General features: G+C 43.2%; 5 protein-coding genes and 1 long non-coding RNA gene across 9 annotated transcripts in view; 4 read left to right on the forward strand and 2 right to left on the reverse strand.

Moving 5' to 3' along the window:
• The first annotated feature begins 27,902 nt into the window (after positions 1-27,902).
• On the forward strand, positions 27,903-37,574 carry LOC308676782 (kelch-like protein 9). The gene is made up of 5 exons (XM_081342805.1): positions 27,903-27,941; positions 30,458-30,998; positions 31,902-32,850; positions 35,369-35,539; positions 36,704-37,574. Exons 2-5 carry the CDS (start codon positions 30,464-30,466, stop codon positions 37,317-37,319), a joined length of 2,271 nt encoding a protein of 756 aa, XP_081198931.1. The 5' UTR covers positions 27,903-27,941; positions 30,458-30,463; the 3' UTR covers positions 37,320-37,574.
• Positions 37,575-53,261: 15,687 nt separating this feature from the next.
• LOC308676193 (telomerase protein component 1-like) lies at positions 53,262-136,779 on the forward strand. Of its 4 annotated transcripts, none has more exons than XM_081341960.1 (58): positions 53,262-53,601; positions 56,744-56,810; positions 58,219-58,385; positions 59,101-59,250; positions 59,766-60,068; positions 63,057-63,209; positions 66,785-66,919; positions 70,375-70,536; positions 71,099-71,254; positions 72,865-72,957; positions 73,162-73,289; positions 74,333-74,490; positions 76,025-76,134; positions 77,592-77,682; positions 78,639-78,798; positions 80,962-81,184; positions 82,609-82,755; positions 84,610-84,684; positions 85,430-85,548; positions 86,677-86,742; positions 88,458-88,601; positions 88,684-88,860; positions 92,515-92,635; positions 93,476-93,600; positions 94,496-94,612; positions 95,493-95,610; positions 97,277-97,468; positions 99,437-99,627; positions 100,045-100,198; positions 100,539-100,718; positions 102,900-102,992; positions 103,514-103,646; positions 104,734-104,884; positions 106,193-106,332; positions 108,211-108,299; positions 108,810-108,924; positions 109,276-109,501; positions 110,731-110,848; positions 111,770-111,894; positions 114,042-114,141; positions 115,013-115,168; positions 115,299-115,508; positions 118,567-118,720; positions 119,292-119,510; positions 123,874-124,037; positions 124,408-124,524; positions 127,036-127,143; positions 128,578-128,704; positions 129,594-129,661; positions 131,282-131,408; positions 131,692-131,831; positions 132,673-132,791; positions 133,050-133,199; positions 133,301-133,421; positions 134,134-134,230; positions 134,632-134,858; positions 135,635-135,739; positions 136,339-136,779. In XM_081341960.1, the coding sequence occupies exons 3-58, from the start codon at positions 58,254-58,256 to the stop codon at positions 136,471-136,473; spliced, it is 7,914 nt and encodes a 2,637-aa protein (XP_081198086.1). In that variant the 5' UTR covers positions 53,262-53,601; positions 56,744-56,810; positions 58,219-58,253; the 3' UTR covers positions 136,474-136,779. The 4 variants fall into 4 exon arrangements, with proteins under 4 accessions (XP_081198086.1, XP_081198089.1, XP_081198088.1 ...); XM_081341963.1 differs by having other exon boundaries at positions 109,282-109,501; XM_081341962.1 differs by having other exon boundaries at positions 59,104-59,250.
• Positions 136,780-138,288: 1,509 nt separating this feature from the next.
• On the reverse strand, positions 138,289-161,525 carry LOC308676357 (poly [ADP-ribose] polymerase 2-like; the record flags this gene model as incomplete). Its single annotated transcript, XM_081342167.1, has 19 exons — positions 138,289-138,840; positions 142,055-142,173; positions 143,775-143,873; positions 143,970-144,069; positions 144,163-144,290; positions 144,951-145,085; positions 146,733-146,796; positions 148,814-148,952; positions 152,945-153,107; positions 153,198-153,300; positions 153,390-153,465; positions 154,693-154,789; positions 155,778-155,828; positions 156,440-156,510; positions 157,702-157,830; positions 158,025-158,237; positions 159,601-159,722; positions 159,832-159,976; positions 161,408-161,525. The coding sequence occupies 19 exons, from the start codon at positions 161,523-161,525 to the stop codon at positions 138,681-138,683; spliced, it is 2,232 nt and encodes a 743-aa protein (XP_081198293.1). The 3' UTR covers positions 138,289-138,680.
• A 5,879-nt stretch (positions 161,526-167,404) lies between these two features.
• On the reverse strand, positions 167,405-177,295 carry LOC308676783 (perforin-1-like). Its single transcript, XM_081342806.1, has 3 exons — positions 177,120-177,295; positions 174,099-174,706; positions 167,405-170,117 (listed from the first exon to the last, which is right to left on the reverse strand). Exons 2-3 carry the CDS (start codon positions 174,653-174,655, stop codon positions 168,986-168,988), a joined length of 1,689 nt encoding a protein of 562 aa, XP_081198932.1. The 5' UTR covers positions 174,656-174,706; positions 177,120-177,295; the 3' UTR covers positions 167,405-168,985.
• Positions 177,296-194,501: 17,206 nt separating this feature from the next.
• Positions 194,502-202,156, forward strand: LOC308676123. The gene is made up of 3 exons (XR_014028271.1): positions 194,502-194,770; positions 196,105-196,132; positions 202,030-202,156. It is a non-coding gene; the product is annotated as an uncharacterized lncRNA (long non-coding RNA).
• A 2,810-nt stretch (positions 202,157-204,966) lies between these two features.
• Positions 204,967-209,754, forward strand: part of LOC308676358 (uncharacterized protein) — a gene marked incomplete at both ends in the record, with an annotated part of 13,981 nt that continues 9,193 nt past the window's right edge. Inside the window, 2 exons of the mRNA XM_081342168.1 lie at positions 204,967-205,833; positions 207,128-207,686. Of these exons, the coding sequence (XP_081198294.1) occupies positions 204,967-205,833; positions 207,128-207,686 (1,426 nt within the window). The remainder of the gene's footprint in view (positions 205,834-207,127; positions 207,687-209,754) is intronic.

Below are 209,754 nucleotides of genomic sequence, written 5' to 3' on the forward strand. Positions count from 1 at the left end.
TAGAACAGAGGTCTTCAAACTTGGCCCTTTTATGACTTGTGGACTTCAACTCCCAGAATTCCTCAGCCAGGCACACTGAAGTCCACAAGTCATAAAAGGACCAAGTTTGAAGACCCCTGGACTAGAAGGTCCCTTTAACTTCCATGTTATAATAGCTGAATCTACACAGTACACCTAGCCAAAACCAGACATAGCCTGGCTTAGTGTGGTGCATGAACAAGTCCTACAACCTATTCCAAGGTCACCCATGGATCTTCCTGGATGAATGTGGAGTTGGACCTGGGTGTCTCATCCAGTAATCTTAAATGCTGCACAATACTGGCTGGGTGAGATCGGTTTGCCAAATAACTAGTAAGCCAAACTCTAAATAAACCAGTCAAAATAAGTAAGTAAATATTCCAACCTGCTCTTTCATTACCACACCTCTTACAACAATATGGAACAATATCCAAATTAAGCTTTGCATGAGGCAAGACAAAACATGTGTTTGTTCCTTCAGCAAAGGCTCCTATTTAAGGCAGAGGAAGCAACTGGCAACTCTTAAGAAGGCTTACAGCACTTGAGAAAATGTGAAATAGCTAAATTCTAAACCACAGATTTGAATTTAACTTTATTTACAGTGGATATAAAGTAATCGTCGCTTTGAAACAAATGCAGCTTTAATAAATAAGCTTTTTTAAACCCATATTTTATTCTATTGCTACGGTTTGTAAGGCGATTCATTCTTCCATCGAAAAGAAACAATTGGCTGGTGATTGATTGATTGATTGATTGATTAAAACAATTATATAGCCACCTATCTCAATAAGAGAGTCCTGGGTGATGAACAAATTTAAAACAAAAAAATTGTAGCATAAATAATATTTATTTATACACAGATAATTGTTATTTTTATACAGGAGAGTCTAGTCTAGATGCTGGCCAAGAAACCAGGAGACTGTGAGTTCTAGTCCTGCCTTAGCCTTGACTTTCGGCTAGTCATTCTCTCTGAGTCCAACCCACCTAGCAGGGTTCTTGTTGTGGGGAAAATAGGAGGAGGAAGGAATATTAGGTGTGTTCACTGCCTTGAGTTACTTATCAAGTAATAAAAGTGGGATAAAAATAAAATAAAATAAAACAACATTTTTTAAAAAAATCACATGGAGCTGAATAACCATTATCATTTCAAATTGCAAAGAATAATAAAACACTCAGTCAATTCTCGGGCCAAATGCCTGAGCACTAACCGAGCAGTGGAGCATGGGTTTTGCCTATTCCTGAACAAGGAGTTGTGCATATGTGTGTGTCTCAAAATGCTCTCACACTTGGGGCACTGGAATAAACCAGATCCCAGCTGAAAATACACTTGTGCTCCATCTTTTAAAGTCTTTAACACAAAAGGGGGGAATTTAACCCACAGACAAGGGGCTGCTCCAACTTTCAAGCACAGCAGGTACTTCTCCGTCTCCTTATTTTTGAATACCCTGTGGGTGTCAACAATTGTTTCTTTTTTATTATTATTTGTGTTTTGGGTGATTAGCAAACTCTTTATCTCCAAAGGCTAAAGGCAATGATTCATCTTTTTGCATTATCTCCTCTGAAGTTCACAGAGAACAGAATTCAGACAATCTCTGAAAAGGAAGCATTTCAAGATATGTTTTGCTTTTCTTTGGATATCTCTTGGCAATGAAGGGCTTGTCCTACAGTTGGTGGGATGGGGGAGGGATTGGAAACAATTTTTAGGAGGTTTTTTTTTGAGGGAGACCATTTATTTATTTTTCTTGAACAGCACCACTAATGTCTTTTTGGCAAGACAGCTGAGCTGTGTACAGTATCATCTGTACAAGCTATGAAACTAATCGAGATTAATCTGATATAATTCAATTCTAATGAGCATTCCAACAAATATATTAGTCTTCCACCTTGGAAATAAGAATCCTGGAGTATTTTAAACCCGAATTACAATAATAAACATAAAGAAAGTCAAGTGAATGTTCAGTATAGAGTCAGAAATGGAACATTGATTAAGAAATAGAACATTTATTTCTTCTATTATTTATTTGTGACTATTCCACCTTTATTATTTTCTCAAATACCTCAAGGAAGTGAACATATCCAACACACCTTCCTTCTATTTTCCCCACAGCAACTATCTTGTGAGGTAAGTTGGGCTGAGAGAAAGTAACTGGCCCAAAGTTATCCAGCTGGTTTTCATGGCTAAAATGGGACTTGAACTCACAGTCTCCTGCTCTTTAATCTGGTGCCTTAATCACTATCACAAACTGAATCTCTTAAGTCAAGGTAGCAAACATGTCCAACACACCTTCTTCCTCACAGCGACTCTGTGAAGTGGATTGGTCTGAAAGAGAGGGACTGACCCCAAATCACCCAGCTAACTTTCATGGCTGAGGTGGGACTTGAACTCCCAGTCTGCTGGCTTCTCATGTCTTAATCCCAAGGGTAGGCAACCTTGGCTCTTTTATCACTCATGGACTTCAACTCCCAGAATTCCTGAGCCAACTGGCTCAGGAATTCTGGGAGATGAAGTCCACGAGTCATAAAAGAGCCAAGGTTGCCTACCACTGCGACTAGACCAAAATGGCTCTATTCTTACAAAGAAAAAATGCAGAATAAAAAGAAGATTGAGAATCTGGATGAAATAAGCAGCTGTAGAATTGCATATACAGACGGGATAGATACATTTCCTTTCTCAAAAAACCATTTCCTAAAGAAATGTTTTGCTAAGCCACTGTTTGCTGCAGGTTACGTATCTTTACACAACATGCAGTGCTATAAACTATGACTTGCAAATCATAACACCTGGATTTGCATGACAAAGTAAAGCCAAAACCAAACAACCATATTTATGATCTAGAATGATATCAGCCAAAAAAAAATCTCCATATCAAAACACTGAAATTTAATCGTAATACATTGTATATACACACTTCCATGGCAAGTCAGTAATAGATTGGATATACAATTGTAACACATTGAATATACCACACTTGTATGGTAAGTCAGTATTTAATCCTCAATGCTTAGTTATTAACCAATAACAGCAAATCACCCCACAGTGATATGGGCAAAACAATATAACTTTGTGGCCATATTATGACACATATAATGTTGCCACAGTTGGCATCCAGCCGTGCCACAAAGTTGTGTCGTTTGGTCGATATCACTGTGGGATGCTATGACTTTGCTGTTGCTGATTAACAACTATTTAAAATAGAATCTGAAATAAAAATTGATTACTAATGGAATGTAGGTCAGTAGTGTTAAATAGCTACCAAAAAGGCAGATGTATTTCCAGGTGGATATCGACATAAGTATTGTTTCCCAATTATGGGAAGTCACAATTCCACTGTTTCTCACACTGCTAGGAGCTTTGCCTCTAATTCTGGGAACTCCATTTTAACAAAGGTTCATAAAAGTTACAACATATTCAGTGAAGGTCAACAATCTGAGAATTAGAAACCGCATTCTCTGAATAACTTTCAACAGATCAAGAATGCTTGGTGAAAAGTGAGAGTTGCATGCTTCAAATATTTGGACAATGGCCTACAGAAGGTATTCAGATCCATTCTGTCTTGTTTCAGAAAGCATGGTTTTGAAGTTACAAGAAGTGAATATTGCCCCCCCTCAAAAAAAGTATTTTTAACAAATTTTTGCAAATGAACAAATGACAGAGAAAGGCCATTTTGTGGTTGTTGTTAGTTGCGAAGTCGTGTCCGACCCATCACGAACCCATGGACAACGTTCCTCCAGGTCTTCCTGTCCTCTACCATCTTTTGGAGTCAATTTAAGCTCACGCCTACTGCTTCAGTGACTTTATCCAGTGACTTCAATTTCCAGGATTCCCAAGCCAGCCCAGGCTGGCTGAGGGATTCTGGGAGTTGAAATCTACGCATCTTATAATTGTCCAGGTTGAGAAACACAGTTTGACTAGAAGAGCTTCAAGGTGCCTTATACCATTTCAGACAAATAGTTTGTCCAATCATTGGGCTTAAATAGGTTTGTTAACTTAAATACCCCTTTTCATTTCTTAATTACTACTTTATTTCAGTTCTTTCACACACACACACACACCCAAATACCGTATAAGCCGACTCGAGTATAAGCCGAGACCCCCAATTTTACCCCCCAAAACTGGAAAAAGTTATTGACTCGAGTATAAGCCGAGGCTGGGAAATGAAGCAGCTGGAGGCTGGATCCCCCGAAAGACGTCTCTGCTGAGATGAGAGAACGGGGTGGCAAGCCGCCGAGAGAATGGGGCGGTGGAGTGCTCCGCCGAGAGAATGGGGTGGCTTGCTGTTCTCTCGGTGCAGCATGGCAGAGGCTGGATCTCGCGAAAGAAGTCTCCGCTGAGCGAGAGAATGAGGCGTCTCAGCGCCCATTTTCTCGGCGAAGACTTCTTTCGGGGGATGCAGCTTCTGCCGCCCCTTTCTCTCAGCTGCCCAGTGGAACAGCTTGCCACCAGAAATCAAGAGTGCTCCATCACTGGAGGTTTTTAAGAAGAGACTGGACATTCACCTGTCTGAGATGGTATCGGTCAGTGGTGGCGAAACCTTTAGAGACCGAGTGCCCAAACCGCAAGCCAAAACCCACTTGTTTATCACAAAGTGCCAAGGCAGCATCGGCATTCTGGTGCCCTCGGGGGAGGGGACAGGGAGGCGCCTCTGAGTGCCGCCTCTGGCACGAAAAAAAAGGGGGAGCAAAAAATGGGCCACCGTACCGCAAGGCACAAAAACGGCAACCGCCACGCCGCAGGGTGCAGATACAAGGCACCGCACCACGTGAGAACGGGGCTGGGCTAGTGAGTATCATGCAGGCACTAGCCCCGCCCCCTTTGCAGCATGTGCCTGCTCGTGGCCCCGTGCGCGCATGCACTCATGTAAAATGCTTCCCCCTCCCTTTTCTTCCAGTCCACCAACCGACAAGGACCTGCTGCTGGCAGCGGTGGTGGCGCACGTGCCAACAGAGAGGGCTCTGAGTGCCACCTCTGGCAGGCGTGCCATAGGTTCACCACCACTGGTATAGGTCCTCCTGCTTGAGCAAGGGGCTGGACTAGAAGACCTCCAAGGTCCCTTCCAGCTCTATTCTATTCTATTCTATTCTATTCTATTCTATTCTATTCTATTCTATTCTATTCTATTCTATTCTATTCTATTCTATTCTATTCTATTCTATTCTATTCTATTCTATTCTATTCACTTTCTATATTTCTATTCTATTCTATTCTATTCTATTCTATTCTATTCTATTCTATTCTATTCTATTCTATTCTATTCTATTCACTTTCTATATTTGTATTCTATTCTATTCTGTTCTGTTCTGTTCTGTTCTGTTCTGTTCTACGTTCTGTTCCATTCCATTCCATATTTTCTATTCCATTCTGTTCCACTGTCAGAGCCCATCGGAGGCAACCCAGTCAGCACAAACAGGAGTTACACTAAGGCTACGCAGCCTCTCCTCTCAACCTGAACCCCTCCTTACCTTTCCTTTTATCTGCATCCTATTTTTAACTGCCGGCTCTGCCCTGCCCTATTTTGTCCTTGAGCACTCGTGAGCTCATCAAGAACAGAAGGTAACCGTGGGGGGATAGGCAGGGCAAGATCTGCAAGATCCCCATTTGCATTTGACTTTGCCATCCCATCTGGTTCGAGATAACACACCACACACACACACACACACACACACACACACACACACAGAGAGAGAGAGAGAGAGAGAGAGAGAGAGAGAGAGACGCACACCTCAGCAAAAAAGAAAGAAAGAAAAAGAAGTAGTAGAAGAGGCAGAGAGCCCCTGTGGGTAGGAGTGAGGATGGGGAGAAACAGCAAGAAGACCGGGTGGGGTGGGGTGGGTTAATCACTAAACCTTCCAGTGTTTAACCAAAGCAGCTTTTGCATTTGTCAAGCTCTGCTAGCAGGGCACTGGATGGGCCTGGCGGAGCTGCTGAAGGTGAACGGGAGAAGGTGAGTCTTCGCCGAGAAAATCTCAGCGCCCATTTTCTCGGCGAAGACTTCTTTCGGGGGATGCAGCTTCTGCCGCCCCTTTCTCTCAGCTGCCCAGCTGAGAGAAGGGGGTGACAGAGGCTGGATCCCCCGAAACAAGTCTCCGCTGAGACAAGAGAACAAGGCGTTGGAGCGCTCCGCGAAGTATGGGGCGGGGAAGCTTGCCGCCCATTCTCTCAGCGACGAAGACTTCTTTCGGGGGATCCAGCCTCTGTCGCCCCCTTCTCTCAGCTGCCCAGCTGAGAGAAGGGGGTGACAGAGGCTGGATCCCCTGAAACAAGTCTCCGCTGAGACGAGAGAACAAGGCGTTGGAGCGCTCCGCGAAGTATGGGGCGGGGAAGCTTGCCACCCATTCTCTCAGCGACGAAGACTTCTTTCGGGGGATCCAGCCTCTGTCGCCCCCTTCTCTCAGCTGCCCAGCTGAGAGAAGGGGGTGACAGAGGCTGGATCCCCCGAAACAAGTCTCCGCTGAGACGAGAGAACGAGGCATTGGAGCGCTCCGCGAAATATGGGGCGGGGAAGCTTGCCGCCCATTCTCTCAGCGGCGAAGACTTCTTTTGGGGGATCCAGCCTCTGTCGCCCCCTTCTCTCAGCTGCCCAGCTGAGAGAAGGGGGTGACAGAGGCTGCGTCTTCGCTGAGAAAATGGGTGGCAAGCTTCCACCGCCCCATTCTCTCAGCGGAGGCTTGCAGAGGTGGCGGCGGAGCTGCGCGCGCAGCTCTCCAAACCGCCGCAGCCCATTTGGAGAGCTGCTGCCTTCGTCCATGTTTGATGAAAGCAGCAGCTCTCCAAACTGGGGGGTGGAAGTTCTTTTTTTTTGTTCACTGGAGTATAAGCCGAAGTGGATTTTTCAGCCCAAAAAGTGGGCTGAAAAATTCGGCTTATACTCAAGTATATACGGTACTTGCTCATCTTCCCAAGTGGTATCTAAAATTTTACACTAGACAAACTAACTGGTCTCTACATAAAAAAGACGGATGGAATGTGTAATATATTGGGATTTTACTTGAACTGTTTCACGTGTCTGTTTGAATGCTGCTTAAGGTTGCTCAATTGGTGTGTCTGTGTAACGGTCACTGACTAGCCAAACTTGCTGTCTCCAAGAAGATCATTGGATGATTTGGGGCAGGAATGGGTTCCTTTAAATCCATTGGCCGCCGCCTAGTGGCCAACCCCTATAAGTAGCTGCGCAGCCTCTGTTTCAGTTCTGTTCCTGTTTGCCTCAATAAAGCAATGTTCCTGTTTGCAACCTCTCATCTCGCTTACTGCCTCCAAAGAACTCACTACACAATAGAATGTTTTTTAAATAGGGAGATGGGACAAACATTTAGAATAGGAAATAAAAAGGTAGAAAATGGATGGAAACTAATTAAGGAGAAAACCAGGCTCAGAACTGAGGAAAAATTTCCTGACAGTTATTTATTTATTTATTTATTTATTTATTTATTTATTTATTTATTTATTTATTTATTTATTTATTTATTTATTTATTTATTATCTATCTATCTATCTATCTATCTATCTATCTATCTATCTATCTATTTATTTTATTGGATTTGTATACCGCCCTATTCCCGTAGGACTCAGGGCAGTTTACAGGTCAGTTAAAACCATGAATACAAAAAAAAACTAAAAACAATTAAAACAATTAAATTAAATTAAAGCCCCAAGAGTAAATCTAAAACCCAGTTAAATTAACAACCCCACAGTCTGGACCAAACAGATCGAAGAGCCAAGTTTTCAGGTCCCGGCGAAATGAGCGAAGGTCGGGGGCAGTCCTAAGTTCTGTGGGTAGTTGGTTCCGTGGGGCAGGCGCACCCACAGAGAACGCCCTTCCCCTGGGAATAACCCGCCGGCATTCATTAACTGGCGGTACCCTGAGAAGGCCCTCCCTGTGGGGGCGCACAGGATGATGGGAAGATGATGCCGGCAGCAGGTGTTCCCTTAGATAGTCCGGATAGTTAGAACAATTAATCAGTGGAACAGCCTCCAGAAGTTGTGGGTGCTCCATCACTGGAGGTTTTTAAGAAAAGGTTGGACAGCCATTCAAAATGGTATAGGGTCTCCTCCTTGAGCAGAGGGCTGGACTAGAAGACCTCCAAGGTCCCTTCCAACTCTGACCTCAGATATGGCACTGTTCTGAGAAAAAACATTCCGTAGGGAAATATCTCAGTGGTGCAGGTTCATCTGCCTTTGAAGTGAAAGTTGTGATCATTTGCAAAGTCATTCCTCTGCTCCAGGTTTATCAGGAGACATGGGTGAGTTAGAATTCATTAGACAGTACAACATTTTTCCCAAATCAAACCGAGGGCAAGGGTTCTTTTCACTTTGCATATGTACATTACTCATCAGCGCATGAATGTCTGGCTCACACCCAGGCTCTGTTGCGTTAACGGCCCATATAATCTTCGGCAATTCTCGCTATCTGATCTACCTCTTTCTTTTGGTTTTAGTTTTTTTGTGGGGTTTTTTTTGGGATAAGCCCTCTGTGGGATTGTGATCATCATAAATATTATGGCCTTTACAATGCCAAAAACGCTGTCTAGGTTTGCGTGACACACTAGCCTATTGGGAACTGAATTGAACTGTTAACTTTGCTTCACGCTGTTCTCTGAACTGCAAAATTCAACATCCCCGATCCATAAGCACAAAAGGCACCCGTCAATTACACCAGCCATTTTTGGGGGGGGGGCGGCTGAGGGGAAATCAGCGTCTTCACCCTTTTTGTTGCAGCAGGTTAAATAAGAAGTTGCTTTTATAATAATAATAATAATAAAGTTGGAAGGGACCTTGGAGGTCATCTAGTCCAACCCCCTGCTCAGGCAGGAAACCCTATACCATTTCAGACAAATGGCTGTCCAGTCTCTTCTTAAAAACTTTCAGTGTTGGAGCATTCACAGCTTCTGGAGGCAGGTTGTTCCACTGGTTAATTGTTCTAACTGTCAGGAAGTTTCTCCTTAGTTCTAGGTGGCTTCTCTCCTTGATTAGTTTCCATCCATTACTTCTTGTCCTGCCTTTAGGCACTTTGAGCAAGTCACAACTTTGCTGGGGATATCCTGCATGTTGTGTAGCAGGGGTGGGTCAAGGTTTTTGACTCCAGGATTCACACTGGTTGGAGGAGGAGGAGGAAGAATTGCAAGGAGCCAGGGACATGGAAATATTGGGATAAAAAAATTAATAATAAACTTGCACACCTTCTAGACAGAGACATAGATGCTCGCCCTATTCCTGGGGATTGCTAGAACAGAAAAGGAAGCGTTTTGTCTCTGTCCTCAGAAAACCAGAAGTGTCTTGGCAACTTCCCATTTCTGGGTTCATGGGTCATTTTGAGATCCTCTCCATGTGCTCCTTGTTTAACAAACCATCTGACTAATATTGGGTTAAAAGCAGAGAAATCTATGCAGACTTGCCCAGGGACCTTCTAAAGGCAGAGGACAACAGACAGAGATCTTGTGAGATCCACCTTGGGACAAGCCCCACTGATTTTACTAAAGAGGGTGTCTTTAAAAGAGCAAACTGAGAGAAAAGTTTATTCTGATTTATAAAGCCTGTTACATTAGGGCTTTCATATCTGGACTGCAAAAATCTAGACAAGGCAACAAAACTTTTTCTTGCTATCTAGTGAAGCATCTGGAGTTTTGCAAATCAGATATGGTAGTTCTTTGCTAGACTGAGTTGATTAATTGGTTACATTAATCGATTAAAGAGAATCACTTTCATGAATCAAATAGACTCCTCTGAATGGGGCAAATTATTTATTACATTTTTCCTGCCTTTATTACTTTATAATTAACTCAAGGCGGCAAACATACCTAATGCTCCTTTCTATTTTCCCCAGAAGAACTCTTGAGAGAGAAGGACTAGTCTAAATTCACCCCACCAGCTGAGACCAGAATTCACAATTTCCAGATTTCCAGGCCAGCACTTTAATTACTACACCAAGCTGGTTTTCTATTTCTTTCTTTCTCTTGTTATCCTATATATTTAATGGTTTTGTACTATTAAAGAATCAAGGTGAATCAAGATGCCCTTTTAGGATTTTGTCCTGCAATTCTGGAAACGGTTAAGGTGTTTTTGAGTCAAGAGAGCATTTGTGAGTGCCCTGAGTAAAACCTCAAGATATGAAAAAACACAGTTGCTTTTATTTTACAGAAATATTTCAGAATTAACAGGAAACAGATGCACAGTTCATAAAGGGAAAACTTTGATTTTTCCATTAGACAGAATAGAATAGAGTAGAGTAGAGTAGAGTAGAGTAGAGTAGAGTAGAGTAGAGTAGAGTACAATAGAACAGAATAGAATAGAATTAGAGCTTTTTTTGTCATAGAACGCCCAGAACGGAGTTCTGGCACCTTTTTTGGATGGAACCTTGTAGGGTAGGCAAGGCGGGTTGTATGACATGTGTGAGTTCCGGCACCTTTTTTTTCACAAAAAAAGCACTGAATAAAATACTTGAAAGGGACCTTGGAGGTCATCTAGTCCAACTCCCTGCTCAAGCAGGAAACCCTATACCATTTCAGACAAATGGTTGTCCAGTCTCTTCTTAAAAACTTCCTGTGTTCGAGCATTCACAACTTCTGGGGGCAAGGTATTCCACTGATTAATTGTTCTAACTCTCAGGAAATTTCTTCTTAGTTCTAGGTTGCTTCTCTCCTTGATTAGTTTCCATCCATTGCTTCTTGTCCTGCTTTCAGGTGCTTTGGAAAATAGTTCGACCCCCTCTTGTATGTGACAACCCCTGAGATATTGGAACATTGCTATCATGCCAGCCCTTAGTCCTTCTCTTCATTAAACTACAGGGGTAGGCAACCTTGGCTCTTTTATGACTTGTGGACTTCAAATCCCAGAATTCCTGCTGGCTCAGGAATTCTGAGAGTTGAAGTCCACAAGTCATAAAAGAGCCAAGGTTGCCTACCCCTGAACTAGACATACCATAAGGTAGGTATGCAAAATGACATTTGTCTGATCTATGTGCTAAGATAGATAGATTTCATTCTTTGTAGAAATCTTCTTTGTTCCCCAAGAAACCTGATAGGGACAGGAATATGATCTGAAGTTAGTGTTGGGAATTCCCATTTTATATTCAGAACCATGATCATCTTCAATGACATCTTCACACTATTATTTTCATGCAACCTCATTTCAAAGCCATCATGGATTCCACCAGATGCCAATGGTCTGACTATTCCATATGATAGTGTTTCTCAACTTTGGAAATATTAAGATGTGTGGATTTCAACTCCCAGAATTCTGGGACTCAAAGTCCTGACGTCTTCTGGCTGGGGAATTCTGGAAGTCCACAATCTTAAAGTTGCCAAGGTTGAGAAACACTGCCTTAAGGAGTATTGTGTTATCAATGCACACTTTTGTACAGATAACAATCATTCATTATATTAAATGAAATCTTACAAGTCATATTGCCAAATGCTTAAATCTCTGTCCAGCTCATGAAATCACAAAGTGTTAGTGGTTAGCTTAGCATGCTTAATTATTTGGAGAATTTCTGTGGTCCCTTGACATGAGCAACATAGCTTTGGGCAGCAGACAATAGAAAACAAGCCAAGACAAAAATAGTCAATAATAATCAGTAATCAATAAGAAATGATCTGTCTCACTTTCATACTTTTTACCAATGGGAACTTTACTCATCCTGGCCTCAGTGCCCAGGGAGAATAAACAAGTTAAAGGCTTTCTAAAGGACCACAGGGTCAGGCCCAACCAAACATCAGAATGACAGAGATGGAAGGGACCTTGGAGGTCATCTAGTCCAACCGCCTGCTCAAGCAGGAGACCCTTGCAGAATCACGGAATAACAGAGTTGGACCTTGGAGGTCTTCTAGTCCAGCTCCCTGCTCAAGCAGAAGGCCCTTACAGAATCATAGAATCACAGAGCCAGAAGGGACTTCAGAGGTCATCTAGTCCAATCCCCTGCTAAATAGCCCATGCCCTTCAGCAAATCCCTCTTCTACTGGTGGGCCCTCCACCCACTATTTCCTTGATGCTCCCCAAAGCAGGATGGATAGGAACATCAATCCATAAGGTAGGCTTCTTCGGGGAACCCATGTAGGTTTCAAAGCATCACAGTTTATAAGTTATCTCCTTGTACAAAACTAGCCAATGCCATTGGGTGCTTATTAAACAAATCCGTGTAAGGTGGGAACTAAGCTAAAATCACTCAGCTTTCACTCATTTTTTTTAAAAAAAATCTTTAAATGGAAAAGGATCCAAAGAACTGATTTTAAAACCTCCTTTGTTTGAAGGACTCCCTAAATCCCAGCCTAATTTAAATGTATTCACTTATTACATTCAACCTTTGCTTAGGAGCTCAAGGCCTCAGTCATGTTCTTCCATCTTCACAATAAAGTAAAGTTACGCCAACAAGTTACGCCAACTAAGTTACGCCAACAAATAAGGACAGGTTCAAAGCTATCCATGAAATCTCCATGGCTGATTGAAACCTCATGACTCTAGAACACATACTCTACCATTAAATACAGTAATGTGATTATATCAAAGTGGCCTATTCAAGGTATATGGACACACTAAAGGTAAATGTAAAGGTTCCCCCGCACATGCATGCTAGTCGTTTCCAACTCTAGGGGCCGGTGCTCATCTCCGTTTCAAAGCCAAAGAGCCAGCGTTTGTCCGAGGACGTCTCTGTGGTCATGTGGCCGGCATGACTAGACACCAAAGGCGCACGGAACGCTGTTACCTTCCCACCATAGTAGTCCCTATTTTTGTACTTGCATTTTTACGTGCTTTTGAACTGCTAGGTTGGCAGAAGCTGGGACGAGTAACAGGCGCTCACTCTGCTACGCAGCACTCGGGATTCGACCCGCCAAACTGCCGACCTTCTGATCGACAAGCTCAGCGTCCTAACTCACTGAGCCACCGCATACCTTATGTACACACTACAACTGGTCTTAGAAAGAGGTCTCGTGTTTAAGGAACCGCCCTGAATTCATTAGAATGGCATTTCTCAACATCAGCACCTTTATGATGTGTAGATTTCAACACCCAGAATTTTTAAAGTTCCCGAGGTTGAGAAACCTCACCTCGGAGATCAGCATGGAAGAAATGGTTAAAAGGATGGCCTGGGAAACCTTGTTGAAAAAAGCTGAAAAAAATGTCCTAGCATTTAGAAACGTTTCTCCTCTAGGGCCATGTTTGAGGTGGAAGTTCTCAGTTCCCAGGGTTTTAAGAAAGGCTCAGTTACGAAGAAGTTGACTGATGCTTTTAGGTCAGGATATGTTGACAAAACAAGCCGTTGTGAAAGACAGAGAAGGCAGTAACAAAAAGTGACCTGGGAGGAAAATCACTTCCTTGTTATATTATCTTCAGCACAAGTCTAGAGCAACTGGTGATAACATTTCAACCCATCATTTGCTAATCATTTTTCTATTGCTAAATAAGCATCTATATGATTTACATTTCAAGAAGTATTATGGATCGGGATCAGGGTAGCCAAGGTTTTTTTAAATAGCTTCTCTGCTGATGCCAAAAGTACAATTTGTTCTGTAGATTTAATACATATGGATGCCCTGAGAAAGTGTTAAGGGATGTACTTCTGCAGAAAAGAAGATAAGCCAGCTTCTGAAACTCGGCGATTTTAAATTGTGTCCTTCAATTGCAGGAATTCCCCAGCCAGTATGAGTTGAAGCCCACACACCTTCAAATTTCCAAGACTGAGGAAAAACCGAGATTAAACCATCAAAAGCCTGACAAAGTGACCACCTTTAGAGACACCTGTTTGCCCTCACCAACAAGCAACAGTTTTTCTTATTTTTATAAACTATGAGAAAACTGCTTGCCCCTTGGAAGCCATGATTCCAGAGTCCTATGGGTTGTGAGTACCCACAGTTTGCTTTTTTTCCTCCAGCATAAACTTTTTTTTAAAAAAAAAATTGTTAAATTTATTTGCTGCCTATTTCGCCCTGCAGCTATTCTAGGCAGCTTACAACAATAAAAAGGAAGAAGAACAGAAGTAAAGCAACAGAACAATCAAATAAACAATGAAAAAAGAAACAAGCGAGATAAATATGGAAATAAAGAAGATTGTACGTTAGACTAAACTGTAATTTGCTGAACCAGCTGTGGGCTGGGTTCACACAACACGTCGAACCACACATAATAAGTATAACGTGATCAATGAACTCAACCACAGTTAAACTGATCATGCTGGTGAAAGCACTGATGGTCAAAATGGCCTCCACATTTTACAGAGCAAAACAAGGCTTTACTTTGCATGGAATGTAAAAATCAGGTTCAGCCTTGGAGGGGAGCAGAGTCTGAGTTTTCTATTGCTCTTTGCTACCATCTGGTGATCAACTATGGTTTTGCAGGCTTGATGTGATAGCCGTACAAAATCTAAAGGAAAAAAAAAACAACAGGGGTCCCAGAGGGAGAAGCAGAGGCAATTCAGGGGCCATCCCACGCACACAAAGAGTCTCGGAATTTGAGATTAACAGATATTTTAAACCAGGGTTACTCTATCTCCAACAGCTTCAGGACAGGATCATTACTTAGCAGAGGAACCTTTCCTTGTCTCAGGAAGTTAGGGGAATTAGGGGAAGCTGTAGCAGTCTCCTTTCTGCTGATCACCCAACCCCTTGGAATACAAAGTACAGGCACACATTTGATTACTACAAATAGGCAACAGTTAGAGCTTCACCAGGCAGGACTTCACCAGGTGCAATAAGGAAAGTATTGAAGCAAGCAGAATGCCATCAGGTGCAGTCAGGAAGAAGCTACCTTTGAAATTTCTTCTCCCTTCTTACAGCTTCAAAGCAACACCTGGGTTACAGGTCAACCAGCTGTGCATCTCCAATCCGCTCTTCCACTCGCTCTGAAGACACTGTGTAGACTCTCCCGCCAAGCCCTTCCCAAACAGTCGCACTCTGATCCTAAAGTAGGGATGGAAGCATGTTCCTGGTTGACGTTCCTCCTTCCAGCTGATAAACCTATGGAGCAATGCCTTGCTGTGGACTTGACGTCTCCTCCCCTTCCCTCCTCTTGCGCAAAGGCGAGCTCAGAAGCACGTGCCAGCCACTCCATAAGGCATCGAAACTCCAGCCCCACCCAAGCTGGCTAAGGCTGTCCTCTTGCAACACTCAGCAGGCAGTGAGGTCCTGAGAAAGATGGCAGGCGTCATGCAGCATGGAGGAACAAGCACAACCTCGCTGGGCCAAATGGGGGACTCTCCCCAGAGGGAAAGAACTTGCCGGTACTGGCTGAAGCAAGAACCAAACACATACCCCTTTTAACTGACTGAGGCCCAAACCTTGCCAAATGTTGCGGTTGCGTCTGGTTAGAAAAATCGGGATGTCCTAGCAACTTTCTTTTTCGGTCACGTACTCATAAAGGTCTCTGCATTTGAAACCAGCTCATAAAGGTGCTGGTACTTACCTTTAAAGCCCTACATGGCTTAGGCCCGGGTTACTTGCAGGACCATCTGCTGCCAGGAACGACTTCCCATCGCCCAGTGCGCTCACACAGAGAGGGCCTCCTCAGGGTGCCGTCCGCCAGACAATGTCGGCTGGCGACCCCCAGGGGGAGAGCCTTCTCTGTGGGGGCACCTGCCCTGTGGAATCAGCTCCCCCAGGAGCTCTGGATGACCCCAGACCTCCGGTCCTTTCGTCGTGACCTTAAGACATACCTTTTCCAACAGGCCAACCTGGACTGATGATAATGGGGTTTTTAATTATGTTTTTAATGTTTTTATTTTATTTATTTATTTTATTTTATTAAATTTATATGCCGCCCTTCTCCCTAAGGACTCAGGGCGGCGCACAACAATAAAAATTAAAAACATAAAATAATTTTTTTTAAAAAAAGAATTAAACAATAAATACAATAATTATGTGACAATTTAAAAACCGGTAAAAAGCTAATTAAAACCGTAGTCAGTCCAGGCCCGCTTGTTGGAACAACCACGTCTTCAGGTCACGGCGGAAGGACCGAACCTGTGCGAAGGCCCCCCTGGTCATGGCCGTTAGATGATCATCCAAGTGATCATCTTTTATTGGTTTTAGTGGGGCTTTGTGATAGTTTATTTATTTTTTAATATTTATATTCTGTATTTTATTGTTGTTAGCCGCCCTGAGTCCTTCGGGAGATAGGGCGGCATATAAGTCCCATAATAAATAAATAAATACATACATACATACATACATACATACATACACATACATACATACCAAGGAAGGAGAATATTTGTAGCTCAGGGTTGAACTGAGGGGTCCTCGGTGCTCTTTGAGCTAGGTTGTTTTCTTGCAGCCGTTTCATCACCCTAACTGACATCATCACTGCTAGTCAGGAGTGTGGTTTGCTGTCATATAAACACACTCCTGACTAACAAGCCCTCCACCCAAAAATGAAACACAGGTAATAGCAATGGCACTTAAACTTCTGTACTGCTTCACAGTGCTGGACAGCCCCTCTCTAAGCAGCATATTGCCCCCCCCCACTACCCACAATCTGGCTCCTCATTTCACCGACCTCAGTCGGACGGAAGGCTGAGTCAACCAGCTTACAGCCACAATCGGGACCAGAGCTTTTCTCACTAAACAAGACAATTGTCAAGTGAGTCCCATGCGACTGTACGATCTTTTTTTTTTTTTGCTGCAGTCCTAATGGGAGTCGCGATTGGTCGTTAAGTGACTCGCACGGTTGCTTAAGCGAATCGGACTCTTCCCACTGACGTTGCTTGTCGGAAGATCACCTGGAAAGTCACAAATGCCACATGAGCTGGTGGACAATAAAAGCCGTCATTAATACGTGCCAGTTGTCCAGTGCCCAAATTTTGATCACCTGATCGTGGGGACACTGCAACGGTTGTTACGTGTGAGGACCAGTTTTAAGTCACTTTTTTTCCAGCATTGTGGTATATTTGAATGGCCACTAAACAATTGGTTGTAAATCAAGGACTACCTGTAGACTTCAGTCATCCTTAGCTGGACTGGAACTAAGATAGTCATTTGCCCATCTTCCAACACTGCCCAAAGGAATGGGGGGGGGCGCTACAGAGAAAGAAAAGCTTTTAGAAGAAGGATGGAATGAGGAAGAAAGACAATTATCTATGCAGCACTTACCAGAAGTTTGTTCTGGGATCAGCCCATCCCACTGGTGTGGGCAAAGGAGGCATGCTATAGGTCCCATCAGCCCAATGACTCCGGCTGGCAGGTCCAGGGGGAGGGCCTTCTCTGCTGTGGCTCCTGCCCTTTGGAACATCTTGCTCCCCCCCATGTGAGGTCGGCCCCAACACTTCTACCCTTTCGTAAGGACCTAAAGATGTGACTCTGCCAGTTGGCTTGAGGCCCCAGTGGGAGAACAGAATAAAGCAACAGAATAACAGAAAAACAGAGTTGGATGGTACCTTGGAGGTCTTCTAGGCCAACCCCCTGCTCAGGCAGGAAACCCTATACTATTTTACACAAATGGTTGTCCAACCTCTTCTTAAAAACGTCCAGTGTTGGAGCATTGACAATTTCTGGAGGCAACTTGAAGTGGCTTACAGACCACTCGGAGACAGCTGGCTAAGTCTAACAGGTTTATTGAGGTACCGGACAAGTAGGTGTTCGGCTTCAGCTCTTTTATAGCCAGCCGCTGGCCGGCTGGGCCAATCCGCGGTTGTTCTTCTCCCGCCAGGATTCCGGAGCCAATCAGCTGTGGTGTGTTTTGACAGCTCCGCGTCCTCGTGGCTGAAGCGCATGCGTGGTGCGATACTTGTTTGACAGCGGAGAGCTTGACTTACGATCAGAGCTGTGCCCAAAATTTCTGTTGTTAAGTGAGACATGAGTGAAGTGTTTCCCGATTTTACGACCTTTCTTGCCACCATGGTTAAGTGAATCCATGCAGCTGATATGTCAGTAACCAAGTTGTTAAGCGAATCACTGCAGTTATTAAATTAGTCACATGGTTGTTAAGTGAATATGGCTTCCCTATTGACTTTGCTTGTCAGAAGGTCACAAAAAGGGATCACATGACCTCGGGACATAGCAACCGTCATAAATATGAACCAGTGGACAAGCGTCTGAATTTTGATCACATAATCATGGGGATACTGCAAAGGTCGTAACTATAAAAAATGGTTATAAGTCACAGTTTTCAGTCGTCTTGTAACTTTGAATGGTCGCTAAATGAAGTGTTGTAAGTCAAGGACTTCCTGTATTAAGGACTAGGGGTTTAACAAAACAGTATGCCTTCCATTCCTACATCTGACTCTAAAGTTGTGAGGTAATTGATAGTCAAGATATAATAATAATAATAATAATAATAATAATAATAATAATAATAATAATAATAATAATAATAATAATAATAATAATAATAATAATAATAATAATAATAATTCAAACAGACAAGCACCTGCAACATAGCACCCTGGACTTAACAACTGTCGATAAGAAAGACAAAAAAGTCTGGATGGTGGACTTGGCAGTGCCTGGAGACAGCAGAATAGACGAGAAAGAACTGGAGAAGATAACAAAATGCAAAGACAAACAAATAGAAATAGAAAGACTGTGGCAAAGGCAAGCAAGGGTAGTACCAATAGTAATAGGCACCTTGGGTGCAATCCCAAAACAACTGGAGCACCACTTGAACACCATTGGCATTGACAAAATTTGCCATTAGTCAATTGCAACCTTACTAGGAACTGTTTCCATCCTGCGACAATATCTGTAATACCATCAAATATCCACATCTGCCTATCCCAGGTCCTTGGTAAGGACTCAATAGGTAGACAAAAATGCCAAATCCAGTCTGAACATCTGGCTGACTGTGCGACGATTAATAATGATAATGATAATGATAATGATAATGATAATGATAATGATAATGATGGAAGGGACCTTGGAGGTCATCTAGGTCATAACCATTTTATGAAGGCAGTTCAAGAGAATTAGAAAAACCCAGCCAAGTATTACATGTAGAGTAGATAGAGCAGATATGACACAACTTTCTCTCTTCCTGCTAAGAGCCCTGGTGGCGCAGTGGTTAGAATGCAGTTAATGCAGGTTAATTCTGCTGATTGCTGGCTGCCAGCAGTTCAGCAGTTCGAGTCTCACCGGCTCGAGTGGTGCGGTGGTTAAAATGCAATGTTCCAGGCAAACTCTGCCCACAGCCCTGAATTTGACCCTGATAGGATTCAGGGTTGACTCATCCTTCCCAGGTTGGTAGAATGAGGACCCAGATGTTGGGGCAATATCCAATATGCAAAACATTGTAAGGTGCCCAGAGAGTGTTGTAAAGCACTATGGGGCAGAAGGTAAGCCTAAATGCTAGTGCTATTGCTAACCAGGGGTGGCTGAGGTTGGATATGCTGAATGAGGTAATTTCAATTGCCTAAAGAGAGGTCGAGACTAGTCACACCTGTAATGCATGCCTTTATTGTTGTATGCGTGTAAATAAACCTATGTCATAGAAATGCTCCAGGCTGTAGTTTAATCTGAACCCTGTCACTGTTGGGAAATAGGATGCACACCCATAACGGGAGGCAGAACTACACAATCCTAGAGTCTCTTCCCTACACTCATGAGCTATGAAGATTTTGAACTGGTAGCACCCTGTGAACTGGTCCATGGTGCTGACTTGAACAAGATCCAAGGCCATAACTCTCAACTTTCCTCAACTAATCCAGAACAAATGAGGGCAAGCACTATGCATAAGCAACAGAGGAGGTTATTCAAAGAGACTAGGAGCGGAGAAGTTCACCTGGTTCTTGAGTGACCAGATGGAGTCCTTGTAAACTTAGCAGATGTTCTACCTTCCTTCTTTCCTCCTTCCCCTGATCTTAGAATAGAATAGAATAGAATAACAGAGTTGGAAGGAACCTTGTAGGTCATCTTTCTAGTCCAACCCCCTGCCCAACCAGGAGACCTTACACTATTTTTGACAGATTGCAATCCAGTCTGTTCTTGAAAGCTTCTAGTGATGAAGCTCCCACAAGGCAGTCTGTTCCAGAAAAGGATAAAGTTTTGTCCGCAATTGTTTCTACTGGGCATTATTACTGACACTACTGTTGTGGACACTAAGTTGATGTTGAATTTAATTACGGCAGTAAGACTTTTAGTAGGGCAATATTGGAAGAAGGAAGAACTGCCGACTATAGAAGAATGGACTTTAAAAGTTTCCAACCTGGCGGAAATGGCATAGATCTCAGCGTATTTGAAAGACCATTCGCAACAGAGAGATATTGTGGAGTGGAAAAAATGGATTGATTACATCCAGAATAAATATGGGACTAAAAAGTTTCATTTAGCATTTGAATAAGTATTGATGTGATATTTATATTGCTTGTAGTCATTTTATAAGAGTTAAAGTGCGATAGATTTAATAGTTTATTGTTGTTTGCATATGGTAGATTATGATTGTTTCTACTTTTATACCTTGTATTTAGCTCTGGGAAGTCGGGGAGGGGGGAGGGGGAGGGAGGGAGGTGTTAGGGAGGGTTGGGAAGAGGGGAGGGGGTTGGGAGGGGTTTTGTTTTGTTTTGTTAAAAATAAAATGTACTGTAAAACTTTTCAATTAAAAAAAAGGCAGTCTGTTCCACTGGTTGATTGTTCTCACTGTCAGAAAATTTCTCCTTATTTCCAGGTTGAATCTCTCCTTGATCAGTTTCCATCTGTTATGCCTTGTCTGGCCTTCAGGTGCTTTGAAAAATAGGTTGATCCCCCTCCTCTCTGTGAGACCCCCTCAAATATTGGAACACTGCTATCATGTCTCCCCTGGTCCTTCTCTTCACTAGACTAGCCATGCCCAGTTCCATTACCTTCTTAATGCCAAGGCAATGCAGTATCAAAGGACTCCAAATTTTAACCCCTAAGCCTGTACAAATGGAGTTCAGCCTCATGGTTGTAACACAAGAAAAGAAAATAGGGTCATCTGCCCAAATGAAGCCATCCAAGCAACATCCTCTGGGGGGAAAAACAGTTTTTACAGCAACAAAACTGATTAGGGGACTGGAGGCTAAAACATATGAACAACAGTTGCAGGAATTGGGTATGTCCAGTTTAATGAAAAGAAGAACTAGGGGTGACACGACAGCAGTGTTCCAATTTCTCAGGGGTTGCCACAAACAAGAGGGAGTCAAGCTATTCTCCAAAGCACCAGAAGGCAGGACAAGAAGCAATGGATGAAAACTGATCAAGGAGAGAAGCAATCTAGTACTAAGGAGAAATTTCCTGACAGTGAGAACAATGAATCACTGGGATGACTTGCCTCCAGAAGTTGTGAATACCCCAACATTGGAGGTTTTTAAGAAGAGAGTGGACAACCATTTGTCTGAAATGGTATTGGGTTTCGTGCTTGAGTAGGAGGTTGGATTAGAAAACCTTCCAGGTCCCTTACAACTCTGTTTTTCTCTTAAATGAATGGAACTGACTAAGAGATATAAACCTTTTGAAGCACAGCCTGTTATCTTAAAAGAGATAAAAGAGGTTTTTGAAGCACAGCCTCTTATCTTATTAGAACGATTTCCATAGATTAGGCCTCAAAGTGCCAATGGGTGATGTTTTCTCTTTGGCATCTACCATTTCTTAACTGCCCCCCTTTCTTGGTTTATGGGAGATGCTTCCCCTCTTGTTTTATTCTTCATTTCTCCTTTTCCTTGTCTTGAAGATAAGCAGGAGCAGGAAATAATCTGAAATCCATGATCTATGGAAACCTGAGTAACCTATGAATATACATGCTTACATCATCAGTTGCTCATGTTGTTCTTTTCTGAAATGTGTAAATATGAGTGCATCCCTTTTGTAAGGTGGGGGGGTCTTTCTCAATATCCTTTGGAAGGGGGTCCCACCACTGCATCCTGTTTAATACAAAAATGGAGTGAACCTCTGCTACAGATTGTCCTCGACTTACGACCACAAATGGGCCCCAAAATTTATGTTGCTGAGTAAGAAATTTGATAAGTGAGTTTGGCCCCATTTTCGCCCCATTTGTTAAGTTAGCCACACGGTTGTTAAGTGAATGTCATTGCCCCACTGACTTGGCTTGTCAAAAGGTTGCACCAGGGGATCACATTTTTTATTTTTTTATTTTTTTTATTACATTTATATCCCGCCCTTCTCCGAAGACTCAGGGCGGCTTACAAGCTTAGCAGTAGCCTTCATTCTATGTATATGCCTGCTTGTTAGGGCTTTCACACACACACCCCAAGCGGCATTATTACAAAGTCAGCTTAATTGCCCCCAACAATCTGGGTCCTCATTTTACCTACCTCGGAAGGATGGAAGGCTGAGTCAACCTTGAGCCTGGTGGGACGCGAACCTGCACTAATTGCAGGCAGCTGGTGTTACTTAAGGAGGCAGCCGACATAAATATGAGCCAGTTGTCAAGCATCTGAATGTAAATCACAGGACCTTAGGCCTGCTACAATGGTCATAAGTGTGAAAATTGGTCACAAGTTATTTTTTTTTCAGTGTCATGGTAATTTGGAACCCTCACTGGACAGCCATTTATCTGAAATGGTGTAGTTTTGACCCAATTTTATGAGTTTAATGAGTTTTCTTCCCACCATTGTTAAAGGAATCACTGCAGTTGTGAAGTTAGTAGCATGGTTGTTAAGTAAATATGGCTTCCCCGTCGGCGTGGCTAGTCAGAATGTCACGACAAGTGACCACATGATCCCAGGACACTGCGACCATCATAAATACATGCCAGTTGCCAGTTATGGGTGCCCCATCCCTGGAGGCTTTTAAGAAGAGACTGGACAGCCATTTATCAGAAAGAGTATAGGGTGTCCTACGAGACCGGGGAGTTGGACTAGATGACCTCCAAGGTCCCTTCCAACCCCCTTACTGTTAAACTGTTCAATCTGAATTTTGATCACACGATCGTGGGGATACCGCAATGGCCATAAGTGTGGGAAACAGTCATAATTCACTTTTTTGAATGCCGTTGTAACATGGCATGGATGTAAGTCAGGGACTATCTGATATCGGCCGTGTCCTTTCACCCACTTTCTGTTCTCCACTCCATTCTTCTCTCATTTTACCTCCCACTCTTTGTTCCATTCCTGGAATCTAGACAGTCCAAATGAAAAGCCAGTCTGAACAAATGTTTTCTGAGGCACCTGGGGAATTTCCCCAAAGTGTAAGAAAGAACCTTTCAAAAAGTGGTTGCATGTGTAATGTTAGAGGTGTAACTCCATTGTGACAGGACACACCCAGGCTTACATTGTATTCCTTTCCCAAAATCAAACCGGTTCACGTTGCCCGTTTCCGTCGGATTTGTCTTCCTTTGCAGAGCAAAATACAGATAGTCCTCAGGTTACAACGGTTCACTTAGTGGCCCTTCAAACAACAGCCTTGTTAAAAATTGACTTATGGCTGTTTTTCACTCTTAGGACCGTTGCAGAACTCCTGTGGTCATGTGATCAAAATTCAGACGCTTGGCCACTGACTCATATTTAGGACGGTTCCAGTGTTCTGGGGTCTTGCGATCACTTTTTGCGACCTTCTGACAAGCAAAGTCAATGGGCAAGCCAGATTCACTTAACAACCACGTGACTAATTTAACAACTGAAGCGATTCACTTAACAACCGGGGGAAGAAAGGTCATAAAATGGGGCCAAATTCACTTAACAACTGATCAACAGAAATCCCTGACATATGACCACAGGTGAGCCCAACATATCTGTTGCTAAGCAAGACAGTTGTTAAATGAGCTTTGACCCACTTTAGGACCTTTCTTGCCACCATTGTTAAGTGAATCATTGCAGTTCGCAGCATGGTTGTTAAGTGAATCTGGCTTCCCTATTATCTTTGCTTGCCGAAAGGTCATAAAAGGTGATCATATGATCCTGGGATACTGTAACCGTCATAAATATGAGTCAGTTGCTAAGCATCTGAATTGTGATCACGTGACCATGGGGATGCTGCAAAGGTTGTAAGTGTGAAAAAGGGTCATAGGTCACCTTTTTTTCAGTGTCGTTGTAACTTTGAAGAGTCACTAAATCAGGGGTCCTCAAACTTGGCCACTTTAAGACTTGAGGACTTCCTGCTGGCTGAGGAATTCTGGAAGCTGAAGTCCACAAGTCTTAAAGTGGCCAAGTTTGAGGATCCCTACAGTAAGTGAACTGTTGCAAGTCAAGGATCTATCTGTCTTAGGGAGGACTCTAGTAGCTTGGCATGGAGCTTTAGATGGCAACTGGTTGTTGAAATTGGCTTATTGGTTTTAGGAGACCAATATAAGCTAAATTGGATTAATATTTGGGCTGGTGGAAAGATTGTCAAAGATAATTGTTTGGACATTATCCAAAGAAGTTATGCAGAAGAGGAGAAGGCATTGCTGACCTTTCTTCTACTAATGATGAGAAGCTTCTGGTGGAACTGAAGAAGATGGAACACGAGAGTCCCAAAGAGGCCTTTTCAGGAGGCAACTGGATTTTTTCGTTTTTCTTTGAAGACGTTTCGCTTCTCATCCAAGAATCTTCTTCAGCTCTGACTTCTTCTGCTTCAGAGCTGAAGAAGCTTCTTGGATGAGAAGCAAAAAGTCTCCGAAGAAAAACAAAAAAAAGTCCAGTTGCTTCCTGAAAAAAGCACTTTTGGGACAACCATGGCCTGGATGACGGAGAACCTCCATTGACATGGAACATGAGAAAATTCAAGGTTTGCCTCTGGAGAAACATCAGCAAACAAGGAGCAGGGATTTCAGACTTTTCTTAATTCTAGATAGAAACAGTTTTAGTATTTAGAAATACAGACACAAATACAAGACATGCGTACAAGGCATGTCCACATGTAACTCACTCACATCGTAATTTGCCAAAAGATCTTTGGACTGTTCTGAGGCTACAAGCAAGAGACTAGGAAAAATGTTGCTCTAGTTAGTATGAATCAGACTAAAGATAGTCCTCAACTCACAACAGTTCACTTAGTGACTTATGAGCATTTTTCACCCTTGCCACATCCCCAGGGTCACATGATCAAAATTCAGAAGCTTGGCAACTGATTCATATTTATGACAGTGGCAGTGTCCTGGGGTCATGTGATCCCCTTTTGACAAGCATAGTCAATGGGGAAACCAGACTCACTTAACAACCATGTGACTAAGGGCAGTGATTCACTTAACAACTTTGGCAAGGAAGGACATAAAATGTGGCAAAACTCACTTAAAAATGTCTCACTTCACAACAGAAATTTTGAGCTCTGTTGTGGTTGTAAGTCAAGAACTACCTGTATTGACTACTCAAAAATAAATAATAATAATACAAAAAACAGTTGCATTTTGATACTGATAAAGCTGGACAGAAATTGCTTCTTACGGGGAAGAAAAGTAGCTTTTTAATGGAAAGAAAACATTGCTGGAAAGATGTGTGACCTTGCCTTTCAAACAGAGAAAGTTAATGCCATTGGGAACTCGTTATGAAAATGAAAACAGAAAATGAAAACTGTGGGTTAATGTTGACATTTATGAAGACAAATAACGTTGCCAATCCTGTTTAGTGAACTTATTATAGATGGTGAAGAAGCAAAGGTTATAAAATACATTTGGGTTCTTGGGAAGAAAAGAAAGAAAGAAAGAAAGAAAGAAAGAAAGAAAGAAAGAAAGAAAGAAAGAAAGAAAGAAAGAAAGAAAGAAAGAAAGAAAGAAAGAAAGAAAGAAAGAAAGAAAGAAAGAGGGAGGGAGGGAGGGAGGGAGGGAAAGAGAGAGAAAGAAAGAAAGAAAGAAAGAAAGAAAGAAAGAAAGAAAGAAAGAAAGAAAGAAAGAAAGAAAGAAAGATGGTGAAGAAGCAAAGGTATAAAATAGGTTTGGGTTCTTGGAAAGGAAGGAAGGAAGGAAGGAAGGAAGGAAGGAAGGAAGGAAGGAAGGAAGGAAGGAAGGAAGGAAGGAAGGAAGGAAGGAAGATGGACACCAGCTAGACAAGCAGAGATAAGCTCTAGGGTAGAATAAAAATTAAGATATAATCATAAAGGATTTTTAAGACCGCAGAGATCAAATTTGTTAAATGAATGTGGTTTTTTTCCATTGAAAGTGGAAAGCTGGACTTTGAAATGAGAGCAAGAGAGAGACTTTTGAAATAAAGATCTGGAGATGGTTACTATGAGCACTGTGAACTGCAAAAACAACCATCCAATTGGTTGTTGACCAAGCAATAATTGACTGCTGGTTATGATCAGTGAGCAGATCACTTATTGTGATCATGTGATAGGAGAAGATGTTGAGCTATTATGGAAACTATGCTTGGTAAGGTTAAGGGAAGTAGAACAAAGGCAACAGACAGGGTGGATGGGACTGATGAAGTAATAAAATTATCAGAAGAACCTGCAAGCAGATTGTGATGACAAACATCGGTCTACAACATTGCTTCACAAACCAGGCAACTTTAAGATGGATGGACTTCAATTCGTGCTGGCTGAAGCATTCTGGGAGTTGAAGTCCACCCATCTTAGAGTTGACAAGGTTGGAAAACACTCTTAGACAGAAGGTTCAGAGGTGGAGCAGAAACCCATCTGAGGAGGCTTTGGATGATCAATTATGACTCTCTGGTCCAGGAGAGGGATCACCCAAGCCAAACAAGGGATCACCTTGAAGAGGAAGATCCCTACTCACAAGCAAGAGAAAGGGGGCTCAAGAATTTAATTTTATTGAATTTTATTGAATTTTATTGAAGAAGTGGGGGTGGGGGGAAAGGGAGATTCAGATATAAGAGTCTGATGGATACCTGTGAAAAGAGAAGGAGCACAGGAGCTTGCTGAGGACTTCAATCTGGCTTAACTCTTTGCCTAATCATCCTTCCGCATATTAAATTACAATCGTCTGGATTTCCTGGTATTTTTATTACTAAACCCTGGCGTCTCTGAAGTAAAGAATGGATTCAGGTCATCCGGCAACTCAAGATAGATTTCATTAAAAAAGTTTCCCTGAATTCCACTCCCCACACACCTTGGTAGAAACTATTCTGACTTTTTCCCGAAAAGCATCAAGTTCAGGTCAAATGTTCCTGGGGGGGGTGGAGGGAGGAGGAGGGGGGAATGGTTTACAGTTTCCACCTAAAGTTTTAGACAGAAAGCAACAGAGTTCCGAGGATGTTTCTCTCTCTGTAGTCTGCTTTGTCTGTGTGTATTCAGATAAATACACTACACACACACTCTCTCTCTCTCTCACACACACACATGGAGAGAGACAACATTGATAAAAAAGAGAAATAGAGAAAAATCAGTACCAGTAGTCCTTGACTTACGAGCACAAATCACCCTGAGATTTCTGCTGCTAAGTGAGAAATTTGTGAAGTGAGTTTTGTCCCATTTTTACAACTTTTCTCGCCACATTTGTTAGGTGAATCACCGCAGTTGTTAAATTAGTAACACCGTCGTTAAGTGAATCTGGCTTTCACATTGACTTTGCTTGTCAGAAGGTCACAAAAGGGGATCACGTGACCCCGGGACACCGCAACCGTCATAAATATGAACCAGTTGTCAAGCATCTGAAGGTCAATCACATGACCTTGGGGATGCTGCAATGGTCATGGGTGTGAAAAATGGTCACAAGTCACTTTGTTCAGTGCCGTTGTAAGTTTGGTCACTAAACAAACTGTTGTAAGTCGAGGACTCCCTATATGTCAGGAAAAGGATTTTTCTGTGCTAGCTTTAAATGAACAAGGATTTATTTTGTTTTTTCAGCATAAGAATGTCCATTAACTATGAGTCCCAATTAATAGCTGTGATTGTGACAATTACGAAACAGCTTTATTTCCTTCGTGGCATCTGGGGGAAAAATTACACTTCATTTGCTTGGTTAATGCAACGGGCTGGAAATCAAAGCTAAACATAACCAGCCGGTCCTGTCTGGCCATCCTGTCCTCTTTTAATAACTTGTGCTTGGCTATAATTAACTTTGCAAGTTAGCATCAAAGCTGATGGTCAGCATACCACAGAGGTCATGCCATAGCTACGGATACCACAAAGGTCCAAGAAGGACCCCGTCCTAGCAGACACAGGTGAGAGATTTGGGCTGGGGATCCCCAGGGAGTTACAGAGGAGCTCTGTCAATGTGGGAGGGTCAAGGGCAAAGGGCTTAAGGGTCATGCGTCATGTGTGCATGTGGCAAGAGTCTTCTGTGGGATTTGCATGTCCACCCTGTTTCTTACTTGAGTATCAGACAGTCATAATCATAATTACAGCTCAGACGTGAATGTTCTCGAAGAACCGATGGGAAATGATAAGCCTCGGGAATAGGAAGGCACATCCCAAACAAGAGACAAGGCCTGTTCATAGATTAGCTGACATCACACATCACACTAAGAGTGAGAAAAAGTGTGACTCACTATGTTTGGGCTCAATACACTGCCATGAACCCCAACCACTGTGGTTTGTCAATAGCTCTTGTGATTAGCGTGCTATGCAAAGTTAACTGTGACTTACAGTATAAAACAAAACAAGGCTGAAAGTTTTGTTTGGATGTGAACACACACTCAGAACAAAATGGAACAGTATTCATGAAGTGGGTGGAAACACTGACAAAACAATTATTGCCAGAAATTAGGACGGAACTCCTCATTTCTAATTGTTTAATAGGGGAGTATTAATCTCTGATTCAGATTACAAAACCTCAACCACAACACATCCTTTCCCAATTAAAATACACACAGGCATGCTCGTATCCATTATGTATTGGTTATGTAGTTCTGGGGGTGGGTATCAAGGGGAGGAAGAGGACATACCATACTATTTTGGCACGTTACATATCTGTAGATTTTCTAAGAACCGCCATTCCGTTCTAGGAGCCACTACATAATATTTCATGTTTCCTACACAGTGAAAAAGTGTGACCTTTGTCTCATACACAACTACTTTGTGTGCTGTGATTGTAATTCAATGACTTGAGGACAGTACAGGTAGACCTCGAGTTAGTGACAGTTTGAAGTTACAACGGCACTGGAAAAATGACTTATGACTGTTTTTCGTGCTTACGACCACTGCAGCATCCCTATTGTCGTGTGAGCAAAATTCGGGCGCTTGGCAACTGGCATGTTATCTGTGATGGCTACAGTGTCCCAGGGTCACGTGATCTCCTTTTGCAACCTTCTGAGATGCAAAGTTAATGGGGAAGCCAGATTCACTTAACAACCATGTTACTTGAATTTGATAACAGCTGCAAGGTTATTGGTAGGGCAATATTGGAAGAAGGATTGTCTGCCTACTATAGAGGAGTGGACGCTTAAAGTGTCAAATCTAGCAGAAATGGCTAAGATTTCTGCTTACTTGAAAGATCATTCACAAGAGAGATACATTTCGGTTTGGAGAAGATGGATAGATTATATTCAGAAAAAATAAGGTAAAGGTAAAGGTAAAGGTTCCCCCGCACATGCATGCTCGTCGTTTCTGACTCTAGGGGCTGGTGCTCATGTCCGTTTCAAAGCTGAAGAGCCAGCGCTTGTCCGAGGACGTCTCCGTGGTCATGTGGACAACATGACTAGATGCCAAAGGCGCACGGAACACTGTTACCTTCCCACCGTGGCGGTCCCTATTTTTCTACTTGCATTTTTACGTGCTTTCGAACTGCTAGGTTGGCAGAAGCTGGGACGAGTAACAGGCGCTCACTCTGTTATGCGGCACTCGGGATTCGACCCGCCAAACTGCCGACCTTCTGATCGACAAGCTCAGCATCCTAACCCACTGAGCCACCGCGTCCCTATATCAGAAAAAATATGGGACTAAAAAGTTCCATTTAGCTTATGAGTAAATTTTAGATTGTTATTGTTATAATTTAATTTTTTTTTAGAAGTTGGGTATTTTAGAGTGTTGGTAATTATGTTAAAGGCGGGTTAAAGTGTATTATGTATTTGGTTTTTTATATAGTTGATTAATGTTAGATTATGATTACTATATATTTGTAAACCTGTAATCAGCTTTGGGAAGTGGGGGAGGGGGGTTAGGGGGGCTTTGGGAAGGGGATAATATTGTAACTTTTTATAAAACTTTAAAAAAAACAACCATGTTACTAACTTAACAATTGCTATGGTTCACTTAACAACCGTGGCAAGAAAGATCGTAAAATGGGGCAAAATTCACTTAACATCTGTCTTGCTTAACAATAGAATTGTTGTGCTCCGTTGTGGTTGTAACCCAAAGATTACCTGTATGTATTTAGATATTCTCTCCTTTTACTGTCTTCCATGCTTTCATTGGTATTTTTCTCACTGGGTTCCAAGAAGATGTCACAGTTTGTGGGAGGAAAAATCTCTAATTTGTAAAGTGATGACATCATGATATGATGATGATAATGATTTAGGATCAACCAAAATATGACAACATGACCACTTTCCAATTCTCCCAAATGTTTCATGAAGCTGTGATGTTACTGAAAAAGAACAATAGGGTGAGATTTTTAAAGTAGCTTCTTGGAGAAAGAGTGATGAGAATCGTTTTGGTTAGTTTGGTTATATGGCACTAATACAGGGATCACCCAGCTGTGAGTTTGGGTTTTTCCCCCTCACAACTATCTTTTTTTCAGAAAAGGATGACCTGCGTGGACAGAGCTCCAGATGTGTTGGAAACTTCTTCAGAACAACAGTTGGAATTGCGGAGTGAGGGACACGCAGAAGGATTTTTCACTGCAGCTCTCCTGCTGAGGGGACAGGACCTTCTTGTGGATACAACCGTGACTTTGGGTCAAAAGGACTATAAAGCCCACAGCATCCTTCTGGCTGCAGTCAGTTCTGTCTTTCTGCAGCGTTTAGAATGTGGGGAGCAAGAAGGGATGAATTTGGATGGTGTGACCACACCTTCTGGCTGGGAGGCCATTTTGAATTTTACCTACACAGGAGAGTTAGGGCCCATCCCAATCGTGGCTGGAGATATCCTAGATGCAGCTGAGGCCCTGGGGGTCCCTCGTGTGGCTGAAATATGCAAGGTAGTGTTGATAGGAATAGAGAATGAGGATAGGCTAAGTCCAGTGGAAGAGAAGTGGAAGACACTACAGAGGCTTGAAGAGCTGTACAATGAAGGCATCGGATGGGACATGGAACTTAAAGCTGAAGGAGATACATTTCGAGGTATTGGGTATGTCTAGTTTAATGAAAGGGACGCGGTGGCTCAATGGGTTAGGACGCTGAGCTTGTCGGTCAGAAGATCGGCAGTTTGGCGAGTCGAATGCCGAGTGCCGCGTAGCAGAGTGAGCGCCTGTTATTCATCCCAGCTTCTGCCAACCTAGCAGTTCGAAAGCACGTAAAAATGCAAGTAGAAAAATAGGGACCACTACGGTGGGAAGGTAACAGCATTCCGTGCGCCTTCGGTGTCTAGTCATGCCGGCCACATGACCACGGAGACGTCCTCGGACAAGCGCTGGCTCTTCGGGTTTGGAACGGAGATGTTCACCAGCCCCTAGAGTTGGAAACGACTAGCACGCATGTGCGGGGGAACCTTTACCTTTACCTAGTTTAATGAAAAGAAGGAGTAGGGGTGACATGATAGCAATATTCTAATTTCTAAGGGGCTGCCCCCAAAAAAGGGGTTTGTGTCAACCTATTTTCCAAAGTGGAAATGGATGGGAACTAATCAAGGAGATAACCAACCTAGAATTAAGGAGAAATTTCCTGACAGAACAATTAACCAGTTGAACAACTTGCCTCCAGAAGTTGTGGGTGCTCCAACACTGGAGGTTTTTAAAGAAGAGATTAGACAACAATTTGTCTGAAATGGTATAGGGTTTCCTGCTTAAGCAGGGGATTGGACTAAAAGGCTTTCAATGTCTCTTCCAACTCTGTTATTCTGAGGTGAATAAGGTAGAGTTGATAGAAAAGCAAAAAAAAAAAAATTAGATTGCAAAGCCTCAATAAGTTGGGAAGAACTGGAAAAAGCCAGATTTGGGGTAGGAATTGTCTTGAAGTTAGGGTCATTATGACTTGTGTTAAAGGTACAGTCCCTCCATTTCCTGACTTCATCTTCTCTCCTTGCAGTTCACCGCTTAGCCTTGGCTTGTGGCTGTGAATTCTTCCATGGTATGTTTACCAGTGGCATGAAGGAAACTCAACAGACCAAGGTTCCTCTTTGCACCCAATTCACTGCAGCTGATCTGGGGTTGATCATCTCCTTTGCTTACACAGGAATGCTGAGAGGTGGATGGGATTATATATTTGAAGCTGCACAAGCCGCTCTTCAGTATCAAGTCTCTGGTATCTTGGATCTCTGTCTGGATCTGTTCCACTACAAGCTCACTCCAGAAACCTGCTTGGATGTTCTGTCTTTTGCCCATGCTTATAGTCTACATGATCTTGAAAGCACGGCAGAGAAGTTTATATTAAACAACTTTGCTCGTGTCATGAAAACGCCAAAGTTCCTAGATCTTTCTGTGAACCAGCTGGTGGACTTTCTTGGTTCTGATTCACTCTACATCCTCCATGAACTAGAAGCTTTCCAAGGAGCTGTCCATTGGTTGACTGCTGACTGGGCTGGGCGGATGAACTGTGCTGAGAAAGTGTTGCAGTGCATCAGATTCCCACTGATGTCCAATCAAGAGCTCAAGCAGGTGCGGAAAGAAGAGATGATGGCTGATCCTGGTCGCCTCTACACCCTCATGGTTCAATCCTTAGCTAGCATTCCACCAGGTCCTTCCAAGATGGAGCAACTTCCTTGCCGGGTGAGATATCCAGAGAAGGTCATTGTGATTAGCGGAGGAGATACTTTGACAAAAAATATGGCTACTCGCAGCCCATGTCAGGATTTCTGGTTCACCCACCGCTTCCTCAATGGCATCGGCTTGGTCAAACAAGTGGAGTGGCGTCGTCTTGGGTACCTCCCAGAGCAACCACGATTCCGGCATGCTGTAGTGGTCAAGGACAATAAGATGTACCTCTTTGGGGGGAAGCATTATTATGGCGTCAGGGATACTATGTGTTCAGTGTTCAGGTGAGTTGGAAGACCTGCTGCTTGAAGACAAGAATTGGGAAGGAAGGAGAGGACAGATGTGGTCCCATTCAGTGAAGATACTTTTGAGTAAGAGTGGAAAGATGTCAGGTTTAATGGTTTAATGAAGCATCCAATGGTCATGATTATGAGGGAAGGAAATAGCAATAGCACTTAGACTTATATACTTATATACCAGTTCACAGTGCTTTACTGCCCTCTCTAGGTGGTTTAAGGGACACGGTGGCTCAGTGGGTGAGGACGCTGAGCTTGTCGATCAGATGGTCGGCAGTTTGGCGGGTCGAATCCCGAGTGCCGCGTAACAGAGTGAGCGCCTGTTACTCGTCCCAGCTTCTGCCAACCTAGCAGTTCGAAAGCACATAAAAATGTAAGTAGAAAAATAGAGACCATTACGGTGGGAAGGTAACAGCGTTCCGTGCGCCTTTGGTGTCTAGTCATGCCAGCCACATGACCATGGAGTCATCCTCGGACAAGCGCTGCCTCTTCAGCTTTGAAATGGAGTTGAGCACCGACCCCTAGAGTTGGAAACGACTAGCACGCATGTGCAGGGGAACCTTTACCTTTTACTAGGTGGTTTACAGAGTCAGCATATTGCCCCCCAATAATCTGGGTCCTCATTTTACCGACCTCGAAGGGATGGAAGGCTGAGTCAATGAGAATCGAACTATTGAATTGCTGGCAGCCGGCAGTCAGCAGAAGTAGCCTGTAGTACTACATTCTAACCACCATGGCTCATTCTGTGATTGATCCAGCATTCAAATGAATGAATGCTGGAAACAACCAGCATTCCAGGTTAAGGCATCTGAAACCACAGCTGAGGGGCAGCTGAAACTTTTTTATATGTTTCTCCAGTGATTGGGAATACTGGTTGGGTGCTCATCATAGGCCACCATGTCCCCAAGATTCATGATGAGGCCACTGAACTAGCAATATGTCTATGGAGATTCCCAGTCATCCAGATCATGGTTGTCCCAGAGGTGTTTTTTCAAAAGGCAACTGGACTTTGTATTTCCTTGAAATTTCATTTCTCATCCAAGAAGTTTCTTTTAGAACTGAAGAAGCTTCTTGGATGAGAAGCAAAATGTGTTCAAGGAAAAATGAAGTCCAGTTGTGTTTTGGAAAAGCACCTTTGGGTGAACTAGCAACAATTGATATCCATCCATCCATCCATCCATCCATCCATCCATCCATCCATCCATGCATGTTATATGAGAAGTTGGGAACCTTATCATCAGGAGCTTGGCCATCTGCCAACTTCTGATTCCCCCCCCCCCACACACACATACAGTTCAGAAAAAAATAGAGCTCAGAAAACCTAGAATGGGTTGGACAGGGAAGAGACTTATTCCTGACACCCTGGAGTACTTCAGAATTGTTCTCTGGCCTTCTGCCTGTGTATCCAGAGGCCAGAAAAAAGAATTAATCCACTGATCTAATTTTATTCTACCTGGTCTGATTTGGTTAAATAATTATACCATCATGTATCTATCCAATGCTACTTTTGTGTGTGTATGAGACCCCATATTTGAAATAACTGGTTTTCTGTGTTTCCATAACATGTCTATCCTTTATATTATCCAGCTAAATATGTTGTGGAAATCAAAACATAGCCTGATAAATCCCAGAAGATTTTAAGAAAGTCCAGGAGGGATTATGGCTTCTCGGTCCTCTTGCAAATACTAATTAACCCAACGTTCTACAGATGGACTCTGTAACTGAGAAATAGGAACCAGGATATCCCTAGTTAGACTTCCTTAACCAGGAGGAACATATCTGGCACATGGACTGTCCAGGAATAAGGACTAGTGGCCCATTCATAACCAACTCGGAGACAGAGTTAACAGAATAACAGAGTTGGAAGGGACCTTGGAGGTCTTCTAATTCAACCCCCTGCTCAAGTAGGAAACCCTATACCAGGGGTAGGCAACCTTGGCTCTTTTATGACTCATGGACTTCAACTCCCAGAATTCCTGAGTCAGCTGAGTCAGCTGACTCAGGAATTCTGGGAGTTGAAGTCCATGAGTCATAAAAGAGCTAAGGTTGCCTACCCCTGCCCTATACCATTCCAGACAAATGATTGTCCAATCTTAGAAACCTCCAGTGTAGGAGCACCCACAACTTTTGGAATCAAGTTGTTCTGCTGATTAATTGTTCTAATTGTTCTAACTTCCTCCTTAGTTCTAGGTTGGTTCTCTCCTTGTTTGGTTTTCATCCATCCGTTGCTTCTTGTCCTGCCTTCAGGCGCTTTGGAGAATACCTTGACCCCCTCTTCTTTGTGGCAACCCCTTAGATATTGGAACATTGCCATCATGTCACCCCTATTCCTTCTTTTCATTAGACTAGGCATACCCAATTCCTGCAACATTTCTTCATATGTTTTAGCCTCCACTCCCTTAATCATCTTTGTTGCTCTTCTCTGCACTCTTTCTAAAGTCTCAACATCTTTTTTTTTACATTGTGGCATTATTTCCATTGAGAATTTTTATTCCTTCTTTTACAGGTTTGATCCTCTGTGTGGGAGTTGGGAGCGACTAGCTGACATGACCAATTGCCGGAGCTATTTTCCTGCAGTGTTCCTGCATGGTTTCTTCTACGCTCTGGGAGGGAGTTCCAATGAGGTCTATTGCCTGGATTCTGTGGAGTGCTATGAACCTCAGAGCAACACATGGAGGTAGGAGCCCATGGAGACTTAAGCAGATGTGCTAGGCCCAGGTCTGGAGACCATGCAGTGCAAAAGATATAGGTAGTCCTCAACTTAAAATCTTTTGTTTAGTAACCATTCTGTCAAATGCCAGGGAAAATAGGAGATCCAGGCAGTTCCAATAGGCATAAAGATTTGTTGTAAGCTTAAGCTCTCTACAAGAATCTGAACTACTAACAGTTAAAGCAATTTGGCAGTAAATAAGGAATTCATGGTCAGCTGGACTTAAATCACTTGTGGGGACAAAGGATTCGTGACTGATGACACATTTGATCCCTCCCTCAGGTTCAGCCTGGTCATCTCCTACACATTTGAAGGTACAAGCAGCACTGGAAAAAAAGTGACTTATCACTCTTTTTCACACTTAGGACTGTTGCATCATCTCTGTGGACATGTGACCAAAATTTGGACATTGCTTGGCAACTGGCATGTATTTATGATGGTTGCAGTGTCCTGGGGTCATGTGACCCCCTTCTGCAACTTTCTGACAAGCAAAGTCAATGGGGAAATCCAGGTTCACTTTACACCCGTGTTACTAACTGCAGAGATTCACTTAACAACTGTGGCAAGAAAGGTCATAAATGGCCATGGAAATCTGGGGCTCTATTGTGGTCGTAAGTCGAGGACTCCCTATAAATCTGAAGGAGCATGATTTCAGAAGACAACCTAAATATCTGCTTTTCACAAATAACTCGTTGGGTTTCGACGAGCTAGCTAAACATCACACTCTATGCTCCAGCAAAGCAGTTATTTTCACATCCCTAATTTTCCTTTAGAGGGGTGCAATGGCTCAATAGTTAAAGACCCTGAGCTTGTCAGCTGGAAAGCTGACAACCCGCGTTCAAGACCCGAGCAATGCACAATGGGATGAGCTCCCGTTTTGGCTCCAGCTCCTGCCCCTCTAACAATTTGAAAGCATGCAAATGGGAGTAGATTAATAGGAGCAGCTTTGGTGAGAAGGTAAGTGTTCTATGCATCTTTGGCATATAGTCATGCTGGCCACAGAAAATGTCTCCGGACAACACTGGCTTCCTCAGCTAAGAAGCGGAGATGAGCAGTACAGCCTTGAGTCTGACACGACTTCACTTTACCTTTAATTCCCTTTTATTTATTCCCACCTTTATTTTATTTCAGGCCTTGTGCACCCTTGCCAACCCCAGTCTGTGGCCATGCAGCTTGTGTCCTGGATGGATGGATCTACATCACGGGGGGCAGCGACGGCTCGTGCCGCTGTCAATCCTCTCTGATTCGCTATCGCCCAGATGGTCCACCTCTCCTTCTGGCCCCCATGCAGGAAGAGCGTGCCGGACACATCATGGAGGTGCTGAATGGGCGGATCTATGTGGCTGGCGGTTTACGATGGCGGGACGGGCACGGGGGCTACGCCGACCAACTGGCTTGTGAGATGTACTGTCCAGATCAAGACCTGTGGGTCACCTTGTGTCCACTTCCCCAAGCTCACGTCATCGCTGCCTCTGCCATCCTGAATGGAGAGCTCTACATTCTGGGAGGGTACAGCCATAACACCTATCGAGATACGCATCTCATTCATTGCTACAACCCTTCTCACGACCGTTGGGTCAACCTGGGGACGTTGCCCCAGGCTTATGCTGATCTAAAGGCCTGCATTTTAGAAGTGCCCTCCTCTTACAGACAAAGTGAGCCGTCAATCACGGAGGCTCCTGATTTGGACATCCCTCCTGATGCTTCACTGAGTGTGCCCTACCAAAGCTCTGGATCAAGCTGCTGAAAGGGTTGAGGGTAGCATATTGGTGCAGGTCCTGGATCTGCAAGGACAGACCCGGGTTCAAGTGACTTCCTTGGGTGATTTTGGGTTTGTTGTGGTGGGGATAAAAGAAGGGGAGAGGAGAGAAGGACTGTTCCGTGTATGCTTCGAGTTTTCAGCAAAAAGGCAATGTAAATGCTAATGTTAACAAAAATGCAGGCAGTTCTCAACTTGCAACCATTCAGTGACCATTCAAAGTGGCAACAACGTACTGAACAATGTGACTTACGACTGGTGCTTGCACTTATAACCAATGCAGCATCCTCGTGGTCACATGACCAAAATTTTTAGCAAGTAGCATTTATTTATGATTGTTGCAGCATCCCAGGGTCATGTGAACAATCATTTGTGACCTTCCCAACCGGTTTCTGACATGCAAAATCAATAGGGGAAGCCAGATTTGCTTAAGGAGTACATGATTCATTTAACAACTGCAGTGATTCACTTAACCGTGCCCCCCCCCCAACAAAAAAAGTTGTAAAATTAACTATGACTCACTTCGCTTGTTTAGCAATGGAAATTCTGGTTCCAGTTGTGGTTGTAAGTCAAGGGTTACCTGCAATAATATTATCTTTATTTCCCACTAATAACAATAATAACTGTATTTCCCAGTTGGATTGCCACTTAATTCAAATTAACACTGAAAAATATTTTTATCCGTCTGAAAAAGCAAAGAGACTGGAGAAAGAGCTCTCATTCCCACATGCAGATATGATTTCTTTGCAGCTGGATTTTTGTGCAGGTGAACTCAGCTGGACTGTGCGGACACAACTCAAGTGAAAACCATTGAAAAGGCAGAGATACTAATATGTTGGTTGAGGTTCTAGATCACATGAGGAGGGCTCCACTTCCAGGACAGGGAGCCCACAAATCCTTTGAGTGGTAGTGGTTCAGGCCAGGATGGTTTCATGTATGTTGTGATTAACATTAAATCGAATTAATATTATTCTCCTGTCCTGCTTCTCACCCCCAACTTTTACCAAAGCTATACCCATTTAATATCTACCTGCTCTGCACTTGATAAAGGCATCTAATCTCTACACATGAGAATCCAGGCAGACAACGCTGCAGTGAATCTCTCCTCACTAACTTCTTAAGAAACGGGCCTCTATCTGCCCCACTGTAGGGTATTTCCTGGATGACTTTCTCTGCATTTGGAAAAGCTAACCAGGGTCATGCTTACTGTTAAATGGCACTTTTATTGCCATAAAAAGAACTGATCTAAGTAACTCCAGAACCTCAAGCTATGTTCTAGGCTCTGCTACGACAATAAGGGTTAAGAATTGTCTGCAGATATAAAGTGTATAATCCAGTGTTTCTTAACCTAGGCAGCTTTAAGATCTGTGGACTTCAACTCCCAGAATTCTCCAGCCAGCATACTGGCTAGGGAATCCTGGGAGTAGAAGCCCACACTTCTTAAAAGTTGCCAAAGTTGAGAAACACAGGTATGACTACTAAACGGTTGATTCATGATTCTCAGTTGTTGATTAAAAGTGTAAGAATAGAATAGAATAGAATAGAATAGAATAGAATAGAATAGAATAGAATAGAATAGAATAGAATAGAATAGAATAGAATAGAATAGAATAGAATAGAATAGAATAGAATAGAATAACAGAGATGGAAGGGACCTTGGAGGCCTTCTAGTCCAACCCCCTGCTTAGGCAGAAAACCCTATACCATTTCAGATAAATGGTTGTCCAATCTCTTCTTAAAAACTTCCAATATTAGAGCATTCACAACTTCTGGAGACAAGTTGTTCCACTGATTAATTGTTCTAACTGTCAGGAAATTTATCCTTAGTTCTAGGTTGCTTCTCTCCTTGATTAGTCTCCATCCATTACTTCTTGTTCTGCCCTCAGGTGCTTTGGAGACTAGCTTGACTCCCTCTTCTTTGTGGCCACCCCTGAGATATTGGAACACTGCTATCATGTCACCCTTAGTCCTTCTTTTCATTAAACTAGACATACTCAATTCCAGCAACAGTTCTTAATGTTTTTCAGCTTCCAGTCCCCTGATCATTTTGTTGCTCTTCTCTGTACTCTTTTTAGTCTCAACATCTTTTTTACATCGTGGTGACCAAAATGAATCAGGTTGGAGAATTTTAAACAAAGGATAATAGGCATATGGCATCCATAGTTCAACTAATATGGCTGAACGTATAAAGTTATAAGTATGTTTAGTAGCCTCAATCTGTATCGCTCAAGTTCACTGGGCAGATACTATGTTAGTTTCCATGACATTCTCCAAAATAATAATAAAAAAATTAAAATCCATAAAGACATGCCAAACTACTTCTTTAGGATGCCAAGAAAATTACATAACTCTAAGCTACCAGGGGCCGAACTTGACTCAAACTTCTAATGAGGTATTATTTAGCAACATTTCATAAGCAGGAAGAAGTCTGCCGACTTGTGCTTTAACATAACCAGCAAGTCACCTCAAAGTCTTCCAAAGATCCCTCCATTTGGACAGTCTAGGAAACAAAAAGTATTTCTGATTTTCTGATTCATCCACTGCTTCAAATTATTCTCACTGGTAACCCCATGGGTAAGAAAAGTGATTTTTTTTAATATAAAAAATCTGCCTATGAAAATGAGACTATCCCATGTGTCTAAATATAAAAAAAACAGGGAGAAAAATAGGAACATGAATGGGAAACAGCAGAACTTTTAAAATACAACCAGAAAAGTCCATCTAATTTATTACCTGATTGAAGAGAATCTGATGCTTCTGAATGGATGCAAAAGCCCTTACGGAGAGTGTTGTGTTCAGAAACAGGAAGCATCACGGATTCTTGATTAAAATGTTTGCAGGCTGGCTGTCTTTGTTATTTCTGAGCGCAATTACTGTCACAATGGATTTTTGGATTCAGCTAAAAAAGCCAGCTAATCTTTTAGCAGTGATTGGTAGTTGCTGTGCCCAATCCGCTAGTATCCTTGCTAGTCATCCACTTCTACACATCTAACCAGAAAAAGATTCCAGGGGTGGTTCTCTTCTTAAACACCAGTTTTAACTGGTCAAGCTCTTATGCCCACAGGATTAAGACATGTGTATTTAAGAAGAATAGGATATTTCTAGCATATTTAGACTCCCAGCATGGGGCCAATTGATCAGACACTGAAGGGGGCACTATACAGCCATATTCAAATGTGGCAGAGAGGGTTGCAGAAGAAGCTTTGTTTTAGATAGGTAGAAATTCCATAGGAAAAGCTCGTCTCTCTGGAAAGGCTCTCCAGGAAAGGGAAAGCTTCAATTGTTGAGTGACCTATGAAGCACATAATGCAAATCTTGCTTAGTATAAAAGAAAAAAAACGTTCATAATCACAAATTGCTCCAGTGCCTAGGATGTTAGGTGTTATGATGGTTAATTTCATGTTTAAATGAAGCTGCTTTGGTGTATTGCGGTATTGGTCAAGGAGTAGAAAAAAGGAAAGAGTGGATTCCAAAGAAGGATCAGAAAAGTTTAAAATAGGGCTCTTCAAACTTGGCCCTTTGATGACTTGTGGACTTCAACTCCCAGAATTCCTCAGCCAGGCACACTGGCTGAGGAATTCTGGAAGTTGAAGTCCACAAGTCATCAAAGGGCCAAGTTTGAAGACCCCTGGTTTAAGAGATAAATGAGATACAAAAACAATCTATGGAAGGTAGGAGGCTTACTGTACGCAGCTATCTGCTGTAATCTAAAATCAATGCTGTGAACACATTATTGGCTACTGTATTTCCAGAACTAGGAAGTCTTTGCATTTTGAGGTCCTGATGGAAAGGCAAGATCCAAATCTAACTGAAAAAATATATATAAATAAATAAATGTTGGACTTTATTATGGAATTTTCCCCAATGCTAGGTCAAAATGCTTTCCACCCATTTTGTGTGGTGAAAATAAATGGCCTTGGAATGTGGGTGTCCTTGACTCACAGCTGAGTTTGGAAGACCATGTAGGAGCTGTGGCCAGGGGGGCTTTTGCCCAGGTTCGCCTGGTGCACCAGTTGCGGCCCTATCTGGACCGGGATGCCCTAAGTACAGTCACTCATGTGCTTGTGACCTCTCAGATAGACTACTGCAATGCTCTCTACATGGGGCTGCCCTTGAGGACCACTCGGAGGCTGGTGCAGAATGCAGCCGCGCGAGTTCCCAATACTCCCATGTAACACCTCTCCTCCGCGAGCTGCATTGGCTTCCAGTTGCCCTCCGGGTGAGATTCAAGGTGCTGGTGATGACCTACAAAGCCCTAAATGGCATGGGTCTGGACTACCTACGGGAGCACCTGCTGCCGGCGTCAACTTCCCTTCGTCCTGTGCGCTCCCACAGAGAGGGCCTCCTCAGGGTGCCGTCGGTGAGGGATTGCCGGCTAGCGGCCCCCAGGGGGAGAGCATTCTCTGTGGGTGCGCCAGCCCTTTGGAATCAACTGCCTGTTGAGCTCCGGATGGCTCCCGACCTTCGCTCTTTCCGCCGTGATCTGAAGACTTGGTTGTTTGAACAGGCCGGCCTGGACTAAGGGTTTGAGTTTATTTTAACTATTTATTGTTAGGGCCAATTAATTTAATTTTATTTTTAACTTTTGTATGTTCCATTTTATTGCCCTGTACACCGCCCTGAGTCCTTTGGGAGAAGGGCGGTATAGAAATTTAATAAAATAAAATAAAATAAAATAAAATAAATAAATATCTCTGCCTTTACCCAAGTCCCTGTCCTCCCTAGCAATCAAAGTCTCAGAGATATGATCCATGATCAATTATAAAGAAACAGTCAGTCCCGAAATATGCTGGACGCTAACAGCCATGAAGGCTTTGGAAAAAATATTGAGATGCCATGATATGGTTGTCTTGGATGGTGTTGAAAAAAAAGGAGAAAAATGCTATAAACTAGTACAGCTAAGGATTATCAGACGGAAGATACAAAGGAAGAAAGAAAAGGAAAAAAAAAGCCAGGATATATGATGAGCTGCAGGTGACGCAGAGATAGCTGCACGTTTTGTGGATTCATAGAAAACATTAAACTTGGATAAAAAGGGTTGACAGACTGCAACTGGGCATCGTGAGTGAATCAGGCCATTAACTTAAGCCACCATATTACTTCATGTATTTATTTCTATCCCGCCTTTATTATTTTTATAAAATGCTCTAGGTGGCAAACATATCTAATGACTCAAAAGTGGCGAACCTATCTAATGCCGTCTTCAGCTTACTCCCACAACTCAGGCCAAAACTTCCGTTGCTAAGCAAGACGGTTAAGTGAGTTTCCCCCCGTTTTATGACCTTGTTTGCCACTGTTGTCAGGTGAGTCATTGCAGTTGTTAAGACAATATCATGCTTGTTAAGGCTTCGTCTCAATACTGCCAAGACTGAGTGGCTGTGCATACCGGCATCTCGGGTCAACCAGACTATTCCATCTCTAACGATGGGGGGTGAGGTGTTACCCCCCGTTGATAGGGCTCGCAACTTGGGCATCCTCCTGGATTCGCAGCTCACTTTTGAAGACCATATAGGAGCCGTGACCAGGGGGGCTTTTGCCCAGGTTCGCCTGGTGCGCCAGTTGCGACCCTACCTGGACCGAGATGCCCTACGCAGTCACTCATGCGCTCGTGACCTCCCGTTTAGACTACTGCAACGCTCTCTACATGGGGCTGCCCTTGAGGACCACCTGGAGGCTTCAGCTGGTGCAGAATGCGGCCGCGCGAGTCGTGATGGGGGTCTCCCAATACTCCCATGTAACACCTCTACTCCGCGAGCTGCATTGGCTTCCAGTTGCCCTTCGGGTGAGATTCAAGGTGCTGGTGATGACCTATAAAGCCCTAAATGGCGAGGGTCCAGGATATTTGAGGGAACACCTGCTGCCAGCATCAAGTTCCCTTCGTCCAGTGCGCTCCCACAGGGAGGGTCTCCTCAGGGTGCTGCCGGTTAAAGATTGCCGGCGGGTAACACCCAGGGGTAGGGCCTTCTCAGTGGGTGCGCCTGCCCTGTGGAACCAGCTGCCTGCGGAGCTTAGGACTGCCCCCAACCTCCGTTCATTCCGCCGGGACCTGAAGACCTGGCTCTTCGAGCTCTCTGGCCCAGGCTGAGAATTTTTTAATCTTAATTTTAACTGGGTTTTAATTTTCTCAGGGTTCTATTTAATCTTTTTTAATTTGTTTTAACGTTTGTATTGACTTTCTTTTAAATGCCCTGTAAACCGCCCTGAGTCCTTCGGGAAAGGGCGGTATATAAATCTAAATAAATAAATAAATAAATAAAAGGTGATCACATGAGCCTGGGACACTGCAACCATCATAAATACATACCAGTTGCCAAGTAAGTGAATTTGGATCATATGACCATAGGGAATGCTGCAAGGGTCGTTAAGTGTGAAAAACTGGTCATAAGCCCCTTTTTTTCTCCCCAATGCTATTTTAACTTTGGACAGTCATTAAAGAAATGGTTCTACCACCAGAGAACAGAGAATCACGAGACCGACTTGTAGACCTAAATATAAATAACTGAAATGGAGACAGAAAATGGATTTTTTTTCAGTGAATATAAATGGACTAAACTCCCCATCAAAAACAAACAAAATTTTTACAAAACTAAAGCAATGAAATTTGTTTGCAAGAGACACATATAAAAGAACAATATTAGAAGAGACACATATAAAAGAACAATATTAGAATTTGGAAACTTTATCATGCATCAGCACAACAGAAAAAAGAGGTGTTGCTGTATATATTAAAGAGACAATAGATTCTAAAATGATTTATTCAGATGAAGAAGGTAGAACTTTGATGGTAGAAATATACTTACATCAAAACCAAGCATTGTTAGTAGTAATCTACACACCAAATCATAACCAGGAAGAATTCTATCAAAATCTCCATAGAAAAATAATAGAAGTGGAGTACCAAAATATTTGTTTAGTAGGAGACTTTAATGCGATAGTAGTGGATGGGACATTAGACTATAAAAATAGTAAAACAGGAAAAACTGGAAGAAGAAGATTACCTAAGACCTTTTTTAATATGATAGAAGAAGTTGGAGTACAAGCTGTTTGGAGGGAAATTAATCAAGGAAAACTACAATATACATTTTATTCAAACAGTCAAAAATCCTGGTCTAGAATCGATATGATCTTGTTGTTGTTAGTTGCGAAGTCGTGTCCGACCCATCGCGACCCCATGGACAATGTTCCTCCAGGCCTTCCTGTCCTCTACCATCTTCTGGAGTCCATTTAAGCTCACGCCTCCTGCTTCAGTGACTCCATCCAGCCACCTCATTCTCTGTCGTCCCCTTCTTCCATTGCCCTCAATCTTTCCCAGCATGAGGCTCTTCTCCAGTGAGTCCTTCCTTCTCATTAGGTGGCCAAAGTATTTGAGTTTTAGCTTCAGGATCTGGCCTTCTAAAGAGCAGTCAGGGTGGATCTCCTCTAGGACTGACCGGTTTGATCGCCTTGCAGTCCAAGGGACTCGCAGGAGTCTTCTCCAGCACCATAGTTCAAAGGCCTCAATTCTTTGGTGCTCAGCCTTTCTTATGGTCCAACTTTCACAGCCATACATTGCAACTGGGAAGACCATAGCCTTGACTATACACACTTTTGTTGGCAGGGTGATGTCTCTGCTTTTTAGTGTGCTGTCTAGATTTGCCATGGCTTTCCTCCCTAGGAGCAAGCGTCTTTTAATTTCTTGGCTACAGTCCCCATCTGCAGTGATCTTGGAGCCCAGGAAAATAAAATAGATGAGGATAAATATGCAGGAAATCAAGAAAGAATCAGGTACATGGGCAGACCATAATCCTTTAAAAGTGATGTGAAGAGGAATACCAAAAAAAAAATCAAGATGGACTTTGAACCAATTTATATTAAAAGAAAGAGAATTTATAGAACTAGCAAAAAAAGAAATGGAGTTTTTCTTCGAAGAAAACAAAAAAGAAGACACAGCATTAGAAAATGTATAGGATACAGCCAAAGCATACTTTAGAGGTATAGCTATAACATACATGGCAAAAACAAAACAAAACAGAAAAGGCAGCCATGGGTACTATTAAAAGGAAAAAAAATGAAAAACTAGAATCAGAACTGCAAATGAATCCGCAAAAGAAGGTTCTGAAAAGAGAAATGGAAACAATAAAACAGAGGTCTTCAAACTCGGCCCTTTTATGACTCGTGGACTTCAACTCCCAGAATTCCTCAGCCAGCATGCCTGGCTGAGGAATCCTGGGAGTTGAAGTCCACGAGTCATAAAAAGGCTGAGTTTGAAGACCCCTGCAATAAAACATAAACTAAATCTGTTGGATTCAGAAAAATTGGCACAGCAAATAAAAAGACCAAAACAAAAGGTTTTTTGAAAATGCAAATAAACCAGGAAGATGGTTAGCTTATAAACTTAAAAAACAGAAGGAGAAGAAAATGACAAACAATTTTGTAGATGAAAACGGTTGCCTACAATTTAAAAATGAAGAAATAAAAAAGGTATTTATTTATTTATTTATTTATTTATTTATTTATTTATTTATTTATTTATTTATTTATTTATTTAGTTTTCTATACCGCCCTATTCCCGAAGGACTCAGGGCGGTTTACAGGGCAGCATATAAAAGACAATGTAAAAAGACAATATAAAATTCAAATGAATTAAATTAATTAAGCCCAACAATTAAAACAATATTAAAAAGCTAAAACCCCTTCAGTCCAGGCCTGATAGATCGAAAAGCCAGGTTTTCAGGTCCCGGCGAAATGAACGCAGATCGGAGGCGGTCCAGAATTCCACAGGTAAATCATTCCAAAGGGCAGGCGCGCCCACAGAAAATGCCCTCCCTCTGGGGATCACCCGCTGGCACTCCCTAACCGGCGGCACCCTAAGGAGGCCCTCTCTGTGGGAGCGCACAGGACGATGGGAAGTTGATGCTGGCAGCAGGTGCTCCCTAAGATAATCCGGACCCATGCCATGTAGGGCTTTAGAGGTCATCACCAGCACCTTGAATCTCACCTGGAGGGCAACTGGAAGCCAATGCAGTTATATTAAAGTAATATTAAAGAATATTACAAGAAACTGTATGAAAGAAGAAATTCCAAGAGAGAGAATGATCCAATATCTGGAAGAAAATAACCTTCCAAAAATTTCAGAAACCTGTAAGAGTGTGTTAGAGGAAAAAATAACAATGATGGAAATAACAGAGGCCATAAGAAGACAAAAAAAATGAGAAAACAACTGGGCCAGGTGGACTACTGACAGAGTTATACAAAGCTTTACAAGATACTAAGTGAACCGCTGAAAGATGTTTGCAATGAACTTTTGTTGAAGGCTAAACTGCCAAATACATGGATAGAAGCAAATATTACCTTAATACCAAAAGAAGACTCAGATTTGACACAGATAGACTGATATCGTTACTGAACGTGGATTAAAAATTTTTTTACTTCAATAATGGCAGAGAGACTGAAAAGATTCTTAACTGAATTTATACATTCAGACCAAAATGATTTTTTGCCAAAGAGACAAATTAAAAATAATTTAAGAGTAATAATAGATGTATTGGAATATTATGAATTACATCCAGGGAAACAACTGGCACTAATATTTCTAGATGCCCAAAAGGCATTTGATAATGTTTCCTGGCAATTTACGATTCAGCTATTACAAATAATGGACTTTGGACAGAACTTTATAAACATGATAAAAACAATATACAATAAACAAACAGCGAAAGTGATTGTGAATGGAGACTATACTGAGAACTTTGAGATAAGAAAAGGCACAAGGCAAGGCTGTCCATTATCTCCATTGTTATTTATTTCCACCCTGGAAGTTTTAAATAGAAATATTAGACAAGATATAGAAATTAAAGGACTAGAAATAAAAGGCGAAACACATAAATTACAAGCTTTTGCTGATGATTTGGTATTTATTTTAGAAGAACCTTTGGAGATGATTCCTAAACTATTGGGAAAGATAGAACAATGGCAGGACTGAAAATAAACAGAGAAAAAAACCCAAAGTAATGGTTAAAAACCTTACAGATAAACAAAAAAACCCCCACAAATGTTGGAAAAAACAGAATTGTAGATAGTTAAAAAGGTCAAATATCTGGGAATATAAGATGTTCAATGACAAAAGAAGATAATTATACAAAACTATTGAATCAAGTAAGACTGGATATGGAAAAATGGAAAAACTTGCAATTGTTGATATTAGGAAGAATTGCTACAGTGAAAATAAACATACTACCGAAAATCTTATTCTTATTCCAAACAATACCTATAAAACTTGAGAAAAAATTATTTGAAGACTTAAATTTACTAATCTTGAAATTTATTTGACAAGGAAAGAAAGCTAGAATTAAGATGAAAATGATACAAAATGCCAAGGAAAATGGAGGTCTTGGTCTAACAGAGTGGATTTTATATTATCAAGCATCTGTATTAACATGGGTAAAAGAATGGATAACTCTTAGAAATAAAAGGCTGTTATATCTGGAGGGGCATGATTTACAATTGGGGTGGCACGCTTTTTTATGGTATAGGAAAAATAAAGTCCATAAATATTTCCAAAATCATTATATAGGAAATGCATTATTAACAACATGGGAAAAAATAAAATATAAAATATATTTGAAAATTCCAGGGTGGTTGTCAACAATGGAAGCATCTGTAGGCCCAAATTTAGTGAACTTTCAAAAAATCTGGACATGTGGAGATATTCTAAACTCTAAAGGGAATTTAAAATCTAAACAAGAAATGGAAAATCAGAGTATCAATTTATCATGGTGGGCGCATTTACAAATGCAAGCTAGATATGATAAAGATATTAAACTGTATGGATTTTATAAGGAACAAACTGTGTTTGATAAGACATTGTTAACTTCTGATGAGAAACTAATTAAGAAAATGTATAATTTCCTATTAACTTTGAAAATGGAAAGCGAACAAATTAAAGAAACAATGATAAGATGGGTGAAAATTTTTGGATATAATATAGAATTAGAAAAATGGCAAAATTGATGGGAAAGAAATTACAAACTGACAATGTCAATTTCCTACAAAGAAAATTTATATAAAATGTTCTATAGATGGCACTTGCCACCAGCAAGACTAGGAAAAATATTTTAAAATATGTCAGATAGATGTTGGAAATGTAAACATAAGTCAGGCACTTATTACCATATTTGGTGGACATGTGACAAAGTAAAGAGTCATTGGAAAAAGATACATGCTTGGCTAGAAAAGATGTTGAGAGAATACATAGATTTTAAACCTGAACTTTTTTTATTAGGTATAATGCCAGAAAAGACTAACAAACAAAGCTTATATTTGATTTTGCATGTCACAACAGCAGCAAGAATTATATTTGCGCAATACTGGAAAAATGAAGGAATACCATCAGATGAAGAAATAATTTTAAAAAAAAAATACTAGGATGCGCAGAGATGGATAGACTGACTACGAGACTGAAAGAAAAAAAGAAGAAATGGAATATTATCAAACTTGGGACTTATTTTATCGATGGCTAGAGGAAAGAATAAAAGAGTAGGAATTAAATGTGTATTAGTGAATATAAACTCAGATAGCATGTCTGTTGAAAAATTATTACTGAATGTATGGGGAAACCCCCCCCCCAATAAAAACTCTTAAATATGGAAATATTATTGTGAATGAAAGGGTTTAGGTGTTTAGGTAGCTACAGTTTGGAGGCCTTTACTCTAGTGCAGGGGTAGGCAACCTTGGCTCTTTGATGACTCGTGGACTTCAACTCCCAGAATTCCTGAGCCAGCCATGCTGAGGGGAAAGGGAAAGGTTTCCAAGCTGAGCCATGCTGGCTCAGGAATTCTGGGAGCTGAAGTCCATGAGTCATCAAAGAGCCGAGGTTGCTCTAGTGCAGGGGTCTTCAAACTTGGCCCTTTGATGACTTGTGGACTTCAACTCCCAGAATTCCTCACCCAGGCACGCTTGCTGAGGAATTCTGGCAGTTGAAGTCCACTCCTCTTAAAGTCTATATCAGGGGTCTTCAAACTTGGCCCTTTGATGACTTGTGGACTTCAACTGCCAGAATTCCTCAGGCAGGCATGCTTGCTGAGGAATTCTGGGAGTTAAAGTCCACTCCCCTTAAAGTCTATATCAGGGGTCTTCAAACGTGGCCCTTGTATGACTTGTTGACTTCAACTCCCAGAATTTGTGTCCCTGGGTGAGGAATTCTGGGAGCTGAAGTCCGCAAGTCATAAAAGGGCCACGTTTGAAGACCCTTGCTCTAGTGTGACTGATGTGATTATGTGACGACCCCTGACCTTCGGTCCTTCCGCCATGACCTGAAGACGTGGTTGTTCCAACAAGCGGGCCTGGACCGACTACGGTTTTAATTAGCTTTTTACTGTTTTTTAAATTGTCATATAATTATTGTATTTATTGTTTAATTCTTTTTTAAATTTTCTATTTTATGTTTTTAATTTTTATTGTTGTGCGCCGCCCTGAGTCCTTAGGGAGAAGGGCGGCATATAAATTTAATAAAATAAATAAATAAATCTGATGCTGTAAATTCTGGCAGGTTGTATATAAGACTGTTGGGCTGAGAGGGAAAGAAGAGATAGATAAAGGAAATAGAGGAGAAAACCTCTCAAATAATTAATTTCTATGATCAAGTATTCTGACTAACCTCTTTTTATTTTTGCTCTGCAGAAACAAACGGTCTGCTTTTCTTACTTAACACATGCTTTAACTTGTTGCTACGGAATTAAATTTGGCCTTCCATATGTTTATGGAGTAAATTGGTCAGCAATAAAAAAACAACAACAAATGGTTCTAAGTTGGGGATTACCTGTACTCATTCTTCCTCCTATTTTCCCCACAACAACCACCCTGTGAGGTGGGCTGGGCTTAGAGAGAAAGAGAGATTGGTCCAAGGTCAGCTAACCAGTTTTGGGATCTACAGCAAGATTAGAATTAAGACCCATGGGTGCTTTTTTTTTTCCAAAAGGCAACCGGATTTTCTTGTTGTTTTTTTTCTTGAAGACATTTCGCTTCTCATCCAAGAAACTCCTTCAGTTCAGAACTGAAGAAGCTTCTTGAATGAGAAGCGAAACTTCTTCAAGGGAAAAAAAAAGCCTTGACTTACAACAGTTCATTTAGCGACTGTTCGAAGTTACAACCGCACTGAAAATGGTGACTTGGGACTGTTTTTCACACTTAAAAGCTACTGCAGCATCCCCACGGTCACGTGATCCCAAATAAGATGCAGCATCCCCACGGTCACGTGATCCCCTTTCTGTGATCTTCTGACAAACTCAGCGGGGAAGCCAGATTCACTTAACAACTGTCTTACTAATTTAACAACCGCAGGGGTTCACTTAACCGCTGGGGCAAGAAAGGTGGTAAAATGGGGCAAAACACACTCAATAAATGTCTCGCTTAACAACAGAAATTTTGCCCTCAATTATGGTGATAAGTTGAGGACTACCCTTCTTTGTAGCTCAGGATTGAAATGAGGGGTCTTTGGTGCTCTCTGACCCTAACCCTAACCCTAACCAGGGGTAGGCAACCTTGGCTCTTTTATGACTCGCGGACTTCAACTCTCAGAATTCCTGAGCCAGCATGGCTCAGCTTGGAAACCTCTCCCTTTCCCCTCAGCATGGCTGGCTCAGGAATTCTGGGAGTTGAAGTCCACGAGTCATAAAGCTGCCTAAGGCCTAGGCCAGGGGTAGGCAACCTTGGCTCTTTTATGACTCGTGGACTTCAACTCTCAGAATTCCTGAGCCAGCATGGCTCAGCTTGGAAACCTCTCCCTTTCCCCTCAGCATGGCTGGCTCAGGAATTCTGGGAGTTGAAGTCCACGAGTCATAAAAGAGCCAAGGTTGCCTAGCCCTGCATCCTAACCCTAACTGATGATGTTACCTAGTTTGGGTAATGAAACATCTGCAAGAACGCAAGCAAGCAAGCTCAGAGAGCACCAAGGACTCCTCATTTTTGATATCAGAATTCAGATACATCACAGTTGAAGTGGGCAGGTTACATTCACAGCAGAAGCCTCTTACAGATAGTCCCAGGGCTTTTTTTTCTCAGAGAACGCTCAGAACGGAGTTCCGGCACCTTTTTTGGATGGAACCTTGTAGGGTAGGCAAGGCAGGTTGTATGACGTGTGTGAGTTCCGACACCTTTTTCTTTTACAAAAAAAGCACTGGATAGTCCTACTGGCCCAATTGAGCCCAAAATTGCTGTGGCTAAGTGAGACATTTCTAAAGTAAGTTTTGACCCATTTTATGACCTGGCTACAGTTGTTAACTGAGTCACATGGCTTTTTAAGTGAATCTGGCTTCCCCCTTGGCTTTGCTTGTCGGAAGGTCGCAAAAGGGGATCACATGTCCCGGAGAGACACTGCAACCGTCATGAGTCAGTTGCCAACCATCTGAATTTTGACCATGGGGATCCCGCAATGGTTGTATGTGTGAAAAACGGTGATAAGTCACTTTTTCCACTGCCATTGTAACTTCAAATGTCACTAAACAATCTGATAATAAGGGGGGGGGGGGGACCCAGCTAAGAAACTAAAGATCCTGATTCATATTAATACTTTGCTTAGTTGTTTTCCAATAATTTTTAGAGAATGTATATTTGCTTGTATACTTTTATTGTATTGATTTTGTTGGAGTGTTGTTGTGGTGGGGTGTTTTCCTTCTTGATCCGGGTTGTATTTCCTGTTTTTATTGCTCGTTTTGTTTGATTGATGTTGCTGGTCATTGATCAAATAAACAAACACAATTTCAAATTTCAAATCGGTCATAAGTCACTTTTTTTCAGTGCCTTTTAACTTTGAAAGGTCACTAAGTGAACTTGTTGTAAGTTGAGAACTACCTATGCAGCGTATATTGGAGGTGGTGACCCTTTGAGAGCTGTATGCAATGAAACCCCATTTTAATGTATGCTGGTTAATGTACATTTAAAATGACAATAAAGTTATTCTATTCTATTCTATTCTTAATTCTATTCTACTCTACTCTGTTCTACTCTACTCTATATTCTATTCTACTCTCCTCTATATTCTATTCTACATTCTGTTCTACTCTACTCTACTGTTCTATTCTGCTTTCTATTCTACTCTACTGTTCTATTCTGCTTTCTATTCTACTCTACTTTAATCTATATTCTATTCTACTCTATATTCTACTCTCCTCTATATTCAATTCTACATTCTGTTCTACTCTACTCTACTGTTCTATTCTGCATTCTATTCTACTCTACTCTAATCTATATTCTATTCTACTCTATATTCCATTCTACTCTATATTCTATTCTACATTCTGTTCTACTCTACTGTTCTACTCTATATTCTGTTCTACTCTACTTTACTCTATATATTCTATTCTACTTATATTCTATTCTACTCTATATTCTATTCTACATGCTGTTCTACTCTATTCTACTCTGTTCTACTCTATATTCTATTCTACTCTACTTTACTCTACTCTATATATTCTATCCTACTCTATATTCTATTCTACATTCTGTTCTACTCTATTCTGTATTCTGTTCTACATTCTGTTCTACTCTACTCTGTTCTACTCTACTCTATATTCTATTCATTCTGTTCTACTCTGTTCTACTCTATATTCTATTCTACTCTACTCTACTCTACATTCTATCCTACTCTATATTCTATTCTACATTCTGTTCTACTCTACTCTATATTCTATTCTACATTCTGTTCTACTCTACTCTATATTCTATTCTATCCTACTCTATATTCTATTCTACACTCTGTTCTACTCTATATTCTATTCTACTCTATATTCTATTCTATATTCTGTTCTACACTATTATACATTGTATTCTATTCTATTCTATTCTATTCTATTCTATTCTATTCTATTCTATTCTATTCTATTCTATTCTATTCTATTCTATTCTATTCTATTCTATTCTACATTCTACTCTACATTCTACACTACTCTACTCTACTTGTATTAAGTTCCCGCGCTGGATCCCGGGTCAAAGCGTCGGATCCTTTCCCTGCGCCTTAACGCAACGGGTTAATCCGGAGGCTTCGGGCGAGGCTCCCTCGGCTGTCTCTAAGAGGAGGAGGAGGAGGAGGGCCCAATTCCGTTTATCGGCAAGGCAATAAGCGCCCTATGACCGGGGGGGGGGGGTGGCGCCTCGGCCGCCGCTCGCTTCCTTCTCCGCTTTTCTTTCCTTGCCAGTTCGGAGCCCGGAGCTCGCTCGCTCGCTCGGGAGGAAGAAGAGGGGGCGCGGGTCTCTCTCCGGCGTCCGAGTCCGGAGCTTCTCCGGGGGCTGAGGAAGGGTGAGAAGGCGCAAAGGACGAGCCCGCGAGGCTCGGCTGGCACTTTGGCTTAGAGACGCCGCCGCCGCCGCCGCCGCTTCCTGGTTAGAGATAAAGGCGTGGGAACATCATCAGCTGTCCTGGGCGGTGGGAGGGAGGGAGAGAGGAGGAGGAGGAGGAGGAAGAGGAAAAACAACAACAACAACAACAACCCTCCATCGTTTCGCGGGTTGGCGGGCATCGCCAAGCACCCGTGTCACGCCTCGAGCTAGGGCCCAGGGGTCTTCAAACTTGGCCCTTTTATGACTTGTGGACTTCAACTCCCAGAATTCCTCAGCAAGCGTACCTGGCTGAGGAATTCTGGGAGTTGAAGTCCACAAGCCGTAAAAGGGACAAGTTTGAAGACTCCTGAGCTTAGGCCGTGGGGATGTGAAACACGTTTTTCCCCCGCAGCGGGCTGAGTCATTCCCCAAGCTCTCGTTTGGGTTGGGTCAATTATTTCCACTTTTCCCCTCAAGATTTCTTGCAAATGAGAGAAGAGTTTTGAAACAAATCCCCCCCCCCGCCGCTTTTTTTAAAAAATATTTTCTTCTTCAAAGGGATCAAAGGCGTTTTATTGTACGGGTCATCCTCGACTTACAACAGTTTGCTCGAGCTAGGCCGTGGGGATGTGAATCACGTTTCCCCCCCCCCCCCCAGCGTGTAATCTCCCTCCTACATCTTGGTGGGGCTGAGGAGAAATGGGTGAACTTTGCCTTTGCACTGGTTGAAAAAAGCGCAGCATGGAGGGAGAAAGTTGCCCAAGACGATTATTTCCACTTTTTCCCAAGATTTCCTGCAGATGACAGAAGAGTTTTGAGCCTCTTTTTTTTTCCTCCAAAGAGAACAAAGGTGTTTTATTGTACAGGTAGTCCTCGGCTTACAACAGTTTGTTTAGTGACCGTTTGAACTTAAAACGGCACTGGAAAAAGTGACTATATGGCCATTTTTCACACTTAGGACTGTTGCAGAATCCCGGCAGTCGCTTGATCAAAATTTAGACACTTGGCAACTGGCTCGTATTTACAACGGTTGCAGTGTCCCGGGATCATGTGATCACCTTTTGCGACCTTTTTTGACAAGCAAAGTCAATGGGGAAAGCCTGATTCACTTAACAACCCTGTTACTAACTGAACGATTTCAGTGATTCATTTAACACTGTGGCAAGAAAAGTTGTAAAATGGGGCAAGACTCACTTAAATGTTTTACTTAACAACAGAAATGTTGGGGTCAATTGTGGTCGTAAGTCGAGGACCACCTGTAGTTTTCAATTTAGAAACTGCTTTGGGGGTTTCTTAAACTCCACAACTTTTAGGTGTGTGAACTTCAACTCCCAGCTTGGAAAGGCAGGGGTTTATTCACACAAACCCCGACATAATTTTTACATCCTGGTTTATTGAACAAACCACTGTTATATAGATTCACGGGGATTAATGCCCCACAACTACATAGTCTACCCGCCCCCAATAGCCCAGTCCCAAAAACTACTCTAGCACAAAGAAAAAGTGGTTAGTTTGCTTGCAGTTTTGTGTGGGGCATTAATCCACTCCCTCTGTGAATCTACATGATGGTTTGTTCAATAAACTGGTAGGTAAACATTATGAGTCTGGGTTTGTTTGAATAAACTACTGCCTTTCCAAGCTGAGGTAACTGCACCAGCCTTTCCCAACCCGGCTGCCTTTTAGGAACCATTTCAGTTGAGGTTTATGGGTTATGGAACCCCTGCATGCTCAATGATTTGAGGCCCTAGGAGGCTACTACAGGTAGTCCTCGACCACAATCGAGCCCAAAATTTTTATTACCAAGTGAAATATTTATTAAGTGAATTTTGCCCCATTTTGCGACCTTTATCGCCACAGTGGTTAAGTCAATCACTGCAGTTGTTAAATTAGTGACACGGTTGTTAAATGAATCTGGTTGTCCCACTGTCTTTATCAGAAGGCCGCAAAAGGTGGTCACTTGACCCTAGGACACTGCAACGGTCATAACTGTGAATAACTTCCCAAATGTCTGAATTTTGATCATGTGGCCATGGGGATGCTACCACAGTCATAACTCTGAAAAACAGTCATAAGTCACTTTTTTTTAGTGCCATTGTAACTTTGAATGGTCACAGGTAAGTTGAGGACTGCCTTTAAAGAAATTATAGGCACCTTTGTAAATATTGACCCATTAACTTTAATGTTTTCTTACACTCCTTTTTAAATCATCCTCCTTCTCTTGTAACATGCTTCCCAAGTTCAAATTTGCCCCGGAGGTAAATGTATTGGCAAGCCAATAGTGAGCTGGCATCAGCCTGTTGCATGTAGGGAAGAACAAGAAGCCATGTTAGGTTTGGACAGACACGTCACCCCATTGACATGTGTGAAATGAAGGAAGTTCTTTTTTTTCTCACACCCCGGATTAGTGGCAGTGACAATGAATTAACCAGGGATCCAGGGTGAGGGAAAATTGAGGCTTAAGGATTGAGCAAGGTTGTGTCATCTGAAAGATGTTTGGGGCCTTGAGTTCAGGCTAGGGAGCTCTCTAAGCCAGCGGATGGGATATGTTCCAGGATGTGATCCAAACAAGGTCATACAGGTTTTTAATTTTTGTTTTCTTTTTATCAAGTGTCAGAGCCAGGAGAAAAGAAAATTGAGCTGTAACCACTTCCGATATTTCTCAACCACAATGACTTTAAGAGCAGTGGACTTCACGTCCCAGAATTCCCCAGCCAGCATGGCTAACTGGAGAATTCTGGGAATTGAAGTCCACTGCTCTTAAAGTCGCTGAGGTTGAGAAACACTGGCCAAGCCTTCTTCAAACAGCCAAGCTCCATCTTCAGTGCTGCTCAAAGAATTTGAATTATTTGTGTAGGTAATTTGGCCCCTTTACTAACCAGGCAAAGCAATAATAACAAAGTAGTTTGTGCTTTGGGATTCTTAGTGCTGTCTCAGCTTGGTGGTTTTCTTGCAGACGTTTCATTACCAATCTACGTAACATCATCAATGCTAGAATGAAGTTTGGGATTTGGCCATCATAAACTGAATCTAATGTCTGTGTGTATGAGCGTAGGTGGGTGTGTGGCTAGCATATAACAAAATGTGCCACTGATTAGAAATTATATTTCTATTTTTTCATCTAGGTGTAAAGAAAAGGCTTCTGAAATGAATTGGTAGGTTACGATCTATCACAGTCTGCAGAAGTGACAGGTGAGCTGGGCCTGTCTGGCGATCCTTGGAGTAGTAAATCTTTAATCTTCTTTTCTTTATCTTCTAACCCATGGCCTTCTCAAAGACGCTATTCCATTTCAGCATTCCTTCTTCTCGATTGTGCCTTTGAGCATACTGATGTTCCAATATCTCAGGGGCTGCCCCAAAGAAGAGGCAGTCAAGCTATTCTCCAAAGTGCCTGAAGGCAGGACAAGAAGCAACGGATGGAAACTAATCAAGGAGAGAAGCAACCTAGAACTAAGGAGAAATTTCCTGACAGTTAGAACAATTAAACCAGTGGAACAACCTGCCTCTAGAAGTTGTGGAAATTTTTAAGAAGAGACTGGACAACCATTTGTCTGAAATGGTATAGGGTTTCCTGCCTGAGGGTTAAACTAGATGACCTCCACGGTCCCTTCCAACTCTGTTATTCTGTCTTTTCTTGGTCTTCCATACTGCCTCATAACCCCAACCGAAGGGCTAAAAATGCAAAACAAAGGCCGAAATATTTGATTTCACCCATGCTGAAGCCAGCCTTTTTGCAGCCAGTGCTGTAAAGTGTCATTCTTCCTCCTTGCCTATGGCTAAGAGCAGGGAATCCTGTGTCCTGTAATTGCTAGGGCAGTGTTTCCCAACTTGGACAACTTTAAGATGTGGGTGGGGAAATCTGGGAATTGAAGTCCCAGAAGACATTGTAAAGTGGCTCAGGTGTCATAAGGGATCGTTTAAGCTCAGCAATGTTGGCTTAAAAATAAACTAAAATTAAGTTCTGCTTCCTTTTTGCAGCAGAATCACATTTGGTTTTGCACATCCTTGCAAGAGTTTTAAATTTAAAGGTGCATTTTGAAATATTGTATGTACTGTCAAATGATCTTTAAAAGTTTGGTGTTTTGTCAGTAAAACAGCAAGAGCACATGGGTTGGGTTGGTTAAGAAAAGGCAAGTCTTGGACCTTTGAAAAGACAGTTTTATGATTAAAGAAAAAAAACCCCACACAGTTACTTTTATTTCGACTTGGGAACCGTTTCTGGATTTTGTGCTCGAGGTGGAAAAAATGAAAATTTGATTTTGAGTTTTATCGATTAGATAGGCTTGTTGTTATAGAAATGGCTAGTTTATACTATTACGCAAAAGTAAAAAGTTGAGGCTTGGTGCTATTATTTTATTCTACTGCACCAAAGAGTCAGAAATCAATACCTTTTATTTCTTTTTTCCCTTGTTCCTACAGTTTTCCCTTTTCTTCCCCCCCCCATCTTTCCTACTGTTTTATTTTGCATTTTTGCATTAATATTTTTAAAAGCAAGCTTGCCAGTGGAATTTGCATGCCCATTTTGAGAACAAGCAGTTCACAACTGGACTTTTACACAGGCACACAATCACTGCCTTTATTTTATGTTTTTCTTCTGCAGAGATTGAAGCCCTGTTGACTTTTCCCCCAAAGACTATGGATCCCATTGCCCTGCATTGCATGGAGAAGTCTTCTGTCCATGCTAATACTTCTGTTCCCCATATTCTCCAAAAACTGGAGGAATCTCGACTTCGACTTTTGAATCCTGTCTGTCCTTCAGGATTGTGGGTAAGTCCCCTGAAATCTGTCACCCAGAGCCAGTCAGTGGCTGGATCCCAGAACAGTTTGATAACCTCAGCTTCCTTGATCTCAAATGCTCCAGGTTGGCCACTCAGCATGATAAGGTACAGTTAGGACACTGTGCCTATGAAAATATTCCTAATAAGTGTTGGCTTCAGCTGGATTCCTGGGTAGTTGATTTAAATGTGCCTTTTTAAAAAAAAAATCCCATTTATATCCCGCCCTTCTCCGAAGACTCAGGGCGGCTTACAATCTAAAGCACAAATCAATGTGCTTAGCAATAGCCTTCATTCTATGTTCCCCAACTGCATGCAAATATGAGAAACAGAAATGGTGAGGGTCTGAAAGTGGTGTCCTGGCAAGTGGTAGCCCCTGGCTGGCCTCTGTTTTTGAAAAGAAGGGTTAAGTCTAAGTAGGATAGGAGACCACAAGGAGCTCTCAGAGACATACACTAGACCAGGAAGATGAAAATGCCAGCAACAGACTTGCTTCTATCATATAGCCAAGAAAACTGCAGGAAGACATCTTGTGTTGTCTCTAGAAATCAGGGTCAACATGGAGGAGACCTTTTTCAGACCGAAACCATTCTGCCAAATTATCAAGGGAAATTTTCAGGGTATCGGAAAGAAGAAAGGAATCATACCGACACTTGAATTCAATTGTTGCTGCTCCGCTTATTTAGACGTGTCTGATTGTGTCCCAGCAGAAAGATGTGGGTGGGGCAGAGAAACTTGGTTTGGCACACGTGGAGAGCTTGTGGAAAGGCCCGGAGGGATCTACAAAGAGTGACAAAGTCACAGAGGCCAGAGAGACATCGGAAAGAAGCCAGAACCAGGAACAAAACAAGTTAACGGTAAGGAAGCCGCCACTGAGTGAAGTCAATTCAAGTGGTGCCTATTGTGGATTGAAGAATACAGCTAGTCCTCACCTTACGACCACAACCGAGTCCAAAATTTCTGTTGCTAAGTGAGACCGTCGTTAAGTGAATTTTACCCCATTGGACAACCTTAAGTGGATCATTGTAGTTGTTAAGGGTTGTAAAGTGAATCTGGCCTCCCCATCGACTTTGCTCGTTAGAAAGTTGCAAAAAGTGATCACGTGACCCTGGGACACGGCATCCGTCATAAATACGAGTCAGTTGCCAAAGCATCTGAATTTTTATCACTCGACCATGGGGACGCTGCAACAGTTGCAAGTGTGAAAAAGTGGTCATAAGTCACACCTTTTCGCTGCTTTTGTAACTTCGGTCGTTAAATGAACTTTTATAAGCCAAGGACTACCTGTACTTGGGGGTTGGAGTGGGTGCGTGTGTGTGTTTGTTTGACACGATGGGCTTTAAGTGGTGCTTTTATTTTGTTTCTTTTCCAGCTGTCTGAATTTCTGCAAACCGGGCCTAAGAAATTGCTTTCCTATTGCACCTTCTCGCAGCCAAATTTGCTGCGGTTGGAAAACCCCTTCGGGAAGCAGCCCGCATCTTCCAGCCTTACTTTGCCAGGGCTGCAAGAATCCAGATCTCGGTTGTTGCACCCTGTTGTTGCAGCAAACCTCTCTCTGGACTCTGCAAAGCTTTTGAAAGGGTCCTCATTGCCTCCTTGGCCAAAACTCTGTGCCACTGACTTGCCAACTGAAGAGGAGATCTTTCAATCTTGTCATGAACTGGAGGACCAACAGGTAAGAGTCAAACTTAAATTAAGATGGAAATATGGGTTGTCTTTGACACGAGACCCCCCCCCAGCTGAGCTAAGCAAGACAGTTGAGTTGTGCCCCATTTTACAACTTGGCTTGCGATATTCGTTAAGCGAATCGCTGCAGTTGTGACGATAGTCACACGGTGGTTAAGTCCATCTGGCTTCCCCAGTGACTTTGTGTGTCAGAAGGTTGCCAAAAACGATCACATGGCCCTGGGATGGTGCAACCGTCATAAATACATGCCAGGGGCCAAGTGTCTGATTCGATCATGTGACCAGTGGTTGTAAGTGCGGAAAACAGGTGTAAGTCAGTTTTTCAGTGGCCATTGTAACTACAAACAGTCACTAAAAAGAATGACTGTAAGTCAAAGATTACCTGTCATAGCTTCCACCTTATCTGTAGAAATTAAGTACCCGATCAAGTCTCCTTCATGTTGAGTTTGGTTCCTGATGATACATTCAAATATTTATTTCTAAATATCTCTGCAAAAAAATTTTTTGCACCATGGATGGGGTTTAGATGTATGGATTCCATGAAGAAGAAGGATTTGTTGTCATCGTTGAAGTTGTGTGCCATCACCTTCTTCCAGATTTTTTTTTAAACTTCCCCCAACTATTTCACAGTAGGACAATGTTTCTCAACCTTGGCCACTTTAACATATGTGGGGTTCAGCTCCCAGAATTCCCCAGCCAGCAATGCTGGCTGGGGAATTCTGGAAGTTGAAGTCCACATATCTTAAAGTGGTCAAGGTTGAGAAAACACTGCAGTACTCTAGAGTATTTTTCAATGTACTCTAATATGACTTCTTTGTAGTCTCCCCTCCCAGTAATCTTGACTATCTTCACTTAGTTTCTGCACCTAGAAAAATCATCAGCTCTGAAGGGTAAGAATTTTCCTGCTTCAGATCACTGTCAGTGATCTGATTAATGGGAGACCAAATGGGGTTGAAATGGGCAACACCTACTGCTGTTGTAATATCCACACATTCATTTGGAGGGCACAGGTTTAGGAAGGCTGCTGTGTGGAGATGAGTTAAGAGGGGATGGCTAGACAATGATCTAAACCAGAAATGCAAAGCGTGATTGCATGCATAGCACCTGTCGGGAACAGCTTTAAATCAAAGCTGGTGTTTCCTTGGAATTGCATTATGTCACCTTGGAAATGAACACCTTTGATTTAGGGTGTACCTGACGGGTGCTTCTCGCAGGCAAGCCTGTTGCCCTTTAATTTCAGATCTCTGCACAGATCTCTACTTGGGAGCTTAGATTAGCTTTGAGCCCATAAGGCTGTGCAGAGAGTGGTGAGGACGGCAGAAAAGATTATTGGCAGTTCACTTCCTTCTATCCAGAACATGGCTTATAAGCGATGTGTCAAGGTTCCGACTGACGAACTCAAGGAAGTAAGCTTAGCTGAGATGATCCAATCTCTAATGCAAAACTTTATTGAGCAAATCATATCGGCATAGATGAAAGGAAAAGCAGCTCTGGCTATTGGGTGCCAAAGCAGTATATTAAAAGTAACTCCCTTCCCCCCCTGACAGTGCAGGCCACATTACCCAATTATGCTTCAGACCATTATTATGAGAAAAAAAGTCTTTGACTCTCAGTAATCAATATCTTGCATGACCTGGGTTCTCAAACTCAGCAGCTCACCACCTGCAAGTCACATTCCATTCTTCCCCACTCTCCCCTGGGTCTGTAAGGCAAGCCAAGGGACAGAAATGGCTGAAAAAGCTTCTTCGAGCTTGACACGATGATGACCAGGGTCTGCAGCATTGTCAGGGATGCTACACATCATCTCCATGACCAGGTTCCTTTGTTACCTTCTGGGAGGAGGCTTCATGTATCCAAAGCAGAATAACTAGATTCTGTAACAGCTTTTTGAGAGTTAACAAGTTTGATACTGTGTGTGTCTGTGTGTGTGTGTGTGTGTGTGTGTGTGTATGTAGCCTTGGCCAATGGATCTCAAAGGAAGGTGATGCAATAAATTAAATTGAACAGCATGTTAAGTGTGGTTGTCAGGCATTCGGCAAGCTAAGCATCATTTTCAAGAACAACCTCCCCCCCTATGCCTGAAGGGAAAAGTTTTTGATCAGTGTGGGCTACTTGCTCTAACATATGCCGGTGAAACATGGCCACTAACCACACAATCGATACTAAAGCTACGAGTGGCACAAAAAGCCCATGGAAAGATACATGCTCAGCATTACAAGACAAGATAGGAAAACCTGCACATGGATTAGACAACATAAGTACCCGGTATCTTCGAAGGAGTAAAAGAATTGCAATGGAAATGGGCTGGTCCCATAGCAAGAAGAACCGAGGGCAGGTGGACCAAGGCAGTCACAGAATGGATCCCAATCGGTAAAAAAAAAGCATCCACAAAAGAGACCTAAAACAAGATGGATCAATGAGATCAGCAAGTATTGCGGGCCCAATTTTGCAAAAGAAAGCTCAGGACCGTGTTGGTTGGAAATATGCGGAAAAGGCATTCATCCTGCCGTGGATAGACAAAGGCTAGAATGATGATGATTTTCTTTTGAGAGCGGACATCCGAATTTCATTTTTTTAATGTGCGCCAGTGTGTTCACAGAAAAAAGGGACAATAAAGGTTATCTTATAATTACTTTTTTCTCTGATGTGTCCCCATGATGGCTTCTGCTGGGCTTCAACATCCCTTCCATGCATTTTATGGGGACTTGGGGCTGAGAGAGCTGCCTCTTTCTCAGCACATTTAACATTTCTCAGACATTTAACAAACAATTCCTTATTAGATAGCTTGAATGGGCATCCCCGACACACAGTAGATGCTGTTGGAGCAGATCTGGAAAGTCAAATGGAGGGAATGGCATCCTAAACGTCAGGATAGCAGCGTCACCTTCTATCACATTTACTGGGTGGCCGTTGCTTGTAGGCTGATTTGACTTAGTGGCTTCACGGCGACTTGTTTTTTTCTTCTGTCCAATGGTAGACACAAGAGGATGAGATGGACTCATTTGGTGGCATCCCAGAATATGTCCTTGTGGTGCCCGAAGATGAGTCGGAGCAGTTACAGGAGGAGGATGACACCCTGCTGTCTGAGATACAAGAGGAGGATGAAGGGGTAGCTGTAAAAGAGCAGAAGGTAAGAGGGCCAACTCTTTGAGGGCGCCATGATTTTTCCCCATTTTTGTGGACATTTGCAAACAAAAACAGCTTTGCAAGCAAGAATAATGCAGGTAGCCCTTGACTTACGATCACGATGGAGCCCTACATTTTTGTTGCTAAACGAGGTGGTTGTTAAGTGAGTTTTGCCCCACTTTACAACCATTCTTGCCATGGTGGTGAAGTGAATCACTGCAGTTGTTAAGTCAGTATTATGGTTGTTAAGCGAATCTGGCTTCCCCATTGACTTTGCTTGTCAGAAGGTCGCCAAAGGTGATCACATGACCTTGGGACATTACAATCATCATAAATACATGCCAGTTGTCAAGGCTCTGAATTATGACCGCGTGACCATAGGGATGCTGCAAGGTTCGTAAGTATGAAAAACTGGTCATAAGTCACTTTTGTCAGTGCTATTTTCACTTAGAACAGTCACTAAATGAATAGAATAGAATAGAATAGAATAGAATAGAATAGAATAGAATAGAATAGAATAGAATAGAATAGAATAGAACAGAACAGGAATAAGAATAGAATAGAGTAGAGCAGAATGGAGTACAATACAATAAGAATAGAGTAGAGTAGAGTAGTGGAGTGGAATGGAATGGAATAGAGTAGAGTAGAATAGAATAGAATTAGAATAGAATTAGAATAGAATAGAATAGAATAGAATAGAATAGAATAGAATAGGAATAAGAATAGAATAGAACAGGAATAAGAATAGAATAGAGTAGAGCAGAATAGAGTACAATAGAATAAGAGTAGAGTAGAGTAGAGGAGTGGAGTGGAGTGGAGTGGAGTGGAATGGAATGGAATAGAATAGAATAGAATAGAATAGAATAGAATAGAATAGAATAGAATAGGAATAAGAATAGAATAGAACAGGAATAAGAATAGAATAGAGTAGAGCAGAATAGAGTACAATAGAATAAGAGTAGAGTAGTGGAGTGGAGTGGAGTGGAGTGGAGTGGAATGGAATGGAATGGAATAGAATAGAATAGAATAGAATAGAATAGAATAGAATAGAATAGAATAGAATAGAATAGAATAGAATAGAATTAGAATAGAATAGAATAGAATAGAATAGAATAGAATAGAATAGGAATAAGAATAGAATAGAACAGGAATAAGAATAGAATAGAGTAGAGCAGAATAGAGTACAATAGAATAAGAGTAGAGTAGAGTAGTGGAGTGGAGTGGAATGGAATGGAATAGAATAGAGTAGAATAGAATAGAATTAGAATAGAATAGAATAGAATTAGAATAGAATAGAATAGAATAGAATAGAATAGAATAGGAATAAGAATAGAATAGAACAGGAATAAGAATAGAATAGAGTAGAGCAGAATAGAGTACAATAGAATAAGAGTAGAGTAGAGTAGTGGAGTGGAGTGGAATGGAATGGAATAGAATAGAATAGAATAGAATAGAATAGAATAGAATAGAATAGAATAGAATAGAATAGGAATAAGAATAGAATAGAACAGGAATAAGAATAGAATAGAGTAGAGCAGAATAGAGTACAATAGAATAAGAGTAGAGTAGAGGAGTGGAGTGGAGTGGAATGGAATAGAATAGAATAGAATAGAATAGAATAGAATAGAATAGAATAGAATAGAATAGGAATAAGAATAGAATAGAGTAGAGCAGAATAGAGTACAATAGAATAAGAATAGAGTAGAATAGAGTAGTGGAGTGGAGTGGAATGGAATGGAATAGAGTAGAGTAGAGTAGAATAGAATAGAATTAGAATAGAATAGAATAGAATAGAATAGAATAGAATTAGAATAGAATAGAATAGAATAGAATAGAATAGAATAGAATAGAATAGAATAGAATTAGAATAGAATAGAATAGAATTAGAATAGAATAGAATAGAATTAGAATAGAATAGAATAGAATAGAATAGAATTAGAATAGAATAGAATAGAATAGAACAGGAATAAGAATAGAATAGAATAGAATAGAATAGAATAGAACAGGAATAAGAATAGAATAGAGTAGAGCAGAATAGAGTACAATAGAATAAGAGTAGAGTAGTGGAGTGGAATGGAATAGAATAGAGTAGAGTAGAGTAGAGTAGAATAGAATAGAATTAGAATAGAATTAGAATAGAATAGAATAGAATAGAATAGAATAGAATAGAATAGAATAGAATAGAATAGAACAGGAATAAGAATAGAATAGAGTAGAGCAGAATAGAGTACAATAGAATAAGAATAGAGTAGAATAGAGTAGAGTAGTGGAGTGGAATGGAGTAGAGTAGAGTAGAATAGAATAGAATAGAATTAGAATAGAATAGAATAGAATAGAATAGAATAGAATAGAATAGAATAGAATAGAATAGAATTAGAATAGGATAGAATAGAATAGAATTAGAATAGAATAGAATAGAATAGAATAGAATAGAATAGAATAGAATAGAATAGAATAGAATAGAATAGAATAGAATAGGAATAGAATAGAATAGAATAGAATAGAATAGAATAGGAATAAGAATAGAATAGAATAGAATAGAATAGAATAGAATAGAATAGAATAGAATAGAACAGGAATAAGAATAGAATAGAGTAGAGCAGAATAGAGTACAATAGAATAAGAGTAGAGTAGAGTAGTGGAGTGGAGTGGAGTGGAATGGAATAGAATAGAGTAGAGTAGAGTAGAGTAGAATAGAATTAGAATAGAATAGAATAGAATAGAATAGAATTAGAATAGAATAGAATTAGAATAGAATAGAATTAGAATAGAATAGAATTAGAATAGAATTAGAATAGAATAGAATAGAATAGAATAGAATAGAATAGAATAGAATAGAATAGAATAGAATAGAATAGAATAGAACAGGAATAAGAAAAGAATAGAATAGAATAGAATAGAATAGAATAGAATAGAACAGGAATAAGAATAGAATAGAGTAGAGCAGAATAGAGTACAATAGAATAAGAGTAGAGTAGAGTAGTGGAGTGGAGAGTGGAGTGGAGTGGAGTGGAATGGAATAGAATAGAATAGAATAGAATAGAATAGAATAGAATAGAATAGAATAGAATAGAATAGAATAGAATGGAATAGAATAACAGAGTTGGAAGCGACCTTGGAGGTCTTCTAGTCCACCACCACCCCGCTCAGTCAGGAAACCCTACATCGTTTCAGATATATGGTTGTAAGTTGAGGACAACAGCAAGTATCCTGTGAGGTGGGCTAGACTGAGACAGAGGGACTGGCCCAAGGTCAGCGAGCAAGCTTTGGTGCCTAATGCAGGATTAGAATTCAGAGTTGTAAGTGTGAAAACTGTCATAATTCACTTTTTTCAGTGCTGTTATAACTTTGAACGGTCATTAAACAGATGGTTGTAAGTCAAGAACTACCTGTGCTTCTGCATTCTTTTGTTCTAGTTTCCTATTTAGTCTGGAATGTTTTTTTTAAAGTTCTCATGGTTTCTTTTTCTCTGTATTTATAGTAGTTAAACAGTCTCTTATGGACTAGGAATTTAGAATTGGTAAGGAAATTCCCATGAGCACTACCTAAGTCTCCCCTCTCCCCCCCCTTTTTTTTTAGCTAATGCTCCTGAGCTTGGTCTGCTGCTCATTGGTGGAAGGGGCAACCTTTGGGAATCCTCCGGGGTTGTTGCAGCAGAAATTGATGAAAGTATGTAAGAATCTAGCAGAATATGAACCTGAATTCATCCTCAAGGTATGAAAGGTGGCTGTGGAGCCTGGGCTTGAGGGTTGGGGTGGGTGGGATGTGTAAGGCATTCGGAGCAGCTGTGTACCATGGATGTCCCTGAGCTTAAGAGGTTATCTGATTGTAATTGTTGCATAGGTTTAGCTCTGATTGCATCATTTTTCTGAACATGATTGACTTCCCCAGTTTATTGGGTGGTCAACTTTGTTGTGGGTATCATATTAATATTCGCCTATAATTATAAGACTCGAAATGTTAGTCAGATGAACTGAAACACATCTTCAAATCAACCATGAGCAAAAAGTTTCAAGAAAAGATTGGCCAACCATTTATTCTGATTGATATGAGGATTCTTGCAATGGGCAGGCAGTTGGACTAGAACAGTTCCCCAACCCTCGGTCTGTGGACCAGTACCGGGCCACAGCATGCCAGCAACCAGGCCACACAAACAAGCAAAGCCCCATCTGCAAGATGCAGGCAGCACACAAAACCACACATCCTCCGGTTCGCGGAAAAACATCTCTCCACGGAACCAGTCCCTGGTATCCAAAACTTTGGGGACCTCTGGACTAGAAGACCCCCCCCCCAGGTCTTTCAACATTATACATGTCATGTCAGGAGTACTGAAGTGCTTCTGGGTTGAAGGGATTCAACGGTGGCATCACCGTTGCCTGTAGGGATGCCTAGTTAGGGGGCTTCTTTCACATCCTTGTTAAGTTGCCCATGGAAGTGGTCCACACTTATCTACTCATTGCGGCCCGCTTTTGAACTGCTGGGTCGGCAGGAGGCGGTGCATGTGACGGGAGCTCATCCTATCCCACGGCAGCAACCGGGTCTCAAACGCAAGCCTGCTGATCGTCATCCTAGCATCCTAAGCTCGTGAGCCAACCCTACAATTCTAATGTAAAAGCTTGAGAATGGCTTTCCCAGTCCCTGGTGCTGAGCATTGTGGATAATTTTAAAACATGCGCTAGGTGCAAGGAGACCTAAGGGTATTTTTGAATTCTTCCAAGAAAGAGAAGTATTCCAAAAGCCGGAATAGAAAAACTCTTAGCTGATTGCAAAGATAATGCGGGAACTGTTATTTCCACAAAAACAGAATTATTATAACTATTCTGACCGGAAGGACATCCAACTTTTTGCACCTATCGTTATACTCTTTTCTTCTTTTCAATTTGTAAACGTCTGCACATGAGTAGCAAGTATTCATTCCAACTTGCAGAACTATGTTGGGGTAACCTGGTGCCACATTGAGGGATTGCCTGCCGCTGTTTATTTAGGGACTCTGAAACTTAATCCAATCAGAAGAGAGCTGGAAGAGACCTTGGAGGTCTTCTAGTCCAACCCCTGCTCCGAGCAGGGATAGCTACATATATTTTGAGCAGGGATAGCTACATTTTGCATACAACTAAATCTTTAAACACCAACAATCTGATATTATTAAGCATTAAGATTCCTAACCATCCAAATAATATTAGGATTGTATGTTTGTATGTGGATCTTTGGTCATTCGGGTTTTTTCCCGCGTAGAATTGAAGGTGAAGGAGCAACATTTCGATGGAATCCCATCCGTCATGCTTCTCCCAGAAGAAGGAAGCTGAAGCCACCAGCCTGAGGATGACGGATGGGATTCCGTCGAAATGTTGCTCCTTCACCTTCAATTCTACGCGGGAAAAAACCCGAATGACCAAAGATCCACATACAAACACCCGCGAAAACCTCAGAAAACATATATATAAGAGTTAACATATGACACATATTTCTCCCCTTGCAAAAAGCTAACAAAGCGAGAGAGAACCGGTGGCTCAAGAAGTAAAAACACTGCCTAACGTGCAAGCAGCCCAGGTTCGAATCTCAGAAGGGTATGACTGACTGATGAAGACTAATGAGTCAGAAATGCCTTGCTAGGCCCCAAACATGGGACAAATCTTTATTTCCTGTGTCAGCCTATCCTGAAGGCCATCGACAGGCAGTAGTCACACCGGTGACAGCTCATATTTGTGTAAATTTTAAATTGCTAACAAAGAATTAAGCATATCAGTCTCCCTTAATTCTTTGTTAGCAATTTAAAATTTACATATATATATATATGTCAAATACTTGTTAACTATTTAGATTACCTTGGTAGGCCCCAAACATGGGGCAAATCTTTATTTCCTGTTTCAGCCTATCTTGAAGGCCATCGAACAGGCAGTAGTCACACCGGTGACAGCTCATATATTTATGTAAATTACTAACAAAGAATTAGTCAGTCTCCCTTAATTCTTTGTTAGTAATTTACATATATTATTATTATTTAAATTTATATACCGCCCTTCTCCCGGAGGACTCAGGGCGGTGAACAGGGCATATAAATAGAAATACAAAAGTTAAAAAAGGATTAAATAATTGCCCAATTAAAACAATCACAATATAAAACCCATTAAAACCCTAACGTTCCCCCATCAGGCCAGGCCAGCTTGTTCAAATAAATGGGTCTTTATATTACATATATATTCTTTATTAGCAATTTGAATAATTTGCACAAATAATGAGCTGTCATAGTTGACTATATCCTGTGGATAAGCCTTGAGACAGGCCAAAGCAGGAATGAAAGAGTTAATTAGCAAGGTGCTTTCAAAAAGCCTTGACAAATACTTAACATATATTTGCCTTGCCTTCTAGCTAATAAAAAGAGAGAAAGAACCTGTGGCTCAGCAAGTTAAAACAACTGCCTAATATACAATCAGCCCAGGTTCAAATCTCAGATAAAGGGTATGACTGACTGATGAGAACATAAAGAGTTCGAAATGGCCATCTCAGCCTCCCAAAATTCTTTATTAGCAATTTGAATAATTTGCATATATATATATATATATATATATATATATATATATATATATATATATATATATATATATATATTCTAAATTGTCTGTGAATTTATATCACTCGGCAAAAAAAAACACCCCACAGAATTTTTGCAATGTTCGATCCACGGCAAGAAGGGAATAATTACTAGCGATTGTATAATATTGCAGCCTGATTTACTAGCGATTGTATAATATTGCAGCCCGACTTAAGTTGGAGGAACAAGCTGAGGAGAGACACAATACATACACACACACAGATACAAACAAACAAAAACTCTTTTAAGGAATGCAGATGAGAAATTAAAAAAGAGGAAAAATGTGAAGTACAAGGGTAGTAACCCTCCCCGTAAAATTACGTGCTGGTCCAAATTGTTTTCTTCGCGGTGAATGCACCATTTCCCCGCCCCCCCCGCTTCTTCTGACTATATTCTTAAATTGAAAGTTCACCGTGCGACGGGCATAAGACTCAAGTGTTGTAAAGTGGCTTTCCCCCCATTTCTGATAATAATAATAATAATAATAATAATAATAATAATAATAATAATAATAATAATAATAATAATAATAATAATAATAATAATAAAAAACAACGATCTCTTTCTCTTTGCTCAGGTTGCCTTGTATGCTCGCCAAGAACTGAACATCCGCAGTACGGCTAATTTCCTCCTTGCATTGGCTTCCTCCCTTCAGCCCTGCCGCCCACATGTGCGGCGCTATTTCTGCCATGCGGTACAGCTTCCATCAGACTGGATGCAGGTGGCCAGGCTCTATCAAGTAAGAACAACTCCTTTATTGTCCAATTTCCTCTTCAGCAGGGTGTTCTGGATTTAATCCAAGATGGAACTCTTGGATTGATAGATTGATTGAAGAGTGCAGAGAAGAGCAACAAAGATGATCAGGGGACTGGAGAATAAAACATATAAGGAACGGTTGCTAGAATTGGGTATATCTAGACGAGGGGTGACACGACAGTAATGTTCCAATATCTCAGGGGCTGCCACAAAGAATAGGGAGCCAAGCTATTCTCCAAAGCGCCTGAAGGCAGGACAAGAAGCAACAGATGGAAACTAATCAAGGACAGAAGCAACCTAGAACTAAGGAGAAATTTCCTGACAGAACAATTAATCAGTGGAACAACTTGCCTCCAGAAGTTGTGGATTCACCCAACACTGAAACTTTTTAAGAAGAGACTAGACAACCATTTATCTGAAATGGTATAGGATTTCCTGCCTGAGCAGGGGGCTGGACTAGAAGACCTCCAAGGTCCCTTCCAATTCTCTTATTGTGTTGTTCTGATTTTCCACTTGGTGCCCTTTTCCTTCTCCTCTCTGTACAGAGCCTAGCAAGGGAAGAAGGAACACTGGCTCCCATGCCTTCCTGTCTCCGCGCTGGAATGGCCGATAAGTTCCGGCAGTTTGATGCCTATCAGTTGGCCAAATACAACACACGCAAGAGCCGGGGCAAGCAACGTCACAAGCCAAAGGTTACAAAGGTAAGAGGACTGGGATTTAAAATTTAAAATTAAGACTGTAAGCTGGCAGAGTCCTTCCTCCTTTCATCTCAGTTGCTGTGATGTCATGGAAGGTTCCCAAACATTCTAACCAATTGAAGGTCAGAAAATTCCTCAAGGGATGCTTGCAACCATTTGGATGCTGAGCAAAGTCCTGAATTAACTTTGATAATGTGTGCGGCAGCTGGTTTGGGGGCTCCTAGACTGGCCCATGTTCCATCACTGTTCCATCACCCGGGTGCAATTCAAGGTGTTGGTTATTACCTATAAAGCCCTGTGTGGCCTTTGTCTAGGTCAGGGGTAGGCAACCTTGGCTCTTTTTATGACTCGTGGACTTCAACTCCCAGAATTCCTGAGCTAGCATGGCTCAGCTTGGAAACCTTTCCCTTTCCCCTCAGCATGACTGGCTCAGGAATTCTGGGAGTTGAAGACCACGAGTCATAAAAAGAGCCAAGGTTACCTACCCCTGGTCTAGGTTACTTAAAGAACCCTTTCACCCCTGTGAGACAGCCCCATCCCACCTGTGCTGGTAGAGGAAGCGTGCTGCAGATCCTGTCAGTCAATGAATTCTGGCTGGTGGGGGTCCAACATAAGAGCCTTCTCTGCTGCGTCCCCAGCCCTTTGGAACATCTCGCCTCCTGAGGTGAAATTGGTTCCCACCCTCCTGTAGGTAATATTTAGTTTACCTTCCTGACTTTCCTTAAGAACTTGAAGGCGCTGCCAGTTGGCCTGGGGGTCCAGATGGGAGAATTTTAGCTTGGGGCCTAGATGGTGGTTGATTGACTAACAGCAGTTATCACCTCCATCCCCCCCCCCCGTATATTCTTCTCCCTTCCGTCCCATCGTTAGTTATAACTTGTATTTATTGCAGTTTTAATATTTTATCTATGTTTTTATATCTGTGCGTGCACTGAGGGTTTCATTTTAACGCTGTAAGCCTCCCAAAGTTGCCTTGTGGCCATATGGGTGGCAAACAAATTTAATAACTAAATCAGACGTCCTCAACCTTTTGGCTACCAAGGACCGGTTCCGTGGAGAAAGGTTTTTCCACAGATGGGAGAGTGTGTGGTTTTGTGTGCTGCCTGCATCCCACGGATGGGGCTTTGCTTGTTTGTGTGGCTAGGTTGCTGGCATGCCGCGGCCCGGTACCGGTCCATGGACCGGGGGTTAGGGACCCCTGAACTAAATAACAACCTAGAACCAAGAAGAAATTTCCTGACACACTGGAAGTTTTTAAGAAGAGATGGGACAGCCATTTATCTGAAATGGTATAGGGGAGGGGTAGGCAACCTTGGCTCTTTTATGACTCGTGGACTTCAACTCCCAGAATTCCTGAGCCAGCTGGGAGTTGAAGTCCACGAATCATAAAAGAGCCAAGGTTGCCTACCCCTGGTATAGGGTTTCCTGCCTGAGCTGGGGTTGGACTAGAAGACCTCCAAGGTCCCCTCCAACTCTGTTATTCTGTTAATTGTGAATTAATTTGTGTGAATGAAGACATATCTATGTCTCTGTATCAAATAGATCTCTAATACGGACTCTTCTAGCATGTGAGAAACAAGATTATTTACTTTGGAAGTTTGTTTCTTCCACAGTCTGCAAGAACTACCTCTTGGGACAACTGGAAAAATCACAGACTAGGCCGGAACAAACTCTTTGCGGCAAAATGTGAGGCCTTGCAGAAAACAGTAAGTGTCTCTGGATATGTATGTGTGAGAATGGAGGAATCCCTCTATGTTTTCTTCTTCATTTTGAACAATGCAAGATGAGGTACTATTAAAGCATGCATTGAGATTAACTCCCTTCCCCAGCCATTCATAAATGTAAAGGGTTTTTAAGGTGGTTGGGGGGTGTTCCTGTAAAATGCAAATCGCTTGATTCTACTTTCGTAGCGTCGAGAGACGATGGATTCGATAAAAAAGAAAGCAGTTGCCAGAGATTTGTTCTCCCTGAAGAATTTGATCCACCGCCTTCATATTTCTGAGCCAGCTCAGCATGTTATGAGTCTCTTGGGACGGAGGTGAGACGGCCTAGCTCAGCTGGGACAACATTTGCAGGCCTGGTGTGGCATCTGACTTTCGAGTTTTCTGCAGGGGTGAAGAGGTATCCTCGACTTAAACAGCAGTTCATTTAGTGACCATTCAAAATTACAACGGCATTGAAAAAAGTGACTTATGACCATTTTTCTCATCCCTGACGTCATGTGATCAAAATTTGGGCACTTGGCAGCTGGATCATATTTATGATGCTTGCAGTGTCCCGGGGTCATGTGATCAACTTTTGTGGAAACCCCCCCCCCCCGACTGACAAAGCCAATGGGGAAGCCAGATTCACTTAACAGCAACTTTGTCACAAATTTAACAACTGCAGTGATTCACTTAACAACTGGGGCAAGCAAGATTAAAAAATGGGGCAAAATTCACAACAAATGTCTCACTTAACAACAGAAATTTGGGGCCCAGTTGTGGTTGCAAGTCGAGGACTACCTCTAAGTGGAGGGTGATGCTAAAACTTGGAATGGCAATTTTTCCCTGGAGCCAGCTGATGGGACAAATACCAACAGGATTACAGAGGTGTAGTCCTCAACTTACGACCACAGTTGAGCCCAAAATTTCCATTGCTAAGTAAGACAGTTCTTAAAGTGAGTTTTGCCCCATTTTATGGCTTTTTTGGCCACAGTTGTTAAACAAGTCACTGCAGTTAAGTGAATCATGTGATCATTAAAAGAATCGGGCTTCACCCATTTGACTTTGCTTGTCGGAAGGCCATAAAAGCTGGTCACATGACCCCAGGACACTGCGACCATCATAAATACATGCCAGTCACCAAGCATCCAGATTTTGATCAGGTGACCACAGGGATGCTGCAATGGCCATAAGCATGAAAAATGGTCATACGTCACTTTTTCCGTGCCGTTGTAGCTTTGAGCGGTCACTAAGCAAGGGGTTGTAAGTTGAGGGCTAACTTGTCTATCCGTTGGTTGGTCCATGAGACGGTTGACCGTCGTTCTCCTCATATGCTGCTTTTTGCAGACCTTGAGTTCACAGTCTTTCTCTTCTCTAGGTACCCCCCAGATCTGCCCTCCTTTTCCCGAAGTCGATTGCCAGGGCCCTGGGACCCGACCCTTGCGGGCACTCGCATGCGGCTGCCGTTGCCCCAGACTTGGGATCGAGAACTGAGCCACCGTGGGAACAAGGCTGCTGTCTGGGAAGAGCTGATTGGTAGGTGGAAGAGTTGATTGCTTTCCTTCCTTTTTCATGAGCTCATCGTACGGTTGGGCCCTAAAATCACAGAAAGGCATGCTTGTTAGACAGAATTACAGTGGAAACATGGGAAATAAGCACATGGAGAGGCAGTCCTTGAGTTATGACCACTTGTTCAGTAACCATTCAATGTTATAACGGCACTGAAGGAATGGCTTCACAATCTTCACAAGAGTCCTGGTGGCGCAGTGGTTAGAATGGAGCATTGCAGGCTAACTCTGCCCACAGCCTGGAGTTTGATCCTGATGGGGTTTGAGGTGGGCTCAGCCTTCCATCCTTCTGAGGTTGGTAAAGTGAGGACCCAGATTGTTGGGGGGCAATAAGCTGACATTGTAAACTGCCGTAAAGCGCTGTTTATACCACAGTGCTGTAAAGCTCTAGGAAGTGATGTAGGTGTCGTTGCTATCTTCGAAGTTCTGGCTTTCACAGCGTTCTCCACAATCATGTGATTGCGATCCAGGTGCTTGGCAACTGGCTGGCATTTACGACGGTTGCAGTGTTTTGTGGCCGCTTGATTGCCATTTGTGACCTTCTATGATGCCTTTCCACAAGCAAAGTCAGTAAAGAAGCCAGCAGGGAAGGACGTGATCACCTTTTGCAAGCAAAGTCAAAGGGGAAAACAGATTCACTTAGCAACCAACCGGGTTATTGATTTAATAACTGCAGTGGCTCACTTAACAAACGTGGCAAGAAAAAGTAATAAAATGGGGCAAAACTCACTTAGCAGCAGACGTTTTGGGCTGAGTTGTGGTCGTAAGTCGAGAACTACCTGTAATTCCTGTGATTACTAAGAGTTGAAACTGACTGAATGAGAAATGATGAAAAGAAATTGGGGAGATGTTATTAGGCAGAACGAGTTTGGAAACTTTTACAAACAAATATTGCAGGAGTGTGATAATTGTATTTATATTACATGATGCTATTGCGTAATGTGACTTACAATACATTATGCTACACTACAAATTGTATTAATGCTTACATAGTCACATTTCATCTTATACAACCCTGTGTTATGCCTTTTACATACACTTAATATATATGTATGTGTATTAAAGTGTTAATACGCTTCTGTATTAAGGAACAAGGTTTAACAAAGAATGTAATAATATACCTTGGTAACAACGTAATGATGAGCAACGTAATGAAAATTCTTTCCTTTAAATGGCGATCATCTAAACTGCTAGTGGAAAGTAGGATTAAATCATAGCCGGAGGAGATGTAATACAGCAGATGATACTAAAAATTTTACAAAATGCAAAGGGCAAAACACCAACTATTGAGGGACACAGAGGGATGCCTCTATCCCTTTTTACTCCATTCTCCCACCTCCCAAGCCTGAATATATGTCTGGAAAGGAAAGATATAAAATCGGGGTACAATTCTTGTGTGTTTTTACTCATTTTTTTTAAATCCCAGTCTAAAATATTACTTCTGCTTGCTGAGTTTCAGCTTTGTCACCTTGTAAAATTACCATCTGCTTGCTTCCTCCTAGATTCAGGGAAATTGCCCTTCATGGCGATGTTACGAAACCTGCGCAACATTTTGAGGTCTGGGGTGAGCGAGAGGCACCATCAACGTCTCTTAAAACGCCTTGAGGATAAGGTAATGTCGTCCGTACAGGTGGTCCTCAACTTACAAGCACTTGTTTAGTGACCATTCACAGTTACAAAGTTACCCTGAGAAAAGTGACTTCCGAGCATTTTTCACACTTACCATATTTTTCGGACCATAAGACGCACTTTTCCCCCCCAAAAGTGTGGGGGGGAAACGAGGGTGCGTCTTATGGTCCGAAGGTGATCCGTATGGCCAGCCCCAACCTCCGCAAGTGGAAAGCAAGGGAGATTGTCAGGAGCACGAATCGGCATGTGCTGAGAAACGCCGATCTCACGCTCCTGCACTCTCCCTCGCTCGGTTTCAGCTTCCCTTGCTACAAGAGAAAGCAGGCTGAAACGGAGTGAGGAGATTGCCAGGAATGCGAATCGGCTGATCTCGCGCTGCTGCAATCTGCCTCGTTTCAGCCTGCTTTCTCTTGTAGCAAGGGAAGCTGAAACCGAGCGAGGGAGTTTGCAGGAGCGCGAGATCGGCCGATTCGCATTTCTGGCAATCTCCTCACTCCGTTTCAGCTTGCTTTCTCTTGTAGCAAGGGAAGCTGAAACCGAGCGAGGGAGTTTGCAGGAGCGCGAGATCGGCCGATTCTCATTTCTGGCAATCTCCTCACTCCGTTTCAGCTTGCTTTCTCTTGTAGCAAGGGAAGCTGAAACCGAGCGAGGGAGTTTGCAGGAGCGCGAGATCGGCCGATTCGCATTTCTGGCAATCTCCTCACTCTGTTTCAGCTTGCTTTCTCTTGTAGCAAGGGAAGCTGAAACCGAGCGAGGGAGTTTGCAGGAGCGCGAGATCGGCCGATTCGCATTTCTGGCAATCTCCTCACTCCGTTTCAGCTTGCTTTCTCTTGTAGCAAGGGAAGCTGAAACCGAGCGAGGGAGTTTGCAGGAGCGCGAGATCGGCCGATTCGCATTTCTGGCAATCTCCCTCACTCCGTTTCAGCTTGCTTTCTGCAAGAGAAAGCCGGGCTGCAGGGCCGCCTCCGCGGGTACTGCTCTAATGCAGAGAGGGAAGGACAGAGGGAGGGAAGGAAGGAAGGAAGGAAGGAAGGAAGGAAGGAAGGGACAGTGGGAGAGGGAGGGAGAGAAAGAGAGGGAGAGAGAGAGAAGGAGAAAGAATTTTTTTTCTTGTTTTCCTGCTCTAAAAACTGGGTGCGTCTTATGGTCCGGTGCGTCTTATGGTCCGAAAAATACGGTAACTACCATTGCAGCATTCCCATGGTCACGTGATCAAAATTTGGATGCTTGGCAACTGGCATGTATTTATGACGGTTGGAGTATCCCAGGCTCCCCTTTCTGGACCAAAGCAAAGTCAATGGGGTAGCCAGATTCACTTAACAACCGTGCTACTAATTTAACAACTGCAGTGATTGACTTAACTGTGGCACTAGATTATTCGATACTTTAATGTTAATAACTTTCATTCTGTTTCTGCCTTTGGCATTACTCTCCTTCCAGGACTCTGTCATCCACAGCAGGCAGCTTCCTTTCCGATTCCTTTCAGCGTATAAAGTGATTTTGGACCTGGAAAGAGAACTTAAGAAAAAGGGTGAGGAATACTTAACCTGGGTGAATGGCTGGGAATTCTTTATTAACATTGGAAAGTGCCTCCTAAGTCAGTGATGGCGAACCTTTGAGAGACCGAGCGCCCAAACTGCAACCCAAAACCCACTTATATATCGTTGGGTGCCAGGTGGGCGTGGCCCATTGGGTGGGCGTGGCCCATTGGGCGGGCATGGCTGCGGTGGTAACGGCAGACTGGGTGGGGCTAAAAAGTTCAATCAATCAATTCCAACTTTGCGAGAACTTTTTTTTCCCCGCGAGAAGTTGAAATTGATTGATTGAACCTGTTTTTAAATTTGGTTTTATTGGGTTAATTGTTATGGTTTAATTTTTTAAAAAATTTTGTATTTTATGTTTTTTAACTTTTTTTTATTGTTGTGAGCCGCCCTGAGTCCTTAGGGAGAAGGGCGGCATATAAATTTAATAAATTCAAATTCATTTATTTTTTTGCACACAGCGGTGGAGGCCTGAAGCGAAAAGGTTTTATAAAACCCAGCTGAAGGCCTAGGACTGGGGCGTCAGTGCGCATGCCCACAGAGAGGGCTCTGTGTGCCATAGGTTCGCCACCACAGTCCTAAGTCATTTTATCCTGTTCTGAATTTTTCTTTAATGCATCCTTTTGGACTCGTGCTGGAACCCATCTTCTGGGAAACTCTATTTACCAGAATATGTAGAGAGAGGTTCTCTGAGGATAGGCTTCAGCATGAGTCCAAAAGATCAGAAGACTAGTCTTCTGGTCCCAGAGACCGACCCAGATTGGATCCTGAAACATTATCCTGGGACACGTATATTTGCCTTCATTAGGGATGAGTGATGAACGTCAAAGAATGCAAAAATGCCGATGAGGTTTACTAGGTTACCTGTGGTTAGAATTATCTATTTTCAAATGAGGAAACAGAGATCTTCCTTTCTTGTTTCTTTGAGTATCATTTTTTTTTTCAGACGAGCCACTCCCAAGTAACCTACAGCTCATCGAAAAGGTCCTAAAGCAAATGAAACTGCCAATGAATTTTGGAAAACCCCGATATCTACGGGGTTGCATGGAGATCCCGCTAATTTTCCAGATGGTGAAGAAGGAGAAGAAGAAACTGCTTAAATCCAAGTAGGAGGCTGTAGCCAGGACTATCCTTGTCTTCTTGCTTAGCAGAGGTTGTGGGGAGGGAGAATGAAGTATTAGGTGTAGACCATAGTAATGGGGTGATGCTATGGCTCAGAGGTTAAGATACTGGGCTTGTCTGCTGGATTGCTAGCACCCCAGGTTTGAGACCCGAGCGCCACATGACAGAGTGAGGTCCTGGTCTTGCCTCAGCTCCTGCCAACCTAGCAGTTTGAAAGCACGCACATGCAACTAGATAAATAGGTACCACTTCGGTGGGAAGGTAACAGTACTCTGTGATGTCACGCGGGCCACATAATCACGGAAACACCTTTGGACAGTGGTCAATGGCACGGAGATGAGCACTGCCCCCTAAAGTCAGCAGGGACTCCTTAGAACCAGGCATGTCAAACTCATGATGTCGCATGATGTCACGTGACATTTCATGACTTTTTCCCCATTGCCAGCATTGGGGTGGGCGCGGTTTTGGAATGAGGCTTCCGGCCCACGGGCCGGCAGTTTGTCATGCCTGCTTTAGACAATAGTCCCCTAAATTTTGAAGCGTAACACCTGCCAATGAAGTACGTCTTGGCTTGCTCAGTCTTCATCTTCCAGCATCTCCCAGTCCAATGTGACTTGTAGGCTAAGGATACTGCATTTATCTGCCGCCTCCTTGATTCAGAATTTTCCCACTTAACGATCATTGCAGCATTCCCATGATTTTCATGTGTTCAAAATTTGGATGGTTGCAACTGGCATGTCGTTATGACTTTTTGCATGTCCTGGAGTCATGCGAACCCCTTTTGCGACCTTCTGACAGGCAAAGGCAGTGGGGAAGCCAGATTCACTTAACAACCATGTTATTAACTTAATAACTGCAGTGATTCATTTAACAACTGTTTGCAGTCGTATGTTGGGGACTGCTTGTATTGTTAGTGGATGTTGACTGAGCTACCTTTGCTAATATCCACTGATAACGCTTTGTGTTCTTATTTCCTGCCACTCCGACTCTTGTTTTCTCTGGCAGCACTGAAGGTCTTGGGTGGATTTGTGTCCTTCCCCAACACCCACAAAATATAACTTCTTTCTGCAGATCAGCAATCATGACTTTGATCTACTTGAAACAAGCAAATATCCCAAAGGTGCTTTTTCAAAAGGCGCCTGGCCTTTGTTTTTCCTTGAAGACGTTTCCTTTTCATGTAAGAAGCTTCCTCAGTTCTTCTTCTGAGGAACTGAAGAAGCTTCTTGGGTGAGAAGTGAAATGTCTTCAAGGAAAAACAAAGTCCAGGTCGCCTTTTGAAAAAAAAGCACCTTCGGGACAACCGTGACCTGGATGATTGAGAATCTCCATAGACATTCAACAAGAAAATAATAATAATAATAATAATAATAATAATAATAATAATAATAATAATAATAATAATAATAATAATGATGATGATGATGATGATAATGATAGTCAAGGTTGACTCAGCCTTCCATCCTTCCGAGGTAGGTAAAATGAGGACCCAGATTGTTGGGGGCAATTAAGCTGACTTTGTAATAATGCCGCTTGGGGGTGTGTGAAAGCCCTAATAAGCAGGCATATACATAGAATGAAGGCTACTGCTAAGCTTGTAAGCCGCCCTGAGTCTTCGGAGAAGGGCGGGATATAAATGGAATTAAAATAAATAAAATAAATAAAATAAATAAATAAATAAATAATAATAATAATAATAATAATAATAATAATAATAATAATAATAAGAATAAGAAGAAGAAGAAGAAGAAGAAGAAGAAGAAGAAGAAGAAGAAGAAGAAGAAGAAGAAGTATTAGTTGGAAGGGACCTTGGAGGTCATCTAGTCCAACCCCCTGCTCAGGCAGGAAACCCTATTCCATTTCAGACAAATGGCTGTCCAGTCTCTTCTTAAAAACCTCCAGTGTTGGAGCATTCACCACCTCTGGTGGCACGTTGTTCCACTGGTTAATTGTTCTAACTGTCAGGAAGTTTCTTCTTAGTTCTAGGTTGATTCTCTCCTTGACTAGTAGTATTTTTAGACTTTCTTCTGAGGGGGTCTTTGAGGTTCTCTGAGCTTGGTAGCTCTGAGAATACCAGGCACCCCTCATTTCACCCCTGAGCTACAAATATTTATTCAGACTTTCTTCTTTCTCCATTTTGTATCTCACAGAGACATCCGCTACGCCCCTGAGCTCCTGCAACGTTACTGTGAGGCTCTCGAGAATGCCATTGGATTATCAGTTAAGCATAATATGCACCCCATTCCTGGACGGACTCTCATCTTGATTGCTAGCTCCTATCAATTGGGGAAACCTTGCGCCACAGGCCAAAATATGTATTGTCCAACTTACGACAACAATAACCGCAACGATCAGAGGAAAGATCCCATGACGGTTGGTAAACAGTTAATCAGTTGTCATTTAGTTCTCCCTCTTTTTCTGCCCTTAATTTTGTTCAACCATATTATGTAAGGGCCTCCTTGTAAGCCTGCATGTTATACAGTAGGTAGTCCTTGACTTATGGCCATTCATTTAATGACCCTTCAAAATTAGGATGGTGCTGGGAAAAAAATGACTTAACGACTGCTCCTTATATTTACAACCGTTGCAGCATCCATCCACACATCAAAATTTGGGTGGTTGCCAACGGGCCTGTATTTATGATGTTTCAAGCATCTTGGGGGTCAGGCGGTCGCCATTTTACTCGTGGGGACGTTGTTAAGCAAATCACTGCAGTTGTTAAGTTAGTAACGTGGTTGTTAAGTGAATCTGGCTTTCCCGCTGACTTTGCTTGTCAGAAGATTGCAGAAGGTGACCCTGGGACGCTGCAACCGTCATAAACATGAGTCGGTTAACAAGCTTCTGAATTTTTGATCACGTGACCCTGGGGAATGCTGAAACGGTCGTAAGTGCGAAAAACAAGTCATACGTCCCTTTTTTCTCTGCCATTGTAACTTTGAACAGCCACTAAACGAACTGTCGAGGACTACTTGTATCGGTACTTATAACAAATATGTTCAGTTAAATGGTTGTTCAATGAATCATGAAGCAACTTGGGGTCACATGATCGCCATTTTACCTTTGGGGACATTGTTAAGGAAATCACTGCAGTTGTTAATTTAGTAACATGGTTGCTAAGTGAATCTGGCTCTCCCCCCGCCCCCCTCATTGACTTTGCTTGTTGGAAGCTGGCTGGGAACATTGCAAATAGCGATCACATGACCCCGGCACAGTGTCACAAATATATGCCAATTGCCAAGTGCCGAGATTAGGGGACTGGAGGCTAAAACATATAGGGAACGGTTACTGGAATTGGGTATGTGTAGTTTAATGAAGAGAAGGGTGAGGGGTGACATGATAGCAGTGTTCCAATATCTCAGGGGCTGCCACAAAGAAGAGGGAGTCAAGCTATTCTCCAAAGCACCTGAAAGCAGCACAAGAAGCAACGGATGGAAACTAGTCAAGGAGAGAAGCAACCTAGAACTAAGGAGAAACTTCCTGACAGTTAGAACAATTAACCAGTGGAACAACCTGCCTCCAGAGGTGGTGAATGCTCCAACACTGGAGGTTTTTAAGAAGAGACTGGACAGCCATTTGCCTGAAATGATATAAGGTTTTCTGCCTGAGCAGGGGATTGGACTAGATGACCTCCAAGGTCCCTTCCAACTTTATTATTATTATTATTATTTTGATCAGGTGACCATGGGGATGCTGCAGTGGTCGTAAGTGTGAAAACCAATCATTTTCCAATGCTGCTGTAACTTTGGAACAGCCACCTTTGTGTGCCTCATTTAATGTCACACTTCCCCTCTCTCTAGATCCGAGACTTGGCCATGCTGCTGGGATCCATGTTATATTCGGTCTGTGAACAGGCTAAGGTCTTCCTCTGCAACTTTTCAGACATTGTGGGGGCTATTCCCATGACCGGTTCTGTGCTGAAGGACGTGCAAACCTTACAGAAGACGGTACGATGTGGAACTGAGAGAGACATTGGGCTCAGGGCAAGGATTTGATTTCAGGCTTCACCGTCTTTTGCTTTTATCCAGATAAATAGGAATAATCGCACATTGCGTGAATCAGCAAGAGGGTTTAAGGGGAGCAAAGAAGCGGAGATATTTAGTGACTAGTTAGGTTCCCTGACTTCACTTTCTTCAACTTTCTCCTTCAGTTTTGTCCTGTGGTAAGCAAGCATAGGTTTGCTTACCTCCCCAAGGGAATTTTGGGATGGGTGTACAACTTTGCACAATGAAGATTGCAAAAACAATAGGAGAAAAAGAGGCAAATTTCTCCCCATCCCTAGTATAATGATGATGATAACTTTATTGTCACTTTGAATGTACACCAATCGGCATACATCAAAATGAAATTTCGTTGCATACAGCTCTCAAAGGGTCACCACCTCCGATATATATACTCCTTGTTCGTGGCCCGCTCAAATTTCACATTGTCCATTTTAGTCTCTAGGGCAGACATGTCAAACACAAGGCCCGGGGGCCGGATGCGGCCCACGAAGTGGTTTCATGTGGCCCGCGAAGCCATCCTGGAAACAGTGAAGGAACGACCCCCACTGCCTTGGCCCTGGCCCAGAGACCCTCCTTCTGCCAGAGACCCTCAGATCTGTCCCACTCCTGCCCAGGCCCCCATAGGCACCCTTGATGCAAACGATGTAGAGCTGGCCACGCCCACCCAATAGGCCATACGCACTCTAGCCACGCCCACCCAGTAGGCCATGCCCACCCTGGCCATACCCACCCGGCCCCTTGAGGGCCACCGCAATGCTGATGCGGCCCTCAATGAAATTGAGTTTGACACCCCTGCTCTAGGGAGTGAACGATGGCAAACAGGACAGATGGAAATGGGGCTCCATGTGGATTAGCCCTCAAATTCACTTGTATTCTGACAACCTCGCCTTCTTTCCTTTTTCTGATCCTGACTCTTCCACCTTTTCCTTAAAGAGGCCTTGCTTCTTTTCGCCCCTGGAGCACGCTGCTGCCGCCGCCACCAACTCCTCCAAAAGCCTCTCTCTCTCTTCCTCTGGGCCTGCCGACAGCCTCATCCAGTTCCTTCGCTCCATAAGCTCCAGGTCCTCTCCTCCTCTGCCTCCTCTGGAAACAGCCCTGATTTGCAATACAATCCATCACTGGGCCAGCAGTCAGATCTTGCTGCTGGCAGAACAAAGTAGAAAGAGTAACTGACATGGAGACAGAAGAAGCTGTCAGTCATGGGATTGCCAGGTGCTGATTAGCCAGATAGTGAATCTACAGAAGACCTCCATTTTGTAGGAGAAGAGAAGGCAGAGCTGGGGGGGGTAGTAAAATGTGTCATCAGTTTAGAATCCTTACGTTGCCACAAGGGATCCAAGTCCTCCTTGATTTCCACTCACTCCATCTAGCGTCAGTTTAGTGCTGACAGTTTTAGTTGTCCAGATTCTTGTGTACAGGCCTCAATAAACCATTTATGCTGCAATCTATTTGCATTTATGCTGCAAAAAAATAAAATAAATGGGAGCCCTAGTGGTGCAGTGGTTAGAATGCTGTACTGCAGGCTAACTCTACCCACTGCCAGGAGTTCAATCCTGGCTGGCGCAAGGTTGACTCAGACGTCCATCCTTCCGAGGTCGGTAAAATGAGGACCCAGATTGTTGGGGGGGGGGGAATAGGCTGACTCTGTAAAACCGCTCAGAGAGGGCTGTAAAGCCCTATGGGATGGTATATAAGTCTAAGTGCCATCTACACAAATGGTGCTGATTCTTTGTGCCTGACACATTTACAATCATGGGATCTAGGAGTGGCTGATGTGTCCCATGCTTCTTCTTCCAGTACAATACTGTTTACTACAGTGACGATTGGTCCTCATCGGACGTCATCAAGGATTTCTTGACTCGGCGGGAACATGTGAGTCCATGATAAAAATGGAGGAAGCCTTCAGTTAGAAGGACAGGCTGGATGAAAGGATCAGTTAAAAATCCATCAGGTTAATGAATGAAGAGGTCTTTAGAACAGGTGTCCTTAGTGAAACAATCACGGCCTCTCTGCCTTGATGTTTCTAGAGGTCCTTAGTCCTCCTTCTCCAGATAAATATGAACGATCACGAATTGTGTGAATAGGCAAGTGGGTTTGAGGATAGCAAACAAATAGTGATGCTTAGTGCATGGGATTGGTGTAAACTAGATCCAGTTAGATTCTAGATGACCATTCTTTTGGATCTCATCCAAGGACTTATTTATTTTTTTTACGATGGTAGCCTTGGGTTTTGCACAGCAGAAGAAAGCAAAAGTCTTTGCACTTTCTTGGGCCAGCTGAAAAAAAAAAGAGGCTTAGGATGGGAGGGTCTCAAAGCTTTAGTAGCTTCTGAAACAACACTGGTTACCACTTCCTACGATCCCATCCACAGGGTGCTGATGAGAGTTGTAGTTCAGCAACTGTACACAGGTTTGGGTTGGGGAAAACTTGATGAATGCAGCTGCTGGCTGCATGGAGTTGGAGGCTGTCAAGGTCTTCACTTAAACAGAGAGAATAAAATTGCAAACAGGGCTTTTGCAAACACAAGCCATTGCCTTGTAGTTTTAACACGCGCAGGTCAGTGTGATGAGTCCCTGCGTGTTACAGAGCTCTGTTGTTTTTCTTTTCCCAACTCCAGGTTGATACGATTCTTTTGCTCAGTGGTGAAGTTGAGGAACTCAGCGGTTCTTGTCTCCAGCTGTATCGCCACCATGTTGCCTCAGACTGCCTCTTCATCAACATCTGTTCTGAGCCGTGGTAAGGAGAGAGAGTGTGTCCTGCCTTAGACCCAAAGATGCTTTTCCAGGAGGCAACTGGCCTTTCTTGTTTTTCTTTGAAGACGTTTCACTTCACATCCAAGAAGCTGGATGGTGGGGAATAGAAGGATTTATTCTCCTTGCAGAACAGCTGGTCATTTGCATTTGTTTAGAGAGTAGTTGAGGCCACCTGGAGGTTGTATCTGTGTCCTGAAGGTCACCTGAGTAGTGCAAATGGGCGTTGTAGACTGGAGATGGATGATGCCGTATTCCTCCTCCTCTGTTGAGAGAGGGCTGTTCAATTTTGGCTTTGGTTTGAAAGAGGGGTCAAAGAGGCCATCTACGTCAAAACTGAACAGCCCTCTCTTGACAGAGGAGGCGGGATATGGCATCATCTATCTCCAGTCTACAACGCAGTCCTTTCAGCAGTTCCAAGAAGGCTCCACGCCCATTTGCACTACTCAGGTGGCCCTGAGGACACAGATAAACTGCCAAGTGGGAGCTTGAGACAAGTATGGCCTGGATGACTTGGGACAATCTTTGGGACAAGTATGACCAGGATGACTGAGAATCTCCACAGACATTCTGCCTTAGACTGTTCATTTGTTTTTATTCCTCTTGATGGACCATTTCTGAAGCGCTTCACCCTGAGTGACTGAAATCTATACACAACTAAAACTCTTGTGTCTGTTTGGTTGTTTGTAACCTTCAACTGGCATAAACGGTGCATCATAGGGCTACAGTGTTTGAATCCGTGCACCTCAAATGGACTAACAAAATGCATCCAAAAATCCGGAATTCACAGTTCGCATGGGATTAAAATTTGGCCAAGTTGTGCCTGCTTCATGCTGCCATGTTACCACAGTCAGCTGTGCTTATGTGATCATCATTTTCCAGACTCCCTCCCAGCTTCCTGCAGGGAAAGTCAATGGGGAAGCTGTCAGGAAGTCAAAAAATTGCTCTCACTGCTTTTTTTTGCCTCCCTCTGGTCCTTCTGTTTTTCTGTTTAGGTAAGGAATATCTCTGAAGTAAGCCAACTGGGGCAGAGGTTATCTAGTTAAAAAGAATTCTGAAATAGCATTGCACTGTGCAACTAAAGGAACACTTTTTTTTTGCCTTCCGTCTTTAGGGAGAAGAGAACTTTTAAATCCAGAAAGGATGTGGTAATCCATGGTTTCAGCGAGCAAATGTTCCGGTGAGCCTCGGAGCTAAACAAGTGGATAGAAATAAATGTGGATGGTTTGCGTGATGTGTGAATGATTACATTTTGTTATGGGGTTGCTTTAAAGTGGATCACAGAAGGCCGATTCCACACTGAGAAAGACTGAAAAGAGTTTATATAATACTGTGTTTCCCTGAAAATAAGATCCAACTGGAAAACAAGCTCTAGCGTGATTTTTCAGGACGCTCGTAATATAAGCCCCAGCCTCCAAATAATCCCCAGTTAAGATTTTATTTATTTATTTATTTATTTGATTTATATACCGCCCTTCTCCTGAAGGACTCAGGGCGGTGTACAGGGCACTAAAAATAAGAATACAGGATACAAGATTTAAAGTTAGATGATTGTGCCCAATGTTGTAGGTTAGTTAAAGTAATGTTAAAACCCAAACCCATCAGGCCAGGCCGGCTTGTTCGAATAGATAAGTTTTTAGATCACGCCGGAAGGAGCGAAGGTTGGGGGCCATCCAGAGTTCAGCTGGTAAGCGGTTCCAAAGGATTGGTGCACCCACCGAGAATGCTCTCCCCCTGGGGGTCACCAGCCGACATTCTCTGACCGGTGGTACCCTGAGGAGGCCCTCTCTGTGGGAACGTACAGGACGGAGGGAAGTTGACGCCGGTAGTAGGTGCTCCCGTAGGTAATCCGGACCCATGCCATGTAGGGCTTTGTATGTCATCACCAGCACCTTGAATCTCACCCGGAAGGCAACTGGAAGCCAGTGCAGCTCACGGAGCAGAGGTGTAATGTGGGAGTATCGGGAGACCCCCAAAAGAACTCGTGCAGCTGCACTCTGTACCAGCTGAAGCTTCTGAGTGGTTCTCAAGGGCAGCCCCATGTAAAGAGCATTGCAGTAGTCTAGACGAGAGGTCACAAGTGCATGAGTGACTGTACGCAAGGCATCCAGGTCCAGATAGGGTCGCAACTGGCGCACCAGACGAACCTGGGCGAAGGCCTCTCTAGTCACAGCTCCTATATGATCTTCTAAGGAGAGCTGTGAATCTAAGAGGACACCCAAATTGCGAGCCTTTTCTACGGGGGGTAATAACTCACCCCCAATATTAAGAGATGGAATAAACATAAACAATAAAGATTATCAGCCAGACGAATGCATTTAGTACCGTATTTCCCGAAATAAAAGCCCTAACCAGAAAATAAGCCCTCATGCATCTTTTGGAGCAAAAATGAATATAAGACCCGGCGTTATTTTCAGGGAAACGCGGTAGCAATAGCTCTTAAACTTATATACCGCCCCACAGTGCTTTAGACTTAGAGCACTCTCTGGGCAGTTTATAGAATCAGCATATTGCCCCCAACAATCTGGCTCCTCATTTTACCAATCTCAGAAGGATGGAAGGCTGAATCAACCTCGAGCCCCATCAGGATCGAACACCAGGCTGTGGGCAGAGTTAACCTGCACTACCGCATTCTAAATTCTGCTGAAGATGTTACCTAGCCTGGAAATGAAACATTCAGAAACCAACCCACAAGCTCAGAGAACGAATCTCCATCCTCGTACTGCATTCTAACCACTGTGCCGCCAGGGCTCACAATGAGCTTGGATAGCTTAGTGGTTGTTTAAAGAAGCAGCTGGAACGAAAGCAGAAATCTCGGTAGCTGATGGGTATCTGTATGCTTTACTGTGTACTGGGAAATTCTAGATTTTAAAAGACGTTTCTTCCTTCGGCCAGGTTTATGTCTGAATGTGGCAACTCCCGGTTCTTAGAACATGTTGACAAAGTTGACGAGATTCACGGCTTGCCCAAGCAACAGCGAACAGCGACAGCTCAGCCAGAACCTGGAGTCGTGTCCTTGATACCTGTCCCCCAGAGCAGGTGATTTTTAAGGGGAAATAACGAGAAAGATCATGAATTACTCTGGATGGAGAATTGGGTATTGACTCCTCTTTTCCAACAGGTGGCGCTCTGTGAGGATTTTCGTCTCCTCTACTTTCCGGGACATGCACGGTGAACGTGACCTGCTTATTCGTTCTGTTTTTCCCGAACTTCGTGCACGAGCTGCCAAGTTCTGCTTAGCAATCCAGGAGATTGATTTGCGCTGGGGAATCACAGAACATGAGAGCCAGAGAAACAAGTATGTGGGGTGTTTATGGGTAAGGAGGTGGGCTGAGTAAATCAGTATCCATTTTGAAGAAAAAAGGCTAACAGTATTTCCTAATAGTTAGAACAATTAATCAGTAGAACGAGTTGCCTCCAGAGATTGTGAGTGCTCCAATCCTGCAGACTTTAAAGAAGAGATTGGACAACCATTTGTCTGAAATGGTATAGCATCTCCTGCTTTGGCAGGAAGTTGGACTAGAGCAGGACTTTTCAACCTTTTCACCCATTGTACCATTTTTAGGATATGGCAACATCTGAGTACCACCAGTCGCCTAGCAAGGTGTCAAAAACTTGATGACCAAAAAAGAAAAGAAAAGAAAAGAAAAAAGTGATGAAGTACAGGTAGTCCTCAACTTACAACAATTCACTTAGTGACTGTTCGAAGTTACAATGGCACCGGAAAAAGTGCCCCCCAAGCCACAGCCGAGCAAGACACCTGCCTGCCCGCCCGGCGGTGCTCTTCTGTTTCTGTTGAGGATTGGCAACGGGGGTAGGGTGGGGGGGGTGTTTGGTTTTTATTTTCCCCCCTCTACTGGGTGGTTGCATCAGGTTTTGGTCACTTCATATGACCCTGGGACACTGTGACCGTCATAAATATGAATCCGTTGCCAAGCATCTGAATGTAAATCACAAGACCCTGGAGATGCTGCAACATTCCAGCTGATCGGCGCTTCTTCTGGGCTCAGCAGAAGCGCCAGGATCAGCGCTGAGCTCCAGCTGGAGTTTGGCACTGATCCTGGCGCTTCCACTGAGCCCTGACAGCCCTGAAGAAGCACCGATCAGCTGGAAAGCGGCACTGATCTTGGCGCTTCCGCTGAGCCCTGACAGCCCTGCAGCTCCAGTCATCTCTCACTGAGGCTTGTGCGGTGCTGCCACCGGTTCAGCTCATTCCCCTCCCCCGCTACCACTTTTCTAGGATGGTTGCGTACCACCTGCTAGGTGCCAATGTAGCACAGGTGGTACCCATACCACTGGTTGAAAAGCCCTGGACTAGAAGACCTGCAAGGTCCCTTCCAACTCTCTTATTCTGTTAAACGAATGGAATTAACTAAGAGATATAAGCGTTTTTTGAAGCACAGCCTCTTATCTTATTCGAACGATTTCCATAGATTAGACCTCAAAGTGCCAATGGGTGATGTTTTCTTTTTGGCATCTACCATTTCTTAACTACCCCCTTTCCTTGGTTTATGGGAGATGCTTCCCCTCTTGTTTTATTCTTCATTTCTCCGTTTCCTTGTCTTGAAGATAATAACAATAATCTGAAATCCATGATCTATAGAAACCCGACATCGATTACCTATGAATGTGTATGCTTATATCATCTGTGGCTCATGCTGTTCCTTTCTGAAATGTGTAAATATGAATGCATCCCTTTTGTACGCTGGGGTCTTTCTCAGTATCCTTTGGAAGGAGAGGACCAACCTTGAATTAAGGAGAAATTTCCTGACAATGAGAACAATTAGCCAATGGAACGAGTTTGCCTCCAGAAGTTGTGGGTGCTCCAACACCGGAGATTTTTAAGAAGAGATTGGACAGCTATTTGGCTGAAATACTATAGGGTTTCCTGCTTGAGCAGGGGGTTGGACTAGAAGACCTCCAAGGTCCCTTCCAACTCTTGTTATCCTGTTATTCTATTATGTGCCAATGAGTGTGTTACTCCCTTCATCTTTTCTGGGTTGGGCCAACAGTTTTTAAACTTTTTGGCCCCAGGACCTCTTTACAGTCCTAATAATGATGGTGCACCACGAAGAGGATATTTGTTTATGTGGCTTATACCTATCAATATTTTCTACACTAGAAATTATTAAGCAACAATCAGGAATATGGGGGCATAACTTCAAACTGACAGGAGAGAGGTTTAAAAATAATGTTAGAAAGTATGATTTCACAGAAGGAGTAGCGGAAGCTTGGAACCAACTTCCAGTGGAGGTAATTGGTTGATCATCAGTAACTGAGTTTAAATATGCTTGGGATAAACACACGTCCATTTGCATCAAAAAATTTAAAATAAAAAGAATAAAATATAATGTTAATATTGCGAAAATAATTAATTAAAAAGAAAACCAAAAAATGAATTCAAAGGGCAGACTGAGTTCACCGCTAGGTCTTTTTCTGCTGTCAGTTTTCTATGTTTCTGTTTTTTCTACTTAAACTGGGGAAATTTTATAATATTTGTTTGGCTTCATGGAGCCCTGAAAGGGTCTCAGGGATCTCTGAAGGTCCCCAGACCGAACTTTGAGAACCGCTGGGTTAGACTACTGTAATACACTCTGCCAGGGGTTGCCTTTGAAGACGGAAAAAGTGCCACCACTTCTAACAGCCTGAACAGTTAGGGTGGGTCCTTCCTGAATTTCTTACTCTGACCATTGATCCATTGGGGGGGGGCTCCTGATTATTTCCTCCGTGGTATCTTTTCCCCTCATCCCCCGAGGTCATCTACACGTTCCATTAGACTCCCAAAGCTTGTAACATTTTACAGGTATTCCTCGATTTACGATCACAATGGAGCCAAAACTTCTGCTTGCTAAACAAGACAACGGTTAACTTAGTTTTGCCCCCTTTTGCGATCTTTCTCGCCACAGTTGATAAGCGAGTCATTGCAGTTGTTAAGTTAGGGACACTTCACTTGCCGGAAAGTCACAGTAGGTGATCACACATGACCCCGGGACTCTGCAACCGTCATAAATAGGAGGCAGTTGCCAAGCATCCAAATTTTGATCACGTGACCATGGGGATGCTGCAGCCGTCGTTAAGTGTAAAAAAAACAGTCATAAGTCACTTTTTTGAGTGCCGTCGTAACTTTGAACGGTCGCTAAATTAATTGTTGCTCTCTGCAAATGAAGAAGCAGAGCATATAAGGAACATATAGGGAACGGTTGCTGGAATTGGGTATGTGTAGTTTAATGAAGAGAAGGGTGAGGGGTGACATGATAGCAGTGTTCCAATATCTCAGGGGCTGCCACAAAGAAGAGGGAGTCAAGCTATTCTCCAAAGCACCTGAAAGCAGGACAAGAAGCAACGGATGGAAACTAGTCAAGGAGAGAAGCAACCTAGAACTAAGGAGAAACTTCCTGACAGTTAGAACAATTAACCAGTGGAACAACCTGCCTCCAGAGGTGGTGAATGCTCCAACACTGGAAGTTTTTAAGAAGAGACTGGACAGCCACTTGTCTGAAATGGTATAGGATTTCCTGCCTGAGCAGGGGGTTGGACTAGATGACCTCCAAGATCCCTTCCAACAACAACAATTTCTTCTTCTTCTTCTTCTTCTTCTTCTTCTTCTTCTTCTTCTTCTTCTTCTTCTTCTTCTTCTTATTATTATTATTATTATTATTATTATTATTATTATTATTATTATTATTATTATTATTTATTATTATTATTATTATTATTATTATTATTATTATTATTATTATTATTATTATTATTATTATTATTATTATTATTATTATTATTATTATTATTATTATTATCCATGACTCTCCAGTGTGTTGAGACACCAAAATCTGTTTAAATAAGCATGGTCACCTTGCATAGCTTTACCTTCCCCGTGTACATCTAGGAAGGGGATGGGATTGAGGCAAAAATGAGTGGGAGAAGAGAGTCACGAAGGCCTCTGTCTCTTTAGGCAGGTGGAATTGTGTCTGTCTGAAGTCTCCCGGAGTGATCTCTTCATTGGAATCCTTGGGGAGCGCTACGGCCTTGTCCCGAAAGAGACTTCTTTGCCGGAAGAACCGCAGTACGAATGGGTGAGAGATGACGCTGATGTGAACCTTGGGATGTCATGATCCTGAACAGCGTTTCTCAACCTCAGCAAGATGTGTGGACTTCTAACTCCCAGAATTTCCCAGCCAGCATCTGGGCTGTTGATGATCCAGAACAGTGTTTCTCAATCTCAGCAACTTGAAGAGGTGCGGGAATTCTGGGAGCTGAAGTCCACACATCTGAAATTTGCTGAGGCTGAGAAACACTGATCAGAGAAAGCGCTAAGTGAAAACTTCCTTTCCCAAACGAAGAAAAAAATAAGCGTCAATTGGATGTGCAGGAGGCAGTGATTTAGGACTTGCCTGTTATTGGGGCATTCACATTGGCCGAGATTTGCATAGTGTGTGTTTTATCAGCAGACAGGGCTGGTGGGATTTAGTGGCTCCAGCAATTGTTAGGACATGGTCCATAGAAATAACATAGAAGCAGCCTTAGTTTAGAATGAACAGAACAGAACACAACATAATAGAATACTTTATTTGGCCAAGTGTGATTAGACATGCAAGGAATTTATCTCTGGTGCAGAAGCTGTCAGTGTACATGCAAAGCAACAGAGTAATAATAGTCATAATCATACCAATAGGAGCAGGTAGTAGAGAAGAGCAGAAGGATAATAATGCTATAGCTGTACAATGTGGGTAAATATACTTAGACATAAGACAGAACTGTGGGCCTAATTAGTGGGCTTAATTAGTCAGTGTTGACAGGAAAGGCAGAAAATGAAGGGAACCAAGTCTTAACCAGGGCTAAATGTGATCAAAGACAAAACAGCTGTTGAGACGATTCTCAGAATAAGAGCTACTGTTTGAATATTCTCTCTGCAGATGAAAACGTATCCACCGGGCCGCTCCATCACCGAATTGGAAGCTATTCAATTTCTGAATGGTAGCAATGATCCCTCAGCAGGATCTAGGGCATTCTTCTATCTACGAGAACCTGATTTTCTTGGGTAAATTGTTTTTGTCAATTAACTTGCAGGTCCTATACACCAGTTTCAATTTACTCGGAGTCCTGATAGTGCAGTGATTAGAGTGCAGTAATCAAGCTACTTATTTTTAAAGTCAATCAAGGCTGCCTATTCCTTTCTGCAAGATCAGTCTATCCTTTTTATTAAGTATGCAGTTTAGATTTAAGTAGCAATAGTAAAGGTAAAGGTAAAGGTTCCCCCGCACATGCGTGCTAGTCATTTCAGTCTCTAGGGGCCGGTGCTTATCTCCGTTTCAAAGCTGAAGAGCCAGCGCTTGTCCGAGGACGTCTCCGTGGTCATGTGGCCGGCATGACTAGACACTAAAGACACACGGAATGATATTACCTTCCCACCGTAGTGGTCCCTATTTTTCTACTTGCTTTTTTACGTGCTTTTGAACTGCTAGGTTGGCAGAAGCTGGGACGAGTAACAGGCGCTCACTCTGTTACGCGGCACTCGGGATTCGACCCGCCAAACTGCCGACCTTCTGATCAACAAGGTCAGCGTCCTAACCCACTGTGCCACCACATCCCGAAGTAGCAATAGTACTAAGATTTATATAGTGGCTCATAGCAGTTACAGTATTCTCTAGGTGGTTGACAAGGTCAGCATGTTGCCCCACAACAGTCTGGGTCCTCATTTTACCAACCTCAGAAGGATGGAAGGCTGAGTCAACTCTGAGCCATCAAGATTGAGAGTTTTGCCTGCAATGCTGCATTCTAACCACTGCACCGCCAGATTGATAACCTTGCCCTTTGTCTCCCGTTCTTCCCACACCTTCAAAAGGTGCTTTTTAGTCCCAACAGCAAATTCTCACAGTGGGATGGATTGTCTTCATCATGCATTTTGAGCTGTCTCTCTCTCTTGGTCTCCCCAGCTCTGTGCCAGAAGCATGGAAGAAAGATTTTGGAGTTGAGTCAGAAGAAGCTGCCCAACACATGGCAGATTTGAAGGAACATCTCAGGAAACATGGAAGCTTGGCCGCCTTTAGCAGGTAAAGGAAGTGGCGTTTGTGTATGTTCTGCGATAGCTGCTGAGTAAGTTGGAGAATGAGGTGGCTGGATGGAGTCAGTGAAGCAGTAGGCGTGAGCTTAAATGGACGCCAGAAGATGGTGGTGTTATGTATCCAGGTGAAGAGAACACATACACACTTACATAGCAGTCACCACCAGGGGGCGTTGAACTGTAACTGTTTTGGCGGGAACCCAGTTTCGGCGGGAAATAGAGGTTCAAACCGATTGGCCGGCTGCTCACCTGGCCAGGTATAAAAGGAGGGCAGGTAACCCCTATTCCCCAGTACAGTCACTTCCACCTAATAAATATCTGCCATGCTGTACTCATCGTCTCGGCATCCTTCCTGCTCTCCAAAACCCACTACACAATAGTGGCGATGAAGGTGGGATTCTGCTTAACCTTAAGAACTGAAAGTCACTATAGGTAGAGGACAGGAAGGCCTGGAGGAACATTGTCCATGGGGTCACGATGGGTCGGACACGACTTCGCAGCTCACAACAACAACAAAGTGGGAGAACATACAGGTAGTCCTCGATGTACTCGCCATAGTTAAGTCAATCACTGCAGTTGTTAAGTTAGTAACCTGGTTGTTAATCTTGCTTCCCTACTGACGTTGCTTGTCAGAAGGTCACAAAAGGGGATCACATGACCCTGGAACACTGCAGCCATCATAAATACATGCCAGTTGTCCAAATTTTGATCACATGACTGCAGCGATGCTGCAGGGGTCATAAGTGTGAAAAAAAATGATCATGTGCCATTTTTTTGTCAGTGTCGTAACTTCGAATGGTCCCTAAATGAATGGTTATAAAATAAGGACTATCCATAATGTGTCCTAAACTGACCTCTTTTTTTTGTAGCTATTCCTGTCAGTGGGGTGGACTAGCCCAAGGTCAGCCTTTCGTGAAAGGTCTTGAAGATTTTGGCCACAGAGTCTTGCGGGATGTGTGGAAATGCCTCCAGCATCACTTCATTGAGGTATCTGGAAACTACCAATAAAGCAGAATATTTGTAGCTCAGGGTTGAAATGAGGGTTCCCCGATGCTCTCTGAGGCTTCGTTGTTTTCATGCAAGCGTTTCATTCCCAAACCTCATATAGTAGTACCTCGGTACTCATTGTCCCAAAGGTGCTTTTTCAGGAGGCAGCTGGACTTTCTTGTTTTTCTTTGAAGACGTTTCGCTTCTCGTCCAAGAAGCTTCTTCAGCTCTGACTGGATGGTGGGGAATGAAAAGATTTATACTCCTTACAGACAGCTGGTCCTTTGCATTCTTTTAGAGAGTTGTTGAGGACCCTGATGACACAGATAAACCTCCAAATGGCCTCAATGACTGTCTGCAAGGAGTATCAATCCTTCCATTCCCCACCATCCAGTCAGAGCTGAAGAAGCTCATTGGATGCGAAGCGAAATATCTTCAAAGAAAAACAAGAAAGTCCAGTTGCCTCCTGGAAAAGCAAGTTTGGGACAACTATGACCTGGATGACTGAAAATCTCCATAGACACTCGTCATTAATTGGTTCTGGGAGACACAATGAGTACCAAAAACGATGAGTACCAAACTATTTTTTCCCATAAGGACTAATGTAAATAAATTTAATTTGAATTTGAATTTGAATGTGGTCTCAAACCAAAGGTAACGCACATTTTAAGACAATACGTAAAAAGATAGGGTTGTGTATAGTCAGAGCATGCACAGTCTTATTGCGCTGAGATAACCCTGGAGTAAACACAGTAAACAGTGGTGTCATGGTTCAATAGTTGAAACCCATCAAAAGAACTTCAAGGCAAAAATTCTTCCTTAAAGAAAGGACAGAGTGGTCTATATTAAATGGTGGTTTATCTTACACTATCTACAATATCATACACCAGGAACCATATACATACATGTGCTAATAGAGCAGTCTCCAACACACAGCAGTTACAGCAGGAAACAAAAGAGAAAGAACACAGCAGTGGAGCCTTCCTATTTATACAAAGGCTCTTAAAGAGACACAGACCCAGCTGACTCTTAAAGGAACATAGACCCTGCTGAGTCATTCCCAACATTACATCATACATCTCACATTACATAAACTGGTTAGCTGTTAAATTATTACCTTGACATATATCATTACCTGAGAAATAAACCTAAAAATTAATACGTACTTAGATTAAATAAAATAAAACTTCACTTTACCTATGTTGATGAGGGGGAAATAGGCAAAAATACTCAAAATGACCACAGAAGCTAACATAAGACTTCAATGGGATGTACACAGGGCAAGATCTACTGTGTGACTAACACGTCACCCTTTGTTTGGGCTGGAAAGAGTAGCGGGTCATGAGGTAAACAACACCAACAATTTCTAGCTTGCACGTGGAGTATCAAGCAAACGGCAAGTACCGGGACAAAATTTTCTCGTCAAAATTCATTGAGTACCAAATTTGATGAATTTCTAGACAGTTAAAGTGAACTGTGCTGACCTCCACTGTAACATCAGCGCTACAAGAAAGCAACTAATCTCAGAGAGTAGCAAGACTCCTCGTATCTGCAAAACTTTTTCCAAGCTCTGCTATAGTCTAGCTTCAGGGATATTTTTTAAACTTTGTCAAGAAAATTTGTTTAGAAATAAACTGAGCTTTATGTCTCTCACCTCTCAATTTAGGGAGGTGAATCTGAACTCACGACAGACTCAAAGGAAGAAGAAGGAAACACTCTGCAAGAATCTTTCCAAGAATTGCAGCAAAGGAGATTTTGTGCCCGGACGAAGCTTCTGAATACCACATCGGCTCAGATGCGTGGTGGCAAGCTTTACGTTGTGAGTGGTGAACCTGGCCAGGGAAAGACAGTTTTCTTGGTGAGTAAAGGGAAGGTTGAACCAATGGGGAGATCTGGAGAACTTGGGACAAGATATGGAAGCTCAGTATATAGCAATAAAAATAGCAATAGCATTTGGGCTTATATACTGCTTCATACCTCGGGGACCACCTGCTGCCGGCGTCAACTCCCCTCCGCCCTGTGCGTTCCCACAGAGAGGGCCTCCTCAGGGTGCCTCCAGTCAGGGAATGCCGACTGGCGGCCCCCAGGGGGAGAGCCTTCTCTGTGGGCGCTCCGGCATTATGGAACCAACTGCCGGTGGAGCTCCGGATGGCATCAGACCTCCGAACTTTCCGTCGTGGCCTGCAGACCCACTTATTTGAATTAGCTGGTCTGGCCTGACGGGGGATTATGGGTTTTAAATTGTTGTTTTAGAATTGTATTATTGTTTTTAACTGGGCACTGATTTAATCTTTTTTAACTTTTGTATTGTTATTTATATATGCCCTGTGAACCGCCCTGAGTCCCTAGGGAGAAGGGCGGTATACAAATTAAATAAAACCTAAACCTAAACCATAGTGCTTTACAGCCCTCTCTAAGTGGTTTACAGAGTCAGCATATGGTCCCCCAACAATCTGTAGCAAGGCCCGAGGTAGTGCTGGGCTACTAGGAAGTAAAAATTAAATAAAATGAATGAATGAATGAATAGCTGTAGCACTTAAGTCTTATATACCCCTTCATAGTATATAAGCCCTCTCTAAATGGTTTACAGAGTCAGTATATTGCCCCCAACAATCTGGATCCTCATTTTACCGACCTCGGAAGGATGGAAGGTTGAGTCAACCTTGAGCCGGTGAGAATCGAACTCCTGGCGGTGGGCAGTTAGCTTGCAGTACTGCATTTCATCCACTGCGCCAGTGTATGTTCTGGTGTGATCAAAATAGCATCACCTGTATGCGACAGGAAATATTAGTAGTTTGGAGGAGGGAAAGGGAAAAGCTCAAATACAGATAGTACTCGACTTACAACAGTTTGTTTAGTGACAGTTGGAAGTTCCAACAGCGCTGAAAAAAGTGACATGACTCTTTTTCACACTTGGTGAAGCATCTCCATGGTCAGGTGATCAAAATTCAGACGTTTCGCAACTGACTCATTTATTGCAGTATTCCAGAGTCATGTGATCACCCTTTGTGACTTTCTGACAAGCAGAGTCACTCAACAACCGTGTGACTAACTTAAGCACTGCCACAATTCAAAACAAAACTCACTTAACAACTGTCTCACTCGGGAACAGGAATTTGGGCCTCTTTGTGGTCATTCCTTCGAGGACTACCCGTATTAAGACATTTATTCCTGCTAGCTCTGAAGACGCAGAACAGAGAGAGATGGTCTTGGGGAAGAGCTTGAGGCTTTTTTTTATTCCTCCCCGTGGAAGATGGACTTTTGTATTTTGTTAAAACTGGAGTGGCTGGACTGAAAGGCTCCCTAAGAGAGAATACCTCAGCTGAGCGGGAATGGTGACTGTGTTGGTGTTTGAGGTTTGGCCACTTCACTTCCAAGGGTCGTGGTGGCTCAGTGGGTTAGGATGCTGAGCTTGTCGATCAGAAGGTCGGCAGTTTGGCGGGTCGAATCCCGAGTGCCTTGTAACAGAGTGAGCTCCTGTTACTCGTCCCAGCTTCTGCCAACCTAGCAGATTGAAAGCACATAAAAATGCAAGTAGAAAAATAGGGACCACTATGGTGGGAAGGTAACAGCGTTCCGTGCACCTTTGGCATCTAGTCACGCCGGCCACATGACCACGGAGACGTCCTCGGACAAGCGCTGGCTCTTCGGCTTTGAAACAGAGATGAGCACCGGCCCCTAGAGTTGGAAACGACTAGCATGCATGTGCGGGGGAACCTTTACCTTTACACTTCACTTCCAGGTTTGATGGAATTATCAAAGGAATTGTTATCTTGGCCGGGACCCACAGCTGAAGCTTTCCCTCCGTTTCTTTCCATCTCCACAGGCAGCACTTGCAGAGAAGCTGAGGAAGATGGTCCCACTGGAAGGAGAAGGGCCTCCTCCCAAGTATCACGTCGTAGCCCATTTCACCAAGGCGGGACCCAATCAGACCAAAGCCCAAGTTGTGTTAGATCATCTCTGTGCCTTGCTGAGGAAATTGCTAGAGAACCCACCAACCCCACCTAGAAGTTACAGGTTGGTAGAGTCCTAATTCTGCAGATCTGGGCTTGATTAGGTAGACGCTGGACATCATGAGAAGATTGTCTCAAGACTGCCCTCTGCCCTCCAAGCGTGACACAACAACAAAACCCAGAATTCCCAGTCAATTGGTTAATGAAGGGTCCTTGGTGCTCTCTGAACTCGGTTAGTTTTTTGTTTTGTTTTTTTGCAGACGTTTCATTACCCAAGCTAGGTAACATTATCTGTGCCAGTAAGGGGTGGGGTTTGCTTTCAGTTTATATTCTAGTGGGCTTGCCCTATCAGTGTCAATCACATGGCTGGGGCATTCTGGGAATTGAAGTCCACACATCTTCCAAGTAGCCAAGGTTGAGAAATACTGAATTATCCTGATCTTGCAAGAAGGAAAGATAAGAGATTTGTTTTTGCTTACAGAGGGCTGATAACCCAGTTTGAATGCCTTCTCCATGCGGTGGCCAAGTTGCTGAAACGGCGCCAGTCTTTGGTGCTTTTGATCGACGGTGCTGACTTGATCCATGCTTCTGGAGGAGAGCTGGTATCTGACTGGCTGCCTGAGAAGATGCCACAGGTAAGGTGTAGCTTTCTTTCATATTTTTCCCAGTCCCTGGCTCCATTAGCCTGGTCCACATACATAAAATCCTAGAATAGAATAACAGAGTTGGAAGGGACCTTGGAGGTCATCTAGTCCAACCCCCTGCTCAGGCAGGAAACCCTATACCATTTCAGACAAATGGCTGTCCAATCTCTCCTTAAAAACTTCCAGCGTTAAAGCATTCACAACTTCTGGAGGCCAGTTGTTCCACTGGCTAATTGTTCTAACTGTCAGGAAATTTCTTCTTAGTTCTAGGTTGCTTCTCTCCTTGATTAGTTTCCATCTCATCCTTCATTGGCTCTGTGTCTCCCTGCAGCGAGTCAGCCTGGTTCTCAGCGTCTCGGCAGAGTCCATGCTGCTTGAATCTCTTAAGCAACGGAAGGATGCCATCTTCATTCCCCTTGAGCCTTTGGCCCCTCCAGACCGAGCTGCCATCGTTCGCAAAGATTTGGCCCTGCATGGGAAGAAATTGGAGGAGTCGGCTTTTAATAACCAGGTAAATGGCAAATCTGCAGATCTAACCATGGTCAGCCTCAAACATTCTGTACAAACGCAGCCCCCGAATAACCATCCGTCACGCCTCCAGCATATACAGGTAGTCCTCGACTTAAAACAGTTCAGTTAGTGACCATTTAAAGTCACAACGGCACTGAAAAAAGTGACTTATGACCATTTTTCGCACTTATGACCGTTGCAGCATCCCCGTGGTCACATGATTTACACTGAGATGCTTGACATCCGACTCACTTTTATGATGGCTGCTGTGTCCTGGGGTCACGCGATTCCCTTTTGTGACTTCTGACTAAGCAAAGTCAATGGGGAAGCCAGGTTCACTTAGTAATGGTGTTACTAATTTAACAACTGCAGTGATTCGTTTAACAAATGTGGCAAGAAAAGTCGTAAAATGGGGCAGGGCTCACTTAACATAAATTTGGGGCTCAGATGTGCTCGTAAGTTGAGGATGACCTGTAGTTTTATACATACATGCATACATACATACATGCATGCATGCATGCATGCATGCTTACATACATACATATACTCGTTGTTCTCTGGCATGTGTTGAGCCCCGTCTAGTGACCAGACGAACTAGCTCTGCACCAGAAAGACGAATGGTGTCCTGCGGCCTCATCCGGGCCTTTTCTCACCACCGATGTTGCCTCGCAGTCGGATGGCACATCTGGGTAGGTCCAGCACCAGCAGGGATCTGACCATTCTAGACAAAATGCCACCACATTTCCCACCGAAGTGGTACCTATTTATCTACTCGCATGCAGCCTGCTTTTGAACTGCTGAGGGGGCAGAAGCTGAGGTGAGTAATGGGAGCTCACTCTGCCACACGGTGCTAGGACTCGAACTGCCGGAGCAAAGACCATTTCCACGGTCTTTAAGCCCATACAAATAGTCCTCGACTTACACCCACAATTAAGCCCCAAACCTCCATTGCTAAGCAAGAGAGTTAAATGAGCTTTGCTCCATTTTATGAACTTGCTTGCCACAGTTGTCAAGTGCATCACTGCAGTTGTAAAGTTAGTAACACGGTTGTTAAGTGAATCTGGTTTCGCCATTGACTTTGCTTGTCAGAAGGTCGCATAAGGTGATCACGTGACCCCGGGACCCTCTAACCTTCATAAATATGAGACAGTTGCATTTGTCCAAATTTTGATCGTGTAGTATGTGGATGCTGCAAGGGTCATAGGTGTGAAAAAGTGGTCACAAGTCACTTTTTTTCCAGTGCCATTGTAACTTTGAACGGTCACTAGGCAAACAGGTTGCAGGTTGTGGATTACCTGTATTTATTTCTCAAATTTATAGAGCTGCCCATCTCATAGAAAGCTATTTTGTGCATCGTACAACAGTCAATAAAAACAATGTCGTTGTTCTCATTAAGTATTGTTCCTACAGTGGAAATGAAATGGGATGGGATGGGGCCCTTGAGGCTGAGCCTTCAGGGGCTTAGAGCATCAGGGAGACCCGGGTTCAAATTTACATTCCCTGGGAGATTGTAGGCTAGTGAAGTCAAGTGTCATGGTTCCGACAGATGAAACTCTTCAAAAGAATTTCGAGGCATTGTTTACCTTAAAGAATCTTTTATTCGAGAAACAAAGTATCGGCACTATATAGTCGAAACCAAAACCTAAATTCCCCTCCCTTGAATACAAAGTATCAAAGCACAATTCCCTCCTCCAATAAACAGTCATGAATCACATTCCCCAATTAGCTTGAAGCACGGGCTTTCTCCCCAGCTCTCCAGCCCGCCAAAACTCTGTCAACTCTGGGCCCAATGACCTTGGATTCCCACGGCTGTTATTATTATGACTAGCTGGACTCTCATCCACATTCCCCCTCCCAGCATCAACTCACTCTAAAAGCAATAGAGAAAAATGGCTGCATTTCCATCTGTTGTCAAAGCAAGCACATCCGATGTTAGCAGCGTTGACATCATAACTCACTTCATTTGGAGGAAATGGGATAAAGAGTGGGGTGAAACTCAACAAGGTGTGTCTGCTTCTACAGGTGCCTTCCAGGTACTATATATGGGCTTCCTTATCTTTCCTGGTTTTATTAGCTGGGAATTATGGGAGTCCTTGACACAGGTTTAGTGAGAGGCAGAAGACCGAGGACAGCAATGGAAAGACATAATGGGTCCTGGGACTCCAATCTCTTCTCTCCGTAGATGCGGCTCGTGCTCCTCAAACGTGGCTCTCGGGAACCTTTATACCTGAGCTTGCTAATTCAGGACCTGCGGCTGTTTGCCCTATACGAGAAGGTGAATGGTCCCTATCTTAGGGGAAGGGTGGCTTGGAAAACCAAGACTTCAGCATATATCTGAGCCTCGAGAGGTTTCATCTGTCATTCTTTTCTTTTTTCTTTTCTAATATATCTTAATATATATATCTTAAAATATATAGGGATGCGGTGGCTCAGTGGGTTAGGACACTGAGCTTGTCGATCAGAAGGTCGGCAGTTTGGCGGGTCGAATCCCGAGTGCCGCGTAGCAGAGTGAGTGCCTGTTACTCGTCCCAGCTTCTGCCAACCTAGCAGTTCGAAAGCACGTAAAAATGCAAGTAGATAAATAGGGACCACTACGGTGGGAAGGTAACAGCGTTCTGTGCGCCTTTGGCATCTAGTCATGCCGGCCACATGACCACAGAGACATCCTCGGACAAGCGCTGGCTCTTTGGCTTTGAAACGGAGATGAGCACTGGCCCCTAGAGTCGGAAACGAGTAGCACGCATGTGCGGGGGAACCTTTACCTTTTTTTAACATATCTTATCTTTCTGGTTTCAGCTCTCAGAACGGATCCAGAAGCTTCCCATCTCTCTCCCGCTGATGATGCAACACTTGTTGTGTTGCTTGGAGCAAGACCATGGGCTGGAGCTGGTTGCTATCACTGTGGTCACTCTCTGGGCCAGCAGAGATGGTACATTGGAAGGGACTGTTGCCTATGAACATTCAGCAGCATCATTGGCTCTGGGCTGTGGGTGGCAATGGCCATAAATAAGACCTTGGCGGGGCCCTTAGTGCTCTCTGAGCTTGGTTGGTTTCATGCAGACGTTTCATTACCCAGACTAGGTAACGTCACCAGTGCTAGTCAATGTTGATGATGTTGAACGCTGATGGGGGTTACTGAGTTTGGATAATGAAACGTCTGCAAGAAAACAAGCAAGCTCAGAGAGCACCAAGTACCCCACATTTCAAACCTCGGCTATGAATATTCCACCTTTGATGGATGGGAAAGAGGGAAGCCACTGGAGGTGATACATTCTTCCAGGCATATTGTGGAAGAACATTTATTTTGAACTTGACACCTGAAGATCTAGTTTCAAGGCCTCTTAACAGAGGAAGTGACTTTGATCTAGAGAAGGGAAAGCCTGGGAAAATTGGGAAAAACTGTTCGCCCCTCCCTTTTCCCCCTTGTTTCCCAAGGCCATTTTCCAGGCCTTCCCATCTCTATTTTGGTCCAGCCATTCTCTTTCGGTCCAAAGCTGTGATGAATTTAAAATTAGGGGAGAGCTTCAGCTCATCTTCCTTAAATGACAGAAGAAAGATGTTTAGATATAGTTAAGGTCATGCTTTGATGCAGAAAGGGACGCGGTGGCTCAGTGGGTTAGGATGCTGAGCTTGTCGATCAGAAGTTTGGCGGGTCGAATCCCAAGTGCCGTGTAACAGAGTGAGTGCCTGTTACTCATCCCAGCTTCTGCCAACCTAGCAGTTCGAAAGCACGTAAAAAATGCAAGTAGAAAAATAGGGACCACTACGGTGGGAAGGTAACAGCGCTCCGTGCGCTTTTGGTGTCTAGTCATGCCGGCCACATGACCACAGAGACGTCCTCGGACAAACGCTGGCTCTTCGGCTTTGAAACGGAGATGAGCACCGGCCCCTAGAGTTGGAAACGACTAGCACGTATGTGCGGGGGAACCTTTACCTTTACCTTTAGCTTAATGCAGAATATCTAGCAGGCTCTAAGCTGCTCCATTGAAAGGCCGTTCTGCCTTTGATCCCTGCAGGACTAATGGAAGGAGATCTCTATTCTGTCCTCAGTATGTGGAAGGAATTAAGTGAGACCACCATAACCTTGGACAAAGCCATTAATGCTGGAAGACACGTTGGCAGCTTCCCCACTGCTCTCTTCTTTGACCTGCTGCGGAGCCTGAGGGGGTAAGGGACTCACTTTTGGGTTTCTGGCTGAACAAAGACAATTCTCCCTTGTAGGGTGTGAGTTGCTGTATGCCGTAGATGGCAAAATGGGGTCTTCGCATGTGTGATGCCAAGTGCTCCTAAAACATAGAAGTGGGAATTTAGGTTAGGGGTGCTGTCAGGGGCCTGCAAAAATGTGAACATCCACCAGGTGGCAGAAGAGAAACATGGAGAATCCTGACCGCTGCCCCTGTTTTGCAATTCAACTTTGGGAGCCCTAGATAAAAGTTTTCCATTGATTTTGCTGGCTGACTTTGGGCCCAATTCTTGCCTCTCAATCTAGTGTATGTCATATGGAGAGCACACTCTCCAGGGTCTGTAGAGCCATGTTTCTCAATCTTAGCAACTGCCTGGGGAATTCTGGGAGATGAAGTCCACACATCTTTAAAGTTGCCATGGTTGAAAAATACTGATCAAGATAGGAAGATGATACCACTCTAATGGCAGAAAGTGAAGAGGAACTAAAGAACCTCTTGTTGAGAGTGAAGGAGGAGAGTGCAAAAGTTGGGCTGAAACTAAACATTAAGAAAACCAAGATCATGGCATCCGGCCCTCTCAATTCCTGGCAAATAGATGGGGAAGAAATGGAGGTAGTGACAGATTTTATTTTCCTGGGCTCCAAGATCACCGCAGATGGGGACTGCAGCCAAGAAACTAAAAGACACTCCTGGGGAGGAAAGCCATGGCAAACCTAGACAGCACACTAAAAAGCAGAGACATCACCCTGCTAACAAAAGTACATATAGTCAAGGCTATGGTCTTCCCAGTTGCAATGTATGGCAGTGAAAGTTGGATCATAAGAAAGGCTGAGCACCAAAGAATTGAAGCCTTTGAACTATGGTGCTGGAGAAGACTCCTGTGAGTCTCTTGGACTGCAAGGCGATCAAACCGGTCAGTCCTAGAAGAGATCAACCCTGACTGCTCTTTAGAAGGTCAGATCCTGAAGTTGAAACTCAAATACTTTGGTCACCTAATGAGAAGGAAGGACTCACTGGAGAAGAGCCTAATGCTGGGAAAGATTGAGGGCAAGAGAAGAAGGGGACGACAGAGAATGAGATGGCTGGATGGAGTCACTGAAGCAGTAGGCATGAGCTTAAATGGACTCCAGAAGATGGTAGAGGACAGGAAGGCCTGGAGGAACATTGTCCATGGGATTGCGATGGGTCGGATATGACTTTGCAACTAACAACAACAACAACAACGTGCAGCAGAGTACAGATATATATGTAACTAGGAAATTGGATCCATCTCTCTGCTATTTCTCCATAGTCTTCTTGGGGCATGCGGTTCCCCGTCAGAGCTTCCGGGTTCTCGGCTGCAACTCTGTGGTACCCCCTTGAGAATGGCAGTAGAACGGCGCTACTTGAAAAAACCAGGACTGGAGCATACAGCTCATGTGTTCTTGGCAGGTAAATTCCTTCAACTTTTTTTCCTTAATATTTGGTGGTGTTTAAATAAAAGGTGGGTCACCAAGTGAGATATCTGTTTTTCATGGGAATTCAAACAATGTGATATTTTAGTGCAAATTGTAAATTGATACCTGGTTGTGTTTAATGCAGCCCAACATTTGAGGCGGGGGCATGTGCCAATAGAGCTAACACGTGCATAAGTTGCAGTTAGGGTCTTTGACACTGCAAATCAACTGTGCCAAAAGGAATAACAGAATAACAGAGTTGGAAGGGACCTTGGAGGTCTTCTAGTCCAACCCCCTGCTCAAGCAGGAAACCCTATGCCATATCGGACAAATGGTTGTCCAATCTTAGAAACCTCCATTATTGGAATACCCACAACTTCTGGAGGCAATTTGTTCCATTGGTTAATTGTTCTAACTGTCAGGAAATTTCTTTTTAGTTCTTAGGTTGCTTCTCTCCTTGATTAGTTTCCATCCATTTTTCTTGTCCTGCCTTCAGATGCTTTGGAGAGAAGGAAGAGTCTGTCAGAAGAGAACAGTAGAGGTTTTAAAAAGAATAGCCTCGTTATTACATTAGGACAAAAGTTTAATGTAATTGAAACACATAAACATGGTCATCGCAGTGCCAAAGCTATGCTAAAGATATTAAAATGCCTGAATATATGATAGAATTTTTATTGCTTATGACTCCCTGGCAATTAGGGTCATAAGTTATGACAGTTGTAAAATGGGTCATCTTTGATCTGATTTTACGAACTTTTCTGCGATAGTCATTAAATGAACTCTGTGGTCATTAAGCTAACCTATTGTAAGTCTAGGATTACCTGTATTTTGCTTTTTCTAATAACTCTCCGACCCAGTTAACAATCAGTGTAAATTAAAAGTATATTCTTTTTATCCTTTTCTGTGGTACTTCATTAAATATACATATAAAATTTATGTTTATCATTTTTTATTGTCCATTTCCATTGAGCTGCAACCAGTTTCCACATTTTCCATAGAAATATCACTTTGGATAATGCAAGTTAGAATAATGAGATCATTTGGCGAGACTCATTAACTGTACTTATCGAGACCTATCTGTACTTGCGTTCAATTGTGCCATGATTGAACAGATCATTGTAGCACCCTAGCCAACCTCTAGACCAGGGCTTTTCAACCAGTGGTACGGGTACCACCTGTGGTTCATTGGTACCAGGCAGGTGGTACGTGACCATCCTAGAAAAGTGGTAGCGGGGGAGGGGAATGAGCTGAATTGGTGGCAGCACCGCACAAGCCTGAGCGAGAGACGGCTGGAGCTGCAGGGCTGTCAGGGCTCAGCGGAAGCGCCAGGATCAGTGCCAGGCTCCAGCCGAAGCTTGATGCTGATCCTGGCGCTTCTGCTGAGCCCAGAAGAAGCGCCGATCAGCTGGAACGTTGCAGGATCTCCAGGGTCTCGTGATTTACTTTCAGATGCTTGGCAACTGATTCAAACAACCCCTACCCCACCCCCTCTGCCAATCCTCAACAGAAATGCTCACAACAGTGAAAACCTCGGACAGGAGGAAGAGCGCCGCCGGGCGGGCAGGCAGGTGTCTTGCTCGGCTGTGGCTTGGGGGGCACTTTTTTCAGTGCCATTGTAACTTCCAACAGTCACTAAGCAAACTGTTGTAAGTCGAGGACTACCTGTACTTCATCACTTTTCCCCCTTTTTTTGGTCATCAAGTTTTTGACACCTTGCTAGGCGACTGGTGGTACTCGGATGTTGCCATATCCTAAAAGTGGTACAATGGGTGAAAAAGCTGAAAAGCAGTATTTTTCATAGTAGGAGACGGTGTTTAAATTCAACCTGTTGGGGGCAGTAATGTGCAGTTACCTAATATTTTCTCCTCTGTAGCTCATTGGTGGAAACTTTCAGATCCAGATGGCTCCCGGACTTTCCAGAAATCTGAGGCAGAGGCATTAACTGCCCTGCCATACCACTTGGTAAGTGACTCAAATGCTTCTAAGCAACAGCTGAGAGAAGATGAACTCTTAAGCCTGAATAAAAACAGCTCCTTGGAGACTTAACTTCCTAGACCTCATGGTTATAGAGAAAAATGAGCAAAAAAAAAAGAGAAATTCTGTATATATAAGGAATTGGAAGTGCATCTTTCAGGGAAAATTTTCCATTTTAAAATGGTTTCTTTTACGTACAGAGTTCTTTACCTTTTTCTTCTATTCAGTCATGTCTGATTCTTAAAGAGACTCCCTTGCAAGTCCCTGCAGTTTTCTTGGCAAGGATTTTTGGAAGTGTTTTGCCATTGCTTCTTTCCTAGGGTTGAGAGAAAATGACTGCCTCAAGATCATTCCGTTGGCTTTGTGCCCAAAGCAGGACTAGAACTCACAATCTCCCGGTTCCTTTCCTGACCGGGGAATTCTGGGAGTTGAAGTCTACAAATTTCAAAGTTGAGGAAAACGGAGTGGCCTTCTTGAATTATAATTCTTCTTCTGCAGGTCCAAAGTGGGGATTTGGACATTCTGGCTTCTTTCCTGACTGATTTAAAGGTTATCAGCACTCATCTTCATCTCGGCCTCCTCCGTAGCCTCTCTGAAGCCTATGCACTCTATGGTGAGCCATTGTGGGATTGAAAGTAGGGGGTCTCTCTCTCTCCCCCCACCCCACCCCCCAACTAATTGGGGAATCACAGACCTGGAAAAGGGCTGCAACTTTTTAGCTGGGATGGAAAAATTGCAGGCTACATTTAGGGCAGGGATGTCCAATCTTGGCCACTTTAAGACCTGGGGACTTCAACTCCCAGAATTCCCCATGTCGGCTGTGGAATTCTGGGAGTTGAAGTCCACAGGTCTTAAAGTTGTCACGGTTGGACATCTCTGGTTTGGGGGTTGGGGGCCCGTTCTGTAGAAATACAAGTATCCTAAAAGCGACTGAAAATATGAATCTGTCCATTGTCTTCTGTAGCAACAGCTGCTGGCTCAGAGCCCAGCGAGGTGGTCAACTTGTTCGCTGATTTTTTGCAAAGAAACTTTGGGCTGCTTTCCCAGAATCCTCTACTGCTCCTGCAACAGGCAGCAAATGAGCCCAGTTCCTCAGGCCTCTGCTCACAAGCCCAGGTGGCGCTCCAGAAATGTGGGAGGCCTTTCCTGAAATGGATTAACAAGCCAGAGAGGGCCCAGCAAACCAAGAGGTAATTCTACAATGGAGGCATGAGGGCCTTTCCTTCTCATGCATCTCACAATGTTATTGTTACGCCCCCCCCTTTTTTTTATCTGCACAATGAGTCATGGCGAATGGACGTCTTTTCTTGTTGGTTTGAAACAGAATAACTGCGTAACTGCAGTTCTAATTGCATAATTGCTGCAGGCACAATTCAATCAGAATAGAATTGGAAGGGATTTTGGAGGTCTTCTAATTTGATCAAGCAGGAGACACTGCATCATTTCAAGCAAATGGCTGTCCAGTCTCTTTTGGAGAGCTAACATGTTTTGCTGTTTATCCAAGTAGCTTCTTCATCTTATCAGATTGGTTATTTACATCCCAATGACTCTCTGAGGCCTTTGAACTGTGGTGCTGGAGAAGACTCCTGCGAGTCCCTTGGACTGCCAGGCGATCAAACCGGTCAGTCCTAGAGGAGATCAACCCTGACTGCTCTTTAGAAGGCCAGATCCTAAAGCTAAAACTCAAATACTTTGGCCACCTAATGAGAAGGAAGGACTCACTGGAGAAGAGCCTAACGCTGGGAAAGATGGAGGGCAAGAGAAGAAGGGGACGACAGAGAATGAGGTGGCTGGATGGAGTCACTGAAGCAGTAGGCGTGAGCTTAAATGGACTCCAGAAGATGGTAGAGGACAGGAAGGCCCGGAGGAACGTTGTCCATAGGGTTGCGATGGGTCGGACACGACTTTGCAGCTAACAACAACGACTCTGCCTGCTCACCTAGCAAGCTTATCCACATTAGGTGAGAAATTAAACCACCCCAGAGGGCATATACGGGGTCCCATTAACCAACTTGGTCAGACTGAATCCAAGACACTTTTTCCAAAGGCAACTGGACTGTTTTTTTCCCCGAAGAAGAGGAAAACGTTTTGCTTCTCATCCGAGAAGCTTCATCCGGTTCTCATCCGAGAAGCTTCAGAATCAGTGAAGCTTCTCGGATGAGAAGTAAAATGTCTTCTTCCTCCTCAGGGGAAAACAAAAACAAAACAACAATTCGGCTGCCTTTTGAAAAAGCACCTTGGAGACAGCTGTGGCCTGGATGACTGAGAATCTCCACAGACATTTGCTCAGACTGAAGAAGCAGCTGTTTGGATAAACGGCAAACGTTTTCATACCCCGAAAGACAAAGTAAGTCCCGTTGCCATGACTCACCTGGGTGACTTGAGAATCTTCATCGACCTTTTTTCTTTTCTTTTACAGTCTTGTTTTGAACCTTCCTTCCACTCCTTCTTCTGTTTCTCTTGCTCCTTCGGGAAAACTGGCCATCGTGGGTACTGTGGAAGGGACGTTGCACCTGGTGGACATGAAGACCGGACAGGTAAAAGTGATCTGATTTCTCAGCTTGGGAAGCATTCACGTTCTGCTTATCAGAAAGTCTGCTTATCAGAAAGTCTTATCAAATATCGAAGACCAGTTGTAAAAAAATTTTTTTTCCTTCAGCGTACGTTTATAACTTTGAGCAGTCGTGGAACAAATGGTTGTAACTTGAGGACTATCAGTATTATGAAAACAATATCATGAAGTGATCTTTATGTCGTTTCAAGAAATTACCATTGGTAACCCGGAGATGCTTTTTTCACGAGGCAACTGGCCTTTCTTGTTTTTCTTTGAAGACGTTTTGCTTCTCATCCAAGAAGCTTCTTCGACTCTGACCGGATGGTGGGGAACGGGAAGGTTTATATTCCTCACAGACAGCTGGTCATTTGCATTCTTTTAGAGAGTCCTTGAGGCCACTTGGAGGTTTATCTGTGTCCTCAGGGTCACCCGAGTGGTGCAAATGTGTGCGGAGCAGAAAACATCCTGCAGCCAAGAAGGCTCCACACACATTTGCACTACTCAGGTGACCCTGAAGATTTAATGACCTGTGCATTCAATTAGTGAATGCATTGGGTAAAGCGGGGAAGGATTACGTTCACTTAACGTGATTCAGTTAACAAATCCGTGGGTTAAGAATGTAATTGGCTGGCTCGATTACATCCGTAACTCGAGGATTACCTGTATATTACTTTCAGCGATAAGAAAAAGGATCTCAGAGTGAGTGCCACCCCAGAACAAAGAAGAAAAACTGCGAAAAGCATCCTTTTGACCTTTGAAATTAAAGCCTTTTGTCGGCTTGCTGCTTCATAGCCCTGTGCCTAAATCCACACAAGCACAAAATGCTTGCATCAGACGAGGATGGTTGGCGAAGGAAATGGTTGGATCTGATTTCTGTCTGCAAATTCTCTTTCTCATGATTTAGGAGCAGAAATCCTTGTTGACCTCCTGTGACGGAATCTCGGCCTGCGTATTCTTGTCTGAAACAACCGTTTGTCTTGGGGCCTTCAATGGACGCTTTGAAATTTGGAGCCTGAGAGAAGGATGCAGGTAAATCCGAAATGGGGGAAAACAAAATTATCTTGAATATAGATAGTCCTGGAATTACGACTGCAACTGGGATTAGAATGTTGATGCGGCAACATTTTGATCACGTGATCATGGGAACAATGCTATAGTCTGAAGTGTAAGGGCCAGTCCTAAGTCGGGTTTTTCAGGGCCGTTGTAACTTTGAATGGTCACTAAATGAATGGTTGTAAGTGGAGACTATCTGAAATAGAGGTTAACCACAGCTGGAGATGATATGATAGCAGTGTTCCAATATCTGAGGAGCTGCCACTAAGAAGAGGGGGTCATCCTATTATCCAAAGCACCTGAAGGCAGGATAAGAAGCATCGGATGGAAACTAAAGAAAGAGAGAAGAATTAAGAAGACATTTCCTGACAGTTAGAACAATTAATCAGTGGAATGACTTGCCTCCAGAAGTTGTGAATGCTCCAACACTAGAAGTTTTTAAGAAGAGATTGGACAACCATTTCTCTGAAATGGTATAGGGCTTACTGCATGAGCAAGGGGTTGGACTAGAAGACCTCCAAGATCCCTTCCAACTCTTGTTAGTTTGAAAAAAAAAGGAAACGTAGCTGCCACCCCTGGAATTATGAGGCTGGAGGGTGTTGACCGTCTGTATTTGTAAAATTTAAAGTAGGGCTACAGTTTAAATCCTTGGGGTGGGCAATGTGATGGTCTGTAGATCCTGGTTCCTCTTTATCAGCACCTTTGGATTTCCCTCCAACCACAAATGTAAAGATCAGGACATAACTTCTGTCTAGTTTGAGACAGGAAATGTAAAAAAATAAAAGTCCAATTTACAGAGCCAAACGATTTAAAAAGTGGGGGCAGACTTGGCTGTTCAGTCTTTACTTTTCTTGCACTAACGGCTCATTTTTTTTCTTCTAATACCCTTCTTTGAAGCTTAATACTCCTACCACTGTGGAGGAGTGTATTGTAAAAATGTCAGAGCTTACTGACATGACAAATTTAACTTGTTTGATTAGAAGAAAAAAAATGAGAAAAACGTATTTGAAAGACTGGAAAGCTGATAGGGAGCTGTTGCTGAAAGAATGTAAAAAACAAATATGTTACGATGATTTATGATTTGGGTGACCCGCAAAAGATGCAGATTAAGTGAGGCATGGAAGTGATTTATCAAATATCTAGGAAAAGATTCCAGATTATTTCAAGGTAAAATATTTCAAGAAAAGATTGGACAGCCATTTGTTGTTCTGCTAAGAGGGATGGTAGATAACGAACTGTTTACACAGCGGGTTGGAACTCACTGTATTTCATATCTTTTTTTTTTCTTTCTGTTGTTTCTTTGCTTTCCTTCGCCTTGTTTAAATTTGTCGATTGCCTGACGTAAAACCCGTAATGAATGTATAGAATCAAGATCACGTGAAGTACTAATACCACTTTACAATGCCTTGGTAAGGCCACACCTGGAATACTGCATCCAGTTTTGGTCACCACGATGTAAAAAAGAGACTCTAGAAAGAGTACAGAGAAGAGCAACAAAGATGATTGGGGGACTGGAGGCTAAAACATATAGGGAACGGTTGCTGGAATTGGGTATGTGTAGTTTTAACGAAGAGAAGAGTGAGGGGTGACATGATAGCCGTGTTCCAATATCTCAGGGGCTGCCACAAAGAAGAGGGAGTCAAGCTATTCTCCAAAGCACCTGAAAGCAGGACAAGAAGCAACGGATGGAAACTAGTCAAGGAGAGAAGCAACCTAGAACTAAGGAGAAACTTCCTGACAGTTAGAACAATTAATCAGTGGAACAACCTGCCTCCAGAGGTGGTGAATGCTCCAACACTGGAGGTTTTTAAGAAGAGACTGGACAGCCATTTGCCTGAAATGGTATAAGGTTTCCTGCCTGAGCAGGGGGTTGGACTAGATGACCTCCAAGGTCCCTTCCAACTTTCTTCTTCTTCTTCTTCTTCTTCTTCTTCTTCTTCTTCTTCTTCTTCTTATTATTATTATTATTATTATTATTATTATTATTATTATTATTATTATTATTATTATTATTATTATTATTATTATTATTATTACATTTTAAAAAAAGAGTTAGTGATCCTGCATTAATTCAGATCACATCTAAGTGCTACTTCAGGCTTCCTGTTTCTTTATTGTTTTAGGAATCTGAGCAAGGATGGTCACAAGGCCCAAATTACAGACTGCTGCATCAATTCAGATTGTAAGCTATTCGCTTCAGTATCACTGGATGGCACTCTTAAGGTATTCTTGACTGGGTTTACGGGAGGGGGATACAGACCTGGCTGGCTGAGGAATTCTGGGAGTTGAAGCCTACACACCTTCAAGTTGTCGAGAAACACTGGTTTAAGAGCCTCATTGTCTGGGAGGGGCCCTCAACATTTCAGATTTTTAAGTTTATTTGTTACCGTTTTTTTTATAATGTTGTATATGGAAGTGTGTATAAATTAAGCAAGGGGGCGCAGTGGCTCAGTGGGTTAGGACGCTGAGTTTGTCGATCAGAAGGTCGGCAGTTTGGCGTGTCGAATCCCGAGTGCCGCGTAGCAGAGTGAGCGCCTGTTACTCGTCCCAGCTTCTGCCAACCTAGCAGTTCGAAAGCACGTAAAAATACAAGTAGAAAAATAGGGACCACTACGGTGGGAAGGTAACAGCGTTCCGTGCGGAGACGTCCTCGGACAAGGGCTGGCTCTTCGGCTTTGAAACGGAGATGAGCACCGGCCCCTAGAGTCAGAAACGACTAGCACGCATGTGCGGGGGAACCTTTACCTTTACCTATAATTTAAGCTTTCCTCTTTGGCTCACACAAACTCATTAGTATGCTTTGTTTCTGCATGTATTTGCCCCTTTTGTTCAAACCACCCCTTATAATGCATCTCAGTGGCGTCAACCACCCTGTTCCACCCCATATAATGCATCTTGGTGGCATTTTAAGCAGGTTAAAGTTCAGTTATTGCCCTGTTTTCTCTGTCAGCAGTTGCCAAATAGAACCATTATAGTTTCTCATACTGCAGGGACTAAGTCTAAATTCAGCATTAGGGGAATAATTGCAGCAATTGTAAAGCATTTACAAACCCTCCCCCCAATTTCTCACTATTTTTTTTTTTAAAAATCTCAGCTCTGGGAAGCTGCCCAAGGACATGTGATCCACCAGTGGGACTTCCCATGCCCTTTGAACTGTGTGACCTTTCACCCAATGGGTCAGTTGGTGGCTACCGGTGGATGGGACAGATCAGTCACCGTCTTGGATGCTAATGGAATAAGTAAGATCTCGGTAAGGTTGAGAGGGACCTGGTGTATATCTGGGAGATGCATGATTGATGAAGACCTACCAATCCATGGAACTTGCTCTGGGGGTTTTGAGGAAGCAGACAGTTGTTTTTGACACCCGTTGTCTCTTATAGGTCATGAAGGACCATGATGCCTCCATCCATTCCATTTCCTTCTCTTCCACTGGGAAAGTTTTGGCAGCGGGTACTTTGGCTGGCTCCATCACCCTCTGGTCGTGGCAGGAGGCCATCATCCTGGGTTCATTCAAGGCTCACTCTGGATGTATCTCTGCGGCTCAGTTCCTTTCCGACGAAAAACTTCTTACAGCAGGAGAAGACTGCAAGGTGCAGCTTGGACCAGGCTGAATGATGTTAAAGGCTCAACCCTGAATGATGTTAAAAGCTCAACCCTGACAAGACTGAGTGGCTGTGCATTCCGGCATCCCGGGACATTCAAAATATTCCACCTCTTTCTATGGGGGGTGAGTTTTTACCCCCCGTGGATAGGGCTCGCAACTTGGGAGTCCTCCTAGATTCACGGCTTACTCTGGAAGACCATATAGTAGCCGTGACTAGGGGGGCTTTTGCCCAGGTTCGCCTGGTGCGCCAGTTGCGGCCCTATCTGGACCGGGATGACCTGTGTACGGTCACTCATGCGCTCGTGACCTCTCGGCTGGACTACTGCAATGCTCTTTACATGGGGCTTCCCTTGAAGACCACTCGGAGGCTCCAACTGGTACAGAATGCGGCCGCGAGAGTTGTCTTGGGAGTTTCCCGGTACTCCCATGTTACACCTTTGCTCCGCGAGCTGCATTGGTTACCAGTTGTCTTCCAGGTGAGATTCAAGGTTCTGGTAATGGTCTTTAAGTCCCTACATGGCATGGGTCCGGAGTACCTCGGGGACCACCTGCTGCCGGCGTCAACTTCCCTCCGCCCTGTGCATTCCCACAGAGAGGGCCTCCTCAGGGTGCCTCCGGTCAGAGAATGTCGGCTGGTGGCCCCCAGGGGGAGGGCCTTCTCTGTGGGTGCCCCGGATTTATGGAACCAGCTGCCGGTTGAGCTCCGGACGGCACCGGACCTTCGCTCCTTCCGACGCGGTCTGAAGACCCATTTATTTGAACAAGCTGGCCTGGCCTGATGGGGGATGTTAGGGTTTTTAATGGGTTTTTATATTGTTACTGTTTTACCTGGGCGATTATTTAATTCTCTTTTAATTTTTGTATTTTCTATTTATATGTACCCTGTTCACCGCCCTGAATCCTTCGGGAGAAGGGCGGTATACAAATTTAATAAATGAAAATGAAATGAAATGATGGGAGGGATACAAGGACCCCACATGGGCTGATGAGTTTGTTTGAGTCCTCAACTTACATCAGTTCGCTTAGCGGCCTTTCAAAGTTACAACAGCACTGAAAATGGTGACTTATGATAGTTTTTCACAGTTAACGACCTTTGCAGCATCCCCATGATGATGTGATCAAAAGTCGGATGCTTGGCAACTGACTCACTGGCTGTGTCCCAAGGTCACGTGATCACCTTTTGCGACCTTCTGATAAACAAAAGTCAAATGGGAAAACCGGATTCACTTAACCAGCCTGGTTGCTAACTTACCAACTGCAGTGATTCACTTAACAACTGTGGCAAGAAAGGTCGCAAAATGGGACAAAACCTGATTAGCAAATGTTTCACTTAACCAGAGAAATTTTGGCCTCAATTGTGGCTGTACACTGAGGACTAACCTTATTAGAAAATTCTATTGCACTTATAATGTATCTGTCATAATTTCAATTTCTGCCAGTACATTGATGAATTTACAGGAGTCTACACTAGATTATTGCTGATTAGGAACCACACAGAATTCAACACATATATTTATTAATTAATTAATTAATTAATTAATTAATTAATTAATTAATTACATTAACATATAAATTTATACACACACACACACACACACACACACACACACACATATATATATATATATATATATGTCAAATGTTAACTATTTAGATTACCTTGCTAGGCCCCAAACATGGGGCAAATCTTTATTTCCTGTTTTCAGCCTTATCTCAAAGGCCATCGAACAGGCTGTAGTCACACCGGACAGTTCATATATTTGTGTAAATTACTAACAAAGAATTAAGGGAGACTAAGATGCATTTCTGACTCTTTAGTCTTCATCAGTCAGTCATACCCTTCTGAGATTCGAACCTGGGCTGATTGCATATTAGGCAGTATTTTTACCTCTTGAGCCACAGGATCTCTCTCGCTCTCTGTTAGCTTTCTGCAAGGGAAGATATGAGTCAAATGTTAACTATTTAGATTACCTTGCTAGGCCCCAAACATGGGGCAAATCTTTATTTCCTGTTTTCAGCCTTATCTCAAAGGCCATCGAACAGGCTGTAGTCACACCGGACAGTTCATATATTTGTGTAAATTACTAACAAAGAATTAAGGGAGACTAAGATGCATTTCTGACTCTTTAGTCTTCATCAGTCAGTCATACCCTTCTGAGATTCGAACCTGGGCTGATTGCATATTAGGCAGTATTTTTATCTCTTGAGCCACAGGATCTCTCTCGCTCTCTGTTAGCTTTCTGCAAGGGAAGATATGAGTCAAATGTTAACTATTTAGTTAACTAATACTGCCTAATATGCAATCAGCCCAGGTTCGAATCTCAGAAGGGTATGACTGACTGATGAAGACTAAAGAGTCAGAAATGCATCTTAGTCTCCCTTAATTCTTTGTTAGTAATTTACACACACACACACACACACACACACACATATGTGTGTGTGTGTGTGTGTGTGTGTGTGTGTGTGTTAAAAAAATATATAAATAATTACAAATAGTTTGTCATGAGAAAACCTCAATAAAAGTAAGACATACAAACAGAGGCCCAAACACCTCACCCCACATTGTCTATGGGAAGGAGTGAGAAGATTTAGACTGGGTGGGGATTCTGAGTGACCCCCCCAAGAGCCCAGCTTTGGGAAAAATTGGTTTCTAATTCACATTTTTCCAACTCAAGAAACAGTCTACAACATGCAGCATAGCTCACTAGGATGAAAAACTCTTGCTTTTGTTGTCGTTTTCTAATCCATTTATCTAGCTGGAGATCCACTTTGATTATTAAAGAAAGACATGGCCATTAATATGAAATCCTGCACAGTCTGCATTGGTGTTTAGCCACAAATAGGACAAACCATTGAAGTAGGATTGTGTATGCGGTCTTTTGTTTTAATGAAATTATATTGAGATTTTTGGCACCTTATTTTTTTTATTTGCAGGTTGATTCTCTTCCCTCCCCCTCCCCCCAATGAATTATATAAATATTGGTAAATCCCCATGTGTATGCCTATGTGTGTTGCCTAATTGATCGTTGTATCCTGATGCACAGGTCCAGATTTGCAAAGGCCACTTGGGGCAACTTTGGACCAGTTTAGGATCGAGAGCCCTTTCCCCGGCCCTGTGCATGGCCTCAAACCTTGATGGAAGCCGATTGGCTGTGGGACACCATTCAGATGGCATCTGGATCTACAGCCAACCTTGGCGTAAGACAGTTATGGTTGGAAGTTTGGTGATGCAGTTTGGTTCCTTTATTTATTATGAGGAACTATGGCAGAACTTTCCTCCCTCCCTCCTCTCTTTCTTTCTTTCTTTCTTTCTTTCTTTCTTTCTTTCTTTCTTTCTTTCTTTCTTTCTTTCTTCCTTTCCTTCTTTCTTTCTTTCTTTCTTTCTTTCTTTCTTTCTTTCTTTCTTTCTTTCTTTCTTTCTTTCTTTCTTTCTTTCTTTCTTTCTTTCTTTCTTTCTTTCTTTCTTTCTTTCTTTCTTTCTTTCGCCTGCCTGCTAGCTGTTGTGAGCTGTGTGTTATCTCTCCATGCTGTGATGGTGTTTACTGAGTGTCTTTATGATTCGCTCGCCTGTTAAAAGTACCAGATCTCTAATCAGTCGTGTGTGTACTTTTATAAAGGGGGAAAAAATAAATAAATTAGGAAAGACTGCATAGTCTGCAATCTCCATGTGGCAGATTGAGTCTAAATTGGCCTCGAGTCTGAAAAGCATTATTAGAGTGTGAAACCTTAGGTATCTTTTTCATCCATGCGTATTCCCTTCTTCTTGTAGGCTTTCAGACGAGCCGGATTCATTTACAAGGAAGCGAGGTGGCTGTTTGTAGCCTGGCCTGGTTACACCATGTATTTTTGGTGGTGGGCCTCGGCAATGGGTCCCTTTGTGTCTGGAAGACTTTTGAGAGTAGCTCTGACTGCTGCCGCCAGTTCAAGGCTCATGAGAAAGCTGTGATGGGCCTGGCGGTGTCTGAAAAACTGGTGGCTTCTGCCTCAGGTGAGTCCCGCGGGGGGGGGGAGGAGGGGAGGGGGGATTGCTTTGCCCAGTCAGGCTTCTTTGAAGATCTCAAGAACCAGAAACAATTGAGCAAAGAAAACAAGGCTCTCCTGGGAGGATTCAGTGAGATTGAATCATGGTGGCCCCGTGGTTAGAATGCTGCGTTGCAAGCTACCTCTGCTGACTGCCGGCTGCCAGCAGTTCGGCAGTTCGATTCTGACCTGGCTCAAGGCTGACTCAGCCTTCCATCCTTCCGAGGTTGATAAAATGAGGACCCAGGTTGTTGGGGGCGGCAACGTGCCGACTCTATAAACCACTTAGAGAGGGTTGTAAAGCACCGTGAAGCGGTATATAAGCCTAAATGCCATTGCTATTGCAGGTAGCAATATCTGCCTAATATTGTCTAGGCTTGATAACTGTTCTGAACCAGCCAACTACCGGCCTTGTAATAAGGCAAACCCCTGTTCAAGTAGTAGAGACTGGAGAGCGTCTGAGGCTGCAAAGCGTCTGCCAAGTTTAATTCACAAGCAAAACAACAGAACAAGAAACACAAGAACTTGAATCCTCAAGCGGAAGGGTTGCTTTCAGCAACCAGCCCCTCCCCAAACACTCCTTTTATTTAGAGTTCAGGGCGTGGTCTCCCTGTGCCTCCTCCCGAGGAGTCCCACAGCCTTTCTTTGTTTGTTCCTGCTCGACTGCCTCCTGCGTCGGGCGTCCTTGAACAGGGCCAGCTGTGGGTCATCATCCTCCGCACTATCGGGCTCACGCAGCTGAGAAGAGGGCCCCGGCTGGGAGCTCTGCCAAGCCTGCAAGCCATCATCAGCCGGTTCGTCTTCCACACCCTCCTCCTCCCCCTCATCTGAGTCATCCGATACATCCGAGCCGGCTGCCGGGCCCACAGGCTGGCCCTGAGTCACAACAATAACTTAAGTATGGTCCGGCTTGGTTAGAACCTGGATGTTAGGCCACAAGTAGTTCTCAACTTATAACCGTTCCTTTAATGAATATTCAAAATTAACAACGGAAGTGAAAAAAAAAGTGATTTATGGCCATTTTGCACATTTACAGCCATTGCAGCATCCCCGTGGTCACGGGATCAAAATTCAGACGTTTGGCACAACTGACTCACATTTATGACAGTGTCCTGGGATCATGTAGTCACCTTTTGACAAACAGATCCAATGGGGAAACCAGATTCCCTTAAACCACCCTGTTACCAGCTTAACAACTGCAGCGATTCACTTAACAACTGTGGCAAGAATGGTCGTAAAATGGGGCAAAACACACTTAGCAACGCTCTTGCTTAAGCGACAGAAATTTGGGGTCGAATCCCAGGTTTTCAGCCCAGTCTGAGAAGCCAAAATCTATGCCACGGATGGCAAATCACTTCCCTCAGTCTAGCATTGATGATGCTAACCTACTTTGGGTAATGAAGCAAGAAATGCAAGAAAACAGCCAAGCTTTGAGAGCATAGCGGATCTCTCCGCCTCCACTTGGTTCCCAGGGAAACTCTAGGACAGGGGTAGGCAACCTTGGCTCTTTTATGACTCATGGACTTCAACTCCCAGAATTCCTGAGTCAGCTGACTCAGGAACTCTGGGAGTTGAAGTCCATGAGTCATAAAAGAGCCGAGGTTGCCTACCCCTGCTCTAGGAAGTCACTTCGGAGCCGAACATGACTTGAAAGAGATTTTCCCTCGTCTTCTTTTGGTGAATACAGATATTTTCCCATTTACTTGCGTATTTGTGATAACAGGTGAAAGAACGAACCTGGCTCTATAGGTAACATAAACCCTGCTTTCTAGAGGTTTTACTGGAGAAGGGTATGGCTAAAATTATGTGGAGGGTGTGTTGTTTACGGGTGGGTTTATTTTTTGGCTTTGATGGCACCTGGATTACTCTTTTAAGATCCCAGCTTTGATGTTCCTGGCAGTCAGTTGGTTTGCTTGATCGTCTTAATTCTAGCGAGGCTCTTTTCAGGAGCAGAAATGAATTACGGAATCTGGAATGAAATGTTTGCAAAAGACGTCTCTGGGTGTGTTCAGAATGCTTAATTACCTCCCCCTTTACTTGTTGAGTTTTTGCAACCCAGATTTGCAATAAAGAGGCAGTGCTTGCAAGGACAATACCACTTGGGGAGAAAGGAGGAGAAGTTATTTATTTTATTTATTTTATTAGACTTATATACCGCCCTTCTCCCGTAGGACTCAGGGCGGTTCACAAGGTTTTTAAAAAACAATACAACAAGTTACAAAAACTAAAAACAATTAAAATGATTACACTAATCTTGAACTAAAAACCCCAATTACGATTAAAATACAATTAAAACCCCAGTTAATACACTCAGTCCAGGCCAGAAAGCTCAAAGAGCCAGGTTTTCAGGTCCCGGCAGAATGAACGAAGGTCAGGGGCAGTCCTAAGCCCTACGGGCAGCTGGTTCCAAAGGGGCAGGCGCACCCCCAGAGAAGGCCCTCCCCCTGGGTATTGTCCGCTGGCAATCTTTTACCGGCAGCACCCTGAGGAGACCCTCCCTGTGGGAGCGCACAGGACGAAGGGAGCTTGATGCCGGCAGCAGGTGTTCCCTCAGATATCCCGGACCCAAGCCATTTAGGGCTTTATAGGTCATCACCAGCACCTTGAATCTCACCCGGAGGGCAACCGGAAGCCAATGCAGCTCGCGGAGTAGAGGTGTTACATGGGAGTATTGGGAAACCCCCATCACAACCCGCGTGGCTGCATTCTGCACCAGCTGAAGCCTCCGAGTGGTCCTCAAGGGCAGCCCCATGTAGAGAGTTTATATTTAACCCCATATTTATATTTAAGGCTTCGTGGTATCCAAAGCAGAACATCCAGATTTAGTCACAGTTTTGTTCCATACAGGATTGACCTTGTGAACTCTATAAAGCTTCCTCCTTCCGTTACGTATTCAAGATGGACAGTGATTAATATTTATATGTTATGTATATGTAAGTGTGTAGGTCTGTACATATGTTGTATATAGTATGTTTAAATGTGTGTTATGTATGTGTACACTTTGAGAGCAAGCAACTAAATTTCATTTTTAATGTTTGCCATTGTGCCCATAGTAAAAAATGACAATAAAGGTTTATCTATCTATCTATCTATCTATCTATCTATCTATCTATCTATCTATCTGTCTGTCTGTCTGTCTGTCTGTCTGTCTGTCTGTCTGTCTGTCTGTCTGTTTGTCGGTCCGTCCATCCATCCATCCATCCATCCATCCATCCATCCATCCATCCATCCATCCATCCATCCATCCATCCATCCATCCATCCATCCATCTATCTATCTATCTATCTATCTATCTATCTATCTATCTATCTGGTTTAAAATCAATATCAATATCCAGATGGTTGTTGGGCTAGACTAGAGCAAGGCGATGTTGAAGGAATTCAGGTGGCCATGTTTTGTGAAACTACCAAAAGACATATATTGCTTTAACCTCGTTAAGTCTCAAACCTTTTGATTTCTCTTCACTTTTACTTTCATATATTCATATTCATATTCATATTCATAGATTTTCACGGGTATAGGTATGTAGGTCTTGGCGTATTCGGGTCTTTTCCCATATAGGATTGAGGGTGTCTTGGCGACGTTTTGACGAGGTCCCACTCATCATCTTCAGGCTGGTGTCTTTAGTTTCGCTCGCACAAGCACGAAACCGAAGACACCAGCCTGAAGATGATGAGTGGGACCTCACTGAAACGTCGCCAAGACACCCTCAATCCTACACGGGAAAAGAACCGAATATGCCAAGACCTACATACACACACACACACACATATATATACATACATATATACATATATACACACATACACATATATACATATATATATATACATATCTATACATATATACATACATACATATATACATATATAGATATAGATATAGATAGATGGGTAGATATAGATATATAGATACACACACACACACACACACATATATATCTTATGTCAATGCTGCAAACATTGACATGTTTTTGCACTGACAATGTAAGAGACAGCCTTTTGTTTAAACTGCTTCACTTTGAATCTTGGAGGGAGGGAATTTTCTAACAACTATTTTGAGACGATAAGAAGAGAAGATAAGAAGCCACATACAGAATGGGAGGAGAGACCTCATATGTGAAACTAATTGGATAACGTGATTTATGACGTGTAGATAAGGGCGGGGATTGTGTGTGTGTTACATGGGTTTGGGTGGAGGAGATTTCACATTCTGGCATCCCTCCATGAGTGCCGATGTTTCGTTTCATTACTAAGACTTTTTAGATCAATAATATGCCTGCAATTTGTTTGATTTGTCTCATTCATCGGAACCATGACATCTTTTTCCAGAGGATTTCACCGTTGGGCTGTGGCTTTCAGAGACCCTGAGACCAGGCCCTGCTTTGGACGCCGGCATCTCGCCACTCTCCATCCTCCGTGGTCACACTTCTGGGGTGACCTGTTGCGCCTTCAGCCTTGACGGCAACTATCTTGCTACTGGAAGCAAAGACCGGGTAAGGCTGTCGGATGGCCGTCACCCCAGAGCAGAAGAAATTTATCATCTCCCAAAGGAAATGGGATGAGCTTCTGGGGTACAGCTTCCCTGTCACACCCAATCTGCCCCCCCCCCCGATACTCCAGAACAAGAATATTGGCGCATTCATCAGTTGTGCATTGGGGTGGTGAGGCTCTGTCTCCTAACAAATGTCTGCTGGAGTGGTTTTGCTCACCTGGTCACCTGCCCGCCATCCTTTGTAGCGTACCTATGAATCTTTCTGAACCTATGAAAAACGGGCGCCTAAGAAAGTAGAAAGAAGGAAAGGATAGGGCAAAAACTGCTGCAGCTCTTTCCTTTGCACTGAATGCTTCTCCTCCCAACCTCAGGCCTTGTTTCTATGGGATGTAAGGGACCCTCTTCAGAAGACTCCTTCTCTCTTGCGCTCCCTGCTTTTCTGTCACCAGGACTGGATTTCCAGCTGCGCTTGGATTGGCACCATGTTGGTGAGTTTGGAGAAATGCCCAGAGCATGCACTTCTGGGCTCCTGGTGGGGGGGGGAGGTGAGTCCCCAAGGCAGAGATGGGGATGGGTTAGTTGCTGTCATTGTCAAAGGGATGCAACGGATGGAAACTAGTCAAGGAGAGAAGCAACCTAGAACTAAGGAGAAACTTCCTGACAGTTAGAACAACTAACCAGTGGAACAACCTGCCTCCAGAAGCTGTGAATCCTGAAACACTGGAAGTATTTCAAGAAGAGACTGGCCAGCCATTTGCCTGGAATGGTATAGGGTTTCCTGCTTGAGCAGGGGGTTGGGCTAGATGACCTCCAAGGTCCCTTCCTCCTCCTCCTCCTCCTCCTCCTCCTTCTTCTTCTTCTTCTTCTTCTTCTTCTTCTTCTTCTTCTTCTTCTTCTTCTTCTTCTTCTTCTTCTTCTTCTTCTTCTTCTTCTTCTTCTTCTTCTTCTTCTTCCTCCTCCTCCTCCTCCTCCTCCTCCTCCTCCTCCTCCTCCTCCTCCTCCTCCTCTTCTTCTTCTTCTTCTTCTTCTTCTTCTTCTTCTTATTATTATTATTATTATTATTATTATTATTATTATTATTATTATTATTATTATTATTATTATTATTCCGCTGAAGTAACATTTGCAAGTCCAGATCAGTAGGGAAAGAGAGCCAGGCTAGAAACCAGGAGACTGTGAGTTCTAGTCCCGCTTTAGCCATAAAAGCTGACCGAGTGAATTTGGGCCCATCACTCTCTCTCTCTCTCTCCGTCCCGTTCACCTCACAGGGTTGTTGTTGTTGTTGTGGGGAAAACAAGAAGAGGAAGGAGTATTAGGTATGTTCCTAGCCTTGAGTTGTTTCTAAAAAAAATAGAAATAAATCTAAAAATAAAAATAAAATAAAATGTGTGACAGATGGGAACTTTCCTCTGAGTCAAATCAAAGAGGCAGCCCTTTCTTACCATCGGTGTCTGCTGGATGGCTGGTTTTGCCTAGGCGAGTTGTTGCATTAATTGTGGAGCATGTAAGTGTTAGATGTTATCATTATTCAGACCCATCAAATTTTTATTATGGCCATAAGGCCAACAGACAGCTGAAAGTCAAACAGAGGAAAATGGAAACATGCAAGGCTAAAAAAAGGAGCAGTGGGCTAATGCCTCCTTAAGTAACACCAGCTGCCTGCAATTAGTGCAGGTTCGAGTCCCACCAGGCTCAAGGTTGACTCAGCCTTCCATCCTTCCGAGGTAGGTAAAATGAGGACCCAGATTGCTGGGGGCAATAAGCTGACTTTGTAATAATGCCACTTGGGGTGTGTGTGCGTAAGCCCTAATAAGCAGGCATATACATAGAATGAAGGCTATTGCTAAGCACATTGATTTGTGCTTCTTAGATTGTAAGCCGCCCTGAGTCTTCGGAGAAGGGCGGGATATAAATGGGATTAAATTTTTTTAAAAAATTTAAAAAAAATTAGGACAGTTTTTCAGGCCCAAGAAGATGTGGGTAGTTGCTTATATAGCAGAACTGTATCTCCTTTTTCAGGAAAAAGGACCAAGGTGCAATCATCTAAGTAAAAATAAAAGTGACTCTCCTACAGGCTTAAAGAGAGAAAAGTAGAAAAGTTTTCCTTCCAGTCACTTACAGATAGTTCTTGACTTGCGACCGTTCATTCAGCAACTGTTTAAAACTAGGCCAGTGCTGAACAAAGGGACTTAATGTACCCGAAGTTATGGCCACTGCATCGCCCCCATGGTCATGTGAAAAATATTTGGGCACGTGGCGGTCTGCCTGTCCTTACAACCAATTATGGGTTCCTTGCAGTAGCCCCTATCTACCTATCAGTTCTGGGAGCCATTTTGTGATAAGGTAAAGCCTGTGGCTTTTATTTCCTTTGAGCCATCTACAGGCTTTCAAAGGATCACAAAGGCTGAATAATCCTCACGTGGGCAATAGCATAGCTTTTGATTGATTGATTGATTGATTGATTATGTGCCTTCAAGCCACTCTCAATGGCTACACAGCTGTCTCCAGAGCTGGCTCTCCTCATAATGTGTCAAAAGTAGGATCATTGAAGCCTGGTTCTTTGTGTCTTAAATGAGAAATCGTGATTGATTTGTTTCATGAACCATCAGTTTGTTCACTTTTCAGTCAGTTAAGACAATGTTGGCAGTTCGAGACTTAAGTACCGCACGATGGGGTGAGCTCCCGTTACTTGCCTCAGCTCCTGCCAGCCGAGCAGTTCAAAAGCGTGCGAATGCGAGTAGATAAATAGGTACCACTTCAGTGGGAAGGTAACAGCATTCCTTGCCCCTCAGCATATAGTCATGCCGGCCACATGACCATAGAAATGTCTTTGGACGAGGCTGGCTCCCTTGGCTAGAAAACTGAGATAAGAACCGCCCCCTAGAGTCAGACACGACTGAACAGGAGCAACCTTTGCCTTTACCTTTATAGTGCTAAAGTTTTTCTTCTCTCTGCATTTATAACTCCTCCATTTATAACCCTCGTCCCTTTGGCAACAGCTATCCGGCTCCAATGATGGTACCGTTTGTCTCTGGGATTCTACAAATAGCGAGTGTATCCAGAAATTCCTGGGGCACCAAAGCCCAGTCTGCGGTATTACAACTGAGGTAAGCCAAAGGTGGAATATTTTCAAAGGATGATTCTTTCCTAAATATGTCTTTCCTTCCGCCCCCGCTTCTCATGCAGGCCAATGCATTTGGGCAATTTGCAAAACAAAGTGAGGGAGCTTGAATTCAGAAAGGAATCCACTGGGAACTCTGTAAAGAAGCTCAAAGACTGTAGAATCGGAAATTCTTTTAGAGAGTCGTCGAGGCCATTTGGAGGTTTACCTGTGCCCTCAGGGTCACCTGAGTAGTGCAAATGGGCTCAGGGCCTTCTTGTATGCAGGGTGTTTTTTGCCCTGTGTCTCTGTAGTGTTGAGGACAGGCACAGGCTGTTGGAGATGAGTCTGTGTTGACTGTTGTGATTCAGCGTCAGCCTGTGGATTCGGCAGCTGAGTCGGGACAATTCTGAAGAGGAGGAGGAGGAGGGGTTTGGAGAGCCTTTGGTGTCAGAGGAAGGTTCTGATGCACCACAGAACTATCAGCCAGGCCCCTCTTGTCTTGTTCCTCCTCAGACCCAGCTGTGTGAGCATGAAGGATTGGAAGAAGATGATCCACAGCTGGCTCTGTTCAGGGACACTAGGAGCAGGAGGCAATCTAGCAGAACTGAGCAGAGGAAAGCAATGAGGCAACTCGGGAGAAGGCAATGAGAAGCCACGCCTTGAGACTGCTGTTTAAAAGGGGAATGTGTGGGAGGTGCTGGTTGCTGAAGGCAACCGTTTGAAGAGCTTCTGATAAAGTCTTGGTCTGTATTTGTTTAACTTTTGTTTGAACTTTTTCGTTTAGCTTTTGCAAATAAATTTGGTTGGATTAGTTCCAGCCTATTGAATATAAAAAGGGGTTGTCCCTGGCATTCCAACAGGGCCGGTCGTAGGCTGGAACAGAACATTGACTGCCTCTCAAACCGAAGCCCAAATGGTTCCTGTAGTCTGCAATGTTTTCTGGAAATCCACTCATACTCCCGCACCATTCAAAGGGTGTTCATCCCAAAGTGCATAGCTAAATGTCCATAGAGATTCTCAAATCATCCAAGTCACGACCCTGAGGATACAGGTAAATCTCCAAATGGCCTCCACGACTCTAAAAGAGTACAAATGACCAGCTGCCTGCAAGGAATATAAATCCTTCCATTCTCCACCATCCGGTCGGAGCTGAAGAAGCTTCTTGGATGAGAAGCGAAACGTCTTCAAAGAGAAACATGGAAATCCAGTGGCTTCCTGAAAAAAAACACCATTAGGACAACCATGACTTGGATGGCTAGAAATCACCATAGACACAGCTCTTTTGGAAAAATCTCTGTTGAAGCCAGCTTCAGGACTTTTTGGATGTTCCCAGCCATTCCCATAGAGCAGTTGCTACACATATCGTGACTGTAACTATACCTGACCATGCTTCTCGTTTCATTCCTCTAAACTCTTCCCTTTCTTGATCCTTGTACAGAAAGACCATGTCATCTCCATGGGCAGGGATGGGCTGCTGATAACATGGAATCTCCAGGGAGTGGAAGAAACTCGGTTTCTGGCTCACCCGAGTCAGACCAACGGCTGCACTGGCTTCAGGGATCCATGTAAGAGATTTCTTGGCAAATTTTGTGTTGCAAAAATGTGACACTGTTTTTGGAAATCTGCAAGTGGGGAATGTGAAATTCCTGTCTCCACTGTTTACCCTGTAATGCAAAGGAATCTTTGGTTGTGTATATCTTTATAAAGGTAAAGGTAAAGGTTCCCCTGCACATGCATGCTAGTCGTTTCCGACTCTAGGGGCCAGTGCTCATCTCCATTTCAAAGCCGAAGAGCCAGAGCTTGTCCGAGGATGTCTCCGTGGTCATGTGGCCGGCATGACTAGACGCCAAAGGCGCACGGAATGCTGTTACCTTCCCACCGTAGTGGTGCCTATTTTTCTACTTGCATTTTTATGTGCTTTCGAACTGCTAGGTTGGCAGAAGCTGGGACGAGTAACAGGCGCTCACTCTGCTACGTGGCACTCGGGATTCGACCCACCAAACTGATCAACAAGCTCAGCGTCCTAACCCACTGAGCCACCGTGTCCCTTATGTATATCTTTATATCGGGGGTTTAATTTTGATGCAGATGATGCTTCCCCTTTGTGAAAATATACATTAAAATGTACTTTAATTTGGACAGGCCATCTTCTCTTAAGCCCAGAGACAGACACACAGACACATTACATTTTGATCTAGTGGCTTGACCTAGTGGTTAATGCACCAGGCCCGAAACAGGAGACTTGTGAGTTCTAGTCCTGCCTTAGGATTAGGAGTTATTTGTAAAAATAATAAAGGCAGAATAGAAATAAATAAAAATAAACTTGCAGTGAAGTTGAGGCGTTAAAGGACACTTCATTGTATTTAGAGCAATTCATAATATTCGGATGGGCCTTTCCCACTGGTTACCCACTGTAGAGCTGGTATGAAAACCTTTCGTTTTTATCCTCCGCAGGGCAAAAAGACTTTATGTTGGCTGCAGCTGGTGCTGATGGCACTGTGAAAATTTGGAGGCCCTTGACGGTAAGAAAGGAGGAGAAAATTTCTTTCTTTCTTTTTTTTTAAGAATTCCCAATAAAACAAGCTTGTTATTACTTACTTATTGCACAGCTTTCTCCATTGCCCATTCCTGTGGCCTTTGAAGCATTTTACAAAAACAAGGGGATGTGTAGACTAAAATCAGGAGCAAAGCGTAAATAACTAAAAGCTACCCACACATCATAAAAGCCCAAACACTCAGTGGAAAAACCTGGTTGTAATTTGCAAGAGGCCACGGAAGCATGGGCTTCCATTATATTTGGCAGCACCAGAAAAGTTAGTTAGGTCATCGGAGCTCTCAGCTCACCCTTCCTTGACTTCACATAGGGTGGGGGAACCTTTAGTAATTGCTTGCTGTAAGAATTTGTGGGGTGAGGAGCAAATCTGAGGAGAAGACGGATGTTCTTACAGGTATGAGGAACTCGAGCCATGTAGGACTTTATGGAGAAACAAACTGGTAGCAAATGTTGTAGTTGTAGTCTAGTACAAGATGGCTCAGCCTTCTATCTCTGCTAAATACTGCACTTTGGACTTCTTGAAGCTTCTGAGTACTGTAGTCTTCAAAGACAGCCCCATGCAGAGCATGCAGCAGTAATCTAGCTAGATGAGTCTCTGTAGTTAAGGTACCCTGTTACAGGTATGCTTCCATTAGGGAATGTCATCTTGTGGTGCCCAGGAATTGTGCCTTTTCTGTAGCAGCAACTGCTCTGTGAAACGACATCTCCCAGAGATCCAGATGACCCCAACCCACAAGACATTACATCAATCTTTCTCAACCTTGGCAGCTTGAAGATGTGTGGACTTCAACTCCCAGAATCCCCCAGTCAACATGCTGGCTGGTGAATTTAGGGAGCTGGAAGTCCACAAAGTTGCTATGGTTGAGAAACACCGGTCCAGAAGATGCTAAATGGAATTTTCCTTCCTCAAAGTAAAAATAATAAATAAGTATCAACGTGAGCTGGCCGAGGAATTTTGGGAGTTGAAGTCCACATTTCTTCCAAGCTGCCAAGGTTGAAAACATTGCACTTCAAAACATTGCATTTGGGCCAGGTTAAGCAAGTGCCATCTGTTTAATGTTTTCTTGTAAATTGGAATTGTGTTTTTGTGATGTTGGACGTTATGATTTGTATTATGTAAACTATTGTTTTTAACTTTGTATGTTGGCCAGGATTATTGTCACGAGATGGGCAGCCATACACATTTAATAAACAAATCGTATTTTCACTGCAACTAACTTTTTTGTCAATTTCGGTCCCTTTGAATTCTTGATCGCACAGTACAAATAATAGGGATCAATTCTTCCAGGCCTTGAAATAAAATTAGGTTACATCTTGAGAGCTGTAACATTGATGCATTAGAAAATATTGGTTGAAATGGTTTTACTGGTTTGGGATTTGTATTGTTGTTGTCAGCCACCCAAAGTTAAGTTACTTGTAACCATGTAAATATTTTAAATACAATACATACATAAACATTTATTCCTCCCCATTTTCCCCCCTCGCATGAGCGTGAATGTGCAAGAGGACAGATACAGTATGGAAATACAGACTCCACACATGCCTCTCATCCCGTGGTTTTCATTAACTCCTTTCTGGTTATTTGCAGATTGAACAACCTCAAGTCCTGTTTGGACACTCTGCATCTGTCTGTGCAGCTGCTGCTACCTCATCGTCTTTCCTGACCATCTCCAAAGACCAGACAGCCCGCATATGGGCAGTTCCTAAGAACGATGGTAAGTAGATGGGTCCCGTAAAAGCCTCGGACCCTTTCGAAATTTGTGGATTGAACAAGAACAAAAAAATAGAGGCAGATGTAGGATGAAGGTGTGAAGCATCACCCGATGATCAGTTCTCCTCAGCTTAACAACTGCAGCGATTCACTTAACAACAGTGGCAAAAAGGAAGTTGCAAAATAGGGCAAAACCGCTGCCACGCTTAGCAACACCATTTGAAGGCTCGGTTATGTTCGTTAAGTCGAGGGCTTACTTGTATCTTCCTTTCCCTTCTCCACAACAGGTGATTCTGAACACCTGCCTCCTCACCAGGGTGTTGTCACAGCTGTGGCTTGGTCACCTGATGGGAACTTGGCTGCTTCTGGTGGGGAACACGGTGACCTGATTGTCTGGCACAGAGGGGAGCTTTTGGGGATGGCAAAGGTAGGGCACCTGTGTCCTCAAATGTATTTGGAGAATAGCACCTTTTATTTATTTTATTTATTTATTTTATTTAATTTCTATACCGCCCTTCTCCCGAAGGACTCAGGGCGGTGTACAGGGCAATAAAAATACAATACACAAAAGTTAAAAATAAGATTAAATAGAACTAGCCCATTACAATAAATAATTAAAAATTACTAAATAAAATACCCCAAACCCATTAGACCAGGCCGGCTTGTTCAAATAGGTAAGTTTTCAGATCACGGCGGAAAGAGCGAAGGTCAGGAGCCATCCGGAGCTCAACCGCTAATTGGTTCCAAAGGGCTGGCGCGCCCACAGAGAATGCTCTCCCCCTGGGGGCCGCCAGCCGGCACTCTCTGACCGGCGGCACCCTGAGGAGGCCCTCTCTGTGGGAGCGCACAGGACGAAGGGAAGTTGACGCCGGCAGCGGGTGCTCCCGTAAGTAATCCAGACCCATGCCATTTAGGGCTTTATAGGTCATCACCAGCACCTTGAATCTCACCCGGAGGGCAACTGGGAGCCAATGCAGCTCGCGGAGTAGAGGTGTTACATGGGAGTATCGGGAGACCCCCATCACAACTCGCGCGGCCGCATTCTGCACCAGTTGAAGCCTCCGAGTGGTCCTCAAGGGCAGCCCCATGTACAGAGCATTGCAGTAGTCTATACGAGAGGTCACGAGCGCATGAGTGAGTGTACGCAGGGCATCCCGGTCCAGATAGGGTCGCAACTGGCGCACCAGGCGCACCTTTTGGAAACTTGGGCAAGGAGCTGCGAACGGATTAAGTTGATGTCTGTTTTTTTTTTAAAAATCAACTTCCAGGTCGGGCCCCAGTGCATCAGTGCTCTCGCTTTCCATTCTTCTCATACAATCCTTGTGGCTTGCAATGGGATCAGCCTTTGGGATATAAGCGACAGCACACAGAACGTCAAGGCAGTTAGGTAAGATTGGGCAAAGCACCATGGGGGTGACTGTCCATCCTTTTCTCTCCTGGATTTATATGCAGTTCACTTCTTGGGAGTCTGTTTAACCCCTCCCAAAATAAGACCTGGTGCCTCTTTTGGAGGCAAAAAAACCCACCACCACCACCGCGTAGTCGATGGTTCTTGTCATTTGTTAAGTCTTTTGAGCCTAACCTTCACTCATCAGTTGAGTTTCCACAACACTCTTTAGCTAGTTGTCTTTTCCTTCTTGCTTAGCTTGACGTGTAGGAGAATACTGTGGCACACCAAAGGAGTCTCTGTGCTGTGCATGGGGACGCTCCCCTCTCTGGGCAATTCGGTTTGTGGGCTGAGTAATGGAGAGTTGTTGATCCTTCAACCTGGAGATGAGAGTTTCCAGAAGTTCACGTGAGTAAGATATCTGTGAATGGTGATGAGATGGAAGAAGGTGTTTTTCCACACACACACACACACCCTGGCTCTATCTAATTGTGACTTTCTCCCCGCAGAGATACGTTTTCACGTTGTTACTATGATTATAGTGCTTTTGATATATCCCCATCTGATGAAGAGCAGGAGGAGGTCTTACATGTGTGGCACACCATGGAGAATCCAGGCTTGATGAAGATGGTGAGCCAGATTTGACCAAATGAAAGTCCTTCCAAAGACCGAACCCTCACACATCACGTTAGCCAGAGGTGGAGAACTGTGGCTCATTTTATGACTTGTGGACTTCAACACCCAGAATTCCTGAGCCAGCATGGCTGGCTCAGGAATTCTGGGAGTTGAAGTCCACAAGTCATAAAAGGGCCATCGTTCTTCACCCCTGTGCTATAAGCCAGTGTTTATTTGAATTTGGATCAAGTTGTTATCGAAACCCAGTGGTTGACCCTTGTGAGCTTAACACATTGTGTGAATTGATTAGAGGTTGGGAGGTGCTTCAAGCCCACAGATTTGGGAAATATAAGGTGCCCACAGAACCTTTTCTCAAATCAGCAAGCTGACTTATCTCCTTTCTCCAATGAATGAAATTGATTTCTGGAAAAAATCTCTTTGGTATGTCCAGTAAAGAGACAAAAAAAAAAAGAATCTTTTGTTGAATCAATGCCATTTTAATATCGCAGGATATTCAACAGCCTTAATGTTTCTCAGCCTCACTTTTTTTCGGTGCTGTTGTAAATTTGGTCATTAAACAGTTTTAAGTTAAGGACTATCAGTAGTACTTTGTGGGGTTTAATTAAGAGGAGTTTCATCCGCCATTACCTGAGTGAATTTTCAGGGCCTGAAATGGCCTCTCTCACCTGTGTTTTGTTTTTTTTTTGTGGTGCTTTTCCCCCCCTAGAAATTTAGTGAGAATAAAAAGGCCAGATTCATTAAACACGTCAAATGGACACCAAACAAGCCTTCAAGCTTTGTCACTGTTGCCAGACTGGTCAAAGGTGAGGCTATGCTGGTCTTTTTCTGCTCAAGATTCTTTGAAAGAAAATTCATGCCCAATTTCTGTGCTTATGGTAGAAGTATAATAGATATTTCTAGCCTCCAGGGCAGAGTGTGGAGCTATGTATTTGTTATTTCTTTTAAGAAAAACTCACCGGGGTCAATGTTGAACCGAACAATTACAAATGTAAAACCTCTGGTAGGTGGGTTTTCTTTGGATTCAATAGTGGGTTGGTTAATTTCATAAGATCCAATAATAAGTTTGGCAAAGAGAATCTGGCATGGACCTCAGAGAAAAGATTCCCTGATTTGTAAAGGGATGTGAGAAAGCTAGGTACACAAAGGGATGATAGACAACTGAGTAGGTCGTTTTAAATCCTGCTTTTCCCTTGTTTTTTGGAAGGCAAATTATTATTATATGGCGACTCGGAAGGATTTCTCTGGAGTCAGACTCCGCAAATAGAGGAGGAAGAGGAGGAGGAGGAACAGGAGACCGAGGATGAGGATGAGGATGAAGAAAAAGAAGAGGAGGAAAAGGAGGAGGAAGTAGAGAAGGAAGAGGAAGTGGAGGAGGAAGCGGAGAAAGAAGAGGAAGAGGAAGACGCATCAAAGGACTGGCAAAAGAGGAAGGTGAGACAGGTTCAGAAAAATGGGTGCCCATCTCTCCTTGGTTATGCCACGTGAGCAAGAATTGATGTCATGTCATTTCAGTCAGATGATTGGCAACACCACTGCTCCCATTTGCCGACTCCCTTGCCATGACACTGGAGGGAATGACCACTTCCAGGGCAGATTCAAAGTCCATTCTTCACATAGCGATACCAGTTACTGGATCCAATTTGGGTCAGTCACCAGGATTACAGCTTTAGTCTTCTAAACTTTTGGACTCGTGCAGGAGCCCATCCTCAGGAAACTTCTCTCTCACCAGAATGTGTGCTGTTGAGTTGTTCAGTGTGTAGTATTTAGTTTGTGAATTTTTAATGGTTGATTGGGGTGTTGAGGACCAGTTACTAAAATGTTGGCTGTGGTTTCCTTGTGCTGTCAAGTCCTTGGCTCCTGAATACCTGATAAGCTGGTGGTAAATTAGCACCCTTGTTGACTGACAAGGGCTCCGTTTCCCAGGCTTCAATTATTTCCCTGGCTATTTTTGTACCTGCTTGGCCAACAATCTGAGTAGCTACAAAATTGAATGTATGTCCTTGTTCTTTGCAATGTGAGGCTACCAATGAGTTTGGGTCTCTTCATCTGCTTACTTGTGTTCTTGCAATCTGATGGTTAGCTTCCTCCCTGTCTGTCCTACATAGTCACAGGGCAATCCACGCAGGGGATCCTGCCAATTATTGTTGTTCAGCTAGGCCTGATGCAGCTGCTAAAATTTACTCCCGCTCATCTTCTTTCCTCCTTAGATCCATTGCGACAAAATTACAGCTTTGCATCTGGTGGGAGGCAGGATTGTAACAGCATCCTATGACCAGGATGTGAAGATTTGGGATGACAGTACAATGAAGCTGGTGAGTGACTCTGAAGATGCTGGGCTGAAATTGGGCAGATGTCATCACTGGTCTCACCTTGTTCTCCCTCAATGCAAGTTTCATTTCCCCAACTGTATCTTTTCCCACATGCCAAATGCACTTGACACACATTTGATGGCCAGAATGCCTAGAGTTAATCTAGAGATCCCTGCTTCTTACATAATTCATTTATACAAAAATTCTATCTGCCAATAATACTGGTTTTAGGACCAAGACTTGGATCAACTATTTACTGTATATATTTCTAGTTAAGACACGGAAATCCTGCTACCCTCTTTAGCTAAACTCTATAGAGCAGTGTTTCTCAACCTCAACAACTTTACGATTTGTCGACTTCAAGTCCCAGAATTCCTCAGCCAGAGTGCTGGCTGGGGAATTCTGGGAGTTGAAGTCCACACACCTTAAAAATTGCTGAGGTTAAGAAACACTGCTCTACAGTGTATAAAAACATTTTAAGACTTTTTCTCACCATAAGTAGGCAGTCTCTCTCCCAAAGTTGCAAGCCAACTCAATATTTTGCATTCTTCTGCTGATGTCTCTTTTCTGCTATACCTCCCCACTCCTTGTCTTGGTTACAGATTGGCCAATTCCGATGCCGGGCTCCAGTTTCCTGTCTCCAGCCCTACCCTGGCAAAGACTCTTCTGTCTTCCTAATGGTGGGAGATAACCTGGGCAGTGTTTACTTTCTGGATTGGGACTGTCTTTGTGGGTGAGGAGCTTTCAAATGCCACTTCAGCCTCTTCTGACCTGTCCAAATCTCAGGCACTGAGATGACCCCTTTCGTTTGTTGTGACCTCAAAGTGGTTCCTAGGTTGCAATTGGTGGTGGCTTAACAACCACGAGACTTTAGATTGAGCCTTACAATCAGGAGAAATAAAAATTCCAAACTCCACTGGATCGTAGCGGAGCCTGGATTGAATACAATTACCACGGTGTACATGGGAATACCTTAAATTGAGATGGAATTTAAAGAGATTTTTCACATAAGATTTAAAATGAATTAAAATTAATTTCCCTTCGCTGTATGTAGTGAGTCTTTAGTATTTTTTCTTTACATATGTTTTTTTTAGCCCTGTTTCTCAGCCCATGCCACCATTATACTTTTTCTCACCGAGTATTTGTGAGAGCATTAAGAACATCCTATTATTTGGTTATATATTACAGAAGAAACTAGATAGTATATTAAAACAGACCTGGAATTTAAATTTGCTCGCTTGTCAACTTACATTAAGTCCTCAAATTATGGCCACAATTAGGACCAGAATTTCCATTGCTAACCAAGGTGGTGGTGAAGTGAGATTTGCCCGATTTTTATAAACCGTTTTTTAATGGTGGTTTTATGTAAACCAGTGCAGTTAAATTAATCACTTGGTGATTAATCTGGCTTCCCCCACTGATTTTGCTTGGGAAGATCGCAGATCATCACATGACCACATGACCCTGGGAGACCGCAACCATCATAACTACATACTGGTTGCCAAGCACCTGAGCTTTGATCATTTTGACTGTGGGGATGGTATGATGGTTGTGTGAGGGACGGCAATAAGTCATCTTCAGTGTTGTAACTTTGAACAGTCACAAAACGAATTGTAAGCCGTGGACGACCTGCTACATTCCATCTCCCTTAATAGCTGCCGAGGAGTTACTCAGCTGTTTACTGTCCGTAACCAGAAGCTCTAAATTAAAGAGTTTCATCTGGACTTTCTTAAACCTGGCATTCTTGCCTGGTTTCTAACGCTACCTCTATGGATCTCTTTCGAGGAGTGATGGGGTTCAAATGCACTGCAAATAATACATCTAGTATTTGGGGTTCCTGCTCCTGGATGAAAGACAAGTCATAGCTACGAGTAATTCTGAGGTACATTTCACCATTTTGCACATGAACATATGATCTGGGCCCAGAATAAAATGGGTCTTGGTTGGTTTGGGCAGAAGTGCTTGGACATCAGCAGTGGGGAAGAAGGGAAGGAAACACTGCTGAGTTGATGGTCTGTGCTGCAGATTTTGTTGAATCCAGAACCCAGCAAGTCCAAAGCATTCTGAAATTACGTTCGGCAGAACTGTGGCTGATTGTCTGTGGAGATTCTCAGTCGGTCATGGTTGTTCCATGCCTGTTTTTCAAAAGGCAACTGGACTTTGTTTTTCCATGAAGACATTTCTCTTCTCATCCAAGAAGCTTCTTCACTTCTGACGGAATGGTGGGCGATGGAAGGATTTATATTCCTTGCAGTAAATCCTTCCATCCTCCACCATTCCGTCAGAACTGAAGAAGCTTCTTGGATGAGAAATGTCTACAAGTTGTCTTTTGAAAAAAGCATCTCTGGGGACAACTGTGGCTGACCTGAAACAGTTTGATTCATCCTCCTGAAGATTCGAAACATCTTACGCACCTGCACAGTGAATATTTGCTCTACTAGAGATGAAAGGACTATGCTCTATAAAAATAGAAATTATACTAATTGAAAGATACAAAGAAACGTTCTTTTCCTCCATCCAAGTCCCAAAATCACTAAACACACACCAAAGAACAGAGTGAATTTATTCCTTTATTTTAAACAATTTCAGGGCAATTGGTGTGTTTCTACTGGAACTAATTTTCAGATCATCCAAGGAAAAAATAATGACCACCTGGAAATCCTAAGGATTAGCTTTCCTTCACAGCATACGTTTTTGTCATTCAGAAGCAAACTTCACAGCAGAAAAGTAAAACGCGACAAAAGTTTTCTAACCCGTGATAAGAGTCAGTTCCTGGAGCTGAGCTCTCAGCCTCTCAGCTAGAAAGCACTTGACATGTCCCATTGAAAGAGAACCATCCACGTGCTAGAAAGCACTTGACATGTCCCATTGAAAGAGAACCATCCATGTGCTTCATGATGTCACTCTTATGCCAGTTTTTCTCTTCATTTCCCCCCCCCTCCGTTCACCAAAGCTGTACAAAATTGAAGCGCACCTTCAGAAGATATTTCATACGCACCTGGCAGGGGTCATAGACAATGAATTCGTTGTAATTCAGGGTATAGCCACGAGGGTTTGCTACGCCAGTTTCTGTAGCTGGGCCAAGGGGAACAGTTGCATCATGCCTGGGCAGGAAGAAAAGAGACAAGGCCACTGTGTTGAGTCCTGCAGATCCTGCCACAGTTCCATCTGTCAATTCCCAAGGTTTTTTTTTTTTTAAAAAAAGAGAAAAACCCTAATTTTATATAATTAAAGTTAAGCTGCTCCATTCCAACGGCTAGGGTAGAGACGTCCAACCATAACCCAAACTAGAGTTGTGTTGTTTCTGTGTCATATTTGTGGGTATATGCATAATTCTGTATGTATGTATGTATGTATGTATGTATGTATGTATGTATGTATTTATTTATTTATTTATTTAGGTCATGTGTAGTGTGTATTGGAGGAGGTGACCCTTTTGAGAGCTGTATGCAGTGAAATTTTTATTTTAATGTATGCCGATTAGTGTACATTCAAAGTGACAATAAGTTGCTATTCTATTCTATTCTATTCTATTCTATTCTATTCTATTCTATTCTATTCTATTCTATTCTATTCTATTCTATTCTATTCTATTCTATTCTATTCTATTCTATTCTATTCTATTCTATTCCATTCCATTCCATTCCATTCCATTCCATTCCATTCCATTCCATTCCTGGTCCCAGTCTCTATTTCTTTCTTTCCCCCCCCTTTCCCCCCTTTCCTTTTCTTTCCTATCCTATTTGAATATCAAGACTGAAAATTAAGTATTTTTGTATATCTTTGCACGCTGGCTTTCTTCTTCTTCTTCAAAAAAAAAGGAGCATTTTGTTCAACCTCAATGACTTTTAAAAATTGTAAGAGAGGTACAAGTTTATTTAAGTTTCAAGTTTTATTTAATTTGTATACCGCCCTTCTCCTTGGTAGGGACTCAGGGCGGTTCACAGGGCATATATAAAAAAGACAATACAAAAATTAAAAAAAAGATTAAACCCATGCCCAGTTAAAAACAGTAATACAAATCTAAAACGACAAATTAAAACCCATAATCCCCCATCAGGCCAGACCAGCCATTTCAAATAGGTGGGTCTTCAGGCCACGACGGAAAGTTCGGAGGTCTGATGCCGTCCGGAGCTCCACCGGCAGTTGGTTCCATAATACCGGAGCGCCCACAGAGAAGGCCCTCCCCCTGGGGGCCACCAGTCGGCATTCCTTGACTGGCGGCACCCTGAGGAGGCCCTCTCTGTGGGAACGCACAGGGCGGAGGGGAGTTGATGCCGGCAGCAGGTGGTCCCTGAGGTATCCCGGACCCATGCCATGTAGGGACTTAAAGATCGTAACCAAAACCTTGAACCTCACCCGAAAGACAACTGGTAACCAATGCAGCTCGCGGAGCAAAGGTGTAACATGGGAGTACCGGGAAACTCCCAAGACAACTCTCGCGGCCGCATTCTGTACCAGTTGGAGCCTCCGAGTGGTCTTCAAGGGAAGCCCCATGTAGAGAGCATTACAGTAGTCAAGGCGAGAGGTCACGAGCGCATGAGTGACCGTACACAGGGCATCCCGGTTCAGATAGGGCCGCAACTGGCGCACCAGGCGAACCTGGGCGAAAGCCCCCCTAGTCTCAGAAAGCTACAGAATCAATATGAAATGTGATAAGTTTTATCTAGTGGTTAAAGCACCAAGTTAGATACTAGGGGAGGGTAGGTTCTAGCCCTGGCTCAGGCATCAATGCCGGCTGGGTGACTCTGGGCCAGTCACACACACTCACCCCAACTGACCTCACAGGGTTGTTGTGAGGAAAATCGCAGAAAAAAGGAGCACTGGGTACGTACGTCGCCTTGGGTTATTTATAATTAAAAAAAGCAGGAAACAATTACATATTCTGCCTATGTTATCGTTTTGCTTCTTTGTATTACAAATCAGGGAGAGAGTGAGTGTGGAAGAAACTTGTGTCCCGGACAGGTAGCCCTCGACGTAACGACAATTGAGCCCAAAACTTCTGTTGCCAAGCGTGACATTTGTTAAGGGAGTTTTGCCCTGTTTCACAAACGTTCTTGCTACGGTTGCTAAGTGGATCGCTGCAGGTGTTAAGTTAGTTAACGCGGCTGCTTAAGTGAACCTGGCTTCCTCATTGACTTTGCTTGCCAGAAGGTCGCAAAAAGGGGATCGCGTGAGCCCCGGGACGCTGGAACCGGCGTAACTAGGAGCCAGCTGCCAAGCGTCTGAATTTTGTTCAGGTGACCCACAGGGATGCTGCAGTGGTCGTAAGTGTGAAAAACAATCACAAGTCACCTTTTTTTTTTAGGTCTGTTGTAACTGTGAGCGGTCAGTAAATGAAATGTAAGTCGAGAACTACCCGTATTTCACTAGTGCCCTCTTTTAAAATCAGATTTCAGCATTTTACTCTCCTCCCCTCTCAAGTGTTTCTCTATCTTAGGAACTTTTAAGACATGTGGACCTCACCCCTCAGAAGTCCACTATAGAGAGCGTCCTCTCGTATGGTATTGTGGTTTGGTATGCTGGTCTGACAGCCGCGGATAGGAAAGTATTACAGAGGGTAGTGAGCACAGCACAAGACATTGTGGGCTGTCCCCTGACACCACTGGATGACCTCGCCAGGGCTCGCTGCCTTGGAAGAGTGAGGAAGATTCTCAGGGATGACTCACACCCTGGACGGTATCTCTTTACTCTCCTACCATCGGGTAGGAGATATAGGAGTATAGCCAGCCGTACCAACAGGCTGAAAAACAGCTTTTATCCGTGGGCTGTTAGGCTTTTGAATGGGATATAATCTCTGTGAACTTATGCAGAATTGACTTGGGAGGCCGGTGTGTGGTGTAGTTGGTTCACATGGTGTGGTGGGATGGAGGGTTTGTTGTCACTGTGTGTTGGGGGGAGGGAGCACGGGGGGGGGGGAGGCTCAGCTAATCTCAATGTACACATGTTGTACTTTGACAATAAAGGTTTATTATGAAAGTCCACTTTCTTAAAGCGCTCAAGGTGGAGAAACACAGCTTTAGCTCTCTCTTTGATTGCTTAAACCAGGGGTCCTCCTACGTGGCCACTTTTAAGACTTGTGGACTTCAACTCCCAGAATTCCTGGCTGGGGAATTCTGGGAGTTGAAGTCCACAAGTCTTAAAGCAGCCACGTTGGAGGACCCCTGGTTTAAATCGTGCTCCCCCATAGTGGCACCAGTCAGATTGTGCTGGCTAAATGTTGTGGGTGTGCCATACCCATCTTCCCAGGTGAAGGGAAACTGACTTAAGTAGTAATTTTTCATCCCAGCTGCTCCCTTCCCACCATCCCAAACTTACAGAGAAACACAATTGGCTGGAGCAAGCCTGCCTAAACCTTTGGTACTGTGTTTGCTGACTGGCAGTTGTTCTGCTTCTGGATCGGCCTCCAACAGTTCATTGCACTCTCCTAGGGCAACCTGTAAGCAAGTACAGAACTTAAGTGCTGACTCATCTGTACTGCATAGATCACGGGTGTCAAACTGCCGTCCCGCAGGCCAGATGGGTCACGCTGAAACCGCACCCACCCCATTGCCGGTAATGGGGAAAAAGTCATGATACATCGCGACACATCACGTGACGTTGCGAGTTTGACACCCCTGGCATAGATGCTGTTTAACAGACAAAGAAAGAAAGGGATTACAGTTGAGGTGCTAGCCAAAAAACCCGAACAAAACAGGAAACCAGGGTATCAGGTTGCATCTAGGTGCAAAACCACAGAATAATAGAGTTGGAAGGGATCTTGGAGATCTTCTAGTCCAGGGGTAGGCAACCTTGGCTCTTTTATGACTCGTGAAGTTCAATTCCCAGAATTCCTGAGCCAGCCATGCTGGCTCAGGAATTCTGGGAGTTGAAGTCCACGAGTCATAAAAGCTAAGGTTGCCTACCCCTGTTCTAGTCCAACCTCCTGCCTTAAAAATATATTGAAAAATACGACTCTTGTCTTTATAAATATACTGATTATGAACTTAACTCTTAATTGAGTTAAGTGAACTTATTATGAACTTAATTTGTTTAATCTCTTTTAATTTTTGTATTTTGTCTTTTAACATGTATTGCCCTGTTCACCGCCCTGAGTCCTTCGGGAGAAGGGCGGTATATAAATAAAATAAAATAAAATAAAATAAAATAAAATAATAAAATAAAATAAAATAAAATAAAATAAAATAAAATAAAATAAAATAAATAAACTCCCAGTACAAAGAACTAGGCAAGTAGAATGATGCAACTAGATTAGAAATAACAGACTAACAGTCTTAAGGGACCTTGGAGGTCTTCTAGTCCAACCCCCTGCTTAAGCAGGAAACCTTGTACCATTTCAAACAAATTGTTGTCCAAACTCTTCTTGAACACCTCCAGTGATGGAGCACAGACAACCTCTGGAAGCATCTCGTTTCACTGATTAATTGTGCTAGCTGTCAGGAAATTTCTCATTATTGGGTCGGTTCTCTCCTTGATTACTTTTCATCCACTGCTTCTTGTCCTGCCTTCAGGCTCCTTGGAGAATACATTTGACCTCCATTTCTTGGGGGCAGCCCTTTAGATAGCAGAACGCTGCTATCATGTCCTCCTCCTCTTCATTAAACTAAAGGTACAGGTAAAGGTTCCCCCGCACATGCGTGCTAGTCGTTTCCAACTCTAGAAGCCAGTGCTCATCTCCGTTTCAAACCCAAAGGGCCAGCGCTTGTCTGAGGACGTCTCCGTGGTCATGTGGCTGGCATGACTAGATGCCAAAGGCGCACGGAACGCTGTTACCTTCCCACCGTAGTGGTCCCTATTTTTCTACTTGCATTTTTACGTGCTTTCGAGCTGCTAGGTTGGCAGAAGCTGGGACGAGTAACAGGCGCTCACTCTGCTACGCGGCACTCGGGATTTGACCCGCCAAACTGCCGACTTTCTGATCGACAAGCTCAGCGTCCTAACCCACTGAGCCACCGCATCCCTTTCATTAAACTAGACATACTCAATTCCTGCCACCCTCCTTCCTATGTTTTAGCCTCCCAGCAAGATGTCATCTCACCTCTGAGAGCAGCAGGAGGCCTACATCTTTCTCGCGAGTGGCAAAACAGTAATTGGCACTCTTAGAGGACATGTCCGCAAAGTAGATGCCTTTTCCAAACTGGGGGAAGAGAAACAAGAGGAAAAGACCTCAGGCCTGATTGCTCCCCAAGTTGAATGAATCCGGGGTTCAGTGCAGCCTAAAGTACAGACTCACCATGTAGCCTGTGATGGGCGCTTCTGGTGGTGCCACACGCAACCCCTGGCTCAAAATCCCTGCCCAGTTCCCCAGGCGAGATCCGTGCCACAGCAGCATCCTGAGAAGGGAAAGGAGGATGAAAGACGCCATTTGGAATGTAGCCCAAGGGCAGGCTGAATTTCACACACACACACCAGGCTCCTTTCTTTACCTGTTGGACAGGTCAAAACGGAAGGTGGCTTCCGAGCTTTTCTTGTTCACTTCAAAGGCCTCCACCAGAGTCATTGTGTAATCCTTGTGGGTGGGAGCGTGGGTGGAGAGCAAGTAGCGCTCCAGCACCTGAAGAAAAGATACGAAAGCTAGCTGAGATATAACCATCAGAACGGTTCCATCAAGGTCAGTGGCCCCCAACCTTTTGGGAATTAGGTTCTGTGGAGGCTTTTCCATGGACTACAAGGGGGTGGTGGTTTTGTGTGCTGCCTGCATCCCATGGATGGGGCTTCACTTGTTTGTGTGACTGGGTTGCTGGCGTGCCGCGGACCGGGGGTTGGGGATCCCTGATCTAGGTTCTTCTTAGACTCGTTTGAGCTGTGGTGCTGGAAAAGGCTCCTGCGTATTCCTTGGATGGAAAAGGTGACCAACAAGCAAGTACCGGAGCCCATTACACCAGACGTGTCAATCGAAGGCCAAGTCACAAAACTCTGTCTCACTTACTTTGGCCAGGGGGAATTCAGGGTAACTTGACTGGAGAAAGCAATTGTGTTTAGAAGTGTTAACGGGACAAGGAAACCAGGCCGTCACAGAACACGGTGGCTGGACACCATAAAAGCTGACACCAGACAGAGCATAGAAAAACTCTTTTAAGTAGTGCAAGATCAAAAGATGTGGAGAAACTTGGTCCACAGAATTGCCCAGAGTTGGACTTGACTGAATGGAAAACATCATAATCACTAGCATCACCATCATGTTCTTCCTTTCCTAGCTTATTCGGCTACACACCTGGAAAACATCGCTGGCCTTTTCCAAGGGCTGGAGTTCACAGTCGAGACTCCTGTAGCTCCGGTCCAAAGGATGCTCCAGATCCAACTGTTCTGACTGCACATGTTTGATGCCAATACGGATCTCACTGAGAGCCTAGGAAAAAAAAATCAGCAGAGAGCAGCCAACACCAAGTGCAACAACCATCTCAGAAGGAGCCCGTGGACACTGGAGTAGATATCTGGATGGCTGCCTTCCAGATGTGGTGAGAACTGGAGTCCAAAAGACATGGGAGTTTGTCAGGTTGGGAAAAGCGTGGTGGAAAGTTATGGCTGTAATTGCAAGGCTCAATTACTGTCATAGTTTGAGGACTATCTGTAGTCCCATCCGCCTGAAAGAATACAAGCTTTGAAACTCTTTACCATGTAAAGCAGAGGTGGGGAACTATGGTCTTTTTATGACTTGTGGACTTCAACACCCAGAATTCCTGAGCCAGGAAGTCCACAGGTCATAAAAAGGCCAGTTCCCCACCCTTGATGTAAAGGGCTTTAGAGATGACCTTGGTATGGAAGAACCATTATGGAGGGACTTAGGGAAGCAATTGTAATTCAGAACTTGAAACAAGTATGATAAAGAAACTCAAGCCCTCCTTGTTTTTATTACCATTGTTGTTAGTTGCGAAGTCATGTCTGACCCATCGCGACCCCATGGACAACGTTCCTCCAGGCCTTCCTGTCCTCTGCCATCTTCTGGAGTCCATTTAGGCTCACGCCTACTGCTTCAGTGACTCCATCCAGCCACCTCATTCTCTGTCGTCCCCTTCTTCTCTTGCCTTCCACCTTTCCCAGCATTAGGCTCTTCTCCAGTGAGTCCTTCCTTCTCATTAGGTGGCCAAAGCATTTGAGTTTCAACTTCAGGATCTGGCCTTCTAAAGAGCAGTCAGAGTTGATCTCCTCTAGGACTGACCGGTTTGATCGCCTGGCAGTCCAAGGGACTCACAGGAGTCTTCTCCGGCACCATAGTTCAAAGGCTTCAATTCTTTGGCGCTCAGCCTTTCTTATGGCTCCCAGTTGTCTTCCGAGTGAGATTCAAGGTTTTGGTAATGGTTTTTAAGGCCCTACATGGCATGGGTCCGGAGTACCTCGGGGATCACCTGCTGCCGGCATCAACCTCCCTCCGCCCTGTGCGTTCCCACAGAGAGGGCCTCCTCAGGGTGCCACCGGTCAGAGAATGTCGTCTGGTGGCCCCCAGGGGGAGGGCCTTCTCTGTGGGCGCCCCGGACTTATGGAATCGGTTGCCGGTTGAGCTCCGGACGGCGCCCGACCTTCGCTCCTTCCGACGCGATCTGAAAACCTATTTATTCGAACAAGCCGGCCTGGCCTGATGGGGGATGGGTTGGGATTTTATTGTGGTTTTTATATTATTATTTATTGTTTTAGCTTGGGCCTTGTATTTAATTCTTTTTTAACTTTTGTGTCCTGTATTTTATATGTGCCCTGTTCACCGCCCTGAGTCCTTCGGGAGAAGGGCGGTATACAAATAAAATTAACATTAACATTAACATTTATTACCATAAGAAGGGACAAAAACTTGAAAAGATTTTAAGGCTTCTTATGATCCCGTACTGTTATAAAACAGCACTCTCTCTTGACTACAGTCTACCTTGAAAAGCTGACATACGCCCCTCAACCCCGTTTTCCAGTTCCGCACAGAAGCTGAAGTACTATTTATTCCCTTGATCTTAATAGTCAGAACGTCCACAACGCTAATCTTCTCCCCTTGAGCGATTGTGACTTTCCTTACCTCCAGTAGCTGTGCCTTTTCTTGGAGCTCCCTCAATGTCTTTATTAGTGGTGGTGTTTTCAGCCTGAAAAGGGGAGGGAGAATGACAGCAAACACTTTTATTTTTTTTTAAAAAAAATTGAATTAAAAAGATGAGTTGCCGATCGCTGAAAGTCGGAGGTGTCCGCCCGCCAAAAATTGGAGAGGTAGCAACCACGGAGAAGACCTCCTCATAAGCACTCTTTACAAAACACCCTTCTTTGATCAGGGATGGATGTGGCCTGTTTTCCAGCATTTGATTGGACCAGTGGTGAGATGTAAAAGGCTATGGGAATAACCTTGGGAGACAGGAGAAGAGCCGTAACCAGGGCAACAGTCAGAGAAATCTCAGCCCACAGAAGGTATAAGGGCGGAAAAAGCCACACAGAAGAGACCGTGCCTATATTGTCTGTAACAGACAGGCAAGGGATGGGGAGAAATGCTTACGAGTTCTGTCGCTGTAACTTTAGAGCAGGGGTGTCAAACTCAATTTCATTGAGTGCCGCATCAGCATTGCGGTTGCCCTCAGGGGGCCGGGTGGGTATGGCCAGGGTGGGCGTGGCCTACTGGGTGGGCGTGGCTAGAGTGCATATGGCCTACTGGGTGGGCGTGGCCAGCTCTACCTCGTTCGCATCAAGGGTGCCTATGGGGGCCTGGGCAGGAGTGGGACAGATCTGAGGGTCTCTGGCAGGAGGAGGGTCTCTGGGCCAGGGCCAAGGCAGTGGGGGCCGTTCCCTCACTGTTTCCAGGATGGCTTCACGGGCCACATGAAACCACTTCACGGGCCAGATCTGGCCCCCGGGCCTTGTGTTTGACATGTCTGCTTTAGAGTAAAGGCACTAATTACTACTTATGGCAGGGCTTTTCAACCTTTTCACCCATTGTACCACTTTTAGGATATGGCAACATCCGAGTACCACCAGTCGCCTAGCAAGGGGTCAAAAACCTGACCAAAAGAAAAAGAGGAAAGTGATGAAGTGCAGGTAGTCCTCGACTTGCAACAGTTCACTTAGTGACTGAAGTTACAATGGCACTGAAAAAAGTGCCCCACAAGCCACAGCCGAGTTAGACACCTGCCTGCCCACCCGGCGGCGCTCTTTTCTCCTGTCCGAGGTTTTCATTGTTGTGAGCATTTCTGTTGAGGATTGGCAGTGGGGGTTGGGTGGGGGTGTTTGGTTTTTATTCCCCCCCCCCCTCTGCTGGGTGGTTGCAACAGGTTTTGGTTACTTCACATGACCCTGGGACACTGTGACCATCATAAATATGAATCAGTTGCCAAACATCTGAATATAAATCACAAGACTCTGGAGATGCTGCAACATCCCAGCTGATTGGCGCTTCTTCTGGGCTCAGCAGAAGTGCCGAGCTCCATCTGGAGCCTGGTGCTGATCCTGGGGCTTCCGCTGAGCCCTGACAGCCCTGCAGCTCCAGCCATCTCTCACTCAGGCTTGTGCGGTGCTGCCACCAGTTCAGCTCATTCCCCTCCCCCGCTACCATTTTTGTAGGATGGTCGTGTACCACCTGCCAGGTGCCAATGTACCACAGGTGGTACCCGTACCACTGGTTGAAAAGCCCTGACTTATAGCTTTGGTTTTATGTCTGGGCTACTTCCGAAACACTGCAAAAAAAAAAAAAGATTGCAATATCAGGTCAGTCACTTGGGTGACCTGCTTTATGATCACGACTTACAACTCTAATGGGCAGATTCCATTACAGTCATAAGTTGAGGATGATCCATATAGAAAAGTATGAGAATACCATCTTTCCTCCCAAAATAACACCCTGTGTTATATTAATGTTTGCTCCAAAAGACGCATTAGGGTTTATTTTCCAGGTAGGTCTTATTTTGGGGGAAATACGGTATTAAATGTGTCCATCTGGCTGACGATCTTAACTGGGGCTTATTTGGGGGGAAATCCTGAAAAATCATGCTAGGGTTTATTTTCTGGCTGGCTCTTATTTTCGGAGAAATACGGTACTGGCAAAGTAGACTGTTTTTTTTTTCTTCTTCTTCTTCTCCTGGATAACTTACAACTCAAAGAAGGGGAATCAGCATTACTAACCCAAAATCGTGGGGGATCCGTGTGTAGAACTCATTGCAAGCTTCCAGCAGGGCAGGACCAATCTGATTCCGCTTCAGACATGCTTCCACTTTCTGCAATGACTGGTACCCTGCCTGGATCTGCTCAGCTGTCAGCTTTCCTACAGCAGAAGATTAAAAAAAAATCAGTGTGTGTGTGTGTAAGGAAAGGACCTAGAACTAAGGAGAAATTTCCTGATACTTCGAACAATTAATTGGTGGAGCAACCTGCCTCCAGAAGTTTTGAATGGTCCAACAATGGATGTTTTTAAGAAGAGACTGGACAGCCGTTTGTCTGAAATGGTATAGGGCAGGGGTAGGCAACCTCGGCTCTTTCATGACTCATGGACTTCAACTCCCAGAATTCCTGAGTCAGCTGAGTCCATGAGTCATAAAAGAGCCAAGGTTGCCTACCCCTGGTATAGGGTTAGGTGGTGAACCTATGGCACGCGTGCCACAGGTGGCATGTGGAGCTGTCTCTGCTGGCACGTGAGCCATTGCTGGGCCCTCTTTCTCTCCGCGCATGCGCAGCTTTCCGCAGGACAAGCAGTAGGTGGGGTGGGCACTCCCGATGTCCACGGGGGAAGAACTCATGAGGAGGCTCTGCGCTCAGTCCAGCCCAGTCCTGGCACAGCATGGAAAGTGAGACAGCAGCCCTATGTGCATCCCCGTCCGCGAGCGTGTCCCCGCGCTGCCAGGCAAGCAGAGCCACGGCATCTTCAGCAGAAGAGAGCAGACGGGCAGCGGAAGGCACGAGCCCAAATCCCAGCATACCGCTCCTACCCCCCCAGAAGAGCTGTGGGGCTGAGCCTCCCCCCATGCCCCCCCACCCACTGAGCAAGATGCCCTCCTGCCCACTGCCCCACCCACCAGAGCAACATCAAGTTGGCCACACCCACCCAGTCTGCCATTTCCACCATAGGCATGCCCACCCGGAGGGCCACGCCCACCCGGCACCCGGCGATACACAAGTGGGTTTGGGGTTGCAGTTTGGGCACTCAGTCTCTAAAGGTTCGCCATCACTGGTATAGGGTTTCCTTCCTGAGCAGGGACTTGGACCAGATGACCTCCAAGGTCCCTTCCAGCTTTATTATTAAGTTAGGCAGGCAGTTTAAACTTTACAAAAATCGACACATGGAATATCAGGCATAAAGAATCAGGACCGTACGTTAAGTTGCAGCACGTAAGATTTATTCAAGCCTATGCCTAAAACTCCAGTCAACTAATGGTCAGCACTAAATTGGTGCTAGGTAAGAGTCAACAGAATTCAAGGGGGGACTTGACTTGGATTGTTTGTGGCAATGTAAGGACTCTAAGCTGATGACACACTTAACTCCACCACCTAGGTCTACCTGCTCTTCTACATGGAGTTAGTGGTGCAGGACTTTCCATGATATCTCTGCTGATGCTCACTCAAATACCCTGGCTAATCACTAAGTGTCAAAAACACGCAGCCATGATTGTCTCAATAGAAAGTTTTAGTCATTTCCTGAGCCTACCTTGTGAGTTAGTTGTACTCCGCAATTTATTATCAGCTTGCGGCTGACTCTTACAAATGCAGGTAGACCTCGCCTTACGACACCCCAATTGAGCCCAAAATTTCTGATGCTCAGCAAGGCAGCTGTTAAAGTGAGTTTTGTCCTACACGTGCTTTTTCACAAGGCAACTGGACTTGTGTTTTTTCTTTGAAGACGTTTCGCTTCTCATCGAAGAAGCTTCTTCGGCGCTGACTAGATGGTGGGGAGTGGAAGGATTTATACTCTTTGCAGACTGCTGGTCATTTGCATTCTTTTAGAGACTCGTTGAGGCCACTTGGAGGCCTGTCTGTGTCCTCAGGGTCACCTGAATAGAGCAAATGTATGTGGAACAGAAAACATCCTGCAGCCAAGAAGGCTCCACACACATTTACACTACTCAGGTGACCTTGAGGACGCAGACAAGTCTTCAAGTGGCCTCAATGACTTGGCTGCAGGATGTTTTCTGCCCTGTGTCTCTTCACTGTTAAAGACAGGCACAAAGTATTGGGGATGAGTCTGTGTTGCCTGCCTCTCAAACTGAAGCGCGAATGGTTCCTGTAGTCTACAATGTTTTCTGGAAATCTGTTCATACTCCCGCACCATTCAAAGGGTGTTCATGTTGTGATTTAGGGTCAGCCTGTGGGTTCGGCAGTTGGGTTGGACGATTCAGAGGAGGAGGAGGGGGGAGGTTTTGGAGAGCCTGCAGAGGACAGTTCTGAGGCTTCGCAGAGCCCTCAGCCAGGCCCCTCCCATCTGGTTACTACGCAAACCCAGCTGTGTGAGCCTGACAGCGTGGATGAAGATGACCCACAGCTGGCCCTGTTCAAGGACGCCCGACGCAGGAGGCAGTCAATCAGGAGTAAACAGAGGAAGGCAATGGGGCACCTCGGAAGGAGGCAGAGAGAAGCCACGCCTTGAACTGTTTAAAAGGGAAATGCGTGGGAAGGCTGGTTTGCTGAAGGCAACCGTTTGAATAGCTCCTGTTTCATGGTTCGTATTTTGTTTTGTTCAGTTTGCTCTGTTTTGTGTCAATAAATTTGGCAGGCTTAGTTCCAGCCTCTTGCCTTTTTGTAAAGGGGTTGTCCCTGCCTTTTCTGCAGGTCCGGTAGTAGGCTGGAACAGAACAGTTCATCCCAAAGTGCATCGCCAAATGCCTATTGAGTTTCTCAGTCATCCAGGTCATGGCTGTCCCAGAGGTGCTTTTTCAAGAGTCAGCTGGACCTTCTTGTTTTCCTTTGGAACAAATCTTTCCATTCCCCACCATCCAGTCACAGCTGAAGAAGCTTCTTGGATGAGAAGCCAAACGTCTTCAAAGAAAGAAAAAAAAAAGCCCAGTTGCCTCCTGAAAAAAAACAACACACCTTTGGGACAACCGTGACCTGGATGACTTGAGAATCTCCGTAGAGTTTTGCCCTATTTTACAACCTCTTTTGCCACAGTTGTTAAGCAAATCGCTGCAGTGAAGGGAATCCTCTGATCGTGAAGAGAATCTACTTTCCCAATCGACTTTGCTTGTTGGAATCCAATCCAACAACACAAGGGTCACAAATACGTTCGGCTTGCCAAGTGCCCGAATTTTGATCACCTGACCTTAGGGGATGCCACAACCGTCGTAAGTATGAAAACTGGTCATAAGTCACTTTTTTTTCAGTGCCATTGTGAGGACTCTCTGTGATTATTGGTCAATAAGCAGGTTTTCTTAAGCAAGGGAACCTTTCTCCTTTCTTCTAAAATGGGGCTTTTCAGCTTTTTCACCCATTGTACCACTTTTAGGATATGGCAACATCCGAGTACCACCAGTCGCCTAGTAAGGTGTCAAAAACCTGACGACCCAAAAGAAAAAGGAAAAAGGTGATGAAGTACAGGTAGTCCTCGACTTACAACAGTTTGCTTAGTGACTCTTCGAAGTTACAATGGCACTGAAAAAAGTGCCCACCCCCAAGCCACAGCCTAGCAAGACACCCGCCTGCCTGCCCAGCAGCAATGTTCCTCTTGTCCGAGGTTTTCATTGTTGTGAGCATTTCTGTTGAGGATTGGCAGCGAGGATGGGGTGGGAAGTGTTTGGTTTTTATTCCCCCCCCCCCCCGTCTGCTGGGTGGTTGCAGCAGGTTTTGGTCACTTCACGTGACCCTGGGACACTGCGACCGCCATAAATATGAATCAGTTGCCAAACATCTGAAAGTAAATCACAAGACCCTGGAGATGCTGCAACATCCCAGCTGATTGGTGCTTCTTCTGGGCTCAGAAGCGCCAGGATCAGCGCTGAGCTCCAGCTGGAGCTTGGCACTGATCCTGGCGCTTCCACTGAGCCCTGACAGCCCTGCAGCTCCAGCCGTCTCTCGCTCAGGCTTGTGCGGTGCTGCCACCGGTTCAGCTCATTCCCCTCCCCCGCTACTACTTTTCTCAGATGGTTGCGTACCACCTACCAGGCGCCAATGTACCACAGGTGGTACCCGTAACACTGGTTGAAAAACCATGTTCTAAAAGATGATTCCACTCTACTGCCCTTTCTCTGCTGAAACGTTTCTTTTGGCCACATTGACCTCCTGAAGTAAATTCCAATGAAGGTAAGCGGGACAAACCAGAATTCTGCGTACCTAGTGGAGCTTTCCGGGTGTCGTACTTCATCTCAATCACCATCTCCTCCATCGTCCGAATATTACATATCAGCTCTAGCAAAGCCTGCACCCGTGGGTCCAGCTGTGAAACTGGCTTGGCCTTGGAGACTGTCTCCTGAAGGGCAGCTTCTGCTGAATTGTTCTGTCCGGAATGCAAAAGGAGATCTTATGGGCAAAAATATCTTTCTGATTTCTAAGCTGCCTCCTTGATCTTTCCCGCCTAAAGCCTTACCGCATCTTTTGCCTCGTAGTCCAGATGAAGAAGATCATATTTGCCTGAGACTTTCTGGAAGCTGTTACGTTTGTCCCATTCGTTTTTGGTTTTGTCTAGGAACCTCAGAGGCAAAAAAAAAAAAGTCAGGTTCAGGAGAAGGGAAGTGTTGAGTGGGATAAGGACGTTGCCAAGAGTTTTAGAGGGACTCACTTTTTGGTGAAGATGTCTTTGGCTTTTGCTAGATCACCAGAGCAAGGCACGAGGGAGTGCTGGCCAGGCTTACCCACTAGGAGGTAAAAAATAATAATAGTGAATGAATCATTGAATCAATCAATAGTAAAAAAAATAATCAGAATGAATGAATAGCAATAGCACTTAAGACTTATATACCCCTTCATAGTATTGGATAGGATTGCTGACGGGTGATCCACAGGGGGAGGGCGTTCTCTGTGGGCGCACCTGCCCTATGGAATCAACTGCCAACGGAACTCCGGACTGCCCCCGACCTTCGTTCATTTCGCCGGGACCTAAAAACCTGGCTCTTTGAGCTATCTGGTCTGGACTGAGGGGTTTAATGTTTTTAAATTGTGATTTAATTTTTGTGGCTAGACTTAATTTAATTTATTTTTATTTTATATTGGATTGTTTTTAAATTTTGCCTTGTAAACCGCCCTGAGTCCTTTGGGAATAGGGCGGTATATAAACCGAATAAATAAATAAATAAATAAATAAATAAATATAAGCCCTCTCTATATAATCCCTCTAGCACATAAGCCGCCTCTAAATGGTTTACAGAGTCAGCATATGACCCCAACAATCTGGGTCCTCATTTTACCAACCTTGGAAGGATGGAAGGCTGAGTCAATCTTGAGCCTGTCAGGATCAAACTCCTGGCAGCAGGCAGAGTTAGCCTGCAATACTGCTGTCTAAACACTGCGCCACTACAGCACGAATGAATGAATGGAATGATCAAAAGGACCATTACAGAGTACAGAAGAGGTAAAGCCACATTCTAGAACTCAGAAAAATCCAAGAATTCCAGAAGACTCCAAATATTTGATTGACTAACATTTCAATCATTTTTTTAAAAAAAATTAACAGGTTTTTATGATAATTCTTATAGCTTTATAGGCATTGAGATTCTTGACTGTATTTCTCAGTTTAAGATGTGTGGACTTCCAACTCCCAGAATTCCCCAGCCGGACCGTCAAAGGAATCTAAGAGCCGTATTTCTCAACCTTAGTAACTTCAAGGTGTGTGGACTTCAACTCCCAGAATTCCCCAAGCAGCAGGCTGCCTGGGAATTCTAGAAATTGAAGTCTACACAACTTGGAAGCTGCCAAAGGTTGAGAAACACACAATCCTAGATCTATAACTGCTAGGTGAAATAGAGCAATGTTTTTTGTTTTGTTTTTAGTTTTTTATTAAAAATCGAGGCCTACTCCTATTCCAGGCTTGTCAGCTTTGCTCTCACTTCCTTCCTCCATGACTTAGTTCCTTTGCCCCAACTCACCGCGCCCCCAGCGCATCCAGACGCTGTAGCTCTGTGCATTGTCTTCTTCCAACAGTTGTATGAGGTAGTATTTATTGTTATTGAATTGAAGGTTTGTCTGGAGGAAGCCAAGATGGAAGAAAAGGAGCTGGTCAGAAATGAGACAATACCTTGTTCCTTTTCTATTCCACGTACTTCTCTCCTAGATGGCCTGAAGAAACATCTATGAAAGATCAGGCTTTCATACAATTATTTCTCCAATCTCCAATCTCTTCAGGGGAATTTTGCTCTGTAGAAGGTCGGCAGTTTGGCGGGTCGAATCCCGAGTGCCGCGCAACAGAGCGAGCGCCTGTTACTCGTCCCAGCTTCTGCCAACCTAGCAGTTCGAAAGCACGTAAAAATGCAAGTAGAAAAATAGGGACCACGACGGTGGGAAGGTAACAGCGTTCCGTGCGCCTTTGGCGTCTAGTCATGATGGCCACGTGACCATGGAGACGTCCTCGGACAAGCGCTGGCTCTTCGGCTTTGAAACGGAGATGAGCACCGGCCCCTAGAGTCGGAAACAACTAGCACGCATGTGCGGGGGAACCTTTACCTTTAGGATAATATGAACCCAGCTGATGAAGTGGGGAGCCCAGATTTATCAATAAGCTTCACCTACATCAGTGGTTCTCAACCTGTGGTCTCTGGACCACTGGGGGGGGGGTGAAATGTCATCACAGGCGGTCTGCAAAGGCTTGAAAAAAATATTATGATTTAAATCTTGAATTAATTCTTGGGAGTCCGTGGCCATGGTCTGTGGCCACAAAAATATTTAAAAGGGGGGGGGGTTCCGTGGTGAAGAAAAGGTTGAGAACCATTGATCTACATCATTGTAGCTTCTAGTTCTGTCTTCCCTGCCTCTTAGGAGAGCACAGAATGGTTGTTCCCACAGTTTTGTCCTCCAGATAATTCTTGCTAAGAACAAGAGACTCAGGGATAGGCCTTCTGACCTCATTTGGTGGGCTCTGTGACTGAAGAGATTAACTGAAGTCCAACCTTTTTTTTTAACCAGGCAGAATCTCTCGATTGGGGGAAAAAAAACCAGGTATGGTCGGTCCACTCACCTGATTTAACATCACGTCGTAAACGTCGTCTCCTTCACAATAAACATGAGCCTTTAGAATAGGCAGGAAAGAGGAAGGGAGGTTATTCAAAGTAAAGGAATGAAAAAATAAATAAAGAGGAAGCCTCTTTCAAGCTAGGCTTGATTCCTGGCGACTTCACCAAGACAACCATGGAGTTTCCTTGGCTGAAAAATTGCAATTGTATTCTTCCAACTTGTTAGTCTGACCTACAGCCTTTGGACTTCCTGTAGGGCCCCATCCAAATACTAACCAAACCAGACCCTGCTTAGCTTCCAAAGACCAGACAAGATGACCACTTGCTGCACCACTTGCTGTGCTAAAAATAGTCTTTTCCAGACTACAACAATCTTCTACTTCCCCACCAAATGCTGTTCCAACGTGTTGGATTTCAACTCCCAACATTCCCAGAAAGCATGGCTAAAAAGGGGCTGTTCTATGCTAACAACAGTCAGCATGAGGACGAGGCTTAAGGCAGTGGTCCCCAACCTGTGGGCCGCGGTCCTCTACTGGTCCGTGGCCTATTCGCAACTGGGACGTGTGAGTGACTGGCTGGTGTGCATGCATGCACAGCCCCAATCAAGTGAGCACCATGGGGGATCGGGGCCTCACTCATATGAGTATTACAGGTGCCAATGACTTACTTTTCCCACTTTGGCTGTGCACTCTGGGTCCACTGGAGCTTTTCCCTTCACTGTCAATGTCTTCACTGCTTCTGTAGAAATAATAATAATAATAATAATAATAATAATAATAATAATAATAATAATAATAATAATAATAATAATAATTAATAATAATAATAATGTGAAGATCTTGTGGGACTTCCGAATACAGACAGATCGCCATTTGGAACACAACATGCCAGATATCGCAGTCGTAGACAACTGAAGCGTACAGTTGATTGGTATCGCTGTACCAGGAGATGCCAGAGTCGAAGAAAAAGAACTGGAAAAAATTACGAAATACCGCGACCTGGCTATCGAAACTGTGCGATTATGGATGAAACGTGTAACAGTGATACTCATTGTCATTGGGGCACTGGGAACTATGTCCAAAAACTTTGCAAAACACATCAAGAAATTGCAGCTTCCTGCAATAACTCCAGCAAAGCTACAAAAAACTGCGCTACTCGGAACATCTTACATTTTAAGGAGATACCTAGGATGCTGGCAGCAACCCGTGTCAACCATTAGTGCCAGTCAGTTTGAGTGTTCAGTTGACTGAGCTTCATGTTTTATGAATAAACGTTTTATATAATACTAATTAGAATCATCATCATCATCATCCCACTTTGCATTGAAGAGAGTCTACACTGACACTCTACAATCTCAGCATTAAAAAAACCCCAGGATCTTACTCCTTATGATCCTAGCGTTTCTGGGCTTACAACAAAATGGCACTTAATTAAAGAGGTATTTCAGCAAAACTAACTTATCGCGATGGATCAGAGGTTAAAGATTGCGCTTGTCAGTTGGAAAGCTGTTAGCCCAGGTTTGAGACCCAAGTGCCGTGTGACGGGGAGAGTTCCCATTATTGGTTATTGGTTCCAACTCTTGCCAACATAGCAGTTTGAAAGCATGCAAGTGTAAGTAGATTAATAGGTACCACTTCAGTGGGGAAGATAACAGCGTTCCGTACACCTGGGCGTATAGTCATGCTCACATGACCACGGAAGTGTCTTTGGATAATGCTGGCTCCCTCGGCTAAGAAACGGAGATGAGCACCACTCCCTAGAGTCGGACATGACTGGACAGAATGAAACCTTTAACTTCTTATAAGATTCCTAATTGCCGTCCCTATTACCAACCTCCCCACCGTGAATCTATTTCTGAAGGATCAGGCTGTTCTTTCCATCACGCTGTCATGCATTAACTCCCCCCCCAATCATTTTCTCGGCCCTTACCCAGCCCATCTCCTTTCCCACGCGATGCTGGGGTGTCTAATTCAGTCTGGGACTTCTTAGCAGGAACTGCAGTACTGGTATCCAAGTCAGGGCTGCTCAGCTGGAATGTGCCCGCAGCCTCTGTTGCATCTGAATCAGGAAAAGAAAGGCAGAATGGCACAGAGGTGTTAGTTGTGGTTTCAATTCCTATGTAAGGATAGAGGGGAAGGTGCCCCGGGGCCAAATCTATGCTCGCAGATTTCCACTTGCAAGGAGTGACGGAGCCCAGCCAAAGTTCCATAGTTCAATTCCCAGCATAAGAATAAATTTCGGTACTCCGATACCTAATTGCCTGCATTCCATCCGACGTTCAAATTTAGTCTGCTGGTTTGTCTGCACCATGCGGACCGTGTCCAGCTTGTAGCGGGTCCGACCGACTGTCAAGTCAACTATGGGCTCCCGGTGACCGTTCTTGGCTACCTGTAAATCCAAGCAGGTAGCAGCGGGGTATGGGATCCAGTCGTTTTCTTGGTCTCCTTCCCATTGCCAGACAAAATCTGCACCCATGTGGGTGAACAAGAGGAAAGGGAGAAGAAAATTGAATTAAAATTGAATTAATATAAGAAGTCAAGGCTAACCCTCTCTCAGGTGCAGGTGCGGAGGAGGAAGAGAAATGAGAAATCGCCTTGTCCTGCAGTTAGTCTCCTATCCAGATAAAAGTTCATTGGCCTTCAACAGGGCCAGAATTCATTTGTCTTGTGCCCGTGTAGGGATTCCAGATTAGTTCCCCATTTGACTCCTCCTCCTACCTACGCCAGCCTCTCTTACATGTGGCCATGTTTTATAATGGTTTTGTTCAAATCCAACGCTCACTTAAACCTCTCCAGATTACATATAGTCCTCAACTTATGATGACAACTGGGACCAGAATTTCCACTGTTAAGCAAGGTGGTTCTTTAATGACCATCCATTTAAGATTTTTGCCATGGTTGCTAAGCAAACCATGTGGTCATTAAGCAAATCTGGCTTTCCCCCGTTGGCTTTGCTTGTCAGAAGCCAGGCGGGAAAGTCACAAATGGCGATCACATGACCCAGGAAGCTGCAACTGTGGTAAATAAGTGCCCGTTGCCAAGCATTTCAGTCAAGTCATGTGACTGTGAGAAGGCTGTGATGGTTGCAAGTAAGAGGACTGGACATACTGTAGGTCACTTTTTTCCAAGGTGTTCAACTGTGAAAAGTCACTAAATGAGTTATAAGGACCACCTGTATGAGAATCAAAGGGCAGGACCAGATAAAATTGAATCTGGCTTCCCCCTTGACTTTGCTTGTCAGAAGGTCGCAAAAGGGGATCACATGACCCTGGGACACTGTGACCGTCACAAACACGAATTAGTTGTAGAAGCGTCTGGATTTTGATCACAGGACCATGGGGATGCTACAGCGGTCATAAGTGTGAAAAATGCTCATAAGTGACTTTTTTCATGGCCGTTGAAACGTCTATCCCGAAGATGCTTTTTCATGAAACAACTGGACTTGCTTGTTTTTCTTTGAAGACATTTCGCTTCTCATCCAAGAAGCTTCTTCAGCTCTGACTGGATGGTGGAGAGCGGAAAGCTTTATACTCCTGCAGACAGCTGGCCATTTGCATTCTTTTAGCAAGCCCAGGTAGCTTTAACGACTCACTAAAAGAATGCAAATGACCAGCTGTCTGCAAGGAATATAAATCCTTCCATTCCCCACCATCCAGTCAGAGCTGCAGAAGCTTCTTGGATGAGAAGCGAAACATCTTCAAAGAAAAACAAGAAAGTCCAGTTGCCTTGTGAAAAAAGCACCTTTGGGATGGCCGTTGTAACTTCAAACTGTCACTAAATGAACTGTTGTAAGTCAAGGACTATCTGTGTCTTAGAAATAGCGACTTACAGGATTTCTGATCCCAGACAGCCAGACGGACACGGTTCTCCTCACCGCTCTGCTTGTTCCACTCCACCATCTTGCACAGGTCCACAATGTCTTCCCCTAAATCCTCTGTACCTTTCCGTGCCCTGCAGGGAACAGAAGAATTTGCATTACAACCTCTGCAATCAATCCCAGGCTTCTGCGTCCTTTTTCTCCTTCTCCTCCTCTTCCTCCTCCTCCAGGAAGCCAACTTACCGAGTGGCTTGGCTCAGGGCCTCATTCTGTCCAGGTGGGAAGATCTGCCATTTGTTGTCACTGACCTCGTACTCCCAGCGCAGTACAGGCTGGGTCCCTGCATCGGCAGGCTGGACTTCGGGAGCCTTTCGTTTCCTTTTCATCCCTGCAACAGCACAACACAACACACCTAAGGGGCCAGACTACTAACTGGGAGCCCCCAGATAAGCTGCAATAGCAATAGCGCTTAGACTTTACTGTACAGATAAGTCCTTGACTTACGACAACAACTGAGGGCGACATTTCTGTTGTTCAACGAGACATTTGTTAAGTGAGTTTTGCCTCATTTTGCGACCTTTCTTGCCGCAGTTGTTAACTGAACCACTTCAGTTGGTAATTTAGTAACGTGGTTGTTAAGAGAACCTGGCTTTCCCCCTTGACTTTGCATGTCAGAAGGTGGCACTTAGATCCTAAAAAATTAGCAAGTATGTATCCGAACTGCCAGCCTAAATGTTGGAGGTGTGGTAGTGAAGACGCAACGTATTTTCATATATGGTGGACCTGTAAGAAGGTTAAAGCATTTTGGATTAAAATTTGGTGGAATATGCAGAAGATATTTAAGAAAAGGATAAAGTTTTGTCCGCAATTGTTTTTACTGGGCATTATTACTGACACTACTGTTGTGGACACTAAGTTGATGTTGAATTTAATTACGGCAGCAAGACTTTTAGTAGGGCAATATTGGAAGAAGGAAGAACTGCAGACTATAGAAGAATGGACTTTAAAAGTTTCCAACCTGGCGGAAATGGCAAAGATCTCAGCGTATTTGAAAGACCATTCGCAACAGAGATATATTGTGGAGTGGAAAAAATGGATTGATTACATCCAGAATAAATATGGGACTAAAAAGTTTCATTTAGCATTTGTATAAGTACTGATGTGATATTTATATTGCTTGTAGTCATTTTATAAGAGTTAAAGTGCGATAGATTCAATAGTTTATTGTTGTTTGCATATGGTAGATTATGATTGTTTCTACTTTTATACCTTGTATTTAGCTCTGGGAAGTCGGGGAGAGGGGAGGGGGAGGGAGGGAGGTGTTGGGGAGGGTTGGGAAGAGGGGAGGGGGTGGGGAGGGGTTTTGTTTTGTTATATATAAAATGTACTGTAAAACTTTTCAATTAAAAAAAAAGGATCACAGGACTCTGGGATACTGCAACCATCACAAAAACATGCCCTCTCTCCGCCTTTTTTACTTCTACCCCCTATTCCAGAGGTCTTCAAACTTGGCCCTTTTATGACTTGTGGACTTTAACTCCCAGAATTCCTCAGCCAGGCACGCTGGCTGAGGAATTCTGGGAGTTGAAGTCCACAAGTCATAAACGGGCCAAGTTTGAAGAGCCCTGCCCTATTCCCTCCCCCGTCCATTTCTTAACAAGGTCTATTTTACTGCAAAGAGGAGTTTTTGCAACTTTGCCCCGCTGATCTCCCCCCCGCCCCGACTTGATGCTAATGCAAAACTAGCTTTCCCGCGTCGTGCGAACGGCTCTCCCCGGGTTTTGTTTTTTTTTTTTTTTGCAACCAACACACCACTCACCAGCAACTTCCGCTTTCACCACCCGGGATGCCGCTTCCGCTTTTCTCTCGCAGGCTCCTTCCCGGGAACGCTCTATGACCCAGAGCCCAGGCAGACTCCACCCCTTTTTTATTTGCATTCGTTAAATTTGCATGCGGGGCGGCGCTCGAAAAGGAAAGCGGGGCGGTCCCGCGGGGAGGGGAGGAGCGGGGAGAGATCCTCGCCCATCCATTGGCTAAACCGGCTCAAGGGGGTGGGGTGGGGAGGAAGCAGAGGGAGAAAAAGCGAAGGGCGATTTGCAAATGAAAAGAGGTGTCTGATGGTCGCCGCTCGAAGTTGAATTCTCCATTCTCCCGCGCCTGTTTTATCCCAAGAGGCACGTTTTATAACCTGTAAGAATTGTGTCTTTTAGGTAAAGGTTTGATTTTTTTTTTTCGTACTTGGAACTGACATCCGACACATATCAACAGCCACCGTAACTGAAGAGAAAGTCAAGAATTCGTGGTTTATATAAGAGTCGGTGTAGAGGGAAAAGACAATTGCTGGGAGGAAGCTCTCCGTAGAGGCCACTAGCTGGGTGTCTATCACCCTTACTCCCGCCTCTGGGAAGGTCTGAGGGAAGGGCCAAGTTGCCACCCTAGCAGGGTGCCACCTTCTGAAGGTGGGTGAGTTTCCAGCAATGTGGGTCTCCGATCAAGCCCTAGATCGAGGCAGGAGAAGCGGCGAGGGGCCTTCGGGCTCCTCCCCGCGGATGCCTCCGTGGCTTCGTTCGGGATTTGGGAATGACTCACGGCCGGCATCTTTGAGTACAATGGGAAGAGGTGAAGCACCGCCAGCTTCATAACCCAATTCAGACTAGTCTCCTCCCAAGCATTTTCCCTGCTTTTTAAAGAATCTTTTAAATTTTGTAAAAATAATAATAATATTTTTTTGACTCACGGCTGGCATCTTTGAGTACAATGGGAAGAGGTGAAGCACCGCCAGCTTCATAACCCAATTCAGACTAGTCTCCCCCCAGTATTTTCCCTGCTTTTTAAGAATCTTTGAAATTTTGTAAAAAAAAATAATATTTTTTTGACTCACGGCTGGCATCTTTGAGTACAATGGGAAGAGGTGAAGCACCGCCAGCTTCATAACCCAATTCAGACTAGTCTCCCCCCAGTATTTTCCCTGCTTTTTAATAATAATAATAAGTTCGAAGGGACCTTGGAGGTCATCTAGTCCAACCCCCTGCTCAGGCAGGAAACCCTATACCAGGGGTCGGCAACCTCGGCTCTTTTATGACTCGTGGACTTCAACTCCCAGAATTCCTGAGCCAGCATAGCTGGCTCAGGAATTCTGGGAGTTGAAGTCCACGAGTCATAAAAGAGCCGAGGTTGCCGACCCCTGCCCTATACCATTTCAGGCAAATGGCTGTCCAGTCTCTTCTTAAAAACCTCCAGTGTTGGAGCATTCACCACCTCTGGAGGCAGGTTGTTCCACTGGTTAATTGTTCTAACTGTCAGGAAGTTTCTCCTTAGTTCTAGGTTGCTTCTCTCCTTGACTAGTTTCCACCCGTTGTTGCTTCTTGTCCTGCTTTCAGGTGCTTTGGAGAATAGCTTGGCTCCCTCTTCTTTGGGACAGCCCCTGAGATATTGGAACACTGCTATCATGTCACCCCTCACCCTTCTTTTAAATTTGGTAAAAAAAAATATTTTTTTTTTGCTCTAATGGGTCTATTTCCCCCATTTTTTTCTGCCGAGCGCCACGTTGGAGATGACAATTTTTCAGAAGGGAGCAGAATTGGAGTTTCAGCTCAACTACTGGAGTAGAATCAGAAGTTGGAAGGGACCTTGGAGGTCTTCTAGTCCAACCTCCTGCACATTTCAGACAAGTGGCTGTCCAGTCTCCTCTTAAAAGCCTCCAATGATGGAGAATCAGAACAGAGCTGGACGGGATCTTGGAGGTCTTCTAGTCCAGCCCCCTGCTCAAGCAGGACATACCATTTCAGACAAGTGACTGTCCACCCACAGCTTCTGAAGGCAAGCCTTTCATTGGTTAGCTCTTCTCACTTTTAAGAAATTTTTTTCCTTAGTTCTAGGTTGCTTCTCTCCTTGATTAGTATCCATCCATTGCTTCTTGTTTTGCCTTCAGGCGCTTTGGAAAATAAGGTTGACCCCCCTTTTCTTTGTGGCAACCCCTAAAATATTGGGCACTACCATTATGTCACCCTTGGTCCTTCTTTTCACTAGAAGAAGCCCAACTTCTCCTCCTCTGCTAAAGAAGACCACGTTATTCACCCGTGAAAACTAATCTTCAAGTTTAGCATTCTTGATCAGAAGGTCGGCAGTTTGGCGGGTTGAATCCCGACTGCCGCGTAACAGAGTGAGTGCCTGTTACTCGTCCCAGCTTCTGCCAACCTAGCAGTTCGAAAGCACGTAAAAATGCAAGTAGAAAAATAGGGACCACTACGGTGGGAAGGTAACAGCGTTCCGTGCGCCTTTGGCGTCTATTCATGCCGGCCACATGACCACGGAGACGTCCTCGGACAAGCGCTGGCTCTTCGGCTTTGAAATGGAGATGAGCACCGGCCCCTAGAGTCGGAAACGACTAGCACGCTTGTGTGGGGGAACCTTTACCTTTACCTTTATCTGCGCAATGTTCATGTCGGAATCCATTTATATCATATTCATAAATGTATGTTTAAAACGTTGTTCCTGGATTCTGCCATCTCCCGAGGAGGAGGGAACGAATGTGTGTTGAACCTGTATTAGGCATTTCAAAGGAAAAGAGAAGCCTTTTGAACTGGGGGAACAAAAGGGGGGGGGGTTAGGGTAGGAGCATCTGGCTTGTGTCACGGAAGAGAGCAATAAACATAAAAGGTCCTAAGTTCCTTTTTCCCCACGAGAGGGATGATACGAGGTAAATGATGGGGGGCTGACCAAATGGGGTTAAGGGGGGGGGTTGAACCGGGAACTCTTTATAAGGTTTTAGTTTGTAGAACAATATTAAGTCCTGTCTTGTATTCCTACAACCAAGCATGTCATAGTAAAGATTCCTTTTGGACTAGATTTGGCTCCAAGAGTTTTGTCTTCCTAAGACGTGGTTTGGGGTGGGTCCTGGCAGTTCATAATAAATAATAAACCTTTATTGTCAAAGTACAACATGTGTACATTGAGATTAGCTGAGCCTCTCCCCCCCCCGTGCTCTCTCCCCCCAACACACAGTGACAACAAACCCTCCATCCCACCACACTATGTGAACCAACACCACCACACACCGGCCTCCCAAGTCAATTCTGCATAAGATTATGTCCCATTTAAAAGCCTAACAGCCCACGGATAAATGCTATTTTTCAGCCTGTTGGTACGGCTGGCTATATTCCTATATCTCCTACCGGATGGTAGGAGAGTAAAGAGATACCGTCCAGGGTGTGAGTCATCCCTGAGAATCTTCCTCACTCTTCCAAGGCAACGAGCCCTGGCGATGTCATCCAGTGGTGTCAGGGAACAGCCCACAATGTCTTGTGCTGTGCTCACTACCCTCTGTAATACTTTCCTATCCGCGGCTGTCAGACCAGCATACCAAACCACAATACCATACGAGAGGACGCTCTCTATAGTAGACCGGTAAAAGAGGGTCATTAGCCGTTGTTCTACCCTGTTCTTCCACAAGACCCTAAGAAAGTGAAGCCTCTGTTGGGCCTTTCTAGCCACCTGAGTTGTGTTAACTTTCCAGGTCAGATCTTCACAGAGGTAGACTCCCAGAAATTTAAAGGAGGAAACTCTCTCTACACAGTTCTCTCCGATGTAAAGTGGGGCAGGTTCCTCCTTTTTTCTCCGGAAGTCTAACACCATCTCTTTCGTCTTGCCGATGTTTAGGTGCAAGTTGTTGTTACATAATCCTACAGAAAAGCCACGGATTGGTACAAATCAACTTTTATGATCAGAATGGCAAGGAATAGTTTTCTAAAACAACAATGTAATGAAGGAAAAAAGAACAAAGCGTACATCGTGAACGCATTTAAAGATTTGTTCCTGTATATTTTATCTGTATTACGCAGATCATGCAAAAGTTGCTGAAATCGGTGAGAGGTGAAGCTCGAATAGGACAGGAAGGATCAGGCAGAAGAGAATTCTTCTATATGTGTGTGCAGTTAGACCAGGATGTATCATTGAAGGAGCTGAGGAACTCATCCTTCAAAATATGGCAGGTGTCCTTTTTCAAAAACCATCAGTTTCAGAGTTTTTTTACAGTATGTATGGTACATAGGCAAAAAAGGGATCTGTCACGATGCACGATAAATCAGGGATATTGACTTAGTCACAGTGAGACCCGATGTAATGTTAGATTACAGGCTCCAAATATCAATTAGAATTAGAATAATAGAGTTGGAAGGGACCTTGTAGGTCATCTAGTCCAACCCCCCCCTGCTCAAGCAGGAGACCCTACACCATTTCTGACACATGGCAGTCCAGTCTCTTCTTGAAAGCCTCCAGTAATGAAGCTCCCACAACATCTAAAGGCAAACTGTTTCACTGGTTGATTGTCAGAAAATTTCTCCTTGTCTCTAGGTTGAATGGCTCCTTGATCAGCTTCCATCCGTTATTCCTTGTCTGGCCTTCAGGTGCTGTGGAAAATAGGTTGACCCCCCCCCTGCTCTCTGTGACAGCCCCTCAAATATTGGAACACTGCTATCATGTCACTCCTGGTCCTTCTCTTCACTAGACTGTAAGGTAAAGGTAAAGGTTCCCCCGCACATGCGTGCTAGTCGTTTCCGACTCTAGGGGCTAGTGCTCATCTCCGTTTCAAAGCCAAAGAGCCAGCGCTTGTCCGAGGACGTCTCCATGGTCATGTGGCCGGCATGACTAGACGCCAAAGGCGCACGGAACGCTGTTACCTTCCCAAGGTAGTGGTCCCTATTTTTCTACTTGCATTTTTACGTCCTTTCGAACTGCTAGGTTGGCAGAAGCTGGGACGAGTAACAGGTGCTCACTCTGTTACGCGGCACTCGGGATTTGACCCGCCAAACTGCCAACCTTCTGATCAACAAGCTCAGTGTCTTAACCCACTGAGCCACCGCGTCACTAGACTAGGCATGCCCAGTTCCCAGTTCTTCATATGTTTTAGCCGCCAGTCCCCTAATCATCTTTGTTGCTTTTCTCTACATTTTTTCTAGAGTCTAGCATTGGAGAAAAATCTTGGAGGACACCTGGCTGGACATCCTGCTTAGTCCAAGATGTGAGAACAGATTCCTCTCCAGCCTCTATCTGAAGATTCCCATATCTTGGAAAAGATTGTTACAATGGTGGACAGTTCTTTCTCAAATCTGGTTCCTGCCCACTGAATTCTGGACCTTCCTGCCTTTCGGGATGCACATAACAAATCTACCTGCTCTTCTAGTCTGACAACCTTTGTATATCTGAAGAGTGCTTTTGTATCTCCCCTTAGCTGTCCCAAAGGCACTTTCTTTCAAGAGGCAACTGGACTTTCTTTGTTCTTCCTTGAAGATGTTTCGTTTCTCAGCCAAGAAGCTTCTTCAGTTCTGAGTTAAAGACGCTTCTTGGATGAGAAGCAAAACATCTTTGAGGAAGGGCGGGATATAAATGGGATTAAAAAAAACAATGACAGTCCAGTTGCCTCTTGACAAAAAACACCTTTGGGACAACCATGACCTGGATGACTGAGAATCTCCATAGACATCACCCTGACCATTTTCTTTTGCAAGCTAAATATATCCAGTTCCTTTTCAGGGGTGTCAAACTCAATTTCATTGAGGGCCGCATCAGCATTGCGGTTGCCCTCAGGGGGCCGGGTGGGTGTGGCCTGGGTGGGCATGGCCTACTGGGTGGGCGTGGCTAGAGTGCGTATGGCCTACTGGGTGGGCGTGGCCAGCTCTACATCGTTCGCATCAAGGGTGCCTATGGGGGCCCGGGCAGAAGTGGGACAGATCTGAGGGTCTCTGGCAGGAGGAGGGTCTCTGGGCCAGGGCCAAGGCAGTGGGGGCCGTTCCCTCATTGTTTCCAGGATGGCTTCGCGGGCAGCATGAAACCACTTCGCGGGCCGGATCCAACCCCCGGGCCTTGTGTTTGACATGTCTGCTTTAAGTGTTGCTAGCAGGGGTGAGTTGCTAGTAGTCCTTCTCTGAACCATATGTGAAGATGTTGAATTAATTTTTCACAGCATGCTACTGCTTCTCTAATTATAAATACAAAAATATAAGAGCCATACAGGATGTGTTTATGAAGTATGCAAAAAGGGCCCCTGTCATGTTACAAGTTCACAATTGGGTGCCCTGATATATATACCTGGTCCATGGTATAAATTGGACCACTTGGAAAAGCGCTGGTGCATCATAATAACAAAGGCATTAAGAAAAAAATAAGTGACTGAGCCTACCTATGTTTATAAAGCTAGTTGTTGACTTACAACAGTTCATTTAGTGAATGTTCGAAGTTACAACGGCACTGAAAAAGTGACTTATGACCGTTTTCACAATTACAGCATCCCCATGATCACGTGATCAAATTGTGGATACTTGGCACGGTTTCATATTTATGACGGTTGCAGTGTCCTGTGGTCATGGGATCCCCTTTTGAGAGCTTCAACAAGCAAAGTCAATGGGGAAGCCAGATTCACTTAGCAACTGTGTTACTAACTTAACAACTGCAGTGATCCGTTTAACAACTGGGGTAAGCAAAGGTGGGGCAAAATTCACCTAACAGTGGTCTCACTTAACAACAGAATTTTTTTGGGCTCAATTGTGGTCATATATTGAGGACTAAATTTTTTAAAAATGTACTTGAAGTGAGTTTTGCCCCATTTTGCAACCTTTCTTGCTAAGTTGTTAAGTGAACCACTTCAGCTGGTAAGTTAGTAACATGGTTGTTAAGAGAATCTGGCTTACCCCTTGATTTTGCATGTAAGAAGGTCACAAAAGGGGATCACATGACCTTGGGACACTGTGACCATCATAAAAACATGCCGGTTGTTAAGCATCCAAATTTTGATGACGTGAACGTGGGGATGCCGCAATGGTTATAGGTGTGAAAAAAGGTTGTAAGTCGCTTTTTTCAGTGTGTTGTAACTTTTAACAGTCACTGAATGAATGGTTATAAGTCGAGGGCTACCTTGTAAATAAGGAGAGCTCTATATTAGGATTCTCTGTTCCCACAACATCCTTAATCCCATCAGTCAGATCTCTTAAATAGTGATTTTGGCAACACGTTATTACATCAATAAGTTCAAAGGTTTTGGAATTACAGATAGTCCTCGTCTCACAACAGTTCGTTTAGTGACTGTTCAAAGTTACAACACCACTGAAAAAATTGACTTACAACCATTTTTCATACTTATGACCATTGCCGCATCCCCATGGTCATATGATCAAAATTCAGACACTTGGCAACTGACTAACAATTGTCTCCCTTAAAAATAGAAATTTTAGGCACAATTGTGGTCATAAATTGAGGACTCCAAGTACATTATGTAGGAATCATCTGTTCCACAACTTTTTCCCAGTTGTTGCATAGAAGAAAACTCTTAGGGACACCATAACAGATTCCTTCCAATTCTGAATAATGCCTCAATTTATCAGGATGAGTCCTACCCATGTAGTACCTAGGCATGCAATTTGTGCGACCATGAAGTTTCCCAACTGATATTAGTGTCATTGAAATAGGAGGTTGGCAGATGCAAAGGGACGTAGTCATGGCAGCTGGCCCCGGTCAGAGTGGGGGCACACATCAACACGTAATAGAACTTAACGTGTCCGTAACGGAGGTAGCATTTTTGCCACTTGCTAAGACCTGACCTCAACCTCCCGTGACACCTATGCAAGAGGTCATCGTGCCAGACATCGCTGTCCCAAACCTCCATCACAAACTTGTCATTGCCTTCCAACGTGATAGCCCCAAAGTCCAGATTTTCCGACCACTGAGGGTTGTTGTTCCCACTGATGACCCTAGTGCGCCTTTCCTGGTTTTGGAAAAAAAATTTGACGTAGGCATCGGTGGAAGAAAAATGGTCACCCCAAAGATCGGATCCACTGTGCACATGGAACTTGAGGTATGCCCTGCCCCGCTCGGTGCCACAACATTTGTCGTTGATGACACCGTTCGGTATACACATGCAGGTGCACCTTCGGACCAAGCTGCTGAAGTTGTTCTCAGGACAGCTTTGGTAACAATCTCTCCTTAGGGCTCTCCGTTTGATGTAGCTCACAGTGGCTTGCTTCAAAAAATTCCTCCTGGGATCTGTCTTGTTCAACAAGGTGTGTAGAGGCAAAAGGGAATACGACACCAGCCCAGGTGTACTTTTGGTGCTCTCCATCCACTCGTTGAGTTGGTGCAAGTCTCTGCTGTCCGAGAAGAGCATCTGTTTGTGACCTCCTATCACCTCGGTGTGCTGGGTCATATAAAGGTCGTAGAAGCTGGGTTTAGATTTCCCAAACCAGAGCCTGGCACATTCGGAATGGAAGGAAGCAGCTCCCCAAAGGCCTTTACGTTTCAGGGATGTCTCCAAATCCAAACAGGCCTTGACTTTCTCCGCCGTGAACCCCATTAAGGTCATGGCACAAGTTTTCAAGGCCAGCAAATAGCGGGCTCGCCCGCCCAGATACACCCGGTTGATATAATGGGTGCCGTAGATGTTGATGAAATGCTGGTATTCCTCGGGATCGTGATAGGGGGGCAACCTGCCGATGGCCCAAGCAAAATGGAAGGACAGCAGAGGATTCTGCTGAAGTCTCAGACTGCAAAGGAAAAATGCAGAATATTGTCAGCAAGGTTCTGTGTCCAAGGCACATACCCAAAGCTTATTTTCTGCCGTGGTGTTCAGCACGAGAAAAGAAGGTGATGCAATAATCATGCTGAAGGTCAGATGGTCTCTGATGGACATTTTACGGGTAGGAGTTCACTGCTCAGTTTGATGTGGTGTTGGGAAAACATACTTTCTGTTCCCCCTTTCCTGGTTAATCTTGAAAAGATTCTCTGAAAAAGGCGGGGCCCTTTTTTATTTTTTTTTTCATCATGACACCAAATAATACTTTACTGAGAGTGTAAAGTCAATACCCAGTACAAAGCAAACCTCAATGTACATTTGTTTAGTGACCAACTTTACAACAGCACTAAAAAAAAGTGACTGTGGCCAGTTCTCACACTTACGACTGTTGAAGCATTCCTGCGGTCATGTGATCAAAATACATGCAACTGGCATTTATTTAATGACAGTTGCACTGTCCTGGAGGGGTCACGCGATCACCATTTGTAAACTTCCTAGTTTGTCCGATTAGCCAAGTCAATAGGAGAAGTCAGATTTGCTTAATGACTGCATGAGTCACTTACAATTAGAATAGAATAGAATAGAATAGAATAGAATAGAATAGAATAGAATAGAATAGAATAGAATAGAATAGAATAGAATAGAATAGAATAGAATAGAATAGAATAGCAGTGATTCGCTTAACAACTGTGGCTAAAAAAGCCATAAAATGGGGCAAAACACCTGTCTTGCTTAATAATGAAAATTTTGGGATCCCTTGTCGTAAATCAAGCAATACCTGTAACCTGGTTGTCTCTGCCTTTCTGGAGTACCAGATCTGCAATTTATTTTAAAGGTAACCCACAATAAATCTCAGTTGTCACCTACAATAAATATCCGGTTGTTAGATTGTCTGCAATTATGAAGCTTCTCTACCGAGGTAGAATCGTGTCTGTAAAATGTCTACTGTAAACCAGGTTCTTGGTTATGGCTTTGACCTTTGCCCTATCCTGGAATCACGTGATCCCCTTTTACGACCTTCTGACGAGCAAAGTCAAGGGGGCAAGCCAGATTCACTTAACAACCCCGCTACTAACTTAAGAACTGCAGTCATCCAGGTAACAGCTGTGGCAAGCAAAGGCATAGAATTGGGCAAACCTCCCTTAACAAATGTCTCACTTAGCAACATAACATTCGGGCTCAGTTATGGTCGTAAGTCAAGGACTACTACCTGTACTGAGCTCCTCCTTGTTCTCTCCAGGAGGTATCTGGACTGACTACGGTTTTGATGAGCTTTTTTAAATTGGTTTTTAAATTGCCACATAATTATTGTATTTATTGTTTAATTCTGTTTTAAATTTTCTATTTTATGTTTTTAATTTTTATTGTTGTGCGCCGCCCTGAGTCCTTAGGGAGAAGGGCGGCATATAAATTTAAATAAATAAATAAATAAATAAATAAATAAATAAATAAATAAATAACTGGCAGCGCTCCAGGTCTTCACTAGCCAAGCAAGCAAGGCATAACGGCAGGGTTTAGCTGGCATTGTGGTACCCGCTCAGTGTGTGTTGCTATACCTTGGCAGTGAGCCCAGTATTAGAAATGCTTGTTTTCTTTTTAACTGTCTCCTTATCTCTATCTTTTTTTTTTTTTTGAGAGAGAGAGAGAGAGAACTAAGGACAAACAATGTGTCCCAGTTGCCTTTGTGTGGGAGTTCTGCAACTCAGTTGACAAAATGGAATTTAACCCTGTCCATGACTGAGCCTGTCATGAGATAAGGTTTACCCTGCCGCCCCCCCCCCCTTGAGATATAGTTGCCTGGATTAATTATCTATTCTTCCCTCACTCCAAATTGAGCAGTGAAATTGCGTTGGAGGAACCAGGACGAGGAACCTTATTCCCAAGTTAGGTTGTAGCTGCTCAGCAAACGGTAGTATTTTTGGTGAGGAGAGCCCTTGAAATTCTGAGGATTCCAGAAAGATCTTCAAAAACCCCACCTGGAAAAGAGCAGTTATCCGACTCTTTAGCCACAAACCCTCATTTCTGACTACATTCAGCTGCAGCCTACCATCCAGCCTGCTACAGGTAATCCTCGACTTACAATCATTCATTCAGCAACCTTCGAAGTTACAACGGCGCTGGAAAAAAAAGAGTGATTTAAGACCATTTTTCATATGACTGTTACAGCATCCTCAGGGTCACGTTATCGAAATTCGGATGCTTGGCAACAGACTTATTTTATGACAATTGCAGGGTCCTGGGGATACGTGATTACCTTTTGCGCCCTTCTGACAAGCAAAATCAGTGGGGCAGCCAGATTCACTTAACAAGCGTTTGACTAATTTAACTGCAGTGATTCACATAACAACGGTGGCAACAAAGCTCGTAAAATGGAACAGAATTCACTTAGCAACAATTTTTTTCGCTTGATTGTGGTCGTAAGTTGAGGACTATCTGTATTTGCATCCAAACAGCAATGTGGGTTGTGCACAGGCAGCCCTAACTCAGATGCGACTGAAAAATAAGAGTTGTGTGTCTCCAATATTTTGATTGTGTCAATTACACAGGCTCCCTTAATTAGCACCTATAATAGATTCATACTGAGGTCAAATAAAACGGGGGTGAAACTCACCTTGGGTTATCTCACATGTTAACTGGCATGAGTGCATACATAACACAGCCCTTCCACCCACTTCCCCAAAACTAGTTTTGTATGGAAATACTGCAACACAGTGCCACCAACTTTGAGTTGTTCCTAGAGGATGCTATAGCTGGCAATACCCAAAGCGTCTGGGGGATTATGGAGAGACAACAGCTATCTGAATAAAGATTGCTTGTCAGGATGACAAAGACTCATTCATTCCCCCTAAAACAAGAATGAATGGATTTGGATGCCAGTGTTTTCTGAGATAATTGCAGTCATACCATCAATACCCATCAAGCATCTTGTCCCCAAGGCTGATACTGCTACCTGAACAATAGTTACCACAAGCTTCTGAGACATATCATGAGCTAAGCAACCTTTTGTTATAGCCCATTGGATGTTCCACAATAAAGGAGATATTTGTAGCTCAAGGTTGAAATGGGGGGGTCCTTGGTGCTCTCTGAGCTTGGTTGTTTTCTCGCAGACGTTTCATTACCCAACTAGGAAACACCATCAGTTGTAGTGAGGAGTGGGGTTTGCTGTCAGTATAAACTAAGAGCAAGCCCTACTCCTTACTAGCACCGATGATCGTCTGAAAGATGCTTTTTCAAGAGGCAACAGGACCTTCTGGTTTTCCTTGAAGACGTTTTGCTTCTCATTCTTGGATGAGAAGGGAAATGTCCTCAAGGAAGCCAAGAAAGTCAGTTGCCTCTTGAAAAAGCACCTTTGGGATAATCATGACCTGGATGACTGAGAATCTCCATAGACATTTAGCACTGATGACATTACCTAGTTTGGGTAATGAAACATCTGCAAGAAAACAACTAAGCTCAGAGAGCACCAAGGACCCCTCACGTTCCACAATAAATATGGTCAACTCCAGCTCTGGAGGATGGAGCTGAAATCTCTTCTTCATCATCCAAGAGAGGTTCAACATTTAATAGCTTTGGGATGGGATTTGGACAGATGGATTCAAATTAGAGTTCTCCAAAGTGGTCATGATTAACCCCCAAGGATCAATGGGACTCTTCAAGGTATTGTTATTATTAATTATAGTAGTTCTATTAGTTAAAGTAGTATTTATTAAATTATTGACATACAATAAATATTTGGAGGTCCATGAACAATCTGAAATTTCATCAAGAGGCCGATGAGCTGAAGAAATTGGGGACCCCTGATCTGAATCATCTTTCAGTGACAGTAGGACTAAGATTGTTCATTTCTGGACTTAGGTCTTCTGTCTGTTGTATTATTTTCTCCAGCAAGTTGGCTACTGCAGCTCCCCCCTCCCCACCCCCAGTTTATGCTTTCAAGTGCTTTGATGCTTACCTGTAATGTTCGCATTCGATCTCATTCCTCAGAAAGCTGTATCTGTCCTCGCGGGTTTTTTGGTGTGCAAAAATGGCCATGTTGGAGTGAGAGCCAGCAAAAGCCACCTGGGCTTTGGAGAACCCCAAGTCCTCCTTCATGAAATCCTCAGCCAACTCCATTTTCCAGTCATTTTTCACTTCTTTGGCTACTGCGTTGGCCACATCTATGTCTAACTCATCCACAAAGGTGCTTGCTTGTCGTTGGCAGATTTCCTTCTCCCGCCAGTCCACTCCAACGAGGGGGAGTCTCTGCAGCTTCTCACCCATCTTATGATTCCGACACAGGGTACAGGTCCCGTTGGGCCCCCGCCACTTGCTGATATCCACCACATAAGCTCCTTTCTTCTCCAGAGTGGTGATATCAACTCCTTCCCCAATGAAGTTATAGCCTGGTACGAAGTTGGCCTGATTCTTGCAGACAGGACTGGGATATGTGTCGCATTCACTGTTGTGGAAGGGGAGAGAGGAATGGACAAAAGCAAGGAAGACCATGAAGAAGAGATGAAGCCGGGACATGGTTCCTCAGAGAGCGCTCCTTGTTCTTAGACAGTTGGTTTCTGAATCATCCTGAGGAGAAAAAAGAGCAACAGATATTGTTTCAGGCGGGGCTTGGGAGGTGTGGCAAAAAAAAAAAAAATTGAATCAGAACAACACCTTTCCTACACTGAAACAGGGTGATCCAGCTTGCAGGCACAATTAAAAGAAGGTTAGGCGGTGATATTTGATATTAAATTTGGGAGGCCTATTGGGGAGCCTCCAATTTTTAAGGGACCAGAAATGGTCCAGAAGCTTCAGATGGTGCACATTTTGGATAAAGCTGATCAGTAATTTATTTATTTTATTTATTTGGATTTATATACCGCCCCTCTCCCAAGGGACTCGGGGGGGGGGGTAATGACCCACCAAGTAAATTCCATGGCTGAGGATGCGCATGAATGCAGTTGGATGTTATGCATGAAACAGCTATTTGAGTTAGAATGGAATAGAGGTGGAAGGCACCTTGGAGGTCTTTTAGTTCATCCCTCTGCTCAGGCAGGAAACTATATTTGAGACAAGTAGGTTGCAGAATCAAGAGACTCAGACCCCGGAATCAAAAGAAGTTTGTTATTAGCATATTTTAGTTTATGTTTGTATTATTATACCCTGTATTCAGCTCTGGGAAGTCGGGGAGGGGGAGGGTTGGGGAGAGGGGAGGGGGAGGAGGGAGTTTTTTGTATTTAAAAATGTATTGTCAAACTTTTCAATAAAAAAAAAGAAGAAGTTTGTTTTATTTTGCGCAAAAAGGTTCAGAGCAAAAAGCAATATCAATGTCTGAACACATTTTCAGGGAAAAGCAAGTACATATATAGTCTTCAAAAGTAGCAAAACACGGAAATGTAACTTATGAGCATTGATTGGTTACTTGAATTACTGCCCCCCAACTCCCCCTTGTTGCTATGCTGAATTTAGCTAAATATCTTGCAACCCTTTTACTGATCGAGGTCACAGGTTGCTAGCGCTTAAGTTTCCGGCACCATGTTTGTGGTTAGCTACAATCGAGACATATATGGTTAGATGTATGAAAGCTCTATGCTTGACTGAATAGGTGTGAGACAGATGAACTCGTGGTTTTCCATTTCCTTGTTCTTTTCTAACTAATACATGCGTTTTCTTTATGCCTCACTTTTACGTCCTGCCTTCACTTTATGTCCTGCCTCAAGTAGCTGTCCAGTTTCTTCTTAAAAACCTCCAGTGATAAAGCTCCCACAACTTCTGGAGGCAAGCTGTTCCAGTGGTTAATTAAGTGTTAGGAGATTTTTCCTTAATTCCAGGTTGCTTCTCTCCTTGATTAGTTTCCATCCATTGCTTCTTGTCTTGTCCTTTGTGCTTTGGAAAATAAATTGATCTCCTTTTCTTTGTCGCAGCCCCTCAAATACTGGAATATTGCTATCATGTCACCCCTAGTCCTTCTTTTCTCTAGAATAGCCAAACCCATATCCTGCAACCCTTCTTCATATGTTTTACTCTCCAGGCCTTTATTAAGAAGAGGGAGTCAAGCTATTCTCCAAAGCACCTGAAAACAGGACAAGAAGCAACGGATGGAAACTAGTCAAGGAGAGAAGCAACCTAGAACTAAGGAGAAACTTCCTGACAGCTAGAACAATCAACCAGTGGAACAACCTGCCTCCAGAGGTGGTGAATGCTCCAACACTGGAAGTTTTTAAGAAGAGACTGGACAGCCACTTGTCTGAAATGGTATAGGGTTTCCTGCCTGAGCAGGGGGTTGGACTAGATGACCTCCAAGGTCCCTTCCAACTACTTCTTCTTCTTCTTCTTCTTCTTCTTCTTCTTCTTCTTCTTCTTCTTCTTCTTCTTCTTCTTCTTCTTCTTCTTCTTCTTCTTCTTCTTCCTTCTTCTTCTTCTTCTTCTTCTTCTTATTATTATTATTATTATTATTATTATTATTATTATTATTATTATTATTATTATTATTATTATTATTATCTTAGTTGCTCTTCTCTGCGCTTTTTCCAAAGTCTCAACATCTTTTTTGTAACGTGGTGACCAAAACTGGATGCAGTATTACAGCTAAGGCAGTCACCACTAGATGCTTTGTTCCAGAAGCCCCATACAGGCGTTGGAACGGGAAGGTAAACATCACCACCCCCAACACTATCATCATCATCAATCATCATCAATCAACCATTCCTCTCTGGAGATAGCCACTTGCCTTTTTCCGAACATGTTTTCTTTTTTCTAGCTTGGTAATAGCTAGAAATCCATCATTGCTGGTTTTGCTCTGTGGTGCAGCTGCAACGAAGGGAAAAGTTTCACTTCTCCTTGCATTCTGAAAAAGTCAGAAAGACAATCTTCCCTTCCCTTCTTTCTTGCACCTTTAAGCTGCAATTGTCTTTTGATGCCTCCTATCATCACAGCCACCCTCTTGCTGTCCGCTTGAACCTTACTGTGAAATCAAGATTGGATATATTTAGAAACTTACCTCCTCCTTTAAACAGGCAGGTCTATTCCTGATGACGGTTTCTGAGAAAAGTCCCTCTTTTTCTTGCTGTTTGCTTTTTGCTTCTTCCCTGTTCTAGCAAGTGTGGCTAGAATTCTAGGGGAAATGTTAAGAGGAAGAGAGAGGGGGGGGGAATATAAGGAAAAAATAGCTTTTCATAGCAGCATATTCATCTTGCTTTTGCAAAGTCTGAGAGTGTTTGGTGTGTGCCTTAGTTTCGCCTCTCCTTTTTAGTTGACCGTACTGGATTTGAAAAATTCCTGTCCAGCATCCAGAGCTGGAAAGGAGCATTGACATTTTAATTTTTTCCAGATGGATGTTTATTTCATTTAGCAAAAAAAAAAAAAAGAATTCTTTGTGATGTTCCTTCAAGAATTGGGCATTCCACTTTGGGTAGGTTTTGGGACTAATGAGGATTCAAGGAAGAACATGATTTTACCAAAAGAGAGAAAGAGGCCTCTAATGCTCGCACCCTATCAAAAAAATAAAAATAAAAAATGGGGGAGTATTTTTGCCAAAAGGTCCTTTGTGTTTAATCTTCATTTTTAAAAGAAAATAAAAATGGAGGTGGCCTCGTGCAACTGTCATATCTCATTTAAAACCTGAATGCTGATTTGTGCCTTCCGAGCTAAACAGAGAAGTGGGCCGTGTCTTCTTATAAACAACTAACATGGTTAGTAGTTACGTCATTAGAAATCTCCCTTTGTGTTTGCTTTTGATGAGGAGAAAGTTTTATTCAGAGAGAGAAAGAGGCATTTTAAAGGGAGAACAAATCAACAAAGTAGAGGGAAAAATGGATTAAAAATAGGAAGGCAAAGTACAGTAGAGATTTTCAGCTATGATTTTTTCCCCCGGCCTTTCATTTGTTTGTTATAAATGGCTGAGTGAATCATATTGCTTGTAAAAATGGCAGACAGATTTAAAATTAAAGAGAGCACAAATATTTGGAATAATATTCATTAGAATATATGGTGGATAAGAAAAAGATTATAGATTACAATCCTTTGTATGCATACTGCTAAAAGTTTATTCCGATTAAAGCGTTATACAATGCTGAAATAATAAGGCCATATTTGTACCATATTTTGCATGTTACAAATCTACATAGAAACAGCCAACTAGAAATGGTTTCCAAACTGAGTGATAATCTGTATCAGATTTACTTTTAGGATAGAAGTTTATTTTAAGCAACAAAGCAGACTCCAAGTAAGTCATTTATTTACAGAATGAGATCAATTTTCCAATGTAAAGCATTGCATATCTTCACAGCAGTTAAGATATCCAAAGGTAATTCAATATACAGTAGTTTACAGGAATACGTGGCTTAGTAAAAATTAAGTATATTGCAGAAAAATGCTCCTTGGAAAAAGAATTCAACTTTTAGAATTGATCCCATTCTCATACAAAACCATTTTCTAGAATTGTTGAGCCTTACCACATTCTCAACAAATAAGAAAACAATGTCCGACCAGATTATTACATTTATCATCGTTTTTAGAAAATTATGTGCCGTTTGAATAAGCAGAAGTGGAATAACATACCGGTGATACAGAAAGCTTGATTTCTTATGCATTTTTTTTAAAAACCCACTGGTTCTACAGTTAGTCCTCAACTTACAACTGATCATTTTGCGACCATTCAGAGTTATGATGGATCTCCCCATAGGGACTTACAACTCAGTCCCAGAGTTCTGACGGCCAACTCCTCCCCCTTTTTAGTCATGTGACCATATTTCAAGCATTCAGCAATTGTCCCACATTTATGGCAGTTTATAGCATCCTATAGTCATGTGACCACAATTTACAACATTTCTGCCAGAATCCCCTGTAGTAAATAATGGTTTGCTTAACGACTTTGGCGTTCTCTTAATGACCACCACAAAAAGTAGTGAAATTGGGGTCTGTCACGTGATAACCCACTTTACAACCATCATGACCTACGACCATAATGGCCAGGTTCCATTATAGTCATAAATCGAGGACTACCTGAATTTCTGCCAACCTCTAGTCCCTCTTGTTTTCCTGAAACATCCTTTCCCATTTTAGCTCCATTTCTGATGGCATTCACTAAACAAACTTGGGATAAGAAAGAATAGCACATTTCTCATCTTCTGAACTTCTGAACATCTTCATCTGAGGCCGATTCAGTCAACAAAGGGCATAAAAGGTTATTGTACAAGAGTATATTTACCAGTTAGGTATATTATCTAATACTTAATTGGAACTGCTCAGAGTTGGTTGGAAAATGGGCAGCTATGAGCGGTGGCTCAGTGGGTTAGGACGCTGAGCTTGTCGATCAGAAGGTCGGCAGTTTGGCGGGTCGAATCCCGAGTGCCGCGTAACAGAGTGAGCGCCTGTTACTCGTCCCAGCTTCTGCCCACCTAGCAGTTCGAAAGCACGTAAAAATGCAAGTAGAAAAATAGGGACCACTCCGGTGGGAAGGTAACAGCGTTCCGTGCGCCTTTGGCGTCTAGTCATGCCGGCCACATGACCACGGAGACGTCCTCGGACAAATGCTGGCTCTTCGGCTATGAAACGGAGATGAGCACCGGCCCCTAGAGTCGGAAACGACTAGCACGCATGTGCGGGGGAACCTTTACCTTTACCTATATGTTTTAAATAAACAAACAGATCAATAAATTATTCTGCTCAGTGTTCCAATATTTGAGGGGCTGTCACAGAGAGGAGGGGGACGGGGTTCAACCTATTTCCCAAAGCACCTGAAGGCCAGACAAGGAATAACAGATGGAAACTGATCAAGGAGAGATTCAACCTGGAAATAAGGAGAAATTTCCTGACAGTGAGAGCAATCAACCAATGGAACAGACTGCCTTCAGATGTTGTGGGAGCTTCATCACTGGAGGCTTTCAAGAAGAGACTGGACTGCCATCTGTCAGAAATGCTTGGGCAGGGGGTTGGACTAGAAAGATGACCTACAAGGTCCCTTCCAACTCTTTTATTCTATTCTAATCCTTGACTTACGGTCGCAAATGAGCCCAAGATTTTTTCTTCTAAGCAAGGCGATTGTTAAGTGAGTCATGCCCCCTTTTATGACCTGTTTTCGCCATTGTGGTTAAGAAAATAACTTACAGTGGTTAAGTGAATCATGCAATCGTTAAATAAATTTGGTTCCCCCCATTGACTCTGTTTCCTAGAACCTCCCCAGGAAGGTTGCAAATGAACATCACAGAACCTGGGGATGCTGCAAGCATAAATAAATTCAATTGCCCCATAGCAATTGCTGTGGGGATGCTGCATTGGTCATAAGTTTGAGAACTGGTCATAAGTCATTTTTTTCAGTGCCATTGTAACTTTGAACAATATGAAATGAATGGTTGTAAATTCAGGACTACCTTTATAGCCACCCAGCTTATAACCAACTCTGGGCTGCTCCCAATCAAAAGTTAAAGCAGCGTAAAAGCCATATTAAACCTATGAAGCTAAACACATTAGCAACATCCAAAAACAACAAAAACCTGGCGCTAAGTCAAACCTCTGATGTGCGGCCTCCTGTAATATTTTTCTCGGTGATTTGAGGATGAGGCTCCATTGAAATTTCGCTGTTTTGAGCCCCAAAGTAGCCACAAGTTAATAATCCATGATCTTCAGTTCTGTTCACATGTACTTCTTCCTTCAGTGGGTCCTTTCATCCAAGCAGATTTCATTCCCAGTTTAAGATGTACCCTCATTCGATCCAGACTGTTTCGATTAGTTTCAGATCTGTTCGGATATCAGGACACTGGGCAGCTTTATATTTTTGAGAGATGACAGATATTGCAAAGAATCACCGGCCAATCCACATTTCCTCTATGTCTAGTCAACAGTTGACCAAGGATAAGAGCTAGCCAGCAGTTACCACCCTGTTGGGTCCATGCCTAAACACACATCCCTTCCTCCTGTTAGTACCATTTCTTTATGTTCTGTACTTGCCAGGATGACCCAAATCCTTCACCTTCCCAAACTCCTATTCTGCTTGTTCTTCATTCGGGCCTTTGCAGAACATGAGCTAGAGCAAGTACAGAACAAATCATCCCTTTTAACATCCAGAGCAATTTGTTGATATTCCAGAAGTGGCATTCCCTGCTTTAAAACAAAATTTCCTAAATCCACATGTAGCATGGGGAAAGAAAGAGAATAAATTAAACAAACAAACAAATGTCCTCGGCATAGAAGTATGCCAATATTGTTTGCAACTGCAAATCCCATGTGATCAGTAGAAAAACCCATCTCTCATTATAAACACTGGTACTCCGCCCGTGTTTGGAAGACCTTTGATCCTCCTGTTTTCACTAAAAGCTTATTTTCTTTTCGTTTTTTACTGAGCACTCATGTCCTGTTCAAGCAGCCACACTATCAAAAGCAGGGCCTTACTTCACTGAACTTGTGACACTCTGTATTCAAAGAATTTAAACGCAATGGCAAGAAATGTAATTCTGATTAGTGGCTACAAGTTTTAGAAGAAGAAAAAAAAGCCAGTTTTGTCCAGTCGTTACATTTGTCTTTATTCAAATACTAGAATAAGATCATATGGGTCTTTCTTTGTTTTGGAATTTGGCAAAGCAGAAAACCCCCCTGAGAGCATGCCTCTTTGATTCTGGTTTTATCCTTCAATATATTCCTGATATAATGAAGAGAAGGACGAGGGGTGACATGATAGCCGTGTTCCAATATCTCAGGGGCTGCCACAAAGAAGAGGGAGCTAAGCTATTCTCCAAAGCACCTGAAGGCAGAGTAAGAAGCAAAGGATGGAAACTCATCAAGGAGAGAAGCAACCTAGAACTAAGGAGAAACTTCCTCACAGTTAGAAGAATTAATCAATGGAATGACTTGCCTCCAGAAGCGGTGAATGCTCCAACACTGGAAGTTTTTAAGAAGAGACTGGACAGCCATTTGCCTGAAACGGTATAGGGTTTCCTGCCTTAGCAGGGGGTTGGACTAGATGACCTCCAAGGTCCCTTCCAACTTATTATTATTATTATTATTATTATTATTATTATTATTATTATTATTATTGTTGTTGTTGTTGTTGTTGTTGTTGTTGTTGTTGTTATAGTATACACTGCATGAATGAAAACAAAAAAACTTAATTATACATTTATTGTAGTCCTTAACTTACAATCACAATGGAGCCCAAAATTTCTATTGCTAAACAAGACAGTTGTTAAGCAGGTTTTGCCCCATTTTACGATCTTTCTTGCCGCAGTTGTTAAGTGACTCACTGCTGTTGTTAAGTTAGTAACATGGTTGTTAAGTGAATCTGGCTTCCCCATTGACTTTGCTTGTCAGAAGGTCACAAAAGCCCATCACAGGACCCCAGGACCCTGAAACCGTCATAAATATGTACCAGTTGCCAAGCATCCTCATTTTGATCATGTGACCATGGGGGATGCTGCAATGGCAATGGTCACAGGAAACTTGTGTGATAAATGGTCATAAGTTATTTTTTCCAATGCCTTTGTACACACACACACACACACACACACACACACACACACACACACACACACACACAATAGATCAGAGGTCTTCAAACTTGGCCCTTTTATGACTTGTGGACTTCAACTCCCAGAATTCCTCACCCAGTGTGTCTGTTGAAGTTCACAAGTCATAAAAGGGCCAAGTTTGAACAGCCCTGATATAGATGATATAAAGGTAAAGGTAAAGGTTCCCCCGCACATGCATGCTAGTAGTTTCTGACTCTAGGGGCCGGTGCTCATCTCCATTTCAAAGCCGAAAAGCCAGCGCTTGTCCAAGGACGTCTCCGTGGTCATGTGACCGGCATGACTAGATGCCAAAGGCGCACAGAGTGCTGTTACGTTCCCACCGTAGTGGTCCCTATTTTTCTACTTGCATTTTTACGTGCTTTCGAACTGCTAGGTTGGCAGAAGCTGGGATGAGTAACAGGCGCTCACTCTGTTACGCAGCACTCAGGATTTGACCCGCCAAACTGCCGACCATCTGATCGACAAGCTCAGTGTCCTAACCCACTGAGCCACCGCGTCCCTTTCATAGATGATATAGAGATAGATAAATATAGAGAGATATAGATACAGACAGAAAGAGATGATAGATAGATAGATAGATAGATAGATAGATAGATAGATAGATAGATAGATAGATAGATAGACAGACAGACAGACAGATAGATAGAAAGAAATAGAGATATAGGTGCATAATATACTGTATGGAAATATATACACTGTAAAAGGAAATAGATAGAGCTAGATAAACATAGAGAGATATACCTATAGATATAAACACACACAGCAAACAACAGCATGCATACACTGTATGGAAATATATATACTGTAAAAGGACAACATATATGTATAAATATGTGTGTGTTTCCTTTTACAATATAAGAAAAACATGCTTTAAACAGCAGACAGATTTTAAGTCATCAAAAAATCTCAGCATCAGAGAGGAAGTATCTGTAATTACAAACAACGTGCAATGGAAAAATTATGTTGTGGGACTTTAAATTTAAAGATTATTTGTCTCAGCCCCTGGAAACTAACTAAAGAAATTCTAGCTTTTGTTATGTATCCCATCTTGCAGTCTGTGCCCATTTATTGTGGGAAGCAAGAAACCTTTTAAATGGTGGGAATGCATGACTCATACGGTACATTGTGACTAATCAGGAAATTTGAAGATTGCCAAAATGACAGTGTTTTCCTTTCTCTCATTTGTAATAATCTGTTGGAGAGGGAAATGGAAAGCGAAGAAGAAAACAAGCATCCTGAAGTCACAAGACGATTTGGGGATAGAAGGGTGAGAGAGAGGGAGATCTGCATTGTGATGTTACCACTTGTGTCATCATTTTTGAAATCATTTCAATTAGCTCCAGATTTCTGGGCTTTCAGTTCATATTACATGGGTATCATATTACATAGGTATCATATTATATAGGTATCATATTACATGGGTATCATATTATATGGGTATCATATTACATGGGTATAATATTATATGGGTATCATATTACATGGGTATCCATTCCTGCTGCAGGGTCCTGATTGACCAGTATATAGGTAGCCCTCAACTTACGACCACAATTGATCCCAACATTTCTCTTGCTAAATGAGACAGTTGTTAAGTGAAATTTGCCCCATTTTACAACCTTTCCTGCCATAGTTGTTAAGTGAATCACTGCCGTTGTTAAATTAGTAGCATGTTTGTTAAGTAAAGCTGGCTTCCCCATTGACTTTGTTTGATAGAAGATTGCAAAAGATTATCTCATGACCCGGGGACACTGGATCTGTCATATATATGAATATTGATCAAGTGACATGCTTTATTGAAGTCAAGCAGAACAGACCTGAAACAGTGGCTGCTGCGCAGCTACTTATATGGTTGGCCACTAGGCAGCGGCCAATAGGTTTAAAGAAACCCGTTCTCACCCCAAATCTACCAATGATATTCCTGGAGACAACAAGTGTGGCTTGGTCCGTAGCTGTTACACAGACACACCACCGTTAAGCAGCATTTAAACAGACACGTGAATCAGTACAAGCAAAAACCCCAATACATTACAGTCACAGGTCACTTTTTTCGGTGCCATGGTAACTTCTAACAGTCTTCATAGTGACCCCCTTGCTTAGTGACCAAAATTCTGATTCCAATTGTCATAAGTCGAGGACTATCTATAATGACAATAAACCTGCTCATAGCCTCATTTTCTTGATATTTTTTTTTGGGGGGGGGATATCATTTTTACGGGCCCAGCCACAATATCCTGTCACACACACATATTCCCTTCGCCAGGAAATTCTAAAAACACCCCAAAAGTTTAAACCTGACCAGTTATTTTGTGGAGTTTGTGCTTATCCCATTTGCTTATCACTGTGCAAATACATTTCAGCTTCAGATTTTTGAAAGGGTGCCAGTTTAAGGGGTTTGAGCAAGTCGGGGCATGCAAAAGAGAGATTTTCCCTTTATTTAATAGTTTTGGGATCTTCTACTTTTCCTCAGGCACATCCAAATAACTAGAGGGCACTTTTTTATAAATTTTTTAAAAAAGAAAACACTCACACCCAACATGAAACTCAAGCTCTTGCAGGAAGAATAGAAAGTGAAAGAACTTCACAGCTGAAACAGACCTTCAGAAACTCAGTTGCTTGATTCATCAATCACCACTTAGTTATCAGTGGAGTATGTCTTAGACTAAATGCTCTGGCAGATGCAGAATCTGGATGAAAACGTGAGTTGAATTCTTTACTCTCTCTCTCTCTATATATATATATATAAGCAATTATCCTTAACAGAAATAGTTCTGTTTATTCCCAATGCCAAGTGTTTCTGCTTTGAATATTTGAAAGTCAGACTTGAGAAGTTAATTGGGAAAAGCCTCTTCACCCTAGGAAAAAGTTTAATTTGTTGACTGAATGAAAATGAAAGGATGTTTGTGGCTGGGGTAGTAAAAATCATATATCACCTCCAAATAATAAAATATAGGCTGGGTTTGCACAACACCCCTAAACATAAATTAGGCAAACCTATTTTAACAAAAGATGTTGTGCAAATTCAAAAGATCAGGTTGAGGGAAACTCTGGTTCAGTCAACCATGGGATAAGTCTATCAGGTGAAGATAGTTTGAATGGGAGAGCCAGAGGGGACAAGATTTTATAGTATTAAAGCAGGGGTCTTCAAACTTGGCCCTTTTATGATTTGTGGACTTCAACTCCCAGAATTCCTCAGCCAGTGTGTCAGGCTGAGGAATTCTGGGAGTTGAAGTCCACAAATCATAAAAGGACCAGGTTTGAAGACCCCTTGCATTAAAGCATGGTCATTGCCACATCCGGCTACTGACACCCCTACTGAGAATTCAAAGAGCTACATGGTCTTGCCGAACTCTGAAGACCAAGTTTCAACAGAGATAGTAACAACTCAGGTTAAATCTTCTACGTTTGTGTGACATGCTTAACCATAAACTAACTAGACTAAGTTTGTACAACACATTCAGTAAAAATGTAGCGAGCTGATTTGTGGATCGGGTTAAGATTTGAGGTAAACCTATTGTTAGCTGATGTTTTTGGAAATGTAACTGCAGAGACCAAGTTTTATCCAGCTGTGGGTAACTTCCTGATGTGCTATGAGAGTTGAATTTGTTGGAAAATGGTTGGGAAGCTTAGATCTGAAGGTAAGTGGAAGCGAAGGAAAGCTATAATCTATGATCATTATCTTTCTATTCTTGGAAAGAGTAATTAATTAGAGTAATTAATTAACCTGAGGTCCTCTAGTTACTAGTAACCATCTCCAATATACACTGCATAAACACAACAAAAAATAAAATAAATTATGCATATACCCACATACACACATACATATGTGGCCTAGAGAAACCACGCAGTCTTTATACATCTGAACTAGGCTGTGTTGTTTGCTCCTCTGGGCCACATATGTGTATGTGGGTATATGCAGATTTCATTTTATTTATTTTTGTCGTGTTTATGCAGTGTATATTGGAGGTGGTTACCCTTTGAGAGCTGTACGCAACAAAATCTCATTTTCATGTGTGCTGATTAGTGTACATTTAAAGTGACAAAGTTATTATTCTGTTCTGTTTTTCTACATGAAGTTGGGCATAATATAATTTGATTTTGGCTTGGAAGAATATACATAGAGCTTCCTTCCTTCCTTCCTTCCTTCCTTCCTTCCTTCCTTCCTTCCTTCCTTCCTTCCTTCCTTCCTTCCTTCCTTCCTTCCTTCCTTCTTTCTGTAAGGTTTTCCACTTAGTCTCACAACTGTCCCAGCATTACTCAGGAATTTAAAAGAGCCAAAGAAACTCCTGAGCCAAGGTTTCAGCAAGCAAACAACTTTTATTTTGACCAAAATAGAGTTGGGTGACTCTATCTCTCTTCATGGCTGGTAGAGAGATGAAGGCAACAACCAGGAAAGATGTCTTCCACCTTTTATACCTTTCCAGAACAAAAAGTTCAGGTCCTAGTACCAGGCACAAGATAGCACAAAAAATAATTCCTAGATGATGACTCATCCACAGCAACCCAGGCTCCATCCGTAACTTTTTCCCCCCCTCCACTCACTGTGCTCTTTTCATGTAAAGCAATCACCTGTACCTAAAGCATGAAACATTTGCTTTTATATAACTAATTTCCCAATCTAAAGCACCTACAAAGCTGCTTGCACATAAACATATATATATAATGATCACAAAGTATCTATCACTACTAATATCAATACTACTAGTTTATAGGTTAGTTAGCTGGTTCATGTCAGCCCAGTTGTGGGTTGTTCACTCTATGCATAGTCTGCAACAACCACTCATTTAGTTTATGCATAGTCTGCAACAACCACTCATTTAGTTGTAGGTTTGAAGTTACAACAGTACTGAAACAAGTGAATTACAACTGGTCTTCGCCCTTATGAGTGTCACGGTATCCTCAGGATCGCAGGATCAAAATTTAGGCATTTGGCAACTGATGCGTATTTATAACGGTTGCAGCATCCCAGGGTCATGTGACAGCCATTTGCAACCTTCCAACAAGTAAAGTCACAATGGGGGAAGTTTGATTGACTTAAACACGTGATTCACTTAACTGCAGATATTTACTTAACAACCGTGGCTTACTTAGAGCTTTTGGTTGTAAGTCAAGGACTGCTTGTACAATGTTTTCACAAGACCTGCCTTGGGACGATAGATGAACTGAATTCATAGGATGCAGTGGGTAAAATGTGAGTCTGGAGTCAAGAGATTTCTGATGTGTGAATTTCAATGCAACAATAAGATAATCGTGGTTGCTCTGCTGCTTTTTTCCCCTAGCATACTTCACAGGGTTATTTTGAAGATAAAATTGGACAAGATAATAAAATCAAACAGTCAAGATAGGACCAGGCAAGTGAACAATAAAACAGATCTATGCAATCTGAAAAGGGATAGGGAAAGATGACAAATTGGAATTCATCTAGGAAAACTTTCCTAGATTAGATGTAAATCCAATTCTTTAAAGCCAAATTATACGTCAGGCTGTCACCTAGGAACCACGGCAACTGTAGTCAGATATATTTGGTAGATATCCAGTTGGGAAAACCTGATGAATGGACCAGAGTTGTTTGAATCAAGAGGGTGATAGCAGGCTGTTGGATGAAATCTACAAATCTAGTTTGATCCAGCTTTCTTGTAGCTCCTAAAATTGGAATGGAGGAAGAGGCTATTGAAAAACAGTAAATGTGCCGCTCTTATGCACATATTTTCCAGAAATACATGCCATCACTGACTTTATTTAAGCATGGCCTTCAACATCCTGTAAGTTTGGAGCGGGGGGGGGGGATTTGAAAGCATAACCATCCTTTTAGTGGTTTCCAGATCTTTCCAGAGCAGCCAGCGTTTTCAGTTCTTTTAGTGCATTGGGGGATTTTATTTATTTATTTATTTTATTTTATTGGATTTATATACCGCCCTTTCCCGAAGGACTCAGGGCAGTTTACAGGGTACTTAAAACATTGATACAAAAATTAAAAACAATGAAAAAGAATTAAATTTAATCCCTGAAAAAAATATAAAAACCTCAATTAAAAACTCTCAGCCTGGGCCGGAGAGCTCAAAGTGCCAGGTCTTCAGGTCCCGGCGAAATGAACTAAGGTCGGGGGCGGTCCTAAGCTCCGCGGGCAGCTGGTTCCAGAGGGCAGGCGCACCCACAGAGAAGGCCCTCCCCCTGGGTGTTACCCGCCGGCAATCTTTAACCGGCAGCACCCTGAGAAGGCCCTCCCTGTGGGAGCACACTGGACGAAGGGAACTTGATGCCGGCAGCAGGTGTTTCCTCAGATATCCCAGACCCAAGCCATTAAGGGTTTTATAGGTCATCACCAGCACCTTGAATCTTTTTTTAAGGGAAAAAATGGATCTTTATACTTTGCTGATGCTTCAAGAATCCATTTTGTCCTTCAACTGCTTTACACCCCAAAAATATGGTTCTCTGGCTCCCAGCCTTGTTTAAAGAGTTGACATTGATGTTCCTCACAAAACCTGGGGCTGTCCTTGAGCTGATAGAGGTTTTGCACTCTTCAAATGCTTTACATCCCAAAAAGATGGTTCTTTGGCCTCACAAGATCTGGGGCTCTCCTTGAGATGATAGAAGTTGTGCATCCTTGCTTTATGCAGCAGACTCTTTCTTCTTCCTACCTGTAAGAACAAAATCAGCACACTCCATTCTGCCAACCAAGGGAAGATCTTTCTGACCGGGCCTTGCAATTATCACCTATTTTATTTTTCTTCCTAACAGAAGCAACATCTGGCTTTCTGTGACTGGGAAATAGGTAGGACTATCCACTAGCAAACTATCTGCTATCAGATAGTCCTTAATTTACAACAATTTGCTTGAACTTATAACAGTGTTGGAAAAAAAGTGACTTATGACCGTTTTTCACACGTATGACCTTTCTAGCATTCCCATGGTCACATGATTAAAATCCATATACTTAGCAATTGACTCATATTTATGACAGTTGCAGTGCCAGGGGTCATGTGATCACCTTTCCAAACTTCTGACAAGCAAAGTGGATGGGGAGGCCAAATTCACTTAATTGTATTACTAACTTAACAACTGCAGTGATTCACTTAACAACTGTGGCAAGAAAGATTGTAAAATGGGGCAAAACTTGCTTAACAACTGTCTTGTTTAGCAACAGAAAATTTGGGCTCAATTGCAGTCATAAGTCGAGGACTACCTGTATGTCGCGGGCCAAGTAAAAGTTTTGATGTGGGTTTTGCTAAATCTTTGTGTCTTTCCCTTAAAGACTATTCCTAGCCTGTTATTCTCTTTCAGGAAATCAACTGGGCAGATGTGAAAAGAGTTGAGCGCTGCTTTCTCAGGCCAAGTAAGCTGTGAATTGTTATTTGAGTAATTTTAGCAAGAGGACTATCTAAGAAAAAAAGGGTTGTAGCAGCTGCTAAGGTGCTGCGGAAGGCCAGGATGAATGAAGAATTCAAGATGGGGCCATCAAGTCCAGTTCGAAGAGGTGAACTTCAGGAGGTCTCTGATGAAAAAGAGCCAAGCAGGCTTAGATATGGAAATTCAATCAAGAAAACTCCTGAAACAACAGAGCTTCTGTTCATTACTCTTCCAGAGCAAAGGTTGTGGAAACAGCTTCTGGGAATCCTCTCTCCATCCCTTTGGGAAGTTAAGGTTTCAGCAGCCCACCAAAGCAATTCGCCAGTCATCTCTTTCACTGGCTCCCCAGAGGTGGTTCTGAGAGCCAAAGAAACGATCAGCAAATTGCTTATTTTGGTAGGCTCCCAGGTTCAAGTCAACCGGATGGATGCTCCACTCCTTAAAGCTGTTGGCTTCTTCCAACTTCAGAAGGGATCCCATCTTTTCCTTTGGGAAGGAGAAACTTCTCACATCAGGGCAGATGCCGTGGTGAGGATCGGCACCAAAAGTGGTCTGGACAGTGGAAATGCCGTGTTTTCTCAGAGGGTGTGGAGCCCAGAAGGGTCTCTTTATACAAACTTGGACATTCACTTTTCATGTCCACCAACAGCTGCTCTAGCAGCTGGGATGGTGAAACTGGCCTTGGAGGCCGCCTCGCGGAAAGGATTCCAGTCTGTAGTTGTAACCTACTCATCAGGTAGTACAATCTCTGCAACTGAAGCTGAGGTAATAGTTCTAGGAATGGAGGCCTTTAGGAAAAAACATCCTGTCGGTCCCTTGAAAAGCCTTCACCTGGTCTCTGAAGACGGACATGCCGCTATGCTATTCTACAAGGAATGTCAGAAGCACTGGTCTTCTGGAAAAGATGACTCAGAGAATTTAAGAAACATGCTATTGTCTTTAGAGTCCACCAAGATTGAGGTAGCGATCAGTCCTGATGAAAAGAAAAAAGTAAGTATCTGTTGTTGTTGTTGTTTTAAAAAAAAATCAGTTACAGTTACAGGTTGACTTACAACCATTTGTTTAAGGCCCTTTTGAAGTTAAGACACTGGAAAAAGTGATTTATGACCCCTTTTCACACTTATGACTATTGCTGCATCACGTGACAAAAATTTAGAGGCTTGGCAACTGGCTCGTATTTATGACAGTTGTAGTATCCCGGGGTCATGTGATCTCCTTTCGTGATCTTCTGACAAACAAAGTCAATGGGGAAGCCAGATTCACTTAATAACCATGTTACTAACTCAAGCACAGCAGTAATTCACTTAACAATTGTGGCAAGAAAGGTCGTAATATAGGGCAAGACTCGCTTAACAATGGTCTTGCATAGCAGTGGAAATTTGGAGCTCAGTTGTGGTCATAAATTGAGGACTGCCTGTACTTATTGGGCAGGGACAGGAAGAGAAATGGAAAAATAACATGGACATGTAAAAAGGGTGTGTGTTTGCTGTAATTGTAAAAAAAAAGTTTCACTAGGTTTTATTTGAACAAACTTGCATTGTTTTTGACAGGTTCACTGGGATCTCCTGATGCTAGTTTTGATCGTGACAGCACAGAAATATGCGTAATACGTAAATAAATAAGTAGATAAATACAGGATTAGACAAGTGGGAGACCAGGATTTTTTTCAGATGATTTGAAGTAGATGAATAATGCTCTACAGACGTTTCCTCATTAGAGATTTACAGCTTCTTAATAGTCATTCCACAATCATTGTGGCAGGATAAAAGTGAGGTAAATAGCTTTTTGGTTGCCACGGTGATGACTGGGTAATGGTTTGACACCACTCAAAGAAAAAAAATAGCTTATGATTCTCATATGTTGTGCAACAACAGTTAATCAAACCACAACCAAAAGGTGCTGTGATATGCTTTTAATAGTTGAATTAGTTACTGAATGACCTTTTTTCCCCCGATTTTTTTTTTTAAAAAGCTTGGAGGCCCAACTTGGAACTGCATCTGGGAAGAAGTTTCTTAATCCTGACCAACTTAATGGTCCCCATTTATGAAACAGTTCATAACTAATTACTAACTGCCTCATAAATGGGAGTGTTAGGCTGGTCAATATTACGGAACGTCTTCCCAGATGCTGTTCCAAGTTGGGCTCCCCAAACCTTTAATTTTTTTGAATTGGGGAAAAAAGCAGCTACCGTACTTTTAAAACATACCGAGCTTCAGTTTCCATAATTTTGTACATCCTCTGCATTAACATGATGGAGGAGAACATACTTTGGAGGTGTTGCAACTGGCAAGAGAAGACCCAAACCTTCCTCTGTGTGAGAGCCCTGAGCTGAAAAGCAGATGTTGACTGTTAAATTAATATGTCACATCATGATTCTGGTGACTTACCACAAGCGAAAAGCATAAAACACCCATGATAAGTCAGAGATTGGGCTCCTGAGCACCTGCTTTTAAAGAAGGGGGTGGTCTTGGAGATAAGGTACAGTCTTTTCTCTTTGTGCATCTTTTACTGTGAATATCCAATTGAGCTAAAGCCTTTTTTCTTTGTGGACAGGCAGATGTGGCGGTTCTGCCCCTGGTTCTGGATCCTGATGGGCTGGACTGGGGATCAGGAGTCCGCGCCATTACCCAGAAGGCTCTGGAGACTGTCCCCCAATGCCATGACCTGTGTCCAGGTGATATTCTTTTGGTGGCAGGTTCAGCCTTTCCAGAGCTTGGCTGCAGAATGGTATACCTAGTAAGGTTTGATGACTTGCAGCGGACATCTAAAGAAGCTCATAAGGTAAACAAGACAGAAGCTATCATGCTGATGCCCAATATCTGTCTTCTCTCTGTGTGTTCCTTCCTTCCTTCCTTCCTTCCTTCCTTCCTTCCTTCCTTCCTTCCTTCCTTCCTTCCTTCCTTCCTTCCTTCCTTCCTTCCTTCCTTCCTTCCTTCCTTCCTTCCTTCCTTCCTCAGATATTTCTTTTTTTTATTGAAAAGTTTTACAGTACATTTTTGAATACAAAACCCCTCCCCTCCCCCTCCCCTCTCCCCAAACCTCCCCAACTCTCCCCTCCCCTCCCCTCCCCCCTCCCCGACTTCCCAGAGCTAAATACAGGGTATAAAAATACAAACAAACATAATCTAAAATATGCAAACAACAATAAGATATTAAATTCTATCGCACTTTAACTCTTAATAAAATAACTACAAGCTACTGATCTTTGATAGTGAGCTTTCTAGTTTTCATTTTTCTTCTGATGTTCTACTCAAGCTTTCCAGACCTGGGGAGGTTTTATATATTTGTCGTCTACTTTTCATTCTACTGATAGATTATTTATAACTTGGGGTTTGAACTGTGGGGTTTTGGTGCTCTCTGAGCTTGGTGGTTTTCTTGCAGACGTTTCATTACCCAGCTAGGTCTGATGATGTTCGGTGCTAGTACTGATGATGTTACCTAGTTGGGTAAAGAAATGTCTGCAAGCTCAGAGAGCAACAAGGACCTCATTTTTCATTCTTTATGAATTCTTTCAAGAGATTTTCCTCCTATGTTGTCATATGTAGCCATTTTCCTATACTGTCCTCATAATAACACTACTAGTTAGGTTGACAGGAGGGAACTAATCCAGTCAAAACCATTCTTTGACCATCCTAATTTCTGTCTTGGCCTAGCGGTATGCAGATGCATGCACTGTGTACTGTTTTGTGTGCATTGTGTACAGTCCATTGTGTACTGGAACTAATCCAGTCAAAACCATACTTTGAGCATTCTAATTTCTGTCTGGGACTAACTGCAGATGTGGACACTGTGTACTGTACCATGTGCGTTGTGTACAATCCAGTGTACTGTACTGGATCTAATCCAATCGAAACCATCCTTTGAGCATCTTAATTTCTGTCTGGGACTAACTATGCAGACGTTGGCACTGTGTACTATACCGTTTGCATTATGCATAATCCAGTGTTCTGTATTGGAATTACAGAAACCATCCTTTGAGCATCCCAATTTCTGTCTGGGACACTAACTGTATGCAGATGTGTGGATTTTGTACTTGGATGAGTCAGAATTTGATGTTCATGTTTCAGTAGATTAAACTAACATTTTTTTTGACCCATTAAGCCATGCGGATGCCATTAACTATCTGCAGATGAATCAACAAAATTTCTGGGTGTTGTTCTTTGCTGTGGGTTAGAATAATAAAGGACTGTCAAGCACTTTTTTTTTGCACGGTTAATATCATTTCAAACCAATACAAATACAGGGAGTCCTTGACTTACAGACATTTGTTTAGTGACCAAAGGTATAACAGCACTGAAAAAAGTGACTTACAACTGGTCCTCAAAGCATCCCCATGACTATTTGATAAGAATTCAGGTGCTTGGCAACTGGCATGTATTTACAATGGTTTCAGCATCCTGGGGTCATGTGATTGTCATTTGTGATCTTCCGAGTTGGCTTCTAATAAAGTCAATGAGTGACGCTGGATTTGCTTAATGGCTGCATCGATTCACTTAGCAACTTTGGCAAAATCCTTGGCCTAATTTTTCCAATCGTCCTATGTATGTTGCTTTCCCAGCAGGCTATTCGAAACATGGTTTGGAGCTGTCTCAGCACCTCCTATGGGTCCTTCCTGGAATCCATTGTGTTTCCCATCCTCCAGCCAGTAGATGCAGGTCAAGTTGTGATGTGGGAATGGCTCCTTATCTTGTTGGAGGAAGTTAATCGGTTCTTGAAAAACTTTCCCAATACTTGGATGAAGCTGGTGCAAATCAGGCCCCTTCCAGGATGGATTCTGCCATGTCCGGTAACCATCATGGGCATCAAATGGTTCTGGAATGTGTGTGTGTGTGTGTGTGTGTGTGTGTGTGTGTGTGTGTGTGTACAGGTAGTTCTTGACTTACAACAGTTTATTTAGTGACCATTCAAAGTTACATACTTACGACCATTTTTCTCACTTGCAACCATTGTAGCATCACATGATCGAAATTCAGATGCTTGGCAACTGACTCATATTTATGATGGCTGCAGTGAACCCTAGGTCATGTGATCACCTTTTGTAACCTTCTGACAAGCAAAGTCAATGGGGAAGCCAGATTCACTTAACAACTGTGTGTCGTGGTTCCGACAGATGAAACTCTTCAAAGAACTTTGAGGCATTGTTTACCTTAAAGAATCTTTATTCGAGAAGCATAGCATCGGCACGTACATGGTTGAAGCCAAAATCTGAATTCACCTCCCTTGAGCACATAGTATCAAAGCACAATTCCTTCCTCTAATGAAGAGTCGTAAACCACATTCTCCAATTAGTTTGAAATGCAGGCTTTCCCTCCAGTTCTCCAACCCGCCATTTCTTATCATCTCTTATTTCAAAAGCCCTGCGTTCACACACAATTATAATATTGTTATGTCTATCACAGTCCTCCTCCTCCCCCCAGTATCATCTAATTCTAAGAGTAAAGCATAAGAAAGGAAAAGGCTGCATCTCCATATGTTGTGAAAGCAAGAACATCTGATGTTAGCAGTGTTGGCACTGTGTTACTAACTTAATAACTGCAGCAATTCACTTAAGAACTGTGGTGAGGAAGGACGTAAAATGGGGCAAAAACTCACTTAACAAGAGTCCTGCTTAGCAACAGAAATTTTGGGCTCAGTTGTAAGTTGAGGACTACATTTATATCCATGTGGATTTTCAGATGAAGAAGGAAATGCTACCCAGATCAGATTTTCCAAACCTTTGCACACTTTAGATGCCTGGATTTCAAAACTCAGAATTCTCCACAAGTCCATAGATCTGGGATTGCAAAGGATTAGGAAAATTGTAAGAATACAATATTGATTTCCTGCATATTTAATGCACAGGTTACAATGTTTTTCTGGGTGTACCACCATAATTCTGGAATAGATGCATTTCTTTTGAGCTTTGTGACCGAACGCTACAACCTGAACAACACAAAGGCATGTAGAAATTAAAATAGGCAATAGGATGCTTAATTTCTGGTTGTCAGTCACTCTGTACTGCGAGAAGGGTGGCATATAAGTTTAATAAATAAGTGATTCTGTTTTTAAATAGACAAGAATGTAAATATGCCAGCACTGGGATATCTTTATTTTTCATTTAATGTCTTTTTGTCTTAACAGGTAGAAGATTCTGTCTGTTTTGCTGCAGGTAAGACCCTGCAAGTCTCACTGCTGTATCAATGAAACACAACACAGATGTCTGGAAATGTGGTTGTTATTACTCCACACACACAGTGCATTAGTTTGACTTATGTGGCTTGCAGATGTCCTGTACAAACCCAGTTTCAATTGGGCTACATGATGGTTATCGTTATATGCTAAGGAAATGTCATGCAATGGACAAAGATATTCTTTAGTTCTCCAAGTATCAAAAAAATGTGGAGTGATTTAAATAATATACACAACATGCTTAACCTGATTATTATCTCAACTCATTTTCTGGGTTTATAATATATATATATACTGAGTTATGAACAAACTGAACAGGGTAGATAGCAAAACATGCTAAAAATAACCAAGATTAAAATTAATCAAATTAGTATGTGGTGTGAATACAGCCGGTATATTTAAACTAATTAAGAGCGTGTGGATCCAGCTAAAGAGTTAAAGACAGTTTAAATTCCATCTATATATTAATTCCAGTTTGATTTCTAATGTCACTTGAAAAATCTTCAAAATTTATTTGGAGATAAATCTCTATTAAAAGACTTTCCTCTGTATTTTGACAGAGACAGATGCCAATGCCGGTTTGCAATATATATGTAAACGTTTTGGCTTGCTAACAAAGAATAAAGGGATACCGATATGATCATTTCAAACTTATTTGTTCTCATCAGTCAGCCATTCCCTTCTGAGATTTGAACCTGGGCCAACTGCATCTTAAGCAGTTGTTTTAACCCCTAGGCCACAGGTTCTCTCTCTCTCTCTCTCTCTCTGTTAGCTGAAAAGCAAGGAAGATATGTGTTAAATATATGTGTTAGCAAGCCAAAAAATTTACACAAATATGAGCTGCCACTGCTGTGGCTACTGCCTGTAGTTGGCCTTGGGCTAGGCCATGGGTAGGCAACCTCGGCTCTTTTATGACTCATGGACTTCAACTTCAACTTCAATTCTGGGAGTTGAAGTCCATGAGTCATAAAAGAGCCGAGGTTGCCTACCCCTGGGCTAGGCTGAAACAGGAAATAAGATGCTTAACAAACATTTAACATATATATATATATATATATATATATATATATATATATATATATATATATATATATATAAAGATTAAACATGGATTTCAACAGAATACAAGAGAATAATAAAAACAGAATACTAAATCAGAGCTAGATAAAAGATTCCGATCAAGATAAAAATTTCAAGCAGGAAATAAACCAAGCTTGGGAAAAGAAAAAGTGGAAAGTGGAAGGTATCAGAATTTCTCTGAAAAAGGGGAACCAGTAAGGTCTTTCAGATGTGTTTGAATATTAGTAGTTCGGGTTGGTAGCTGGGCTGTTAGTTTGATCTCCTAGCTTGGCGATTTGGCTGCAAACGTTTCGTCTCCATTCAGGGGGACATCTTCAATAAGCAATGAGCAAGTTTTCTTTTTAATCAGAAATTATGGATATGTCTTTTGAAAGATAGAAAGGAGACTGAGAGAGAGAAAGATGCAAATGCAAAGGGGGAAGCATCAGCCAATGCTATCCTCAGGCTTTTTCCCCGGATGTAAGGTCTTTAGTGAAAAAGAAGTCAGCAAGAGGTGCCACCACTGAGAAGACTCTGTCCTTGTAAACTTTCAAAGCAGGATTTGCTAGATCTTTTGTCTCATCCAAAATTACAGGTTTTTTGGGGGGAAAAAGTGATAAGTAAGCATGTTGCTCATCTCAGTATTACTTAGCTTTTGGTGGTTGTCTTTTCTTTATTTTGGAAATGCCATATCCACACTTAGTTAATGTACATTTCATCTTCATAAGTAAGAAGAATCTGAAACAGAATCAGGTTTTACAACTTTGCAGCCTTTGGAGACGAGCAGGAAAGTAGCTGGATGCTGCCCAAAGTACACAGAATTGTTTCCTTCTCGGTATAATGTAGAAGAGGAAAAGGCACAGCAGGATGTAAGCTGATGGATTGATTTTATTAATTATTTACTGCGTCATGGTCAGCGGTGGGATTCAGCTAGTTTGCACCACTTCAGCAGAACCGATAGCTAATTTTTTTGTTGCTCGGGCCCAGCATGGACTTCCAGAAGCAGCATCCACACAGAGAACTGGTTGTTCACATATTTGAATCCCACCACTGGTCGTGATGGCACAGTAGTTGGAATGCAGCATTGCAGGCTGACTCTGCTCACAGCCAGGAGTTCGATCCTGAGCAGCTCAAAATTGACTCAGCTTTCCATCCTTCTCAGGTCGGTAAAATGAGGACCTGGATTGTTGGGGGCAACAGGCTGACTCTGTAAACTGCTTAGAGAAGACTGTAAAAGCACTGTGAAGCGGTATATAAGTCTTAAGTGCTATTGCTATTCTGCAAATAGAACAGAAATACAGCAGGCACGAGGAACACCTGGCCCATGAGACTAGCCGAACTGAACTTCAAGTATGGTTTTCTTCCCCGAGTCCAAACTTGCAGGAGTTTCATCAGAATTAAATTATGTGCTGAGGTCACATAACTGCCGTTTGTAACCTTCCCAGTTGGCTTTCAGCAAACAAAGTCAATGGGACAAGACAGATTTGTTTAACAGCTGAGCGATTCACTTAACAACCACACTGATTCGCTTAACAGCCCTGGTTATAAAATTTGTCACGGCTAATTTAACTGCCACCTTGTTTAGCAAAATAAATTATGGTGCCAGTTGTGGTTGTCATTGTTTATTTTTATTGTTCTATTATGTTACTTCAGTCCTGTTCACACTCCTTTCATTTTTCTCCCTTTTTTGTTATTGCAAGCTGCCTGGAGAGAGAGAAGAGGGCAAATAAATTTGACAAATAAATAAAATAAGCTACGTATACAGCAAATTATAAAAGGGACGCGGTGGCTCAGTGGGTTAGGACGCTGAGCTTGTTGATCAGAAGGTCGGCAGTTTGGCGGGTCGAATCCCGAGTGCCGCGTAGCAGAGTTGAGCGCCTGTTACTTGTCCCAGCTTCTGCCAACCTAGCAGTTCGAAAGCACGTAAAAATGCAAGTAGAAAAATAGGGACCACTACGGTGAGAAGGTAACAGCGTTCCATGCGCCCTTGGTGTCTAGTCATGCCGGCCACATGACCACGGAGACGTCCTCAGACAAGCGCTGGCTCTTCGGCTTTGAAACGGAGATGAGCACCGGCCCCTAGAGTCGGAAACGACTAGCACGCATGTGCGGGGGAACCTTTACCTTTGCAGCAAATAATAAATTATTAACAAAGCTAACCACTAGAGGGCAGCATAGGCACACTAGTTCTTAGCTCTGTTGCTGTGATAGGAAAAAAAACTCTTGCAAATTTATTTTTTTCCTGGTTTTTGAAGGTTTCAGAATAACAGAGTTGGAAGGGACCTTTCCTTATTTCTAATAAGATACAGTGTAAAACTCTCTTGCATGTCTATTACTGTAATAAATTCCTGTCCTCAGTTCTTGTTTTCTCTCAGGTTTATGCATTTTGCTATTATTTTTCTCTCCCCCCCTCCCCTGAGGCTTTTTTTTGGGGGGGGGGGCTTTAAATCACCACTTAGTCACTCACATACTCACTTCAATTACCTGAACTGTGAAATATATGATTCATTTATAACAGATACATTAAATGTGAAATATGTTGTTTGGTATATCAAAGAAGCAAAAATAATTTACTTAAATAATAATTTAGCACTGATGATGTTACCTAGTTTTGGATAATGAAATATCTGCAAGAAAACAGCCAACCTCATAGAGTATCCAGGACCCCTCATAATTTATTTCCCCTACGATGAGGTAAATGCCCATTGAGACAAATGTTGGCTTATCAGTGGCTTGTTCTTACTTATGCTGACTTCTCCCCAAGTGAGATGGCTAAGAAAAAAAATGCACTGTTTATTTTTACGTTTGTCCACATCATCTGTAGAGTATTTTCTGATCCCCCTAACTAGTGCCATAATAAACAAATCTGAAACAAATCTTAGGAATGCTGCCTGGTTAGCAGCCCCCTAAAGAATTCTGCAAATGACACAATAGATTATCCACAAAATATGGTCCCTGGTTTTGAAATGAATATGATTTGCTTAACAATTTGGATGTACAGATAGTCCCTTCCAACTCTGTTATTCTGAAACCTTCAAAAACCAGGCAAAAAAAGGGATTTGCAAAAGAGCTTCCCTCCCCCCCCCACATCACAGCAACTGAGCTGTGATAGGAAAACTTACAACCATTCATTTAGTGATTATTTGAAGTTACAGTGGCACTGAAAAAGTGACTTACAACTGGTGCTCACATTTATGACCATTATCCCTACAATCACTGATAAAAATTTTTGCATGTATTTCTGACGGTTGCAGTATCCTGGGCTCACGTGATTGTCATTTGTGATCTTTCCAGCTGGTTTCGGACAAAATCAATGGGGAAAAGCAGAAAATAGGATAGGATAGGCGATCAAACTGGTGAGTCCTAGAGCAGGTCAACCCTGACTGCTCTTTAAAAGGCCAGATCCTAAAGCTAAAACTCAAATACTTTGGCCACCTAATGAGAAGGAAGGACTCACTGGAGAAGAGCCTAATGCTGGGAAAGGTGGAGGGCAAGAGAAGAAGGGGACGGCAGAGAATGAGGTGGCTGGATGGAGTCACTGAAGCAGTAGGCGTGAGCTTAAATGGACTCCAGAAGATGGTAGAGGACAGGAAGGCCTGGAGGAATGTTGTCCATGGGGTCGCGATGGGTCGGACACGACTTTGCAACTAACAACAACAACAACAACAAGGATAGGATAGAAAATAGAATAGAAAATAAAATGGAATAGGAACAGAACGGAACAGAACAGAATAGAATAGAATAGAAACTTTATTGTCACTTTAAATGTACACTAATCAGCATACATTAAAATAAGATTTCTTTGCATGCAGCTCTCAAAGGGTAACCATCTCCAATACACACTGCATAAACATGACCAAAAAATAAAAAATATATGCATATAATCACATACACACACATATACGTATATGACCCAGACAAATAACACAATCTAGTTCCAGTGTACATGGCGAGAAAAAAGAATCCTGCGAATTTACAAGACAGATGGCGTAGGGAACAAAAGCTGTTTCAGAATCTGGTAGTCCTGCTACAAATACTTCAAAACCTCCTCCCAGAGGGGAGCAACAGAAACAGACCGTGAAGTGGATGTCTGGGGTCAGATTTGCTTAATGACTGTGTGATCCACTTAGCTCCAGTGATATACTTAACCAGGGGAAAAATAATAATAAAAATGTGCAAAGACACACTTAACTGCTTTACTTAACAAAAAGAAATTCTGGTCCCAGTTGTACTTAGCCAACTGAATTGAACTTGATAGCCTGATTAAACAGCCACAACTTAGCTTTAGATTTGAAGATGGGATTGAGAAGACGTATTTTTAGTTTATAGTTGGATAACAAGACTATGATCTTGGCCACAGATAGTGGAATTACAGTAATCCAGACTGAGTGCTGCGTAGCAGAGTGAGTGCCTGTTACTCGTCCCAGCTTCTGCCAACCTAGCAGTTTGAAAGCACGTAAAAATGCAAGTAGAAAAATAGGGACCACTACGGTGGGAAGGTAACAACATTCTGGGCACCTTTGGCATCCAGTCATGCCGGCCACATGACCACGGAGACCTCCTTGGACAAGCGCTGGCTCTTCGGCTTTGAAACGGAGATGAGCACCGGCCCCTAGAGTTGGAAACGACTAGCATGCATGTGTGGGGGAACCTTTACCTTTAGACTGAGTTTATTCTCCACAACTAAACTTTAGTTTTTCCTCCCTTCCCATTTCCTGTAAAGGCATTTTTTCCTTTACGTATTTCAAAAGGGAAACTGAGAAACCATATCATGCTAGCAACCTGGCCTAATGTTCATGACATCCATCTTTCTTTCAGAGCCGGTGGGATTATGTCACATGGAAGAACCACTTTTTCTCCAGTACCTTGAGGAGAACTCAAGTGCCTTCAGTGAATTTGAAGTTCAACTGAAGAAGGCTGGCTATGACATCCAGATAGACTTTGATTGGAGACTATTGATATTCCAGGCCATCAATCAGTCTATGCAGCTGCTTGACTTAGAAAAAGCCTTTGAGTTTGTGCGGAAGAAGTACGTGCTGCATTGCGAGACACGGGGAGAGATTCTAGAAGTCCTGATTGACCACCAAAGACTTATGAAGAGATATGAATCCCTCAGGATCTACACCCTTGACCAAATGTGGCTTGTAGGCCTGTTGGATGAGGTCTGTTGCTTCTTACAATGCCTTGCCCAGGAGGCATCTCAGAGGAAATTGGTGAGCTGGGAGTGCACAGCTGAACCATTGCCCTGGTATACTATTGCCAAAGATGTTGTCCTTCAGGAGATACTCCCATCCAATCCTATGATAAAGCTTGAAATTATTGCTAAGACTCCAGCAACTATCAGATTCTGGGGACCCTGTCAGAGAGTCAAGGAAGCAGAGAGGCGTCTCAAGGAGCTCTTGGACAGCTTCCAGATTCTACCAATACCTTTGTCCAATTTCCAGTTGCAATTTGTCAAGGCACATTGGGGCAAAGTGTTCTACAACCATTTCTTCCTAGAGAGGAGCATCCCGGTTGTTTTGGAGTTCTCTCAGGTTGTCCAGATTGCTGGCCTAGACTTGGGCAAAATGAAGGAAGCCAAAGAGATCCTCATGAAACTAGTGTGTGAAAGGACTCTGGACATTGCAGAAGACTTGAAGTGGGCTACTGAGTGTTCAGAGTGGAAGGAGCTGCTGCAAAGACTGGGAACCCATAAGGAAGTAGCCATCCATCATGTGGCACCTGGTTGGGTGATCTTGGTGGGTTTCTGTCCTCTGATCCTTCAAGCAGAAGACTCTATTAAGGAATATTTGAGAGAGAATTCTCCTATGGAAGAAAAAGTGAGACTCACTGGACCAGAATTAGCTTTAGCTGGGAAGGATCTGCTTCATATAATGGGCTGGGAACGTCTCAGCATGAATGTTGCATTCCAGGTGAACAGTCAGCCTTTAGTGCTGCAGGTGACCGGTCTTCAAAAATACGTGAAAAAAGCCCTGCCAGCCATCAAGAGGGACTTGGATTCTTTGGGATTTGATATAGTACCTCTAAGGAAAAGAGTTCTTAGTGAATACTTCTCTGGAGTTGGAGCTAGTCTGCTCAAGAACATGGCTTGGCAGTTGGGCTGCATTGTTGGGATGAAGACTGAAAAGCCCGACGGTTGGAACAGCTTCATAAATAATGAGGATCTCATAAAGGAGGTAAGTATAATCCATTTTTTTATGGTTTCTATTTGCTTTTTGAAAAAGCTTGTGACATGCTAAGGAAGATGGTTCAATTCATCCTAAACAAGATTAAATTAGGAATATGGGTCATTATGTGTAAAAATAGTCAAAACACTGATGCTCTGCTTCTTAAGGGCGGAATCTAAACAGGTTATTTTATCAAAATTCTGTGCTATATTGTCTGCCCATGAGCTTGCAAAAAATTATACTAGCGTAAATTATGATGGCTTTCATTGTGCATTCAGGTTTTGTCTTAATAATGTGAGCATTATTAGTGCTGTCCTTACTGATCTAATGCAGGACAGCTTAAGGAAAGTGGTGTGTTGCTTAGCTTTTATCCCAGCTACAGTGTCAATCTTGCATCCATTCTAGTCTAGCTGTATGAGTGTTCATTAGATTCCCTTTGACTTTACTGCCCACTTCTGGTTTTTCATTGAAAGCTGAATGCAAGCTGTCCTAGTCTCATTGGATCCTACCATTGATGGGTATTCAGGTTGTCCTCATGGATCTGGCTGGCTGGAAACTGGAAATACTGATTTTGACATAATGTTTCAGGTTATTAAAATTGTGAATTATCTTCACAATTTGGTATATGCCCCATGATTGGTGTTCATTGACTATTAAGCATGTAATCAAGTTTTATTGTTTATAATGTAGCTGTTATGTTTCTGATGTCCCCTGTTAGGTGGGAGAAGGTCTTCATGTTTCATCTCTTAAATAAATTTATTTATGTATGAGAACATGACAGAACAGAAGTAAATATGCACGCCATCCACATAATTATATACATAACTTCTAAGGTGTTACAGCTATGGATTCATAACTGGATATTCAATTCAGCTATTCAGGTGATCATCTCTGGAGTTGCTTCATGCAGATCTTCCAAGGAACCAGAGAACACACATTATGGTCAATCTTGCACAATATATTTAATAACCAGATAAATGTGAAAGTAAGATAAAAATCCTTATGGCTGACTCACACTTCTGCATCAGAAAGTAATAGGCCAAGATGGAAAATTATCAAAGATACTGATGGGAAGAATTAGTTTCTCAGCTATAAATTTAGAATGCTTCACACGTATTTTATGACTTAACATTAGATCATATCAAGAACTACTGTGTCCTTAACATCCAATTTTCTTTATTTTTAGAGATTTGCTATGGGCTTCTCAGAGGCAATATATATAATGGGCAAAAGGGACCCTATGATCTTGTTGAAGCAAAATGTGGTTGGTTTCATCACAAAGCTTTGTACAAAATCCATCCATCATGAAGCAATTGCCACTTCTAAAAATATGAACATTGATGAGTTCCTTAGGAACATATCCCACAATTTTCCTGTAGATATCCGTTGGTTGCAGGATGATGAACTCCAGATTTGTGGTTTCCAAGAAGATGTGGAGAATGTTCTGGAAGCTGTTCATAGAAGAATTGAGAAATACCAATCTGAAATAATTGAAGTCAAAGCTCAATATGAGTCAATCCCTTATATTGTTATAAAAGAAAGCTTGCTCCAGAAGAGATTTCCAACAGACCCTTTTGTAAGCACAGAAATGTTGGCCAAAGATCCAGCAACTATCATATTTAAAGGTCCCCGTCAGAAGTTGGTGGAACTGAAAAGGCACTTTGAGGAATTCTTTAGTGGTTTCCAATTTTTACCGGTCTCTCTCTCCGAACTCCAGTTTCAGTTTGTCAAGGCACAATGGGGCAAGCTCTTTCACAATGGTTTTTTTCCAGAAAGGAACATCCTGGCCGTTTTGGAGATCTCTGAAGTTGTCCAAATTGGTGGTTTAAGCTTGGGTGAACTCAAAGAAGCTAAAAAGATCCTGATGGAACAAGTGTGTGAGAAGACCGTGGAGATTGCAGATGAGTTGCAATGGGTCACTGAGGAGACAGAGTGGGAACAGTTGTTGAACAGATTAAAGTCTCGTAAAGACGTTGCTGTTCATTTCACTCCATCCAACCAAGTCACTGTGGTTGGTCCTTCTCCTCAGACTGCTGAGGTAGAAGAATATATTAAGGAGCACTTAAGAGATAATTCCCCTTTGAAAGAAAGCATGATGCTGACTAGATCTGAATTAGTATTAGCTGGTGGGGAAAGTCTTCTTCATATTATGGATTGGGAACACCTCAAGGTGAACATCAAATTCAAGCCGAGCAATCGTAGGTTGTTATTGCAAGTGAAAGGACTCCGGAAATTTGTGAAGGAAGCCCTTCCTGTGATCAAGAAAGATTTGGATTCTCTAATGTTTGATATGATACCTCTGAAGAAGAAAGCATTATGCATCTACTTCTCTGAGGATGGGGCAGATCTGCTGAAGAACATTGCAGAAACCCAGAATTGTATTGTAAGGATGCAAACTCTGGGGAGCCACAGCCCTAGCAATGGAACTGCCAGTACTAAAGGGGAAATATTGCAAGTAAGTGATGGTGTTTTTAAAGGCAACAGCTAGTTGTTCTTCTCTGTCCTTCGGTCAAATGTATATAGGTAGTCCTCGCAACTGAGCCCAAAATTTGTTTAACAACTTTTGTTTAACAACAGTTGTTAAGTGAGTTGTGCTCCATTTTTACAACCTTTCTTCCCACTGTTGTTAAGGAAATCCCTGCAGTTTATTTAGTTAGTAACATGGTTGTTAAGTGAATCTGGCGTCCCCATTGACTTTGCTTGTCAGAAGGTCATAGAAGGGGATCACGTGACCCCAGGACACTGACAACCATTATAGCCAGTTGCTAAACATTGAATTTTGGTCACATGACCATGGGAATGTTGCAGCGGTTGTAAATGTGGGGGGGAAAAAGGTCCTAAGTAACGTTTTTGTTAGTGCCATTGTAACTTTGAATGGTCACTTAAAAAAAAATGATTGCAAGTTAAGGACTGCCTGCATTCCCGTCAGTGCCGGCACCTGTACTGGCTCCTGCAATTTTCTTGGCATTTAGAACTCACAGTCTCCCACTTCATAGAATAGAATAGAATAGAACAGAACAGAATAGAATAGAATAGTTTTCAATCTTGGCAACTTTAAGACAGGTGGACTTCAACTCCCAAATTCTGCTGTTTTCTTGGCAACATTATCAGAAGAGATTTGCCTGCTTCCTAAGGCAGTGACTGGCTTAAAGTCACCAAGCGGGTTTTGTACCTAAGACAGGACTAGAACTCCCAGTCTTCTGGTTCCTGAGCTAGTGCCTTAACAACTATGCCAAAACTGGACCTAGCTTGTGTCAAATCCAAGCCCCACTTGAGGCATCTATTCACTATGTTAAGTTTCCTGATTAATGATTGATTAGATGTTTCCTCAGTACTAGAAGTACTTTTTATTTAAATTGGTTTTGTAGTAATTGTCCAAATGGAATTGGGCATAATTCCGGTATGTTGAGTTCTAGAAACGTGAATTAAAACTTGAGGAGCAGTGAGGTTGACGTGATTAGAACACTGGGTTGGAGGTTAGCAAACTTGAGTTCAAGACCTGAGTGCTGCTGTGGGGTAGAGCCAGCTCCCATCCTTTGCTCCAGCTCCTGCAGGGGGCACGAAAGGAGCCCTCTTACTTGGCGTCCCCCAGGCAATAGTGATGTCAATGGTTAATCCTGAAAACCTGGAAGTGCCTTGGTGCTTCTGACACAAGTGCAATGTATATTAAAACTGACATCCACATTTCTAACCTATTTGATGTTGATTTTCTTTAAAAAAAAAGTTCTTTTTTCCCCCTCCCTTCCCAGGACTTAGCTGAGGACCACAAGGCTGTGATCCATATAGTGGGCAACAGAAGCGAAGTGACTTCACTCAAGCAGCATTTGTCAGATTTTATCGCTAAATTCCACAAAGAAACCATCTGCAGTGCCGAGCTATCAACCTTCAGTAACGACAGCCTGAAGGCCCTTTGCGAAGCTGTCTCACCTCGGTATCCAGTTGTCTTCCATCGCCTAAGAGAAAAGGTGGCTTGGCTTTGTGGTTCTCAAGAAGATGTTGAAAATGTTTCTGGGAAGATTTACAACAAGTTAGAGGAAGTTCTTGTGGCAAAGATCCAAAAAGCTCAAGCTGAATACACAGATTCCAAGCTTCTGTATGAGACTATCCGTTGGTATCATAAGTCTGATGCCGGATGGTCTACTTTTGACATGCTAACCAATCGCTATCTGGAGCAGGCATATAGCGAGAAGAAAACAGAGGCACTAGTGCCGTGGGACGGACAAAAACTGGCTATCAACTTCCTGACGGGTGAGGCCTTCAGGCCAGGCAAGACAAAAATCAGGATAAGGAGAGAGATCTGCTTATGGGGTGAGAAGATGTGCCTTACTTTATTAAAAACTCTCTTTTTAGACTAAACTACCTAGATTAGACTAGACTAGACTAGAATACGGTAGACTAGACTAGACTAGACTAGGATAGGATGGGATGGGATGGGACGGGACAGAATAGAACAGAAGAATAGAATATAGTAAAATAATAGACTAGACTAGACTAGAAGAATAGAATAGAACAGAAAAGAACAACAGAACAGAACAGAATAGAATATTCTTTATTGGCCAGGTATGATTGGACACACAAGGAATTTCTCTCCAGTGCATAAACTTTCAGTGTAAATACAATCAACAAAGTGATAAGTCATAGATCATAATGTTCTGTACCAGCCTACTACCAGCCCTGCAGAAAAGGCAGGGTCAACCCCTTTACAAAACGGCAAGAGGCTGGAACTAAGCCTGCCAAATTTATTGACATAAAACAGAGCAAAACAAGACACGAACCATGAAACAGGGGCTATTCAAACAGTTGCCTTCAGCAAACCAGCCCTCCCACACATTCCCCTTTTAAACAGTTCAAGGTGTGGCTTCTCTCTGCCTCCTTCTGAGGTGCCCCATTGCCTTCCTCTGTTTACTCCTGATTGCCTGCCTCCTGCGTTGGGCGTCCTTGAACAGGGCCAGCTGTGGGTCATCTTCATCCACGCTGTCAGGCTCACACAGCTGGGTCTGCGTCGTAACCAGATGGGAGGGGCCTGGCTGAGGGCTCTGCGAAGCCTCAGGGCTATCCTCTGCAGGCTCTCCAACACCCCCCTCCTCCTCCTCTGAATCTTCCGACCCAACTGCCGAACCTACAGGCTGACCCTGAATCACAACACATAAATCACAAAATACAATCATAAGATACAAACAACAAAGTGATAAATCGTAAGATACCAATAGGAGAAGGTAATAGGAAAGATGAGAATACAGTCCTATTACATGGGTAAATATCATTAGGCATAAGACAGTCATGTGGGAATTAGGTGTTTAGCAGAATGATGGCACAGGGGGAAAAACTGTCTTTAGGTCTAGTTATTTTGGCATCCCATAATGGCATCCTGAGGGAAGGATTGAAACAGTTTGTTTCCAGAATGTGAGGGTTCTGTAGATATTTTCTATCCACCCTTTCTATATCACCCTTTTTATTGCATTTTCTATGGAAGCAGTATCTACATTTCTTATATCATCCCCATTTTCGCTTCTTTTTCTTACTTCATTCTTTAGTGGGTTGCTTTCTTTGACAGAGAACCTATTTTACTTGTATTTTAGCCTAGAGAAATCAACAGATTTTTTTTTTACCACAACATTGCTAATAAATAAACAGCATTGTCAGGTAATTCTGACTCACCATATTCCACCCACTTGTTTATCCGATCTAAGTTTTTTTCCTGTTAGGGAAAACGTGTAAAATTTCAGCATTATTCAGTGAAAGGTTTGACATCCCTTTTTAAAGTGTGGTCTGCATTAATAACTTTGCTTAGCAAAATAAAAATCACGGATATTTTCAAAAGGGTTATACAGTTGCTTTGAGGATATGGCCAAGCAGATATGTGGGCAAAAAGGCCTTAGGCAGCAAATATTCACAACCAGCTTTATTTTTTTTTGTATTGTGTAAATGTGGAAACCAGTTTGATTTTAGAGTAAAGCTTAAAATGTGGGTTTACAAAGGAAGTGAGTGTACTTTTAAAACCTCACAGGGATATAGCTATATGGTATTCAAAATGTTTCTCTGAAAAAGAAATAATACAATATGAGAATAGAATAGAATAGAATAGAATAGAATAGAATAGAATAGAATAGAATAGAATAGAATAGAATAGAATAGAATAGAATAGAATAGAAATACAATATAGTACAATACATACAATATATTTCAACCTTGGCAACTTTAAGATGGGTGGACTTCAACTCCCAGAATTCTTCCCCAGCCAGCCATTTTGGGGAATTCTGGGAGTTGAAGTCCACCCATACCCATTTTAAGGTTGCCAAGGTTGACAAACACTTATCAATATTATAATCTATATATAATATGACATATGACACACACACATATATATATGTAAAGG

Source organism: Vipera berus (genome assembly GCF_964194415.1).
Source record: "Vipera berus genome assembly, chromosome: W".
NCBI lineage: Eukaryota > Metazoa > Chordata > Lepidosauria > Squamata > Viperidae > Vipera > Vipera berus.

Bases quoted from the DNA above. Each gene is read 5' to 3' on its own strand.
- LOC308676782 (XM_081342805.1), top strand. From the start codon at position 30,464: ATGACCTGCGTGGACAGAGCTCCAGATGTGTTGGAAACTTCTTCAGAA. The intron at 30,999-31,901 runs GTATTGGGTATG...CTCTCCTTGCAG, and splicing joins TGAAGGAGATACATTTCGAG to TTCACCGCTTAGCCTTGGCT. The intron at 35,540-36,703 runs GTAGGAGCCCAT...ATTTTATTTCAG, and splicing joins CCTCAGAGCAACACATGGAG to GCCTTGTGCACCCTTGCCAA.
- LOC308676193 (XM_081341960.1), top strand. From the start codon at position 58,254: ATGGATCCCATTGCCCTGCATTGCATGGAGAAGTCTTCTGTCCATGCT. The intron at 60,069-63,056 runs GTAAGAGTCAAA...GTCCAATGGTAG, and splicing joins ATGAACTGGAGGACCAACAG to ACACAAGAGGATGAGATGGA. The intron at 81,185-82,608 runs GTTGGTAAACAG...CCCTCTCTCTAG, and splicing joins AGAGGAAAGATCCCATGACG to ATCCGAGACTTGGCCATGCT.
- LOC308676783 (XM_081342806.1), bottom strand. From the start codon at position 174,655: ATGTCCCGGCTTCATCTCTTCTTCATGGTCTTCCTTGCTTTTGTCCAT. The intron at 170,118-174,098 runs GTAAGCATCAAA...TTTCCTTTGCAG, and splicing joins ATCGAATGCGAACATTACAG to TCTGAGACTTCAGCAGAATC.